This window comes from Salmo salar, chromosome ssa06, assembly GCF_905237065.1.
Source record: "Salmo salar chromosome ssa06, Ssal_v3.1, whole genome shotgun sequence".
Taxonomy (NCBI): domain Eukaryota; kingdom Metazoa; phylum Chordata; class Actinopteri; order Salmoniformes; family Salmonidae; genus Salmo; species Salmo salar.
The window spans coordinates 60,189,171-60,477,528 of NC_059447.1; the positions used below are offsets into that span (position 1 = coordinate 60,189,171).

Below are 288,358 nucleotides of genomic sequence, written 5' to 3' on the forward strand. Positions count from 1 at the left end.
TGGGTCAGTCATGGTGTGGGGTGGCATTTCTTTGGGGGGCCGCACAGCCCTCCATGTGCTCGCCAGAGGTAGCCTGACTGCCATTAGGTACCGAGATGAGATCCTCAGACCCTTTGGGAATGTGGTGAGACCATATGCTGGTGCGGTTGGCCCTGGGTTTGCAGCGCCTGTCCTAATGCAAGACAATGCTAGACCTCATGTGGCTGGAGTGTGTCAGCAGTTCCTGCAAGAGGAAGGCATTGATGCTATGGACTGGCCCGCCCGTTCCCCAGACCTGAATCCAATTGAGCACATCTGGGACATCATGTCTCGCTCCATCCTCCAACGCCACGTTGCACCACAGACTGTCCAGGAGTTGGCGGATGCTTTAGTCCAGGTCTGGGAGGAGATCCCTCAGGAGACCATCCGCCACCTCATCAGGAGCATGCCCAGGCGTTGTAGGGAGGTCATACAGGCACGTGGAGGCCAAACACACTACTGAACCTCATTTTGACTTGTTTTAAGGACATTACATCAAAGTTGGATCAGCCTGTAGTGTGGTTTTCCACTTTAATTTTGAGTGTGACTCCAAATCCAGACCTCCATGGGTTGATAAATTGGATTTCCATTGATTATTTTTGTGTGATTTTGTTGTCAGCACATTCAACTATGTAAAGAAACAAGTATTTAATAAGATTATTTCTTTCATTCAGATCTAGGATGTTTTGTTTAAGTGTTCCCTTTATTTTTTTGAGCAGTGTACAATTGTTTCTAGTCGCCACCCGATGGCAGTATATCGCCACTCCCTCATGGAAAAACAACTAATGTACTAATTATCATTACCTCACAAGTTCTACACAATACCTGTTTAACTACTTATTTACTACATATATGAATGGTAAGTCCGGCTGTCAGCTAATTTTTTGTAATCGCCCACTGATATTTCTGTAGTTTTTTTTATTGCAGAGTAAAAATGAAAAGGGAGACTTGTCAGAACCTGGCTATGAGATGCAGGGGGGAAAGTGGGAGGTGGGTAGAGCGAGACGACAAATTCAAAGACAGCATATTTGTCTATAATCAATGGGAGAGAGAGACAAATAGCTAGACTGTTGTTTTACCATTAAACTCAATACTAGTATTGTTTTAAAGCAGTTTGTGTTTGTTAACCAGGCAAAACGAAATAGTAGGCTGGTGACTGGTGGTTATGGGGAAGCAAGAGAGTCGCTTGTGCGATGTGTTGCCTATGATTGTCGGAGTCGGAGCAGAGCCTGCCTGCCCACAATCATCACTTGCTCCCTTGCAGCTCACCAGCTGATGTAGGCTGTGTGTGGCGTGTCCTTTCACTGCCAGATAACAGACCCTTGTTGCTCTGCGCATCCAGTGCTGCTAATATTCTCCTTATCATAGTACCCTATCTAGTCCAACTGCAAATACAAGTCACGAGAAGGCGAGCCACCAATGGTCGAATCAGAAGTCATGAAAGTCTGGACTCCGTCCCCACTACAACACTGGGTATCATGCTATTTCATACGTCTTGAACTCATGGGGAGGATGACACAGGGAATCCCCTCTGCAGTGCATACAGACAACTCACGCTTTCCATGCCCACTATCCAGCTAACAATTCTAGGTACAGAGAAAGTTTTTGTAATATTACCCTTGATGTTCCCCTAATGTTTGAGTGTCTAGTTTTCCGTTAGTTAGCAAAAACCTTAAAACATTTTTAGCATGTTTTGGTGTTAAAATTGAGAATGTTCCTTTAATGTAAAAAATTACTTATCTAGAACGTGGTTACAATATTCTCAGAATATACAATGTTCTAGATGCGTTTTAAGAACATTCATGTGTCTGAGGGTTAAAGTTGTGGGAATATTTGTTAGCTGGGTACATTTATTTACCTTACAAAAGTTGCAAAACTACAGTCAAAAGGTTAAAATATGGATAAACATGGTGGGAAATCATTCACCTGCCCATTAATAAACAGAGAAAGGGGGGTGGGGTGTAAGTCAAACCAAAATACAAATATACTTATAGAACGTTACTGACTGGGGACTTAGTTATGTGTGTATGGAGACTGATTTGGAAAATGCTGTGTAGACCTAAATACAGAATGTTGCCCTATAGGAATCGAGCAGTTCAGGCTGAAATGTTTTATTATTCATAATGAGCAGTGTTCTCAGGTTATGTAACACTGTGTTACTTCCAGGTAATTAGGGTAAACATCCCAGGATATTTTTTTCCCCATGTAATGTGAGGGCTGAGTCCCTAGTGCTGCTCTCTCAGACATGGGTGGTGGTGGGGTAGTAGGGGCCACAGTGACAGGTATCAGGGATGTCCAATTCCATTTCAATTTAGCCAAATCATGAAATTAACTGACATTTATTTTTCGAAGAGGATTTTCCAATTCAGTATATTGATGGGGAGTTGAAATGGAATTAGCCTCAACCCTGTTCCACTCCCTCTCTTATCATCGGTGTCTGCTCCTCTCCTTGTCTTTAGACTTCTTGGGTGAGCGACTGCGGCTCCTCTCCGGGCGGTGCTTTTCACGGGACTTGCTGTGCTTGTGGTGGCTGTCTCTTTCCCTGGAGTGAGAATGCTGCCGGTCTGTTTTTTTCTCCCGCCTGGGCTCCTCACTGTTCCACTGTAGGTATAACATAGGGAGAGAAAGAGGTTTGACAAAGGTTCAAGAGAAATCTTTGGTGGTGCTCAAACAAAGCTCTGTGGAATGACTCAGTATAGCTCGAGTGACTGGTGCCACAACTGCTGAAATGACAAGCCATTCCCAAATTACATGAGTCATGCTTACTCTAATGCTCTTACTGAACATTATTGTGAAAGAAGGAAAACAATTACCGTAAATTCTGGACTATAAGCCGCAACTTTTTTCCCAGGCTTTGAACCTCACGGCTTAAACAATGACGCGGCTAATATATGGATTTTTCCCGCTTTCAATTTTTTTTCTAAAAAAAAAAACACATTCTGTGACGTGCTCAGTTTTTTGGCGGCATAAAGCTTTCATTAGACCAATGAAATTGCCGAACGGGTTAAGGTCAAACTTCTTTTTTGTTTACTGTTTAGATTAAATCGAGCGCTCTCAAACTTCCCATCATTCTGATTACGGTAGTCATTTTGTCACCCTCATCATGGCAAAGACACGGAGAAATGCATATGATGCAGCTTTCAAGTTGAAGGCGATTGATCTGGCTGTTGGAAAAGGAAATAGAGCTGCTGCACGGGAGCTTGGTCTTAATGAGTCGATGATAAGACGTTGGAAACAGCAGCGTGAGGAATTGACTCAGTGCAAAAAGACAACTAAAGCTTACTGCAAATTTTTTATTTATTGTTACAAGCCGTGTTTCGTTAAAGCCTATTTATTTTTGTTACAAGCCGTGTTTCGTTAAAGCCTATTTATTTTTGTTACAAGCCGTGTTTCGTTAAAGCCTGTCTAAAGTTCATTTGTTTCAATGTACCGGTAGGCACCTGCGGCTTATAGACATGTGCGGCTTATTTATGTTCAAAATAATATATATTTTTAAATTCAGTGGGTGCGGCTTATATTCAGGTGCGCTTAATAGTCCGGAAATTACGGTAGTTCAAAAGTTATTTTTGGCCGACCTTGGATTTCTTGGATTTCCTGGTGTCCTCGTCATCTGAGTGATTGTGTTTCTTATCCTTGTGTTTCTTTTCAGCATGCCGATGGCTTGTTCCTTCTTCCTCTTCCTCTAAAAGCAGGTCGTACTTGGAGCTTTTGGGAATGTTTAGAAAAACTTGAGGAAGTAAAGTGTGTAATTCCAAGTTTGCCAAATCTATCAGAGAAATGTAATTTCCTCCAACAGAGAAATGTCTTCACAATAGTTTACCTCTCTCTGTCCTGATAGCTATGTGAAATAGTGCACAGTTGAGTTGAAATATTTTACACTTTAACTCATATTCTCCTTTACATATTGAATAGCAAATATAAACACATTTAAGGATACTCCTGCTTAGGTTTGACTTTATCCTTAAGAGCTAATTTGGATCCCACGTCTTTTTCATAGGCCTTGAAGTCATCCTTTGTATACTTTCCACCTAGAAAACAAAAGACCTTGTGAAGTTCTCTACTTCGCAGAGGTGAATGAGACATCCTTTAGTTTAAGTGCCTTATTAGGGCTTAATTGAGTCTCTGAAAGTATACATAACGCATACTTTATGGAACACATAAAACCTTGAAATAAAAGTCCAAGTGAGTTATGTTTTAATAAGTGTTTACCTTTGCCTTTCCATTTGATCTTTGAAACAGACTGGCTGAAGTCCACGTGTATGCGCCTGTCATCTATGAGCACGTTGTCCATCTTGAAGAAGGCCTTTTCACAGTCCTCCTCCTGTGCACAGAAAGGACATCAATTGCATCTAAAAAAGGGTCATGTGAGCCCTTATGGGTCCAGTGAACAAGGGAATTAATTTCAGTAAACAAAACCATATGACATTTCAAATGAATTAATTTGTACCCTCTCAATTCTGACTAACTGGTGCCATCTATTGATATGTTGCACAACTGCACTTGAATTGTTCAAAAAGGAATCTCTATCTTTATATTTCTGTCGTGATTTGTATGCTGAACAAAAATATAAACGCAACATGCAACAATTTGAACGATTTTACTGAGTTACAGTTCATATAAGGCAATCAGTTAATTTAAATGAATTCATAAGGCCCTCATCTATGGATTTCACAACTGGGCAGGTGTGGGAGCCAGGCCAAGCCAATTAGAATTCATTTTTCCCCACAAAAGGACTTCATTAGAGAGAGAAATCCTGAGTTTCATCAGTGCCTGGGTGACTGGTCTCAGACGATCTCGCAGGTGAAGAAGCTGGATGTGGAGGTCCTGGGCTGGCGTGGTTACATGTGGTCTGCAGTTGTGAGGCCGGTTGGACGTACAGCCAAATTCTCAAACATTTTGTTGGAGCTGGCTTATGGTAGAGAAATTAACTTTCAATTCTCTGGCAACAGCTCTGGTGGACATTACTCCAGTCAGCATGCCAATTGCACAATTGCAAAACTCGAGACATCTGTGGCATTGCGTTGTGTCAAAACTGCACATTTTAGTGGCCTTTAATTGTCACCAGCACAAGGTGCACCTGATCATGCTGTTTAATAAGCTTCTTGATATGCTACGCCTGTCAGGTGAATGGACTATCTTGGCAAAGGAGAAATGCTCACTAAAGGGGATGTAAACAAATTTGTGCACAACATTTTAGAGAAAAGCTTTTTGTGAGTATGGAACATTTCTGGGATCTTTTATTTCAGCTCATGAAACATGGGATCAACACTTTACATGTTGCATTTGTATTTTTGTTCAGTGTACTTATGAACCTGAGTGGAGCAATGTTCAACTTTTATTTCCATGCATAATCAAAATAGGGCTAAAATTATTTTATGATAACTTATGGTACAGAAAGCAATCAGGTGAAAACCAAACCAATACACACCTTTTCAAACTCAATGAAAGCATAGCACAGAGACTCTCCTGACTTCCAGTCTCTGATGATCTCACAGCTGTAGCAAAATAAGAACATGTTAATCATGGTACAGTTCACCAACATTCAATATTTAAATTGGTTAGGACTAGGTCTATTTCAAATTAAATATGTATCGTAATGTTATGAGGCCAGTATATTGAAATAGACAGGGTCTATTTTACCACTTAATAAGTCCAAAGCGGGAGAAAATGATCTCCAGGTCCTCATCTGTGGTCACAGGGTTCAGCTTACACACAAACAGCACATTCTCAGGAGGTTTCACTTCCGCATCAGGGAGATCACCCACCTACACAAGCACATACACACATCAGTGTCTCTGAAATCACAAAACTCTTATAAAACCACCATATAATGTTTACAACACTAATATGTTCACTAGCTAATTAACTACTACAGTAGAAGTACTGTTGGGTTCTTCAACAGCAATCTGTACTAACAAGTTATAATGTTGAGTGTTACAAAATCCCTTCTGCCATCACTCCTGAAAGTATGGACATCCTCTACAAGGCTAAGTGGACCAAACCACAAGACCCCCCCCCCCTCACCATCTCCAGCAGGATGGCCTGGGTCTTGGCCTCCTTCTCCTTCAGCAGCTCATCCAGCTCCTCAGCCTTCTTCCCATCTGTGTCGTTGATCACTTCATCAGCTCCAATACGACCACTCTGCACACCAAAGAGGGGACTGTAAGGTTAGACGTCAAAAGTTGCATCGTTCATTGTTTTCTGGTACTGAAGACAATAATGAACTAACTTAAACCGTATTCTTTTATATTAAAGTAATATCGTTTACAATACTTTTGCTCTGAAAGGGAGATATGCATTGCTTTTAATTCAATGGTACAGAAAGTGTCCAGTCACACACATCCAGCTGTTCCTTGGTAGGCTCAGGGGAGCGGTCAGGCACGGGCAAGTCAGCGGGGTCATCGAAAGGGTCTTCCAGGATCACAGTGTGGTTTATTCTGCAATGACAAAACAAGTATCATACTTATTTTCTCTCCACCTTATACTGGGATGTCTATCTGAGTAGGTCATTTTATTGACACCACTCTAGCAGGGTTTAACGTTTGGAAAATGTGCTGCCGGACATTTGACCAGCCTAATTTTAAAGCTACAATATGCAACTTTTTTGGGTGACCTGACCAAATTTGCATAGAAATGTGAGTTACACATCTGTCATTGAAAGCAAGTCTAAGAAGTGGTAGATCTGTTCATTGTGTGCTATTTCTATGCTTCCCATTCAAGTTTCATTTTAGAGAGTGTTTTACTTTCGGTTTTGTACACCAGCTTCAAACAGCTGAAAATACAATATTTTTGGTTCTGGAAAATATATTTCACAGCGGTTTAGATGGTACAATGATTCTCTACACTACACTTACACGTTTTGTCACAAACTGAAATTAGGCCAACTATTAGAAGTCTTGCAAATAGGAAATGATTTCTGCATATTGCACCCTTAATTTACCAGACATTTGAGAAATTTACCGGACCCATACACATTGGATGCGTAATCTGATTAGGGCGTCCACCCACAGTGGTCAGACTGACAGAAATCGCATTTAGATTACAGTAATTCATATTAACAGAACATGCAAGTCGAGGATGCAACGATGTGCAGTCCTTCTAATTCTGATGCGCACTTTGAAGATGTTAGAACAACTGTCCACATTTACTTTTCCTCAGCCAACAAGATGAGTAACAAACAGCAAAATCTCTAGCCGATGTCAATCTACACTGAACAAAAATATAGTTACAGTTCAGTTCAGGCACGACTCCAACACCCTCATCAAGTTTGCCGTTGACACAACATTGGTAGGCCTGATCACAGACAACGATGAGACAGCCTATAGGTAGGAGGTCAGAGACCTGGCCGTGTGGTGCCAGGACAACAACCTCTCCCTCAACGTGATCAAGACAAAGGAGATGATCGTGGACTACAGGAAAAGGAGGACCGAGCACGCCCCCATGCTCAACGACGGGGCTGTAGTGGAGCAGGTTGAGAGCTTCAAGTTCCTTGGTGTCCACATCACCAAACAACTATCATTGTCCAAACACACTAAGACAGTCGTGAAGAGGGCACGACAAAGTCTATTCCCCCTCAGGAGACTGAAAAGATTTGGCATGGGTCCTCAGATCCTCAAAAGGTTTTACAGCTGCACCATTGAGAGCATCCTGACTGGTTGCATCACTGCCTGGTATGACAACTGCTCGGCCTCCGACCGCAAGGCACTACAGAGGGTAGTGCGACCGGCCCAGTACATCACTGGGGCCAAGTTTCCTGCCATCCAGGACCTCTATAACAGGCCCCCAGAGGAAGGTCCTAAAAAATGTCAAAGACTCCAGCCACCCTATTCATAGACTGTTCTCTCTGCTACTGCACGGCAAGCGGTACCGGAGCACCAGGTCAAGGTCCAAAAGGCTTCTAATCAGCTTCTACCCCCAAGCCATAAGACTCCTGAACAGCTAATCAAAGGGCTACCCAGACTACCTCTTTTACGCTGCTACTCTCTGTTTATTATCTATGCATAGTCACGTTAACTCTACCTACATGTACATAATACCTGAATTACCTCAACTAACCGGTGCCCCCGCACATGGACTCTGTACCGGTAGCCCCTGTATATAGCTTCGCTATTGTTATTTTACTGCTGCTGTTTAATTATTTGTAACTTTTATTTACTATTTTTTTTACTTAACACTTTTCTTAAAACTGCACTGTTGGTTAAGGGCTTGTAATTAAGCATTTCACTGTAAGGTCTACACCTCTTGTATTCGGCGCATAAAACAAATACAATTTGATTTGATTTCTAACGAAATCAGTCAATTGAAATAAATAAATGAGGTCCTAATCTATGGATTTCACATGACTGGGAATACAGATATGCATCTGTTGGTCACAGATACCTTAAAAAAATAAAATAATTGAAGTATGGGATGTATATGGATCAGAAAACCAGTCAGTATCTGGTGTGACCACCATTTGCCACTTGCAGCACGACATCGCCTTTGCAAAGAGTTGATCAGGCTGTCGATTGTGGCCTGTGGAATGTTGTCTCCTCTTCAATGTGTGTTTTGAAGTTTTTTTATTTTATTTAACCTTTATTTAACTATGCAAGTCAGTTAGGAACAAATTATTATTTACAATGACGAGTTACGTTGCTGGATATTGACGGGGACGGGAACACGCCGTCATACACGTCGATCCAGAGCATCCCAAACGTGCTCAATGGGTGACATGTCTGGTGAGTATGCATGCCATTTCCAGCTACCAGGAATTGTGTACGGATCCTTGCGACATGGGGCTGTGCATTATCATGCTAAAACATGACATGATGGGAGTGGATGAATGGCAAATTGACATCGATAAAATGCAATTGTGTTTGTTGTCTGTAACTTATGCACGCCCATACCATCACCCCACCGCCACCATGGGGCACTCTGTTCACAACGTTGACATAAGCAAACCGCTCGCCCACACAACGCCATACACACTGTTTGCCATCTGCCCGGTACAGTTAAAACCGGGATTCATCCGTTTCAAGCGTGCCAGTAGCCATCGAAGGTGAACATTTGCCCACTGAAGTCGGTTACGATGCCGAACTGCAGTCAGGTCAAGACCCCGGTGAAGACGACGAACACGCAGATGAGCTTCCCTGAGACAGTTTCTGACAGTCTGTGCAAACATTATTGAGCTGTTAAAACCCAATGTTTTATCAGCTGTCCGGGTGGCTGGTCTCAGACGATCCTGCAGGTGAAGAAGCCGGATGTGGAGGTCCTGCACTGGCGTGGTTACACATGATCTGCGGTTGTGAGGCCGGTTGGACGTACTTCTCTCTAAAACAACAAATTCTCTAAAACGACCTTGGAGGCAGCGTATGGTCGAGAAATTAACATTCAGTTTTCTGGCAAAAGCTTTGGTGGACAGTCTTGCAGACAGCATGCCAATTAAAAACTCCCTCAACTTGAGAAATCTGTGGCATTGTGTTGTGTGACAAACCTGCACATTTTAGAGTGGCCTTTTATTGTCCCCAGCACAAAATGTAATGATCATGCTGTTTAATCTGCTTCTTGATATGCCACATCTGTATACTGTACACGTATTGATAAATAAGATACATAACAAATTTACTGTACACATGCGCCAATTTAATTTCACTAAGTAATGCAAATTAACCTATAGACCAATAAGAATGACCAGTCAAATGTATTTATATCGACAGGTATTTACATCAATAAATAGGCTAAAAAAGCATTATTTATTTAATTAAAAATCCCTTTGCAAAATATTGATTTTTAGCCTATTAATTCATGGAAATACCAGTCGATGTAAATGCATTTGTCTGGTCATGCTTATCGGTATATAGGTTAATCTGGCCGGTGCCAATTGTATTTATCGGCATTTCTATTTATTTATTTTAAATCAACCAAAAGCAGGCTATTACCGTCTTACGGAAACCCTGCACTCTAGGTATTCATGGAACAGTGAGTGTTTATTATTATTTTTTGGTATAAAATTCTATTCTAATCTCCCTCTAAAATTGCTACATTCAAATATGATTAAAGGAAATTCAATTTGCTGACCTGATATCCTGAAAAGGGATGAAGTCCTTGTCAACGAAGGTCTCATTGATCTTGGCCAAGACGTCCATACCCTCTGACACCTCTCCGAACACAGTGTGGACCCCATCCAGGTAGTCCAGGTTCTCACCAGTGGTGATCAGGAACTGGGGATCAAGGAGATTGTTACAGCACAAATAAAAGATTTCAGATGCTTGCCATCTGTCCTACCCGAATCAGTAGGCTAACATTGTGGCTTTCAAACTGATAGCAGTTAAATACTTTAAATACTGAGGAGGTGGATGGCAGTTTTACCAACCTGAGAACCATGTTGGTCACTGCCATTGTTCACCATGGACACCATCCCCTTCTTTCTGTGTTTGATCCGCGGGTTTTTCTCTGCATCATAGAAGCGGGCCTGGTCTCCATATAGTTTACTGAGGGAATAGAAAATAAATCATCAACATTCCTGTGAGATATAAACAACAGCTGTGATGATTTTGGACAATGCTGTTTATGCTGAGGAAGAGGACTGACCCATAGACAGATTCTCCACCACGGCCAGTCCCAGTGGGATCTCCAGTCTGCACAATAAAATCTCTCTGGACATTGTGGATGAGGCAGTAATTGTAGAATTTGATTTTGCATAACTTCAGGAAATTCAGGGATGCTAGAAAAAAAAAAGGAGCTGATCGTCATTATGAAAACACATCACGTTCATAAGGAATTAGGATTTCCTTTCCCTGAGTTGCAATGATTGTGCCACATCAACACAGAGTGAACTATCAGACGAAGTGTTCCCAAAGAAATCCTATCTTTTTAAATGTTTGTTGGCTAGCCGAAATATAAAATGAACAACAGTTAGCATTTGCTATCGCTGGGCAAATGAATGGTTGGCTATCTTGTTACCTAGCACTTGCTAGCAGCAACTTAAAAGGCGATATTTGACTTTCTGAGAAGCTTTAATTATTGCGAAATGTAGGCTGTGTTACCAAATATTAGCGTTGGATGTGTTGGTGCATGTTTTCTTACTTTTAGGCCTTTCTTCTGTAAATAAATCAATGACGATATCACCCAATGTTGTTTCAAGAAGAACCGCCATGTTTGCAGGGTGACTGCGCAGCTGCGCACGCGCCCTTGTTTGATTCGATGCCACCTGGGTGCTGTGGGGTATCCACTAGTTACCACAGCCACAAAGTCATAACGTCTATATGGTAAAAAAGTACGAAAACAAAAATATTTTTTGTCTTATTTTAAGGTTAGGGTTAGGTATAAGGTAAACCACGTGGTTATGGCTAGGGTTACGTTTAGGATTAGGTTTAAAATCACATTTTAAGAATATAACTCGTAGAAAGAGGCGGAGTTTATGACTTTGTGGCCGTGGTAAAGTAGTGACGGCCGTGTTGTTGTTTCCTTTTATCAGACTGAAAATAAGTTTCCTGCAAAATATTTTTAAACGCCCGCTCGAAGATGGCGATGAAACGACCATCAAGTTATGCTCTATTTTTACTGTTTATGTCGTTTATTTTAGCGGAGTCTGCACCTCGACAGTTGAATACGGTAGGAGACGAATTTACCACGGTACTAGACTAGATAGCTATAAAAAATATATATATGTTATAAAAATAAACTAGTCTAGATAACGTCAACTGTAAGCTGGTCAAATGAAAAAGGTAACGTTAGTCGTAATTATGTTTACCTGCTGTGCTGAATGCAGCTAACTAGCTAGTCAACTAATATTGGTAGGTAACTAGCTGGCTAATGATGCTAACGTTACCTTTGTTGCTATCTGACTCACTGCAGCTAGCTAACTAGCTAATGTTTATATCCAGATAGCATGAGCACAATACAAGCAAGGTTGAATGCCCTGAAGTGTCACTCTCAGGGGTCCTGATGTTTTGGTGAATAATGTTATTTACCTAGCTAGCTAATGTGTATATCATGTTCCTCTTTCCCATTCATGATTCTCACACAGGAAAGCATTCTGATCAATGTGACAGCAGGGACATTGGATGACACAAATGTGCAGGAGTCCAACAACTTGCAGGTAAGCTATAATATCCTGAAGTTGTCTATTAATAAGCCTGTCATAATGGAATTGAATAATAACATAATCAAATCAATACATTTACCTTTTCAGATCAACCTGAATATTTCAGTGGATGAAGAACAGGTGCTCGTCAATGACATCCCTGTGGAGTTGTCAGGGGTGACTAGGTTGAACTGCCAAGCCTTGCTGTGTGAGTAGTGAAAATGCTTCTGCTGCTTATAACTTAGTTACAGAACTGCATTATGCACCTGATTAACGCAGCTTTTTTACTCTGTTTACAGTGGATACCATCAATGGCACCAGTGAATTTGAATCTGGTGACTATGTGTCCACTGTCACCCGGGTGATGGTGAGCCAGAATCGCCTGTGGAGTGATTCAGAAGAGGTGGTGGCTCTCCAGGTGTTCAGCGAGGTCATTGAGATGGAGGGGAAAAAGGTCAAGTTACTTGATGGAGAAAAGGACAAAAAAAGAATTGTGTTATGATCCTTTAGCTGTGACATAAATATCCTATTTTCACCATGGTGGGTGGTACAATGATGGGAAATCTGTGATCTTATGGCTTTTGTATCCTTTTCTATCATTTAGGTCCAGCAGCCAGAAATGTGCGAAGTGAAGATACTGATGAGCCCCAATTTCCAGAAGCTTGCTCAGTATACCAACACCTACCCCATTGGACACAGTGAGATTTTCAGGATCCCAAGGGAAAATGATGTGGTCATCACAGATCCAACAAATCCTAAAAAAGGTATGCAAGAATAACTGTTTTCGTTCTCGTACTTTTACATGAAAAGGACAAGTTATCTAAATTCCATTACTAAAGTAGTGTTCCTAAATTAGTTTGAATGGTAATGTTCCACTTCCTTCTGCTCAGCTGAAGACCAAGTGATGTCCCATACCACCATTCATTACCCTCTGAAGCATGCTGACACCACCCAGGAGGAGATTGCTGCCCCAGGCAAGCTCCCAGAGACTCCCCTCCGCATGGACCCAGACTTGCTGTATAATAACAATGATGAGGATGATGACTTGGGAGGGCTGTCGGATGAAATGCAGACAGAGGCACCGCTCAAAGAATCCATCTCCTCTTACAGTGTAAGTAAATTGAGCATCATATCCAAATCAAATCCACAAAATACATTTTGTAGAATGTGCTCGGAATGTGCTTTGAAGTTTGAATCTGTTTGCAGGCCATGTGTCGATGGGTGGAGGAGGTGAGGGACCGCCTCCGACGCTTCTGGTCTGAGTCCTTGCCCCTGTTCTTCTTGGTCATGTGGGTGGTGGTGATTGGTGTGGTTGGGTCAGCGGTCATTGTCAAGATCCTGGACATGCTCTTCCCAACATGTGAACACAAGTATGTTTTCACATAGGTCCTGTTGTGCCTGCTTACATGATTGTTGTAGAATTAAATGAAACATTGCCAGGTCAGTATGCAGGATTTGTCATTGACCACACCTTACTGCCAAGACCATTTAATGAGGCACATCAGTCTCTCATCATTTCTTAATGCGGCAATCAGCAGTAGTAACAATAACAAGGTGTCTTCCCCACCTGTTTTGGTAAAAAGCTGAGGGACTGGGCTGGAGAAATATAACCACACTCAAATTCATAGACGGAGGAATGGATGCAAGGACTGAACATCCATGCTAATGCTATCAAAATTACAGATTGAACCAATGTTTGTTTACAAACATTGGAGTATACTTTGGGTTCTGATGGGGCACGACAGTTGAACTAAGCACATATTTTTCAAGAATCAATGGGTACATAGTATTAATGATTGAAGTTTAAAATTGTAAGTAGCAACTGCTGATTGCACCTTTTTAAGTGTGATTTTTACCAGGAAAATTAATGTTGTACTTTTTCCTCTAGGGGAATTTTCCATTTAAATCCTGTGACTCTGATGCCTGAAGATGAGAAACACACCCTGCTAGAGAACATTGAAATAGAGGCAGAGGAAAAAACCTTAAATGAAAACTGATGAAGTGGAGTGAGTCTGATTGCAGGTGTTGACAACACAATGCATTATGTGGTTAGAGAAACCATAATCTTTTTGTAGCACTTATTAAAAACATGCATTGCATACACATTATTTGCTTTATACCCTCTACTCAAAACATGAATCTGAAATGTTAATACTGCAAGCAGATCATACTTATGGACCTAGCTACCTACTGCACACTTACTTTTCATATTATGATTGTGTTACCTCAGTTACAATATTACTTTGTGTTAAGAAGTTTGGATATACCGTGGTGGCAGGTAGCCTAGTGGTTAAGTGTTGGGCCAGTAACCCGAAAGGTCGCTGGTTTGAATCCCCGAGCTGACTGTGAAAAATATGCCGATGTTCCCTTGAGCAAGGCACTTAAACCTAATTGCTCATGTAAGTCGCTCTGGATAAGAGCATCTGCTAAATGACTAAAATGTAAATATACCACACGTTAATATTGATTTATTATTGGTTTATTTTTTTATTGCTCAGTTCATAATATTTTAGCATTCTGACTGGAGGATTGAACTGAGGATTTGGTGTTTGTCTGCATGCAAGACAAACAGCTTTTATTTACTGTTTTTTGAGCCAGTACATATGTCAAGGCCTCACCTATACATTAATTGTAAAAGGATCAAAAACAAAAAAATATTGAATGTTGCTATTGCATTTTGACTGAGCTCGACTCTGGGCTGCGGTAAAGTCCATAAAATGGATAGGAAGGCCTAGTCTTGCATCCATAAGTGCAGAATAAAGAATGATCAAATATGAAATCTCCTAACCATTTCAATTGATAGAGAAGACAGTTCCTACAGTGGCGCGACCTCTGGGGCATATTCACTTGGCTCTCTGTCACAGAAGATACAGATAGACGTAGAAAGTATAGAATGGACATGGACTGGAGAAGAGATTCATGTCCAGTCTTTACATTCCAGTTCACTCTGGAAACATTGCACTCACAGAATAAGCCCTTGGTGCTTAATAAATGCCTGTTTGTATGCATTTGAACTTAACTGAAATGTATGAATATGGTTAATGGATGTTCTTTGCAATTAATGAAAATGGTGACACTTATAGGACCTTTTTTTATAAAGCGCATCTTGTCTCAGAATATACAGTGGGGAGAACAAGTATTTGATACACTGCCGATTTTGCAGGGTTTCCTACTTAAAGCTTGTAGAGGTCTGTAATTTTTATCATAGGTACACTTCAACTGTGAGAGACGGAATCTAAAACAAAAATCCAGAAAATCACATTGTATGATTTTTAAGTAATTAATTTGCATTTTATTGCATGACATAAGTATTTGATACATCAGAAAAGCAGAACTTAATATTTTGTACAGAAACCTTTGTTTGCAATTACAGAGATCATACGTTTCCTGTAGTTCTTGACCAGGTTTGCACACACTGCAGCAGGGATTTTCGCCCACTCCTCCATATAGACCATCTCCAGATCCTGCAGGTTTCGGGGCTGTCGCTGGGCAATACGGACTTTCAGCTCCCTCCAAAGATTTTCTATTGGGTTCAGGTCTGGAGACTGGCTAGGCCACTCCAGGACCTTGAGTTGCTTCTTACGGAGCCACTCCTTAGTTGCCCTGGCTGTGTGTTTTGGGTCGTTGTCATGCTGGAAGACCCAGCCACGACCCATCTTCAATGCTCTTACTGAGGGAAGGAGGTTGTTGGCCAAGATCTCGCAATACATGGCCCCATCCATCCTCCCCTCAATACGGTGCAGTCGTCCTGTCCCCTTTGCAGAAAAGCATTCCCAAAGAATGTTTCCACCTCCATGCTTCATGGTTGGGATGGTGTTCTTGGGGTTGTACTCATCCTTCTTCTTCCTCCAAACACGGCGAGTGGAGTTTAGACCAAAAAGCTCTACTTTTGTCTCATCAGACCACGTGACCTTCTCCCATTCCTCCTCTGGATCATCCAGATGGTCATTGGCAAACTTCAGACGGGCCTGGACATGCGCTGGCTTGAGCAGGGGGACCTTGCGTGCACTGCAGGATTTTAATCCATGACGGCGTAGTGTGTTACTAATGGTTTTCTTTGAGACTGTGGACCCAGCTCTCTTCAGGTCATTGACCAGGTCCTGCCGTGTAGTTCTGGGCTAATCCCTCACCTTCCTCATGATCATTGATGCCCCACGAGGTGAGATCTTGCATGGAGCCCCAGACTGAGGGTGATTGACCGTCATCTTGAACTTATTCCATTTTCTAATAATTGCTCCAACAGTTGTTGCCTTCTCACCAAGCTGCTTGCCTATTGTCCTGTAGCCCATCCCAGCCTTGTGCAGGTCTAAAATGTTATCCCTGATGTCCTTACACAGCTCTCTGGTCTTGGCCATTGTGGAGAGGTTGGAGTCTGTTTGAGTGTGTGGACAGGTGTCTTTTATACAGGTAACTAGTTCAAACAGGTGCAGTTAATACAGGTAATGAGTGGAGAACAGGAGGGCTTCTTAAAGAAAAACTAACATGTCTGTGAGAGCTGGAATTCTTACTAGTTGATAGGTGATCAAATACTTGTCATGCAATAAAATGCAAATTAATTACTTAAATCATACAAATGTGATTTTCTGGATTTTTGTTTTAGATTCCGTCTCTCACAGTTGAAGTGTACCTATGATAAACATGACAGACCTCTACATGCTTTGTAAGTAGGAAAACCTGCAAAAAATCGTCAGTGTATCAAATACTTGTTCTCCCCACTGTAGTTAGACCTACTCTTCTCCCAGTAGCATATTGGCTGGTTTGCCTCAAAGGCATGACCAAAATAGAATTGTATTAATGTGATTCAAGACTAGGCTTCTGGTTGACCTACGCATGGCATTGAATGAGGCCTTGGCACATTGACTTTCTGCCTCAGCAGAACTTGCAGGAGAAGCCCTAGTAGTGAATGCAGTTGGCGGTCACAGAAACGGCTTCATAGAAGGAAACTGCATGCTGATTTGAACTTCAGTGAATGGGTGAAGAACTTATGTTATTTTACCATTTTGTTGCTTCTCTGGTGCCTCAATTCCATTTCAGTCTTGTGTGTTGTACTGAAGCATGGGAGCATGACTTGTGTGCATAATGTATTTTCATTCTAATCAAACTACATTGAATACCCAAATGCTGCTCAATAAATGTTTCTGTAATGTTCGTGACATTCACGCTACACAATACAGCCAGGTTACATGCAAATAAAGCACATGGAAGCCTTGTCAATGCAAGTAATATTTGACTTTTATAGCTTTATTAAGACATGGTTAGTGTTCTGATTGGTATATAAATTCACATCCACAAAATGTGGATAGAACCAGTTGGTCCCCTAAATACATATTTAGAAATTAAATCAAGTGCATAAAAAAAATTCTGGTAGTGTAACTTTGATTAACTGATAGCAGTAGCACATCTGATAAAACCCAAAGACACTGGATACTTTGGTAGCAAAGGTGTTCAATTGAAATAGAAAGGACCATAGAATTTGCTGTCATGAGACCTGGTAGTGCAACTGAATGAACTATATAACAGCCAATCTACTAGTGTAAATTGAGCTATAATAAAACAAATCAGAGAATCATTTGGTTTTCAACAGTTCCAGCACTCCTGGGCCATAATAGAACAGCTTACTTAGGTGCATGGTTACCCTACTTCAAGGCATTTCGCATCACCTAGCCTAAGATATAAATAATTTACAAAGAAAGGGAAACCATGACAGTTCAATTATTGTTCCCAGAATATCAACTGAGCATCCCACCAAATCCCCTGCAGATTTGAGGCGCTGCAGGCTTCCTGATTAACTCTCAGCAGGAGCCAAACTCTTCAATCCACTTCTCATACTTCTCTAGATCGGAAGCTGATACAGACTTGGACACTTTCTTCAGAGAAGACTCAAAGTCCTCCATGGTGGTGGGCATGTGCATCTCGGCTCTGGAGATGTTACGGATCTCCTCTGGCGTCAGCCCCTCGATCCTTCGCCGCATGGCCATCAGAGAGGCGTCCCTACAGATGTAATGGACAGTGTTTACTAAAGGCAGTGGAACACACCTGACATTACTCTCATATCACATAACGTTAAGAGTGGTTCATTCCACATTATTTCCTAATTGAAGAGGCATCTCGTTTTCAAATCAGTGATAGTCTCAGCTGAATAATTGTATTTGAACAAATACACAAGACTAATCTATTCAGTGTTTATTTACGACTGGTTTTTGTGCATACATTTTTTTTTTTACTAAAAAATAACAAATAAACCTGAAAAGTAAAGGCCTTACCTGCACACATTGGTGATGTCTGCTCCTGAGTAGCCCTCACTCTGCTCTGCTATCTTTGCCATATCCACATCATTGGCCAGCTCCAGCTCCTTTAGGTTGATCCTCAGCAGCTCCACTCTGCCCTTGGCTGCAGAGAAAACAAGCCATAATCACACCATTGTGAACATAAATATATATATTTCAGGAAAACCGTGTTCCAGTGATTGTTGACCTGAAGGCAGAGGGATGTAGATTCTCTTCTCCAGACGTCTCCTCAGAGCCTCATCGATGTCCCAGGGGAAGTTAGTGGCTGCCAGCACCATCACCATCTTAGAGGGATCCTCATTATCTGATGCTCCTCCCACACCTAAACAGCATAAAATCCCATAAACAATCAAATCGATATTATCACTGCTATGTATTTAGGGTACAATCTATTGGGCAAGAAACATTGTTGTAGAGACATGAATAGTGCATGTACCAGTGGTGCATGCACCAGTGACTCAGTCTATAAAAAAAAGTGGTCAGATGAAGCAGATGCTAAACTACAGGACTGTTTTGCTATCACAGACTGGAACATGTTGCGGGATTCTTCCGATGGCATCGAGTACACCACATCAGTCACTGGCTTTATCAAGAAGTGCATTGAGGACGTCGTCCCCACAGTGACTGTACGTACATACCCCAACCAGAAGCCATAGATTATATGCAACATTCGCACTGAGCTAAAGGGTAGAGCTGCCGCTTTCAAGGTGCGGGACTCTAAACCAGAAGCTTACAAGAAATCCTGCTATGCCCTGCGACGAACCATCAAACAGGCAAAGCATCAATACAGGGCTAAGATTGAGTCATACTACACCGGCTCTGACGCTCGTCTTATGTGGCAGGGCTTGCAAACTATTACAGACTACAAAGGGAAGAACAGCCGCGAGCTGCCCAGTGACACGAGCCTACCAGACGAGCTAAATCACTTCTATGCTCGCCTCGAGGCAAGCAACACTGAGGCATGCATGAGAGCATCAGCTGTTCCGGACGACTGTGTGATCACGCTCTCCGTAGCCGATGTGAGTAAGACCTTTAAACAGGTCAACATACACAAGGCTGCGGGGCCAGACGGATTACCAGGACGCGTGCTCCAGGCATGTGCTGACCAACTGGCAGGTGTCTTCACTGACATTTTCAACATGTCCCTGATTGAGTCTGTAATACCAACATGTTTCAAGCAGACCACCATAGTTCCTGTGCCCAAGAACACTAAGGTAACCTGCCTAAATGACTACAGACCCGTAGCACTCACATCCGTAGCCATGAAGTGCTTTGAAAGGTTGGTAATGGCTCACATCAACACCATTATGCCAGAAACCCTAGACCCACTCCAATTTGCATACCGCCCAAACAGATCCACAGATGATGCCATCTCTATTGCACTCCACACTGCCCTTTCCCACCTGGACAAAAGGAAGACTTATGTGAGAATGCTATTCATTGACTACATCTCAGCGTTCAACACCATAGTACCCTCAAAGCTCATCACTAAGCTAAGGATCCGGGGACTAAACACCCTCTGCAACTGGATCCTGGACTTCCTGACGGGCCGCCCCCAGGTGGTGAGGGTAGGTAGCAACATATCTGCCACGCTGAACCTCAACACTGGAGCTCCCCAGGGGCGCGTGTTCAGTCCCCTCCTTTACTCTCTGTTCACCCACGACTGCATGGCCAGGCACGACTCCAACACCATCATTAAGTCTGCAGACGACACAACAGTGGTAGGCCTGATCACCGACAACGACGAAACAGCCGGGTGGTGCCAGAATAACAACCTATCCCTCAACGTAACCAAGACTAAGGAGATGATTGTGGACTACAGAAAAAGGAGGACCGAGCACGCCCCCATTCTCATCGACGGGGCTGTAGTCGAGCAGGTTGAGAGCTTCAAGTTCCTTGGTGTCCACAACTAACTAGAATGGTCCAAACACACCAAGACAGTCGTGAAGAGGGCACGACAAAGCCTATTCACCCTCAGGAGACTGAAAAGATTTGGCATGGGTCCTGAGATCCTCAAAAGGTTCTACAGCTGCAACATCGAGAGTATCCTGACTGGTTGCATCACTGCCTGGTACGGCAATTGCTCGGCCTCTGACCGCAAGGCACTACAGAGGGTAGTGCATACGGCCCAGTACATCACTGGGGCTAAGCTGCCTGCCATCCAGGACCTCTACACCAGTCGGTGTCAGAGGAAGGCCCTAAAAATTGTCAAAGACCCCAGCCATACACCGTTCTCTCTACTATCGCATAGCAAGCGGTACCGGAGTGTCAAGTCTAGGACAAAAAGGCTTCATCAGTTTTTACCACCAAGCCATAAGACTCCTGAACAGGTAATCAAAGGGCTACCCGGACTATTTGCATGGTGTGCCCCCCCACCCAACCCCTCTTTTTACACTGCTGTTACTCTGTTCATCATATATGCATAGTCTCCTGAGTGAAACAGTGGTCTAAGGCACTGCATCGCAGTGCTAGCTATGCCACTAGAGATTCTGGGTCCGAGTCCAAGCTCTGTCGCAGCCGGCCATGACTGGGAGACCCATGGGGCGGTGCACAATTGGCCCAGCGTCGTCCGGGTTAGGGGTGGGTTTGGCCAGCAGGAATGTCCTTGTCCCATCGCGCACTAGCAACTCCTGTGGGCCGGGCGCAGTGCACGTTGACACGGTTGCCAGGTGTACAGTGTTTCCTCCGACACATTGGTGCGGCTGGCTTCCGGGTTAAGTGGGCATTGACTGTGTCAAGGGGTAAACATTTTTTTTTTAATTGGAAAATGACTCAAGTGAAAGTCACCCAGTAAAATACTGAAAGTATTTGGTTTTAAATATACGTATGTATCAAAAGTAAATGGAATTGCTAAAATGTACTTAAGTATCAAAAGTAAAAGTATAACAATTTCTTATTCCTTATATTAAGCAAACCAGACAGCACAATTTTCTTTACGGATAGCCAGGGGCACACTCAAGACATAACTTACAAACCAAGCATTTGTGTTTAATGAGTCTGCCAGATCAGAACCCCTCTTTTACACTAGTGCTACTCTGTTCATCATATATACACATAGTCACTTTAGCCATATCTACATACTACCTCAATCAGCCTGACTAACCGGTGTCTGTATGTAGCCTCGCTACTGTATATAGCCTGTCTTTTTACGGTTGTTTTATTTCTTTACCTACCTATTGTTCACCTAATAACTTTTTTTTGCACTATTGATTAGAGCCTGTAAGTAAGCATTTCACAGTAAGGTCTCCGGCAGCCTCTGGAACTGCCGGTCTGCAGCCAACAAGGCTGAGTTCATCTCAGCCTATGCTACCCTCCAGTCCCTAGACTTCCTGGCGCTGACGGAAACATGGATTACCACAGATAACACTGCTACTCCTACTGCTCTCTCTTCGTCTGCCCACGTGTTCTCGCATACCCCTAGAGCATCGAGCCAGCGGGGTGGTGGCACTGGAATCCTCATCTCTCCCAAGTGGACATTCTCTCTTTCTCCCCTGACCCATCTGTCTATCTCCTCATTTGAATTCCATGCTGTCACAGTTACCAGCCCTTTCAAGCTTAACATCCTTATCATTTATCGCCCTCCAGGTTCCCTTGGAGAGTTCATCAATGAGCTTGACGCCTTGATAAGTTCCTTTCCTGAGGATGGCTCACCCCTCACGGTTCTGGGTGACTTTAACCTCCCCACGTCTACCTTTGACTCATTCCTCTCTGCCTCCTTCTTTCCTCTCCTCTTTTGACCTCACCCTCTCACCTTCCCCCCTACTCACAAGGCAGGCAATACGCTTGACCTCATCTTTACTAGATGCTGTTCTTCCACTAATCTCATTGCAACTCCCCTCCAAATCTCCGACCACTACCTTGTATCCTTTTCCCTCTTGCTCTCATCCAACACTTCTCACTCTGCCCCTACTCGGATGGTATTGCGCCGTCCCAACCTTCGCTCTCTCTCTCCCGCTACTCTCTCCTCTTCCATCCTATCATCTCTTCCCTCTGCTCAAACCTTCTCCAACCTATCTCCTGATTCTGCCTCCTCAACCCTCCTCTCTTTCTGCATCCTTTGATTTTCTCTGTCCCCTATCCTCCAGGCCGGCTCGGTCCTCCCCTCCTGCTCCGTGGCTCGACGACTCACTACGAGCTCACAGAACAGGGCTCCGGGCAGCCGAGCGGAAATGGAGGAAAACTCGCCTCCCTGCGGACCTGGCATCCTTTCACTCCCTCCTCTCTACATTCTCCTCTTCTGTCTCTGCTGCTAAAGCCACTTTCTACCACTCTAAATTCCAAGCATCTGCTTCTAACCCTAGGAAGCTCTTTGCTACCTTCTCCTCCCTCCTGAATACTCCCCCCCCTCCTCCCTCTCTGCGGATGACTTCATCAACCATTTTGAAAAGAAGGTTGACGATATCCGATCCTCGTTTGCTAAGTCAAACGACACCGCTGGTCCTGCTCACACTGCCCTACCCTGTGCTTTGACCTCTTTCTCCCCTCTCTCTCCAGATGAAATCTTGCGTCTTGTGACGGCCGGCCGCCCAACAACCTGCCCACTTGACCCTATCCCCTCTCTTCTCCAGACCATTTCCGGAGACCTTCTCCCCTTCCTCACCTCGCTCATCAACTCATCCTTGACCGCTGGCTACGTCCCTTCCGTCTTCAAGAGAGCGAGAGTTGCACCCCTTCTGAAAAAACCTACACTCGATCCCTCCGATGTCAACAACTACAGACCAGTATCCCTTCTTTCTTTTCTCTCCAAAACTCTTGAACGTGCCGTCCTTGGCCAGCTCTCCTGCCATCTCTCTCAGAATGACCTTCTTGATCCTAATCAGTCAGGTTTCAAGACTGGGCATTCAACTGAGACTGCTCTTCTCTGTGTCACGGAGGCTCTCCGCACTGCTAAAGCTAACTCTCTCTCCTCTGCTCTCATCCTTCTAGACCCATCTGCTGCCTTTGATACTGTGAACCATCAGATCCTCCTCTCCACCCTCTCCGAGTTGGGCATCTCCGGCGCGGCCCACGCTTGGATTGCGTCCTACCTGACAGGTCGCTCCTACCAGGTGGCGTGGCGAGAATCTGTCTCCGCACCATGCGCTCTCACCACTGGTGTCCCCCAGGGCTCTGTTCTAGGCCCTCTCCTATTCTCGCTATACACCAAGTCACTTGGCTCCATCATATCCTCACATGGTCTCTCCTATCATTGCTATGCAGACGACACACAATTAATCTTCTCCTTTCCCCCTTCTGATAACCAGGCGGCGAATCGCATCTCTGCATGTCTGTCAGACATATCAGTGTGGATGACGGATCACCAGCTCAAGCTGAACCTCGGCAAGACGGAGCTGCTCTTCATCCCGGGGAAGGACTGCCCGTTCCATGATCTCGCCATCACGGTTGACAACTCCCTTGTGTCCTCCTCCCAGAGTGCTAAGAACCTTGGCGTGATCCTGGACAACACCCTGTCGTTCTCCACTAACATCAAGGCGGTGACCCGATCCTGTAGGTTCATGCTCTACAACATTCGCAGAGTACGACCCTGCCTTACACAGGAAGCGGCGCAGGTCCTAATCCAGGCACTTGTCATCTCCCGTCTGGATTACTGCAACTCGCTGTTGGCTGGGCTCCCTGCCTGTGCCATTAAACCCCTACAACTCATCCAGAACGCCGCAGCCCGTCTGGTGTTCAACCTTCCCAAGTTCTCTCACGTCACCCCGCTCCTCCGCTCTCTCCACTGGCTTCCAGTTGAAGCTCGCATCCGCTACAAGACCATGGTGATTGCCTACGGAGCTGTGAAGGGAACGGCACCTCCATACCTTCAGGCTCTGATCAGGCCCTACACCCAAACAAGGGCACTGCGTTCATCCACCTCTGGCCTTCTGGCCCCCCTACCTCTGAGGAAGCACAGTTCCCGCTCAGCCCAGTCAAAACTGTTCGCTGCTCTGGCACCCCAATGGTGGAACAAGCTCCCTCACGACACCAGGACAGCGGAGTCAATCACCACCTTCCGGAGACACCTGAAACCCCACCTCTTTAAGGAATACCTAGGATAGGATAAAGTAATCCTTCTAACCCCCCCCCCCCTTAAAAGATTTAGATGCATTATTGTAAAGTGGTTGTTCCACTGGATATCATAAGGTGAATGCACCAATTTGTAAGTCGCTCTGGATAAGAGCGTCTGCTAAATGACTTAAATGTAAATCTGTGAACACCTGTTGTATTCGGCACACGTGACAAATAAACTTTGATTTGATTTAATTAATTTGGCCTCCCAATTAAGCATAGTGGCAGCTGTTACTGTACCATCCATCTGGACCAGCAGCTCTGCCTTCACCCGCCGGCTAGCCTCATGTTCCTCTGACGTTCCTCTGCGGCTGCACATGGAGTCAATCTCATCAATGAATATGGTGGTGGGGGCATAGAACCGGGCCTGTTCAGAGGACAAAATAAAACACTGAATAGAGCCACACCTCAAAAACAGCCTTTTCACATTTTCCTAATATGATGCCGCCAGTTCTCTTTCAGGAAGAAAAATGTACTGCACGGGCAGAGGAGCTGATGAGGCAGAACCTTACCATTTCAAATAGAATGCGGACCAGTTTTTCAGACTCTCCTCTGTACTTGGAAGTGAGAGTAGAAGACGAGACGTTAAAGAATGTGGTTCTGCACTCTGTGGCGACGGCTTTGGCCAGAAGAGTCTTTCCTGTGCCTGGAGGACCCACCATAAGCACACCCTAAAAAAAATATTGCACATGGATACACCACATATTAGCAAGGCATCATATCAGCTCTTCCAATCTAAATAATCTATAAATCAAGTGGGCCTTGGGCTTCGATGCATACCTTCCACGGTCTTCGTATTCCTTTGAAAAACTCTGGCATCCACATGGGTAGCACAACAGCTTCTTTCAAAAGCTTTTTTGCTTCTTCCAAGTCTGCAATATCATCCCTATAGGAATTGGAAAAAATATATATTTCCTGTTAGACAACCCTTACAACGAGAAACATATGTTGTATTTTTAGGATAATCCTGGAGGTTAATGATAGCTGTTCAGAGAGGTTAATTGACAGCCAGTCAAACATACCATTTGACATTGGGGTTCTGTGATATGATGTCCCTCTCCAGGGCCTCAATAAGGTCTTTGTCATATCCTTGCCCGTCAAACCGCTTCACCTCTTTCTCTGAGACTTCAGCTTTGTTCTGCAAGGCAAACATACAGGAAGATTGTCAGCCCTGAGGGGGCTCACTGTGTAGCAGAGGCTCGCTCTATTCCAGGAACCAGACTGACAAGGTGGTGATGATGATTTTAGGTAAACACAGAGTGAACAATGTTTGGTCAACAGTGCAAATAGCTTTCAAGTTAAGGTTGGGCAATGCCAGGCAAAGCATTAGACATTTTCCCTGGGACAGTGATCATTTATAAAATTGAACCTTTATATTTTCGTGAGTTTACAATGAAAAGATAGACCACTCCTACCACAAGGAGGATTATGTGTGTATTATGTAAGGGTGTAACAAAGAACCTTTCAGTCCCTATTTGAGCCCTTGATGGTACATTGTCATTTACCTTGTCGTCTTTTGGTTTGGCCTCTTTTTTTTCCTTGCCCTTCAAAGGTTTGGCTCGGTCCCCATTGGCCCCACGTGGTGACTGGCGATGCTGAGCCCGCACACCGGCCACACTCAGGCGGTTGTTGTGTGGTTTACTGTCTTTGTAGGGAACCGGGGGCCTCCTAACCGGAAGAGGAGAGGATCTTTAAGGAAAGAAGGGAATAGTACATCAATCAGCCTAAGCACTCCAAATAATACTTTCAGGTTCAGCTATTTTGTATCTTAAAAGATGACATTTGGACATCAAGTGGGTACCTTTGTGAGTGCTGAAAGAGAGAGCAGGCCACTACCAGGCACTCTGAGCACTAATCTCACTCATATGACTGGATCATTAAGTTATTTTCTTCAGACAAACAGCTTATTCTCCCCTCTTACTAACCAACGTGCCACCCCATCAGATACTAATGCAAAGACATGAAAACAACTTGAATATATTTTCCCAGTAAATGAATGACTGGGCCTCTAAATATATACACTACAATATAAATGTGTGTGAAAGGAGTCCATGCTGTACCTGCGCTCTACTTGTACAGGCCATATGTCATTAATGCCATCTTGATTACTTGGTGGTTTGGATGGGGTGGTCTCCAGTTGAAAACTTTCTAGAGTTCTCATTATTTCTTGAACCTGATTGTTTTCTTCGTTTATCTCTTGCCATACCTGTAAAGAGATGTCAATAGCAACATTAGGAAGTAACATTTGCTGACCAAAACTCTGTTCCAATCAAACTTAGGTTTAAAAATGACAAAGGTCATAGATTTTACCTGTTGCCATTTTTGTTGGAAGCTACTGTCCCGTACTGTGAAAAGGTATTTCTTGATTTGTTCAAGTACTCCCCGATAACAAACAATAGCAGAACTGTAGTTCCCAAGCAATGCGTACTCTCGAGCAAGTTTCACGTTTTCATTGATCTCATGCAGACTCATTCTAGAGAGATGAACATTTTATTAGATAAAGTGATGTTTTTTTTGTGATGTTAAAATGCAGTTCCCTCCAGAAGGCATGGCAGAGATCCTGTAAAACAAAACATTAATGGCACAAGATGGACATGAAGATGCCAGCTGTGACAGGGAGTTGAATGATATCTGACTGTTAGCTTAGCATAACTTGGCTAGTTTGTTAACTAACACGTTTCAGATGAACGAACGAATACCACAATTTAGAAAATACTATCAATAACACTAGCAAAGGTATTTGTTACATAACGTTACTGGCACATAAAAACACATTTCATGTCAAATTAGCAACTACAAACTAACTCCCAAACTTCTTTAGCATGCTAGTTTGCTAGCTACACCCACCTGTTGCATTGATGGAAAAAAAATACGACACAAAAAGTGTAGAACCGCACCCAAGGACTGAAACAAATCGAGTCAAGCGTTTAAAAATGGCAAATATATATAACGTTAATTACATTTATTTTCGTCTGTCAAAAGAGCTAAAACCACACCGAAGCCCGACAACACGCCCGCCTATGAACGTTTGAAGCTGTCAATGCAGGCGTCATATCCTGAACTGGAATCAGAAATAAAACAGCACTAGTAGCAGCAGCATTATTTTAACTCTTTCATATACAACACGTTAAAATACAAATGTGGCTTTGACCCTTTTCAACAGACTACACATTTGGGTGAACAGATGCTGGCTATTTTGATTTGAGTAGTACCCGCAAACACAACTCTAGCCCTAGAAGCGAGTTCCACTGCGTATTTTCATTGTTCCCCACTAATCAGGGACAGTGGTGTAAATTACTTAAGTAAAAATACTTTAAAGTACTACTTAAGTAGTTTTTGGGGTATCTGTACTTTACTCATTTATATTTTTGACATATTTTACTTTTAGTTCACTGCATTCCTAAAGAAAATAATGTACTCTTTACTCCACACATTTTCCCTGACACCGAAAAGTATGTGTTACATTTTGAATGCTTAACAGGACAATTCACACACTTATCCCGAGAAAATCCCTGGTCATCCCTACTGCATCTGATATGGTGGACTCACTAAACACAAATGCTTTGTTTGTAAATGATGTCTCAGTGTTGGAGGGTGCCCCTGGCTATCTGTAATCTGTCATTTAGAAAACAATCTGGTCTGCTAAATACAAGGAATTTTAAATTATTTATACTATTACTTTGATACTTAAGTATATTTTAGCAATTACATTTACTTGTGATACTTAAGTATATTTAAAACTACTTTTAAATGTGCCTTTAGAGGCCATGCAATTCTACGCTCATCTCTAAAACAAAGGCAATTTAGGTCAAAAGAAAAGAAGGACTAACATTACAGATAGATAGCAATACAACTGTACCATAGAGACAGAATAAGTTAGAGGAAAAACAAAAAGAAATGGACGGACTTATTCAAGAAAGATAAAAAGTAATATATATTTTTTTAAATAAAGCAAACTGGATGGAATATGGAGAAAAATGCTACCAAAAAATGCTACCCATATTCTTTTTTAATCTTCAACATAGAAATGCTACCAAAAATGATTTACTGAAACTAATGACAGTCACCCATGATTCACTAAAGAATATTTTGAAAGAGGAAGCAAAGTACTTTAAGCATATGTTTTCATTTCAGTCTCCTCCATCTCCACTAACCGAAGTTAATTCTATGGATTTTTTTTCTATTAATAATGTAATATTAACAGCTGTACAGAAAGACTCATGTGAAGGCCAAATTACAGAGGAGGAACTTCTTGATGCTATTAAATCCTTTAAGTCTGGGAAAAATCCAGGGCTGGATGGCATACCAGTTGAGGTATACCAAACCTTTGTTGATGTACTCAGAGGACCATTACTAATATGTTTTAAACACTACTATAAAAATGGTACATTATCAGATACTCAACAAGAAGGTCTGATTTCATTATTCCTGAAACAGGAACCAAGTGGTAAATCTAAAGATCCAGTCCGTTTCAAAAATGGGAGGCCCCTTACACTTCAGTGTTGTCATGCAAAATATATAGCACAAAGATTTAAAAAGGTATTGTCGGATATTATTCATCCTAATCAGACAGGTTTTTTACATGGACGATACATTGGCAGTGGTGTAAAGTACTTAAGTAAAAATACTTGAAAGTACTACTTAAGTTGTTTTTTGGGTATCTGTACTTAACTATTTATATTTTACTATTTATATTACACCCTGAGGAAGGCAGTGATGCCGAAACGTTGGTGAATACCCATTAAATTGTTGGGAGATTATACATGCAGTGTGCGACTTTCGTTTGATAGTTTATAGTTTATTCGCCGTTAGTCAGCACCTCCACACAAACTATTTTCTGGGTGTGTGCCAGCTCATGTTTTTTTTAATCTACTATTTATATTTTTGACAACTTTTATATTTACTTCACTACATTCCTAAATGTACTGTATTTTTTATATTTTCCCTGACACCCAAAAATACTCATTACATTTTGAATGCTTAGCAGGACAGGAAAATATTCTAATGTACACACTTATCAAGAGAACATCCCTGGTCATCTCCACTGCCTCTGATCTGGCAGACTCACTGAACACATGCTTCGTTTTAGAGTATGTCTGAGTGTTGGAGCGTGCTCCTGGCTGTCTGTAAATTTAAAAAAAAACAATAAAATGGTGCCATCTGGTATGCTTAATATAAGACATTTGAAATTATTTATACTTTCTTTTAATACCTAAGTATATTTGAGCAATCACATTATTTTTGATCCTTAAGTATATTTAAAACCAAATACTTTGACTTTTACTCAAGTAGGATTTTACTGGGTGACTTTCACTTGAGTCATTTTCTATTAAGGTATCTTTACTTTTACTCAAGTATGACCATTTGGTACTTTTCCCAACACTGTTCAGTGACTGATTTAGACCTGGGATACCAGGTGTGGGCAATTAATTATCAGATCGAGCACAAAACCAGCAGGCTCCAGACCTCATAGGGTAAGAGTTCAATACCCCTGGAGAGTACTATAGAGCAGCCTGTATTGGATAGTTCCAGGTGTGAAAGGCCAAGAAAATGGAATTTGTGGAAGTGCTTTACATTCTTTATTCATTAGCCCTTCTCCAAATCCCCCTCCCAAAACATTTACTCCATAAATCTAATTATGTAATCTTTACATGATTTCAACAAAAACAGCACATTACAACTACATAAAAATCTTTCCAAGTCACTTATAAAGGAAAAATATGGGATAGGGGAGGTGACCCATCTATCCACTATGAGCTACTAAAGAGTGCCAATACAGAATTCCTTTTTCAGTATAGTATCAGTCCTTCATGAACAGGTTCGCCGTGTCAGTGAGCTCATACATGCACAGCATAGTGCTTGGTTGAGACACTATGTCAGAGGTGATGAAGGCAGATGCTACTGTGGAAGTGAATGAGAGAGAAGAAAATGCCCTGTACGTAGCATAACGGGAGCCTGTCGGCCCCAGTCATTCCATCTCTTCATTTACTTTAGTATCATTAAATTAAAGGTACCTTTCAGATTAGCCTTTTTCAGCAACAAGGAAACAAAACAGACAGTGGAATGATCGCTACCAATTATTACAGGAAAGAGATTTGAATAATGCGAGAATAATGCAGAGGGCCTGCCCTAATGAATATCAACTAACCAATCGAATAGATAGAGAAAATATTTACATCAAATGTGTACAACAATTTATAAATAAATGTTATGTATAAATGAGAAAAATACACAAAACCCTAGTTCAATCAACTAAGTCTAGTTTAAAATGCCCCCCTATACAGTATTTGGTGAAAGAGCAGAAGATCAAAGGCACAGCAATGAACAATTCAAGATGTACTTATCCCTGCAAATTCTACCAGAGTGATATCACTAATATATCCCCATTGCAATAGACCTATTAAAATATAAATTAAGACAATTGGCAAAAAATTAAGTAAAAAAAATAAATCCCATACTTATGAGTATCAACTAGCATCACCAGTTTGTAGTATCTTAAATAAATGAAGGCTTAAAAACAGGGTTTGTAAGTCTTCGAAGAGCACCCTGATATTTTTGCTTTCAATTCATTGGTCTGTTCAATGTCAGACAGCATATAAAGCGTACCCTGTACAACTCTATGAATACACCTGTAGTGTGAAAGACTAAACCCTCTTCCTACAGACTGTAGTGTAGAGTATACTGTAGTGTAGTTATATGTACCATGTATCTGTTCTGTATGGTACAATTATATCTGGTCCTAATTGTTACGCAGAAGAAGCGGCTGAGAACACACACAGTCTTGTACAGCTAAACTTGTGGGGGACACAATTCAGTCCCATTCAAAATCCTATTTACCCTAACCTTAACCCAAAAACCTAACCTTAACCCTAGCTCCTAACCCTTAACGTAATTATAACACTAATTCTAACCTTAACCCTAAATCCCCTAGAAATAGCATTTGACTTCTGGTCCCCACAAGAACAGTTAAACACGTCCACGTCATATACCCAACTCCTGACCCGCTCTCTGACAAACCAGCAACCTGTTTCCCAGACCTATTATGTACCAACAGTCCAGCAGAACAAAGATGTTCATAGAAGATACTACACATAGACCAAATCACGGCCCTGTGCCCCCCTGCGGCTCTCTTCCTGGTCTCCCTCCTCCTGTGCCGGGGCCTCAGAGTCTGCCTCGTCCCCATCAGATCCCTCCTCATACTCTATGCCAATGGGCTTGGGACAGCTGTAGGGGTGGCCGTTGTCGTCAAAGAAGCGGCGGAAGGTGAACTCGTAGAAGGCATGCTCGGGGTGCTTGCCGTTCTTGAACCACCCATTGAGGGTGTCATTGTGTTTGCCCTCGGCTTCGTTATCGCTGCTCCACAGCTTGTCTGGGTCCACCGGGTCAAAGTTGGAGGTGTCTGTGCAGTGAGCGATGGTGGGTATGTAGGGGGCTGGCTGCATCTGCCGCAGGTCATTAGAGAAGTCGATGGTCTTGAAGAAGGGCTGCACCTTGATCTCGTCGGCACCGTTCTTGCCGAGGCGGTCCTCGGGGCCGCGGCACAGTTTAATGATGAGGTCCGATGCCTCTGGGCTCAGCTTGGCTTGAGGGGGAATGTGCAGGGTGGTCTGCCAGTTTATCACCTGCGTACAAGACAGAACCAGCTCGTTTAATATAACGCAGAGTAAAACACCTGACAAACCAGGCCAACATGAGATATGCTCAGTTTTGAACTGGTTAATTTACCTTGAGCTGGGTTTCCAGGGGTGTAGTTGTTAAGAAAGGAGGCTGCCCAACCACCATTTCATACAGAATGACACCAACACTCCACCAATCACACAGTTGGGTGTATCCTTGAATAGAGAGTTAACACAGTCACATGCCAGAGACAATAACATGGTGCACAAGAGAAAAATAATAACCTTTCATACGCTTAAAATGTCACTACTACACCAGTAATTCAAACATCACCAATTATTTTTCCAACTCCATAGCAGATTCAACTTTCTCTTACACAGGCTTACCTGTTCTGAGCAGCACCTCTGGAGCGATGTAGTTGGGTGTCCCCACCAAGGAGTGGGCCAGGCAGCGCTGGTGTTGCCTCGCCTTCCTCCTCTCCAGGGGCTTGAGCCGGTCTGCGCAGCGACAGTTAGCTGGGTCCTGCTCCCATTCCTTACTGAAATCCATGCTGTCCTGCCGAACATGGTCTCCTACGGAGAGAGACGACACAAAGATGAGCTTGGCTTTACTGACAATGAAGAGAGGGAGAACAGTGTTACCCCAAAGGCCAAAACATCCTCTTGGATTGAAGCAGTAACAAGCATCATAAGGCATGGATCATACTAACCACTCTGGTAGTACTTCGAGTCGTGCGTCCAACGGAAGCCGGTGCAGAGCCCAAAGTCGGTGAGCTTGATGTGTCCGTCCCGGTCTATGAGGATGTTGTCTGGCTTGATGTCGCGGTGGATGAATCCCATCTTGTGCACGCTCTCCACGGCGCAGGTGAGCTCAGCGATGTAGAACTGAGCTAAGTCCTCTTTGAAGATGCCCAGCCTGATCAGCAGACTCATCATGTCTCCTCCGGGGATGTAGTCCATCACAAAGTACAGGTTGTCCTTGTCCTGGAAGGAGTAGTAGAGCCGCACCACCCACTCATTATCAGCCTCAGCCAGAATGTCTCGCTCTGCCTTGACGTGGGCCACCTGGTTCCTGAGGAGAACGTCTTTTTTGCGCAGCGTCTTCATGGCGTACAGGGCTCCCGTGTCCTCCTTCCGGGCTAGACACACCTCTCCAAAGGCCCCGATGCCCAGGGTCTTGATCCTCTTGAACATGGATTTGTCCATCTTGGCCCGCTTCAGTCGGATGTAGTTGGACTCTTTCTGAGACAGCATCATGCGCATTTGCTCCTGGGCATCCCCTGACAACCCAACCTAAAGCAAAATATGACAATTTACATTCAGGCCTGTCATGGAGATCTCCCCAAAAATTGTTTATTTAAAAGAGCAGCACAGAACATTCATTAGGCACATAAAATAAAACAACCGAAGATGCATTAGCAAAGCAATGAATTCAACCTGGTAGGATGCAGGCCAAGGTAAGGTAACACAAAATAGTAACCATTAAAACATTGGAAAACGCAGGTAACAAACCCCAACAAGATACACTATATGACCAAAGGTATGTGGACACCTGCTTGTCGAACATCTCATTCCAAAATCATGGGCATTGATATAGAGTTGGTCCCCCCTTTGCTTCTTTAACAGCCTCCGCTCTTCTGGGAAGGCTTTCCACTAGATGTTGGAACATTGCTGCTATCATTCAGCCACAAGAGCCTTAGTGAGGTTGGGCACTGATGTTGGGCGATTAGGCCTGGCTCACAGTCGGCATTCCAATTCATCCCAAAGGTGTTCGATGGGGTTGAGGTCAGGGCTCTGTGCAGGCCAGTCAAGTTCTTCCACACTGATCTCGACAAACTATTTCTGTATGGACCTCGCTTTGTGCACAGGGGCATTATCATGTTGAAACAGGAAAGGGCCTTCCCCAAACTGTTGCCACCAAGTTGGAAACACAGAATCGTCTAAATGTCATTGTATGCTGTAGTGTTAAGATTTCCCTACACTGGAACTAAGGGGCCTAGCCCAAACCATGAAAAACTGCCTCAGACCAATATGGCTCCTCCACCAAACTTTACAGTTGGGACGACGCATTGGGGCAAGTAGCGTTCTCATGGCATCCGCCAAACACAGATTTGTCCGTTGGACTGCCAGGTGGTGAAGCACGATTCATCACTCCAGAGAATGCGTTTCCATTGCTCGAGTCCAATGGCGCCGAGCTTTACACCACTACAGCCGACGCTTGGCATTGTGTGTGACTGCTCGACCATGGAAACCTATTTCATGAAGCTCCCAACGAACAGTTCTTGTGCTGACGTTGCGTCCAGAGGCAATTTGGAACTCGGTAGTGAGTGTTGCAACTGTGGACAGATGATTTGTATGCGCTACACGCTTCAGCACTCGGCGGTCATGTTCTGTGAGCTTGTGTGGCCTACCACTTCGTGGCTGAGCTGTTGTTGCTCCTAGATGTTTCCACTTCACAATAACAGCACTTACAGTTGACCAGGGCAGCTCTAGCAAGGCAGAAATTTCACAAACTGACATGTTGGAAAGGTGGCATCCAATGACAGTATCACATTAAAAGTCACTGAGCTCTTCAGTAAGGCTATTCTACTGACAGTGTTTGTCTATGGAGATTGCATGGCTGTGTGCTCGATTTTATACACCTGTCAGCAACGGATGTGGCTGAAATAGCTGAATCCACTAATTTGAAGTGGTGTCCACATACATTTGTATATATAGTGTACAGCAGACATCCTCAATAAGGGGGGGATTCTTGGCAAGCAAGGTGTTAATATATGCGGCAACGGAGCACTAACATGGAAGTGGATGGACAGGCATGCCTCTCCCTAAGGAGTTGGTGTGTTGCTGTCAGTCAGCAGAGGGCTTCATGCTGTTCAATTTTTAAAAGTAAATCTTTCAATAGCGGCTTACTTGGTCACTGATCTGTGTGGACTATTCAGGTCACGGCATTGATAGAAGATACTTTTACCTTCTACATCAGCTGTTAGTGACAGCAAGTAGAGAACAGGAGAGAAAGAAAGAGACAGCTAAGCAGACAGAAAGAATAGAACATTAAAAAACAATGAACATACAGCTTGAACAGGAGAGAAATAGGAAGAAAGAGGCAAATATTGGAAACTAAGAGACTGCGTGAGGCCATTCGAAATGATTTCGGTGTAAATTTAGGCTTTTCAGTTGATAATTACCCTGTATTCCTGCGAATTGAATTGGACCAAATTCAGATTATACCATTGTTTAGAGCAAATGTAACTCATAGGGACATTACAACATATCGGAACCGGACGATATTAGCTAAAAATGCCAACATCGGCCCGACGTCTAGTTTAACGCCGATGTGCAAACCTATATAACGTAGGTACATGACGTAATGACGCCACGTAAAATGTAGTGTTACACATGCAACACAACCTTCCTACGTAGCCCACGTCTGCTGTGTGGCTCGAGCAGTCAACAAGTTGAGCAGTCATTTGAAAGAGTAAGAAAATGTATGCGAGACAACTCAAAGGCCAAATCCATTAACACCAAGATAATGGTATTCATTGCCTTTGACAATCAACCGTTCTCTGTCGTTGGCTTTCGCCGACCACACTACCAAGTGTGCTATTTTTCAGATGATGCCCTATCGGAGTTACACAGTAAATGGAGTCACTGCTATTAGCTTCACAACATACATACTGTAATGAAACAGCAAGCAGGGAGCAGGTCTCGAACCCTCGACCTTCAAGCCCCAAGTCCGGCGCGCTATCGACTGTGCCGCAAAAGCATGCTCGAGCGGCAGAGTCGATTTCCACGCTTATAAACTCAGGGTCGATACAATACTATGGAACGCCGTTGGGTCATTGCGTGTCAAAAAAGATACAGTAGCACTGTCAAAGCTGTACAGAAAAAGACTGCAAACAAGCAAACACCGGCCACGAACGATGTGTTTACAATACCGCGTTGGTAATAAAGCATAATTTGTTTGACCGAAACTTCTGAGGTAGCTAGCTCGACTTTACAAACGAAACAGCATGTAAGTGAAAGAAATTGGTTTTGATTAAGTTCTACTTGTACCTTGCTAGCACCAATACAACCAGCCTGAAAACAATGACCAGTAGAAACTGCAGTCATTTTCATTATTCTCTGCAATGATTTATGAATCCTTGAGTACGTATTAGCTAGGTTGCCACTTGATGTTCGCCTATTGAAATTGAACTTCAGTTCATGAAAATAAATAGCTATTCAGCTACTTAACCCGGTTTCCCAAAGCGGACGTTATAAGCAGTCAGCTAACTTCATCAGGCTAGTGAGGCTCGACAGCACCGGGTTATCTGTTGCGAAACTAGGCACAATAGTGGAATTTGCAGTTTGCCTTCAAAATAAAAGTATGTCATTGACAGTGATGCAAATAGTAGAATAACTTATTTTGAAGGCTAACCGCAAAATCCACTATTGTGGCTAACTTAACATAGATCACATCCGACGACCATTAATCAAATAAGAACTGTTTTATGAATTAGGATTATTTTAGATGACAGCTATCTTAACTAGTTTACTATATCTACTGAAATAGATTGTTCTTCCACAAAAACATAGCAAAACGACATTGTTTGCATCCATGAGCTAGCTAGCATTTTTTTATGACCAGCGCTGTAAGTGCACGAGACAACTTTACCAGCTTCATAGTATAGGTATGAAATACGAGTGAGTTATTACACATTGATTACACTATGTACCAAAAAATTGTGAAAGCGTTAAATTGTTCCTGATTGGTCAACAAGCTTATTTGACACGTCAAATAGTGTTAAATTGTATCTAGACAAGCAAAGACCCAAACGGTTTTCCATAGAAATCCTGGTTGAGAATGAAACGACTTTACAAACGAAACAGCAAGTAAGTGAAAGAAATAGGTTTTGATTATGTTCTACTGGTAATGGGGACATACGTACAGTTGAAGTCTGAAGTTTACATACACCTTCGCCAAATACATTTAAACTCAGTTTTTCACAATTCCAGACCTTTAATCCTAGTAAAAATTCCCTGTTTTAGGTCAGTTAGGATCACCACTTTATTTTTAGAATGTGAAATGTCAGAATAAGAGTAGAGAATGATTTATTTCAGTTTTTATTTCTTTCATCACATTCCCAGTGGGAATTTATTTATTTCATACACTCAATTAGTATTTGGTAGCATTGCCTTTAAATTGTTTAACTTGGGCCAAACGTTTCAGGTAGCCTTCCACAAGTTGACCTTGACTTTGTTGTCCTTAAGCCATTTTGCCACAACTATGGAAGTATGCTTGGGGTCATTGTCCATTTGGAAGACCCATTTGCGACCAAGCTTTAACTTCCTGACTGATGTCTTGAGATGTTGCTTCAATATATCCACATAATTTTATTTTTTCATGATGCCATCTATTTTGTGATGCCATCTATTTTGTGTGCACCAGTCCCTCCTGCAGCAAAGCACCCCCACAACATGATGCTGCCACCCCCGTGCTTCACGGTTGGGATGGTTTTCTTCGGCTTGCAAGCCTTCCCCTTTTTCCTCCAAACATAACGATGGTCATTATGGCCAAACAGTTCTATTTTTGTTTCATCAGACCAGATCTTTGTCTCCATGTGCAGTTGCAAACAGTAGTCTGGCTTTTCTATGGTGGTTTTCAGGTTATGTCGATATAGGACTCGTTTTACTGTGGATATAGACACTTTTGTACCCGTTTCCTCTAGCATCTTTACAAGGTCCTTTGCTGTTGTTCTGGGTTTGATTTGCACTTTTCACACCAAAGTACGTTCATCTCCAGGAGACAGAATGCATCTCCTTCCTGAGAGGTATGACGGTTTCGTGGTCCCATGGTGTTTATAGTTGCGTGCTATTGTTTGTACAGATGAACATGGTACCTTCAGGCGTTTGGAAATTGCTCTCAAGGATGGGGCAGGTAGCCTAGTGGTTGGAGCGTTGGACTAGTAACCGAAAGGTTGCAAGATCGAATCCCAGAGCTGACAAGGTAAAAATCTGTCGTTCTGCCCTTGAACAAGGCAGTTAACCCACTGTTCCTAGGCCGTCGTTCAAAATAAGAATTTGTTCTTAACTGACTTGCCTAGTTAAAAAGGTTAAAAAAACAAAAACATTCTGAGTTTGACAGTAGGCCTTGAAATACATCCACAGGTACATCGCCAATTGACTCAAATGATGTCAATTACCCTATCAGAAGCTTCTAAAGCCATGACATAATTTTCTGGAATTTTCCAAGCTGTTTAAAAGGCACAGTCAACTTAGTGTATGTAAACTTCTGACCCACTGGAATTGTGATACAGTGAATTATAAGTTAAATAATCTGTCTGTAAACAATTGTTGGAAAAATTACTTGTGTCATGCACAAAGTAGATGTCCTAACCGACTTGCCAAAACTATAGTTTGTTAATAAGAAATTTGTGGAGTGGTTGAAAAACAAGTTTTAATGACTCCAACCTAAGTGTATGTAAACTTCCGACTTCAACTTTAAATGGCAACAAAATAACTTTTTGGTCAGTGTGGTGTGTGTAACCTTTATTTAACTAGGCAAGTCAGTTAAGAACAAATACTTATTTACAATGACGGCCTACCCCGGACAACACTGGGCCAATTGTGCGCTGCCCCATGGGACTCCCAATCACGGCCGGATGTGATACAGCCTGGATTTCAACCAGGGACTGTAGTGACGCCTCTTGCACTGAGATGCAGTGCCTTAGACCACTTCGTCCATGTGTGTGTTAACTATTTAACTGTACTAGAATGCTTAAAAGGCCGCACATTTTTTTTTATATCGGTATCAGGTTTTTTTGTCAAGGAAAAGATTGGTATTGGTCAACAATGTAATATCGGTGCATCACTAATTATAAGTAGTGCCTGTGGACTCACCCTCTGCATCTCACTCTCCAGCTGCTTCTTCCTATGGATCCTCATTTGGTGGTTCTTAAGGACGTTCTCAACGTGCTGCTCCATGAAGAACTTGAAGGCCTGGGGAGAGTAGAGTGGCACTCTGGGGTCTCCTCGCCGCTCCTCGTCTTTATTGTTCCGGCGCATAGGCACCGGAGACGTGGTGATCTGTTTATTCTCCTTCTCTGTTCCCATGGCAGCAGAGTATGGGCCTTCTGGCCTGTCATTAGAGCTGCTGCTACACTCCTCTTCCTCTGCAGCCTCCTCTCTCCCAGTACTGGGCTTGGGCCCTGGGTCATAGGCAGGGCAGGGTGCAGCAGGCTGCTGGAGGAGGTGTTTGGGGTATGGGGGTGGAGGACCCTGGTAACTGGGCACCTCTGCTACTGTAATGGGTACATGGGGAATGGGTGCTGCTGGTAGCGGCTCCTGGTAGGTAGTGGGAGATGGAGAGGGTGGGGGATGGTGCATCCAGGGTGGGTGTGTGGGGGCCACAGCAGTGTGTAGTTCAGGCTTCTGCACACGCATACTCTTAACGGGCCTCAGGATGGGGGCCTGGGTGATGGCTGTCACTGTGGTGGCAGAGGGTTGGGAGCTGGCTGGGTGGCCCTGCCTGTTGCTCATCTGGTGGCTGTTGAAGGAGTTGGATCGGACAGGGATGCTGTGCTGCTGCCATGAGGGGGACATGTCCTGGTTGCTGCTACCTGGGGAGGACTGGGGTTGGCCGGGGGGGGCTTGGGACCAGGACTGAGGCCCGCCCATGTTGTACATGTCAAGGTTGTGACTGTTCCGGTTAGGCACCATCATGGACTGGGGGAGGTTACCATCATTGACGTAGGATGGGGAGGAGGCAGGACCTCCGGCCTGCATCTGCTGAGCAGTGGGGCTTTGTCTGCTGCTCTGGTTCACTGGGTAAGGGGGAGGGGGTTGTCTGCTACCACCACTCTGGTGTCCCATGTAGTCTGGTTGAGGGGAGCCGTTCTGAGACCAGCCGGAGGGGAAGCTGAACTTGTTCCCCCCAGAGCTCTGCATGATGATGGGCTGACGGCCCATGGGCACTGGGCTGATACCCCTCTGGTTCTGGGGGGCTGAGTAGCCATCGGGCCAGGCTCCTTGGGGAACGGGAGAGATCCGGGGAACCAGGTAATCCATGTTGCCAGAGAAGCGCTTTGTGGAGGGGTTACTGTCCCAGGAGGGTGGAGGTGGGGTTCCACCCCTATTTGGGGGAGGGGTGACACTGCGCACCTGAGGGGGTAGGGGAGGGTTGACCCGTTGGTTGTTGCCAGGGTGGCCCTGTGGGAAGGCTGGGGGAGGGCCTCGTCCTGCCAGGTCACCCTGGGGTCCAGGGCTGTCTGAACGGTACACCATCCCCTCCACCCTCATGTGGCCATGTCTCTGAACCAGGGACTCCTTGGAACCCTTCCAGCTCTGCCTCCTCAGCACAGGCTGCTGGATATGAGAGGAGCCTGCAACGATGGGAAGAAAAACTAGTTAAAAAGAAGCATATAGAGATGAATCATTATGTTTGCAGTAGATGTTACAGCTATATCAAAAGAGAGCAAACCCTTGCCTTGTACAGCATTCTCAATTCAAACACACTCCCTTCCCCCAAAGCAGTTGTTCAACAGAATCTTGTTCCCTCAACGACAATCTATTGCATCTCCAGCGACAAATAGTCTACCCCTAGATCCTGCAACAACAGTAGCCAAGTTCCTGTGAACAACCCTGGAAAAAGGAGGGGTTCGGTCACAAAGGACAGACACCTACCGGGGGCTTTCATGCCTGCATTGACGGGGCGGGCGGCGGCATCCACCATCTGCTCCCTCACAGGGTCCTGGTAGCTCATCTTACTAATGTACTCTATGGCTGCCTCCACGCTGCGACTGTTGGTCTGCATCAGAGCACGGATCACCATTTCCTGCACACAATACATTTACTTGCTATTAATACCCAAAATAAATAAAAAAGGGTTGCTCGAGGTACTGTTAGACGAACGTCAGATCAAGTTAACAGGAACTACTCAACAACTGTCAAATACAATGTAATTGCTACATGCTTTTCTTTGTGCACAATTTTTTAAAGAACCAGACATCCCAGTAGCTTTTTAAATGACATACTGTTTCATTGAAAATATTGTATACTCCGCTTCAGTGCTGAATACAGGAGTCCTGTGACTGACTAGTTGAAAACATCTTTAGCATTAGGGCAATTCCACAGTAACAGAATCACTCAGATTTTCACTTTTATGCCAATTACCCAAAAAATTAAAATATTGATTTCAAAGTTATACCATACAACTCTATGAACTACTTTAAACTAAACAGAAATGCATAACTATGAATGTCATTCTCTTCATGGTGATGTATGCCGAATAGGTACAAAGGTAGAAACATTTAATTTCCTCCTTATTCTACACTGGCAATTATTAGAATGAGCTCCGCACAGCACAGTAGAATTCAGTGCATTACAGTAGAGTACAATAAATGACACTGTACTCGTGTGCACTACTATACAGTACTGTACTGACCTATACTCTACTGTACTAACATTATGCTGTCCAAACTTGTGAAACAGACGTCTAGGATTGGCTCGGATTTGGACTGACTTTTCATCATCTATGGACGTCCGGTGATGGTTGATGCTGAGTGGGTGAGAGGGCTGGTTACTAGGTATGTAATGATTCACAGATACGCATAGGTTCCGATTTAAAATGTTTATAAGTGCATCGGTCCGCTGACCCCAAACCGATCCAAATGTAGCATGCATCGGTCAGAAAATCTATTCACACTTTACAAATCGGCGGTTAACTATTTTTTGGGCCTCATACTACATTCTTTCTAACTTCTGAAAATACCTAATCTTTTATGACAACTGATGCTTCCTCTCCTTCAGTGTCAAACTGCATGTAACAGTGTTGACAGTCATTGATCAACTACAAGATATTTTGCATGCCTAACGTCCACAGTCAATATCAGTAGCCTAGTCAAACTGCGTGCTGACCAACGCGAGGTAGGCTGTAAGCTACCGGGGACAACTCTCACCTAACTATACCTGCGGAACAGGACTTGCAATATTTTATTTTGATTGTTCAGGTTCACCATCAGCAATCATTTTAGTAGTTTTGCTTTAAACAATCAGTTTATACAGTGCCTTCAGAAAGTATTTTGTTACGTTTTAGCCTTATTCTAAAATTGATTACATTTTTAAAAATTATCCTCAGCAATATATATACACACACACAATACCCCATTATGACAAAGAGAAAACAGGTTTTTAGAAATGGTTGCAAATGTATTAAAAATAAAAAAAAAACAGAAATACCTTATTTACATAAGTATTCAGACAATTTGCTTTGAGACTCGAAATTGAGCTCAGGTGCATCCTGTTTCCACTGACTGGGGGCGAAGGTTCACCTTCCAACAGGACAACGACCCTAAGCAAACAGCCATGACAATGCAGGAGTGGCTTCGAGACAAGTCTCTGGATGTCCTTCAGTGGCCCAGCCAGAGCCCGGACATGAACCCGATTGAACATCTCTGGAGAGACCTGAAAATGGCTGTGCAGCAACGCTCCCCATCCAACCTGACAGAGCTTGAGAGGATCTGCAGAGAAGAATGGGAGAAACTCCCCAAATACATGTGTGCCAAGCTTGTAGCGTCATACCCCAAAAGACTCAAGGCTGTAATCACTGCCTAAGGTGCTTCAACAAAGTACTGAGTAAAGGTCTGAATTCTTATGTAAATGTTATTTCAGTTTTTATAAAATCTGCAAAAATGTATAAAAAATTGATTTTCCTTTGTCATTATGGGGTTTTGCGTGTTTATTGATGAGGGAAAAAACGATTTAATACATTTTAGAATAAGGCTGTATAATATAACAAAATGTGGAAAAAGTCAAGGGGTCTGAATACTTTCAGAATGCACTGTACATGAATGCAGGGTAAAGTGACTAGGCATCAGAATAGATCATAATAATAATAATAAGAGTAAAATAAAGAACAGAGTAGCAGCAGCAAATGATAAGTGTAAAAGTGTGTGTGTCGGTATGCGTGTGTGGGCGAATGTAGTGTATGCGAGTGGGTTTTGTGTGGGAGTGTCAATGACGTGTGTGTAGTGTGTCAATCTAAATGTAGAGTCGAAATCATGTGAGTCAAGTCCACACCTTCGCTAGATACCTAGCTGAAGCACTGTTTCCTCCATACCTCATCAAAGCCAGCAGACAGCAGCTCCAGCAACATCTGTTTGTTAACCTCTGCAGTCCGTCCAGAAGAGCTGGGCTCATTGGCATAAGGCATCAGGGACTTGCGAATCTCCTGCAAGGCTTTGTGGTAGGGGTTTCTGGGGTTGCTGCAGCGCCCTTGCTGCCTGGGGTCTTCAGGCACCACTATTCCAGCACCCCCCATGTCCACCTTAGGTGGGTCAGAAGGCCGGGACATGTTCCGGAGACTCTCCCGAATTTCCTGCAGCATCTGGTGGCTGTTAACACTGTAGTTGCTAGCAGGGAAAGTCTTCGGTCGCATCTGTCGATATCCTTCGGGTTTCTCCCCTCTCTTCATGTAAGAACATGTAGGTTGACAGCCAAAGGGGACAACAGGGTAGCACACAGCAGTGGGTCACTGTGAGGGTATTAGGGGCCAAGAAGAGCTTCAAGACTAGAATTACTTCACATCTGCATCCTACTGAATACCTGGGGATGATAAAACACAGAACATATGAAGATGGTGCAGCAAATAGGAATTAATGCAATCTCCCAGATATGAGCAGTGAAATGATCCAACAGATTGTCAATTAATATATTCAGACAATTCATTATGGAAGATGGCTACAAAACGAAACTATTAGTTATAAGATGCAACTTCAGTTACAACCTATCAACTCAACTAACGTTAGTTAGCAAACGTAACCATGAAAACAAATGGTGCTGGTAGCTAAGTTAGCCGGGTACCAAATATTGTATTTAAAAGTACCGACTGTAGGATGTTATGTAATAAACATATGTAATCCGGCCAGCTACAAAGCTAAAAGGTAGTGAAGAATAAAATGCTACGTATTTAGTTAGCAAGCAGTTACTGACTTCAGTTAAATAGCTAACCAGCTAGCCATCTACCAAATCCAACTGCTGGTTGTCCACGGCCTGTCCGCGTCGCAAAGCAACCACTAGCCAGGTTTGCTAGCATGCTAGCTAACAGGTTGTTGTCAATGAATTTACCTTCAGAAGCATTCTTATTTTAATCAAATCTCCAGACTTCAAATCAACAAGAAAGTGCGATGAAATGAGTTAATCGACTGATTTAGACGACGTTTGAAAGTGAAGAATTTTACTACTACTCCGTGTCCCAACAGTGGCTTGAATATTCCTGTCTTGACAGAAACAACTTTCCCGGATGTGTAGGTTGTTTTTCCCATCGTCCCCTGCGATAGCACCTTTCGCCCCCCCAACAAATGCAGAGGCCTTTCCCAAGTGATTCAGGTATTCTTACTCATAAACATAAAACAAATACAATATATACATACAAAATGAAAACAAATGGATGTCAAATGTTTGTAGTCTATAAATATTCTCATTAGACCTAAATGTGGTCCATATTATGGTTGTGTCATACTGTGTATATCTTATGATGTGATGCATAATTGGATAAGTGATAACATATTTACGCAAATACATTTTATTTCAAAACACAGGCGTTAAATGACATGAATACAACCAGTATGACTTCCCCCAAAATCAAGTGCTTTATCTGTGGTTGGTTATGAGCATAATTTAGAGTGTAAACTAAATTTCAGTGGTAATACAAGATCTCTGTATGCTTTCAATTTCTTAAACCTCCTTCAGGAATATAAAAAACAATCATACAATTTACTAAATACTTTCACCTGATGAAGGTTATCCAATCCTCAAGAGCAAGACCTTTTACTGAGAAAATATTTCAACAATCAGTTTAGGTAAATAATTGCCTGAAGATAACGACCCTACCCTTACGCACTGAGGTCGGAACGCAATCATGGTTACATTAAGACACCGTGGTGCCAGCGCGAGACATGAGTGGGAAAACGTACCTCAATACAGGGATGGGACATGCCACTGTACTCCCAATTTTACCTTTATCCACACTGCTCCATCGAGAACATTGAAATTCTGCTCGTGCCCTTTTTGTCCTCATGCTAGGTAATAGCCACCGCAGCCAATTTGGAATGCAGTGTCAGCCAATCAGCAGCTTTGTTGTTCAACGCGACGTGCTATTCCATAACGGCTGATGTGGCTGCTAGCTAACATGAAGACGAAAAGGGAATTTGTCCTCGAAAACTAGCAGTATTTAAATGTTCTTGATGGAGTAGTGTGGATAAAGGTACAATTTGGAGTATAGTGACGTGTCCCATCCCTGCATTGAGGTACGTTTTCCAAACCCATATCTCGCGCCGGCTCCACGGTGTCTTAATGTAACCATGATTGCGTTCCGACCTCAGTGCAGCTCAGCGTAAATAAGCGGAATGGTAGGGTCAGTATCTTCTGGCAAGATAAAGTCCAGCCAGCCCGTCAAATAATGTGAACTGCTAAACTGTATTTATTTTTATTTATTTTTTAAATTGGGACATGTCTGTTGACATAAATAGCCTCTCCGTCCGTTCCACACACCAAGCATTGTCCCAGTACATCCAGACTGTTCACAGACAGCATTTGGGTGGGCAGCATGTGAGTGGTCTCAAGGTGTCCCTTACTAGAGTCCCCAGTGAGCCAGGCATTGATGAGGGACTGGTTCCCACCTGCTGGGGCTATTGCGTTGCGAGAAATGATGCTTGTGTTCCGTCCACCTGGTGAAAAATAAAATAAAAAAATAAATCACAATTCTGATTGTGAACTATTGGTGTTACATTAATGTTATCCTGCTAAATAAAAACAGGTAGATATATCAAATACTACCCATTTGGCAGTAAGCACAACAGTCCTGCTCTGTGAGCCTTGAAAACATATTTCTGATGACTTGCCTTGTAAGAAGGATGGTATGTCTGAATTTGAAGAAGTCTCCCAATGCAACAGTGATCCATCCTCTGAGCATGAGAACAGGTGGTCTGGGTTGGATGGATGAAAATGGACCTCCCACACTGTGAGCACAACAAAAACACGAGTTAAAACCTTTAAACTGAAGATCGACTTGCTGTTTTAGTGAATGAACTACTTCCATAAATATGTCTTACTTTCAGAAGAGTGTGCCTCCATAAGTGAAAAGGGCATGTTGCCTTGTCTCACATCCCAGATACAGAGCATGCCATCCTGCCCCCCTGTGGCCACAATGTGTTGTTGGTTGGGGTGCCTGTCCACACAATGCAGCGGGACTCTGTCTCCAGTTCTAGAAGGCCCCCCCAAAAAATAGACACAAAAACAACACTTAAAGATGCACTATGCAGAAATCACTCTGTCATTTCCTGGTTGCTAAATTTCTGATCGTTATTTTAATTTCAGTCTACGTAACAAAATAAGCAAGTATAGTGTAGAGAATCATTGTACCTTCTAAACCACTGAAATACATTTTCCATAACCAAAAATATTGTATTTTCAGCTGTTTGAAGCTGGTGTACAAAACCAAAAGTAAAAGAAGCAAAACTGAAACTTAAGAACATGGAAGCATAGAAATCGCACATATAGAACAGATATACCGCTTCTTAGACTTGTTTTTAGTGAATAACTGGTCTATAACACATTTTATGTGAATTTGGTTGGGTAGCCCAAAAATATACATATTGCAGCTTTTAAAAAAACAACAAAGGACATTACACAATAAAGTTGTTGCACCAGAAAAACTGATTTACTTCAGCTCCTCAAAAATGTAATCATCTTACAGTGAAAGAATCTGCGATGGTTCATTGCCTGGTTGCCTGAAGTCCCATATTTTGAGCTGGCCAATAGAATTGACGGTAAGGATCTCTGTAGTCCTCAGGAAAGTCACAGCATGGATTGCGCTACTGTCAGCCTTTTCTGACAGGAATGAAAAATAATATGTCAGTATCATCTTGGCTAAAGGGTGAGATTTCACTTGAAGTTACAGCTGACTTTTGGAAATGGATATGAAGGCTATGTCATTGCAAATTCAAAATGCAACCTTTAAGAAAATAATGGGCATTGCCAGGAGAGCATACAATTATATACACTCTTGTTAGCACATAAAGGACCTATTGTTTCCTTCTCAGACCTATGGTGCGCTGCACTCCTTCCTGGTCCGCTCTGAAGAGCATGATCCTTCCATCTTCCCCAACCGTGACAATCTCAGGGCTGTTACACACAACTCCAGTACATGGGGCGTTGTCGCAGGGATAATGATGTGCTCTTTCCCACAGTTGAGAAACAGACAATGTCTGTAGAGAAGAGAAAATAGATGCTATTAAAAACAAGGTCCTCCACAAGCTAACTTGACATTTGTAATTGATGTATCCATGATTGTTGGTATATCTTCATTATGACTATGTCTTGTGAAGTAACATCCATACCTGGCTGTTGTGGTGATGCTGAAAGATAGTCACCGCTCCAGTTGATGACGCTGTTACTATTCTGTCTTGATCCAGAAACTAAAGGAGTGTAAGATTGACATTGAATTATGCAGTGGTGTAAAGTACTTAAGTAAAAATACTTTAAAGTACTACTTAAGTAGTTCTTTGGGTATCTGTACTTTACTATTTATGTTTTTGCCAACTTTTATTTCACTACATTCCTAAAGAAAATTATGTACTTTTTACTCAATACCCTTTCCCTGACACCCAAAAGTACTCGTTACATTTTGACAGGGAAATGGTCCAATTCACATACTTATTAAAAGAACATCCATGGTCATCCCTACTGCCTCTGATCTGGCAGACTCATTAAATACAAATGCTTTGTTTGCAAATTATGTCTGAGTGTTGGAGTGTGCCCCGGCTATCCGTCAATGGGGGAAAAAAAACAAACATTTGCCGTCTAGTTTGCGTAATAAGCAATTGGAAATGGTTGATACTTAAGTACATTTTAGCAATTCCATTTACTTTTGGTATTTAAGTGTACTTAAAACCAAATAATTGTACTCAAGTAGTATTTCACTGGGTGACTTTCACTTTTTTATTAAGGCATCTTTACTTTTACTCAAGTATTGACAATTGAGTAATTTTCCACCACTGCAATTATGACATCATTATATTGAAAATCAGGACCAAGGACAATAATATCTAATATTTTACACCTAATAGTATATTAACTTACTTGAAGGTCCAGAACATCCCCATTATGTTTGTATTCACATACTAATTGAGGGTCTCCCTCAAATTCATCGTCCATACTGGAGACGCCATTCTCTCCGATGGACCAAATGGAAATGCTGTTGTCCTGAAAAAGAGATTTCGCTGGAGGTTTGCAATCACACAGAAATGTTCAACAGCTGAGTGATGGTAAGTTACACTAGCTATCAGTGCTTAATTTGAGCCGAACAGGATCCGCACCTCTCAGATTTGACTGTTTGTTCCGGCATCTATTTGCCCAGATCCGGTATCGCTCGCTGCATGATTTTTTTATTATTTCACTGTTTGCACTTTAAACATTCTAATAAAAGTGATCAGCGTTAAATCAAGTTGCTTCCTCGTTATTTCTGCCGCTCCCCAGAAAGACCATCATGAAAAAGTGCGGTGATCCTTCTATGTAATCATCCTATCCTGCAACACTGATTCCAGACCTGATCTCTTACTTGTACATAGAGGTTATGGGGAGGGCCAGAGGGGTAAGTAACTGATCTTGACAAAGGTCTTGGTAGTGGTGGTCAGATAGTGAAGAAGTCCCTACGTAATCACCTCACGTAGCCTAGTCGTCTCCCTACTGAATTTGAATCGTGGGAACACTAAATAAAAAGTTGATAAGAAAAGGCAATCAAGTTTGACATTTTTCAAGTCCAAAAATCCGGACAAAGATGGTGAATCAAACCAAGAACGAGGCAGAGAACTGTCAGTGCCGGAAGAAAGGCGTGAGGGGAAAACTGTTCCTGATGGCAATACTAATCCCACCAGTTCAGCATCACCACCGGCACCTCCACTAGCTAGTAGGCCTACTAGCGAGTCAGGGAGAGGGAGACGGGGGACGGTGCATCCACCGACGAAGTGCTTGGAGCAGGTGCAATTTGCAGTTCAAGAACAAGCAAACGCATAACCCCTTGCTTGTCATACATAATTCAAAGTTGGACTGTACAACATGCAAAAAGGTAGGGAGCTTGGGTCTAGAAAACGACTGGAGGGATTAAACTAGCAAAATAGTTGGTGGAATGTACAGTAAATTAACATCCTATGCATCAGACATAAAACAAACAGAGCCCTCAGAAAAAAAGGTTTTTGAACATGCCTGAACCAAAGCGCATTTGGTGGCAGCCTTGTAGACAAGGCTGAAGAGGACACCCAGGTTAACACTCAAAATGAAATAAAAAAAATACACTACAGCCAGTCTTCAGAACAGCCTTAGGAGGCTAAACATCACAGCCACATGCTCGCTCACGGCTTTGAGCAATAAGTTGACTCTCAGGAGTTAAATGGACTTGACATGGGGCTCCCGAGTGCCGCAGCGATCTAAGGCACCACATCTCAGTGCTTGAGGCGTCACTATAGACACCCTGGTTTGATTCCAGGCTGTATCACAACCGGCCGTGATTTGGAGTCCTAAAGGGCGGTGCATAATAGGCCCATTGTCATTCAGGTTTGGCCGGTGTAGGCAGTCACTGTAAATAAGAATTTGTTCTTAACTGACTTGCCTAGTTAAATAAAGTAAAAATAAAAAATAATGTAAAACATGGGGAGTCATTGTGGGAGGTTTTGAAAACTAAGGCAGTCCATTATTTTGTCCTTTACCTTCACAGCACAGAACAAGTTTAATCTGAATATGTGCTTCATATTATCACATAGGCAGGAGGCCTATATATATTCTCATATGTGTGTTCTGCTGTAGCTTACATTTATGTATTTTATGAAGTTATATTGCGATATTTGTTCTACTGCTACATTGATGTCTTGAAAATGATATGCAATTCAGGTCTTGTAAGCCCCACAGTGGAGTATACACTACCGTTCAAAAGTTTGGGGTCACTTAGAAATGTCCTTGTTTTTGAAAGAAAAGTAGATGTTGTCCATTAAAATAACATCAAATACATCAGAAATACAGTGTAGACATTGTTAATGTTGTAAATGACTATTGTAGCTGGAAATGGCAGATTTTTTTTATGGAACATCTACATAGGCATACAGAGGCCCATTATCAGCAACCATCATTCCTGTGTTTCAATGGCACATTGTGTTAGCTACTCCAAGTTTATCATTTTAAAAGGCGAATTGTTCATTAGAAAACCCTTTTGCAATTATGTTAGCACAGCTGAAAACTGTTGTTCTGATAAAATAAAACGTGCCATTGGAACACAGGAGTGGTGGTTGCTGATAATGGGCCTATGTACGCCTATGTAGATATTCCATTAAAAAAAAAGAATTCTGCCGTTTCCAGTTACAGTAGTCTTTTACAACGTCTACACTGTATTTCTGATCAATTTGATGTTATTTTAATGGACAACAAATGTGCTTTTCTTTCAAAAACAAGGACATTTCTAAGTGACCCCAAACTTTTGAACGGTAGTGTATGTGCATATGGCAGGTGTACTGCAGTGTCGTAAAAATATTTTGATGTACATTGATGTCTAGAAAATTAGGCTACAAGAAATTCAGACTTGTGTAGCTAAGCCCCGCTGCAATACTCAAGTATGTGGGCATACTGCAGTGACGTCTAAAATGCTTTGAATAAATTAGCACCTTGGAGAGTGCTGTCCGTTTCACCACCATCGATAGTAGGTTACTACGTTGTGTTTGACACTTTCTCAATGTGTTCCGGTAACGTTACCTCACGGAGCCACCCGGATAACACCAGTCTCGCGCTCACTATGTGTTCCGGGACATCACGATTTACAAATTAAGCACTGCTAGCTATAACTTTAGGTTAAGTGAAAGGTTTCTTATTATTGACAGAATAATAAAGCAAAGTAACGTTGTGTTGTCAGTAGCTAGCTAACGGTAAAGTTAGTAGCCTAGCTAACTAGTAGACCCACCTCGTTGTCCCAAGACCCAGTAGCAAATATGTCTGGTTGCTGTAAAGACGAAGATGAGACCGGTCTCCATCTCGTTTTGCTGATTTTCTTTGACACGTACTTAGCATTGATTCCCTCCATCAGAATAATCTTAAACGTAGCTAATTTGATTTGTAATGTATTTGTAAATGTATAATTAAATCCCCTCTACATGCATTTCCCATAATCCCGCCAAATCTCGTACGGTGGCCCAATGAGGACAAACTCTAAACGCCAAACGCAATGTGATTACGTCACTAATTCACTAACGCGTTAAGCTCTCGCGCCCCTTCTAGTGGGTGAACGCGGAAGATAGATTCTTGCTCTGGCAATCAAATCTGAGTGGTCAAAAACCCACATTTAAGATGAAATCCTCGATTAGCTAATTTATATGTAACCATCATTTATTCAGCGACTAACCGTATGAAAAAAGCTGCAAGCTGCGAAGTAAAAGTATGTCGCGTGACGTGTCTCCTCCGTCTGTTTTGGAGGTTGTCAGTTTCATAGGCAAAGGAGTTGGCGCAGGCGCGGCACTGACAGCCGCTCTCTACCTGCTCCGCAGAGTGTGTTTAATAATGGCCTGGAAATCTGGAGGAGCCAACCACGCAGAGCTTGTAAACAACCTACGCAGTAAGTTTACTCATTATGTAAAGTGGATAATTAAGGGTTTCGGTTTAGATATCTAATGGGTAATAGAGAAATACTGCTTTCTCCAAAGCATGGTGACCACCGTCAGGCTATTCAACGTTGGGACATTGCACACTGTTTTCCTCTGTAGTCACGCTAATATCTGGCTGATGTTTGCAAATCTGCACCTGCTACCACAGAGTGCTAGCTTGCAAGTTAACAATTTCATCGACACAGTAGTGGCTTTATTAGGTGCAAAGGCTAAATAAATCCTTAGGTATTTTATGTGCGTCATATTGTGCTTTGCACCAAACCTGTTTAGCTACAGTAACTAACTAACTAGCTACCAGCCACAGCTGTTGTTAAGAAACATAGTTAGTTAATTTGCTAGCTAGCCAGTTCATATGATAGTCATGGCATATCATGTGGAGAAATGCGGAATACCTAAGCCGTTTGTTAGTTAGCAAACCTACTAATTACATGCATTGGAAGTTCGATTGAGTTTATCTGTTTTTACTGCAAAAGTGTGGTCCAATAGTGTGTGATTGCGGTCCGCAATTCGGGGCATTACTGTGTGGTGATATATGATTTGTCTCCTCGGATGGTTTGTTTATATAGCAGGTTAGGCCTAGCTACAATGTCTGTGGCATCATCAGTATCATAACACCTGCATCTGAAGGAACGCCACCCCCAACTCATAATCTCATTGGTTTCTGCATGAAGGCCTTCTCCCCCCACAGGAGCGCCACAATACTTTTGCGCTAATATTCAGTAAGTGGAGCAGGAAGTCAAGCAGTAGAACATTTTGAGGTGCCGGTACTCAGTTCTGGTGAGCTCCTGCGCAAGTCAAGGACTGATTACGGCCACAACCTGTACTGGAGTGCTCCCGCCTGTACCGGAGTCCTATCTTAAATCTGGACTGATAAAAGTATAAAGAGGGGTTCCTGCAGATACAAGAATGCCCAGAAGCAAGAACGCCCAGAATTGCGGGACACAATTGCACCCTTCTCATCTGGTTAGCTAAAAAGCTGTAACCTGTGGGTGGGGTATCCATGCCTAGCATGTTGATCCACTGTATTGATAGTACCTAAGTTACTGTAGGATAGGGAATGGCATCATCCAACCTTGTTGTTATTAAAGCAGGCTACTGGTCACACACTCAGCACTCATAGATAGTTGAGCAATATTTAATCAAATTTGCAGTCACACCTGACACACCACTGTGGTGGTTAGCCTTGCTAAGATTAAGTGTGTGTGTGCCATACAGTAAGGAAGTGGGAGATGAGGAAAGAAAGATGTCAGCTTCTTGCTCCATTTCCCTTCCTGAATTGGCTGATTTAGATGTAGATTAGATCTCTTAAATTCACCAATTTACTAGGCAGATACTTTTGGTCATGTAGTGCATGTGGACACCTGCTCGTTGAAAATCTCATTCCAAAATCATGGGCATTAGTATGGAGTTGGTTCCCCTTTTGCTGCTATAAAAGCCTCCACTCTTCTGGGAAGGCTTTCCACTAGATGTTGGAACATTGATATGCCATGAACATCATCCTAACTAACTCGCCCTCCAAATACACCTCTGCTGTTTTCAACCAAGATCTCAGCGATCACTGCCTCATTGCCTGCATCTGTAATGGGTCTGTGATCAAACGACCACCCCTCATCACTGTCAAACGCTCCCTAAAACACTTCTGCGAGCAGGTCTTTCTAATCGACCTGGCCGGGGTATCCTGGAATGACATCGACCTCATCCCGACAGTAGAGGATGCCTGGTTGTTCTTTAAAAGTGCCTTCCTCACCATCTTAAATTAGCATGCCCCATTCAAAAAATGTAGAACCAGGAATAGATATAGCCCTTGGTTCACTCCAGACCTGTCTGCCCTTGACCAGCACAAAAACATCCTGTGGCGTTCTGCATTAGCATCGAATAGCCCCTGTGATATGCATAACTTTTCAGGGAAGTTAGGAACCAATATACACAGGCAGTTAGGGAAGCTAAGGCTAGCTTTTTTTAAACAGAAATTTGCATCCTGCAGTACAAACTCAAAAAAGTTCTGGGACACTGAAGTCCATGGAGAATAAGAGCACCTCCTCCCAGCTACCCACTGCTCTGAGGCTAGGAAACACTGTTACAACCGATAAATCCACTATAATTGAGAATTTCAATAAGCATTTCTCTACGGCTGGCCATGCTTTCCACCTGGCTACCCCTACCCCGGTCAACTGCCCGGCACCCTCCACAGCAACCTGCCCAAGGCCCCACCGTTTCTCCTTCACCCAAATCCAGATAGCTGATGTTCTGAAAGAGTGCAAAATCTGGACCCCTACAAATCGGCCGGGCTAGACAATCTGGACCCTCTCTTTCTAAAATTATCTGCCAAAATTGTTGCAACCCCAATTACTAGCCTGTTCAACCTCTCTTTCATATTGTCTGAGATTCCCAAAGATTGGAAAGCTGCCGCGGTCATCCCCCTCTTCAGAGGGAGACACTCTTGACCCAAACTGCTACAGACCTATTATCTATCCTACCCTGCGTCTCTTAAGGTCTTCGAAAGCCAAGTTAACAAACAGATTACCGACCATTTTGAATCACACCGTACCTTCTCCGCTATGCAATCTGGTTTCAGAGCCGGTCATGGGTGCACCTCAGCCACGCTCAAGGTCCTTAACGATATCATAACCGCCATCGATAACAGACATTACTGTGCAGCTGTATTCATCGACCTGGCCAAGGCTTTCGACTCTGTCAATCACCACATTCTTATTGGCAGACTCAACAGCCTTGGTTTCTCAAATGATTGCCTCGCCTGGTTCACCAACTACTTCTCTGATAGAGTTCAGTGTGTCAAATCGGAGGGCCTGTTGTCCGGACCTCTGGCAGTCTCTATGGGGGTGCCACAGGGTTCAATTCTTGGGCCGACTGTCTTCTCTGTATACATAAATGATGTCGCTCTTGCTGCTGGTGATTCTCTGATCCACCTCTACGCAGACGACACCATTCTGTATACTTCTGGCCCTTCTTTGGACACTGTGTTAACTAACCTCCAGACGAGCTTCAATGCCCTTAAACCTCCAACTGTCCTTAAATGCAAATAAAACTAAATGCATGCTATTCAACCGATCATTGCCCGCCCATCCAGCATCACTACTCTGGACGGCTCTGACTTAGAATTCGTGGATAACTACAAATACCTGGGTGTCTGGCTAGACTGTAAACTGTCCTTCCAGACTCATATTAAGCATCTCCAATCCAAAATTAAATCTAGAATTGGCTTCCTATTCCGCAACAAAGCATCCTTCACTCATGCTGCCAAACATACCCTCGTAAAACTGACCATCCTACCGTTCCTTGACTTCGGCGATGTCATCTATAAAATATCCTCTCACACTCTACTCAACAAACTGGATGCAGTCTATCACAGTGCCATCCATTTTTTCACCAAAGCCCCATACACTACCCACCATTGCGACCTATACGCTCTCGTTGGCTGGCCCTCACTTCATACTAGTCGCCAAACCCACTGGCTACAGGTTATCTACAAGTCTCTGCTAGGTAAAGCCCCGCCTTATCTCAGCTCGCTGGTCACCATAGCAGCACCCACTCGTAGCACGCGCTCCAGCAGGTATATCTCACTGGTCACTCCCAAAGCCAATTTCTCCTTTGGTCGCCTTTCCTTCCAGTTCTCTGCTGCCAATGACTGGAACGAACTGCAAAAATCTCTGAAGCTGGAGATTTCCATCTCCCTCACTAGCTTTAAGCACCAGCTGTCAGAGCAGCTCACAGATCACTGCACCTGTTCATAGCCCATCTGTATACAGCCCATCTATCTACCTCATCCCCATACTGTATTTATTTATTTATTCTGCTCCTTTTGCACCCCAGTATCTCTACTTGCACATCCATCTTTTGCACATCTACCATTATAGTGTTTAATTGCCATATTGTAATTACATAATTCCCTTATTTTACCTAATTTGAATTCACTGTATATAGACTTCTTTTTTTCTACTGTATTATTGACTGTATGTTTTGTTCATTCCATGTGTAACTCCATGTGTAACTCTGTGTTGTATGTGTCTAACTGCTATGCTTTCTTGGCCAGGTCGCAGTTGCAAATGAGAACTTGTTCTCAACTAGCCTACCTGGTTAAATAAAGGTGAAAAAAAAGAAAGAATTGCTGCTGGGACTTGCTTCCATTCAGCCATGAGCATTAGTGCGGTCAGGCACTAGGCCTGGCCTGGCTCGCAGGCAGCGCTCCAATTCATCCTAAAGGTGTTCAATGGGGTTGAGGTCAGGGGTCTGTGCAGGTCAGTCAAGTTCTTCCACACCGATCTCGACAAACTATTTTTGTATTGACCTCGCTTTGTGCACGGGGTCATTGTCACGCTGAAACAGGAAAGGGCCTTCCTCAAACTGTTGCCATTCTACTGCCAATGTGTGTCTATGGAGATTGAAGCAACTGGGGTGGCTGAAATAGCCGAATCCACTAATTTGAGGGGTGTCCACATTTTTGTGCATATAGTGCATTTTTTGTAACGAAACTAAAAAGATCTCCTGAAGACTTGGTGCAGACTGCAGTGAGGCTTTTTGGCTTGCTTATGTCAGTGTCCAACATGATTTGGCCAGCATGCCTAGTTGGCTATATTTACATGGTCAGTGTCCAGAAAAGCACTGCAGCAGACACTTTGGTACTAGGGCGGGTCTGAGCGTTTTGCCAAAAGCCCTTTGGGCTTGATTGTGCCTTGTTCACTTTTTAAATTGTAAATTGCATAGCTTTATTCGTTGTGATAATGTACACTACAAGGACATAGGCCTATTTTATGTTGAGAACGTCTTCTGCATGAGAAGAGATTAAGGCCAGCTTTTAATATGCGCAAGCAGGTACAACACTGCATCCAGGGAAACAAAAACATTGGGTAAAATGTGATGCTGAGGTGGATTAATATTTCATCCACCAAAGTTGAGTTCTGGGTGAATTTTAGCAACATCCATCCTCCCCCGTTGTCATATGCTTTCTGATCCATTTAGGCCAACTCCACCAATTGCAAACCATAAATTAGCCTAAACCAGATTTTAAATGGGTCAAACTCAAGATGCATGCTAATTCCTGAATTGTATGCTCCTTAGGCCTGGCTTTTCTCTGTGAGCTTAAAGCTGATTATCACACACACTGGGTTCAGAACATCAAGTTATTTAAAGCCACTATATGTAACGTTTTGGGCGACGCAACCAAATTCACATAGAAATGTGTGTTATAGACCTGTCATTCTTATTGAAAGCAAGTCTAAGAAGCGGTAGATCTGTTCAATGTTTCCCCTTAAGTTTTGGTTTTGTCTTACTTTTGGTTTTGTACACCAGCTTCAAACAGCTGAAAATACAATAATTTTGGTTATGGAAAATATACATCACTGCTATTTAGATGGTACAATGATTCTCTACACTATACTTGCTTGTTTTGTCACATAAACTGAAATTAGGAAAACTATTAGAATTTTAGCAACCAGGAAATGGCGGAGCGATTTCTGCATGATGCATCTTCAAGAGTTGGTCTTTCAAGTGCAATGTCTTATAAAAACATGAAATATATCCTACTAGCCTATTGTGTACATATAGCTGCATTTGAACTGTTCATCTGAAGCTGTTGGGAATGCAGGTGTAATGTCCTGTGCATTTGGAAAGTATTCAGACCCCTTGACTTTTCCCACATTTTGTCACGTTACAGCCTTATTCTAAAATGGATTCAATAGTTTTTTTCCCCCTCATAAATCTACACACAATAACCCATAATGACAAAGCAAAAACAGGTTTTTATACATTTTTGCAAATGTATTAAAAATGAAAAACTGATATCATATTTACATAAGTATTCAGACACTTTACTCAATACTTTGTTGAAGCACCTTTGGCAGGGATTACAGCCTCTAGTCTTTTTGGGTATGACGCTACAAGCTTGGGCCACCAGCATTTGGGGAGTTTCTCCCATTCTAATCTGCAGATCCTCTCAAGCTCTGTCAGGTTGGATGGGGAGCGCCGCTGCACAGCTATTTTCAGGTCTCTCCAGAGATCTTCGATCGGGTTCAAGTCCGGGCTCTGGCTGGGCCACTCAAGGACATTGAGACTTGTCCCGAAGCCACTCCTGCATTGTCTTGGCTGTGTACTTAGGGTCGTTGTCCTGTTGGAAGGTGAACCTTCAGCCCAGTCAGTGGAAACAGGATGCACCTGAGCTCAATGTCGAGACTCATAGCAAAGGGTTTGAATACTTATGTAAATAAGGTATTTTTCTTTTGTTTTTATAAATCTGCAAAATGTCTAAACCTGTTTTCGCTTTGTCGTTATGGGGTATTGTTTGCAGACTGAGAATGTTTTTTTGAATCCATTTTAGAATAAGGCTGTAATTTAACAAAATCTGGAAAAAGTCAAGGGGTCTGAATACTTTCCTTATGCACTGTATATTGGCGACCACTCAGCAATGTAGTTGTTGGGGCCAAGGGTCTCGGGGAGAAATAAGAGCAGTAGCACCGGCTGTCGCTGGCACTTCCTACTGTCAGTGGAACCTCCTGTGGAGGGATTACTTTACTCTGAAGACACTGCAGTGTTTGTGAAATGTTACTCTCCACAAATCCACCGCCTGTCTTCCTTTGTCCTTTAGAAAATGGGATCATCAAGTCGGACAAGGTCTATGAAGTCATGTTGGCCACAGACCGAGGCCATTTCTCCAGATGCAACCCTTACATGGACTCCCCACAGGCAATAGGTGTGCTTATTTATTGTAGTACAATAAAGTGTTGTAGTGTAAATTCAATACACCAGCCATTGATGAATGTTAGACGCTAACAATCACTTTCTTTGACCCCAAAGGCTATCAAGCAACCATCAGTGCACCACACATGGTAGGTCTAGCTATGCCTTTTAGTATTTGTTTAAATTGTTGCATATCTTATCTATTATTATTATTATTATTATTATTACTATCAAACATTGATCGCCTTGCTCCTATAATGTATACCAACTTAGCACGTACCAGAGGTTTGCAAGTACAATGCTGACAGGTGGTGATGCAGTTGCATGTTGCTCTCTCTACCAGCATGCCTATGCGTTGGAGCTTCTGTACGATCAGCTGTACGACGGGGCCAAAGCTCTGGATGTGGGGTCTGGCAGTGGAATCCTCTCTGCGTGCTTTGCACGAATGGTGAGCTATATTATGATGACGGGTTAACACATAACATAGGTTCTGTATTTTGGTGGTAGGGCTGGGGTACGTTTTTCTATTTCAGGTTTTTGGGTTCTGTGTAATGTTCGATGGCACAGACTTGTATACCTTCCTAATTTATTGTCTTTAACAGGTAGGTCCCAAAGGGAAGGTGATAGGAATTGACCACATCAAGGAACTGGTAGATGACTCTATAACCAATGTAAAGAAAGATGACCCCAGCTTGATAACATCAGGTAGAATAAAACTAATCGGTAAGTCTGAAAAGCAGCAAAGCAAGATGGATTTTTTTCAAATTCAATTTGGTGACTTGTATTATTGGGTTATGAAAAGGTATTGTACAAAATATACAGTTCAAATATAAAATATAAGCTTAAAATACAGTTGCTGACTGTCAAGTAAGGAAACATGGGTGCGGCACTGTCTGCTGTACTGCAGTCAACCAACATCAGTGTCAGAGGCCAGAGACGAGGTCGAGGTGGCATCGCACAGCTCTGATGTGTGCTCTGCCTCTCAGTGCGGCCTGCTTGACGGGTATAAGGCTGGCACTGCGTGGCAGCTGGCAGCGTGTGAGTGACAGCTGCTGCCTGTTTGTTGCGTTACAGTGGGAGACGGGCGGATGGGCCATCCAGAGGAGGCGCCTTACGATGCCATCCACGTGGGCGCGGCAGCACCCAACGTGCCACAAGCAGTAAGTTCCCAAACCACAGAAAAACACAAATGAAGGCATCAAAGGGGACCCAGTTAATAGGAGTCCCATCGCCACAATCCACCATCATCCGTAGGAATGCTGTGGTCAGAGAGGAGATCAAAACCAACACTGACTCTAACTCTGTTAGTAACTGCAGACTTTGGTCGGTCTCAGGAAATATGTTAGTGCTCTATGCTGTGTTATTTTGTCAAACAGTACCCTGGTCTATTCAGATGTAACTACACTGTAGAATATTTTGCTACTAGGCTAGCCATTGCATTGTTATTGTGAACATCTCGTCTTAGAAGACTTGTCTAGTCTGATGAGGCGGAAAACTGGGAATGTTTGCACCTTGGGGCAGGTTATCTGGTTCTGACCCAGTGAGTGTCCTCTCGTCCCTCAGCTCCTGGATCAGCTGAAGCCAGGCGGCAGGCTGATTCTGCCCGTGGGGCCGGCCGGAGGGAACCAGATGCTGGAGCAGTACGACAAGCTGGAGGACGGCAGCACCAAGATGAAGCCCCTGATGGGGGTGATTTACGTGCCTTTAACAGACAAAGAGAAGCAGTGGTCCAGGTGGAAGTGACTTCTTAATCCCTCTCTCCTTCACACAGTGGGCAAAGGTGAAATGGTGTGGCCTGGAGCAGATAATGGATCCCAAGGGGCTGCGTTTGCTGCTTGTCATCATTAGTTGCTTCTTCCATACCATGTCAACTGGCTGCACGTTTTCTTAGTTTTAATCCCGTAAACTAGTATGATATTTTAGATCTGTTCAGCTAAACAAGTGCAGTGACGCAAACAATCAAGTGTGGATTCTGTTTGCTATTACAAGAATGGTTTTCTTTTGAAGTTGAGTTATGTTTAAAACGTTTGATGGTTGGTATTTGGACGTGGTACTTCTGGCATGAGAGCTTATCAATTTTAATCATCCTTGTTCTTGAGGGGAAGTCTACAAGAGACGTTTAGCCTCATTTGGATTTTGCACGTGGTGTGGGGCTTTCTATAACAGTTTGTGCATGGGAGTGTCTAACTGACCTTCAGTGGCATGACAAGAGGGTGTTATGATTTTGACACAGTATATTTCCTCATTAAGTCCATCGCTTAATGTTTTGCCTCTTATTCCTCACAGGGATGAACTTTGAGGCGACAAACTGTCCATATACAACATTTTCAGTGTGACCCTGGAGGAGACTACTTTGGGTTCCAACGACAGCCATTGGAATTCTTTCAAAACATAAACCATGGTGATTTTGTTTTCTTTATCATGCTGAGGAATGACCCCTGAGTTTGGGAAAAAGACTGTTAGAGATTGAACAGAAGAAAGTGTCGGGGTTAGTCTTTTTTTTCAGGCCTGCATTTCTTTTGGGGGTTGTGGATTTTTCCTTTCGATTTTCTGCAGGATTTTGATTTTTTTTTTAATTTATTTTTTTAACATTTTGGTTACATCCGTGAGTTGCAATCAACCATTTCAACAATAATGCATTTCAGCTCCATCAAAGCTGAGTGTGAAGAGGTTGCCAGACTGTTCTGATAAGGAAAGCCTGAGTTGATGAGATTATTCACCCACTTGCTACCGATTTGCATCTGAAGATCTGACTGTAGATATCTGTACTGCTCTGCTAACATATCAGCCCCCCCCTGCACACATGGCTACTCTATCCCACATCTAGTTGTTTGATATGCAGCACATGACACTAAATGGCATTAAAGAAAAGACTATTACACCTAGATTTACTCGTACAGTTGGATACAGGCAAAAGCCAAACCACAACACTCTACAACAGGAGTGGAGCACATCCACATGGTTTCAATGACAACATTGTGTGCAGGCTTTACTGATGACCGACACTAAATGAAATAGCCGGTGCTTTGCCAAAATAAGCCTCAATGCAAAGAAAATGAATGTCTGTTGTTTTTTTGTTTTTTAAAACATGGAATTAAAAAGCACATTTTGGATGGTCCATGGCTTTCACAATTTCTGGAATGGCAAAAATGAAAATAAAGAGATGCTTATGTTTTTGTCCCCCTTTGTGCTGTGGAGTGTTTGTTACGAGCTGTATATGCCATTGAAGACAGCACCTACTGCCATTTGTCCTTACCACTCTAAAAACATCTGGTAGAGCAGGAATAATCCACGCGGTATAAATCTGATTGCATTACCACTCCAAATACTCTGAACACTTTAACACAGAGTTACAAAAGACATATTGATCAAGAGTTAATTTTACTATTTCACACAAACTGTACGCATACAGACGATTGAGCTACATCAACGTTTTAAAACTACATAGCTAGACGTTACAGAAAAGCAACCTACCACATTGCAATATCAGACAGCCTAGAACGCTTTATGGCTTAATATGGGCGTTTCTGGAATTACTTGCTGTTATAACAAAATAATAATTTTCAGTAATGATTGTAGTTTTGGAATTTACAATACGTTACATAGTTTGCTACCCCCATATTTCAAATGAGTCTGGTACAAAATAAAACTCTAGGCCAAGCCTAATAGATATACAGCATCATGGCACAACAGTGCCACTCAGTGGCAGAAGTATTACGTAAGGGATAAAGTACTATATCTCCAATGAAAATATACATCCATAATCCATGAAATGAAAACATTGTACTATAAAAAAATAAGAGGGTAAAAGAGTAATAATGAAAGAGCAGACAAGCATCAGTTTTCACACCAAGAGAGTATACAAAAGTGGCAAACATTTCTTCCCTGTTAAAAGGTGGGTTCGATTTAGCTCAACCGTGACCCTGGAGTGCTGGGTGGGTTGAGCTTGCACCTTTGGGACCATCTCAATGGGACAATTTTAAAGTGTTCTCTGCCTACCTAGCATGGCGAGTTAGATAAATCAAGTGCACCTACAGGTGTACACTGTCATGATATGGAACATTTGATAGGCTGTTATCATGAAGAATCCTCCTGGCTAACAAGTTGACTGACAGTTTGGGTGTTTCTGCCTGAGGGGCTTTTAGTGCAGAGGGTGCATCCAAAATAAATAGAAGTGCCATGCACAGACTTTTTGAGAGGCAGGTGCTCAAACTAAAAAAAGGACCCAAAAAATAAGATTCTGCCACCGCGGTCACAGATTCATTTGAGCAATTATGACTTTGATTATTTAGTTACATAGAGGCAATAGATGGCCATATCTTAATGGCAAATTCAATGACACATATTTAATGTGAATTTAAAGACGACTTGCGGGCAGTGGGTTCAGAACAACTGCAACAAAAACGATGTATAACAACAACAAAAACAAACGTTTGTTTTGTTTACAAAAGGGCACTTTAGCGACTGGAAGGGCAAAGGGGCATGTGCTCTGCACAGGTAGAGCCCTATCTGTGCACGTGCCTGCTATGCTGCTACAGGTACATGCCGTTGATGAGATAATCAGACTCCTCTGTGGTGAGGGGGCGGGCCTTCTTCAGCTTGTGGCGGACCAACCGCAGACGGCAGCCAATCATGAGCAGCAACAGAGCCGTGATGATCAGGCCCAGAACCAATGGCAGGATCGCACCTGCAGGGGAGAAGAGAGAGATACAGGCACTGTCATATACTATCTTGAATTGTTCATGTATAACCAAATATTGGTAAGGATGTTGAACAGACCTGACTCGGGCCCTGGGTGTCCTCCCACTACTGAGTGTGGTTTGGATATTGGGAACATGTCACTCTCTGCTAGTAGTTTGGTCTCTGGCCACTTCATGGTCACTTTAGGGGTCTCTACTGTAAATGTTAATACACTGGTCAAGACTGAAACAGGTGAGAGATTGTATTCAGCTCATTAATGATCATGTTCAGGAGTAATAATCATAAAACATTTGAATTTACCTGACGCTGTGTGTTTGGCGGTGGGGGGAGGTGCCATGGTCGTTTGCTTGATAGCAGTACCTGAATTATTTGTTTCCATTATTCATTTGCATAATTGTATTCCTACATTATGTACACCTCATTCAATATGTAATGAGAATGCACATCAGAATCCAGTTCATTCTAAAAAACAAAGAAGGTGTAGTCTCCTAGAATAATCCTACCTGTTTTTTCTATACATTCATTGACACAGTCTGTCTGCTGCAGGAAGTTGTTATGGTTGCCCTTGCAGCCTCCGTAGATGAAGTGCTTGCACTCTTCAGCTACAGGGTCATAGAACCAGCGTGGGAAGATGCCTTTGCACGGCCCCACAGCAGGGGGAGCTGCACATGGCTCTGCTGGGACAAAGAACAGAGAAAGTGAGAGATTTGGTCAGGTGGGACAGAGAGAACGCAGAGAGCGAGAGAGATTTGGTCAGGTTGGACAGAAAGAGAACAGAGCAAAGAGAGGGCGGGAGCGATTTGGTCAGGTGTGACAGAGAGAAGGAACGAGAGATTTGGTCAGGTGGTCTGAGTCTTTGATAAGTTAACATTGGAAGTACCCCGCCACATCTGTCTCAGGCTAGCCTAACTCAGGGATCATCTGGATCATCTGTCTCAGGCTAGCCTAACTCAGGGATGAGGCTGGGTACTTCCAATGTTAACTTATCAAAGACTGAGACCACCTGACCAAATCTCTCGTTCCTTCTCTCTGTCACACCTGACCAAATCGCTCCCTCCCTCTCTTTGCTCTGTCTCCCTGTCGCAGCTGACGAAATCTCTCTCTCTCTCTGTCCCACCTGAGGGGACAGAGGAGTGCTTTGTTCCAACGCTGAGGGGGGACAATGGGGATAAATGGCCCCTGTGAGGCTCACTCCCGTCCCAGGACTGCACTCCAATCTCAGCCCTGCTCGTCTCACAGAGTGCCCCTGTGGGCTGTATTCTGCCTCGCTCCACAGTTCCAGATCAGCTCTATGGTTCAATGGCTGCCTTCAGGGGTTCAATCTGTCTCTCTCTGCGCTTACTAGCTAACACACAAAGGCCTTCTGCTCTCTGCTAGCACAGTCAAAACTCTGGCCAACCAGAAGAAATGTGCAGCTACCAAATGGATTGAATTACTTCACAGCTGACCAAAACCTTTAATCTATAGTTGGTTTTTGTCTACAGGTTTTTGTCCAAAGCTGTTAATATGGTGTTTTGATTCATGTGCATTAAATTGCCTACTGGCTTATAGCTAGGTAGTAACATAGCTAGGTAATAGCTACACAATGACAGTACCTTGACTGACAGGGCTCTCCTGTTCACTGTGACTTGGCTGTGGCAGGACTGGGGGCACTGCTTTGCTCCTCTCACGAGACTGTGGGGTCTGTGGGTCTTGTGGAGCTTGTGGTGGAGGTGGTCTGGCCTCTTCCATGGTCTTCTTGGGCCCACCCTGGGCCATGGAGTGGTCCTCAGTCTCCTCTGGCTGGGCCACAGGCCTGTGTGGGCTGGCACCTGCAGGGTGGGTCACCGACTTCCTGTTCCCATCAACTGTAGAGAGGAAAGAGATGACAGTGCAAATACACATTCACCTGCTAATCATTCATTTACTGCAGCCCTCCTTGCTCTGATATTCCAGACTGAACTGCATGCATACAACTCCATCCTTGTACACTCAAGTATAAAACTGCACTCCATCCTAGTACAATAAAGTCTAAAACTACGCTCCATCCTGGTACAATAAAGTCTAAAACTATGCTCCATCCTGGTACAATAAAGTCTAAAACTAAGCTCCATCCTGGTACAATAAAATCTAAAACTACACCCCATCCTGGTACAATAAAGTCTAAAACCACACTCCATCCTGGTACAATAAAGTCTAAAACTACACTCCATCCTGGTACAATAAAATCTAAAACTACACCCCATCCTGGTACAATAAAGTCTAAAACTACACCCCACCCTGGTACAATAAAGTCTAAAACTACACCCCATCCTGGTACAATAAAGTCTAAAACAACACCCCACCCTGGTACAATAAAGTCTCTAACTACACTAAAACTACACCCCACCCTGGTACAATAAAGTCTAAAACTACACTCCATCCTGGTACAATAATGTCTAAAACTACACTCCATCCTAGTACAATAAAGTCTAAAACTACACCCCACCCTGGTACAATAAAGTCTAAAACTACACCCCACCCTGGTACAATAAAGTCTAAAACTACACTCCATCCTGGTACAATAAAGTCTAAAACTACACCCCACCCTGGTACAATAAAGTCTAAAACTACACCCCACCCTGGTACAATAAAGTATAAAACTACACCCCATCCTGGTACAATAAAGTCTAAAACTACACCCCACCCTGGTACAATAAAGTCTAAAATTACACCCCACCCTGGTACAATAAAGTCTAAAACTACACTCCATCCTGGTACAATAAAGTCTAAAACTACACTCCATCCTGGTACAATAAAGTCTAAAACTACACCCCACCCTGGTACAATAAAGTCTAAAACTACACTCCATCCTGGTACAATAAAGTCTAAAACTACACCCCACCCTGGTACAATAAAGTATAAAACTACACCCCACCCTGGTACAATAAAGTCTAAAACTACACTCCACCCTGGTACAATAAAGTCTAAAACTACACTCCATCCCTGGTACAATAAAGTCTAAAACTACACCCCACCCTGGTACAATAAAGTCTAAAACTACACCCCACCCTGGTACAATAAAGTCTAAAACTACACTCCATCCTGGTACAATAAAGTCTAAAACTACACCCCACCCTGGTACAATAAAGTCTAAAACTACACCCCACCCTGGTACAATAAAGTATAAAACTACACCCCACCCTGGTACAATAAAGTCTAAAACTACACCCCACCCTGGTACAATAAAGTCTAAAACTACACTCCATCCTGGTACAATAAAGTCTAAAACTACACTCCATCCTGGTACAATAAAGTCTAAAACTTCACTCCATCCTGGTACAATAAAGTCTAAAACTACACCCTTCCCTGGTACAATAAAGTCTAAAACTACACCCCACCCTGGTACAATAAAGTCTAAAACTACACTCCATCCTGGTACAATAATGTCTAAAACTACGCTCCATCCTGGTACAATAAAGTCTAAAACTACACCCCATCCTGGTACAATAAAGTCTAAAACAACACCCCACCCTGGTACAATAAAGTCTCAAACTACACTCCATCCTAGTACAATGAAGTCTACAACTACACCCCACCCTGGTACAATAAAGTCTAAAACTACACTCCATCCTGGTACAATCATGTCTAAAACTACACTCCATTCTAGTACAATAAAGTCTAAAACTACACCCCATCCTGGTACAATAAAGTCTAAAACTACACCCCATCCTGGTACAATAAAGTCTAAAACTACACCCCATCCTGGTACAATAAAGTCTAAAACTACACCCCATCCTGGTACAATAAAGTCTAAAACTACACCCCACCCTGGTACAATAAAGTCTAAAACTACACCCCACCCTGGTACAATAAAGTCTAAAACTACACTCCATCCTGGTACAATAAAGTCTAAAACTACACTCCATCCTGGTACAATAAAGTCTAAAACTTCACTCCATCCTGGTACAATAAAGTCTAAAACTACACCCTACCCTGGTACAATAAAGTCTAAAACTACACCCCACCCTGGTACAATAAAGTCTAAAACTACACTCCATCCTGGTACAATAATGTCTAAAACTACGCTCCATCCTGGTACAATAAAGTCTAAAAATACACCCCATCCTGGTACAATAAAGTCTAAAACAACACCCCACCCTGGTATAATAAAGTCTCAAACTACACTCCATCCTAGTACAATGAAGTCTACAACTACACCCCACCCTGGTACAATAAAGTCTAAAACTACACTCCATCCTGGTACAATAATGTCTAAAACTACACTCCATTCTAGTACAATAAAGTCTAAAACTACACCCCATCCTGGTACAATAAAGTCTAAAACTACACCCCATCCTGGTACAATAAAGTCTAAAACTACACCCCATCCTGGTACAATAAAGTCTAAAACTACACCCCATCCTGGTACAATAAAGTCTAAAACTACACCCCATCCTGGTACAATAAAGTCTAAAACTACACCCCATCCTGGTACAATAAAGTCTAAAACTACACCCCATCCTGGTACAATAAAGTCTAAAACTACACCCCATCCTGGTACAATAAAGTCTAAAACCACACTCCATCCTGGTACAATAAAGTCTAAAACTACACCCCATCCTGGTACAATAAAGTCTAAAACTACACCCCATCCTGGTACAATAAAGTCTAAAACTACACCCCATCCTGGTACAATAAAGTCTAAAACAACACCCCACCCTGGTACAATAAAGTCTCAAACTACACCCCACCCTGGTACAATAAAGTCTAAAACTACACCCCACCCTGGTACAATAAAGTCTAAAACTACACTCCATCCTGGTACAATAATGTCTAAAACTACACCCCATCCTAGTACAATAAAGTCTAAAACTACACCCCATCCTGGTACAATAAAGTCTAAAACTACACCCCATCCTGGTACAGTAAAGTCTCAAACTACACTCCATCCTAGTACAATAAAGTCTAAATCTAAGCTCCATCCTGGTACAATAAAATCTAAAACTACACCCCATCCTGGTACAATAAAGTCTAAAACCACACTCCATCCTGGTACAATAAAGTCTAAAACTACACTCCATCCTGGTACAATAAAATCTAAAACTACACCCCATCCTGGTACAATAAAGTCTAAAACCACACTCCATCCTGGTACAATAAAGTCTAAAACTACACCCCACCCTGGTACAATAAAGTCTAAAACTACACCCCATCCTGGTACAATAAAGTCTAAAACAACACCCCACCCTGGTACAATAAAGTCTCAAACTACACTCCATCCTAGTACAATAAAGTCTAAAACTACACCCCACCCTGGTACAATAAAGTCTAAAACTACACTCCATCCTGGTACAATAATGTCTAAAACTACACCACATTCTAGTACAATAAAGTCTAAAACTACACCCCATCCTGGTACAATAAAGTCTAAAACTACACCCCATCCTGGTACAATAAAGTCTAAAACTACACTCCATCCTGGTACAATAAAATCTAAAACTACACCCCACCCTGGTACAATAAAGTCTCAAACTACACTCCATCCTAGTACAATAAAGTCTAAAACTACACCCCACCCTGGTACAATAAAGTCTAAAACTACACTCCATCCTGGTACAATAATGTCTAAAACTACACTCCATCCTAGTACAATAAAGTCTAAAACTACACCCCACCCTGGTACAATAAAGTCTAAAACTACACCCCACCCTGGTACAATAAAGTCTAAAACTACACCCCACCCTGGTACAATAAAGTCTAAAACTACACCCCACCCTGGTACAATAAAGTATAAAACTACACCCCATCCTGGTACAATAAAGTCTAAAACTACACCCCACCCTGGTACAATAAAGTCTAAAACTACACCCCAGCGTGGTACAATAAAGTCTAAAACTACACTCCATCCTAGTACAATGAAGTCTAAAACTACACCCCACCCTGGTACAATAAAGTCTAAAACTACACTCCATCCTGGTACAATAATGTCTAAAACTACACTCCATCCTGGTACAATAAAGTCTAAAACTACACCCCATCCTGGTACAATAAAGTCTAAAACTACACCCCATCCTGGTACAATAAAGTCTAAAACTACACCCCATCCTGGTACAATAAAGTCTAAAACTACACTCCATCCTGGTACAATAAAGTCTAAAACTACACCCCGTCCTGGTACAATAAAGTCTAAAACTACACCCCATCCTGGTACAATAAAGTCTAAAACTACACCCCATCCTGGTACAATAAAGTCTAAAACTACACCCCACCCTGGTACAATAAAGTCTCAAACTACACTCCATCCTGGTACAATAAAGTCTAAAACTACGCTCCATCCTGGTACAATAAATTCTAAAACTACACCCCATCCTGGTACAATAAAGTCTAAAACCACACTCCATCCTGGTACAATAAAGTCTAAAACTACACTCCATCCTGGTACAATAAAATCTAAAACTACACCCCACCCTGGTACAATAAAGTCTAAAACTACACCCCATCCTGGTACAATAAAGTCTAAAACAACACCCCACCCTGGTACAATAAAGTCTCAAACTACACTCCACCCTAGTACAATAAAGTCTAAAACTACACCCCACCCTGGTACAATAAAGTCTAAAACTACAATCCATCCTGGTACAATAATGTCTAAAACTACACCCCATCCTAGTACAATAAAGTCTAAAACTACACCCCATCCTGGTACAATAAAGTCTAAAACTACACCCCATCCTGGTACAATAAAGTCTCAAACTACACTCCATCCTAGTACAATAAAGTCTAAATCTAAGCTCCATCCTGGTACAATAAAATCTAAAACTACACCCCATCCTGGTACAATAAAGTCTAAAACTACACTCCATCCTGGTACAATAAAGTCTAAAACTACACCCCATCCTGGTACAATAAAGTCTAAAACTACACCCCATCCTGGTACAATAAAGTCTAAAACTACACTCCATCCTGGTACAATAAAGTCTAAAACTACACCCCACCCTGGTACAATAAAGTCTAAAACTACACCCCATCCTGGTACAATAAAGTCTAAAACAACACCCCACCCTGGTACAATAAAGTCTCAAACTACACTCCATCCTGGTACAATAAAGTCTAAAACTACACTCCATCCTGGTACAATAAAGTCTAAAACTACACCCCATCCTGGTACAATAAAGTCTAAAACTACACCCCATCCTGGTACAATAAAGTCTAAAACTACACCCCACCCTGGTACAATAAAGTCTAAAACTACACTCCACCCTGGTACAATAAAGTCTAAAACTACACCCCATCCTGGTACAATAAAGTCTAAAACTACACTCCATCCTGGTACAATAATGTCTAAAACTACACCCCATCCTAGTACAATAAAGTCTAAAACTACACCCCATCCTGGTACAATAAAGTCTAAAACTACACCCCATCCTGGTACAATAAAGTCTCAAACTACACTCCATCCTAGTACAATAAAGTCTAAATCTAAGCTCCATCCTGGTACAATAAAATCTAAAACTACACCCCATCCTGGTACAATAAAGTCTAAAACCACACTCCATCCTGGTACAATAAAGTCTAAAACTACACTCCATCCTGGTACAATAAAGTCTAAAACTACACCCCATCCTGGTACAATAAAGTCTAAAACCACACTCCATCCTGGTACAATAAAGTCTAAAACTACACCCCATCCTGGTACAATAAAGTCTAAAACTACACCCCATCCTGGTACAATAAAGTCTAAAACAACACCCCACCCTGGTACAATAAAGTCTAAAACTACACTCCATCCTAGTACAATAAAGTCTAAAACTACACCCCACCCTGGTACAATAAAGTCTAAAACTACACTCCATCCTGGTACAATAATGTCTAAAACTACACCCCATTCTAGTACAATAAAGTCTAAAACTACACCCCATCCTGGTACAATAAAGTCTAAAACTACACCCCATCCTGGTACAATAAAGTCTAAAACTACACTCCATCCTGGTACAATAAAATCTAAAACTACACCCCACCCTGGTACAATAAAGTCTAAAACTACACTCCATCCTGGTACAATAAAGTCTAAAACTACACCCCACCCTGGTACAATAAAGTCTAAAACTACACTCCATCCTGGTACAATAAAGTCTAAAACTACACTCCACCCTGGTACAATAAAGTCTAAAACTACACCCCACCCTGGTACAATAAAGTCTAAAACTACACCCCACCCTGGTACAATAAAGTCTAAAACTACACCCCACCCTGGTACAATAAAGTCTAAAACTACACCCCATCCTGGTACAATAAAGTCTAAAACTACACCCCATCCTGGTACAATAAAGTCTAAAACTACACCCCACCCTGGTACAATAAAGTCTAAAACTACACCCCACCCTGGTACAATAAAGTCTAAAACTACACCCCACCCTGGTACAATAAAGTCTAAAACTACACCCCACCCTGGTACAATAAAGTCTAAAACTACACCCCACCGTGGTACAATAAAGTCTAAAACTACACTCCATCCTAGTACAATGAAGTCTACAACTACACCCCACCCTGGTACAATAAAGTCTAAAACTACACTCCATCCTGGTACAATAATGTCTAAAACTACACTCCATTCTAGTACAATAAAGTCTAAAACTACACCCCATCCTGGTACAATAAAGTCTAAAACTACACCCCATCCTGGTACAATAAAGTCTAAAACTACACCCCATCCTGGTACAATAAAGTCTAAAACTACACCCCATCCTGGTACAATAAAGTCTAAAACTACACCCCATCCTGGTACAATAAAGTCTAAAACTACACCCCATCCTGGTACAATAAAGTCTAAAACTACACCCCATCCTGGTACAATAAAGTCTAAAACTACACTCCATCCTGGTACAATAAAGTCTAAAACTACACTCCATCCTGGTACAATAATGTCTAAAACTACACCCCATCCTGGTACAATAAAGTCTAAAACCACACTCCATCCTGGTACAATAAAGTCTAAAACTACACCCCATCCTGGTACAATAAAGTCTAAAACTACACCCCACCCTGGTACAATAAAGTCTAAAACTACACCCCATCCTGGTACAATAAAGTCTAAAACAACACCCCACCCTGGTACAATAAAGTCTCAAACTACACTCCACCCTAGTACAATAAAGTCTAAAACTACACCCCACCCTGGTACAATAAAGTCTAAAACTACACTCCATCCTGGTACAATAAGTCTAAAACTACACCCCATCCTGGTACAATAAAGTCTAAAACTACACCCCATCCTGGTACAATAAAGTCTAAAACTACACCCCACCCTGGTACAATAAAGTCTAAAACTACACCCCACCCTGGTACAATAAAGTCTAAAACTACACTCCATCCTGGTACAATAATGTCTAAAACTACACCCCATTCTAGTACAATAAAGTCTAAAACTACACCCCATCCTGGTACAATAAAGTCTAAAACTACACCCCATCCTGGTACAATAAAGTCTAAAACTACACTCCATCCTGGTACAATAAAATCTAAAACTACACCCCACCCTGGTACAATAAAGTCTAAAACTACACTCCATCCTGGTACAATAAAGTCTAAAACTACACCCCACCCTGGTACAATAAAGTCTAAAACTACACTCCATCCTGGTACAATAATGTCTAAAACTACACTCCATTCTAGTACAATAAAGTCTAAAACTACACCCCACCCTGGTACAATAAAGTCTAAAACTACACCCCACCCTGGTACAATAAAGTCTAAAACTACACCCCATCCTGGTACAATAAAGTCTAAAACTACACCCCACCCTGGTACAATAAAGTATAAAACTACACCCCATCCTGGTACAATAAAGTCTAAAACTACACCCCACCCTGGTACAATAAAGTCTAAAACTACACCCCATCCTGGTACAATAAAGTCTAAAACTACACCCCATCCTGGTACAATAAAGTCTAAAACTACACCCCACCCTGGTACAATAAAGTCTAAAACTACACCCCACCCTGGTACAATAAAGTCTAAAACTACACCCCATCGTGGTACAATAAAGTCTAAAACTACACTCCATCCCTGGTACAATAAAGTCTAAAACTACACCCCACCCTGGTACAATAAAGTCTAAAACTACACCCCATCCTGGTACAATAAAGTCTAAAACTACACCCCATCCTGGTACAATAAAGTCTAAAACTACACCCCAACCTGGTACAATAAAGTCTAAAACTACACCCCACCCTGGTACAATAAAGTATAAAACTACACCCCACCCTGGTACAATAAAGTCTAAAACTACACCCCACCCTGGTACAATAAAGTCTAAAACTACACTCCATCCTGGTACAATAAAGTCTAAAACTACACTCCATCCTGGTACAATAAAGTCTAAAACTTCACTCCATCCTGGTACAATAAAGTCTAAAACTACACCCTACCCTGGTACAATAAAGTCTAAAACTACACCCCACCCTGGTACAATAAAGTCTAAAACTACACTCCATCCTGGTACAATAAAGTCTAAAACTACGCTCCATCCTGGTACAATAAAGTCTAAAACTACACCCCATCCTGGTACAATAAAGTCTAAAACAACACCCCACCCTGGTATAATAAAGTCTCAAACTACACTCCATCCTAGTACAATGAAGTCTACAACTACACCCCACCCTGGTACAATAAAGTCTAAAACTACACTCCATCCTGGTACAATAATGTCTAAAACTACACTCCATTCTAGTACAACAAAGTCTAAAACTACACCCCATCCTGGTACAATAAAGTCTAAAACTACACCCCATCCTGGTACAATAAAGTCTAAAACTACACCCCATCCTGGTACAATAAAGTCTAAAACTACACCCCACCCTGGTACAATAAAGTCTAAAACTACACCCCACCCTGGTACAATAAAGTCTAAAACTACACTCCATCCTGGTACAATAAAGTCTAAAACTACACCCCATCCTGGTACAATAAAGTCTAAAACTACACTCCATCCTGGTACAATAAAGTCTAAAACTACACTCCATCCTGGTACAATAAAGTCTAAAACTACACCCCACCCTGGTACAATAAAGTCTAAAACTACACTCCATCCTGGTACAATAAAGTCTAAAACTTCACTCCATCCTGGTACAATAAAGTCTAAAACTACACCCCACCCTGGTACAATAAAGTCTAAAACTACACCCCACCCTGGTACAATAAAGTCTAAAACTACACTCCATCCTGGTACAATAAAGTCTAAAACTACACTCCATCCTGGTACAATAAAGTCTAAAACTACACCCCATCCTGGTACAATAAAGTCTAAAACAACACCCCACCCTGGTACAATAAAGTCTAAAACTACACCTCCATCCTGGTACAATGAAGTCTAAAACTACACCCCACCCTGGTACAATAAAGTCTAAAACTACACTCCATCCTGGTACAATAAAGTCTAAAACTACACCCCACCCTGGTACAATAAAGTATAAAACTACACCCCACCCTGGTACAATAAAGTCTAAAACTACACCCCACCCTGGTACAATAAAGTCTAAAACTACACCCCACCCTGGTACAATAAAGTCTAAAACTACACTCCATCCTGGTACAATAATGTCTAAAACTACACTCCATCCTAGTACAATAAAGTCTAAAACTAAACCCCACCCTGGTACAATAAAGTCTAAAACTACACCCCACACTGGTACAATAAAGTCTAAAACTACACTCCATCCTGGTACAATAAAGTCTAAAACTACACCCCACCCTGGTACAATAAAGTCTAAAACTACACCCCACCCTGGTACAATAAAGTCTAAAACTACACCCCACCCTGGTACAATAAAGTCTAAAACTACACCCCACCCTGGTACAATAAAGTCTAAAACTACACTCCATCCTGGTACAATAAAGTCTAAAACTACACTCCATCCTGGTACAATAAAGTCTAAAACTTCACTCCATCCTGGTACAATAAAGTCTAAAACTACACCCTACCCTGGTACAATAAAGTCTAAAACTACACCCCACCCTGGTACAATAAAGTCTAAAACTACACTCCATCCTGGTACAATAATGTCTAAAACTACGCTCCATCCTGGTACAATAAAGTCTAAAACTACACCCCATCCTGGTACAATAAAGTCTAAAACAACACCCCACCCTGGTATAATAAAGTCTCAAACTACACTCCATCCTAGTACAATGAAGTCTACAACTACACCCCACCCTGGTACAATAAAGTCTAAAACTACACTCCATCCTGGTACAATCATGTCTAAAACTACACTCCATTCTAGTACAATAAAGTCTAAAACTACACCCCATCCTGGTACAATAAAGTCTAAAACTACACCCCATCCTGGTACAATAAAGTCTAAAACTACACCCCATCCTGGTACAATAAAGTCTAAAACTACACCCCACCCTGGTACAATAAAGTCTAAAACTACACCCCACCCTGGTACAATAAAGTCTAAAACTACACTCCATCCTGGTACAATAAAGTATAAAACTACACTCCATCCTGGTACAATAAAGTCTAAAACTTCACTCCATCCTGGTACAATAAAGTCTAAAACTACACCCTACCCTGGTACAATAAAGTCTAAAACTACACCCCACCCTGGTACAATAAAGTCTAAAACTACACTCCATCCTGGTACAATAATGTCTAAAACTACGCTCCATCCTGGTACAATAAAGTCTAAAACTACACCCCATCCTGGTACAATAAAGTCTAAAACTACACCCCATCCTGGTACAATAAAGTCTAAAACTACACCCCATCCTGGTACAATAAAGTCTAAAACTACACCCCATCCTGGTACAATAAAGTCTAAAACTACACTCCATCCTGGTACAATAAAGTCTAAAACTACACCCCATCCTGGTACAATAAAGTCTAAAACTACACCCCATCCTGGTACAATAAAGTCTCAAACTACACTCCATCCTAGTACAATAAAGTCTAAATCTAAGCTCCATCCTGGTACAATAAAATCTAAAACTACACCCCATCCTGGTACAATAAAGTCTAAAACCACACTCCATCCTGGTACAATAAAGTCTAAAACAACACCCCACCCTGGTACAATAAAGTCTCAAACTACACTCCATCCTAGTACAATAAAGTCTAAAACTACACCCCACCCTGGTAAAATAAAGTCTAAAACTACACTCCATCCTGGTACAATAATGTCTAAAACTACACCCCATTCTAGTACAATAAAGTCTAAAACTACACCCCATCCTGGTACAATAAAGTCTAAAACTACACCCCATCCTGGTACAATAAAGTCTCAAACTACACTCCATCCTAGTACAATAAAGTCTAAATCTAAGCTCCATCCTGGTACAATAAAATCTAAAACTACACCCCATCCTGGTACAATAAAGTCTAAAACCACACTCCATCCTGGTACAATAAAGTCTAAAACTACACTCCATCCTGGTACAATAAAATCTAAAACTACACCCCATCCTGGTACAATAAAGTCTAAAACCACACTCCATCCTGGTATAATAAAGTCTCAAACTACACTCCATCCTAGTACAATGAAGTCTACAACTACACCCCACCCTGGTACAATAAAGTCTAAAACTACACTCCATCCTGGTACAATAATGTCTAAAACTACACTCCATTCTAGTACAATAAAGTCTAAAACTACACCCCACCCTGGTACAATAAAGTCTAAAACTACACCCCACCCTGGTACAATAAAGTATAAAACTACACCCCATCCTGGTACAATAAAGTCTAAAACTACACCCCACCCTGGTACAATAAAGTCTAAAATTACACCCCACCCTGGTACAATAAAGTCTAAAACTACACTCCATCCTGGTACAATAAAGTCTAAAACTACACTCCATCCTGGTACAATAAAGTCTAAAACTACACCCCACCCTGGTACAATAAAGTCTAAAACTACACCCCACCCTGGTACAATAAAGTCTAAAACTACACTCCATCCTGGTACAATAAAGTCTAAAACAACACCCCACCCTGGTACAATAAAGTCTCAAACTACACTCCATCCTAGTACAATAAAGTCTAAAACTACACCCCACCCTGGTAAAATAAAGTCTAAAACTACACTCCATCCTGGTACAATAATGTCTAAAACTACACCCCATTCTAGTACAATAAAGTCTAAAACTACACCCCATCCTGGTACAATAAAGTCTAAAACTACACCCCATCCTGGTACAATAAAGTCTCAAACTACACTCCATCCTAGTACAATAAAGTCTAAATCTAAGCTCCATCCTGGTACAATAAAATCTAAAACTACACCCCATCCTGGTACAATAAAGTCTAAAACCACACTCCATCCTGGTACAATAAAGTCTAAAACTACACTCCATCCTGGTACAATAAAATCTAAAACTACACCCCATCCTGGTACAATAAAGTCTAAAACCACACTCCATCCTGGTATAATAAAGTCTCAAACTACACTCCATCCTAGTACAATGAAGTCTACAACTACACCCCACACTGGTACAATAAAGTCTAAAACTACACTCCATCCTGGTACAATAAGTCTAAAACTACACTCCATCCTAGTACAATAAAGTCTAAAACTACACCCCACCCTGGTACAATAAAGTCTAAAACTACACCCCACCCTGGTACAATAAAGTCTAAAACTACACTCCATCCTGGTACAATAAAGTCTAAAACTACACTCCATCCTGGTACAATAAAGTCTAAAACTACACCCCACCCTGGTACAATAAAGTCTAAAACTACACCCCACCCTGGTACAATAAAGTCTAAAACTACACCCCACCCTGGTACAATAAAGTCTAAAACTACACCCCACCCTGGTACAATAAAGTCTAAAACTACACTCCATCCTGGTACAATAATGTCTAAAACTACACTCCATTCTAGTACAATAAAGTCTAAAACTACACCCCATCCTGGTACAATAAAGTCTAAAACTACACCCCATCCTGGTACAATAAAGTCTAAAACTACACTCCATCCTGGTACAATAAAGTCTAAAACTACACCCCATCCTGGTACAATAAAGTCTAAAACTACACTCCATCCTGGTACAATAAAATCTAAAACTACACCCCACCCTGGTACAATAAAGTCTCAAACTACGCTCCATCCTAGTACAATAAAGTCTAAAACTACACTCCATCCTGGTACAATAAAGTCTAAAACTAAACTCCATCCTGGTACAATAAAGTCTAAAACTTCACTCCATCCTGGTACAATAAAGTCTAAAACTACACCCTACCCTGGTACAATAAAGTCTAAAACTACACCCCACCCGGGTACAATAAAGTCTAAAACTACACTCCATCCTGGTACAATAATGTCTAAAACTACGCTCCATCCTGGTACAATAAAGTCTAAAACTACACCCCATCCTGGTACAATAAAGTCTAAAACAACACCCCACCCTGGTATAATAAAGTCTCAAACTACACTCCATCCTAGTACAATGAAGTCTACAACTACACCCCACCCTGGTACAATAAAGTCTAAAACTACACTCCATCCTGGTACAATCATGTCTAAAACTACACTCCATCCTGGTACAATAAAGTCTAAAACTACACCCCATCCTGGTACAATAAAGTCTAAAACTACACCCCATCCTGGTACAATAAAGTCTAAAACTACACCCCATCCTGGTACAATAAAGTCTAAAACTACACCCCACCCTGGTACAATAAAGTCTCAAACTACACTCCATCCTAGTACAATAAAGTCTAAAACTACACCCCACCCTGGTACAATAAAGTCTAAAACTACACTCCATCCTGGTACAATAATGTCTAAAACTACACTCCATCCTAGTACAATAAAGTCTAAAACTACACCCCACCCTGGTACAATAAAGTCTAAAACTACACTCCATCCTGGTACAATAAAGTCTAAAACTTCACTCCATCCTGGTACAATAAAGTCTAAAACTACACCCCACCCTGGTACAATAAAGTCTAAAACTACACCCCACCCTGGTACAATAAAGTCTAAAACTACACTCCATCCTGGTACAATAATGTCTAAAACTACGCTCCATCCTGGTACAATAAAGTCTAAAACTACACCCCATCCTGGTACAATAAAGTCTAAAACTACACCCCACCCTGGTATAATAAAGTCTCAAACTACACTCCATCCTAGTACAATGAAGTCTAAAACTACACCCCACCCTGGTACAATAAAGTCTAAAACTACACTCCATCCTGGTACAATAATGTCTAAAACTACACTCCATCCTAGTACAATAAAGTCTAAAACTACACCCCATCCTGGTACAATAAAGTCTAAAACTACACCCCATCCTGGTACAATAAAGTCTAAAACTACACCCCATCCTGGTACAATAAAGTCTAAAACTACACCCCACCCTGGTACAATAAAGTCTAAAACTACACTCCATCCTGGTACAATAAAGTCTAAAACTACACTCCATCCTGGTAAAATAAAGTCTAAAACTACACCCCACCCTGGTACAATAAAGTCTAAAACTACACTCCATTCTAGTACAATAAAGTCTAAAACTACACCCCATCCTGGTACAATAAAGTCTAAAACTACACCCCATCCTGGTACAATAAAGTCTAAAACTACACCCCATCCTGGTACAATAAAGTCTAAAACTACACCCCATCCTGGTACAATAAAGTCTAAAACTACACCCCACCCTGGTACAATAAAGTCTAAAACTACACCCCACCCTGGTACAATAAAGTCTAAAACTACACCTCCATCCTGGTACAATAAAGTCTAAAACTACACCCCACCCTGGTACAATAAAGTCTAAAACTACACTCCATCCTGGTACAATAAAGTCTAAAACTACACTCCATCCTAGTACAATAAAGTCTAAAACTACACCCCACCCTGGTACAATAAAGTCTAAAACTACACTCCATCCTGGTACAATAAAGTCTAAAACTACACTCCATCCTGGTACAATAAAGTCTAAAACTACACCCCACCCTGGTACAATAAAGTCTAAAACTACACCCCACCCTGGTACAATAAAGTCTAAAACTACACTCCATCCTGGTACAATAAAGTCTAAAACTACGCTCCCATCCTGGTACAATAAAGTCTAAAACTACACCCCATCCTGGTACAATAAAGTCTAAAACAACACCCCACCCTGGTACAATAAAGTCTAAAACTACACTCCATCCTGGTACAATGAAGTCTAAAACTACACCCCACCCTGGTACAATAAAGTCTAAAACTACACTCCATCCTGGTACAATAATGTCTAAAACTACACCCCATTCTAGTACAATAAAGTCTAAAACTACACCCCATCCTGGTACAATAAAGTCTAAAACTACACCCCATCCTGGTACAATAAAGTCTAAAACTACACCCCACCCTGGTACAATAAAGTCTAAAACTACACCCCACCCTGGTACAATAAAGTCTAAAACTACACTCCATCCTGGTACAATAAAGTCTAAAACTACACCCCACCCTGGTACAATAAAGTCTAAAACTACACTCCATCCTGGTACAATAAAGTCTAAAACTACACTCCATCCTGGTACAATAAAGTCTAAAACTACACCCCACCCTGGTACAATAAAGTCTAAAACTACACTCCATCCTGGTACAATAATGTCTAAAACTACACTCCATCCTGGTACAATAAAGTCTAAAACTACACCCCATCCTGGTACAATAAAGTCTAAAACAACACCCCACCCTGGTATAATAAAGTCTAAAACTACACCCCATCCTGGTACAATGAAGTCTAAAACTACACCCCACCCTGGTACAATAAAGTCTAAAACTACACTCCATCCTGGTACAATAAAGTCTAAAACTACACTCCATTCTGGTACAATAAAGTCTAAAACTACACCCCATCCTGGTACAATAAAGTCTAAAACTACACCCCATCCTGGTACAATAAAGTCTAAAACTACACCCCACCCTGGTACAATAAAGTCTAAAACTACACTCCACCCTGGTACAATAATGTCTAAAACTACACTCCATCCTGGTACAATAAAGTCTAAAACTACACTCCATCCTGGTACAATAAAGTCTAAAACTACACCCCACCCTGGTACAATAAAGTCTAAAACAACACCCCATCCTGGTACAATAAAGTCTAAAACTACACTCCATCCTAGTACAATGAAGTCTAAAACTACACCCCACCCTGGTACAATAAAGTCTAAAACTACACTCCATCCTGGTACAATAATGTCTAAAACTACACTCCATTCTGGTACAATAAAGTCTAAAACTACACCCCACCCTGGTACAATAAAGTCTAAAACTACACCCCATCCTGGTACAATAAAGTCTAAAACTACACCCCATCCTGGTACAATAAAGTCTAAAACTACACCCCACCCTGGTACAATAAAGTCTAAAACTACACCCCACCCTGGTACAATAATGTCTAAAACTACACTCCATCCTAGTACAAATAAAGTCTAAAACTACACCCCACCCTGGTACAATAAAGTCTAAAACTACACTCCATTCTAGTACAATAAAGTCTAAAACTACACCCCATCCTGGTACAATAAAGTCTAAAACTACACCCCATCCTGGTACAATAAAGTCTAAAACTACACTCCATCCTGGTACAATAAAGTCTAAAACTACACCCCACCCTGGTACAATAAAGTCTAAAACTACACCCCACCCTGGTACAATAAAGTCTAAAACTACACCCCACCCTGGTACAATAAAGTCTAAAACTACACTCCATCCTGGTACAATAAAGTCTAAAACTACACCCCACCCTGGTACAATAAAGTCTAAAACTACACTCCATCCTGGTACAATAATGTCTAAAACTACACTCCATCCTAGTACAATAAAGTCTAAAACTACACCCCACCCTGGTACAATAAAGTCTAAAACTACACTCCATCCTGGTACAATAAAGTCTAAAACTACACTCCATCCTGGTACAATAAAGTCTAAAACTACACCCTACCCTGGTACAATAAAGTCTAAAACTACACCCCACCCTGGTACAATAAAGTCTAAAACTACACTCCATCCTGGTACAATAATGTCTAAAACTACGCTCCATCCTGGTACAATAAAGTCTAAAACTACACCCCATCCTGGTACAATAAAGTCTAAAACAACACCCCACCCTGGTATAATAAAGTCTCAAACTACACTCCATCCTAGTACAATGAAGTCTAAAACTACACCCCACCCTGGTACAATAAAGTCTAAAACTACACTCCATCCTGGTACAATAATGTCTAAAACTACACTCCATTCTAGTACAATAAAGTCTAAAACTACACCCCATCCTGGTACAATAAAGTCTAAAACTACACCCCATCCTGGTACAATAAAGTCTAAAACTACACCCCATCCTGGTACAATAAAGTCTAAAACTACACCCCACCCTGGTACAATAAAGTCTAAAGCTACACCCCACCCTGGTACAATAAAGTCTAAAACTACACTCCATCCTGGTACAATAAAGTCTAAAACTACACCCCACCCTGGTACAATAAAGTCTAAAACTACACTCCATCCTGGTACAATAATGTCTAAAACTACACTCCATCCTAGTACAATAAAGTCTAAAACTACACCCCACCCTGGTACAATAAAGTCTAAAACTACACTCCATCCTGGTACAATAATGTCTAAAACTACGCTCCATCCTGGTACAATAAAGTCTAAAACTACACCCCATCCTGGTACAATAAAGTCTAAAACAACACCCCACCCTGGTATAATAAAGTCTCAAACTACACTCCATCCTGGTACAATGAAGTCTACAACTACACCCCACCCTGGTACAATAAAGTCTAAAACTACACTCCATCCTGGTACAATAATGTCTAAAACTACACTCCATCCTAGTACAATAAAGTCTAAAACTACACCCCATCCTGGTACAATAAAGTCTAAAACTACACCCCATCCTGGTACAATAAAGTCTAAAACTACACCCCACCCTGGTACAATAAAGTCTAAAACTACACTCCATCCTGGTACAATAAATGTCTAAAACTACACCCCATCCTGGTACAATAAAGTCTAAAACTACACTCCACCCTGGTACAATAAAGTCTAAAACTACACCCCACCCTGGTACAATAAAGTCTAAAACTACACCCCACCCTGGTACAATAAAGTCTAAAACTACACTCCATCCTGGTACAATAAAGTCTAAAACTACACCCCACCCTGGTACAATAAAGTATAAAACTACACCCCATCCTGGTACAATAAAGTCTAAAACTACACTCCATCCTGGTACAATAAAGTCTAAAACTACACCCCACCCTGGTACAATAAAGTCTAAAACTACACCCCACCCTGGTACAATAAAGTCTAAAACTACACTCCATCCTGGTACAATAAAGTCTAAAACTACACCCCACCCTGGTACAATAAAGTCTAAAACTACACCCCACCCTGGTACAATAAAGTCTAAAACTACACCCCACCCTGGTACAATAAAGTCTAAAACTACACCCCACCCTGGTACAATAAAGTATAAAACTACACCCCACCCTGGTACAATAAAGTCTAAAACTACACCCCACCCTGGTACAATAAAGTCTAAAACTACACTCCATCCTGGTACAATAAAGTCTAAAACTACACCCCATCCTGGTACAATAAAGTCTAAAACTACACCCCATCCTGGTACAATAAAGTCTAAAACTACACTCCATCCTGGTACAATAAAGTCTAAAACTACACCCCACCCTGGTACAATAAAGTCTAAAACTACACCCCACCCTGGTACAATAAAGTCTAAAACTACACCCCATCCTGGTACAATAAAGTCTAAAACTACACTCCATCCTGGTACAATAAAGTCTAAAACTACACTCCATCCTGGTACAATAAAGTCTAAAACTACACCCCACCCTGGTACAATAAAGTCTAAAACTACACCCCACCCTGGTACAATAAAGTCTAAAACTACACTCCATCCTGGTACAATAAAGTCTAAAACTACGCTCCATCCTGGTACAATAAAGTCTAAAACTACACCCCATCCTGGTACAATAAAGTCTAAAACAACACCCCACCCTGGTATAATAAAGTCTCAAACTACACTCCATCCTAGTACAATGAAGTCTAAAACTACACCCCAACCTGGTACAATAAAGTCTAAAACTACACTCCATCCTGGTACAATAATGTCTAAAACTACACTCCATTCTAGTACAATAAAGTCTAAAACTACACCCCATCCTGGTACAATAAAGTCTAAAACTACACCCCATCCTGGTACAATAAAGTCTAAAACTACACCCCATCCTGGTACAATAAAGTCTAAAACTACACCCCACCCTGGTACAATAAAGTCTAAAACTACACCCCACCCTGGTACAATAAAGTCTAAAACTACACTCCATCCTGGTACAATAAAGTCTAAAACTACACTCCATCCTGGTACAATAAAGTCTAAAACTTCACTCCATCCTGGTACAATAAAGTCTAAAACTACACCCTACCCTGGTAAAATAAAGTCTAAAACTACACCCCACCCTGGTACAATAAAGTCTAAAACTACACTCCATCCTGGTACAATAATGTCTAAAACTACGCTCCATCCTGGTACAATAAAGTCTAAAACTACACCCCATCCTGGTACAATAAAGTCTAAAACAACACCCCACCCTGGTATAATAAAGGCTCAAACTACACTCCATCCTAGTACAATGAAGTCTACAACTACACCCCACCCTGGTACAATAAAGTCTAAAACTACACTCCATCCTGGTACAATAAAGTCTAAAACTACACCCCATCCTGGTACAATAAAGTCTAAAACTACACCCCATCCTGGTACAATAAAGTCTAAAACTACACCCCACCCTGGTACAATAAAGTCTCAAACTACACTCCATCCTAGTACAATAAAGTCTAAATCTAAGCTCCATCCTGGTACAATAAAGTCTAAAACTACACCCCATCCTGGTACAATAAAGTCTAAAACCACACTCCATCCTGGTACAATAAAGTCTAAAACTACACTCCATCCTGGTACAATAAAGTCTAAAACTACACCCCACCCTGGTACAATAAAGTCTAAAACTACACCCCATCCTGGTACAATAAAGTCTAAAACAACACCCCACCCTGGTACAATAAAGTCTAAAACTACACTCCATCCTAGTACAATAAAGTCTAAAACTACACCCCACCCTGGTACAATAAAGTCTAAAACTACACTCCATCCTGGTACAATAAAGTCTAAAACTACACCCCATTCTAGTACAATAAAGTCTAAAACTACACCCCATCCTGGTACAATAAAGTCTAAAACTACACCCCATCCTGGTACAATAAAGTCTCAAACTACACTCCATCCTAGTACAATAAAGTCTAAACCTAAGCTCCATCCTGGTACAATAAAATCTAAAACTACACCCCATCCTGGTACAATAAAGTCTAAAACCACACTCCATCCTGGTACAATAAAGTCTAAAACTACACTCCATCCTGGTACAATAAAATCTAAAACTACACCCCATCCTGGTACAATAAAGTCTAAAACCACACTCCATCCTGGTACAATAAAGTCTAAAACTACACCCCACCCTGGTAAAATAAAGTCTAAAACTACACCCCACCCTGGTACAATAAAGTCTAAAACTACACCCCACCCTGGTACAATAAAGTCTAAAACTACACTCCATCCTGGTACAATAAAGTCTAAAACTACACCCCACCCTGGTACAATAAAGTCTAAAACTACACTCCATCCTAGTACAATAAAGTCTAAAACTACACCCAGCCCTGGTACAATAAAGTCTAAAACTACACTCCATCCTGGTACAATAAAGTCTAAAACTACACTCCATCCTGGTACAATAAAGTCTAAAACTACACCCTACCCTGGTACAATAAAGTCTAAAACTACACCCCACCCTGGTACAATAAAGTCTAAAACTACACTCCATCCTGGTACAATAAAGTCTAAAACTACACCCCACCCTGGTACAATAAAGTCTAAAACTACACCCCACCCTGGTACAATAAAGTCTAAAACTACACCCCACCCTGGTACAATAAAGTCTAAAACTACACCCCATCCTGGTACAATAAAGTCTAAAACTACACCCCACCCTGGTACAATAAAGTCTAAAACTACACCCCATCCTGGTACAATAAAGTCTAAAACTACACTCCATCCTGGTACAATAAAGTCTAAAACTACACTCCATCCTGGTACAATAAAGTCTAAAACTACACCCCACCCTGGTACAATAAAGTCTAAAACTACACCCCACCCTGGTACAATAAAGTATAAAACTACACCCCACCCTGGTACAATAAAGTCTAAAACTACACTCCATCCTGGTACAATAATGTCTAAAACTACACTCCATTCTAGTACAATAAAGTCTAAAACTACACCCCATCCTGGTACAATAAAGTCTAAAACTACACCCCATCCTGGTACAATAAAGTCTAAAACTACACCCCACCCTGGTACAATAAAGTATAAAACTACACCCCACCCTGGTACAATAAAGTCTAAAACTACACTCCATCCTGGTACAATAATGTCTAAAACTACACTCCATTCTAGTACAATAAAGTCTAAAACTACACCCCACCCTGGTACAATAAAGTCTAAAACTACACCCCACCCTGGTACAATAAAGTATAAAACTACACCCCACCCTGGTACAATAAAGTCTAAAACTACACCCCATCCTGGTACAATAAAGTCTAAAACTACACTCCATCCTGGTACAATAAAATCTAAAACTACACCCCACCCTGGTACAATAAAGTCTCAAACTACACTCCATCCTAGTACAATAAAGTCTAAAACTACACCCCACCCTGGTACAATAAAGTCTAAAACTACACCCCACCCTGGTACAATAAAGTCTAAAACTACACTCCATCCTGGTACAATAAAGTCTAAAACTACACCCCACCCTGGTACAATAAAGTCTAAAACTACACCCCACCCTGGTACAATAAAGTATAAAACTACACCCCATCCTGGTACAATAAAGTCTAAAACTACACCCCACCCTGGTACAATAAAGTCTAAAACTACACCCCATCCTGGTACAATAAAGTCTAAAACTACACTCCATCCTGGTACAATAAAGTCTAAAACTACACTCCATCCTGGTACAATAAAGTCTAAAACTACACCCCACCCTGGTACAATAAAGTCTAAAACTACACCCCACCCTGGTACAATAAAGTCTAAAACTACACCCCACCCTGGTACAATAAAGTATAAAACTACACCCCACCCTGGTACAATAAAGTCTAAAACTACACTCCATCCTGGTACAATAAAGTCTAAAACTACACTCCATCCTGGTACAATAAAGTCTAAAACTACACCCCACCCTGGTACAATAAAGTCTAAAACTACACCCCACCCTGGTACAATAAAGTCTAAAACTACACTCCATCCTGGTACAATAAAATCTAAAACTACACTCCATCCTGGTACAATCAGGTCTAAAACTACACTCCATCCTAGTACAATAAAGTCTAAAACTACACCCCACCCTGGTACAATAAAGTCTAAAACGACACCCCACCCTGGTACAATAAAGTCTAAAACTACACTCCATCCTGGTACAATAAAATCTAAAACTACACCCCATCCTGGTACAATAAAGTCTAAAACCACACTCCATCCTGGTACAATAAAGTCTAAAACTACACTCCATCCTGGTACAATAAAATCTAAAACTACACCCCACCCTGGTACAATAATGTCTAAAACTACACCCCATCCTGGTACAATAAAGTCTAAAACAACACCCCACCCTGGTACAATAAAGTCTCAAACTACACTCCATCCTAGTACAATAAAGTCTAAAACTACACCCCACCCTGGTAAAATAAAGTCTAAAACTACACTCCATCCTGGTACAATAATGTCTAAAACTACACCCCATTCTAGTACAATAAAGTCTAAAACTACACCCCATCCTGGTACAATAAAGTCTAAAACTACACCCCATCCTGGTACAATAAAGTCTCAAACTACACTCCATCCTAGTACAATAAAGTCTAAATCTAAGCTCCATCCTGGTACAATAAAATCTAAAACTACACCCCATCCTGGTACAATAAAGTCTAAAACCACACTCCATCCTGGTACAATAAAGTCTAAAACTACACTCCATCCTGGTACAATAAAGTCTAAAACTACACCCCATCCTGGTACAATAAAGTCTAAAACCACACTCCATCCTGGTACAATAAAGTCTAAAACTACACCCCACCCTGGTACAATAAAGTCTAAAACTACACCCCATCCTGGTACAATAAAGTCTAAAACTACACCCCACCCTGGTACAATAAAGTCTCAAACTACACTCCATCCTAGTACAATAAAGTCTAAAACTACACCCCACCCTGGTACAATAAAGTCTAAAACTACACTCCATCCTGGTACAATAATGTCTAAAACTACACCCCATCCTAGTACAATAAAGTCTAAAACTACACCCCATCCTGGTACAATAAAGTCTAAAACTACACCCCATCCTGGTACAATAAAGTCTAAAACTACACTCCATCCTGGTACAATAAAGTCTAAAACTACACCCCACCCTGGTACAATAAAGTCTAAAACTACACTCCATCCTAGTACAATAAAGTCTAAAACTACACCCCACCCTGGTACAATAAAGTCTAAAACTACACTCCATCCTGGTACAATAAAGTCTAAAACTACACTCCATCCTAGTACAATAAAGTCTAAAACTACACCCCATCCTGGTACAATAAAGTCTAAAACTACACCCCATCCTGGTACAATAAAGTCTAAAACTACACTCCATCCTGGTACAATAAAGTCTAAAACTACACCCCACCCTGGTACAATAAAGTCTAAAACTACACCCCACCCTGGTACAATAAAGTCTAAAACTACACCCCACCCTGGTACAATAAAGTATAAAACTACACCCCACCCTGGTACAATAAAGTCTAAAACTACACTCCATCCTGGTACAATAATGTCTAAAACTACACTCCATTCTAGTACAATAAAGTCTAAAACTACACCCCATCCTGGTACAATAAAGTCTAAAACTACACCCCATCCTGGTACAATAAAGTCTAAAACTACACTCCATCCTGGTACAATAAAATCTAAAACTACACCCCACCCTGGTACAATAAAGTATAAAACTACACCCCACCCTGGTACAATAAAGTCTAAAACTACACTCCATCCTGGTACAATAATGTCTAAAACTACACTCCATTCTAGTACAATAAAGTCTAAAACTACACCCCACCCTGGTACAATAAAGTCTAAAACTACACCCCATCCTGGTACAATAAAGTCTAAAACTACACCCCACCCTGGTACAATAAAGTCTAAAACTACACCCCATCCTGGTACAATAAAGTCTAAAACTACACTCCATCCTGGTACAATAAAATCTAAAACTACACCCCACCCTGGTACAATAAAGTCTCAAAATACACTCCAACCTAGTACAATAAAGTCTAAAACTACACCCCACCCTGGTACAATAAAGTCTAAAACTACACCCCACCCTGGTACAATAAAGTCTAAAACTACACTCCATCCTGGTACAATAAAGTCTAAAACTACACCCCACCCTGGTACAATAAAGTCTAAAACTACACCCCACCCTGGTACAATAAAGTATAAAACTACACCCCATCCTGGTACAATAAAGTCTAAAACTACACCCCACCCTGGTACAATAAAGTCTAAAATTACACCCCACCCTGGTACAATAAAGTCTAAAACTACACTCCATCCTGGTACAATAAAGTCTAAAACTACACTCCATCCTGGTACAATAAAGTCTAAAACTACACCCCACCCTGGTACAATAAAGTCTAAAACTACACCCCACCCTGGTACAATAAAGTCTAAAACTACACCCCACCCTGGTACAATAAAGTCTAAAGATACACCCCACCCTGGTACAATAAAGTCTAAACTACACTCCATCCTGGTACAATAATGTCTAAAACTACACTCCATCCTAGTACAATAAAGTCTAAAACTACACCCCACCCTGGTACAATAAAGTCTAAAACTACACCCCACCCTGGTACAATAAAGTCTAAAACTACACTCCATCCTGGTACAATAAAGTCTAAAACTACACCCCACCCTGGTACAATAAAGTCTAAAACTACACCACACCCTGGTACAATAAAGTCTAAAACTACACCCCACCCTGGTACAATAAAGTCTCAAACTACACTCCATCCTAGTACAATAAAGTCTAAAACTACACCCCACCCTGGTACAATAAAGTCTAAAACTACACTCCATCCTGGTACAATAATGTCTAAAACTACACTCCATCCTAGTACAATAAAGTCTAAAACTACACCCCATCCTGGTACAATAAAGTCTAAAACTACACCCCACCCTGGTACAATAAAGTCTAAAACTACACCCCACCCTGGTACAATAAAGTATAAAACTACACCCCATCCTGGTACAATAAAGTCTAAAACTACACCCCACCCTGGTACAATAAAGTCTAAAATTACACCCCACCCTGGTACAATAAAGTCTAAAACTACACCCCACCCTGGTACAATAAAGTATAAAACTACACTCCATCCTGGTACAATAAAGTCTAAAACTACACCCCATCCTGGTACAATAAAGTCTAAAACTACACCCCATCCTGGTACAATTAAAGTCTAAAACTACACCCCACCCTGGTACAATAAAGTCTAAAACTACACCCCACCCTGGTACAATAAAGTATAAAACTACACCCCACCCTGGTACAATAAAGTCTAAAACTATACTCCATCCTGGTACAATAAAGTCTAAAACTACACTCCATCCTAGTACAATAAAGTCTAAAACTACACCCCATCCTGGTACAATAAAGTCTAAAACTACACCCCACCCTGGTACAATAAAGTATAAAACTACACCCCATCCTGGTACAATAAAGTCTAAAACTACACCCCACCCTGGTACAATAAAGTCTAAAATTACACCCCACCCTGGTACAATAAAGTCTAAAACTACACTCCATCCTGGTACAATAAAGTCTAAAACTACACTCCATCCTGGTACAATAAAGTCTAAAACTACACCCCACCCTGGTACAATAAAGTCTAAAACTACACCCCACCCTGGTACAATAAAGTCTAAAACTACACCCCACCCTGGTACAATAAAGTCTAAAACTACACCCCACCCTGGTACAATAAAGTCTAAAACTACACCCCATCCTGGTACAATAAAGTCTAAAACTACACCCCACCCTGGTACAATAAAGTCTAAAATTACACCCCACCCTGGTACAATAAAGTCTAAAACTACACTCCATCCTGGTACAATAAAGTCTAAAACTACACTCCATCCTGGTACAATAAAGTCTAAAACTACACCCCACCCTGGTACAATAAAGTCTAAAACTACACCCCACCCTGGTACAATAAAGTCTAAAACTACACCCCACCCTGGTACAATAAAGTATAAAACTACACCCCACCCTGGTACAATAAAGTCTAAAACTACACTCCATCCTGGTACAATCATGTCTAAAACTACACTCCATCCTAGTACAATAAAGTCTAAAACTACACCCCACCCTGGTACAATAAAGTCTAAAACTACACCCCACCCTGGTACAATAAAGTCTAAAACTACACTCCATCCTGGTACAATAAAGTCTAAAACTACACTCCATCCTGGTACAATCATGTCTAAAACTACACTCCATCCTAGTACAATAAAGTCTAAAACTACACCCCACCCTGGTACAATAAAGTCTAAAACTACACCCCACCCTGGTACAATAAAGTCTAAAACTACACTCCATCCTGGTACAATAAAATCTAAAACTACACCCCATCCTGGTACAATAAAGTCTAAAACCACACTCCATCCTGGTACAATAAAGTCTAAAACTACACTCCATCCTGGTACAATAAAATCTAAAACTACACCCCACCCTGGTACAATAATGTCTAAAACTACACCCCATCCTGGTACAATAAAGTCTAAAACAACACCCCACCCTGGTACAATAAAGTCTCAAACTACACTCCATCCTAGTACAATAAAGTCTAAAACTACACCCCACCCTGGTAAAATAAAGTCTAAAACTACACTCCATCCTGGTACAATAATGTCTAAAACTACACCCCATTCTAGTACAATAAAGTCTAAAACTACACCCCATCCTGGTACAATAAAGTCTAAAACTACACCCCATCCTGGTACAATAAAGTCTCAAACTACACTCCATCCTAGTACAATAAAGTCTAAACCTAAGCTCCATCCTGGTACAATAAAATCTAAAACTACACCCCATCCTGGTACAATAAAGTCTAAAACCACACTCCATCCTGGTACAATAAAGTCTAAAACTACACTCCATCCTGGTACAATAAAGTCTAAAACTACACCCCATCCTGGTACAATAAAGTCTAAAACCACACTCCATCCTGGTACAATAAAGTCTAAAACTACACCCCACCCTGGTACAATAAAGTCTAAAACTACACCCCATCCTGGTACAATAAAGTCTAAAACAACACCCCACCCTGGTACAATAAAGTCTCAAACTACACTCCATCCTAGTACAATAAAGTCTAAAACTACACCCCACCCTGGTACAATAAAGTCTAAAACTACACTCCATCCTGGTACAATAAAGTCTAAAACTACACCCCATTCTAGTACAATAAAGTCTAAAACTACACCCCATCCTGGTACAATAAAGTCTAAAACTACACCCCATCCTGGTACAATAAAGTCTAAAACTACACTCCATCCTGGTACAATAAAATCTAAAACTACACCCCACCCTGGTACAATAAAGTCTAAAACTACACTCCATCCTGGTACAATAAAGTCTAAAACTACACCCCACCCTGGTACAATAAAGTCTAAAACTACACTCCATCCTGGTACAATAATGTCTAAAACTACACTCCATCCTAGTACAATAAAGTCTAAAACTACACCCCACCCTGGTACAATAAAGTCTAAAACTACACCCCACCCTGGTACAATAAAGTCTAAAACTACACTCCATCCTGGTACAATAAAGTCTAAAACTACACCCCACCCTGGTACAATAAAGTCTAAAACTACACCCCACCCTGGTACAATAAAGTATAAAACTACACCCCATCCTGGTACAATAAAGTATAAAACTACACCCCACCCTGGTACAATAAAGCCTAAAACTACACTCCATCCTGGTACAATAATGTCTAAAACTACACTCCATTCTAGTACAATAAAGTCTAAAACTACACCCCATCCTGGTACAATAAAGTCTAAAACTACACCCCATCCTGGTACAATAAAGTCTAAAACTACACTCCATCCTGGTACAATAAAATCTAAAACTACACCCCACCCTGGTACAATAAAGTATAAAACTACACCCCACCCTGGTACAATAAAGTCTAAAACTACACTCCATCCTGGTACAATAATGTCTAAAACTACACTCCATTCTAGTACAATAAAGTCTAAAACTACACCCCACCCTGGTACAATAAAGTCTAAAACTACACCCCACCCTGGTACAATAAAGTCTAAAACTACACCCCACCCTGGTACAATAAAGTCTAAAACTACACCCCATCCTGGTACAATAAAGTCTAAAACTACACTCCATCCTGGTACAATAAAGTCTAAAACTACACCCCACCCTGGTACAATAAAGTCTCAAACTACACTCCATCCTAGTACAATAAAGTCTAAAACTACACCCCACCCTGGTACAATAAAGTCTAAAACTACACTCCATCCTGGTACAATAAAGTCTAAAACTACACTCCATCCTGGTACAATAAAGTCTAAAACTACACCCCACCCTGGTACAATAAAGTCTAAAACTACACCCCACCCTGGTACAATAAAGTATAAAACTACACCCCATCCTGGTACAATAAAGTCTAAAACTACACCCCACCCTGGTACAATAAAGTCTAAAAATACACCCCACCCTGGTACAATAAAGTCTAAAACTACACTCCATCCTGGTACAATAAAGTCTAAAACTACACTCCATCCTGGTACAATAAAGTCTAAAACTACACCCCACCCTGGTACAATAAAGTCTAAAACTACACCCCACCCTGGTACAATAAAGTCTAAAACTACACCCCACCCTGGTACAATAAAGTCTAAAACTACACTCCATCCTGGTACAATAATGTCTAAAACTACACTCCATCCTAGTACAATAAAGTCTAAAACTACACCCCACCCTGGTACAATAAAGTCTAAAACTACACCCCACCCTGGTACAATAAAGTCTAAAACTACACTCCATCCTGGTACAATAAAGTCTAAAACTACACCCCACCCTGGTACAATAAAGTCTAAAACTACACCCCACCCTGGTACAATAAAGTCTAAAACTACACCCCACCCTGGTACAATAAAGTCTAAAACTACACTCCATCCTGGTACAATAAAGTCTAAAACTACACCCCACCCTGGTACAATAAAGTCTAAAACTACACTCCATCCTGGTACAATAATGTCTAAAACTACACTCCATCCTAGTACAATAAAGTCTAAAACTACACCCCACCCTGGTACAATAAAGTCTAAAACTACACCCCACCCTGGTACAATAAAGTCTAAAACTACACCCCACCCTGGTACAATAAAGTATAAAACTACACCCCATCCTGGTACAATAAAGTCTAAAACTACACCCCACCCTGGTACAATAAAGTCTAAAATTACACCCCACCCTGGTACAATAAAATCTAAAATTACACCCCACCCTGGTACAATAAAGTCTAAAACTACACTCCATCCTGGTACAATAAAGTCTAAAACTACACCCCACCCTGGTACAATAAAGTCTAAAACTACACCCCACCCTGGTACAATAAAGTCTAAAACTACACCCCACCCTGGTACAATAAAGTCTAAAACTACACCCCACCCTGGTACAATAAAGTATAAAACTACACCCCACCCTGGTACAATAAAGTCTAAAACTACACTCCATCCTGGTACAATAATGTCTAAAACTACACTCCATCCTGGTACAATAAAGTCTAAAACTACACCCCACCCTGGTACAATAAAGTCTAAAACTACACCCCATCCTGGTACAATAAAGTCTAAAACTACACCCCACCCTGGTACAATAAAGTCTAAAACTACACTCCATCCTGGTACAATAAAGTCTAAAACTACACTCCATCCTGGTACAATAAAGTCTAAAACTACACTCCATCCTGGTACAATAAAGTCTAAAACTACACCCTACCCTGGTACAATAAAGTCTAAAACTACACCCCACCCTGGTACAATAAAGTCTAAAACTACACTCCATCCTGGTACAATAAAGTCTAAAACTACACTCCATCCTAGTACAATAAAGTCTAAAACTACACCCCATCCTGGTACAATAAAGTCTAAAACTACACCCCACCCTGGTACAATAAAGTCTAAAACTACACTCCATCCTGGTACAATAAAATCTAAAACTACACCCCATCCTGGTACAATAAAGTCTAAAACCACACTCCATCCTGGTACAATAAAGTCTAAAACTACACTCCATCCTGGTACAATAAAGTCTAAAACTACACCCCATCCTGGTACAATAAAGTCTAAAACTACACCCCATCCTGGTACAATAAAGTCTAAAACAACACCCCACCCTGGTACAATAAAGTCTCAAACTACACTCCATCCTAGTACAATAAAGTCTAAAACTACACCCCACCATGGTAAAATAAAGTCTAAAAATACACTCCATCCTGGTACAATAATGTCTAAAACTACACCCCATTCTAGTACAATAAAGTCTAAAACTACACCCCATCCTGGTACAATAAAGTCTAAAACTACACCCCATCCTGGTACAATAAAGTCTCAAACTACACTCCATCCTAGTACAATAAAGTCTAAACCTAAGCTCCATCCTGGTACAATAAAATCTAAAACTACACCCCATCCTGGTACAATAAAGTCTAAAACCACACTCCATCCTGGTACAATAAAGTCTAAAACTACACTCCATCCTGGTACAATAAAGTCTAAAACTACACCCCATCCTGGTACAATAAAGTCTAAAACTACACCCCATCCTGGTACAATAAAGTCTAAAACTACACCCCATCCTGGTACAATAAAGTCTAAAACTACACCCCACCCTGGTACAATAAAGTCTAAAACTACACTCCATCCTGGTACAATAAAGTCTAAAACTACACCCCACCCTGGTACAATAAAGTCTAAAACTACACTCCATCCTGGTACAATAATGTCTAAAACTACACCCCATTCTAGTACAATAAAGTCTAAAACTACACCCCATCCTGGTACAATAAAGTCTAAAACTACACCCCATCCTGGTACAATAAAGTCTAAAACTACACTCCATCCTGGTACAATAAAGTCTAAAACTACACCCCACCCTGGTACAATAAAGTCTAAAACTACACTCCATCCTGGTACAATAAAGTCTAAAACTACACCCCACCCTGGTACAATAAAGTCTAAAACTACACTCCATCCTGGTACAATAATGTCTAAAACTACACTCCATCCCAGTACAATAAAGTCTAAAACTACACCCCACCCTGGTACAATAAAGTCTAAAACTACACCCCATCCTGGTACAATAAAGTCTAAAACTACACCCCATCCCTGGTACAATAAAGTCTAAAACTACACCCCATCCTGGTACAATAAAGTATAAAACTACACCCCACCCTGGTACAATAAAGTCTAAAACTACACTCCATCCTGGTACAATAATGTCTAAAACTACACTCCATTCTAGTACAATAAAGTCTAAAACTACACCCCATCCTGGTACAATAAAGTCTAAAACTACACCCCATCCTGGTACAATAAAGTCTAAAACTACACTCCATCCTGGTACAATAAAATCTAAAACTACACCCCACCCTGGTACAATAAAGTCTAAAACTACACCCCACCCTGGTACAATAAAGTCTAAAACTACACTCCATCCTGGTACAATAATGTCTAAAACTACACTCCATTCTAGTACAATAAAGTCTAAAACTACACCCCACCCTGGTACAATAAAGTCTAAAACTACACCCCACTCTGGTACAATAAAGTCTAAAACTACATCCCACCCTGGTACAATAAAGTCTAAAACTACACCCCATCCTGGTACAATAAAGTCTAAAACTACACTCCATCCTGGTACAATAAAATCTAAAACTACACCCCACCCTGGTACAATAAAGTCTCAAACTACACTCCAACCTAGTACAATAAAGTCTAAAACTACACCCCACCCTGGTACAATAAAGTCTAAAACTACACCCCACCCTGGTACAATAAAGACTAAAACTACACTCCACCCTGGTACAATAAAGTCTAAAACTACACCCCACCCTGGTACAATAAAGTATAAAACTACACCCCATCCTGGTACAATAAAGTCTAAAACTACACCCCACCCTGGTACAATAAAGTCTAAAATTACACCCCACCCTGGTACAATAAAGTCTAAAACTACACTCCATCCTGGTACAATAAAGTCTAAAACTACACTCCATCCTGGTACAATAAAGTCTAAAACTACACCCCACCCTGGTACAATAAAGTCTAAAACTACACCCCACCCTGGTACAATAAAGTCTAAAACTACACCCCACCCTGGTACAATAAAGTCTAAAACTACACCCCACCCTGGTACAATAAAGTCTAAACTACACTCCATCCTGGTACAATAATGTCTAAAACTACACTCCATCCTAGTACAATAAAGTCTAAAACTACACCCCACCCTGGTACAATAAAGTCTAAAACTACACCCCACCCTGGTACAATAAAGTCTAAAACTACACTCCACCCTGGTACAATAAAGTCTAAAACTACACCCCATCCTGGTACAATAAAGTCTAAAACTACACCCCCACCCTGGTACAATAAAGTCTAAAACTACACCCCATCCTGGTACAATAAAGTATAAAACTACACCCCACCCTGGTACAATAAAGTCTAAAACTACACCCCACCCTGGTACAATAAAGTCTAAAACTACACCCCACCCTGGTACAATAAAGTATAAAACTACACCCCACCCTGGTACAATAAAGTCTAAAACTACACTCCATCCTGGTACAATAATGTCTAAAACTACACTCCATCCTAGTACAATAAAGTCTAAAACTACACCCCACCCTGGTACAATAAAGTCTAAAACTACACCCCACCCTGGTACAATAAAGTCTAAAACTACACTCCATCCTGGTACAATAAAGTCTAAAACTACACCCCACCCTGGTACAATAAAGTCTAAAACTACACCCCACCCTGGTACAATAAAGTATAAAACTACACCCCACCCTGGTACAATAAAGTCTAAAACTACACCCCACCCTGGTACAATAAAGTCTAAAACTACACTCCATCCTGGTACAATAAAGTCTAAAACTACACTCCATCCTGGTACAATAAAGTCTAAAACTTCACTCCATCCTGGTACAATAAAGTCTAAAACTACACCCCACCCTGGTACAATAAAGTCTAAAACTACACTCCATCCTGGTACAATAATGTCTAAAACTACGCTCCATCCTGGTACAATAAAGTCTAAAACTACACCCCATCCTGGTACAATAAAGTCTAAAACAACACCCCACCCTGGTATAATAAAGTCTAAAACTACACTCCATCCTAGTACAATGATGTCTACAACTACACCCCACCCTGGTACAATAAAGTCTAAAACTACACTCCATCCTGGTACAATCATGTCTAAAACTACACTCCATTCTAGTACAATAAAGTCTAAAACTACACCCCATCCTGGTACAATAAAGTCTAAAACTACACCCCATCCTGGTACAATAAAGTCTAAAACTACACCCCATCCTGGTACAATAAAGTCTAAAACTACACCCCACCCTGGTACAATAAAGTCTAAAACTACACCCCACCCTGGTACAATAAAGTCTAAAACTACACTCCATCCTGGTACAATAAAGTCTAAAACTACACTCCATCCTGGTACAATAAAGTCTAAAACTTCACTCCATCCTGGTACAATAAAGTCTAAAACTACACCCTACCCTGGTACAATAAAGTCTAAAACTACACCCCACCCTGGTACAATAAAGTCTAAAACTACACTCCATCCTGGTACAATAATGTCTAAAACTACGCTCCATCCTGGTACAATAAAGTCTAAAACTACACCCCATCCTGGTACAATAAAGTCTAAAACAACACCCCACCCTGGTATAATAAAGTCTCAAACTACACTCCATCCTAGTACAATAAAGTCTAAAACAACACCCCACCCTGGTATAATAAAGTCTCAAACTACACTCCATCCTAGTACAATAAAGTCTAAAACTACACCCCACCCTGGTACAATAAAGTCTAAAACTACACTCCATCCTGGTACAATAAAGTCTAAAACTACACTCCATCCTGGTACAATAAAGTCTAAAACTTCACTCCATCCTGGTACAATAAAGTCTAAAACTACACCCTACCCTGGTACAATAAAGTCTAAAACTACACCCCACCCTGGTACAATAAAGTCTAAAACTACACTCCATCCTGGTACAATAATGTCTAAAACTACGCTCCATCCTGGTACAATAAAGTCTAAAACAACACCCCACCCTGGTATAATAAAGTCTCAAACTACACTCCATCCTAGTACAATGAAGTCTACAACTACACCCCACCCTGGTACAATAAAGTCTAAAACTACACCCCACCCTGGTACAATAAAGTCTAAAACTACACCCCATCCTGGTACAATAAAGTCTAAAACTACACCCCACCCTGGTACAATAAAGTCTAAAACTACACCCCACCCTGGTACAATAAAGTCTAAAACTACACTCCATCGTTGTACAATAAAGTCTAAAACTACACTCCATCCTGGTACAATAAAGTCTAAAACTACACCCTACCCTGGAACAATAAAGTCTAAAACTACACTCCATCCTGGTACAATAATGTCTAAAACTACGCTCCATCCTGGTACAATAAAGTCTAAAACTACACTCCATGCTGGTACAATAAAGTCTAAAACTACGCTCCATCCTGGTACAATAAAGTCTAAAACTACACCTCATCCTGGTACAATAAAGTATAAAACGACACTCCATCCTGGTACAATAAAGTCTAAAACTACACCCCACCCTGGTACAATAAAGTCTAAAACTACACCCCATCCTGGTACAATAAAGTCCACACAGGAAAACTACAGCCCTATTTGTTGTTATTATTATTATTTTTATTATTCTGTTATTATACTACAATATGATCAACATTTTATTTATTTAACCTTTATTTTGACAGGAAAGTCAACAATTACCAGGAGCTACTGCCTCCCCGTGGCTGACAGCGTGACGAGGACAGACTGAGTGACTTACAGCTCTGGCAGAAATCCTCGTCCGAGCGGTCTGGACACTGCTGCTTCCCATCGCAGGCGTAGGTGATGTCAATACAGCAGCCGTCGTCACACATGAACTGGTACCGTGAGCATCTACCTGTACACACTGGGGGAGAGGAGACACAAACACCTCTGTTTTACTCTCTAATGACACTGTAGTTCAGTGCCATATCTACACACTCACAAATGGGTGATGAAGTGCTACTATTGGCCACCACCACCACCACCACGGCACCCAATGACAGTCCCCAGGTATACTTGACAGCCTTCCTACAGTATGGACGCTGTGTTAAACTGCTGTTCTGTGTAATAGGTCACTCATCTTATGTTTGTTGGAATTCAGGATTAGACAGGAGAAATGTATAATAGTAGTACATTATGTTGCTGTAATATTCATCACTTATAGGTTTAGAAAAGGACCTTCATATTCCAGGTACATAAACAATCCCCACCCTCTTCCTTTGTTTATTACTCTAGATGGTGGCTAGATTAGGATGATTGAAGGCATACTGTATCTCATCCATCTCTATGCAGTGAATAGACTAACATGCCTGACCACCTGAATGGCTATTTGGCAGCCAGACATTTGACTAGGGCAGTACTGCTTAATTGATTAGAGCACTAAATCCCAGGCTCTGTTTCATTATGCGATGGATTCAACCCTTGGAAGCAGGGATTCAATTGCAGCGAAAAGGTCATTGCCTGTAATGCATTGGTCTAGAGTGGAAAATGTCTTATATGAGGAACAGCACAACAGAGAAGCACAAAGAAATTTGACCACAACAGCACAATATTGCTATTAATGTTAGTCACAGAATAGCGAGAAATTAGGCAAGATCCACTAATGAATGATAGATGAATATGAGGAGGTACATCTGGCTGGTTTGAAGTGTTTTTCACCTTCAGCTTGGCGTTCTGGAGCCAGCACAGTCACAGTGACATTGTCGGTGCTCTTCTGTCCCGCGGTGTCGGTAACAGTCATCTGGAAGGTATAGGCACCCTCCTGCAGACCACTGATCTTCAGTAACCCTGGATGGGTCACCTGCATGTGAGCGGAAATAACATTTCAGAGAGAAAATAGCACTGAAGAAAACTCCACTGAAGAATTACGCCATGAACAAAGCCACCTTCACTGAAAGAGTCAAGAGGGGTTTCTTCTAAAGACCCACTACTGGTATATCACATCAACCGCTCAGTGGCGTCACAGGGAGAGAGAGGGTAGCCTACAATACGGCTCTTGTCCTTTCGGCAGGTTGGGTGACAATAGCCTTTTATTTGTGTCCGTGCAGCAGGGCATTATGTGGCTCCGGCCACACCATGCAAACCGCCATGTTGACTTCAGTATATACCTCATTCTGTGTATGACATTATAGCAACAAGACAACTGTAAGTCCCAGATCTGCTAAAGCAAATGCCATTTTACAGTGTTTTGACACTCGACATTACTCACAGAGGAAAGAACCTAAGCAGAAACGAAGTTTAAAATGCGGAAGAATGACACCAGTTTCAGTGTTACCTTCATGTTGATGTCTTGGTCGCCCTTCACCAGGGCCCATTCGTAACGAGTTACTCCGTGGTCGTCCACACTGTCCCGGCCGTCCACTACGGCCCAGTCAGTGGGCAGCTGGATGACCACATCCTGGCCGGCATCACTGCGGGGCGGCTCGTCCATGTCTGAAAACAACCCAGAGCAGAGATAACCCACTGGGCACAGATATCAGTTCAACGTCTAGATTTGATTTACATTTAGTTGAGTTGTCAGCTAACCTGTACTCAACATGAAATCAACAAAACATTTCACCATGTCATTGGATTTAGTTTAACGCACCTGGACTCACTGACTTTGATTAAATCTAAATTTAGAAGCAGGGGGAAAATAGCAAATGATTAACCCAAGATAAACACCAGTCTGATAAGTGTTAGAGGTTGTGGAACAGAATTACCATCAACCATTTACGATGTATGCTTGCTTTATCATAAGCAATAGCAACACATTATATACTTTTGTGATTTAGACAAACACTTGCATGTATGTATATTGTATGTTATAACTTATATCCCATATAAATCAAAGCAGGTGCAGAACCTCACCTGGCGTGCCATTTTCAACACTAGGTTTATCCTCGGGTCTCCTGATTTTGTTCCCATCTACATTGCCACTGGAAGAGGTGAGGTGTCCTGTTGTGTTGTGAGCCCGGCTGTAGGTGCTGAACCCGGCCTGTGCTGCGAACGAACAGACGTTTTTATTTCTATAACTGCAGTTGAGCAAATAGCAGCTGAGGCCGTTGTCCGACTGTCTCAGGTCCTCCTGGACCACCGCCACCGTGCAGTGGGGGTCTGCGCAGCAGGCATGGAGACAGTCTTTCCAACTGTACACCTGGTCAGGAGCCGAGAGAAAGGTGGCTCCCTGCTCTATGGAGGCCCTCGCTCGGATGATGTGTTCCTCTACGGCGTTGAAGTCACCCAGGCAGACGTCAACTACCTCCTCTTCCTCCCTGCTATACGTCTGGTCCTGTTGGAGCTGCTTGCGGAATTCTCCTAAGAGCTCTTCCACCCCTGATATTTTAGATTTCAAGTCCGATATTTTAGAGGACCGGGTGTGAATGCTAGTCACCACACAGAACAGCAGCATACACGCAATAAGTCGATGCTGAGCCAAAGCCATAATGTTTACGCAGTTAGACGGCATCCTTCCCGGCTATTTTCTGACGCATGAGAAGGCCCTTCTTTATTTCAACACCAGAAACCTATAACGCAAAATATAAATACAAATATTATCTCATATCCAATAATCTCGAGTCACCGGTGAACACTTTTGCTTGCTTCTTTTTGCGATGCTAAAGGCCCTTTGTCGGTATCATGATGGCACTGCTTGGAGGTAGCGCCCATCATCCATCCAGCCACAGTGATTGGAGGCGCACTGAAATCATTGACGTCACGGATGATGTTTTATGTTGAGTCTCTTCAGGATCTGTGCTATCCGGAATCATTGGGACGTCCCTACCCCAATGAAGTTGAAATGTACAATGGTTATGGCTAATTAAGGTTTATGGTTAGCGTAGGGTATAACGTTAGGGTTGGAGTTTAGGGTATGGACGTTCCAAGTATACCGGATAGCATAGCCCGTTTCCCGCAGCGCGCCTGTCAGTTTTTGTTTTATGCAACTCCCTGTATGTCTGCAAGCTTAATTAAGAACTGTAGATGTTCTGAATTTTATTAGGGTACTAGACCTGCATTTTGAAATCATAGGCCTATGGCAAATTATTTGTGTTCAGTTGTGTGAATATAATGTCCATAATAAACATTATTTCAGTTTACACTTTATTTCACAGTTAAGATTAAGACGATTTTTTGTGTTACACAACAATATGTTATTGCACAAATAATGTAATCAATCTATCATGAATATGAAAACAAAACGGACATATTTGAGCAAAACTTAATTTGTGTATTTCTGACAGAAATATTTTAAATAAAAGAGGTTGGTGGTACAACAATATGACCATCTTGTTTTCGATTCTGATTTTCAATCAAACATATACATTTGATTTAAAGAATCTGCAGTTACTATATACATTTTTGGACTTGTGAATGAATGATATGTACCTATTGATTCTTGAAGAATATAACTTATAAACTTTAAAGATCATATAATATATAAATGAAAGGCAGGCTAAAACTCTATAATTCCCCAAATATACCAACACAAATACATCTTCAATAGAGTAAAATATCAATTGGGTCATCTGTTTTTTTCCTATCAAATATCATACAAAATCTGACATGTGGAAGTATAATGCGTAGGTTAGATCATTTTGTTCCATCGCCAGTATTAATAATATCTATAAATTACCCAACTCAACTTTGTGTTGCACATTAGATAGGACATCTAGGTTTTTGTAAATTGTTTAACTAAAAATAGTAATTTACTGTCAATAATATTTGCAATGTATTTACATAATTTCCCCTAATATCACACCAAAAAAATCTTAAAATTACATAAATGTTAAATAATTACTTGAACAAATGAAGTTAAGAGTTTTGATGATTCAAAGCCTTCACAGACAGTTAAACAAAAAGGTACAAAAGGGCAGGCATGCAGTGATGGCCTTGAGAGTAGGCAATATGCATAAAAACACATTTAAATAAAGTAGTGATAAGAAGCCACTGACAATAACAATGTTGTTTATCAACATAATGTACAGCAGCTCAAACACATCAGTTAACATTGTATTTTATCTCTCAGGCTTGGTTTAGAAAATGGTCAGTCTCATGTGTTGTTAACAAATGATAGTAAGGAGAAAATTCTACAACCAAATAACATTTAAAGATTAAACACATTCTCAGATATTTATAGGTAATGTTCCACTGTTTGCCCTGTGAATCTTGGAGCACCAGCTTAAAACATGTCATAAATGTTGAACATTATAAAACCAGTGGTGCTTATTTACACTGAACAAAAGTATAAACAAATGTTTTCATGAGCTGAAATAAAAGATCCCAGAAATGTTCAATACGCAGTAAAAGCTTATTTCTCTCAAATTGTGTGCACAAATTTGACAAGACAAGATAATCCATCCACCTGACAGCTGTGGCATATCAAGAAGCTGATTAAACAGCAGGATCATTACACAGGTGCACCTTGTGCTGGGGACAATAAAAGGCCTCTCTAAAATGTGCAGTTCTGTCACACAACACAATGCCACAGATGTCTCAAGTTTTGAGGGTGCGTGCAATTGGCATGCTGACTGCAGCCATGTCCACCAGAGCTGTTGGTAGAGAATTGAATGTTAATTTATCTACCATAAGCCACCTCCAATGTTGTTTTAAAAAATGTAGCAGTACGTCCAACCGGCCCTCACAACCGCAGACCATGTCTATGGCGTCGTGTGGGCGCGCAGTTTGCTAATGTCAACATTGCGAACAGAGTGCCCCATGGTGGCGGTGGCATTATGGTATGGGCAGGCATAAGCTACAGACAAAAAACACAATTGCATTTTATCGATTGGCAATTTGAATGCACAGAAATAGCGCAATAGATTTGGGCCTAATGAATTTATTTCAATTGACCGATTTCCTCATACGAACTATAACTCAGTAAAATCTTTGAAATGGTTGCATGTTGCGTTTATATTTTTGTTCAGTATACTTTTACATGAAAAAGTAACCCCGTTTGAAAATAATAATTCCCCCAAAACATTTCCATAACCCAACAAGGTCTCTCTCACGCAATAATGGCAATACTCCACACATGATCAACTACACTGGAGTCTTGGTCTAATAAATACTGAGATTAAAGTGCAGTGGTAAGAGTTGAGGAGAATACTCGGTTGTTGACGTTGTTGTGGTAAAGTTCCTGTACTGTAGCAGTGTCTAATGCCACACGAAGGCTCCTCACGCAGGCTTCTCTCTGTAGTCTGTGATGGCCTTCCATAGCTTACACAGGAGCCCACCTCTGAGGAGGAAAACATGAGAAAGATAAAGACAGACTATTATCACAACGTACGACATTAGCGTTTCAATCAGGTCGTTGACATGGCTGGCTATTTGACAGTGTAGGAGAGAAAACTGTATGTTGTGTACCTTAATCTCAAACTCTTCAGGTCGTCTCTCGTCACATGGCGGAGAAGGTCATCCAACGTGTACTCCTCGGTCAGAATCTACAAAATGGGTCAAATCATTGGTACATGAAATAGATGAAGCTCATGGCCAATAGATGGTGCTCAACTGTGTATCTGTTATTAAGGCTTTACACCTACAGTGTGCATATAGCCTTCTGTCCAATAATCTGTCAAACATCAATCAAGCCATTTGTTTTAACAGCTTCACAGCAATGCACATTGTTTACTGTAGTATTGTGGGAGAGAATTACGTGGGTGTGAGTTTGTTTACATAATGTGCCCATTTAAAACAGACATGGCTGGGGGTTAGCTGCCTCAGGACCTACCCTATCCATGGAGTCATCGTCAGCTCCTTGGAGTTTCAGCCACTTGATCAGCTCTGGGTCCCCATGGCTCATAGTGGACTTGCTCCTTTGGCTCACTGATAATGTAGGCATATCTGTCACCCACAAAGTACATGTCCAACTATTAAAGGGGCAATCTGCAGTTGCTACATACATTTCAAATGTAAAATTAATGATATGTACCGATTTCATCTTAACTTATAAATGCCTGCTTTACTCCAATGTTTGTAAACAAATTGAATGTAAACAAACACTGTAAAGCCTCAAAACATGGTTAAACTATAATATTTATATTTCTTGGATGATCAGTCCTTGCATCCATAGCTCTGTCTATGAATTTGAGAGTGGTTACATTTCTCCAGCCTTTATTTTTCATTTCACCTTTATTTAACCAGGTAAGCTAGTTGAGAACAAGTTCTCATTTACAACTGCGACCTGGCCAAGATAAAGCAAAGCAGTGCGACAGAAACAACAACACAGAGTTACACATGGAAAAAACAAGCGTACAGTCAATAACACAATAGAAAAAAAGAAAGTCTATATACAGTGTGTGCAAATGGCATGAGGAGGTAAGGCAATAAATAGGCCATAGTAGCAAAGTAATTACAATTTGGCAGATTAACACTGGAGTGATAGATGAGCAGATGATGATGAGCAGATGATGGTGTGTAAGTAGTGATCCTGGTGTGCAAAAGAGCTGCAAAGTAAATCAAAACAATATGGGGATGAGGTAGGTAGATTGGGTGGGCTATTTACAGATGGACTATGTACAGCTGCAGCGATCGGTTAGCTGCTCAGATAGCTGATGTTTAAAGTTAGTGAGGGAAATGTAAGCCCCCAGCTTCAGCGATTTTTGCAATTCGTTCCAGTCACTGGCAGCAGAGAACTGGAAGGAAAGGCGGCCAAAGGAGGTGTTGGCTTTGGGGGTGACCAGTGAGATATACCTGCTGGAGCGCGTGCTACGGGTGTGTGTTGTTATCGTGACCAGTGAGCTGAGATAAGGCGGAGCTTTACCAAGCAAAGACTTTTTGGATTGGAGATGTTTGATAATAACCAAAACAGTGGTGGGGATGTCACTTTTTATTGTTTCTACTGCGAATTGCCCCTTTAACAACAACCATGTATCATCCATATAACCAATCATATTTGACATAGCAAAGAATATGCATTGACTATTTCCTGATGCATCTGTTGTACAACTATTTCCATTAGTCCTTTAAAAAGCAGTATTTTTTATGCTCTTGTGCATAGCGTATGTAGTGTATGTTAGGATTTGTGTAGTGTATGTTGGGCAGTGGTGGAAAAAGTACTCAATTGTCATACTTGAGTAAAAGTAAAGATACCTCAATAGAAAATGACTCAAGAGGGTCTCCTGAGTGACGCAGTGGTCTAAGGCACTGCATTGCAGTGCTAGCTATGCCACTAGAGGTTCTGGGTTCGAGTCCAAGCTCTGTCGCAGCCGGCCATGACTGGGAGACCCATGGGGTGGTGCACAATTGGCCCAGCGTCGTCCGGGTTAGGGGAGGGTTTGGCCAGCAGTAATGACCTTGTCCCATCGCGCACTAGCGACTCCTGTGGGCCGGGCGCAGTGCACGCTGACACGGTTGCCTGGTGTACAGTTTTTCCTCCAACACATTGGTGCGGCTGGCTTCCGGGTTAAGTGGGCATTGTGTCAAGAAGGGGTAAACATTTTTGGAAAATGACTCAAGTGAAAGTCACCCAGTAAAATACTGAAAGTATTTGCTTTTAAATATACGTATGTACCAAAAATAAATGGAATTGCTAAAATGTACTTAAGTATCAAAAGTAAAAGTATAAAAAATGTCTAATTCCTTATATTAAGCAAACCAGACAGCACAATTTTCTTTTTTTATTTACGGATAGCCAGGGGCACACTCCAACACTCAAGACATAATTTACAAACCAAGCATTTGTGTTTAATGAGTCTGTCAGATCAGAACCACTCTTTTACACTACTGCTACTCTCTGTTCATCATATATGCATAGTCACTTTAGCCATATCTACATGTACATACTACCTCAATCAGCCCGACTAACCGGTGTTTGTATGTAGCTTCGCTACTGTATATAGCCTCACTACTGTTATTTTTCACTGTCTTTTTACTGTTGTTTTTATTTCTTTACTTACCTATTGTTCACCTAATACCTTTTTTTTGCACTTTTGGTTAGAGCCTGTAAGTAAGCATTTCACTGTCAGGTCTACACCTGTTGTATTTGGCGCACGTGACAAATAAACTTTGATTTGATTTGAGTAGGAATGACCAGGGATGTTTTCTTGATATGTGAGTGAATTGGAACATTTTCCTGTCCTGTTAAGCATTCAAAATGTAACAAGTACTTTTGGGTGTCAGGGAAAATGTATGGAGTAAAAAGTACATAATTTTCTTTAGGAATGTTGTGAAATAAAGTTGTAATAGAGTTGTCAAAAATATAAATATTAAAGTAAAGTACAGATACCCCCAAAAACTACTTAAGTAGTACTTTAAAGTATTTTCACTTACAGTTGAAGTCGGAAGTTTACATACACCTTAGCCAAATACATTTAAAATCAGTTTTTCACAATTCCTGACATTTAATCCTAGTAAAAATGCCCTGTCTTTGGTCAGTTAGGATCACCACTTTATTTTAAGAATGTGAAATGTCAGAATAATAGTAAAGAGAATTATTATTTCAGCTTTTATTTCTTTCATCACATTCCCAGTGGGTCAGAAGTTTACATACTCTCAATTAGTATTTGGTAGCATTGCCTTTAAATTGTTTAACTTGGGTCAAACATTTCGGGTAGCCTTCCACATGCTTTCCACAATAAGTTGGGTGAATGTTGGCCCATTCCTCCTGACAGAGCTGGTGTAACTGAGTCAGGTTTGTAGGCCTCCTTGCTCGCACACGCCTTTTCAGTTCTGCCCACAAATTTTCTATAGGATTGAGGTCAGGGCTTTGTGATGGCCACTCCAATACCTTGACTTTGTTGTCCTTAAGCCATTTTGCCACAACTTTGGAAGTATGCTTGGGGTCATTGTCCATTTGGAAGACCCATTTGCGACCAAACTTTAACTTCCTGACTGATGTCTTGAGATGTTGCTTCAATATATCTACAGTCGTGGCCAAAAGTTTTGAGAATGACACAAATATTAATTTTCACAAAGTCTGCTTAGTTTGTATGATGGCAATTTGCATATACTCCAGAATGTTATGAAGAGTGATCAGATGAATTGCAATTAATTGCAAAGTCCCTCTTTGCCATGGAAATGAACTGAATCCCCCAAAAACATTTCCACTGCATTTCAGCCCTGCCACAAAAGGACCAGCTGACATCATGTCAGTGATTCTCTCGTTAACACAGGTGTGAGTGTTGACGAGGACAAGGCTGGAGATCACTCTGTCATGCTGATTGAGTTCGAATAACAGACTGGAAGCTTCAAAAGGAGGGTGGTGCTTGGAATCATTGATCTTCCTCTGTCAATCATGGTTACCTGCAAGGAAACACGTGCCGTCATCATTGCTTTGCACAAAAAGGGCTTCACAGGCAAGGATATTGCTGCCAGTAAGATTGCACATAAATCAACCATTTATCAGATCATCAAGAACTTCAAGGAGAGCGGTTCAATTCTTGTGAAGGCTTCAGGGCGCCCAAGAAAGTCCGCAAGCTCCAGGACTGATTCCTAAAGTTGATTCAGCTGCGAGATTGGGGCACCACCAGTACAAAGCTTGCTCAGGAATGGCAGCAGGCAGGTGTGAGTGCATCTGCACACACAGTGAGGCAAAGACTTTTGGAGGATGGCCTGTTGTCAAGAAGGAAAGCAAAGAAGCCACTTCTCTCCAGGAAAAACATCAGGGACAGACTGATATTCTGCAAAAGATACAGGGATTGGACTGCTGAGGACTGGGGTAAAGACACTTTCTCTGATGAATCCCCTTTCCGATTGTTTGGGGCATCCAGAAAAAAGCTTGTCTGGAGAAGACAAGGTGAGCACTACCATCAGTCCTGTGTCATGCCAACAGTAAAGCATCCTGAGACCATTCATGTGTGGGGTTGCTCCTCAGCCAAGGGAGTGGGCTCACTTACAATTTTGCCTAAGAACAAAGCCATGAATAAAGAATGGTACCAACACATCCTCCGAGAGCAACTTCTCCCAACCATCCAGGAACAGTTAGGTGACGAACAATGCCTTTTCCAGCATGATGGAGCACCTTGCAATAAGGCAAAAGTGATAACTAAGTGGCTCAATATTTTGAGTCCATGGCCAGGAAACTCCCCAGACCTTAATCCCATTGAGAACTTGTGGTCAATCCTCAAGAGGCGGGTGGACAAACAAAAACCCTCCAAGCATTGATTAGGCAAGAATGGGCTGCCATCAGTCAGGATGTTGGTTAGAGCCTGTAAGTCTTAAAAAAGAAGGGTCAACACTGCAAATATTGTCTCTTTGCATCAACTTCATGTATTTGTCAATAAAAATCTTTGACACTTATGAAATGCTTGTAATTATACTTGAGTATTCCATAGTAACATCTGACAAAAATATCTAAAGACACTGAAGCAGCAAACTTTGTGAAAATTAATATTTGTGTCATTCTCAAAACTTTTGGCCACGACTGTACATAATTTTACTTCCTCATGATGCCATCTATTTTGTGAAGTGCACCAGTCCCTCCTGCAGCAAAGCACCCCCATAACATGATGCTGCCACCCCTGTGCTTCATGGTTGGGATGGTGTTCTTCGGCTTGCAAGCCTCCCCCTTTTTCCTCCAAACATAACAATGGTCATTATGGCCAAACAGTTCTATTTTTGTTTCATCAGACCAGAGGACATTCCTCCAAAAACTACGATCTTTGTCCCCATGTGCAGTTGCAAACCGTAGTCTGGCTTTTTAATGACGGTTTTGGAGCAGTGGCTTCTTCCTTGCTGAGCGGCCTTTCAGGTTATGTCGATATAGGACTCGTTTTACTGTGGATATATATACTTTTGTACCTGTTTCCTCCAGCATCTTCACAAGGTCCTTTGCTGTTGTTCTGGGATTGATTTGCACTTTTCACACCAAAGTACGTTCATCTCTAGGAGACAGAACAAGTCTCCTTCCTGAGTGGTATGTCGGCTGCGTGGTCCCATGGCATTTATACTTGCGTACTATTGTTTGTACAGATGAATGTGATACCTTCAGGCATTTGGAAATTACTCCCAAAGATGAACCAGACTTGTGGAGGTCAACAATTTTTTTTCTGAGGTCTTGGCTGATTTCTTTTGATTTTCCCATGATGTCAAGCATAGAGGCACTGAGTTTGAACACAGGCTTTGAAATACATCCACAGGTACACCTCCAATTGACTCAAATGATGTCAATTAGCCCATCAGAAGCTTCTAAAGCCATGACATCATTTTCTGGTAATTTACAAGCTGTTTAAAGGCACAGTCAACTAAGTGTATGTAAACTTCTGACCCACTGGAATTGTGATACAGTGAATTATAAGTGAAATAATCTGTCTGTAAACAATTGTTGGAAAAATTACTTGTGTCATGCACAAAGTAGATGTCCTAACCGACTTGCCAAAACTATAGTTTGTTAACAAGAAATGTGTGGAGTGGTATGTAAACTTCCGACTTCAACTTTAAGTCCTTTACACCGCTGATGTTGGAAGGTGTGTAGTGTCTGTTGGGAGGTGTGTAGTGTTTGTTGGAAGGTGTGTAGTGTCTGTTGGGAAGTGTGTAGTGTCTGTTGGGAGGTGTGTAGTGTCTGCTGGGAGGTGTGTAGTGTCTGCTGGGAGGTGTGTAGTGTCTGCTGGGAGGTGTGTAGTGTCTGCTGGGAGGTGTGTAGTGTCTGCTGGGAGGTGTGTAGTGGATGTTGGGAGGTGTGTAGTGGATGTTGGGAGGTGTGTAGTGGATGTTGGGAGGTGTGTAGTGTATGTTGGGAGGTGTGTAGTGGATGTTGGGAGGTGTGTAGTGTATTTTGGGAGGTGTGTTGTGTATGTTGGGAGGTGTGTAGTGTTTGTTGGGAGGTGTGTAGTGTGTGTTGGGTGCTGTGTAGTGCATGTTGGGAGCTGTTGAGTGTATGTTGGAAGGTGTGTAGTGTATGTTGAGATGTGCTCACAGATAGGCTCTGAGCAGATCCTCAGTAATTTCATCCCCTCTTCCCTCTCGTCCAGGACCTGCTGGAGGATGGCCTGGTACTCTCTCTCCCTCTCCAGCAACTGCTCCATTAGCCTGGGCAGACACAGCAGGGAGAGAGGAGGGGAGGGGGAGCCATAGGGTCATTCAATGAGTTAACACAATACTACTAGACATGGCTACTGCAGCCACAGCGATAGCCATGATGAAAATAAACATATTTTCTCTTCTGTGTTGGGACCTTTCTACATAACAGAATTAACATTGGTGAGGAAACAATGTGAAGCTACATGAAATATCTGTTACTAATCCATCACAGTGTAATAGCAAAGGTTGTTGGAATAAATCTCTGCTTTTGTGTCTGACAGTTGTTGTCATGGTTATGACCGCACGGCGACCCACCTTTTGGTTTCCAGCTTCATCCTGCCTAGTTCTATGGTGACGGAGCGCTGGGCATTATTGGATTCGTGTGAAACAGTGGAACTGAGTGTGCTCACGCCGGAGGTGGCGACCGTGTCAGTGTTGGGAGGGGCTCTGCTCTGGTGGGCGGCGGTATCCTCAGGCTCAACGTCATCGTCAACGTCAACGTTATCTTGGTCGGCCGGGTCACTCTCCGAGGCCAGGCTGAAGTGGGGCCTCAGCTCTGGGTAAGGAGACGTGATGCGTCATTACACCGTTACAGCAATAGCATGACAACTAGTTCATATGCAATAGCTAAACTGCACTTTGAAATAGGAAACATGAAACCAAGACAGCAACATCACAAGCCTCAATAAAGATCAGTCTATGACTACAATAATCTTTCAAATGCAATTGTTATAATGGCATCTGACTAGTATATACAATATTCTTGTTAAATACAAATCTCTGTTCTCCTTTTGATGTATCACTATGGGGATTCACCAGGAACACCAACTCTTGGAAGGACCTATCAAAAGCGTCTGTTGGAGACAGACGGGTAGAGTGGCAAATAAGGTGAGCCCCTCACTTCCTTATAAGGAGCCACTTTCCCGCCCTCTGGTCATTCTCGCGAAGAGCATTGCTCTCTAGCTCTTCTCAGCACAACTGGATCCCTGTTTTCCTGCTTACAAGCAAACCGAAAGGTTATTGCTGCTGAACGTAGGTCTTCAGACCCTTTCGAGAGGTTGAGTACGGACCTAAAGGTTTTTGTTTGTGTAGAAATTCCTTTTCTACTTCTCAGTCTCCGTTGGTAGCTAGCTTCACGGCTAACTATTGAGACTCAGTTAGCCCACGCTGCAAGGCTAACTTGGCTAGCTCGCTGAGAGGCAAGCTAAGCTCACTAGCATACCCTACCTGCAACATGGTAGCATTGCTAGTTCCCTTCTGGACGTCTAGCTTAACCTACGTTCACCCGTTTGTGTTAACTAGACCAACCGTCTCAGCCTCACGGCTCCTTCGGTTGCGGGACCACACTACCTGAAGGCTCACTGTGCCCCCACATGGTTTCCTTCAGCTAGCACTGAGATAGCTACAGCACACCTTCACCACAAGGTAGCTGCTAGCTAGCTAAGGCTCCACTAGCCTCTTGGCTATAGCGTTCTATTGTGCTCATTATTGCTAGTTATTAGCCGCAATGCTTCTAACTAGCTAGCTTTAAACGCCATTTACACAAGCTACCTTTTGCTAGCCACCAGCAGCAAGGCTTCTGTCTAGCTAGCCCAGGCCTGCTTCTTGTTGTTCTTTCAACAGGCGTTGCTTTTTCCTCCTAGCAAGCCTTGTTCCTCACAATGGCCACTGCCATCCCAGGAAGAGCCTGGCACTTGAACTCCCAGGTTTTTGCGCTTGCGGTTCCATGATTGTGGAAGGATTACCACCCTCAATGCATCAATTGTTTGGGAAAGGAACACGCCCAAGAGGCTTTTGACGGCCGAGTGCTGTGATCACTGCAAACTAGGGCAGGTCAGAGAAGGCTTAAATGAGCATCTATTTCGATAGCCCCTCGCCTCAGAGCAACAGTGAAATCTGAGGCTCAGCTCCCCGTAAACGAGTCCAGTTGGGGCAAGGTCATGGATAGACTCGACTTCCTCACCTCACTGTCTGACGATGTAGTGTCTGGAAAGCAAGCTAGGGGGTGCCGAGGATGACAATGGGATTTATCTCACAGTTATCCTCGAGATGGGGGCTGACGATCCGGTTCGCCCGCAGGTCGGACGGCCTTGAGAGCAGTGAAGCCACCCCCTACTCCATTGGAGTTTGGTGGCCGTCTCCTGTAGGGGCTCGGGGCCCGTCAAGGGACCTATGCGATTGGAAGAGACTCCCATCTCATACAGCCCCTGTAAAACAACTGCTACCCACAGTACCAGCTTGCTTCAGGGAAGCTAAGAGCTTGTGGGACAAAACCCTCACTAGCAAGATTTTTGCTAGAGGCACTCCGAGCCTGGATATGCACAACATGCACTATATGGAGGAATCCGGGTTTGTTAACCCTCCCAATGTGGAGCCGTCACTGGCTTACCACCTCAGCCCCTCACGCCATTTTACTAACGACACCGGCACCTCACTCCCTAGAAAGACAGCGCTTTACTGTCTCCATTTTTCTGAAAATGTACAAGGCCTCGGCCCAAGCAATCGGAGCTCTCAATGTGACCTCTATTGTTGGTTTATCAGGCTGAGCTACTGAAAGAGGTGGGGAAGCAACTGGAGCAGGACACCCATGGCCAGATGCTTTGGAGGAGAGCTGTATGATTACAGACCTAAATCTCCGTGCCTCCCATAGTGCCATTCAAGCTCGTGGTTATAGCATGAGCCTAGCAGTAGTGGGTGAAAGGGCACTTTGGCTGAGCTTATCCAGCTTAACAGACAAAGTAAATGTGGACCTCCTGGATGTCCCAGTGACACCCGATGAGTTGTTCATGCCGCAGAAGTGTGTCATGCGCAAGAAAGAAGGCAAAGCCTTCAACTTCTGCCTGCCCCGCAGACCCGGGCCCGTGGTAGCCCTTTGGTTCGTACATCTCGTCCCAAAAATATTTTACATACAGCGGATTTTTAAAGGGCTGAAGAGTTTGGTCTGCTTTGTGTTTACATTTTTGCCATGGATTTTTTGTTGTTGTGATACTGGTATCGTCACAGCCCTAGAAAATAGGGTTATGCCGTATGCTTTTCCTCCTATGCTGCCTACCATCCCTCTTCCGTCTACACAGAGCAAGGAAATTGGGCCGCCTCTGCCTTTCCGGTCGGCAGTTACACCCTGCTCACGACCAGTCCTGGCAGCTATCGTCATGCAGGGTTTGTAGCCTACTCTTGGAAGAGAGTGCCAGCCCCCGTATGCTCACACTTTTTTTTTTTTTAAGTTGCGTTTTTCTTGGAGAAGTGCTATGACTAAACAGATTGTTCCTTCCTACACTCCATTTTCCATGGTCCTATGTTCCTAGCGGGATTTTTTTAGGAAGGAGAGAAGGTTTTGTCATTTAAGGTCCTCTAGCCGTTTTGTCGGTGTGCCAAGGCCCGACACTAATCCATAATTGTTATGTCGTTTCTAGGGGGGGCACGTCACATTCGCCCAGTCTCTAGTCTTTAGCTAGTCCTGGGACATGTCTATTGTGCTTAAGCTACTTTCACAGCAGCTAGTAGCTGCTGAGAAGCGTGGAGATGTAACATTGCTCCATCTTTCGCTTTACTACTGCCCTTAGCATCCCTAAACACAGTGTTGGGAAGCAGTGAACTACATGGAGTTCACTAGTAATTTTAACTACATTTTGCAGTAGCTTGGTGGTAGTTGAACTAAATTCAAATCTAGCTACACTCTTTGGAAAAAAAGGTGCTATCTCGAATTTTAAGGGTTCTTTGGCTGTTCCCATAGGTGAACCCTTTGAATAACTTTTTTTGGTTCCAGGTAGAACCCTTTTGGAACCCAAAATAGTTCTACCTAGAACCAAAAAGGGTTTAACATGGAAACAAAAAGGGTTCTCTTATGGGGACAGCCTGAAGTGTAACTCTACTCTTTTAGCGAAAATAAAATATGGTGGTAGGCAATAATTTCCTTTTTCAACATCAGATCTGCCTAATTCTCACTTGAAACATCGGTTTTGTGTTTTATTAGGCTAAAATCCACATTCTGTTAACATATGAACCCAAAGCAATCTGTTCATGCAGATTGTAGTATATGACATTTCAGATTGACTTATGATCATTTTTCACAAAGTAGTTTGGATGTGGTGAACTACTTTTTTCAAAGTAATTTTAGTTAAGTAAACAACATTTTCCTTAAGGGTAGCTTTAGCGAGGCTTAACTTCTTCCAGTGTGAAGTAACTGGGAGCTTGGTAAACTACATTTTCAGAGTAGCTTCCCCAACACTACCAGTCACTGTTTGCGCCCACAGTCTGCCCAGGGGTTTTTCATTTCGCACGTTACGCATCTACTTGGATTGAACGAGAGCTCAAGGGTGTTATGCCCTTCTCTCATAGGGCCCTCTCCTACTGAGGAGTTTACATTTTGGGCACTGTTTTTGGGACATATCTCATTAAACAGAGGAAGAGAAGCATGAGAATGGCAGGAGAGTGGCTCCTTATAAGGAAGTGAGGGGCTCACCTCATTCGCCGCTACATGTCTGTCTCCAACAGATGCTTTTTATTGGTCCTTCTGAGAGTTGTGATACATCTCACTCATATTTTCAGAGAACCGGAGTGACAAAAGTAACCTTAAGTTGTGATTTTATTGGGGCTCTATTCAAAGTCAAGTTCCTATCTTTACTTAACAGTGTCCTGGGCCCTAAGGGGCATAATTACTCATTTAAAACTCTGCAGCTGGAGTCACTGCTATTACCTGGCACCAGGATGGTGATGGCAGTTTGCACCGCTTTACGGATGATATTGTCCAGGGCGAACATCCAGTGGGGCTTGATGTTGTGGTTTCGTAGTACTTTGTTTACCTGGAGACGCAATGGCCACACATACACGCACACACACACCATTAATAAACAGCTGACCCACACACACACATACTGCACCAAGGCATCCTCTACATGGTCACATTACTGGAAAGGACAACAGGCTTGACCCCACAGGGTGTCTGTTTACATTGCGTGTGGTTGCTGCCTAGTAAGCTGAGATATCCCCCTATAATTAGCCTATGGAACAAGCATTTCCCAGAAAAAAGAGATACTGCTATTTATAAAAAGCCATGCATTCTGGAAAATCCAACTGTAAAAAAACAAGTGTGCATTGATAATAATCTGTTGCAGACAGTGTAACCTATAGACCAGAGCTGTTTTCATAAGTATCCACTAGGGGGCATCAGAGCTCATTATTGACAGAGCGTATAACTCTCGCAAATCTAACAGCCTGCTATTTGCATAATTGCATTGTGAGACAGGGCAGAATCAGCCCCTTTACATGATGTGCAATTAAGCGGACATATTTCCCTTTAATTACCCTTAAAGGTCAAAAGTGTTTCGCTGTCAATAGTCTGATCTGTTTGTTCAAACAATGGCAGCATGGCGACATAAATCTGCTGTGAACAGTTCACAGAAACCCCCTTAAATCATAATTCAATGTCTCCAGAACCTTTGGTCTATACAAGGACTATTTTAATTCCAAGCCATTCACAGTGGATAAATAGACAATGGGATTTTTGAATCATCATAGGCCATTTATAATGCTTATGGAGAGACCTACTAATGGGTGAAGAAAGAGCACTTACTGCATCCTGGAACCCGAATAGCACCACCTGTAGCTGGCTGATGGCCGTGCTGTCAAAGTCTAGCTCCAGTTTGAGCTGGGAGAGGGTGTTGGCTATGATCTTCCTGTCCGCCATGCGCACAAAGTCCCCCAGACTGACCACCAGGGTGGAGATATGCTGATGTCTCAACTTGGTGTCGGATGTCTCAGAACCCTGCACACACAGGGGAGAGGAGGATGACGAGAAGGGGTGATGAGAGGAGGGTGAAGGTAGAGAGAGGAGTGCAGATGACAAGAGGTTTGTTTTACTCTGAGACAGCCCCTATTCTAACCTGTTCCCAGATCTGTTTGTGCTGTCTTGCCAACTCCTAGGGTCATTGTCAGGCCGAGTGACACCAGGGCAAAAACCGAACTGGAACCAGGCCAACCCTTTCCCTGTCCACTACCAGACTAGATGCTAACTGACCTGTTTGAGAGCCTCCACGAGGTTGGCCACCACCTTGTCTCTGTCCTCAGTGAGGATGCGGTGCAGAGTGGCCCTTCTCTCGCTGTCCTTCCTCAGCATGAAGAACCCAGTGTCCTTCTCATCAGGAGACGGCGGAGCACTGTGGTCCTCAAAGTTCTCCACTGGGATACTGGTGGGGAACACAGGTTAGATTAGAGACCCCAGGGACATTTGTTTTAGAACATATTTGTAAAGGAGAATAATAAAGTTAAAGTTGGTATACACACTGTCCAACGAAATGCTTACTTGCACAATTTATAGTCCAACATTTACATGTGTTTTGGAGAAGGGAGGATTGGTGGGAAAGTGTTTAAAATGGTCCAGTATTTAGCAATAACAACAAGAGTCTGGTAGCAGCAGTTGTGGTGTGTGTGTGTAGCATGAATGTATGTGTGTGTGTGGATAAGTGTATCAAATGTTATTTGTCACATGCGCTGAATACAACAGCTGTAGACCTTACAGTGAAATACTTACAAGACCGTAACCAACAATGCAGTTTCATGAAAAACACGTGTTAAGTAAAAAATAGATAAGTAAAAAATAAGAAATGAAAGTATATCTGTACAGTGTGTTTGTGAGTGAGTGCGGAGAAAAAACACAGGCTCAGTGAAAATGTTTTGACAACATATTGAGAATAATAAAGTTCACAAATATTACAGGACATTCTTTGGCAACCGTGGTATAAGCATGATCACATCTGGAAATAATGTACTCCACGGATGTACAACATCCCTCGTCCATTATGCCCAGATAATGTACAGAGCGTCTGTCTTTATCTCTTACTTGCTATATAAGTTTCCTCCAGATTTGGGTTTTTCCGGCACTGCTTATTGTCAGATTGATTAAGCGGTGTGTTTTTGTGATCTCAAATCCAAAATGAGTAAAGAGACAAATTTAAAACGTTAGCTTCACTGTCCAGATACATACTGTATGGTGCTGACTGTATGTTGTGTTACCTGAGGAACAGGGAGCGGGTTCCCTTGACATCCCGATCGCTGTAACACTTGGTGCTGGGCTTGAAGATGAAGGGGTTGGTGTTGAGGTCGTTCTCAGGGGAGACGGAGCCGTACTCACTGCTGCTGCTGGTGTCCTCCACCACCACAGGCACTGGCAGGGAGATGCTGCGCAGGTACTCTGGAGGGCACAGAGACGGGTGACGGCACAGTTACACCACTGTTACACAAAGAAAAGCAGAGCGAACAACTTGTTAGGGACGCTACATGGAAATTATATTACAGTACTACTTCTGTGAGAGTATCATCTCAGGGTAGGGTAGTCAACAGGACAATTGGGTTAGCCTAATGTCGTTGGGCTCAGACTCAGTGTACTCTAAAGAGGATGAAACGCAGACGCTCAGATAAACTCACCTGAACCTGCTGGTGTAAGAGCTGAGGAGAAAAACAGATTTTTTTTATTACATTTTTTAATTAAATGATAAGTATGGATTGTGCAGAAAAATAAACAGAGACAAAAAGTATCTAAAACAAAGTATCTAGAAGCAATTGTCTATCTATTCAGATATATCTGTATTCTACTAACTACTGCACTGATTGACCAGTGAAGCGTTGTCCTAGCTACCTGTGAAGCTGCTCTTGCCCCTCTTCTTGCGGCTGGTGACGGTGAGGAACTCATCCGTGAGCAGGTGCAGGGCGGTGGCCCTCTGGTCGGGATCGGGCTCAAAGCAGCGCAGGATGAAGGCCTTGGCCTCCATGGACATGGAATCTGGGATCTCAGGGTGGATCTTGAACATGCCGACCTGTAGCCAAGATAAAACACAGCACAGTCATGCTTGAGTTAAGGGCCTAAACTACAGCTGCAGCCAAGTCATAGTACAGAACTAAGTTAAGTCACCTAGCCAAGTCATGCTAGATCTAAGGGCCTAACTTGCAGCTACAGCCAAGATAAAACCCAGTCATGTTAGATCTAAGGGGCCTAACTTGGAACTACAGCCAAGATAAAGGCCTAACCTCCATCTACTGCCAAGACAAAACCCAGTCATGTTAGATCTAAGGGCCTAACCTGCAGCTAGAGCCAAGACAAAACCCAGTCATGTTAGATCTAAGGGCCTAACCTGCAGCTAGAGCCAAGACAAAACCTAGTCATGTTAGATCTAAGGGCCTAACCTGCAGCTAGAGCCAAGACAAAACCCAGTCATGTTAGATCTAAGAACCTGCAGCTACAGCCAAGACAAAACCCAGTCATGTTAGATCTAAGGGCCTGACTTTAGTTAATGGTGGGTAAACTGATCTCTTGTAACCCATAGCTCTGTGGCGCTGTAACACTATGCAGGCGTGCTCATACCATCACAATATAGGAGGTCAACGCGACAGTGAAGGACGAATGCGTTAGCTCGTCTGATAAGAAGCACTCTAGAAATTCCCAACATTGATCTGGAATGTAGGCTTGAGATTAGGAATGTAATGCCCCTACCAGTGGAGACATTCCAAAAGAATGTTTATGTGAGGATTGTTGCCAAACGCTTTCTCACCTGTACAACAGTACAGATGAGAAACTACTCTAAATAGTAGTTTCTCATGTAAGCCATTGCATAGAAAGATGACAGTGTTAGTGAAAGAATTATTAGCATTGCAGATCTATACAATCCGGTATAGAAAAGTGGTTTATAAACACTGGAAAATGCACGTTAAGACATGTGAACGCGCAGCAATTTACTACTGTAATTCAATTAAAATGCATAGAAATGTCCATGCTTCTGGCCTGCATTCAACATGATCTCCATCACACTCCACAGACCACCCAGTTGGATCATTAGCTTCCGTTTTTAATAGACTACATATACCCAGACTTTGCCTTTGTGATATTGCTGATGAGGGCAACACTTAAAGTTTCCACTTTAGATGAATACAAGTGGAAAAAGCTTGAGGAGGGCTCATTAATGGAACGGAAACTTAAAACAACACACAAAGGCTAGACGGTACTGCACACAAGTTCTATCTCTAGGCACTATGTCTAACCTCACACATGAATAAGTACTTAATCCAATCACTTGCACAAATGTGCCTAGAGGCGTGTAAAGACAGCTATCTATTCCCGCATCTGACTTCACTACTGACAGAAATATGTCAGCAAAACCATAAATCCCAATGAACAACAGAGGTCAATAAACTGAACATTAGTTGACTTCTGAACTCTGACCTTGAACATGGCGGCCTGTGGTTCCCCCAGCTCGTAGAAGGGTGGTTTCCCAGTGGCCATCTCAATGATGGTGCACCCAAGAGACCAGATGTCTGCAGGCTTGCCGTAGCCTCGAGGGCCTTTATCTATGATCTCAGGGGCCATGTACTGTAGAGTCCCTGCAAAACAACAACACACCAAACAGACTGGAAATTATACACATCATAGCTGCTAGTTACAAGTTGCATATGTAGAATTTGCATTTAAGGTCTGATACAAGCAAACCAGGTTTTAGGGAGGGTGAACTTGGGCTCTATAATAACCATGGATGAAATGAGTCTAATTATAGCCTACTGTAAGAGAAGCTTTTATAGAGCTTTTAAAAGGTAAGCTAATGCTATGGTGAAAATAGGAGAGACACATTGCGGTACAATTTAAACAGGAGAAACTGACTGTACGGTAATGGTTTCAAGATGAAAAGGATGTGTATCTCTATGTTCCAATCAGCAGTCCACTGATCTTAACAAAGAGGCCAAGCTGTGCTACCATTGGCTGCCACAATGTCAACAATGCCATAACCCTGGAACCCTGACCTGACCATAAACACTCACCAAACAGCACTCTGAATAGAAACGGCAGGCTATTCTGAGATATATAAATTACAGCAGAGATCATCAACTAGATTCAGCCGCGGGCCTATTTTATCTAGAGCGGACGGTCAGGTGGCTGGAACATAACTATAAATAATTTGTAGACTGCAAATTGACCCAAAGAATCCCAAACAGATATACTATTTGACTAAAACATAACAATCCAAAAACCTTGCTTACGTTTGTACACGGTTACATATATGTCTATGTTAGAATTAAAATCACTTGGAGCTGATTTGCTTGTGTTTGATTTGCTGGGGGGGGGCTCAGAAAAATTGGGGCACACAAAACAACTAGTTTCTTTGGGACAAAACTAAAGTTATTATAAATAGTCAGTGAGATCACTACGTGGGCTGAGGGACCAGCTCATTTTAAAACATCCTGTTCCATCATGGCATGTTTAGAATGTAGGGAGGGGAAGCTTGGTGGTTCTACACCCAATCAGGAAGATCAGAACATACCAGTGGTTATAAACCTAGTCAGGGAGACCAGAACATACCAGTGAAAGTCTCAGTGCAGGGGTTGATCCCAGCAAGCCGTTTAGAGGTACCAAAGTCAGATATCTTCAGAACTCCACTATATGTGTTTATAAGCACATTATCACCCTGTGGATATAAAGAGAACAGATGGGATGAGAAAAGAGCTCCATTCCAAGTAATATCTATTCCTTAACCTTAATCCAAATGACTATGATATCAGCCTGGTTATCTAAGGTATTTCCTAGAAGGCAATCAGCAACAGTTGTTACAGTGGGCCTTATTCACCACCTCCAATCCAAAACAAGATTATTAGCATTGCTGTGAACGGCCGTTGAGGTCATTTTATGAGATACAATTGTTAAATGAGGCAGAAATTAGAGGCCTATCTTGTCCTGGGTGTAGGAGGAAGAGTATGCTAACCTAAATGACTTGTTCTATTATGGGATGGGAGTGGGCTCAGTGTGTTTTTATTATGACTGAGACTGAGTTATGTCACATTAACCTTCCTGTAGGATGATAAGGGGAAGTCTTTATAACAGTGCTAGGCGCCACTTACAAATCAAATAATTTATGTACCCCTGACATGAATGTGGCCTTCCTATTGGCCAGGAGCATACTATACAATGGCCAATCAAAGCCTTTGAAATAGAGCAGTGGTAGAGGAAAGAACCAAGGCTCCACCTTGATGTCTCTGTGAGCGATCTGATTGTCATGGAGATATTTGAGCCCCTCCAGGATCTGTCTGGTGTAGAAGCCGATGGTGGGTTCGTTGTTCTTCAGAGGGCCCCATTTAGACCTCAGCAGGGCAGACAGGCTTCCTGGATACAAACCACAGGCCAAAGTACAATACATATCAATACATTCTGCTTTACTATCAGCAGGACATTAGTGTATTCAGTCCATTACATAACTCAGATAGCATACACTCACAGGACAGTTTATTAGGTGCACCACCTCGTTCACGAAAATGGTTAGCTCCTACAGACAGTGAGTCAGGTGGTCGTGGCTTGCTACACAAAGCAGGCAGATGGGCATCAAGGCATTCAGTTACTGTTCGACTGAACGTTACAATGGGCAAAACGAGTGACCGAAGTGACTTTGAGTGTTGTAGGATCGACGGTACCAGGTTCGCCGGATCCAGTATCTCAGAAACGTCCGCCTTCCTGGGATTTTCACGCACGACAGTGTCTAAGGTTTCCTGAGAATGGTGTGACAAACAAAAAACATCCAATCAGCGGCAGTCCTGTGGGCGAAAACAGCTCGTTGATGAGAGAGGTCGAAGGAGAATGGCAAGAATCGTGCAAGCTAACAGGCGGGCCACACGAGACTAATAAATGGCAGTACAACAGTGGTGTGCAGAATGGCATCTCGGAACGCACAACTTCTCCTACTATGAGCTAAAAACAAGAAGAAGCGGCTCCAGTGGGCATGCCATCACCAACACTGGACAATTGAGGAATGGAAAAATATCGCCTGGTCCGACGAATCCCGATTCCTGTTGCGTCATGCTGATGGCAGATTCAGGATTTGGCGTAAGCAGTATGAGTCCATGGACCCACCCTGCCTGGTGTCAACGGTACAGGCTGGTGGCGGTGGTTTACCGTTGTCCAATCTGCAGCAACCGAGGGATACCATCGCTTCAGCATGGACCAACATCCCTTTGGAACGTTTCCAACTTGTAGAATCCATACCCTGAAGAATTCAGGCTGTTCTGGAAGCAAAGGGGTGTCCGACCCGGTACTAGATGGGTGTACCTAATAAAATGGCCAATGAGTGTATACGTGTTTGTATTTGCCCTCTTACCTCCGGGAACCTGCTCCATGAAGATCTTGATAAAACCATTCTCGCTGATGGAGCCCAAGTACTGCACAATGTTCTTGTGCTTCAGGTGTTTGTGAAGGGCAATCTCCTCGTGGAGGGGCTGAGAGTACCTAGGACAGAATAGATGAAACATCCACTGTTACGTCTAATAAGGAAAAAGGACAGGATGATGTCTTCTCTCTCTCTCTCGTTCAAAAAAAAAGACCAGAGCACTTTGAGACGGGAAATTGCACTGTTGCACTTAGTAGCTTGCAGTAACCTATCACGGAGAGAGATGTCAGAGGGACTCAGTCTCAGTCCAGTACACCATGGTCAGAGGACAAGTACCACAAGGACACACACCAGCTGGCTACATATGAAACGTCACTCTCCTGCAATCTTCTTTTAGAAATAAATGTTCAAACTGAACACCATAAATAATAAGACTAAATACATTCTCCCTCAATCACACGGTTGGCTATTCTAGTGAATCAGACACTTATTCAATGTTTTTTCCCCCGAGAGGATACTTCAGAGTTGCTTCTAAGTGATTCAAAATAATTCTTGACACCTTTGAGTTTTCCCATGAGAGCCCTCTAATGACTTGTGATGTGATGAGTGGAACAATGTATGACAGAGGGATCATCTGGGCTGATTGGGCTCTGAAGGAGTCCCATAATAAGACAGGAATAGGTGGAAAAATGAGCAGACCAGTGATGGAAGGCAGCGCAAGTGCTTGGTACACTAGTTGCTAGGCGACTCTTTCCCCCCAATTATTTTCATTGCCCAGTCACTCGATCAGGTGTACGGTATATATAACACTTTCGTGTGCCAGAGAAAGGACACAAAACAGGAACACAGAGCTAACACAGTGGACGACTTAAACAAGCGTTTTGGTGCCCCTTCGATCTGCCAATCAAATGATCACTCTCAGGAAACCCCTTTGGTTGTTGTGCTCTGAATAACCACTCACTCACTTTAAATAATGACACAGGGACCTGTTGCAATAAAGCCTTCCGTTAGCAAAGGGCCTCTTAAAAGACCGTAAAAGTGTCATGGATGCTTATTATGTCAACTATAGTAGCCTGTGCAATGACAATACGTGTAAGGGGGAATGGTAGAAGCTGAGGATTTGTGCTAGTGTCTTTTTGGAGAAAGTCCACTTAACATGTTCACCTACCTGCTGTCTCTCTCCGGTATCTCCTTGATGGCCAGCCGCACCTGGTTGCTAAGGTCCCGGCCTGCGTACACCACTCCAAATGTGCCTTTTCCCAGAACCACCCTCTCCCCGAGCTCATCATACTCATAGTCGTACTGAGGAGGAAATTATTTCAAAGAGGACATTTTGTTGCATGTTAACTTCAAGGGCCATAATGATAGAGTTATAACAGGGATATAGGTCCATCTTAGAGCAGGTGAGCCATAAGGTGAGAGTGGCGGCTGGGTATCAACTAAGCAAAGGGCAATGTGAGCTTTACAAGGTGTGGCATAGATCAAACAGGGCTCAAAAACAAGTTGTGGCACCATGCTTGTGTTTGACAAGAAGTCTTTGGGTAATTATTCACAGACAATTATTTTCCCCCTGTCTCACCACTGGGAGAACAGGTGACTAGAGGAGCAGGTGTTTTTGCTACTCTACACTAATGGTTTCCATTGCAAAACATACAATGAACAGCATGATCCATGTCCACACTGTAGGAAGTTGCCTTTATCTATTTCTGTACATTGCCTCTATCTGGTTTGATATAGAATTTGGAAAACAATCGGAGAGACAATCGCTGCTGGCTACACCCTACACATTCTGGAAATCAGGTTAATCCTGTTGGAGACACCATACAATGAAAATATCCCTCTCTCCTCCCTCACCTCGAGGGCGTCAGCGTCACACTCCCCCTCTTCGGAGCCTTTCCATGTTTCTTCTGCGATGCTGTTGACCAGATCACAGAACCTGCAACACACAGAGCACCCCAGATGACCTTTACCACACTTACAAATACGTCACAGGAGTAGTTGTGAAAGAACACTAAGCCCAGGCACCCTTTCATACACTCTCAGCGTGAAAACTCAATGGGAGAAAGCCCAATCACACCAGCACTGACTCACTGAATCACACTGTGGAGCTAATAAGTCTGGCTGGCTGTGCTTTGGTTCTTCTCCGTGTAAATCTCTACAGTACAGTCACTGCCTTGGACAGCGGCTCACATGCTGGTGAGATGGAGTGGTCACGGCACAGACAGAAGAGTGACAGACCTTTTGCAGTGCATCTCTGTGCAGAAATAGATCTGGAAGTCCTCAGAGTTGTTTAGCACGTACAGGAAGGCACTGCGCTCGTCAAACTTGGAAATACTGAGGAAGAGGAGTGGACAGTTAGAGACGAGATGGGGGAATTCACATGACATAGGACACTGGCATAGACTGGATGTCTGAGCGTAGCCATCTGAGAAATCACTCCAGTTGTAGGTAACTACAGAAGCTTTTCATTTTCACCAGAGCTGTAAAAGTCTTTAACCTGTCTGGGATAGGGGGCAGTATTTTCACGGCCGGATAAAAAATGTACCGATTTAAACTGGTTACTACTCTTGCCCAGAAACGAGAATATGCATACTATTAGTAGATTTGGATAGAAAACACTCTAAAGTTTCTAAAACTGTTTGAATGGTGTCTGTGAGTATAACAGAACTCATATGGCAGGCAAAAACCTCAGAAGATTCAAAGCAGAAAGTGGCCTGTCTGACAATTTGTAGTCATTCTGTTGCATCTCTATCAAAATTACAGTATCTGTGCTGTTACGTGACACTTTCTAAGGCTTCCATTGGCTCTCTAAAGCCTTCAGAAAGCGGATTGAGGCGTCTCCTGTCTCTGGGCAGATAACAGCAACACAGTTTGTCAGTGGTCTGCCTGGTGATAGAGAGACTGGAGATGCGTGTTCACGAGACCTCGCCATTTTTTCCTTTCCCTCTTTGAATGAATACAACATTGTCCGGTTGGAATATTATCGCTATTTTACGAGAAAAATAGCATAAAAATTGATTTTAAACAGCGTTTTACATGCTTCTAAGTGCGGTAATGGAACATTTTGAATTTTTTTGTCATAAAATGCGCTCGCACGTTACCCTTTGGATAGTGACCTGAACGCACAAACAAAACGGAGGTATTTGGATATAACTATGGATTATCTGGAACCAAAACAACATTTGTTGTTGAAGTAGAAGTCCTGGGAGTGCATTCTGACGAAGAACAGCAAAGGTAATACCATTTTTCTAATAGTAATTCTGAGTTTAGTGAGCCCCGAAGTTGGCGGGTGTCTGAATAGCTAGCCTGTGATGGCTGAGCTATGTACTCAGAATATTGCAAAATGTGCTTTCGCCGAAAAGCTATTTTAAAATCTGACATAGTGATTGCATAAAGGAGTTCTGTATCTATAATTCTTTAAATAATTGTTATGTATTTTGTCAATGTTTATGATGAGTAATTTAGTAAATTCACCGCAAGTTTTCGGTGGGTATGCTAGTTCTGAACATCACATGCTAATGTAAAAAGCTGTTTTTTGATATAAATATGAACTTGATTGAACAAAACATGCATGTATTGTATAACATAATGTCATAGGAGTGTCATCTGATGAAGATCATCAAAGGTTAGTGCTGCATTTAGCTGTGGTTTGGGTTTTTGTGACATATATGCATGCTTGGAAAATGGCTGTGTGATTATTTTTGGCTCGGTACTCTCCTGACATAATCTAATGTTTTGCTTTCGCTGTAAAGCCTTTTTGAAATCGGACAATGTGGTTGGATTAACGAGAGTCTTATCTTTCAAATGGTGTAAAATAGTCATATGTTTGAGAAATTGAAGTTATAGCATTTTTAAGGTTTTTATATTTTGCGCCACACTCCATCATTGGATATTGGTGAGGCGTTCCGCTAGCAGAACGTCTAGATGCAAGAGGTTTTAACCACCAAACACACTTCTTCATTCAAACACATACAACAAGTTACAGTAACTCGGACGGAATGAGCATAACTCAGAGCGTTCCTTCCCACACACACATCCACCCTGTTGAGTCTCCACCAGTGTTCAGCGGGGTAAACAGGGATTCTAAGCCAGCTAACCAAGGCGAGGGCTGAGCAGAGCACAGAATGAGTGGTTGTATTCAGCCCACCATGGCACACTGCTGCATCAGAGGGAACTGCCATTGTCTCCTAGTCCACTGGAGGGGGAGTGGGCACCAAGTAAGATACGTTCCCTAGCAACATCTCACAGAGGCCCTCTAGAGTGGAAGATCATTCGGCCTGTCAGTCTGCCACTGAATTATTTTGTGGAGGGGGAGGCAGGGAGGGTGAAGGAGGGAGAGCCACGAAGGGACCACCTCTGACTAATATTGCCTTGGGAACCAGGCTGCCACATTATCATCTGTTATGTTGTCGGCATATGGGAAAGAGGAGGAGAGTAGCGAGCAGTGACTTCCCTGCCCATATATTACAATGAGTGTGTAGATCAGGACAACTGTGAGATCACCAACCTGACACCCCGTACTGACATGGCGCTGAAGTTCCACTCATGGACCCCCCTGTTCTGTTCGAGAGATCAGAAAAACATGAACCTCAGAAAATATGACAAGGACTGACACCTGAAAATGTTACTTCGATGACTTGGCAAAATGTGTCAGTGCAGAGAAAGACATACTTATTTTATGAGACTCTTTCCAGTGGAAGAAAAATCACAAAGCAAAGGCACGAGGCAGTTGTCACACACGCTTCCTGTGGTCAGTAACTTACCTTGTCATCAGGAGCAACATGCCAGATGGAGACAGTGTTCTCCTCCACATCGTTGTTTATGGACAAGTACGAAGGCTGATAGACTTTCGTGGGCTCCAGTATCAACACCTGGAAAAGAGGACAACCAATATCACCTCGAGACATTTCACAATAAAGCAGAGAAGTAAACAGCCTAGGAACACTACCTCAGTTGGTGCCATTGTCATGGTTTATGTGTGTACAGTATATGTCTAACTGTCAAGTTAAAGTCTAAACAGCGAAGAATGCCAGGAAGGAAGAGCGAGCATGGGGCTCAGTGGCAGTCACATCAGGGAGACATACTGGGAAGCGGACAGATGAGACGTCTTTCTTTGTGGCCTCCACCAGGAAGTCCATCCAGAAGTCCACCAGTTCCTGCTTGGGCGGCGGCTGCTCCACAGAGGGCTTTTTGAAATGCTGGTATATCAGGATGGTCTCCACGAGAGAGCTCAGATACCTGGGATGCAGTCAACACAAACGTTGACCATTGACCGCAGAAAAAGAAAATGCACTTAAAACAGATCAAAATCTGTTTGAATATGTTGTAAAAATCTTGAGCTTGAGAGAATAGGGTCGACACATGACTGAAACTTAAGGATCTCAGATCGATTGTCTGCGGGGCAAAGTTAAACTGCCCTTCCATGTGAGACAGTCATGACCATACTTTGATGGGAAAAGGATAATTTTGTACATGTATTAAACTTTGAGTTTGACCAATTCCAGTCAATTTCAATATTGGAAATAAATCTAAAAATCCCCCAAAAATCAACCACAAAAAATCATCCATATGACAGATAACCCCTGTGACTACAAGAAAATAAATGACATTTAAATTGTGAAAAGTTGTCTACACTGAGTGTACAAAACATGAATAACACCTTCCTAATATTGCCCTCAGAACAGCATCAATTCGTTGGGGGCATGGACTCTACAAGGTGTTGCAAGCGTTCCACAGGGATGCTGGCCCATGTTGACTTCAATGCTACCCACAGTTGTGTCAAGTTGGCTGGATGTCCTTTGGGTGTTGGACCATTCTTGATACACATGGGAAACTGTTGAGCATGAAAAACCCAGCAGCGTTGCCGTTCTAGATACAAACCGGTGCGCCTTGCACCTATTACCATACCTCGTTCAAAGGCACTTAAATCTTTTGTCTTGCCCATTCACCCTCTGAATGGCACACATACACAATCCATGTCTCATTGTCTAAAGGCTTAAAAATCTGTCTTTAACCGGTCTCCTCCCCTTTATCTACATGGATTGAAGTGGATTTAACATGTAACATCAATAAGGGACCATAGCTTTCACCTGGATTCACCAGGTTGGTCTATGTCATGGAAAGAACATGTTCTGTACACTCAGTGTATACAGTGCCTTCGGAAAGTATTCAGACCCCATGACTTTTTCCACATTTTGTTACGTTACAGTCTTAATCAAAAATGTATTAAATAAAACAATAAGACTCTAAATTGAATTCAGGTGCATCCTGTTTCCATTGATCATCCTTGAGATGTTTCTACATCTTGATTGGAGTCCACCTGTGGTAAATTCAATTGATTGGACATGATTTGGAAAGGCACACACCTGTCTATATAAGGTTCCACTGTGTTGAGGCACAGATCTGGGGAAGGGTACCAAAAAAATTCTGCAGCCTTGAAGATCCCCAAGAACACAGTGGCCTCCATCATTCTTAAATGGAAGAAGTTTGAAACCACCGAGACTCTTCCTAGAGCTGGCCGCCCTGCCAAACTGAGCAATCGGTGTAGAAGGGCCTTGGTCAGGGAGGTGACCAAGAACCCAATGGTCACTCTGACAGAGCTCTAGAGTACCTCTGTGAAGATGGGAGACATTTGCAAACATTTCTAAAAACCTGTCTTTGCTTTGTCTTTTTGGGGGTTTTGTGTGTAGATTAATGAGGGGGAAAAAAATAATTTTACAAATTTTAGAATAAGGCTGCAACGTAACAAAATGTGGAAAAAGTCAAGGGGTCTGAAAACTTCCCCGAATGAACTTTATGTTGATCTTTACATAAAAAAAAAATAAAAAAAAGAAAAAGAAAACAGCACCCTCCCTCACCAGACAGGGGCCTTGAGTTTGAAGAGCTTCTCAGAGGCCTGTATGACCCTAGTGTTGTCACAGGCCAGGATGCTAGCCCCCAGGAAGAAGCCCACGTCCCAGTAGCTCTGCAGCTTGTCCAGGCTTCCCTTCTTCCCCAGGAGGCTGCTCAGCTTCACTCCTGGAAAGGAGAACAAGGTCAGGTCAGGGACATATTATAATAATATTTAAAAAAGATACTGCACACTGTTGAATGCTCCCATAGTTTTATTGTGCAAGGTCTTTGTCAAGGTACATCATTTGCCATATCTTATGTGCTTTATATACCGCGCGTTATTTCAAGGGTTTGGGAATGGGCTGGGCACTGTATACCCCAGTAGCCTACTCTTATGTTAGGCATTTCACCTGAAATGCAGTTGGAGGATCTCAATGCCCTCTTTGGATAAGTTTTAACATTCAATGTAGTTGGTTGCCATGTTGCAACTATATTGCAGAGTGATAATGGAACATGGCTGTTTTCGGCCTCGCTGAGGCAAGCTGCCACTACATGTCCTACTCATGTAGCCCGGGGCAGCGCAGAGTAGAGGAGGGCAGGAAAGGGTGCAAGGATTGGGAGGGGGCCCACGGCTGATTCCCAGGCCTGTCTGTTTCTCACATTCCTGAGTTACTTTCTGAGCCTCAGATTTCACAGCAAACACAGAGGATAGGGAGCCAAACAGCACAAAACTCCCTTGCAAAAAAAAAAAAATGGAAACGTAATGGCAAGGAAAAGAAATGGAAACGTCATTGTTTACGTAAAATCGGATGTTTCATATTAACCCCCGCAGTACAGTAGCAGGCTCTCTGTTCACACCCAGACTACCTTTGATGGGAGTGTCTCATCATAAGCAGTTCGTTTCAATGAGCAGTATCTGTCACATGAGTAGATATTAATCTCACACTTTATGACATGAGGGTAAGCGCAGTGCAGTGGGAATGCAGATCAGTAACTTAATTATTATTAGTCATCAGCAGCTCTAATGAAAAACAGAATAGCGAGCCAATTCCAATGCACCATCAGGCAGCTCAAGGCCAAACAGATATCAAGGAGAATAAAGTGTTAGTTACTTACCGACTTTGCGGAGCTCGAAGGAGGCGTCAAACTGGTGTCCCGCTGCCAGGAGTAGAACGGCGTAGTTGATGCCAGAGTGTAGTGTCGGCTCGGACTCAAACCCCTTTTTAAACCTGAGAGGAAGGACAGAGAAGCCAATATTACACACAATGCTTCATTTTTTGTAATCTAACTTTATGTTCCTACAGTAATTTCTGATGTGTCCTTGGTGAGAACTTTATAGTCTTTATCACTTCCTCCCTACTTTTGTAAAAAGCATCCAAAATAACTACAGCATTATTGAGCAGGGTGCACAGAGGAACCACTTATTGCACAAAGCTTGACTCTCACAGATAAAAACCTAATTTACTTAATGAGCAATCCGTTCCACTGAGGGAACGAGTGTGAATAACATGAAAAGGCTCTCCAAAGATGTCGTCTGGGTTGGAACAGAGGACAAGGATAGTCCAAGTTATTCTAACGAGATACCATGAATCGGCTCGATGAGAGACATAACCATTCCAGGAAGACTGCAGTTATCTTTAGAATATCACTGGTGCTGCGGTTTCAAATCAGCTACTTTCAGAATGCACCTGCTAGGCTCTTTGCTCCGAGTCAGATGACACTGCTGTTCGTTAGCTGTAGTTGAGAGGTGGTAGACCTCTCTATATCTACTTCTCTAACTGGTGAGGAGTGAGTGAGTGAGTGGTAGGTAATTACAGGCTCTCACCAGTATGTGTGTGTGTGTGTGTGGTTATGTGTGTGTGTGTGTGTGTGTGTGTGTGTGTGTGTGTGTGTGTGTGTGTGTGTGTGTGTGTGTGTGTGTAGCTCTCACCAGGCTGTGCCACTGTCCCTGCTCTTGGTATCAGTGAAGTGGGACTCTAGGAACATGTCCTTGTAGATGCGTCCCACCAGGCAGTAGATGTCTGAGGCCACCTGGTTGTCAGACTCCACCAGGGGCAGCATAATGTCCAGGGCCTTCTGACGGTCCCCCGGTAGGTTCCTCCTGAACAACACAGAAGAGGGAATAACCAATAACCAAAGTCCCAAATGGCACCCTATTTCCTTTATAATGCACTACTTTTGAACAGGGTGTAGTGGACTACAATAATTATTCATACCCCTTGACTTATTCCACATTTTGTTGTGTTACATACAGCCTGATTTCAAAATAGATTTTTTTTTCTCACCCATTTACACACAATACCCAATAATGACAAAATGAAATAATAATAAGTGTTTCAAACTGCCTCTGGAAGCAACGTCAGCACAATAACTGTTCGTCGGGAGCTTCATGAAATGGGCTTCCATGGCCCGAGCAGCCGCACACAAGCCTAAGATCACCATGCGCAATGCCAAGCGTTGGCTGGAGTGGTATGAAGCTCGCCACCATTGGACTCTGGAGCATTGGAAACGCGTTCTCTGGAGTGATGAATCACGCTTCACCATCTGGCAATCCGACGGACTAATCTGGGTTTGGCGGATGCCAGGAGAACACTACCTGCCCTAATGCATAGTGCCAACTGTAAAGTTTGGTGGAGGTGGAATTATGGTCTGGGGCTGTTTTTCATGGTTTGAGCTAAGCCCCTTAGCTCCAGTGAAGGGAAATCTTAACGCTACAGCATACAATGAGATTCTAGACAATTCGGTGCTTCCAACTGTGGCAACAGTTTGGGGAAGGCCCTTTCCTGCTTCAGTATGACAATGCCCCCGAGCACAAAGTGAGGTCCATACAGAAATGATTTGCCGCCTCCCAAGTGGCGTCACTACAGACCCAGGTTCGACCCATGAGGCGGCGCACAATTGGTCCAGCGTCGTCCGGGTTAGGTGAGGGTTTGGCCGGCCGGAATTTTCTTGTCTCATTGCGCTCTAGCAACTCCTTGTGGTGGGCCAGGCGCCTGCAAGCTGACTCTGGTCACTAGCTGGACGGTGTTTCCTCCGACACATTGGTGCGGCTGGCTTCCGGATTAAGCGAGCAGTGTGTCAAGAAGCAGTGCGGATTGGTAAAGTCGTGTTTCAGAGGACGCATGGCTCTCAACCTTCGCCTCTCCCGAGTCAGTAGGGGAGTTTCAGCGAAGGGACAAGCCTGTAACTACCAATCTACTGGCAAGATGGCGCCGACAGAGATGGTCGCCTCGCTTCGAGTCCTTAGGAAACTATGCAGTATTTAGTTTTTTTAATTATTTCTTACATTGTTACCCCAGGAAATCTTAAGTCCTATTACATACAGCCAGGAAGAACTATTGGATATAAGAGCGACGTCATCTTACCAACATTACAACCAGGAATACGACTTTCCCAAAGCGGCTCCTCTGTTTGGACTGCCAACCAGAACAATGGACCTAATCCCAGACGTCGACCCAAAACAACGGCGCCTCAGAAGGGGCAGACGAAGCGGTCTCCTGGTCAGGCTCCGTAGACGTGCACATCGCCCACCGCTCCCGAGTATACTACTCGCCAATGTCCAGTCTCTTGACAACAAGGTAGATTAAATTGGAGCAAGGGTTGCCTTCCAGAGAGACATCAGAGATTGTAACATTCTCTGTTTCACGGAAACATGGCTCTCTCGGGATATGTTGTTGGAATCGGTTTAGCCACCGGGCTTTTCCATGCATCGTGCCGACAGAGATAAACTCCTCTCTGAGAAGAAGCGCGGGGGTGTATGCTTCATGATTAACGACTCATGGTGTAATCATAACAACATACAGGAACTCAAGAACTCTGCCGCCCATATTTTCTCCCAAGAGAAATCTCCTCAGTTATCGTCACAGCTGTGTACATTCCTCCTCAAGCAGACAGCAAGACGGCCCTCAAGGAACTTCACTGGATTCTATGTAAACTGGAAAGGATGCATTTATTGTAGCTGGAGATTTTAACAAAGTAAATCTGAGAACAAGGCTAAATTCTATCAGCATATTGATTGCACCACGCGTGGGTGTAATACACTCTATCACTGCTACTCTAACTTCCGCGATGCATACAATGCCCACCCTCGCCCTCCCTTCTGCTCCTACCGTCTTATAGGCAGAAACTCAAACAGGATGTACCAGTGACTAGAACCCCTCAACGCTGATCTGACCAATCGGAATCCACACTTCAAGATTGTTTTGATCACGTGGACTGGGATATGTTTCGGTCAGCCTCAGATAACAACATCGATATATACACTGACTCGGTGAGTGAGTTTATAAAGAAGTGCCTTGGAAATGTTGCACCCACTGTGAATATTAAAACCTACCTTAACCAGAAACCGTGGATGGATGGCGGCATTCACGCAAAACTGAAAGCGCGAACCACCGCATTTAACCATCGAAAGAGGTTTGGGAATATGGCTGAATATAAACAGTTTAGTTATTTCCTCCGCATGGCAATGAAACAAGCGAAATGCCGGTACAGGGACAAAGTGGAGTCGCAATTTGACGGCTCAGACACGAGACGTATGTGGCAGGGTCTACAGGAAATAACGGACTACAAAAAGAAAACCAGGCATGTCATGGACACCGACATCACGCTTCCAGACAAACTAAACACATTCTTTGCCTGCTTTAAGGACAATACAGTGCCACCGTCGCGGTCCACTAACAAGGACTGCGCCCTCTCCTTCTCTGTGGCCGACGTGAGTAAAACATTTAAACGTGTTAACCCTCGCAAGGCTGCTGGCCCAGACGGCATCCCTAGCCGCGTCCTCAGAGCAAAACAAAGGAGATGATTTTGTACTTCAGGAAACAGCAGAGGGAGCACCCCCCTATCCACATCGAAGGGACAGAGGTGGAGAAGGTGGAAAGTTTTAAGTTCCTCAGTACACATCACAGACAAACTGAAATGGTCCACCCACACAGACAGTGTTGTGAAGAAGGCGCAACAGCGCCTAATCAACCTCAGGAGGCTGAAGAAATTTGGCTTGTCACCCAAAACCCTGACAAACTTTTACAGATGCACAATCGAGAGCATCCTGTCGGGCAGGAATCACAGCCTGGTACGACAACTGCACCGCCCTCAACCGCAAGGCTCTCCAGGGGGTAGTGCGGTCTGCACAACACATCACTGGGGGCAAACTACCTGCCCTCCATGACACATACAGCACCCGATGTCACAGGAAGGCCAAAAAGATCATCAAGGACAACAACCATGTTGACACCTGTATCTTTGTAGTGACTGGGTGTATTGATACACCATCCAAATCACCCTCTTGTGGCATCATGGGTGGAATCTTATTAATATTTTTCATAATTTCATAATTAATAAAATATACTTATTTTTGAAGCACAGAAAATCCAGTGTTTCTATGCCAAACACTTTTGTTATATTTCAGTCTTCTGTGATGTACTGTATATAAAGTGTAATGTTGGGATGCAAACTCAAAATTGAATACATTTAAACTCTGTATCTGAAATGGTACGGGTGTCGTATTTTATTAAGCCCATAACCATGTGTGAGGTGTATATTTTTGTTTCAAAGTAGATTTGATTAAGACTACCAAGAAACATACTGTGTGTCCCTGATTTAGCCCACTGCAGTAAAAGGTTAAGCAAATTTGTACTCCTGAACTTATTTAGGCTTGCCATAGCAAAGGGGTTGAATGCTTATTGACTCAAGACATTTCAGCTTTTCATTTTTAATGAATTTGTAAACATTTCTAAAAACATAATTCCACTTTGACATTATGGGGTATTATGTGTAGGCTAGTGACACAAAATCGCAATTTAATCAATTTTAGAATAAAGCTGTAACGTAACAAATTTGAAAAAGTCAAAGGGTGTGAATACTTTCCGAATGCACTGTCCTGGGAGTTTGTCTGGGTGTGTCTCTCTCTTATGGTCTAAACTCAGAGAGGGGGATGAATAAACATGAGACAAGCCGCTGTGTGTGTGTGTTTGTGTAACACCAAAGCGCTATGTCTTGGCAGAGAGGAAGGCATCAAAAGGCTTTAGATTACATTTCATGAGGGTAGTGGGTTCAATTACCTCCCTACAGACCTGGCTAACTAACTCCTGTGTTGGACTGTCTGGGTTTAAGGGTATTAGCGAGAACTGGAGTAAAGCACGCAGTAATGACCAAGCACTTTATCTGTCAGCAGTCATTCGTAATCCATACTGTAATGCTGCTTTACCAAGCGAACGGGAGACAAATTCTACCCCTCCCTCGGATCCCATTCTATTTTGAACATACATTGTCTGAATATGAAATATAATTGCCTGATTAGTCTTTCAGTTTTCTTATGCCTCCTCTTTATCCCTCTTCTTTGCGCCCCAAAGGGGGACAACAAAGTCTCCACAGGTTCTTTCACAAGGTAGCCGAACAGCATCCCAGTGTGAGCCTCGTGGTCGGAATAACTTAGTTGGCATGGGCACACTAATATGGATCTCAACAGACCCATTGAGATGGATGCTAAATAAGCATAAGAACGGGAAGCTATTTCCTCTCCCCAGCTTTCACTTCAATACCAGAGTGCCGCTGAAGGGCAACTGGAGGGGGGGGGGGGGGGGGTGAAGCTAAGCAGTGAGTCAGCCTAGCCCACTCCAGTCATGCAATAGGCAAACATGGAGGGGGGGATTGTGCAACAGGAAAGGCTTCAACCTTAGCACTTCCCTGTAACGCAATGACTCAACAGAAAATGCTGCTTTTCAGACATGTTTAGTTCTCATCATTCATGCTTCATTATTGCAGGATAATGGCAAGTTTTTGCAATGGTGCACTAAACTGCTGAGTCATGAATCACCTCTAGTTGGGGAAATTGTGAACAAAGAGGCTGCTGTCTAAACCAGCACACAGACTCATGGCAACCATCTTCATTTTTGAGCCATTCAGTTATGCAAAGCATGTGCAACAGGTTTCTTAATGTGTTTCTTTGAGGGTATAAAATGCAGCGGTGTAAAGTACTTAAGTAAAAATACTTTACGTTTACACTTTATGTCTGAGTGTTGGGGCTGTAAAAAAAAAGTCAAAAAAGAACATGGTCCGTCTGGTTTGCTTAATATAAGGAATGTGAAATTATTTATACTTTTATTTTTGATACTTAAGTATATTTTAGCAATTCAATTTACTTCTGATACTTAATTATGTGTAAAACCAAATACTTTTAGACTTCTATCAAGTAGTATTTTACTGGGTGACTTTCACTTTCACTTGAGTTGTCTTTACTTTTACTCAAGTATGACATTTGGGTACTTTTTGCAGCAAAATGCTATCCTAACTGGATAGACACCAGTGATGCGTTGTAGCATGCAGGAGAACCGGTGACCGTTTACAAGAGAGGCAGCATGTTAAAGAGCAAGCAGTAAAATACTTTCCAAGCTGAACGTCTGTGATGTTCCGACCCAGAGCACAGACACACATGTTTAGCACATGCATGCGTCTCTGTGTGCATCTGTGTGTGAGGGTGTGTGTGTGTGTGCGTGTGTAGACAAACCAGGTGTGACATACTCGGGGTCTTACCGATTCAGTGCAAAGGCATAGTGGAACTTGACATGGGGATTGGCCACAGGGTCGAATGTAGGAAGCTTCTCCAAGGTCTCCACCAGCTTCACTATAGATTCATAATCCTATATTACATACAAACATAGAAAAACAGATTGTTGGACGAAAGATAATGTACCCACTCAGCCATCTTGGTTGCTATCGTTAACATGAAACCTAAAATGTCTATGTTCGTGTTCCCTTACAAAGTCAATTCACTGCACTTGGGAAGGACACTATTAGCTTATTCAAGTAGTTCAATAATTAAAATGTCCTCTCTTCCACCATTTCTTGTCCAGTATATATTTATCCAAAACATGTTCAATAATTCACTTTCTCCTTGTAGCTCTGGTCGTTTGTATCATTTATTCATGTGGCTGGTGGCTGCTATGGCTGGTGGGATGGGAGCCTGTAGGGTGAATGGCATTGCAATGCAGAGAGAACGGACTGGAGTGCAGTAGCCTTATGATTAGCCACAGAAAGATGACAAAAAGCTTAGCCTGCAGCATTCCACAGGCAGGTAGTCCTTCTGAAATGCCTAGTAGCCAAGGGAGGCCCTAACACATTTATGCTGACCGCTGAGGCATTGCAGTCTGCCTAAAGTGACTGTGCCAACAGCATCCGACAAGTGTAAAAGAGGGTAACATGTACCTGGATGTCCCTGTAGGACAGAAGCAAGTTGATGACGATGTCAGCTGAAAGGCACTCTACGTTGTCCAATCGTTGTTGAATACGGCTGAGCTCTGAGGCCAGCTCCGACCCCGTGAACAACTCCCGCGCTTTCCGGAGCTCGTTGAGAATGGTTTCTCTGAAGTATTGGCTACAAGGGGGAAACAGAGAGACTCATAAATATGTTATTTCACACTAGAAATCAACATGAAATCAACATTTTCTGCAAAGAACCCATTGCTATGTCTTGGTAAGATATTCTGGGGAAATAGGTATAGGGAAAAGAGCCTCTTCAATGTCTTCTTCACTGCACTGTTGGAGCAGCACATTTCCAGGAGACAAAACATTCATCCAAAGTGCAAATTCTCTCAGCTCTCTAAAGCATGACTCATTATTCCTGGAAGAGAGGCAGTGATGCTGAATATTGGCAGAGAGAAAACCCTAAAACATTAGGACATACCTAAGTAAAGCTAACATTAAAACTGAGATTGCTATGCAAGCCAATATGTTGCAAAGCTATTTAAAACAAATATAAAACGAGTGAGTTGTGTAATACAATGTCTTCTGAGGAATTCTCAAGAAGTGCAATATCCGACGAAAAGGGCTATCGCACTTCATCAGCTAGCCATCCATATTGCATAATCAACCACAGAAAATTACACAAGGCTACACAAAAACCAGTACACGCTAGGTCAATGTAATACACCTCTGCTGGCAATAACAGCTCTGTAATAATCACCTTGTCACGCGTGTTCACAACTCATTCCCAACTACAGTACCACACCTACCTCCCTAGTGAGATGACACCTGTTTCACTACAGCTTGGTGAGAGAAGAAACATCTTCTGACTTCTACAAATCCTGTCAGGCTGAATGTGGACCTCTGGTCTGGTCTTAGGCCCAGTGTCTAACTGACAAACTCTCAAGCCACTATCTACCCCAAACCTATACTATTCACCAGGTGTTGGACCTATGGGCTAGCTGGCCCAGCACCTAACCCAAAACACTTCTCTGCTACTCACCAGGAGTTGGCTTGTGGCACCTTGAGCAGCTGGACGAAGCGGTCCAGCAGGGGCATGCAGATGGGCCCCAGCAGCATCTCGAAGCTGGGCTGCATCAACTCCGTCAGGCCCTTCATCAGGCTGCTCTCGCAGCAGTACACCTTGTTGTGGGGCGTCACCATGTATGGGATGAAGCTGTAGTTGGCTGAGCATGTCTGGGGGAAAAAGCAGTAAACAATATTATGGTTTGATGTGTTAATGTCAGACATGGGTGAAATAGCTAAATATCACAAATACTTGGTTTAGTTTGCTCGGTAAAGTGGAGACTGGAGAAATTGACTGGAGAAATTGAGAACAGCAATAGAGCATGCCCTTACATGCCCTGATGACTGCATGCGCAGGTCCAGAATTATTGGCAACCTTGATAAAGATGAGCAAAACAATACTACGAAATAAATAATAGAACTAGTGAGCTATATTTTTACAAAAAAAGAGGAAATGATATTATTTTATACTAATACAATAACTCCGATAAAGTAACAAGTAATATTTATTTTCTCAAAACGATAGGGGGCAAAATTATTGGCAACCCTGTTTTCAATACCTTTAAATACCTCCCCGTGAGAGGATAACGGCACGGAGTAAATTCGTTAAATGTTTTATAAAATTGGAGAACACATTTGGAGAGATCTTAGACCGTTACTCCATAAAGAATCTTTCCAATCCAAGTACCAATTATATTTAGCAAACTCCAGGCGTTTACATTTGTAGGATGATATGAAAATAGAGCTCTTTGGACCGTACACCTGTGGTGGGTTTGGCATCGAAAGACGAATTCAGAAGCATAAAAGAACCCCATACCTATTGTAAAATATGGCTGTGGATCATTGATGTTATGGGGCTATTTGGCTTCCACTGGTCCTGGGGCCCTTGTTAAGGTCAATGGCATCATCAACTTTACCCAGTACCAGGACATTTTAGCCAAATACTTGCTTTCCTCTGCTAGAAGGCTGAAAGTTGGCCGCAAGTGGATTTTCCAGCAAGACAATAACCCCAACCACACATCAACATCCACAAGGAAATGGTTAATTTGACACAAAATCTACATTTTGACTTAAAACCCAATTGAAAACCTGTGGTTTGAATTGAAGAGGGCTGTCCATGAGCGCAGATGAAGGATATCAAGGACCTGGAAAGATTATGTATGAAGGAATGGTCTAAGATCCCTACCAATGTGTTCTTCAATGTCATAAAACATTTGAGAAAAAGTCTCAGTGCCGTTATCCTCGCAAGTGGAGGAATTGAAAGGTATTGAAAACAGGGTTGCCAATAATTGTTTTCTTTTTGAAAAAATACATTTTTACTTGTTAATCAAAATCGCTTTCTCTGAGAAATTGTATTAGTATTAAAACATGTAGCATACAATAAAACTCAGTACTTTTGCTAATCTTTATCAAGGGTGCCAATAATTCTGGACCTGACTGTACAATGGGAGGACAGTAGTATGGGCCTTTTTTGTGTGCTAGTAATTTACCACCCTGATCTGCGGGGACAATGGTGATGTTGTACCCATGGAGAATTGGACATAATGAGTCTGTCTGAAGAGCCGGTGGCCTGGGGGACAGATCCACACCAGTAATTACAGTGACATTAGGATCTGCTTGACTAAACTGCTCACACTGCCCTCAGGGCAGAGCTGCCCTTAAAACTCCCATTCATGTTGCTCATGGAAATCCAATTCAAACCAGGTCTGTCTTACTACTCTTGTCCAGCTGTATTTGCATGTGGTGTAGAGAGTACCAATAAATCTATCATTGATGTCTGTCATTGTAGTCTGTTATTCACAGTATACTCAACACTCAGCACTAGAAATGCTTAAGTTGATGGATCCTGACTACTTTTTTCTTCAACATGTAGGCTAGAGGTAAAAAGGAAAAGGGATTTTGCTGATCCACATCTGTTGTGCTGCCCAGATACATCCCGAGTCTGCACGGTCAGTGGATATTTTAATCTCTCTGTATCACTTCGATCTTCAAGAACACACCCGAAATGCTTGCTACTCACGCTTGTAACAAAAGGAAGTGAACAGAGAGTTAAGTTCTGCCTGTAGAAATTGGGACGGTCCACAGTATAACCGCTTCCTCTTCTGCAATCATATGTTTTTTTTTATCACATCACTAGTCATGCCATAACTTTCCAAAATAACCTGTGGCGGCTTGTCACGGCTAGGTGCATCCACAGATTACGACATCCTTCCTGTCCTATACTGAGCCACACACACTGTGTGAGTCATGGCCCGGCGGATCACATGACGACAACACATCATAATAAATGTTTTAGTCGCCAGGGGCCATCCTTCGCCCCGGCAACCCCAGCAGCACCTGTCTCTGAGTCTCGTTAGATTCTTGTTTGTGACTGTATTAGGTAATAGTAGGTGGCACGCAGGTCCCAAAAACAACAATCTTAAGGAGCAGAAAGGGACCGAAAACTGGGGGAGTGTCCCAAAATCACACCCTGTTTTCTACATAGTGCACTACATATGGGTTCTGGACAAAAAGTAGTGCACTATATAGGGAATACACACGGTCCCATTTGGGACTTAGCCGGGGTGTTAGCACGTTACGGTAATTAAGGAGTTAAATATCAGTCAGGCAGTATAGGATTAACCTATTCATAAAGGGGGAGGGGTAGACGGGAATAAGTAGTGTGTGTGAGTAATGACTTAACATTAATCGTTAGCCCTAATACCTGTATGACCGCCCGGGTGGCTGCAGCCATAAAACAATCCAGGAATTTGTTCTGATTAGTGGTGTACCATGTGATATAACCCCTTGGTCAGAGTGCCACTAATGTGTCATATCCTTCTGGGGCGTGGTGTGTTTGTTCTCTCAGAGCAGAGAGAAGGGGCGTGGTGTGTAGATACAACTAGAGAAAGACAGTCAGTCACGGATGGCGGTAGTGGACTCACTGTAATGCAGGCTCTGTCGCAACACACCAATCAGCCATCAACCTGCTTCCTGGAGCACCAAGCCACCTTATTCCCCTCCGTAAAGTCAATTACGCCAGCTAAGCTTGAGGAGGGCAACCCTGTCGCTCCCATTAGCCAGCACCAGCCCGGCAGGCGGCCCATAGCTGCTGAGGAGGCCCCCTGTCCATGCCCTTGCCTCAACCTCACAGCTTTTTCCCCCTCATGCCACAGTGCATCTATGTCACCATATCGTATTATTCTGTATAAGAAAGCCAGACAGACAGACAGACACAGAGAAACAGACAGTGTGGTGCCTCCTTGTCTGACCTGGCTATCACTAGGCAGAAGGAGTGGCAGACACTGTGTTACAGACGGCAGGGAGGCAGGAAATCGGAAATGAGAGTCAACTCACTCTCTCGTTTTCTCTCTGCTTTCCAAAGCACCCCAGTCACCCTGGTGATAAGGCTGCCTGTCAACCAAGTACAGCTATTCTGGAAAACTCTCTGAGTAAGGGGAAATGCTTTGGTTTACTGTACACACAGCAAAATGCACAAAGCCAAACTAGAGGGATATTGAACTGGGTAATGAAAAGTGTTTGATGGTAGCAGCGACGGCTGCGCTGTTGAATGTTGGCACGAGTAAAAATCTGCTTACTCCATTTACCTTTACACAGGAAATGTGAAAGAAGGAAGAGACAAGAGAGGTGTGTCATTAACAACTTTGAAATAGAGACACAGTGTTTAGTTTGTGCACTTACAGTGTTCTTCTGGCAAACGATCTCCTGCAAGAGAAAAAGAGAAACGTCAATACTGCATTGTGGATAGTAGGTGAAAATCACAAACATTACATTGGTCACAGTTCACTAGAGCGATCCTTAAGTCAAGCTATAAATGGACTCCTGCACTTGCAAACAAAACCAGTAGAAATGCGGATACATCAGCACTAACATTTCATTTTGCAGTGGCGTATTGTGTAGGCTGGGCCAGCAAACAACCATGGAGATATTAAACATGGCAAAAGGCACTTTAAAAAGAGGTTGAGCATTAGCACTTGTACACAATGGAGTCTCTTTATTCTAAACAATCTATAACACAGCAGCCATTGGTTAACACAGCAGCCATTGTTACTCTTAACCCTCAATAAGGGAGCTGGTACAGTTTGAAGACTGCAGGCTGATAGTGATATGTTAAAACCACTACAGAAAGTCACGTTTTTTTTTTACTGCAGGGTGTAGGTGGGTTGAGATGGAGGATATAGTTTATGAAGATTACAGGCATAATATTTATGTTCGGGTACACTTTGTAAAATTATTACTTATTCTTTGAGGAATTTACGACAATTTCAAAAGATTGTAATGCTTTTTTATGTCAAGGACCGTGTCAGAGCAGAGCAGGTCACAGGAGTGTAATGCTTTTTTATGTCAAGGACCGTGTCAGAGCAGAGCAGGTCATAGGAGTGTGTGGGGTAACTTGGTTTCTGCATATTTATGCACGGGAAACCATAATCTCCCCTCCCCCTCATTCTCTCATTTGCATACCTGTGTTGTTGTTGTTGGTGGTCATTGATAGGGGATTCCCGTGTGACTGCAAGGCCCTCTCACTTTTCAAACCAATTTAGGCTAATGTTAACTCGACTGTGCATTCATCGCCTGACAGACTCAGGGCCAAAAGGTTAAAGGTCCATCGCAGCCATTTAAAAAAAAGATCAATATCAAATCATCTCTGGGTAACTACTATGCACCTTACTGTGATTTTTTTCAATTCAAAATGGTCAAAAGTAACAAATTGCTTCTTAGCAAAGAGCAATTTTTTAAGCAAGAATTTAGCTAGGACTGTCTGCGAGTGGTCTGAGTGGGGAGGGGAAAAACGGAAAACTATCTGTTATTGGCAGAGAGGTTTTAGCAAAATTAACAGCTCTTACACTTAAAGGGCATTATCATAATTTTCACAATTTCACAGTATTATTCCAACCTCGTGTGGAAATATATACACTGAACAAAAATTATAAACGCAACATACAACAATTTCAAAATTTTTACTGAGTTACAGTTCATATTAGAGAATCAGTCAATTGAAATCAATTCATTAGGCCCTAATCTATGGATTTCACATGACTGGGAATACAGATATGCATCTGTTGGTCACAGATACCTCTAAAAAAATGTAGGGGCATGGATAAAAAAAACAGTCCGTATCTGGTGTGACCACCATTTGCCTCATGCAGTGCAACACATCTCCTTCTCATAGAGTTGATCAGGCTGTTGATTGTGGCCTGTGGAATGTTGTCCCACTCCTCTTCAAAGGCTGTGCGAAGTTGTTGGATATTGGTAACTGGAACATGCTGTCGTGCATGTCGATCCAGAGCATCCCAAACATGCTCCATGGGTCTGGTGAGTATGCAGGCCATGGAAGAACTGGTACATTTTCAGCTTCCAGGAATTGTGTACAGATCCTTGCGACATGGGGCCGTGCATTATCATGCTGAAACATGCGTCGATGGCTCCGGATGAATGGCACGTCAATGGGCCTCAGGATCTCGTCACGGTTTCTCTGTGCATTCAAATTGCCATCACTAAAATACAATTGTGTTCGTTGTCCGTACCTTATGCCTGCCCATACCATAACACCACCGCCACCACGGGGCACTCTGTTCACAATGTTGTCATTAGCAAACCGCGGTTGTGAGGCTGGTTGGATGTACTGCCAAATTCTCTAAAACGACATTGGAGGCGGCTTATGTTAGAGAAATTAACATTAAATTCTCTCGCAACAGCTCTGTTGGACGTTTCTGCAGTCAGCATGCCAATTGCACACTCCCTCAAAACATGAGAAATCTGTGGTATTGTGTTGTGTGACAACTGCACATTTTAGAGTGTTTTTTTATTGTCCCCAGCACAAAGTGCACCTGTGTAATGATCATGCTGTTTAATCAGCATCTTAATATGCCACACCTGTCAAATGGATGGATTATCTTGGCAAAGGAGAAATACTCACCAACAGGGATGTAAACAAATTTGTGCACAAAATATGAGAGAAATATGCTTTTTGGATCTTTTATTTCAGCTCATGAAACATGGGACTAACACTTTACATGTTGCATTTATATTTTTATTCAGTATAGATATAACACAGGAAAATCACATTTTTGACTACACTGGGCCTTTAAATGCCAGGATATGAGTCAGTCTGTCATAAACACATTTCAATGTCGACAACATTCTCTTTTACAAGACTAAAGGGTGAAACAGAGGTAAAGGGGTGCAATATTAAACCAAATTCTGTGTGTTGATTTTTTTCTTCAGTCAAATGCTATTTTTACATAGCCCTAATATCTTATGAAACACACCATATCCTGCATAGGTGTTAATGCATCTCCCACCAACAAATCACTGATGTGTTTACCCGTCACAACAACACAACAGCAATGACAGCTATTACATGTTCCCCACACACTCATATTCTAAATATAGACTGTGACCTTGTGCACTTAAAGGCTTAAAAAGTACACGGAGAATAAAAAATACAATTTGTGCAAAATGAGCAAGATAAAACAACAAAACGGTTTGGCAGTTCAAAGGTTCTAAAATCAACCTCTCACCTTTCAAACATGACTCCCTCTAAATAAACAACTTGCATATACATTTAAAAGTCCAATGTTAATGAAGGAGCATCTCCTTTACATATACCTTTGTCATTAACCTGATGAGCCTTGTTACATTAAATCCATTGTGGGAACATTAATGATTCATTTGTGGACGAAGTGATGAGAAAATGACAGGCGTGTGTGTGCGAGCACATGCCCATACAGCTTACCTGTAGGGACTGTAGCGAGTCGGAGTTGGTGTCACAGTACAGGATGATGTTGTTGGCCATGCTGAAGCTCTCCCTCACACCTAGGTGGTAGAACAGGGAGGGCTGGCGGAAAGCGTCCGTCATCTCCACTACAGCTATGTCTGGGAGGGACAGAGTAGGCCTGTTAGTAGTCTTAAAGGCCCAGTGTGGTCATTTTTTATCTCCATATCAAATCATTTCTGGGTAACAATTAAGTACCTTACTGTGATTGTCTTCAATTAAATGGTCAAACAAAAGCAAGAATTTTCTCAAGCAAGAATTTTGCTAGGACTGTCTAGGAGTGGTCTGAGTGGAGAGGGGAAAACTGAAAACTAGCTGCAATTGGCAGAGAGGTTTGGAACTCTTTCTTATTGGTGTATTAACTAATTTACCACCTGGTGATGTCACCAGGCAGGCCAAAAATCCATCCCACCAAAGCAGGCTGAAATTTCAGGCGGTCTTTCCAAACAACTCTTACACTAAAAGGGCATTATCATAATTTCACAGTATAATTCCAACCTCATAGTTTGGAAATATATATAAAAACAGAGGAAAATCACATTTGACTGCACTGGGCCTTTAACACTGAACAACTGCCTGTAGTATAACATATTTTAAACCTACAACATCTTGTACTAGTTTCGTCACATTTACCACAGTTTGTTTAGGTTTCATATGAAATCAGATTGATGGGACAATAATGGCCTGTACAATTGTTTTGGACTGAAGTAGAATATTTAATTTGCCCAAATGGTCCTTTTTAGACCAGACTGTGAGACATCACTAAATCTTCCAAAAGAAAAGGCCAAAATAACATTGTCTGGTAGTAAGCCTGTGGTGGGGTTCTTCCAGAAGTCCCTCTGGTAGCTCCCACTGACTGATAACTGCACAAACAAAACTGGGCTAGAACTGTGATGCAGTGTTTTGTAATGACAGAGCTCTCCAGAGAGGTAACATTTAACAGACCCACCCCACCTTTTCATGTGCTTCCAAGTTTCCCCTTCCATGTCAACATACACATTACATATAGCTTAGTATAGAGCTTTTCATCCCTTCCAATGGAGCTCCCTTTCACTGTAATACCTGGGTTCCAGTCCACTACAAACCCAATGCTATTCTCACTCATTGAGAACCAAACATCCACACAGACAGCCAACACCACAGGGATAATCAAAGCAAACAAGCAATCTATTTTAATGTACATTCTAGTGTGTGTGTGCTGCTGTGTTGTTATGCAAAAACAAGGTCCCAGTGGAGACAGCCTGGCTTGTTTTAGCGAAATGTTCATTTTCATAGGGACAGTCCCCCCAGGCAAGAGCGCAGTCCCTCCCACTCAGCAAGGACATGTAAATGCCACCAGGAAGTCGTTTCTTCTTACTGGGTCTTAAAGGCTCTGTTCAGGTCACACACTTTCATTACAACCCAAGAAGAAGTGATGTACGTGTGTAGACCCTCGCCTCCCGTGTGGCGCAGCGGTGTAAAGCACTGCATCGCAGTGCTAGCGGTGCCACTACTTATCCGGGTTTCAATCCCGGGCTGTGTCGCAGCCGGCCGCGACCGCCCATACAGTGTCGTCCGGGTTAGGGGAGGGTTTGGCCGGCCGGGATGTCCTTGTCCCATCGCGCTCTAGCGACTCCTGTCGCGGGCCGAGCGCATGCACACTGACACGGTCGCCAGTTGTAGGGTGTTTCCTCCAACACATTAGTGCGGCTGGCTTCCGGGTTAAGCGATCAGTGTGTCAAGAAGCAGTACGGCTTGGCAGGGTTGTGTTTAGAAGGACGCATGGCTCTCGAACTTTGCCTCTCCCGAGTCCGTCCGGGAGTTGCAGCGATAGGGCAAGACTGTAACTACCAATTAGATATCACAAAAATTGGGTAATAAAATGTATTTATATATATATAATAAATATTTATATATATATATATATATATATATATACTGCTCAAAAAAATAAAGGGAACACTTAAACAACACATCCTAGATCTGAATGAAAGAAATCATCTTATTAAATACTTTTTTCTTTACATAGTTGAATGTGCTGACAACAAAATCACACAAAAATAATCAATGGAAATCCAATTTATCAACCCATGGAGGTCTGGATTTGGAGTCACACTCAAAATTAAAGTGGAAAACCACACTACAGGCTGATCCAACTTTGATGTAATGTCCTTAAAACAAGTCAAAATGAGGCTCAGTAGTGTGTGTGGCCTCCACGTGCCTGTATGACCTCCCTACAATGCCTGGGCATGCTCCTGATGAGGTGGCGGATGGTCTCCTGAGGGATCTCCTCCCAGACCTGGACTAAAGCATCCGCCAACTCCTGGACAGTCTGTGGTGCAACGTGGCGTTGGTGGATGGAGCGAGACATGATGTCCCAGATGTGCTCAATTGGATTCAGGTCTGGGGAACGGGCGGTCCATAGCATCAATGCCTTCCTCTTGCAGGAACTGCTGACACACTCCAGCCACATGAGGTCTAGCATTGTCTTGCATTAGGAGGAACCCAGGGCAAACCGCACCAGCATATGGTCTCACAAGGGGTCTGATGATCTCATCTCGGTACCTAATGGCAGTCAGGCTACCTCTGGCGAGCACATGGAGGGCTGTGCGGCCCCCCAAAGAAATGCCACCCCACACCATGACTGACCCACCGCCAAACTGGTCATGCTGGAGGATGTTGCAGGCAGCAGAACGTTCTCCACGGCGTCTCCAGACTCTGTCACGTCTGTCACGTGCTCAGTGTGAACCTGCTTTCATCTGTGAAGAGCACAGGGCGCCAGTAGCGAATATGCCAATCTTGGTGCTCTCTGGCAAATGCCAAACGTCCTGCACGGTGTTGGGCTGTAAGCACAACCCCCACCTGTGGACGTCGGGCCCTCATACCACCCTCATGGAGTCTGCTTCTGACCGTTTGAGCAGACACATGCACATTTGTGGCCTGCTGGAGGTCATTTTGCAGGGCTCTGGCAGTGCTTCTCCTGCTCCTCCTTGCACAAAGGCGGAGGTAGCAGTCCTGCTGCTGGGTTGTTGCCCTCCTACGACCTCCTCCACGTCTCCTGATGTACTGGCCTGTCTCCTGGTAGCGCCTCCATGCTCTGGACACTACGCTGACAGACACAGCAAACCTTCTTGCCACAGCTCGCATTGATGTGCCATCCTGTATGAGCTGCACTACCTGAGCCACTTGTGTGGGTTGTAGACTCCGTCTCATGCTGCCACTAGAGTGAAAGCACCGCCAGCATTCAAAAGTGACCAAAACATCAGCCTGGAAGCATAGGAACTGAGAAGTGGTCTGTGGTCCCCACCTGCAGAACCACTCCTTTATTGGGGGTGTCTTGCTAATTGCCTATAATTTCCACCTGTTGTCTATTCCATTTGCACAACAGCATGTAAAATTTATTGTCAATCAGTGTTGCTTCGTAAGTGGACAGTTTGATTTCACAGAAGTGTGATTGACTTGGAGTTATATTGTGTTGTTTAAGTGTTCCCTTTATTTTTTTGAGCAGTGTATATATATATATATATATATATAAACAATGATATGTGCCTTCACAGAGGTTGACCTTTTAAGTGAGCACTTATTCTCACGACATCCCCTTAATTAGCCATCACTGAGACAACAGTTCCCTCTAAACTGCGTGCATGCGCGGGCACGCAGTAGCCCAGAGACTGCCACACAGCTCCCCCAGGACTGCAGCACAGGCACAGAAGAAAAATCAGAGCCCACGGAGAGAAGCACGAGATTTTCCCTGTTAGTTAACACTATCAAGGTTTCCCTTTACTGTGGCAATTGTGATCAAATCAACACAATATTAGCCACTTTCAATGCAACATACCAAAACAAAATGAACTATGCAAGACATTTTGTTGTGGGCAGAACGCATCTGAGTAGGATTCTACTGTGCACGACTCAGCCTGTACTCTACACAGACCGATGAGGCATAACCAATCAGAGCTGCAGTAGGCCTAAATGCAAATCCACCATTGCCAAATATGGATTTGTGCCATTTACTTGAATTGGAGTGCTGTGGTCATGAGTAGATTCTCTTGTTTTGAGATCAAAGCAAGAGCTGCATGTAGCCACGTGTGTATATTTTGTTCATATCCTTTGCTAGTTAGTGAGTTACTAGCCCAGTTATAGATCATTTGAAGTCAGCAATAGGGGAGTGATTGCTTCCTACAAGAGCACAAAATGTGTGCATTTCTTGACATCTTTCAAAAGCTAGTCAGGTAAAGAGCTTTTTTTTTGTCTTAAAGGGGCAGTGTTAAAGGCAGAGGGTAGCATAATTTTCTGATTCTCTGCAATAACGTTATGGGAATAATAATGCATTTTATTTTGTAAAGTGGTTTCTTGCATCAAACAGCACAACAACATTTTCCGTCACCTCCTTGTCTGAAGGACAAGTGGATAAACAGGTTCATGTCAAGCCCTGCATGTTTTTTTTCAAAAGTCTCATGGAATGTAGACCTACACTGAACACCACACATTAGCTGCTACTGTAGGCTGAATGATAGAACAGCTACTTCCATGTTAAAACGTTATGGGATGCATTTTCTCCATTGTTTTTGATGGTAGGCCACTCCGGTAGGCCTACATTATGATCAAATAGCCACAGTAGCCTACATGGCCACTGTTAATACTAACTTAAAGCGGGTACAGCCTCAGTGTTCACAGTAAACGCGCACTGGAAGTTCCACAAGGTTCAAGTGTGCGCTCAGCAGACCTGAAATTTGCTCAGTGACAAAAAAATGAAAGGGACCATTGATTGAGACTGAGTCCCTGTTACGGACATACGCAATAGGAAATACAACGATAATTGTTATGCCGAAGACAATACAGATCATGCAAAAGATCAGAGAATGCTGATGTACAGTGTGAGGATGAATACTGGATGAGGTCAAATGCCAGCATCTCCTCATTCCAGATAGTACAGGCTTGCTGTTGAATAATATATTACGGGACTCATTTATCCGCTAGCAGAGGGGCGCCCCATCAATATTACATTTGATGAGATGTGTTAATGTGAAAAGACCAGAGAACTGCAAATGTTTGATACCAGTAGTGGAGCCATCCATCTGTGTAGAAGTTAGAACGTCACAGACACTTCTATGAGGAAATGGGTGGGGTACATACAGCGCTATCCTTGGAAACCTCTGCCTTGTATACGATTAGGTATGAGCCAGGGGAAAATATTAGCTTACATAGGGCAGGGCTTATATGAATGAGGATTTAGGAAAAACGTAGACGTATGGAAAATGTGGTAGACACAGAGAATGAGAGTCTTGTACTAGAGAGTAAGAAGAGACATGAGTGGCCTCTTTGACTTAAGAGCTCCTCAGCTCTCAGCTGACAACACTGAGGTGTCTGGTGAGGCATGATACAGTACTGTACACTTGACTGCATTATGCACCTTTGTACTGGCACTTTGTTTTAAAAGTACGGTTTAAGTGCTGGGATAAGAGAGACTTGATAGAAAATATTGATTTGAGTTTAGGGAATAGATGCAGCTGTAACAGTGTAGGTTCCGTCCCTCTCTTCGCCCCAACCTGGGCTCGTACCAGGGACCCTTGCACACATCAACAACTGACACCCACGAAGCATCGTTACCCATCGCGCCACAAAAACCGCGGCCCTTGCAACGCAAGGGGAACAACCACTTCAGGTCTCAGAGCGAGTGACGTCACTGATTGAAACACTATTAGCGCGCACCACCGCTAACTAACTAGCCATTTGACATCGGTTACACAACATCAATGGGTTATAAGTGTTAGTGGTGATAAACTAGCCAATTATCAACAGCCAACTCTCAAAACATGAATAGCTGGTGATAAACAACTCTGCACACAATAGTGATGTGGGCCATGTACGTAAGTCCTTGTTTTTCTGTTGTATCTAAATCCTCAAAACAAGGTTGGAATTAGAACACCTGAGTGTCTCAATTGTGATACATGAGCGGTCATAATCTGCCACCCCCTTTGTTGGCACTGCCCATTTCGCACATCTCCCCCACTGCTGATCTTTTCCAAAGAACAGAACAGTGAACAACAAAACAGAAGGAGGAAATGGGTCTCTGGGAATAGTGGAGGAACAATGTGTGAGTTCTTGGTGCCCTTGCCTTTTACTGAGTACTATTCTCTGACGTCTATCCATTTACTGCCAGAAAAAAAATGAACAAAAAATGTTTCATTTCCCTTCTAAGAACAACGCACAGACACAACAATGAGTGAGGACAGACTGCAGCTCTTATTCATACTCTGTGTCCTCAACTATTCCTTGAACTTGACAGCTACTGCTGCAGTCGTGACTCTCGGTAATACAGAGTTGAATATATCTGAGACTGATGCTCTTCTTTCCACTAAGCACGTTTACTGATACTTATTCTGATGAACAACACTAAATCATTCAGCGAACCAACAACAACAAAAAAATCACCAATAAATCACCAAAAACATTGTTGCTGCTTTGTCAATTACGTAGACCCATTTGAACCCCTTGCCTGTTGTTCGTAAACACACAGTGGGAGTGTTCAGTCACCTCTGGCTTGACTAGGCTGTGCCTCTACAACTCTCCTTTGGACCAAAATGAGGTGGGGAAAAACCTAAACAAGATAGAAGTAGGCTAATATACATTCTGGTTGCTTTCTAATCCAGTTTCTACCTCCTACTGGTGGAATCGCTATTCTACCTCTGTAGGAGTGTTACTGGTCAATCAGAAAAAGGGCAGAGGGATTAGATTCCCTCTTTTACTCCATGCCAAAGTGTGTGCCCACCTAGCAGGTGTCTGGGAGACAAAGAATCATGTATTATAAATCCATGGACCTATGCAAACACTTGCATGAATACTTAAGTCTTGAATTGTCATGAAATGCTCACATTCACAGAGCTTTCTTTTTTTTTAACAAGCCAGACAATGTGTATCATTTCCTCTTCAAAGCCTCAGAAAAACACATACAGTTGAAGTCGGAAGTTTACATACACCTTAGCCAAATACATTTAAACTCAGTTTTTCAAAATTCCTGACATTTAATCCTCGTAAAAATGCCCTGTTTTAGGTCAGTTAGGATCACCACTTTATTTTAAGAATGTGAAATGTCAGAATAATAGTAGAGAGAATGATTTATTTCAGCTTTTATTTCTTTCATCACATTCCCAGTGGGTCAGAAGTTTACATACACTTAATTTGTATTTGGTAGCATTGCCTTTAAAATTGTTTAACTTGGGTCAAATGTTGCGGGTAGCCTTCCACAAGCTTCCCACAATAAGTTGCGTGAATTTTGGCTCATTCCTCCTGACAGAGCTGGTGTAACTGAGTTGGGTTTGTAGGCCTCCTTGCTCGCACACGCTTTTTCAGTTCTGCCCACAAATTTTCTATAGGACTGAGGTCAGGGCTTTGTGATGGCCACTCCAATACCTTGACTTTGGTGTCTTTAAGCCATTTTGCCACAACTTTGGAAGTATGCTTGGGGTCATTGTCCATTTGGAAGACCCATTTGCAACCAAGCTTTAACTTCCTGACTGATGTCTTGAAATGTTGCTTCAATATATCCACATAATTTTCCTTTCTCATGATGACATCTATTTTGTGAAGTGCACCAGTCCCTCCTGCAGAAAAGCAACCCCACAACATGATACTGCCACACCCATGCTTCACGGTTGGGATGGTTTTGTTCGGCTTGCAAGCCTCCCCCTTTTTCCTCCAAATATAACGATGGTCATTATGGCCAAACAGTTCTATTTTTGTTTCATCAGACCAGAGGACATTTCTCCAAAAAGTACGATCTTTGTCCCCATGTGCAGTTGCAAACCGTAGTCACGAAAATTGTTATCTCCTACAGACAGTTCACGTGGCTGTGGCTTGCTATATAAAGCAGGCAGACAGGCATTGAGTTATTCAGTTACTGTTTGATTGAATGTTTGAATTGGCAAAACGAGTGACCTAAGTGATTTTGAGCGTGGTATGATCGACGGTGCCAGGGGTGCCGGTTCCTGTATCTCAGAAACGCCCAGCCTCCTGGGCTTTTTCACGCACGACAGTCTTTATGGTTTACCGAGAATGGTGCTACAAACAAAAAACATCCAGTCAGCAGCAGTCCTGTGGGCGAAAACAGCTCGTTGATGAGAGAGGTTAAAGGAGAATGGCAAGAATCATGCAAGCGAACAGGCGGGCCACAAACAAACGGCGCAATACAACAGTGGTGTGCAGAATGGCCTCTCGGAACGCACAACTCGTCGGTCCTTGTCACTGATGGGCTATTGCAGCAGACGACCACACTGGATTCCACTCCTATCAGCTAAAAACAAGAAGAAGCGGCTCCAGTGGACACGTGATCACCAACACTGGACAATTGAGGAGGTGAAAAACATTGCCTGGTCCAACGAATCCCGGTTCCGTCATGCTGATGACAGAGTCAGGATTTGGCGTAAGCAGCATGAGTCCAAGGCCCCATCCTTCCTGGTGTCAATGGTACAGGCTTGTGGCGGTGGTGTAATGGTGTGGGGAATGTTTTCCTGGCACACGTTAGCTCCCTTGATACCAATTGAGTAACGTTTCTAGTCCCCAAAGAATTCAGGCTGTTCTAGAGGCAAAGGGGGGTCTGATCCGGTACTAAATGGGTGTACCTAATAATCTGGCCACCGAGTGTACGTATGTATGCAAATGTTGATAGGCTAGAAAAACTGTAAGAGTAACGTTACATTCCCATATTTCATTTATATTTTGAAGATCTCAAGCGTATCCAAAGAAAACTTCCTGTAGCTCTACTTCAAGCATATCTTCTGACCACCCACAGTGAATAAATGCCAGCGAGACATACACAAGATGAGAACACTTGAGAATGTAATTATTTCAGATTGTAGTAAGAAAATTATCAGGCCTTTGTTGAGAATTTGAGCATTTGGCATCGCGCCATGGTGGATGGATGATTGAATGACTGAAGCTTAATCATTAATTTCTCAGTACATTCTGCTCAGTGATAATCACTCTATCCATTATCAAACTATGACAGTGTTGAGTGAAGACATCACTGTCTAGCCATCCATGATGTGTACTTTCCCCTTATCACTCAGGAGGAAAGAGGAGAGTTTACTAGCGCACCAGTGTAATGGATTTCTCTGGAGCTCAGCCGCACTGAGGAGGACGCAGAACGGAACAACCCCATAGTGGAAGAATGACGGTCCCTAGTCTCCACTGGAAGTGAATGTTTCCCAGACTGCAGTTTTCTTTTCCCCAAAGATGCAATAGGACCTTGTGTCTGATAATGACCGTGCTCGAAGGGGCCAGTGGTGACTTAAGCCCAGAGAAATGTGAATGTCCTCTGCCAAAATTCCCAAAAACAGCAGAGTTCTTGGAGACCTCTATCTGCATAGTGTGCTCCATTCACATGCCATTATGTTTCCCTGCAGTCAAATTGAAGCGGAACTGAAGAGGGAACTACCAGTGCATCGTGATGTCCTACAATCAGTCAAGAAAAATCTATGGGACTAATATTCAATTCACACAGCATCCAGTGTTGCTAGCTGCTTCCAGGAAGCAATTGAAGCACTCAGACGTGTATTGTTATTTTCAGATCAGGTTTGTTGGCCCATGAAACCAAACCAGTTAAAAGAGGCTTAAGTGCCCAAATTAGGTTCAGTGTTGTTATGCAAAAACAATCGAAGGAATAAGACACCGTGTTGGTGTTTAAATTGAGCATGTCGTGCCTGATTCCATAAATAAACCCAGCCATAGGAAAGCATGCAGGGTACTTTTACAGTGGTTAATCAGCTGTTTGGAAGCCTTGCCCAAAAAGAAGAAATACTACTTTATTTTTAGAAATGAGTGCAATATGCAGGAAAGAGACAAACCCCAGCTCTGACTGGAAAGGAGAGTAACTTGTCAGTAGCACCAGGGCCTTTGGTAGAAGGAATCCTCGGCATCTGGTAGTTTAGTTTCTGTTCACACTAGCATATTTCAGAGAGTGAGTAGTGAGTGCCATGGCCCAAGGGGAAAGTGTAAGAACAGAATGTGAATTGATCCCATCCAATCTCACAAACACAAAGAGCTGCCTGGTCACTACAGTGCCAGTTGCCAAGATGTGCCTTGCACTTCCTCATTGGCCTCTTGTTAAAGAAACAAACTAAAAGGGCTTTCTCCTATAGAGCTCCATTTTTATGGAATAGTCTGCCTACCCATGTGAGAGACGCAGACTCAGTCTCAACCTTTAAGTCTTTACTGAAGACACATCTCTTCAGTAGGTCCTATGATTAAGTGTAGTCTGGCCCAGGGGTGTGAAGGTGAATGGAAAGGCTGGAGCAACGAACCGCCCTTGCTGTCTCTGCCTGGCCGGTTTCCCCTCTTTCCACTGGGATTCTCTGCCTCTACCCCTATTACGGGGGCTGAGTCACTGGCTTACTGGTGTTCTTCCATGCCGTCCCTGGGAGGGGTGCGTCACTTGAGTGGGTTGAGTCACTGACGTGGTCTTCCTGTCTGGGTTGGCGCCCCCCCTTGGGCTGTGCCGTGTCCCGGGATGGTATGTTGGTGGTTGGAGATATCCCTCCAGTGGTGTGGAGGCTGTGCTTTGGCAAAGTGGGTGGGCTTATATCCTACCTGTTTGGCCCTGTCTGGGGGTTTCATCGGATGGGGCCACAGTGTCTCCTGACCCCTCCTGTCTCAGCCTCCAGTATTTATGCTGCAGTAGTTTATGTGTCGGGGGGCTAGGGTCAGTCTATTACATCTGGAGTATTTCTCTTGTCTTTTCCGGTGTCCTGTGTGAATTTAAATATGCTCTCTCTAATTCTCTCTCTCTCTTTCTTTCTTTCTCTCTCTCGGAGGACCTGATCCCTAGGACCATGCCTCAGGACTACCTGGCTTGATGACTCCTTGCTGTCCCCAGTTCACCTGGCCGTGCTGCTGCTCCAGTTCCAACTGTTCTGCCTGCAGCTACGGAACCCTGACCTGTTCACCGGACGTGCTACCTGTCCCAGACCTGCTGTCCCAGACCTGCTGGAACCCTGACCTATTCACCGGACGTGCTACCTGTCCCAGACCTGCTGTTTTCAACTCTCTAGAGACAGCAGGAGCGGTAGAGATACTCTCAAAGATTGGCTATGAAAAAGCCAACTGACACTTACTCTTGTGTTACTGACTTGTTGCACGCTCGACAGCTACTATGATTATTATTATTTGACCATGCTGGTCATTTATGAACATTTGAACATCTAGGCCATGTGCTGTTATAATCTCCACCCGGCACAGCCAGAAGAGGACTGGCCACCCCTCATAGCCTGGTTCCTCTCTAGGTTTCTTCCTAGGTTTTGGCCTTTCTAGGGAGTTTTTCCTAGCCACCGTGCTTCTACACCTGCATTGCTTGCTGTTTGGGGTTTTAGCCCTGGGTTTCTGTACAGCACTTTGAGATATCAGCTGATGTAAGAAGGGCTATATAAATAAATTTGATTTGATGACTAAAACAGAACTTGTTTTTAACAAGAGCACTTTATTTTAACTAGAGGGGTTTGTTTTCTATCAAATGAATGATGTCTCAATGTAATTCCATTTAACATGAAGGATACTAATATACAAAGTGATCACCTGGCAATAACGAAATACAGCACCAAGATACCTTTGTGAGGTCACGCGATAGTCTCACCCTGCCAACATCTACAGGTCATAACTACTCCCTTGCCCTACTGCCAACTACTGCTGGCAAATGTGACACCACATATCCAAACTGCAGATAAAACCTGACAGAGTGCTTTGGTCAACCAACCCTCTACACCACTCTATTTTTCTGAGGAACACATGGATTTTTTCTCTTCCTTTCCAGTACAGACTGGATTCCCTGGAAAGTAGTGTGGTTGGTGATCCAATTTCTCCTGACCTAATGCTCTCTGGCCCACATGGGCAGCCAGCATACACATGAACATGGATAAACAACTTAATAGACAACCAATGGGAGCAGAGAGTGACAGCTGCCAGCCAGCCAGCCTTCAGGTCAGACCAGATTGCATGTGGGATCTTGTGGTGGAATCCTTTGACAGGGAAAACAAGGCTGAATGTGGTGTGTGTCGGCCTATCCTGTAATGTTGAGTGACTGATAACCTTTGAATCCAGTATATACTCTATAGATACTTCTCCAAAACAGAATTCTCTATCAAAGGACACACTCTTGATTATACATTCAATCTTTTGTCTCATGTGATACCACATCGTTTGGGGAGAGTTGTTCCCTCCAGATGACCTCTACTGTACATCACAACAGTTTGACTGTTTCCTTTATGACAGCCTCCAGTGATATGGTGCTGAAATTCAGTACTTCGTTTTGGGACAAACTGTAATGAGGAGAGACTGTGGGTGAAACATCCAGACTTTCTTCTCCAGAGATTTACATGGTAGGATTTGGGATGTCATGGATACAGACTCTCAAAAGGACAAACACTCGAGCAACTGAATGGAACACACACTGGGTCCCTGGTGTGAGAAGACACTGTGTACAGGCTTGTCGTCTAGTTCGCACAGTCAGACAGCCAATGGTTCAGTTCAGCTCACAGCGGAGCCACTTTAGCTGAGGGGTAAACAAACACTTATACCAAGGTAATACTGTTCTCGGAATCACCATGGACTCTTAAACACTATTGTCCTCCATCCAAATTACACAGACGTGGTATAATGATCAACCATGACGGTACTTTCCTGCATGCCATAGCTATGGCTTATACTGCTTCCCGGCACAGTTACAGGTGGCAGTCAGTGCAAGAGTGTTGTCCTTTGGGGACCAACATACAGTAAAGGCAAAGCATTATCCATTTATTTTTTGATGCCTTAAAAAGCCTTAAAACCATGACCCCTTTTTAACAGTAGCCTACACCACTGGCTCACTTCGTTAGGATGAATGTGTGCTTTGACCTTTATCTATTGAGCTGATGGGGTTAGGTCAATAGCCACTGCTGTGTTTACTCAGTGAGGTCACAACATGTGAACATTTTATGTGGATCTGAACAGCTATTTGATGTACTGTAAAAATGTGCTTCCACCTGCACATTGCTGATGCACTTATTTACATGTTCTGTGAATGCTCCCTTCTTATGAGGTAAGCACTGTCGTTCAGAATGTGGTAGTTCAACTTTTCCAAATAAGGAGTAAAGCGGACAAGCCTCTAGTTCATTGTATACAAAAGCTAGAGTTTTTTTCCTCGTTTCTTGTGTTCCATGATTCCATCCCTAACATGTCCTGTTGTAGGAACACGATAAAGAAGTTGGCAATCAGTCAACTCAATAAAGCTTGTGTTCATTTAACAGATACAAAAGGGGTTTCTGGGAACTGCTTTCCACCTCCCATTTGAATTATACTGAAGGCCCTGTGGAAAATAGCCAAACAAAAAAAGGGGGGAAAATTGAGTTCTGTTTACACAACCAACAATGTTTTGACAACCGACAATCCTTTTAGCTATGATGTCAGCTAAGTCTATATAACACGGGTGTTTTAACATTTTCTTCACTGAGAAAATGCCCTATTGTATTATGGAATATTACCATGGAGAATATGTCATTAGTGTTATTACTGTGTATTTTATGTGTCAGGGATACAATTGCATTAGCTATATACAGTTGCGGCCAAAAATATTGGCACCCTTGCACTTTTCTTAAATAATTCCCTAATTCTTCTAAAATAAGTTGACATTTAAAAAAATGTTTGGTCACCACACAATATTATTCGATTTTCAAGATTGCAGAACCAATTTTATTTTTGTAAACTTAAGTATACGATTTGAATTTACAAAATAAAGAACAATGGCATGAACAAAAATAATTAGCTCGACAGAACTAGTACTTGGTTGCACAGCGTTTGGCCAAGATAATTGCAGACAAACGGTTCTTGTAGCCATCAATGAGCCTGCTGCACCTTTCTACTGGCAATTTGGACCACTCTTAAGCAGCAAACTGCTTTAATTTTTCAGTGCTTAAGGGGCACCCTCCACCAACTGCTGTTTTCAGCTCTCGCCATAGGTTTTGGATGTGTTTCAGATCTGGACTCTTTGCTGGCCACTCCAGAACATTCCAGCATCTCTTCTGAGGCAGCAGATAGCCTAGCAGGTAAGAGAGTTGGGCCAGTAACTGAAAGGTTCGAATCCCAGAGCTGACTAGGTGAAGAATCTGTCGATGTGCCTTTGAGCAAGGTACTTAACCCTAATTGCTCCTGTAATTTGGATAAGAACATCTGCTAAGTGACTCAAATAAAAACAAATGTCTTCTTGAACCATTTCTGGGTGCTTTTTGATGTGTGTTTTGGGTTGTTGTCCCGCTGGAAGACCAACAACCTTAATGGTTCCCCATGTTTTAGGACACTAGGTTTAACATTGACTCCAAAACACCTAATAATCTGCTGTTTCATGATGCCTTGCGCAAGTTCAATGCCCTCAGTACCAGAGGAGCAAAGCAACCCCACAGCATTATCAAACCTTCCAAATATTTGATTTTAGGGTGGGTGTTCTTTTCATTGAATGCTTCATTTGGTCATCAGTAAACACAGTGCTGATCTGTACTGCCAAAGAGCTCTAATTTTGTTTTATTGGTCCACAGAACATTTTCCCCAGGATTGAGGTTTGTTTAGGTGGGATTCTGAGAAGTTCAATCAGGATTTATTGTGTCTCTTTCAGCAGTGGGGTCTCCTATATTTACCAATGACCAAATGAAGCATTGAACGAAAAGAACACCCACCCTAAAATCAAACACGGGGAAGGTTTGATAATGCTGTGAGGTTGCTTTTCTGCCTCTTGTACTGGGGGGCATTACATGTGTGCAAGACATCAGGAGATTATCAAGGTGTTTTAGAGTGCAATGTTCAACCCGGTGTCCAAAAACATTGTATCTGTTGATGGTCGTGGGTTTTCCAGCAAGTCAACAACCCCAAACGCAGATCGAAAGCACCCTAGAATGGTTCAAGAGTGGAAAAAAGACTGTTGGTCAGCAAAGAGCACAGATCTGAATCACATCCATAACCTATGGTGAAAACAGCAGTCGATGGAGGGAAAAAATAGAGCAGTTTTCTGCTGAGGAGTGGGTCAAATAGCCAGTAAAAACGTGCAGCAAGTTCATTGATGGCTACAATAAGCATTTGTTGGCAGTTATTTTGGCCAAAGGCTGTGCAACCAAGTACTAGCTCATGGGTGCCAATAATCTTATCCATGCTATGTCTTTACAAAAATAAAAATGGTTCTGCAATGTTGAAAATCCAATAACAAGGTGTGGAGACAAAAAAATATATAATTATTTCAATTTATTTGAGAAGAAATAGGGAATTGTGTAAAAAAAAAAAAAGTGCAAGGGTGCCAATATATCTGGCCGCAACTATACAACTTCATTGTATGTCCCTCATCATCTCCCATCCTATATTTCAAACCTTGAGGGTTGGCAAATAGCATTATAGTCGACCGTCCAGTGGACCATGAAATCGACCACGATCCAAAATCCAGGTCATCAGCTGATATTCATATGAAGGAGTGATCCTTGCAAACACACAGTAATACACATTTTGAAAATCTTTTTAAGAAACCCCACTAGGCAACAACACATTTCCATTTGGGATTAAGGGAACATTTGTAGATATATGGGCAAAGGAGGAAAAGTGCTTTAGTCAAAAGGTTCAGTTCACTTCTGGAGTCTAATGGAAACGCAAACCCCTGCTCATACTTAGCAGAACAATCCATGATGCTCAGGAGGCTCACATCTAGAGGCACATTTGTGGAGCAAATTAGGCATTCCCACATTGAGACTATTCAGTGCTCTATGTGTTCCAGATGAACACAAATGGGTAGGCTATAGGATATGTAGTGGAAAGAAAGATGTAAACTGGGGATGTTAATGTAAGGCTTCTAAGCCATGACATGTAAAAATGTTGTGTAAAAATGTGTGCTGCCTATGGCAACCACCATGGAAGCCCCATTAGAGCAAATTGTGTGGCATGTGGATTAATGTGCACCGTAGGTCAATTCCCACCCACAGGAATGTTTATTGAACAGTAGTGAACCTGTTATACCTTTGGTAAATACACTACCGGTCAAAAGTTTTTGAACACCTACTCATTCAAGAGTGTGCAAAGCTGACATCAAGGCAAAGAGCGGCTATTTGAAGAATCTCAAATATAGACTATATTTGGATTTATTTAACACTTTTTTTGGTTACTACATGATTCCATGTGTTATTTCATAGTTTTGATGTCTTCAATATTATTCTACAATGTAGAAAATAGTACAAATAAAGAAAACCCCTTGAATGAGTAGGTGTTCTAAAACGTTTGACCTTATATGAATATCCCCTATGTCATATGTTGAAGGCTGGGATTTGATGTCTGGGGTTTGGTTTAGATGAAAAGACAGTGACATAAGTAAATATGGTTTGGTTCTGATAGGTTATTGAATATGTTGCCCTCAAACTATCTCATGCACGCTGCATGTCATCATCACCTCTTACCTGCATTATAGAACTGGTCAAGCACACACGTCTCCCCAAAGTCTATCTTCCCGAAGTGTATGATTTCCAGTTGACTTCCCACGGACTCGCACGCGTCTTTCAGGCAATGCAGGGCCATGTTCTCTGCGGTGTGCAGTTGAGTGAGCTCGCTGTTGACGACATATGCCACGGTGACAGCCCTGCTTTTATATTTCCCCGTAGACAACAAGCAGCCACTGTCCATCGGACAGCTCAGGATACTCGGACTGATGCTTCCGCTGACCACAGAGTCGTGCCAGAATGTCCCGGCGGCGGGGATGGGGTCACCGCAGCCACTCTCTTCCCGGGAGCCAGCAGATCCCCCGCGGGCACCCTCTGTGTTCGAGCCAGGACTAGAAAAGGGGACCGACAAGGATATCCCTTCATCTTGACTCATTGTTTTTCAAAGTCTGTTTTGGTTGACAATCCCTCTGTGTTGTTATGGATGCTCAGTTGCCCAACATCTCCATACACCCAAAGTCAACATTACGCACGTTTCCTCACAGACATTGTATGCAAAAGGCACGCAAGGAAAATGTCCATACTATTTGAAGGTATTTCAACACAGGTAAACAACAGTCTGGTGATATGGGTCAACCTCCTGTAAATTCATTCCTGGTTTCGCATGAAATTGTGCGATCTGCAATGATCATGAACCAAGATAGTGCGAACTACCACCATTGAAAGACACCGTTACTGTGAAGTCACGACACATAGGCTACTCACATACACCTAACGATCCTATGGAAAGTAACAGTTACCACTCAATTGCGACATTCTTGCGAGTCGCCAGATCGACTACACATAGTTTCCGAAGTTGCGCACTAACACAGGTTTCAATCGTTACAAACCCCTCATGAGCTTGTTTTCGGTTGATCCATCGTCCTAGAAAGCAGATCTGGGTTGCTGTCCAAATCTGTGCAGCCGCGCAATGAATAGCCTATCATCTAGAAACCATGCCCATAGAATAATGAATACCAACGCGAATATTATGTCCAGTCCCTGGACCCTGCCCTATTTCCACTACTATCTTTCCTGCACAGGCTCATGCACACTAGCTGGCGGTTGAGCCTTGTTTACGGGGCGGTGACATGACCATATTTGGAACAGTTGGAGCGTATTTCCCCTTAAAGCGACAGTCTGCTATTTTCCAGTAAGAAAATATTTCAAGTAATTTTAACTAATGAATCATACTCCTTGATTCTGAGTAGAAGAGGCAGGTGGGAGGAGCTATTGGAGGACGGGCTCATTGTAATGGAATGAATGGAATGGTGCAAAACACATAAAAAACGTAATGGAAACAACGTGTTTGCCTCCATTCCATTGATTCCATTAAAACCATTACAATGAGCCCGTCCTCCTATCACTCCTCCCACCAGCCTTCTCTGAATTGAAGGTACATAACTTAAAAATAGGCCTACCTGACTATATTCAGTTGTCATCCATCAATTGTTCATGTTTTTGTTGTCATATGGGTACTGCAAACGAATTGTAGATTTAAATCATAAAACAAGACCAATGCTGTCCTCATGGGACGCCATTACTGTTTAAAAAAGATATATATTTCACCTTTATTTAATCAGGTAGGCCAGTTGAGAACAGGTTCTCATTTACAACTGCGACCTGGCCAAGATAAAGCAAAACAGTGCGACACAAACAACAACACAGAGTTACACATGGAATAGACAACGTACAGTCAATAACACAATAGAAAAAAGTCTATATACAGTGTGCGCAAATGGCGTGAGGAGGGAAGGCAATAAATAGGCGATAGTAGCGAAGTGATTACAATTTAGCAAATGAACACTGGAGTGATAGATGTGCAGATGATGATGTGCAAGTAGAAATACTGGTGTGCAAAATAGCAAAAAAGTAAATAAAAACAATATGGGGATGAGGTAGGTAGATTGGATGGGCTATTTACAGATGGGCTGTGCGCAGCTGCAGCGATCAGTTAGCTGCTCAGATAGCTGATGTTTAAAGTTAGTGAGGGAGATATAAGTCTCCAACTTCAGCGATTTTTGCAATTCGTTCCAGTCATTGGCAGCAGAGAACTGTAAGGAAAGGTGGCCAAATGAGGTGTTGGCTTTGGGGATGACCAGTGAGATATACCTGCTTGAGCGCATGCTATGGGTGGGTGTTGTTATCGTGACCAGTGAGCTGAGATAAGGCGGAGCTTTACCTAGCAAAGACTTATAGATGACCTGGAGCCAGTTGGTCTGGCGACGAATATGTAGCGAGGGATAGCCGACGAGAGCATACAGGTCGCAGTGGTGGGTGGTATATGTGGCTATGGTGACAAAACGGATGGCACTGTGATAGACTGCATCCAGTTTGCTGAGTAGAGTGTTGGAGGCTATTTTGTAAATGACATCGCCGAAGTCGAGGATCGGTAGGATAGTCAGTTTTACGAGGGTATGTTTGGCGGTGTTAATGAAGGAGGCTTTGTTGCGAAATAGGAAGCCGATTCTAGATTTAATTTTGGATTGGAGATGTTTAATATGAGTCTGGAAGGAGAGTTTACAGTCTAGCCAGACACCTAGGTATTTGTAGTTGTCCACATATTCTAAGTCAGAACCGTCCAGAGTAGTGATGCTAGTCGGGCGGATGGGTGCGGGCAGCGATCGGTTGAAAAACATGCATTTAGTTTTACTAGCGTTTAAGAGCAGTTGGAGGCCACAGAAGGAGTGTTGTATGTCATTGAAGCTTGTTTGGAGGTTTGTTAACACAGTGTCCAAAGAAAGGCCAGATGTATACAGAATGGTGTCGTCTGCGTAGAGGTGGATCAGGGAATCACCCGCAGCAAGAGCGACATCGTTGATATATACAGAAAAAAGAGTTGGCCCGAGAATTGAACCCTGTGGTACCCCCATAGAGACTGCCAGAGATCTGGAACAACAGGCCCTCCGATTTGACACACTGAACTCTATCTGAGAATCAGGCGAGGTACATCACAGTAGTCAAGTGCTACAGTATTTGCATTGTATGTGAACATTACACTTGCTCCATTGTTTATGTTTTGTTGTCTGTTTGATGGTATGTACATCTTACAGTGTGGCTTTAAAGAGACAACAATATGGTCATACAGTACCAGTCAAAAGTTTGGACACACCTACTCATTTCAGGGTTTTTCTTTATTTTTAGTATTTTCTACATTGTAGAATAATAGTGAAGACATCAACACTATGAAATAACACATAATGCCAAGATTATGCAAAGCTGTCATCAAGGCAAAGGGTGGGGAATCTAAAATATAATATATATTTTGATTTGTTTAACACTTTGTGGTTACTAAATGATTCTATTATTCTACAATGTAGAAAAAAGTAAAAATAAAGAAATTCCCTGGAATGACTTGGTGTGTCCAAACTTTTGGCTGGTACTGTACATGTTGCCCTTACTCTTTTGTCCCAACCCTTGGAGAATAGGCCCTATTCATCATTTTGGGAAATTCCCAATTTACATCACGTGGCCTGAAACCTGCATGTTATGTTATGTAATAATAGTACTTAACGCCACGAGGGCTGTTTACAGCATGCACAGTTTCAATGATTTGCAATTTATCTCAGAATGGACATAGGCCTATAACTCAGATTAAAGTTTTTGATGTTTAGGCTAATAAACAAATCACAAACAGGTCCCAGAGGATTCATAACACTGCTATCTGTAGAGCAACCACTTGGCTCCCAAGGACTCATACCATGATATAGACTATCTATAGATTGTATAGATAACCTATTCAATAATCTCAACTATATACATTGAAAACATTTTCAAGCGTGTGACCCTTTTGCATCGGTTAGCCAGCTTCTGTGGGTAACCTAATGTAACTCTTCAATAAGGCCTCCCAATGTTTTGGTTCCTAAGTGCTGCCTCCATCTATCTATTGGTTCATTTTGGACTGAAAAGGTTTGGTTTGGTTATAGCTGTATGTAGTTCTGTGGCGGAGGCACAGTGGCTGTGAAATGATACGTTGTTATCGCCTGCCTGCCCTACGCTAGATTTCAGATATCTCTATGTGTAGCCATATATGTTTTTATGTGTTAGTAGGCCTACCTAGATTTGATATAAATTCCAATAGCTCATGGAATAAAACACAACTGGTGATGTACAATAACACTTCATTTCAACCTGCAATTCCCTCGAAATATACATATTGAGAGCAACAAATAAACAAACTTGGTTTTGTATTACATTTCATGAATTACTTTATTTCCCTGCAACTCAATTTCCCCGAGACTAGTTTCTTCCTCATACCAGACCCTCATGTAGGCAGAGGGGGACCCCTTGTGGTCAGAGTAGCCTACCGGTTTGGTACAATTATATGATTTTAAAATAGCTCCCCTGTCAAATGTTGCTACCTTAGTTACATTTAGCTTCAAAGAGAACCTTGAGACAAAACAGTTCGGGGGTAGCATTTTACTACAACGGTTGACTCTGTCATCAACACAAACGAGACAATAACTCAAGAACTTTGCATGTGTTTATGTGAAAACACCAGGTCATTGAATAGACACTGAGGGGCAGTACAGGTTCATTCTAAACGCAGTATGCAGGACAATGTAGGAAGTGTAGAAGGCACGAGCGTTTAGAGCGCTACAAGGAAGATCATTCTGGAGGGATAACGTTTACTACAGGTGAAGGACTTTATTCAAATCATGAGGTGCAATTAAAGGGATATGTGTGCTTTCGCTTATCAACCAGTGACAGAGTATACATCTGACCTGATTTGTGATATCTGATCATCTAAGTAGCCTGTGGCCTATGTTCTCAAAGTAATTTATTTAACCCTTATTTTACCAGGTATGTTGACTGAGAACACATTCTCATTTACAGAAACAACCTGGGGAATAGTTACAGGGGAGAGGATGTGGCAATGAATGAGCCAATTGGAAGCTGGGGATGATTAGGTGGCATGAGGGCCAGATTGGGAATTTAGACAGGCCACTGTGGTTAATACCCCTTACTCTTAGTATAAGTGACCACAGAGAGTCACAACAGCCATTTAACTTCCCATCCGAAGGACAGCACTCTACACAGGGTAAGGTCCCCTGTCACTGCCCTGGGGCATTGGGATATATATATATTTTAGATCAGAGGAAAGAGTGCCATCTACTGGCCCTCCAACACCACTTCCAGCAGCATCTGGTCTCCCATCCAGGGACAGACCCGGACCAACCCTGCTTAGCTTCAGAGGCACATTCAACTAGTTAAAGCCTCCTCAATATCATTAATTAGACATATCACACTATATTGTTGATATGAATGTCTCACACTGTAGTCACCCCCCCAACAACAACACGAGCCATACTAATTCTAAATTCAGTCAAGACCTTTGAGGGAAAAAAGCAGATGAAAAGAGCCCTTTGTGGAGAGTTACAGGTTTTAGATCCAACTTTAATATTGTCTGGAAAGCAACCAACGACCCTGCTACTCAGTGACAGGAAAAGGATTTACACTGTGTTAATCAGCCAATTACTGTACACATTTTTGTGGCTTATCCTTTGGTATGAGGTAAGTCCCGTTTCCCGATCCCCATCATATATTTGTCTGTGTTGTCTTTGACGTTGAACCAGGCCTAGTTCAGTGTGGTGTGAGTTTTCCCAGTGGCGGGACACTGATAGTGAGTGTTAAAGCACAAGGCTGCCAGTTAGACTGCTCTTTTCCTCAGACGCTGCCAGAGTATGTTTCCTTAGTCTGCAGTCTGGTTAGTGTGTAAATGGACAGGCAGCACACCGCTCCATCCACACATCACAGGGAAGAGGACTTTAGAAAAACGTTTTGTTGGATGGGCTGGCAGTCTTCTGCTGGTGTTTGTGGCTAAAAAGTGACACATAGACTACACCTTACTAGAGACTAGGTGGTCTGACAGAGCATGGACCTGGACCGCACACAATCCAATGAGTGGAATTTCAGTGGCCTGACTGCTGTTGTTGAACTGAAAGTGGGAACACCTAACTGCTTTGTAAACATGTGCTAACTTATTAGTGGCTGATTTCATATGGTGAAGTTTGGGATATCATTTGGGTGTGAGTAGATTAAGTTCTGTAGGGTAGGCTACTTTTAAAGTCAAAAGAGTAAAACAAAGAAAGGAAGACATGTTTATATAAAAAATATATTTTATTCCAAACTACAAAAGTGAAAACATGTAACTTTTTTGTCACACTTCTCAATAAAATAGTACACAAAACTGTCACAGGAACAGTCAAACACAGCAAATAAGCTATCAATAAACATATTGAAGGAAGAGAAAAACAAAAAAAACTTTTTAAAACTTTAAATTAACTTAAACAACTGTACAATAATATGTACAATATTTACAGCATCAATAATACATATAAAAAGGAATGAAGCTACAAATCATCCAGTCTCTTTTTTTTTTCGACAAAATACTGATTCCTTCCTTGCAACCTGAATCAGTCAGTCAAAGTCAAATACCTCTTTTCTCAGTGCTGTGGCATACCCTCAAAGCATGCACACTACGCTCCTTGTCTGGAAGGACGGCTGTTTTTCAGCATGGGCTGAACCATGACCTGTCGTTAGCACTGCAACAGTTAGGATCTGCAAACAGTGAGCTATACACAAGGGCACGTTCAATTAGTACTCTGGTGGGTTAAGGATTTAAGTTTCCGTACTGGGGGTTGAAAGTCTTCACCCTTCGTTACTGCAAGTGCTCAGAGGTTGGACACAGCCCAAGTTAATTAGGTGCCTGCCACAGTTTAGGGGGAGGGGAACATGGCATCAGCCAATTAGTGACAACATAGGTTGTCACATAGTAGAACTATAGTGCAGTAAGTATTCTATTTCGGGCAGCAGAGCAGCCCCCTGTCTTTCACCCCCTCTTTAGGGCAAGTGGCCCTAAACATCCATCAATACACTCATACATTGAATATACGCATATATATTTCTGTCCTTGTACAAAATACACAATTTGAAAATTACAACCCAAAAGACAAACAAATGCTGTGCTGCGAGATGAGATGGATATCTGTTGGATTCAAGTTAAGAGTCATTGGTTGTTTTTGCTGTTAGGTGACGTAATTGTTTACGCCATGTCTCCCAGCATCTTCTTGTAGTACATGGACTCAAAGATGTCATTCTCGCCGGGGCAGTTGTAGTGGCACGCGCAGGTCTTGATGAACATCATCTGCTTCTTCATGACCTGGCCGTCGGGGCACTTGAACTCCATGGGCAGGGTGGTGGTTCTGTGGGGGGTGCAGCAGCGACCGTCGGTGCACACTCCGCAGAACTTGGGGCGGTAGGACTTGGTGGTGGTGCAGCCAGAGATCTCAAACTTCATGGGCTTGGACACTCTTGGTGTGCGGATGCATTTCTTTCCCTTCTGTAAGAGCAAAGCGTTAAAAAAAAAGTCATTATTAGTGACCGTTCCTTCCCTCTTGATTTGACAAAGTGTTTCTATTGTAATGAAAGGGTTGGTTGGGTAGTGGTTGAAGAACGCGCTTACCCTAATGCTCTGCTCCATGTGGGACTCGCAGGGTCTGACCATGCACAGACGAGACTGTTTCTCCAGGCGGCACTCGCGGTTGTCGTTGGTTACTTTGGTAGAGATGCCCAGGCCGCAGGTTTTAGAGCAGGCGCTCCACTCAGTGGTCTGGACCAGGCAGTTCTCCCTCATCATGGAGGGGTCAGGCCCGTAGGTCTCCTCCTCTCTGTAAGCTGCAGGCAAAGAAGTGGAAGTGACATAAGACTCTTTATCTCTACACTCAAAAGCTGACCAGATTACATGATTAGAATGTAGGCTACTGTATGTGTCTAAGACTGAAACTCACCAGCGAGAGCAGAGCCCACAAAGATGTTTGTGTTTTGGGGGGCATCGCACACCCACTCCTCGCAGCACTTCTCAGGCACTTTGACGCGGCGGGGCATGGGGCAGTCAGGGCTGGGCAGGCGGATGTCCATGCTGCACAGGGGAATACAGCCCACGGCACCGTCCAGGCACGTGCACTGGTATTTACAGCTGCTCTGGAAGGACTCTCCACTCCTGTACACCATCCCACCCATCACACAGGTGGCGCCACCCTTAGCTGTGGGAGGAGGAGAAGAGAATGTCACATCTCCAGTCACACAAACACCAGCAGAGGAAAATAATCAGAGTCAGAGTATTAGAACGACAAAGAAGCCTGTTGAGAGTGACTTACCTGTGCAGACTCCTATGCGGCGGTTGATGGGGGAGCCGAAGTCACAGAAGAGTCCTTTGTGGGGGTCGCACATGTCCCTGTCTGTGCAAAGCTCGCCCATCTGCTTGGCACAGACCCTGCAACAGCCGCAGGCATCGGGCACCAGGCTCACACCAGGGGTACACTGGGGGGGCACATCAGGGCAACTACACTGCCCACTGCACTCCTGAGCCACAGCCTAAGGGACAAAGAGATAGGAGTATGGTTAGACCCTGGTCACATGGTCACAACTACTACTAATGTTACAGTTCATCAGCCCCAAGAGCTAGGGCATCATACAGCCTTTTGTAACTGTGTTAACAAAATATAGCGATTTACAATTCAACTGCTGTTGTAATAGGCTAGACATGCTGATAGCTCGTGGCTATCTGTCTGGTACATGGCGCATAGACACAGCAATACAGTTCCCATATAACTTGACATTCTCAGTAAAAGGGTCTTACCAGGTAGGAGAGAGTGAGACAGAAGAAAGAAATCAGCCTCATGTTCATTCCAGCAGACATTTTGCTTTTCTTCTGGGTTTTTCTCGGAGTATCTTAGACAAAAATAAGTCTTCAGGCTCTTCAAAAGTCTTCCTTAGTCTCTTGCGAGTAGTCAGGGAGCTTGTCGTCTGATCGAGTCGATCTCGTTGTTAAGAAATTTCTGATTTTGGTTCTTTCTCAGTTAAGTTCTCGTAGTTCTCTTGGTTAAAGCTAGAGTTTAGCTTCAGTAGTAGAGCTGTTGCTGCTCTTGTAGCTCTCTCTTGGATGAGGAGTTGTTCTGTGTCTGAAGCTAGGCGCTCTCCCTGCCTTTATACACCCAGGGCTGCAGTGACGTGCTAGTGGCTGAATGGAGTCCTGGACAAACATGGACATTCTTGGCATTCTTTCCTAATTTCCTGCCCCCCTCCTAGACTCGCTCTCCCTGACATATCGCATTCCTCCTGTCTGAAGCCAAAGTGCTGTCACATATCAAAATAAAAGTGCATTCTTGGCACTATCCCTCAACTTTCCCTTTTATGTGTAATCGGCGGTTGTGTTGTATCCCGGAGAGAGACCGTAAACCTCCCCTGTTATTGGGAATAGCTGCCTCTCTGTTCTCTTAGCACATCACACATAGATTTTACACTAGCGCCTTCAAAGGCTTTAAATATCTATTATTGCATGTGCATTTTATTATGAAAGGAAGGGCTGTAGTGTAGTCCACCGTTACAAAACAGTACCGTTATAAAAACCCCTGTACACCTTCAGGACTGTTTTTCTTTTTGGAAAAGAACATACTGTACAGAGAAACAGATGTATGATATGTATTGTATGCGATCATACAATAGCCTTCCTAAGTCTAACAAGTCATGGGTGTTGGGATTTAATCAACAAGTCCTTAATAAAGGGGGTTTGTACAGTATAAAACCACACCACCGTCTAGTTAACAGACTCTCATCAGTTCTATTCATTGGTTTTAATCGCATACTTTTTTTTATAGCCGTGCGCTTTCACCTCACTAATAAGGTTTAGTCTATGGACTTTAAAGCATAGTTGTACTACATTCCTGGTGTGGGATTCTATTTTGCTCCGTCAGTATCTAAACACTGAGCAGACTTGAGGATTGCAGGAAAGCGGCTAGACTCTGGGGGTTTGTATATTTTTGAAGAAACGATCACACAAGCCCCAGACTCTCCACCTCAGTCTTATGAAAGGCAGCCCTGCTCCTCACCAGCCACCGAATCGGAAATGAAAAACTCCCAGAGAAAACTCAGAGCTGGAGGAATGTGCGGCTGCGCCAGCAGACATACTATTACTGCATGGACACACCGACTGGGAGGAAGCGTGGCCTTATATGGGAATCTTCACTAGCAGCATCTGTCTTTTCCTTTTTTCCAGTGTGGTTTGTGCAGAAAGTACAGTAGGAGCTCCTCAGGGTCTGTACTGTCTGAGACGTTCTCGCCGGACAGTGTGTGGGATGGTAATGTACCCTGTCTGTCAACACAGATTCATTTGTGGCCAAACAGAGGCTGCCAGTTCCTTAACCCCGTCATGTCAAATAGTAGCAGCTTATCGCAATGCCCTATTTGAAAATGCGCTCGATTTCCTGAACCAATAACAGTGCGGTGTGGCTTTCCATTGAGGGGTTGGATGAACTGAACTCCCCTCCACAAGGCAGTGTTTAATCAAACATTGTGTGTGGTAAGACGTAGCTGTGTGTTAGCATCAGATTCCCTGTCTTAGGCTGTTGTCCTGGAGCTCTCATTAGTGCTCTCTCTCTCTCTCTCTCTCTCTCTCTCTTTCTCTCTCTTCTAAGCCCCCTGCTGGTGTGCTCCTTTCTCCCCAAGACGTTCCTTACTCAATGGAGCATAGGTAAATACTGTAAGGTCTGTTAACCTTTAATGTCATGCTCTCTGGTTTTCAATGGTGGCTAAAAGGGGTCTGAAACTCAAGCTAAGGCCATGGCAAGCATTCCAAATTCAACATTCCACATGCGGTGCAATTGGGGTCCAATTTGGGATAAGTGATGAGGTGCTAATGTTGGAGTGACAGGCAGAAGTTAGCTAGGGTCAAAGGTCAAGAGCTGGTGACGGAATGGAAAGGATTCCACATTCAGTGTAAATAAAGTACCTATTAGATATGTGCTTCACTGTGGGATGTAGCAGACCTGACCATGTGATTCACTTTCCCATTCCCTCAACGGAGGAGGGTGTTGTGGTTAAAAAAATGACTGTGGTTCATTGTTCCCAGTACAAAAAAAACAAACACACATAGCTAGCTACATCAGTGTATTAAACATTCTGCCAAGGAGTAATTGTCTGTGCAGTGTGATTCCAGTTCTCTCCATTTCCATTTCCACTTCTAGCCTTCGTCCCAAATGGCACCCTATTCTCTACATAGTGCACTACTCTTTCCCATCAGAGCCCTGTGGGCCTTAGTCAAATGTAGTGCAGCATAAAAGGAATAGGCTGCTATTTGGTACACAACCCTGTTCTGTCTGCAACTTACGTGACTGTGTTCAAGTGACAAATGTTCTGTCTGAGGTATTCCATCTAAGTGATGATTGTATTTTTAACCGAACCAGAGATCTTATCTATGATTAAAATGGAATCGGACGTGCTGTGGTCTAAAACCCATCTGTTTTCATTTTTCCAATGTCAATTTTAGTGCTCTTCCAGAAAAGACACAACATGTAAAATGCACATGGAATTGGATAGAAGCAATTCATATTGCCTCCAGACAATTGATGTGTGTAATACACAGTTAAAACCATGTATTAGAAACACTACGTTTACAGCAGCTTTAGTTGTTGAGCCTATGTTGTTTTGCAGTGCATAAAACACTTGTGGATGTCGATTAAGGCAGCCCCCTGCACCTCTTCGATTCAGAGGGGTTGGGTTCAATGCGGAAGACACATTTCAGTTGAATACATTCAGTTGGACAACTGACTAGGTATCCCCCCTTTTCCTTTCCCCTTTCCCCTTTCCCTTGTGTATCTTTTATGTGTAAACTTCAAGAAACGACATGTCAATCATTCAAGAATCAAAGTTCGATTGAATTCATTAATGGGCCATCCTATTAATTATTTTGACCTTTGCGTTGCTCTGAACTTAATAAAAGTGGTTTGGTTTAGCCAAAAAGAAGCCTTTTTGTTTTTGGGGCCAATCACGGGAACTCTGAATTGCTGTTGCATGGGACTTTTGAGTCACTCAAATGGGTGATTCTGCTCGAGCTATGAGAGGAGAAGAGAGACGGACACTATGTTGATGAGCTTGAACTTTTACATCTGAAGAACTATCTATCTGAAGAACTCGATCTATCTATCTACCTGAATTTGCCTGCTGTGGAGAGTGTACGGCATCGTTGTTTCAACGGGAGCTAGCCTAGCTTGTCAGATTTGGAGCTGTAGAGGAAGGTTTCCCAATCATTTGCTGAATCATTCTATATTCATTGAGCTACAATGCGCGCCAACGTTTAGGCTAAGTTTTTAGAGTGCACTCTAATACCTGGGAGCTTTCTATATTATAATTATAATTTTTTTACCCACATTTTCGATGTTGTCTCATCGCTGCAACTCCCCAACTGGCTCGGGAGGTGAAAGTCGAGTCATGCGTCCTCCGCCCACTTAATCCAGCCACACCATTGTGTCGGAGGAAACACCGTTCAACTGACTACAGAGTTCAGCCTGCAGGCGCCCGGCTCGCCACAAGGAGTCGCTAGAGCACGATGAGCCAAGTAAAGCCCCCATGGTCAAACCCTCCCTTAACCCGGACAACGCTGTGCCAATTTTGCGCCGCCCTATGGGACTCCCGATCACGGCCGGTTGTGCTGTCTTATCAATGATATGAGGAAAAGTAATGACTGTTGCCTTCTAATAATGGAATGTCTTTGACAATCCGTGCCAGCTATCCACAGTATACAGAAATATGTGATTTTTAAACAACTGAAAAATTATCTTGATAAATTATAGACATAAAGTTGTGAGAAAACATGTTACGTACTAGTCAAAGCTTATTACCATCTTACCATCTAGTATTTCCTTTTCCCTTTAATATGAACATTATCCTGAATTCCACCATGAATGGATGATTAGGACTAAAAATAGGTAGGCCCAATATAGTTGAAGACACAGGTACAGAAATTGGATTTCTGACTCACAAATACCTAAGAATCTGTTTTAAGCTTAAAAGCAACAGTTTGATCATCTACAATAACCCAGTGGTGAACCATGACTATAGGACCTAGGCCTTCAGAGGTACCAAACATCTTCCAATAGTTTACTTTGTATCTTCTATAGTCAGATCATTCTAGTTGTATTGAAGGGGGAGCAATACTTTTTGATTACATTAAGAATGAATCAAACAGGCCACACGCTTCGGGCTGCCGCTCACACAAAGACAGAACCGGCATGGATGCAAATGTGATACAGAGCATAAAATAATGCAACCAGCAAAACCAAAAAACACTGTTTACACAATCTATGGTAGCCTAACACCACTATCACATATGACCAATAGCGACCACAACAGTGACACATCAAAGGCGATAGGCTTGTGGTGCTGAAAGGACAGCGACCGTAATACCTGTGCACCCCATGGCGCTGAAGGAGAGCACAGTTTGATCAAACACATAGACACGGCTGATAGACAGAAGTCAAACACAGCATCAAATAACGGTATAGAATAAGCAGCCCATTCAATCCAGCAGGCCTTAAAAAAACATTTTATTTCCAAAATGAAATGAGCAAACCAGCTATTGCTTCCCATTGCAAATCTTTTATCACGTTCATCACACTACCCAGTGACATAAAGAAAATGCAACAATGTTTCACACTCATTATTTTCAGAGATACAGTGCCTTTGGAAAGTATTCATACCCCTTGACTTTTTCCACATTTTGTTACGTTACAGCCTTATTTTAAAATGTATTATACAAAATCTACACACAATACCCCATAATGACAAAGCGAAAACAAGTTTTTAGACATTTTTACGTAAGTATTCAGACCCTTTGCCATGAGACTCGAAATTGAGCTCAGGTGCATCCTGTTTCCATTGACCATCCTTGAGATGTTTCTACAACTTGATTGGAGCCCACCTGTGGTAAATTCAATTGATTGGACAGGATTTGGAAAGTCACACACCTGAATAAATAAGGTCCCACAGTTGACAGTGCGTGTCAGAGCAAAAACTAAGCCATGAGGTCGAAGGAATTGTCCGTAGAGCTGGATTGTGTCGAAGCACAGATCTGGGGAAGGGTACCAAAACATTTCTGCATTGAAGGTCCCCAAGAACACAGTGGCCTCCCTCATTCTTAAATGGAAGAAGTTTGGAACCACCAAGACTCTTCCTAGAGCTGGCCGCCCAGCCAAACTGAGCAATCGGGGGAGAAGGGCCTTGGTCAGGGAGGTGACCAAGAACCCAAAGGTCACTCTGACAGAGTTCCTCTGTGGAGATGGGAGAACCTTCAAGAAGGACAACCATCTCTGCAGCTCTCCACCAATCAGGCCTTTATGGTAGAGTGGCCAGAAGGAAGCCACTCCTCAGTAAAAGGCACATGACAGCCCGCTTGGAGTTTGCCAAAAGGCACCTAAAGCGTCTCAGACCATGGAGAAACAAGATTCTCTGGTCTGATGAAACCAAGATTGAACTCTTTGGCCTGAATGCCAAGCGTGACGTCTGGAGGAAACCTGGCACTATCCCTACGGTGAAGCATGTGGTGGCAGCATCATGCTGTTGGGATGTTTTTCAGCGGCAGGGACTGGGAGTGATGAAAGGAGTACAGAGAGATCCTTGATGAAAACCTGCTCCAGAGCTCTCAGGACATCAGACTGTGGCAAAGGTTCACCTTCCAACAGGACAATGACCCTAAGCACACAGCCAAGACAACGCAGGAGTGGCTTCAGGACAAGTTTCTGAATGTCCTTGAGTGGCCCAGCCATATCCCGGACTTGAACCTTTTCGAACATCTCTGGAGAGACCTGAAAATAGCTGTGCAGCAACGCTCCCCATCCAACCTGACAGAGCTTGAGAGGATCTTCAGAGAAGAATGGGAGAAACTCCCTAAATACATGTGTGCCAAGCTTGTAGCGTCATACCCAAGAAGACTCAAGTCTGTAATCATTGCCAAAGGTGCTTCAACAAAGTACTGAGTAAAGGGTCTGAATACTTGTCGTTATGGGGTATTGTGTGTAGATTGATGAGGACAAATGTAATACATTTTAGAATAAGGCTGTAATGTAACAAAATGTGGAAAAGTCAAGGGGTCTGAATACTTTCCGAAGGCACTGTAGCTACAGCAAGTGAGCTGCAATAAAAACAGTGCCACTCACCAGATTATGTTCTCTAAACATCAGACTGTTACCATGGTTTCTCCATGGATATCAGCAAAAATAATGTTTAAATGTACTTTACTGGTTGTCCGTGCTGTTGGTCCTTTTAGCAGTAGGAAGTGGAGATAGGGTAACCACAGGAAAGTGTTTACCTTTTTGCGGCCCGGTACGTTCTGTTGCTTGTATTTTCCATCTCCTGATGCATTTCAGTGATGCACAATATGCTAACGATAGCCGAATGTAACCGAACGTTGTCGACCAAAGCACGTTCCCTTGCAAACAGCTGGAAGTGCTTGTGAAATTTGCCAGCTGATTGCATAGGACAATGTTAAGTCTGTGCCTCGGTTAAATTGTAGACATATTGTGCAAGTTGCGTGTGAATTGCGTCAGCATTGAAAATACAAACCGGAAATATAAAACTGACATATCTGTGGATATTTTTTTGTCTCAGATTATTTCCTGCATAAGGACAAAATTAGAGGACAACAGGTAAAGTATGTTCAAATTAAATTTATTCAACAGTCTGACTTTTCATGGGACTGTTCATAAAAAGTGAGCCTACATGTTAGAGAAGAGAGAATAGTCTTCCACTCTCAGATTCATAGAGGCTACAGGTGATGATAATTTTAAAACGTTTGAAAGTTCATCTTGAAAAGTATCCACCTTGAAGTTGATAACACCTGTTGCAGCCGACATCATCATTGTCACACTGCTACAACACAAGCTGGTGTGGGAAAACTGCCACTGATTCTTTGCTCTTGGGCTTGACCCACCCATTGCAAGTCAAAATGTGATTGGTTCATTCCACTGTCACTCCAAAAATCTGTTCTAATACAGTTGAATGGCAGAGGCCTTCTGTCCAGCTTCTGAAGGCCTAGCCAATGGCTGTCTGAGCTATCTCGATTTTTCTACCCAGAGACCACCACAGAAAAATCCCGATTGAATAATTTTTCTCTTTAGTATTAACCATTCTCTTTCCAACACAAACTGAAAAGATGAAATCAGATGATCATTAAAAATGATTGAAAAGATTAAATAGAATTTTTAAAACAACATTTTATTAAACAAAATATACATGTTTTATATATCCTTCTCTGAAGGCCTAGAAGGCCCTCACGGTTCCTCACTGCGGTAACCCTACCCAGATGTTCTTTGGATTCATTTTATAAAACGCACCTCCTAATCTGCTTTCACTTCCTTTAGGGTAAAACATATTGTTCATGATTCATATAACAACTGAGCTTCTGTTTCTGCTGCCGAGAAACAAAACCTAGTTCAAGCTTAGTGTATTCATAGTAAGTCTTCTAGAGAAGGGGGAAACTCATGGATTACTGTCACACACTATAGCCCCCAATTGCTTTCTCTCCTATAATTTTTTTTTTCAGTGTTTGTGCGTAATAATACTGCAACAATAACATAAACACATTAGCAAACGGACACCCTCGTGTTGCTATACTGGCATGGAGTGCCTCCAGTTGGACTAGGTCTCCCTCTGACTGGAGGGCGGAGTGAGGGCGGAGCGCCCCATGATGGATTCCCTTCTGTTCTTCAGAGAGGGCATATTTTCAGCCACAGCAGCATAGCATTCTTGTGAGATTGTTACAGTGCATTCCTCATGGGATTTGCCTTAAGCCGTCTTCGTCCTCTCCGATCATCTCCCAGTAAGGAATAGGATGACCTCATCAGAGGCCAGAATGGGCCCTGTGACGATGGAATTCCCCAAATACGCTCCACAGAAGCTCCTCATTGGGAGAGACTGGGGAGTTTTCCACTGGTAGCTCTCTGGCCATGGTGTAAGCTGAGGTGATGTCACAGAACGCCCTGTACAGTGCCTCTGTCCTCTGAACACACAGGTTAACTCAGCATTTCCTCTTCATTGCCGTCATTCATCATCCATTACAGTTACTTCTACATTTGGAATAGCTAGGCAATGTTTTTCAAATTCATTTTCCAGTTTCCTCATTTAGGCAAGGTGGGGCCTTGCTCAGCTCAGTTTCCAGGTGCTCACGTAGCTAGAAGCCCGTTGTGCTTTACCAACACCAACATGTACAGATGGAAAGGCTACAGGCTGTATGTCTAATTTCCAATACCCAGTGTACTTTACACACAGCTCTTTTGGGGTGATTAAGTCATCAGCAGCATAATACTGACTAAGGGCAATGAGTGAGTTATAAACAACAGTTAAATATTATAAGTTAAGGTGTACAGTGGGCCAACATTAGTGAGAATATGATTGAGTATTCAGAAAAAAGAAGGGGAAAGTATTAATCTTAACCAGATTTTTCAGGGATTGTCCTAGTGTAAGTAGCCTATGCATTTTCAGACCTACATAGCATTACTGTTCATTGAAAAATCTGATCAAAGATTAAAAGAATCAGACATGCTATTTTAGTTGAAAGGTTGATCATCCAAAAGTGTCTGGGAACAACTATACGCTAAACTTACTGAACACTAAAGCAAACAAGAACAAAGATTATTTGCCTTCATATCCATATCCACCTCACCATCTCCACCTAAAATTCTATAATTGGCAGTTGGCAGTGAGCTCCTGGAATGTTCCCTGCTTTGAAACTTCAAACTGACCATCCCTCCACCACTATTTAAACTGAACATGTGGCAGAGATGTCAAAATTTGCTAATTATGAGGGCTACAGTTTCTGGCTCTTTGAAATACCAAGGCTGACTGAGGTAATTCATAGCCCAGACTCCCGCCGACCGTTGGACCTTACTACATCATTCGTGTCATGGAGCAAAATCACAGACTAGAAATGGCTAAATCTAATTTCCTTTGAAAGCGTGAAACAAATTAATATAATCGGTGGGCTAAAGGATACAGCTGAAAGAGAGTGGCTGGAAAGTGGAAATGGATTTGATAGATGCGATTGTCTATAAAAAGCCTTGGCTGTGGAAAATCACAGGCTATTTAGACTAGAAAGGACAACCCAGGGAAATGCCAGGGTGCTGAACTTTTTTCAACAAAGAGCAGAAAATAATTTAATCCACAGAGATTTACTGCTACACGCATGCCTTCTGAAGGGGCTACCATGGCAATGACAGTGAATGAGGAGCCTAGGTCTGCTGCATCTCTCTGTCTCTCTGTCTGACCTCTGACCCATGTCTGTAAAACCTACCATTCTTTCTGAACAGAATCCCATATGGGGGCCTGTAAGTCCACGATTTATTGAATCTAAAGAGAGAATGGTTTGAACAGTGTCATGAACAAAGTGCAGAGTTCCAAGTATAGGCATAGACACCCCACACTCTGTCCCCCTTTATCCCCAACCCACACCCCTACACTCCCAATGTTAGCATTTCTCCAGACTACTCTGCTGTATGTTTTCTTTGTCTTCAGAGGAGTCATTGGAACATTCCACAGATGAGCCCCTTTATGCAAGTTGCTGTTTGTTGTCTCCTGGCCAGGACTCAGGTCATTAGGAGGGCTTTGTCCATCTCTGTCCATCTTTACACAGCAGACTTAATAGCAGAACTAAGAAGGTCATTAAAGGCCGGGTGTGGTGCAGAGAGACCCACTTGAAACATGATTGCCTTTATGCAGTGAGGTTTTGGACCTTTCAAGTGTGAAGTGGAAAAAAATGTTGCCAACAAAATAAGCTTAACAGCCACTACCTCACGACAGCATGTAAACATACACTATATATACAAAAGTATGTGGACTTTAAATTAGTGGATTTGGCTATTTAAGCCACACCCGTTGCTTCCAACAAGTCAGTTTGTCAAATTTCTGCCCTGCTAGAGCTGCCCCGGTCAACTGTAAGTGCTGTTATTGTGAAGTGGAAACATCTAGGAGCAACAACAGCTCAGCTGCAAAGTGGTAGGCCACATGTTCACAGAACTGTCCTCGGTTGCAACACTCACTACAGAGGACAATAACTGTTCGTCGGTAGCTTCATGAAATGGGTGTCCATGGCCGAGCAGCCGCTCACCAGACTAAGATCCCCATGTGCAATGCCAAGCATTGGCTAGAGTGGTGTAAAGCTTGCCACCATTGGACTCTGGAGCAGTGGAAACGCGTTCTCTGGAGGGATGAATCACGCTTGGCCATCTGGCAGTCCGACAGACAAATCTGGGTTTGGCGGATGCCATTAGAACGCTACCTGCCGAATGCATAGTGCCAACTGTAGAGTTTGGTGGAGGAGGAATAATGGTCTGGGGATGTTTTTCATGGTTCAGGCTAGGCCCCTTAGTTCCAGTGAAGGGAAATCTTAGCACTACAGCATACAATGACATTCTAGATGATTCTGTGCTTCCAACTTTGTGGCAAAGGTTTGGGGAAGGCCCTTTCCTGTTTCAGCATGTCAATGCCCCTGTGCACAAAGCGAGCTCCATACAGAAATGGTTTGTGGAGACTGGTGTGGAAGAACTTGACTGGCCTGCACAGAGCCCTCATCTCAACCCCATCGAACACCTTTGAGATGAATTGGAACGTCGACTGCGAGCCAGGCCTAATTGCCCAACATCAGTGCCCGACCTCACTAACGCTCTTGTGGCTGAATGGAAGAAAGTCCCCACAGCAATGTTCCAACATCTAGTGGAAAGCCTTCCCAGAAGACCGGAGGCTGTTATAGCAGCAAATGGGGGACCAACTCCATATTAATGCCTATGATTTTGGAATGAGATGTTCGACAAGCAGGTTTCCACATACTTTTGGTAATGTAGTGTATTAACAGTGCTTGGCCTAGTTAAGGACGAAGCGTGACCTGTCTGAAATCAGCAATCACCCTTTTCTAATACAATACAGTACTTGGTGTTACAGTTGATGATGACCCCATAGTACATGAGTTATTCTACAATACAATGTGATAAAATGAAAAAGTTAGTCACCTGATGTTTCATAAGTTTGAGTATGGCCTTCGTAGGCCAGCAAGTGAAATAACTGCAGTGGGGATAAATACCACCTGCAGTAGAATGAGGAATCTGAAGCCAGCCAACTGAGGATTCAATTTCTACCTCTCCATCAACAGCTGCTGTCTTTATTAGTTGAATTATGTTTTGATCACTGCTGCATGCATTCCTGGAGATACCTGTGGCCAGTGGGTGTAGTCTAACGGCCCGAGGGCCCTGAAAAGCACTCATTCATGGGTTTGCAGTTGGCCAGCGCCCCAGCGCCAAGACAAGCACCCCAGGAATGCCCTCATCACACTCGCCATGGCAACCGAGCTGAGCCGCAGGAGACAACACAGCTCAGTAGCAGTCTTCAACAAAAACAAACAGAATAGACGGGTTGGTTGTTTAGCAACAAAACCAACGCGTGCGCAACTATGGGGCAAAACAGACGGGATTGGCTTGGATTTTTTGCAACATGCAAACTATGTTTTGTCTCCAATGTTTATTGGAAACATAAATACATTTGCACAATGAGCGCTTGTTGTCTGTCAAATACATCGCTACAGTTATCGGTTAGCTAGCTAGCGAATTTTAGACATATTAGCAATGAAATGAAATCAGTCAAAACACCTCAAAACAAGACATGGTATCAAGAACAAGACGAAACTAGCTGAAACCACCCACTTATGATTCCCCACATGGCAGTTTCTTGTCATTGTTGCCAGCTGTCTGACCATCCAGACTTCTGCCCCATTAAAGAGTGTGCATCGGTTTCGTGACGTTGTCAGCTAACCCATCTAGTCCCGGCCGGTTACACCCCCTACTGGGATAGGGTTAGAGAGGAGGACTAGGCCCCAGACGATAACAATACCATGACCTTGTCATCACAGAATGGTTTGATAAACATGGGACCATATTTCATTTGAGATGTGGTCCAAGCTTTTGGTCTAAGGACCTTCACTAGACCATGTCAGAGCATTAACTGACAGCTTTACTCAATACATCTGAAACTTACAGTACAACTAACCTAGATTTATTCATATAGAACAGACAGAATATGGCAAACTACATGATATTAGTAGGGCAACCTAGCAAACAAACCATTAACTAGAGAGTACAGTAACCAGTGTCCTGTCTGTGTGTACTATCTAGTCTGGTGGTGAAGTGGGCAGAGTCTCTATCCTCAGTGAGGAATATTACATTAATGACTCATGTCTTTCCTGCAGACTGACCCAATCAGATTAGGCCATTACCTAAGAGGCAGAATAAACGCAACACTACTCTAGCTGTTCACAACTGGTGCACAGTTCACTGAATGTATAACATGGAAAGATTTAGTCAATAGCTTTCGTTGAGCGACCAATGTTAAAGAAGATGCCAAAACAACAGTAACTACACTTTTTGAGAATATACTTGAGAATGATCATTATCGGTACATGTACCTGTATGAATAGTTTTCCAATAACCCAAGGTAAAAACTAAGTAGGTATGCAGATCAACAGGAAAAAGTTTCTGTTTACACCAGATGTTCTTTTTCGTGTCTTGTTTACACTGTTCCACCAGGCTCGCTCTGTGGTTGGTCTGGCTGAAACCAGCCCAGAGTCTGGCCTTGTTCCATCAGTTGGAGCACTGCTAGAGACATTGGGAGGCAGGGAAACCAAACCTCAAAAATTACATTACATTTCAGTATCTGTTCCACACTGGCTATTAAATCACATTCAAAAGTTCTGCAATATCCAACAAGCTTGTCACATTCCCTTAAAAGGAAGTTTGTGTGGAATCCAGCTGTCTTTTGCAACATAAAGAAATTGGTGGAATCACTCCAGTCCTCACCAGAACACTAATGAGGACATTAGAATGGCTGAAGTACACAGTGCAGCAGACTTCTATGTGGAAGAGTCCTTGTCACACACAGATCATCATGTTATCACTCAAATGGTGCTGCTGCTGTTTGTACTCTGCTAATTGTGTTATGGAAGACAGTGCCTGGGTTTCATTAGGCCCCTTCAGTGACTTAACCTTCTGTGACAACAAAGGAGATGTTTGCCAGACGGCTGCCTGGCCGTGCAGCACACTGACCCACTAACAAGTCATCCAAGTTGGCCCCTGTCCGACTCCCCTGGCCTCAGGAATCAAACAGCATTCTGTTTTGCTTCGCTTTGCTCTGCCTGATTGCACTCATACCCATCAGTCTCAGCTACTGGATTAGAACCCAGGGCACAATCCCACAAACTCTCCCAGGTTAGCGAAAGACAGCTAGGCAGCGGGTAAATCAAGGCTCTCACTTTCATGTCAGACCAGGTGTAAACTTCAGTCTGGGGGTGAGACTACGTAAACAGAGGTGGCTAAGGACGGAATTCATTTCCTCTTGTTTATTCAGCTAATTTTCCCCCGATTCTGAAAAGGAGAGGAAGCCATGAAACCAAACAGCAATTAGACATCTTTCATGGGCCAACAGTGACAAGCAGCATTGAGCAGGTTCAAGAGGAATGTCAGTTCCTCCTCATGCCTTGGCAAGCGGTTACATTTCTTCACTAATTGGTTTCCTGCTAAACTCTTCGAATACAAAGACTGGTGTTAGTGAAATGGGTTTTGTTTGTCTCATATAGTGCCAAGGTAAATTGTACCTAAATTCATAGAGAAACCGCTAAAACTTTGCTTTTACGTTTTTTCCTTTTTTTTCGAAAACAGGTGTTGCATGCTAGCGTCCAATTTAACCTCACCTTCTCCTCAACCTTCAAATAAACCTGGTGTTTTTCTTTCATTAGACTTTTAACTTTGCATACACCAAGTAAATACATGTGGCTTTTCCCTTCCTGTATCAGCCTGCAGGTCTCAGGCTGGACCTAAACACATTCATATGTATTTGCTAAATGGTCACCAACAGGCCATGACTGATGTTTTTTTAATAATATTTACCGGTATTTGAACATCCGTGTGATGTATTATTCAACAGACGTTTGATGTAATATTTAGCATACTGATATGCTATGGTAGAACAGTATATCAATGACCAACAGCTTTCTCGTCTAAACTACAGTATTTAGAAGGAAAGAGAGTAGCCCGTAGCTTGTGAAGTAGCCAGTTTGTCTGTCGGTCATTGACGTTTCAGTGTCTCACCAACCAGCCCATATTTCCCTCCGTCCACATCTACTCTCCAAAACACCAGTACGAGGCATTCAACTCAGAGCAGTAAACAGTGGTCACCCTCTGCCTGGCAGGCCTGCCCCGGGGGTGTCTAACTGGCCACCTTAGGAGCACCCGTGACGTCATAGCCCCACAATTCCTGGCACTGGAGGGATGATCTCATGCTGCTGGCTGTGGGCTAGCAGGGGAAAATGGCACCTCTGCTACAGAGGGGATTCTGTCTGGAGACTGGACGTCGAGTTCCACCTACGGGAGCTGGTCTCAGTGTGACCTGACAGATGTATTAACAGTGTTGTTTCAAATTGTTCCACCCGCCTGGGGACGTTCTCATAAACGCCTACTCAGGGTGCCAAAGTCTGCGTAGTGTTTTTGTGAGGTAAATTATTAGGGCCAACAACTACTAGGAACTTTCACTCTTGTACTTAGGACATACTGTACTTTGGAAGAGGTATTCTCGTTGGAATGTACATCCTCAGCAGAGATGAGACTTGTATTTATTTCAAGGAAATAAAATATCCCTCCCAATGAAAGTCATTATAACTGAACTGAATGGAAGTCTGTCAATTCAGTTGTAATATCTCTGATTAATGGGAGGGATAGGCTGTGTGTTGTTTTAGTGAGAGGGAGAATGTGGCATGTACAGTGGTCCTTGGAGTCTAATGAGAAGCAATACTCTTATCAGGCAGTAACATGCCCTCACTGAGGCGGCACTTAAAATGTTTTCAAACTCAAGAGGAAGACATTTTGGCTAGTGGATACAGACAATGGATTAGATAAGAATTCTTGGTCAAGCTTCACACTGTTTATGTGGCAGACATATTTTCTAAGATGGGAAGCATTACAGTACATATCATGCAATGGCATTGGCTACTCACCCTCCTGTTTATCTCCAACTATCTGTGGTCAAAACATGTCCTGCTAATCAGCTGCTTGCAGTATTAAAGGGCTGTAAGTATGTCCAATAAACACAGGCAGAATTAGATATATTTGGCTAAATTAGTTATTACACAAGTGTCTATCTGTTAAAGGGCTTTAATCCTTTGAATGTTATGCAGGCTATTATGACCTTTGACAGGTCAGGGTTGGATTTAAAAATGTTGACAGTTTTGGAGTTTTCAATTAGGTACGGTTAATGAGATAATGTAAATATTCACAATAAGGCCCATATTTTAAAGTCCTTATAACACTGGAGTTCTGCAATTAAAACGGCCTGATACTCAGGTTGATGTCTACTATTCAGGGCCCTACAGGATATATACAGTGTCCTGGTGTGGATCCAGGGAACCACACACCTGAGGCTCCCCAGCCTTCTGCCATTAATCACAGCTGCCGTCACGACAACGCCATTACATCATGCGTCAGGCAAGACAAAGAAAACCAGTTCTTCTTATTTTACCCAAGAGAAGAAATATCCAACGTAAGATTTTCAGGAGCAGATGGAAAAACAGCCCTCCATCCAACTTTTCAGCAGAGCCTCAAGACCTAAATGTAAGGCAAAACAAGTATGGATTTACCTACTTCAGTTACACCAACCCATCTGGACTTCTTTGATTAGCAGACCACTAATCCAGGTCCCAGCTCACGGGAGCTGAGTCAGTAGGCGTTGGTGTGAGCGAGACATGGGAGACCTGATGGCCTCATACAGCTGAACAGGGCCTTGGAGTCTGAAGAGAAATACTCAGACAGACTGATTGTATGTCTTGAGGGTGGTACTAGGAAGGTGCTAATGCAAACCTTCAATGCGGTCACAATAGCCTTGGTTAATCAAGAGGCTTGTGAAGAACAGTTCAGAAAACCTCAGTAAGACACAGCTTTCAGCAAAAATCAAACATCAGGAGAAAAAACAGCTGATCCTTGATACTGTCTGGGATCATTACTTTTTCTTCTAGGCTTGAACAACAGCATTTAGACTACTGTAGCTTGTGTGGTTTAAGCAAATTCATGTCATTATTGGGTGTTACAATGCAAATCTCTGCCAGTTTAGTATTCCAATGACTCATTTTGGTACAGTAATATTTGTGTGTGCAGTTTTGATAGCCTGTAAGCAATTTTTTTTTTTTTAAAATATGTTTGGTATAAAAAAACGAGTCTGTAGGCTTACCGTATAATGATTGTATAAAGGTAACCAACTTCATAGGCAGTATTCTGATAATGAAACATAATATGGTTATGTGGGTTTATCACAGTTTTATTGTAATAACCTGCTATGACCAAAGGAGGTGCCAGCAAGAGACTGGAGACTACCAGGCCACCCACAGAAAGTGACTGGGATTGATCATCTGTCACACCTATGACAATACCAAAGTGCTATTATTGCTTTAATGAATAGTATTTAAGAAAGTAAAGTTACTGAACCTAACAGTAGTCAGTGAAATAAATGGAAAAAGTTCCCCATACAATCTCCATAATATTGGGTAGTCATGCTATCTCACTATTGGAATATGTTAACTTATATGAAGATCTGTCCGAAGCAGACTTGAAGCCAAAAAGTATATTTTTGTGAAGTGTGCTGTGTTTTTTTTCTCATTAAATTCATACCTTTGGCTCCTGCAGTGAAACCCAGGCTCCTTGAGGTTTTTGAACCCATGGAACTTTCCCAGTGGTTCACATAAGCTTTCATTTCCTGGTATTGATGATTTCTGAGTTCCAACATGCCAATGTATTTCAATGAGAATAATCCCCTTTTCAGCGGCACAAATAAATGAAGCAGGCTCCAGGAACTGATCTCCATCTCACTGAAGTTACACAGCTAAACTTTATTTTTCATAATGCAGTTAGTCAGTGCCGTATAGGACGAGGTCTGAGACGTATGGGTTGTGGTATAGCTGGGTTTCTGATTTAATTGTTGCCAGACCCACATACCAGTGTGGAACACTCCCAGTTCACTTGGTTGAACTGTGGATGTGAAATGTCCAGCTCTCCCTTTTATGTAGCATGGGGAGGAATACACCTCATTTTATTGGTATTGGGTGCTGTTTAAAAAGAGAGAGGTCTGTTTCCATCACTGAATAACAGTTAGATTTTTTGGGGGAATTAACTAAAGATCACCAGAAAGGTTTTTCAAGTCAAAGGCTCAATAACACGTAGACACACGTAGACCAGTAATGAGTAGACATTGAGCAAACACTTTATTAGTGCATTCAGCTGAACTCCTTTTGCAAAATGTAGATTGCTTTCCACAGTTCACTTACTGTGCTATTCAATGATATTTTCTATGGGATGGCTTTACTGACTCAATGTGATTTATGACATTCAGTAAACGGAGATGACGTAATGGTGTTTTCAAGTATTTTTCCTCTATACTTTTGGAGAACCTTAGACTAATAATATGTGAAAAATCCAGACCTTGTAAAATGGATGTATATGCAAACTAAAGCCATTAATGCACCACTATTTCCCCACGATTTTCCATCAGATGTGATTTTTAACAGCTGTTGGGGCCTACTGTGAAGTGACAGGTGTTGTGATATACTCTGTACTAAAGTGCTTCTTACATTACAATCAACAATCTGCCCAAATTCAAGATGTAGTCCTATTTTAGGATTGCCAAACTGGTTTCCGTCAACAAAATCAAATGGACACAACTATGATAGAAATAACCAAAGCCCTATCTCTTCACCATTTGCTACATGGTAAACGGTACAGTAGATCATAAAAGCACTGCCACAGACAGTGGAAAACATACCTTCTCACAATTCCAGCATGCAAAAACATGGACGAGTTCACAATGAAAATATTTCTGAACTCCACGCTGAAAGGAAAACACAACGTTTTTACACCGGAACCTTGCAGTGGGATGAGAAGGAAGTCATGACGAGGAAAAAAAGCAATTGCTCAATTATCTGTCAAACACAGGGCATCCGACCCAGTTTTCAAAGGGTGTTTAGAAAGTCACACACATAGGTCAAACATTTTTGGACTTTGCTCAAATTCCTCAGAACTATGATCAGGATCGCAACTACAGACCAAAACATATAGTCTGAAAGTTCTGGGTGTTACATGAAATACATTGTTTCATTCTTTCTCAAGCAATATTATTTTTGCCAGCCACAACATAGCAATGAAAGCTTAGTTCATCTGATGGCCATATTCAAATACTGTATAGCCAACATCATAGTCAAATGCCTGCAACCAGAAAAATGAATACAGACTTGCATATGTCTGTGTATGACGACCTACCGTAGAACAAAAAGCCAGAAGTCGGACAGAAGTGGTTCCTACTGTAATTCTCATTATTTCCATATTTCAGACTAAATTACCCAGAAAATTGAATGGATTCTGTATTTCATACAAAAAATAATCCCCATCCATCTTCCTTTTCATATCCAAATGAATTTGACATTTAATCAAAATGTATTCTGAGGTGAAAAGGATGTATGAACTCTGGAGCAGGCATACGCTAACCTCTCCCTGCATAATTATACCTAGCACATTCCTCCACTACACTTGAAAGATGGAATGTGAATGAGAAATACTGTGTTCCTTCTTGGAACGGCCTGGAATAACATGAGCTGTGGTACGTTGGTGAAACGGGCACAGAACATTGTGATTTAAGAGGAGAAGATTAAAAAGATCAGTTGTCAGGTAGAATAGACTACAGTGTGATATCTGAAACATATCAGTGGAATATCCAGACTAATACTTGAACTCGGTCATCTGAGGCTGCCCTGCTACTCTGGCACAATAGAGTGGCACAGATCATATTACACAGATGATCTGATACAGTCCCTATAGCTCCGGTGGGGGCATTAACCAGGGTTGTGTCCCAAATGGCACCTTATTCCCTATAGAGTCCACTACTTTTGACCAGGGCCCATAGGGCACTATATAGGGAACAGGGTGTCATTTGGGATACAACCTGGCTCTATCCCAGAGGATCTGGGCAGTCTTCAGACAGTGTTATAAACAGATCTAACCAGATATAAAATAATCGTTCCGATCCCTCTCTACTTCCTCCTGAGCCTGGAGGAGTCATGTGATGGAGGATTCTGTAAAGGACCCATGAGACCACACCAGTAGACAGGCAGTAACATAGAGACAATACATAGTACTGCTATCCTTTGCCCTCTCAGTCTCCATCCCCCAGGAACTGTAAAAATACTGTAACTCTCTCCCTTAACTCTCATCGGACAGGAAGCTCATGCACCAGTTGAGCTCTAAAATTAGCCTGTCATTTGAAGGGCCTTTGTCATTCTTAGACATGGTTGGATACACTGAAGTATAAATAAACATGCATCACGTGAGACAGGAACAATACCTCTACTTCAACTGTAACATTCACCCTATGCAGTGGGTACAATCAAACCATCCTCACTAAACTACATGTGGCACTTCCATTAAGGATAATAGCAGGAATTAACTTCAAAATAAGGCATGGTTTTGAATTACATTGGTTTGCTTATCTGTGATAAGAAAATAGCTGTTATATAACAGCACATAATGACATGTCCTATTTGGAATCTGGACATCCTTGGCAGACAAGGGAGAACCACGGAGGTAGAAGACTGATGAGTCTAGCGGATACTGACCTGGATCCAATGTCTCATTGTCTGGCTGCTGGGGTAATGAATGAACCACTGAAACGCATCTGTCTGGAAGTGATTCACTTGGGGCTCTGAGCTTAAAACTGCCCAACACATGGCGAGTGTCTGTCACCTGTCTGTCATACTCCTACTCCAGCCAGTCTGCCTCATGTCTTCAACAATAGCTCCACTGTTCAGCCTTTGGGACCCAGACTATCAGAGCGGAGGGCCTCCTTTATTTCATGGAGAGTATTTACTATAAACCATGTGGTTTTGGTTAGGAGAAGTCATGCTGTACAGACACTGGGCCCATCCACTGGTCGTTTTTTAAAACAATGTTTCAACCATACTGTTTTTCTAATGTGACAGGCCTGAACGGACGCTTTCTGCATGCAGTACATTTTATCAATGGACCTCGTGTGACAGGCTTATGTAACTTGTGCGTGGCGTGTGATGGATTATGTGTTAAAAGAGAGCGTGTCCTACGTGGCAGACCTACTTTCTGACCACAACATTTTCACAGGTATTTTATTTGCAAGTCCCGGCAAAACTATACAATTTATGCCTTTTAATAACACTTAGTGTGTCCACAGGATTGAATTAAATGCTTTGGTTTCAGGGAGCATTTCATTACTCAAGGTATATGACATCACCTGTTAGTCAAAGGGCACGCAGCGGGCCCCCACAAATCTAGTCCTGAAAGTTGAGGAGGCCCTCGATAGCCCGGCTGCACCCGCAGTATAAACACAGCTTTCAGCACTTGCACACGATCTGGATCAAAGCAAACCATATCAAAGGCAGACCCAATATCTAATTAGACAGCTAATTTATCCTGAGAGCTATTTATCCCCATTAAATAAGGACTTACTAATTGTCACAAATAACAAAAAATATGATAGAAGCATGCATTTACAGGGCTTTTTCTGGGCATTTTCTTTTCCTGATTCTCCATGTGTCTTGCATTTGATATGTACACCTACAGACTGTTCATGATTGGAGATGTGACTAACCTTCCTGCAATGGCTCTTTAATCACAGCGGTTAGAACTGTGGTGGAGGACGTTCAACCATCACCCTGGCAAGAACACAATGCTTTTCAATGTTTACAGTTACATAAAAAGTTTTATTCCAAAACAATTCTTCATTTGCACACAGTCAGCCACACATGGATGAGATTCATGTCATTTTCCCAGCTTGCCCACTCAAGATAGGCTTAAATCCTTAAAATAGGCTTAAAATCAACACAAAGGAGTTACAGTATATCGTAAGTTAGATGAGAGGAAGGATAAAGTGACCCTGCAGTAGAGGACATACGATTGAATGCCAGGGGACCTCCAGGGCAGGAGGAAGCAGAATGCGGGATTGACCCAGGCCCAGGCCCAGGGTTGGGTAGCAGACGATAGAGGCCCTGTGCTGGCCTGCTGGCCTGTGGCACTCATCTTGCCCCTGAGACACGCTGGCACTAGGCCAGTGGAGAGGTGATGGTGGAGGAATGGGGTACCAGTCCAGAGGTAACCAGACAGCTGGCTCAGTCCCAGTGGAGAGACAAACCAAAAAAGAACAAGGAGATATACAGTCAGATAGCATCACCAGCAATAAACTTGGTCAAGAGAAAACGGAAGGCAACAGCCTTAAGTCCGTTTGGCTGCTCATTATTAGGATGAACATTTAACTTACATAACATATCACTTTTGCTAACCTCGTCATGAACCAGGCTTCCCTAATCTAAAAGAGGTGTGACAATGTGATTTTGGAAGTACGGCTATGCGAGACTACACTTTTGCCTGCAGCAGTTATTTAGAAATACCTCCACAGACAGAATAATTACAGTTGGGTTTTACAATGTGTGAAATGAGGCATTCTTCTGAAGTAATTGAAGAGTTTAATTCCAAAATGCTATATATACACTTTCAGAAATGTTGGTAAATTAGCTTTTAGTGTTTAAAGAAATGAGGAAAGCGATTGGTGTGTTTTTTTACACCATCTAAACATGGCCGGGTGTTGTTCAACGACAGACATGTATTTGTTTAAAATCTATCACTTGATGGTTTCATTTCAGAGAGATTCATAATCATGTTGTCACGGGTGTAGACCAAAACGCAGTGGGAAAATGTATACTCAACTTTTTATTAGTGAAGGAAAAACACAAACAATGTATACAAAAACAAACGAACTAGACAGTCTCGTCAGGCATAACGCAAAACAAGAAACAATCTCCCACAAAATCCCATGACAAACACACTCCTAAATATAGGACCTTCAATCAGAGGCAACGATAGACAGCTGCCTCCAATTGAAGGCCCCAATCCCCATTACCTAAACATAGAAATACAATACCCTAGACTGAACATAGAAATAAACTAACAGAACAATAACCAAAACCCTGGACTAATAAATCAAATACCCCTCTACATACACAACCACCCCGAACCATAAACCAAATACCCCCTCTACATGAACACATACATAAACACACCCTGAACCACATAAAACAAATACCCCCTGCCACGTCCTGACCAAACTATAAGAACAAATAACCCCTTTACTGGTCAGGACGTGACACATGTTTCTTTGCAAAATGCTATATATCTGCCTCTCTCTCAGAGAAATAAGAAGTACTGCTAGGTTTTACACAGTTAAATGTAACAAATAGCAAAAAATAATAATAAAGAAATGTACAAATTATACATTTGTGGCATCACTATTTACATTTTTTTTAAATAATAATTAAATACAGTAATATGAGATCTGTAGGTAAAACATTTACATTTGACATTTTAGTCATTTAGCAGATGCTCTTATCTAGAGCGACTTACAGTAAATGCATTTATCTTAAGATAGCTAGGGGAGACAACCACATATCACAGTGAAATATACAGGACAATAGATATATAGTATTTTGCAAAAAAATTTAATAAAATCATATACACCTAAAATCTATCAGTAAAAATCTGAGAACAGTAACAAATGAAGGTGCTCAGTAGCAATAATTTCTGATGAAAAAACACAAATGCTACAAATATCTGGATATAGCGTTTTGGAAATAAACTCTTCAATTCTTCTAGGGGCCCCGATTCAATCAGATCTACTTTGACTGACATCCACATAGCTGATGTTTTGACAGTGTCAGAGGAGAAACGGCGTTAGTGTCACGCTCTGACCTAGGAGAGCTGTGTTTTCTCTGTTTAGATAGGCCAGGGTGTGATAGGTGGGTGGGCATTCGATGTTTTTGTTTCTATGTTTTGGCCGGGTATGGTTTCCAATCAGAGGCAGCTGTCTATCGTTGACTCTGATTGGAAGCCATACTTAGGCAGCCTGTTTTTCCCTGTGTTTTCGTGGGATCTTGTTTTTGTACAGCTGTGTTTTATTGCAGCTCCAGAACATCACGTTTGTTTCTGTTTCACCTGTTTCTTGTTTTGTTCGGGTTCACTAAATAAATATGTGGAACTACCGGCCCACTGCGCCTTGGCTGATGTATGACAGGGAATTCGAAGACAGCACTCGTGACAGTTAGAGCTGTCAAATCCACAAGCAGCTCCCGGTATTATACCTAAAGCTAACATTGCCATTTGCTTTACGGAGTTGCGTGAAGACAAATCCTGTGTAGCCTTGTTTACAAGTTCGAACACTGGACTGTGAGCCGTAATCTACACCTCGGTTAGGCTGATTTTCAATTTGAGCATCATTCTTTCTAATATAGCATACCCTTTCTCGCTCTGAATTTCTAACAAGAGTGGGATGGGTGTGGCTTTGTCACAATGATCCCAAGAGCAGCTGCTCACCGATTTGACGGCTCCAATGCAGTTCCACCTCTGACTTCCAAAACATCAGCTATGCGGCTGTCGCCTATCGCCGGTTAATACTTGATCTGATTGAATCTAGGCCTAGGTCACACTAGTCTTTTGAAGTCCTTAGACCAGTCCAGGTTACTAACGATCAAAACCACAAACCGTTTTCTTTTAGCCAAAATACGTCAAATAGTGTGATAAGTAAACGGTTTCAGCTTCAGCGTTCCTGTGCTGGCTCGTGCCTGTGCTGACTCGGTATGTGGACATACAGACCTGATTGTGGGGATTGCACAGTGAGGGACTGTTTGTGCGACCGATGCCATGAGAGGTGTCCTGTTTGGAGTGTGAATGCAGCTATAGTGACAGGCATTCCAACACCTTGGGAACTCTTAATCCAGGGAGGAATTTCCAGGAGGCAGAAGGCAGGAGGCACATAGCTGTCCATCAGGGGCAGTTCAGGTCTGAAGCCTCCAGCCTGCACCACTCAACTCTGTCAAGGGTCATGATGTCAAAGAAGAGAGGGAAACACTGGGGATGCCCAGGAAGGAATGCTTTGGAACTGGAGGAGCTGAGATTAGAACCAGCTCTTGGTATAATGCTTTATCTGACCATGTTGGACCCTTGAGTGGAGGAATGGACATAAGAGCTTTTGGGTAATGAGCTTAATAGAGGCTTTAAAGAGGGTCTTTGTATCCTCAAAATGCAACTGGAAGCTATCCTCATATTCAGTTTCAATTGATCAATTCTCCTACTTTCTTTGGAGTGACAAAAGGATAATGACATGCTGCGGTGATGAATTTTCATTGTCCATTTTCAGGTCTATTGTGGTCACTATAGACCAAGGCCAATGTGCATTGTCACCTTAGCAACTGCAGCCATTTTGGCATTTGGTTTTCCCATCACCAAACATAGCACCATTTTTTTCTAAGAGTGCACTATCTAGAACCTAAAGTGGTTCTTCGGCTGTCCCCATAGGAGAACCCTTTGAAGAACCCTTTTTGGTTCCAGGTGGAACTCTTTTGGTTCCAGGTAGAACCCTTTACCCAGAGGGTGCTACTCCTCTTAGGGGTCCAGCCTCTCTTTAACTTCTCCTCAGTGACGTGCGGTATGACGATAGTCATGGCGCAAACACATAAGTCTCTTTGAACCCTTTTCTCAACTCACCACGCTGTGTTGACTTATCTCACCATAAACCTACCAGCTGCCACAAAGGGAGAACTAGCTATCTACCCTTCCCTGCCCTGTGAGGTGTTGCTGAAGGGGAAATATTGAGGAGTGAAAGAGGTCCCAGAGAAAGTATCACAGACACAGTCAGCCAGGTGTTGATCATTTGGACAAAGGTGGTTCTGGAGGTCTGGTACATGCACTGGTTTCCTCTGGGTGGGTGAGAACGTCCCATAGCAGCACTGGCTGCATGGCGTTTAGTGGGGGAACGCCTTTCCCCAGAATCCCACCTCAATCTGTATGCTTCTCCATCCCTGCTGACCGGCCCCTGTCAGAGCACAGCCCCCTCCAGTCCTCCCACTAAAATAAAGAAGTTACTTGGCAACGTCGCGAGCAGCAGGGAGTTTTCCAATCGCAGCTGTAACAGAAAAAGGAGACTTTGGAAATAAAACCAGACAGACCCAAGGACTTTAAGTGGTCACAGTGGGCCTTGAGGAGAAAGACATAAGAAAAAAACTAAAGCGAAGCAAAATCAATGAGAAACAGTAATGAGCTTTTAATTTTATGTCGAAGTTCCAGACATTATAAGTGCAGGTCTGCCAAGGAATGGTAATTGCAAGCTTATGTATTTTGTAGCTCTTTGTGCTCCATTTCACATTCTTAAGAACAAATTTGGCTATACTGTAACCCTCTCCTCCATAAAGGAAGCATGAACAAATATAGACAGCTTATGTATATCTTTACACCCGGTTTCACCCTATAAAACATACGTATATTATTAAAAAAAACATACGCACACTATAAAAATGAAAACATCTAAGTAAAACAAGGAGTCAGGACTTATTTAACAAACTACAGATCATTATTTTCAGTTATATTCAGCCACGGTTTGATCAAGCGTCTCAGTGTTAAAAGGTGAGAATGAAAACCAACAAAACACCTGTTCCCAAGGACCGTGTTGAGTTGTTGGGCATTAATGGGTCCACAAGTTTTTATTTCATGCCGCATGCTTCAGCTACAGTATGTTGTTCCGAATACTACCTCTTTCATTCATCCTGATATTCTGTGTATCCTTCTTAATGGATGTTTTCTTCTGTCTATGATGTGACTGTAGGCAGTATACATGAGACACAGCCTCTGACTAAACAGAGCCTGCTGGACAGTTCAGAAGGCCAGGCAGCAGTTGGCAGACTGGGCCTGAGAAACATGTGTGGTCAGGTGCTGAGGTGCAGATATGTTGGCATTTACAGCAATACAAGGCAGTCCAGAGGCCACCACCAGAGACGTTTGCCTAGGAGGCTAATTTTGCTTATTAGCCTAGCCCTCTGCCTTGCCTATAGAGTCTGGGACAGGGGAATAAGAGACATGGTGGTTTTGCTTTTTGATTTCAGGCAAAGAAAACAAGATGTGTGAATGTGTGAAAGAATAAAATGTTTTGCTCTCTGTGCTTGTGTGTTCGTCCAAGTGTGCTTTTCCCCTCAAAAAAAGTATATTATGCACAAGTGATTTGCCGGTATTCACAGGGCGTCTGCACTCAACGGAATGAACAGTATGTTTTTGCAGGTGCGGGGCATTTTGAGTGGGACTGCCCATAGGTGGTATTTCCTCCTTTTACGGGAACTGTACAGTTCAAGGTCCACGCAAGAGCTCGCTAGACTGCAATTATGACAGACAGGCAGGATCAGAGCTTTGCTCAGGGAGGGAGGTTTACAATGGGGTCAGCACTGAGATATGAGATTACAAAGCATTGCCCTGGCAGAGATCCTTAAAACCATCTAGCTAAGCTCTCCACACCCTCCAACACATCATATACATCAAAGACTAGGTAGTGTGAGCTAACTCGTCCAATACAGTGCTAATCATGCTGTGTGGAAAAACTTAAAGAGACCACTCCTCGAATTATCGCAAAAGATGGCAAGTGAGGGAAAAAAATTGAGTTCTAATGTATGTGAGGGGGTGAATCTAAACTTAGCTATGTTTTAAATATACTAACTCTGGCGCTTGGGAGCCAGCCAGGATCTGGCTTTCCTTGTAACAGTATGTTCTGAATAAAAAAGTCCACACAGGACACATCTCCTGTCTGCTGCCCTGGCTCTGGCTCCTTGTTCTCTAGGAGAAAACAAGAGGGAGAATGACACTCACAAGGGAGGGCCTGTTTAGCAGGGAACCATACTACTGCAGACTTTTGTTTGCCCACTGCAGAATACCTTGGGGTGTTTGTTATCTTTAGTCTTGTGCACCTGTTGCTTCCCCCCAAAAAAGATACACAGACAGAACTATCCTAGCTAGCACATTTGGTTCATTGGAAGTTGTGAGAACGTATGTTTTTGGTTTCTCATTTGATTCTGGGAACAAGGTACAAATTAACGTTTTTGAAACGTTCTGAAAACGGAAGGGAAAAATGCGGCCTTTTCTGGGAACGTTCATTTTTTTAGTTGCAGAGAGGTACTGAGAATGTTTTACTACTGTTCCTGAAAGTTTTTCTGGGAGGTTATCATTGTTGTACTATTTTCTATAGGTCACCAGAAGATGCAGGACCAGAACAGCCTGTTTGCATGGTGGACCATCCTTGCCTATACCCTGTCTGCCATCTATTAATTGCAGAATGGCATGATTATCTACATGGCAGACTGTAGACCTCTGCATCTTAGGCCAAACACAGTAAGCAATACTAAGTATACATGGTATAATCTTCAGTATCATCACAAAGTACATTTCATCATTTTGCAAAATAGACTTTGTGATGATACTGGAGAATTTAACATAAGTTTCACTGTTTCGGTTCTGACAATCAGCCAAATGTTAGCTTGGTCTCTGATCTGTTTTTGCTATATAGCCAACTCCTATTTATAGCCAAGCCAAATGCTACAGTATGGTAACATGGCATGACAACTTTTAAACAGTGCATTCGGAAAGTATTCAGATCCCTTGACTTTTTCCACATTTTGCTATGTTACAGCCTTATTCTAAAATTGATTAAATTGTTTTTCACAATCATACATCTACACACAATACCCCATAATGACAAAGCAAAAGAAAGCCATTTTTGCAAATTCAAAACTGAAATATCACATTTACATAAGTATTCAGACCCTTTACTCAGTACTTTGTTGAAGCATCTTTGGCAGCGATTACAGCCTCGAGTCTTCCTGGATTTGGGGAGTTTCTCCCATTCTTCTCTGCAGATCCTCTCAAGCTTTGTCAGGTTGGATGGGAAGCGTAACAGCACAGCTATTTTCAGGTCCCTCCAGAGATGTTCGTTAGGGTTCAAGTCCGGGCTCTGGCTGGGCCACTCAAGGAAATTCAGAGACTTGTCCCGAAACCACTCCTGTGTTATCTTGGCTGTGTGCTTAGGGTCATTGTCCAAGGTGAACCTTCACCCCAGTCTGAGGTCCTGAGTGCTCTGGATCAGGTTTTCATCAAGGATCTCTCTGTACTTTGCTTCGTTCATCTTTCCCTCGATCCTGACTGGTGTCCCAGTCCCTGCCTCTGAAAAACATCCTCACAGCATGATGCTTCCACCACCATGCTTCACCATAGGGATGGTGCAAGGTTTCCTCCAGACGTGACGCTTGATATTCAGGCCAATGAGTTCAATCTTGGTTCCATCAGACAAGAGAATCTTATTTCTCATGGCCGGAGAGTCTTTAGGTCTCTTTTGGCAAACTCCAAGCGAGCTGTCATGTGCCTTTTACTGAGGAATGGCTTCCGTCTGGCCACTCTACCATAAAGGCCTGATTGGTGGAGTGCTGCAGAGATGGTTGTCCTTCTGAAAGGTTCTCCCATCTCTACAGAGGAACTCTGGAGCTCTGTCTGAGTGACCAATGGGTTCTTGGTCACCTCCCTAACCAAGGCCCTTCTCCCCCGATTGCTCAGTTTGGCCGGGCGGCCAGCTCTAAGAAGAGTCTTGGTGGTTCCAAACGTCTTCCATTTAACAATGATGGAGGCCACTGCGTTCTTGGGGACCTTCAATGCTGACAATTGTTTTGGCACCCTTCCCCAGATCTGTGCCTCGACACAATACTCTCTGAGCTCACCGGGCAAATTCCTTCGACCTCATGGCTTGGTTTTTGCTCTGACATGCACTGTCAACTGTGGGACCTTATTTAGACAGGTGTTTGCCTTTCCAAATCATGTCCAATCAATTGAATTTACCACAGGTGGACTCCAATCAAGTTGTAGAACCATCTCAAGGATGATCAATGGAAATAGGATACACCTGAGCTCAATTGCCTTTAAATAAGGCATTTCTGTTTTTTATTTTAAATACATTTGCAAAAGAAATTAAAAATAACTGGTTTCGCTTTGTCATTATGGGGTATTGGGGTATTGACCTCATGGTCCTTCTCATCCTGCAGGCCTTCCTCAGCGATGACCCTTTAGCATATAAACTGGGGATCATGAATGGACGGGAATTTGTTACATTTTCTAATCTCACATTTGAGAAAACGTTACATAATTTCATGTCTGATAGTCCATAACTGAAATAATATGATCATGTATGCCTGTAGCAAGATGTAACCAGCTAGACCTCCAGCCTGAGCTTTCATAAGTCATATGATCTATCATAAGGGTTCCTTCTTGCATGCAACAGCCAGAAGGCTTAGTATTTTTTTAGGAATCATATCACAGATAAACATACACCTAATGAGATATCTAGCTAGCTACTAATAATAATATCTACCCTCTCTCTTCTGGCTGGCGGGTTAGTAGCTACAAATCCAATCACAAGCCAGTTTGTTTTATCACTAATGCTTAATGACAAATACTCTTAAAGTTGTCGATTTGAGCATTTTATTTTGTACAGTCAAAGAAAACATGAACATAAAAAAGGCAAGACACAAGCTAAATCAAGTAGGCTACCATTGGTCCGTTTTGGGTGACTGAGTCTGACTGCAGCTTGAACAAAAATCAACAGGCTAAATACCATTAGTTAGACTTTGGTAGCTAGCAATTTAGCTAACATTATCTGAGGGGACACTATATTGGCCTGGAAATGTGATGACATTGCTAAAGTAAGCAAGTAATTAGTAGGAAACAACTTTGCCATCATCATTATCATGTCGTCAAATTTACTTTAGAGATATGTTACCCAGATGCAGACAGTTCGAATAACAGACGTTTATTATAAAACAGGGGGAAGGCAAACGACAGGTCAAGGGCAGGCAGAGGTCCGGAATCCAGAGCAGAGTCCGTAAGGTACAGAGTGCTAGGGAGGCTCAGGGTCAGGGCAGGCAGAGATCAGTAATCCGGGGCAGTGTCAAAAGGTACAGAACTGCAGGCAGGCTCGGGGTAGGCAGAATGATTAAAACCGGGATAACTAGAAAACAGTGACTCAAGAAAACAGGAGTACAAAAAACATGCTGGTAGGCTTGACGAGACAAGACGAACAGAGAACACAGGTATAAATGCACAGGGGATAATGGGGAGATGGGCAACACCGGGAGGGGGGTGGAGACAAGCACAAAAACAGGTGAAACAGATCAAGGTGTGACAATAGCTAGAAAAGTTTGTCAAAAATGGCTAGTTAGGTATGCTAACATTAGTTAGTTAAAATCCGGTCCTGTCCCTCAATCTTAGCTAGCTAGCTAAAGTTATACGCCATCTAAAGTCAAACTGGTGACATCACTGTGATCACAAAAGGTTTTCCTACTAATGATTTGCCTCCTTTAGAAATGTAATTGTTTTTCCAAGTCACTATAGTGCACATTAGACGGAATCTTCATCAGCACATGGCGGCTCAGAGAATGCCATTGAGTATCTATTGGAACAAAATATATTTATAACTAACCCAAGATAGTTAATCTCTGTCATTTACACTGGGAGCAAATGAAGCATAGTGGGCATAACAAGCAAGGAGGTGGGCAAAGCCAAGCACGGTGTCACGTCTGCCTGTTTTTCGGAACTATTTGAGAACATTCCCAATGTGAAAACAGTTGGAGAACGTTCCTAAAACATACAGTACCTGTCAAAAGTTTGGACACACCTACTCATTCAAGAGTTTTTCTATATTTGTACTATTTTCTACATTGTAGAATAATAGTGAAGACATCAAAACTATGAAATAATCTGTATGGAATCATGTAGTAACCAAAAAAGTGTTAAACAAATCAAAATATATTGTATATTTGAGATTCTTCAAAGTAGCCACCCTTTGCTCTGATGACAGCTTTGCACACTCTTGGCATTCTCACAACCAGCTTCATGAGGAATGCTTTTCCAACACTCTTGAAGGAGTTCCCACATATGCTGAGCACTTGTTGGCTGCTTTTCCTTCACTCTGCGGTCCAACTCATCGCAAACCATCTCAATTGGGTTGAGGTTGGGTGATTGTGGAGGCCAGGTCATCTGACGCAGCACTCCATCACTCTCCTTATTGGTCAAATAGCCCTTACAAAGCCTGGAGGTGTGTTTTGGGTCATTGTCCTGTAGAAAAACAAATGATAGTCCCACTAAGCGCAAACCAGACAGAATGGCGTATTGCTGCAGAATGCTGTGGTAGTCATGCTGGTTAAGTGTGCCTTGCATTCTAAATAAATTACAGATAGTGTCACCAGCAAAGCAGCCCCACACCATCACACCTCCTCCTCCATGCTTCACAGTTTGAACCACACATGTGGAGTTCACCTACTCTGTGTCTCATAAAGAAACAGAGCTTGGAACCGAAAATCTCCAATTTGGACTCATCAGACCAAAGGATAGATTTCCACCGGTCTAATGTCCATTGCTCGTGTTTCTTGGCCCAAGCAAGTCTCTTCTTCTTATTGGTGTCCTTTAGTAGTGGTTTCTTTGCAGGCCTGATTCACGCAGTCTCCTCTGAACAGTTGATGTTGAGATGTGTCTGTTACTTGAACTCTGTGAAGCATTTATTTGGGCTACAATGTAAGGTGCAGTTAACTCTAATGAACTTATCCTCTGCAGCAGAGGTACCTCTGGGTCTTCCTTTCCTGTGGTGGTCCTCATGAGAGCCAGTTTTATCATAGTGCTTGATGGCTTTTTTGACTGCACTTGAAGAAACTTTCAAAGTTCTTCAATTTTCCATATTGACTGACCTTCAAGTCTTAAAGTAATGATTGATTGTTGTTTCTTTTTGCTTATTTGAGCTGGTCTTGCCATAATATGGACTTGGTCTCTTACCAAACAGGGCTATCTTCTGTATACCACCCATACCTTGTCACAACACAACTGATTGGCTCAAATGCATTAAGAAGGAAAGAAATTCCACAAATTAACTTTTAACAAGGCACACCTGTTAATTGAAATGCATTCCAGGTGACTATCTAATGAAGCTGGTTGAGAGAATGCCAAGAGTGTGCAAAGCTGTCATCAAGGAAAAGGGTGGCTATTTGAAGAATCTCAAATATAAAATACATTTTGATTTGTCTAACACTTTTTTGGTTACTACATGATATTCCATAGTTTTGATGTCTTCACTATTATACAATGTAGAAAATAGTAAAAATAAAGAAAAACACTTGAATGAGTAGGTGTGTTCAAACTTTTGACTGGTACTGTACATTATATATATATATATATTTTTTTTAATGTAACCATGTTTCAACTTTTAGGAAACGTTCTATTAAAGTAATGAAATACCAAGAAAATAACATGTTTTTTTGTCAAGATCCTTAAATATGCTGAGAATGTTCCAAAGCCAAGCACCTATTCTGCACCCTTCCCAGAACGTTGTGGGGAAGGTTGTATGCAAAATAACCATAGGACAACTACTCTCTCACCAAGCTCTAGGAAACATATGGTTCTCAGAACATTATGTGCTAGCTGGGGTATGCCTGCTTTCTAATAGCACTATTGAGAATGTACTATTTTGTTTTCTCGACATGGGTTGCATGTAAAGGTTTCCAAAAATGACAACTTGAGGGTAAACGTATGAAATGGATCGTTTTAAGGAGGTTGTGTATGATAAGTTATGCACAGAGCAATAGAGCAAGGTTGTAACGGCTGTCGTGAGAGAGAGTAGACCAAGGTGCAGCGGAGTTAGTGTTAATCATTGAATTTAATAACAGAAAGAACACTATACGAAACAAAACAAGAAAACCGACAGCCAAACAGTCCTGTCAGGTGCAAAACACTAACAGAAACAATTACCCACAAAACCCCAACGGAAAAACAGCCACTTATGTGTGACTCCCAATCAGCAACAACACTCTACAGCTGTGCCTGATTGGAAGCCACACGGCCAAAATCAATGAAACAAACCAACATAGAAAAATGCACATAGAACGCCCACCCAATGTAACACCCTGGCCTAACCAAACTAAAGAACAAAAACCCCTCTCTATGGCCAGGGCGTTACAAAGGTGATGTTGATTAGACTAACGATTCCCTAGTGAGGGAACACAATAATGACCTCTGACCTTTATTGCATTAAGAATACAATTCATTATGCCTCAGTCTTGATGTTCAAAGCAGGTGGCAGGTTAACCATTATAATTTAAATATGTAGGTCATAGAAAAGGGAAAGGGGGTTACCTGGTCAGTTGTACAACTGAATGCCTTCAACTGAAATGTGTCTTCCGCATTTAACCCAACCCCTCTGAATCAGAGATGGGGCTCAGTCTTATTCAGTATGTGAGGTGATTCAGTGGTCAGCATAATGTACAGCCCCTTCTGATATTGCACACTCTAATAATGCTAATCTCCCTGGCATCTGTTGCATTAGAGATGAACTTAATCAACAGAAGTAAACTACATGGGTTGCTGTTGCAGGTTATTTCACTGTTAGCTACTGTACATCATAATCAATACAACACACTCTCAGAAAAAAGGTGCGATCTAGAACCTAAAAGGGTTATTTGGCTGTCCCCATAGGAAAACCCTTTGAAAAACTATTTTTGGTTCCAGGTAGAACCTTTTGGTTCCAGGTAGAACCCTTTTTGGTTTCCATGTAGGCCCCTTTACACAGATGGTTGTATATGGAACCCAAAAGGGTTCTATGTGAAGCCAAAAAGGGTTCTCCTATGTGGACAGCCGAAGAACCCTTTTCAAACCCTTTTTTTCTAAAAGTGTATGTACAACTTGTGTATGAGTACAAATTCAAATAACAATGTCCAGCTTCCGGCCCAACCACCTTTCTACATCCTGATTGTGGTGAACAGTCTGTCCTTGGCAGAGAGGAACACCACTGACTGTACGCCCACACCCTGTGTGTTTGGGTTTCCCTGCTTTACGGGGGTGTCTTTCTGTCTGCCCTGCTCACGGCCCCGGCCCTCCATCATTTTGGGTTAGTCTGTGTGTGGCATGATGACGCAAAAGGAGACTTGTGCTCCAAACGGCCAGCTAGCGTTGGGAGACAAGTGTTTCTGAAAGAGAGAGTGTGTGTGTGTGTGTGTGTGTGTGTGTGTGTGTGTGTGTGTGTGTGTGTGTGTGTGTGTGTGTGTGTGTGTGTGTGTGTGTGTGTGTGTGTGTGTGTGTGTTTCTGAGTGAGTGTCTGTGTGTGGCTGCGAGGGCGTGTGAATGTGGGGCTGCGGGGGTATGTGTGTGTGTATGTGGGTTTTGACGTAGGTCCCTGTGGTCTGCGGAAATGAGGCTGCAAGGACCATCCAGGAGCTGTGCTTATAAATGAAGACCGTAGCAGATAAAAATAATCAGAGAAAACAAAGAGAAGGGGCTGTTACATCAATAAGGAGCATAAATCCATTTGACATCATCCTCTCAAAATGTATTATTCGTTCCCGGAGGGCCGGCTCTATGTTATTCTATTATTGACTATGTTCTATAGCAGCCTATGAGCACCAAGCAACAGGTACTGTAAACAAAGCACGGAGGTCTCAAAGCACGGAGGTAGTAGTGACTCGCCCTCCCATGCCAGCCGCGATCTTCAATAAAAACAGCAGTCATGATGAGCACCCTGCATGGAGCTATCCTGCAGACCTCACTGAAGAGTGTCGTGGATACCAAACAAGCCTGGCTAGTTATAAATATAGTTCAGAGTTGTATGGCCCTTTTGTAAGACCAGCTCTCTGGAGCAGCTGTGGCCAGAATAATGGTAGCCTTCCATCTATATTGGACAGTATCAGAAGTTCAAACGGTGCCCTTGGGGTCACATTCTATAGATTAAGACGCTTCTTTAAGCGTCTGTGATGTCATGGAGCGGGTATTCTGATGAGGTCATTTGGGTCAGACGGAAGTGACCCTGCATATGTTGCGTTCTATAGTTGTGATTTATGCGGCGTGTCATACACTAAAATGAATGACAAGACAGAAAGACTCAGTTGTAACAGTCCCCCCCTCTGTAACCCATGTACAGGTTGCTGTGTGGGTTGATAATAAAAAATGAAATAATTTAACATACCGGTAAGCACTTCTGTAATGTAGTTAATAATAGGCTCACAGCCACACAAACTTGAAGCTTGCAGTTATACAGGAAATATAACATGACCCTTGAATCATGACGTCTCTTTCCCCTTTCTGCCATATCGCAATACTTCTGAAACCACACGCTTACAAAGAACCATTTCACAGGAAAGTGGATCTCCTCTGATTCGACCCTGACTGGCAGTGGTCAACTGGTCAAGTGTGGGAACCAGTAACTGCATTTCTGTCAGGTGTTTTCTGACCATGATAATATTATCCTCTCTTTAGAGTTGACTCACTAGCCGTGTGCTGACCCAGATGGGCCTGATAGCTTGGCCCAGTTCAGACTCCCTCTGACCTGGGTGGGAAGGGCCCTAATCAGGCTTAAATCTGCTAACACGTTCATTTCTGCTTGTGCTGGGAAAGAAAAACAGCCAGCCTGACAATAGGATGAGGTAGGGTGAGGTACATTATCATCTGCCATCTCTGTTCAAATCACCTGGGAGATTTAAAGGACCCCATGCATGGCACACCCAGGAAGATGTCACTGACCACATCATGAGCATACTGTTCAGCTATTGGATTGCGCAACAGATTGTGAGGGAGAATGTGCATCGTTCTCTTTACAATCTCTCGAGTCTTGCGACTATGAACACAAACTAAACAAAACAGACTACTCCAAAAAACATTTTCAAGATATTTCAAGGAAAAAAAGCAATGCACTGTAAAGTCTGTGAAGGACCAAAGTATTTGACAGCTCATATAAAGGCCAGAGTCTAGACCAAAACGAGAGAGAGATCTCCGTCTGACAAACTATCAGGTAAAGTATTTTTTCTTTATTTGTAATCTAACTATTTAGTTATAGAAACGGGATACCATCAATTCAAGCTGTAAAATGACTCCCAACTTAGAGCACACCAACCTTAGGAATGTAGCTAGCTTGCTCATTTGCTAGATAGTTACAAGTAGATCTGTTTCTAGCTAGCAGGAGTTGATAGCTTTATCACTAGATAGCATGTAATTCCGGGACAAGGAGCGTTTCAGCTATCAATTTATTCCATCTAATAATTTAAGACTACAAAAATCTATAGGACAAGTAGTGAAAATCTAATACAGTCAACAAGGCAGGACCCACTAATTTCATTCATACTGACAAGAAATGCCACATTATCCCTGCCAATATATGGAGTAGGATGATTGCAGAGCACCCTGCCTCAGACTGGCATGATGTTCATTTTCTAGATCACAAACTACATTCCTTTGCTGTGAGGATTTATTTGATTCTTTCTTGTCTCAGATGATCTATTCAGCTCTCCTGTGTCCTGCTCCCAGAGATCAACCAAGTTATAACGACACGAGGTGAGACCCAGATGCAGACACAGGAGGAAGATGGTTTGAGCTCTGGTATTTATTATAATCCAAGGGATAAACAGAAGGCAGGTAGGGGACAGGCAAGAGTTCATAGCCAGGGCAGAGTCCAAAATGGTACAGGGCGGCAGGCAGGCACGAGGTCGGGCAGAGTCAGGACAGGCAAGGGTCAAAACCAGGAGGACAGGAAAGAGAGGGGGGGGGACCCAGGAGCTGAGAGAAAAACCGCTGGTTGACTTGGCAAGCAAGACGAACTGGCACAGACCGACAGAAAACACAGGTATAAATAGCCAGGGGGTAATGGGGAAGATGGGTGACACCTGGAGGGGGGTGGAGACAATCACAAGGACAGGTGAAACAGATCAGGGTGTGACGCCAAGTGATATTCAACAATCACGGGCTAATTCACTCACCTGTGAGAACTATTCTACTGCAGTTTGAACTAGCCCTGCCGTCACTATTTAGACATTGAGACCACATATGCATTTACCTGCTGTCTTTTTTATTTGTGTATTTTGTCTTACACAGTGTAGTGCATTTTAGAGTTGAAGAACACCCACTACACACACACATGCTTGTTTGAGCATTTTTATTAAGTAATGTCTCTCACTTTTGTATCCCATGATCTATTCACCAAGTCCTGAACTAGCTCTGCTGTCACTATTTACAGTTTCTTCAGAAAGTATTCGTACCCCTTGACTTATTCCACATTTTGTTGTGTTACAGCCTGAATTCAAATTGGATTACATTTATTTTTCTCTCACACAATACCCCATAATGACAAAAGGAAAACAAGTTTTTAGAAATGTTTGCATACTGTTGTCCTTCTGACAGGTTCTCCCATCTCCGTCAAGGAACTCTGCAGTTCTGTGAGAGTGGTCACCTCGCTGACCAAGGTCTTTCTAAATCATGTCCAAACAATTGAATTGGCCACAAGTGGACTCCAATGAAGTTGTAGTGACGTCTCAAGGATGATCAAATGAAATGGGATACACCTGAGCTCAATTTAGAGTATCATAAAAAAGGCTGCGAAAAATGATGTACATGAGATATTTCTGTATTACATTTTCAATAAATGTACAAACATTTCAAAAAATGTGTTCTCACTTTGTCATTATCTACACTATGTGTATATTTAATTTTAATCAATTATAATTCAGGCTATAACACAAAATGTGGAATAAGTCAAGGGGAACGTATACTTTCTGAAGGCACTGTACACATTGAGAGGACATATGCATTTGCCTATTGTCATTTCTTTGTGGGTTTTGTCTTACACAGTTTAGTGCATTTCAGAGTTGAAGGATACCAACTACGGATACACGCGCTTGCTTGAGCATCGCGAAGACTAAATTCAATGTAGAATCAGTTTAACGTGACAAACAGGTAATTGTGCTATTGTAACATGCAGTCGGGAGAATTATATTGTCCCTCGTCTCTGGACCACACAAGCTAGGAATTGCAGTTTGCTAAGGCACTTGTCTCTCTCTCTTCATCGATCAGCTTCAGTACCAGTCAAAAGTTTGGATACACCTACTCATTCAAGGGTTTTTCTTTATTTTTACTATTTTCTACATTGTAGAATAATACTGAATCAAATCAAATCAAATCAAATGTTATTAGTCACACGCACTGAATACAACAGGTAATACAACTGATACAACCTTACAGAGAAATGCTTACTTACGAGCCTCTAACCAACATTTTTTTGGGATAAGAATAAGAAATAAAAGTAAGAAGTAATTAAAGAGCAGCAGTAAAATAACAACAGCGAGACTATATACAGGGGGTATTGGTACAGAGTCAATGTGTTAGTGGAGGTAATATGTACATGTAGGTAGAGTTATTAAAGTGACCATGCATAGATGATAACAACAGAGAGTAGAAGCGGTGTAGGGGGGGGGGTCATCAAGATAAAGGGTGGCTACTTTGAAGAATCTGAAATATAAAATACATGTTGATTTGTTTATCACTTTTTTGGTTCCTACATTATTCCATATGTGTTATTTCATAGTTGTGATGTCTTCACTATTATTATACAGTGTTGAAAATAATAGGAATAAAGTAAAACCCTGGAATGAGTAGGCGTGTCCAAACTTTTGACTGGTAGTGTACATTGGTGACCAGGGTGGGATCCGTTCCATAAGCCTATTGGACCTAGGCATACAAATGCTCCTAGAGAGAAAGGGGAATGCTGAAGCATGCGTTGATGAAAAATATACCGTCTCAATCAGAGACCCAGGCTTTTGGCATAGATGGCAAAGCTCTCATCTCTGTACTGCAACATTGTAAGATTGTGCCCTCCACGGCACTTGATAAACATTTATTTTTTTATAGATTTTTTATTTAACCTTTATTTAACTAGGCAAGTCATTTAAGAACAAATTCTTATTTACAATGACGGCCTACCCGGGCCAAGCCCTAACCAGGACTTTGCTGGGCCAATTGTGCGCCAGCCTACGGGACTCCCAATCACGTCCGGCTGTGATACAGCCTGGAATCAAACCAGGGTCTGTAGTAACATTGATTGGTACGTTACACTATATTTAGATACTTGAAATACAGCCTGAGACACCTTTGGTATTTGTCTCCATACAAACGAAATGGGGAATCACTAATTGGGATGGTGTTCTTTGTTGGAATGTATATGGAGGAAACGCACACTATGGAAAACATGTCTCACACTCATCATAGTTAGTAGAATAATGAATGGATTGGCAAGAATTCGGAACCGTCAACTTTTAGAAGGTTTGTAGGAAAGTTAATCCTTTAAACCATCTAAATATACTCATATTCACTGAACATTTAGTATTTGAAACTCAAAACATTTATTTCCCAACTGTTTTTTCCTATAATCCTACAGGTTCTTTATCATTCTCCATACCTTATAGTCCAATGACTCCGACATTATGCATGCCCACCATGGTATTGAGCAGCTGCTTTTTGAGAACTCATCTGGTTTAGAAATCGAACTCTGGTTAACTTATTGCAGAGCATGTTGTACAACTGTTTTGAGAGACGATTGTATTTCACACACACACACACACACACACACACACACACACACACACACACACACACACACACACACACACACACACACACACACACACACACATAGATCTTAGCAAGGCTAACCACCACAGTGGTGTGTCAGGTGTGACTGTAAATTGGATTAAATATTGCTCAACTATCTATGAGTGATGAGTGTGTGACCAGTAGCCTGCTTTAATAACAACAACGTTGGATCATGCCTCTCTCCAAAGGATGGCATTCCCTATCCTATTCCCTATCTGCAGTACATGCTTTGGGTTTCTATGCAATGTATATGATTGAATGTTTCTTTAAGCCTGCAGCTAGTTACTTGAAATGAGACATATAATCATGCCAAAACATGATTCAAAAATGTAATTCACAGACAGAGAGATAGCTAATGAAACACATATTGACATTTACTGTAGCTGGCTAGGCTAGTCAAACTGTAACGTTGGCTAGCTTTCAATAAATTGTCTAAATGGTCAATGGAGTTCCCTCTTCATATGATAAAGACAATTCGTATTACATGCTGCATATTTCAAGTGCACTCGAAAACAAATATTTATCTTATCTCAGTCTTTGGGAGCTAGCTATACATGTTCTTCTTCATCAGACAGCAGTTGAAATATACATTTTATGAGAAAATGTACAAGAATTGAAGGTACCAACAAACGTTTTAATCGTCATTAGAATGTTTTACTGTCATATACAAAAAATCTGCTCTTCCCACGACGGGGATCGATCAACTTCACCTTCTGCTTCGGCCCACAACCTATATGTCAACATATCAGCGTGACAAAATATCTTCATCCTCTCTGTGGCTCGCACTGAGACATTTATATCCCCCAAACGTTGAGTAGCAAGATAAATGGCTGCGCTGCTGGTCCAGATACTCTGCTGTTGCCAATGACCCCAGTCGTATGTGACTCCTGACCCCTATGTGCAAACGGACCCTAGGCTGGAGGATATGTTTTCAGCATGATAAATTACTCCCCTTCGGAAAAAGAAACGGTAGACTGGGGAGAATTTGTTTTCCCTCTGTAAAAGTGTGAACTGTTTGTACAGAATGGGATATTTCAACATTGGGTCAGGGGCTGTGTTGCCCGCTGGTGTTTGCCTGGGGTCAACACTGTCTTTTCCTGCCCCCAGCTAGCTGGACATTCCCCACGTTGTTCACAGGATTGACTGCCCCGCCATTGGGCCAGTTTACCTCAGGTCACTCTCAATGGATTGAAAAGAGAAAAACAACCTCTAAAGAGGGCTTTATCCCATATGAAGTTTTTTCTCCTCACACAAATGAGGGTCGAATGCAGCTCATGTGGTGGCCAGAGTCTCACGTGTGCCAGCGGTGAAGTCCAGTTTAACTTGGGCCATGTTTATGACTATGGCTGGTATTTCAGGTGATACAGAGTATCACAAGCGCAACACAGCCACACGACCGGGGCCCGGGGATAAGATAAAGAGGAAACATGCAGCCAGCCAGTCTCTAATAGCATCAAAAGTCAGAGGATGAGCTCACCAAGACATTGCCTCACCACAGAAGAAGACAAGGTTTAAATTCCTCTGGATGCATTATGGTTTATTTGAGCCAAGTATTACTAGACCCCTAGTAATCATCTCGGTGCAGTACTGTAAACAGAGCCGTCTCACAGCGCCCTGGGGACAGCTTGTTTACCTCATCTAATTTCTCTACTTTTCCCTCATCATGAACACAAAGATAATGGCAGTGATGTCATTGTTAGTGAACTGCCTGCTGTGGAGGAGGAAAATACATGGATAATTTACTGGTACGGTATTGCACAAGCCAAACAAATGTGAGGAGGAATCCTCTTATATAAACTCTTGGGATCTGTTCAATATATTAGCTCTGCTGAAAACTGAAGAAGTTCACCTTGTTTACTTTTGAGTGCATGCATATTCCAGCTCCGATGGGCAGTTAATCATCAGACTAGTCTAGCTGGCTGATATTTTAAGAGTGATGTTATTTGATTTGCGATAGGTTCTGCTCAAGAAACTGGCAATTTGAGAACACTTGATAGGGAGCCAAACCGCTTTCAGAATGACCAAGTGACCGTATGCACTACGCAGGCATTCAACTGCTTCCCAACAGAGCTGCTGCATTTAAGATATTTTCCCTGAAGTAAAAAAAAAAACATCCTAAAAAGTATATGGGCATAAAGCCAATGTATATATGACCCCATTGTATATTCTGTACATGCTCAATCGAGCAGAGACACTATTTCACCAATCTTTATGAGAGCACTATAAGTAGCTACCTCATGGTAGCTCCTTCATTTGGGGTCACTGTTTGCTAATGGTGCTGCTAATGAGCGTCTACAGAGTATTGGGTTCTGAAAGGGCCTCTATTGCCCAGGCCTGTAAACGTCCTGGTTGGCAGTGAGTGATCCGCATTAAGCCTGTCAGGCGCCGCTAATCATTTTCTCGTGTCCAAGATTTACAGGCTAGGCTGTGTCTCAAACGGCACCCTATTCCCTATGTAGTGTACTACTCCCCCCATCCCCAGGGCACTATAGGGAATAGGGTGCCATTTGGTACAGACATACATTGTTCTGGTCCTGCAGTGTAGGATCAGGGGAACAGAGCATTAAAACCCCTAGCGGGGATAAGTCTGAATTACTCTCGTTAAGCCTCTGTAAGTTAACGGGCATCATTGTTACTTTGGGGGAAAGCTGGAACATTCCATGTGTTATTCAGGCAAATGTCTATATGATTGAAAGAGGGGCAGATTATGGTGGAACTTTAAGACGATTTAATAGAAATACAAAAAATAAGAGTCTGAGAAACTGGGCTTATTTTCTGTTTTTCATTAGCAAATTAGTTGAATCTTACCTTCTGAACTTAACCTGCAACCCAACAGTCTGATGTGCCAACTCTCCAGTTTGAATTCAGCTTCCACTGTATAATTGCATGGCAGGAGCGCATCAACTATATAGGGGTACACATAAGCACCTGACCGAAATTAGGCCCTATGTCATACGGCTGACGAGAAGTAAAATGTTCTCTTATATCTTGAAAATAACCTGTATTATTTTAAACTCAGTCATGACTTAAAATGTGATATCATTTACTCTCATCTGTGTGCCAGGCAGTTGGAGGAGCAAGTTAATTCGTTCCAGTAGCGTCATTTGGAATCTTAAATAAAACATAAACACCACTTACTGATTTAAAAAAGTTAGTCAGGTCTCTCGTTCCTATTTATACCTGATCCCAGTTCAAACAGGTGAACTTGGTGTTTGCTTAAAATGTGCACATGTACCAGGGAGCATACATACTAGCTATACACGGAGTATACCAAACATTAATAACATGTTATTGAGTTACCTTCAGAACAGACTCAATTCCTTGGTGCATGGACTCTACAAGGTGTCGAAAGCGTTCCACAGGGATTCTGGCCCATGTTGACTCCAATGCTTCCCACAGTTGTGTCAAGTTGGCTGGATGTCCTTTGGGTGGAGGGCCATTCTTGATACACATGGGAAACTGTTGAGCGTGAAAACCCCAGCAGCGTTGCAGTTCTTGACACAAACCAGTGTGCCTGGCACCTACTACCATACCCAGTTTAAAGGGACTTAAATATTTTGTACTACATATAATAATACAATATGTAGCAGATGCTTTTATCCAAAGCGACTTACAGTCATGTTTGTGTACGTTCTACATACGGGTGGCCCTGGGAAACAAACCCACAACCCTGGCAGTGCAAGCACAAAGGTCTACCAACTGAGCCAATCACCCTCTGAATGGCCCTCATACACAATCCATGTCTCAAGGCTTAAAAATCCTTCTTTAATTAACCTGCCTCCTCCCCTTCATCTACACTGATTGAAGTGGATTTAGCAAGTGACGTCAATAAGGGATCATAGCTTTCACCTGGATTCACCTGGTCAGTCTATGTTATGGAAAGCGCAGGTGTTCTTAATGTTTTGTATAGTCAGTGTATAGTAATGCAAACATACATGCAATTTACACATACAGTATATACAGTGGGGGGAAAAAGTATTTGATCCCTTGCTGATTTTGTACGTTTGCCCAGTGACAAATAAAGGATCAGTCTATAATTTTAATGGTAGGTTTATTTGAACAGTGAGAGACAGAATAACAACAAAAATATCCAGAAAAACACATGTAAAAAATGTTATAAATTGATTTGCATTTTAATGAGGGAAATAAGTATTTGACCCCCTCTCAATCAGAAAGATTTCTGGCTCCCAGGTGTCTTTTATACAGGTAACGAGCTGAGATTAGGAGCACACTCTTAAAGGGAGTGCTCCTAACCACAGCTTGTTACCTGTAAAAAAAGACACCTGTCCACAGAAGCAATCAATCAATCAGATTCCAAACTCTCCACCATGGCCAAGACCAAAGAGCTCTCCAAGGATGTCAGGGACAAGATTGTAGACCTACACAAGGCTGGAATGGGCTACAAGACCATCGCCAAGCAGCTTGGTGAGAAGGTGGATATTATAAGGTGAATGCACCAATTTGTAAGTCGCTCTGGATAAGAGCGTCTGCTAAATGTCTTAAATGTAAATGTAAATGTGACAACATTTGGTGCGATTATTCGCAAATGGAAGAAACACAAAAGAACTGTCAATATCCCTCAGCCTGGGGCTCCATGCAAGGAATCAGCCCAGAACTACACGGAGGATCTTGTCAATGATCTCAAGGCAGCTGGGACCATAGTCACCAAGAAAACAATTGGTAACACACTACGCCGTGAAGGACTGAAATCCTGCAGCGCCCGCAAGGTCCCCCTGCTCAAGAATACATATACATGCCCATCTGAAGTTTGCCAATGAACATCTGAATGACTCAGAGGACAACTGTTGAAAGTGTTGTGGTCAGATGAGACCAAAACGAAGCTCTTTGACATCAACTCAACTTGCCGTGTTTGGAGGAGGAGGAATGCTGCCTATGACCCCAAGAACACCATCTCCACCGTCAAACATGGAGGTGGAAACATTATGCTTTGGGGGTGTTTTTCTGCTAAGGGGACAGGACAACTTCACCGCATCAAAGGGACGATGGACGGGGCCATGTACCGTGAAATCTTGGGTGAGAACCTCCTTCCCTCAGCCAGGGCATTGAAAGTGGGTCGTGGATGGGTATTCCAGCATGACAATGACCCAAAAACACACGGCCAAGGCAACAACGGAGTGGCTCAAGAAGAAGCACATTAAGGTCCTGGAGTGGCCTAGCCAGTCTCCAGACCTTAATCCCATAGAAAATCTGTGGAGGGAGCTGAAGGTTCGAGTTGCCAAACGTCAGCCTCAAAACCTTAATGATTTGGAGAAGATCTGCAAAGAGGAGTGGGACAAAATCCCTCCTGAGATGTGTGCAAACCTGGTGGCCAACTACAAGAAACGTCTGACCTCTGTGATTGCCAACAAGGGTTTTGCCACCAAGTGCTAAGTCATGTTTTGCAGAGGGGTCAAATACTTATTTCCCTCATTATAATGCAAATCATTTTATAACATTTTTGACATGCGTTTTTCTGGATTTTTTTGTTGTTATTCTGTCTCTCACTGTTCAAATAAACCTACTATTAAAATTATAGACCGATCATTTCTTTGTAAGTGGGCAAACGTACAAAATCAGCAAGGGATCAAATACTTTCCCCCCCCCACTGTACCTAAAGTGAACTATATTGAAACATTGTGAGGAAAACAAACGACTTCTGCTTTCTTCAGGAAAAACAGGTCCAAATTCCTGCGAGTTCCACCATACCGCGTGGTTGCCGGGCGGGTTACAAAGAGATCCTGTGTTATGGCAAATGTGGAAAGAAGGCCTAGTATGCATTCCAGCCGACAGAAGAAGGCCTCTCTCTTCCCTGGGTCTGGGAGGGTGTTTTCGTAAGCTACTTTAGAATGTTTGTGCAATTGCTTTTGACCACTTGATTAAAAATATATTTTGATGCTGTGGGGCTATGTCCTGTAGAGGGTCAGCTCAAACTGGTTTGAGAAGAGCAATAACCTATTGGGGAATAAACATACCTGTTTTGGGTTACAGTAGTGTCGGAGTCTGAAGGAACTTACTTTTTTTCCCTCCCTCCACAGCTAGGTTGTGAAATAACCAAATCCAGTGGGAATCTAACATTGATCACCTCTGCCACAATAGTACTACAGAATATCCCCTCAAACCACACAGGTGGAAAAACTCAGAGGGGGGAAAAAAACACGGAAGCGGAAACGAGAATGTCTGCGTATCTCAGTGAGTGTGACGTGACGAAAGTAACGGTGTCCTATGAACAAACAGAGGGCGTGCAACCAGGGGGATGTTTTGTGCGTCTCATTTTGACAGCTGCAGCCGTGGTGTTTGCAGTCAGCTAGGTGCTACGGATGTGCACTCGATGGGAGAACGCGCTGGGGCTCTCTTCACTTCCTCATCCGCCCAGACCAGACATCATGACCTGACCCATGGCCTCTCGCTCATCCAACATACCCACCCCTGTCCAACCCCACCCCTGATAGAAATACGTAAATCAACTCTCTCCGGAAGTCCCCTTCCACCGTTAGATGATTCGGAGAAAACCAGTAGGTTTGCATTCATGGTGCAGTCAGGAATGGTCTGGGATCTGCTTAATGTACGAGCAATGGACCCACAGTCCTGTGGGTTGCACGCTTTATAAAGGGGCCCAACGTAATCTTAAATCTTATTGTCACAATGAAATGTTTTATCACTCCTGTATTTCAGGGTCTCTCTCTCTGGTTACAGTGGAAATGATTTGTGAGACCACCCTTGTGCGGTTGCTCAATAGTGGTTCCTGTACAACCACAACGCAGGGTCAAGGGTTTCAATTATACAACGATCAATGTTTTCCCTTCCTTAGTGTACTGTGTAATTACAAAAGCAAACACAGTCTGTCGTCATGGTAACGGACTCAGGCCATGTAGATAACTCGTAATAGTCTACTTCATTTACTTTGGCAACGTTAGCTGAGAACGTACTGGGGAGGAGTGCTGAACTACAGCCGTTTGTTTATGAGACCTTCGCCTCACCGTGTTTTCACCATCCTGTATACCACTGGCATCCTGTGGCATTTGTGTGGTCTCCACCACATCTTAACCACATCCAACTTTTATAGGAGGAAGTAGGAACATGGGACTCTACTCAGGAGTGCACCTTGTCCTGCAAATATGAATTTCAAATACACATCTAACCCTAACTCAACGAAAGCAGTTCACTTTCAACATCGCTAATGGAAGGGGGAAAACACAGCTGTCAACCATGTACATAGTCCTCACACAGGCTTATCCTGGGAAGTGGGCAGAGAGGAAAGGTCAACGGAAGGGCTGTTGTTGCAGATGGTGACAGGACACAATGTAGCCATGCTGTGCGCCACTGACACTGGCGGATCAAATGTTTCTGATTTTTCACAGACTACAGTGGAATGCGGTCGACCTTGCTGTGTACTTTTGATCATGGTGGACATGGAAAGTGCGCCGGACAGTGAGTGGCTGGCTGCCTGGCTGTTGTTTGGGTCCTGTGATGACAGGAGGCATAGATAGTACTCACTGAGTACTTAACGCTTGCCTCTCTGCTGTTAAAGTGTCTCAAAATACTCCTGGTCCTGTGCAAACATTTGTCTGTGTATTTTAGACAAAAAACAATTATGCATCCCTGTCATGCATTAGAAGGCAATATGGGGTATGTTGTTTTCTGTCCTAATGCTCTCCAGTGTTTCATTACCGCCAATTGCACCATGATGGCTGTCAGGCCAGGCGTGCTATTGACGTGAAACAAATATATTAGCCCGAAACCGCACCCGCCAAATGAAATATTCTGTCCAATTTTGAGAGCAGACCAACAACTTCAAAGACTGCCTGGGAGAGTGACTTCAGTTGAAAAACACCAGGGGCATATTTAACTCTTGGCCGACAGCCACAAATTGCTGGAAGTCATTGCAAAACATCAATATTTACCGGTATACTGAAGCCTTCCTATAAAAGTGGTTTTATGTTAAAACGTGCCAGTTGCACAGAGAGATGGGGAGAGGGATCTCATCTTTATTTATTACGTTTTTCAAATATGCCTTCTCAGAGCAGCCACCGCAGTGCACACATTCATAGCAAATACAAAATTCCCTGGTACATAGATCTAGTACAGAATGAACAACAGACCGGCTCCAAAGTAAAGTTTACATTCCTTTGGGGGTTCGATGAATCTGTTGGAATGTGTTCTTGCGAGGCTCTATTTTCATGGGGCCATGGGTATTACCAGTGGGGGCCACTTTATTGGGCAGAGCAGGAATGTACGATGCCAACACAGTTGTAGCTGCTGGTCTGCAGCTATTTCCTCCCGCTCGTGAAAAGGTAAATAAAGAGATATATTTCCCGTGGGCTTAAGCAAGGCCTAAAAATACTGTCAGCATAACATACTCAGGACATCTGGCTTATTGGAATATACGACAAATCACCTGGCTATTTCCCTATGCTCATCAATTGAAAGTGAGATATATGATTGAAGTGAATATAACTCAGTTTAGTCATGGAGTATTTATGTTACTCACGTGTGGTACTCACCCAGAGCCCTCTATTTACAAGGGGAGAATCTCAATTGCATCCTCCTTGCGTTCTCTCTCCTCTCTCTTGCCTCCTTCTCAAAACCCGTTGGAGGAGAAGGTCAGAGGGGAGGGACCACTGGCTTTCTCATCCAATGGGTTTTGTGAAGGAGAAAGGAGAGAGGACACGAGGAGTATGCCATTGAGATACTCCCAAGGAGACACTTCTCCAGGCCCTGGGCCAGGATCCTTAGCTCTACCCAGTTAAGAGACTGGTGGTTGGTTAAACCAGATCCCTCTTTCTTCCCATTGGCCAGTTATTTGTGTGGCTTGTATCTTATCAACCATCCCAACTATAAAACCCTCTGGCTATAAGAAAGACCATGCCCATTGTGTGTTACTTCTGGTAACATCTCTTGTCTTTGAGTTAAGTGCAGCTGTGTATCAAAAATAGTTTTGCTAAGTTTACTTTATAGAGAAGTGAGTGGAAAAGCTGAGCCTCAGCCTATGTGCTTGTTTCATGATATACCACCTGCATAAACATACATGTATGGGAATCTCCTTTGGGGAAATCTTGTTAAAATAGTCCTATCAAGTAAAATCTAAATCAACATTTATGATTTTACACAGCTTTGTAGTCAGAGTTTTATTTGGAGCATATTTGTTGCAGATGTGGAGTGTGGCTCTGAAAGCTATTAGCTAGTGGCTGAGAGTAAGTACTCTTACAGGGCCCGTATTAGCTGATACTGTCTGATGTTGGAACTTGGAACCAACCAACTAAAGCTGGTTTGGGTGCAGTTTTTTTTTCTCTAAAATGTAGGTCAATGTGTTCTCAGAACCTCCTATCCAATTTATATAGCAGGATGGCATGCTTCCAGTAATGAGGAAACCATGGTTCCCAGACTAGACTCTAGCCTCTGGACAAAAACCATAGCAATGTACAGAGACAACAAAGACCATGGGGCGGATGAGAGAAAAGTCAAGGTTCAAAGACCAGAGGAGGAGGACTCAGATCGGGTTTTTAGAAACCCCACTTCAAGGGCTTCAATGTTATCTACAGTATAAATACATCACACACGGTCTTGGGAGTCGACTTTGGTCAGAAGTGAAATATTATTATGTGCAATTATGACAGTTTTATTTACTGTTCATTTGAATTAGATAAACAACACCAAAAGCCTAATGTTGTATGTGTTGTCAGACGGACATCCAAACAAACGATAAAAAGTCTTTAGTATAGCCTACACTGTGTGCTTTTGATTAAGTCTGTAGCAAATATATATATTGTGTTGCCATTCTCCTGGCCTCATACTGCATGAGTGAGGAATGAGTTGTATGTCCTTTTCAATTCCCCTGCTGCCTCTGCCTCATCCTGTGCTGAGCAGCATCAAAGCAGGACTTCACATAATAGGCCTCAGAAAGGCATCGACATTTGTTTCCATCCATATCCTCCAGCCAGCCAGGAGAAAACGGCACCTTCTGCAGTAGGAGACTTGTGCAGTCTTCTTGTCTTATATAAGCATGTCTCCGCAGCTTGAGGGCCAGCGAATGCTGTTCGCGAGGAGTGCCAGCTGTTGACCGTGAGTCTGCTGCTGTTAAAGGTCCAAGGACAGGAGAAGAGAGGAGGAGAAAGGATAGAGGTAGGATGAGAAAAGGTCCTTCCCCATTGGTTTGGCCAGATGAGTGTGTTTACACACTACCCACAGCAGTCTGCGAGGCCTTGAGAAATGACAGTGGTCTGAGTCTCTCTCACTACCTTCCTCTGGGCTCAATAATCATCTCTCTGTTACAGGAAGAGGAACCAACGGTCTCCCAAACATGAGTGACGACCTCGCAGGTTCAGATGACTCAGCGGAGGGTTCCTGCCCCTCGAGACTGACCACGAATTTGGAACAAAAGTTTCCATGCAGCTCCCAGACAGAGGGATTGTGTCTGTCTGTGTCTGAGACATACTGTACAGGATGGATATGTTATGAGGGATCACTGTGTTCATATCCAAAGGTTAGTCAGCAAGTCAAACCCAGTGCAGGACAGAGCTCCTAATAAAAAAAGACATTTGGCAGGCATCCTGGCCCAAGACTTTGTACTACGCCGTCTGACGTAAAGGAGATGTCATACTTTTGATATTGGATTTAAATGATGCATACATTACAAGGCTTACTATGGAAAGTCAAGTGTCTCCAATATCACACTGAGATACTTGTCATAGGGATGTCTTCATGTGCTTACACTATTTCTGTGTTGGTCTGAGAACGAGATGCAGCAATTTGCTAGTGAATACTGACCTCTGCTGGATGCGTTTGGAATTGATATCTGGAAAATACGGACCCCAAAAAAACATGTCGCTACCCAAAAAGGACTAGCTTTGATGTCAAATAAATGAAAATAATCCGCTATGGTTAATTATATCTGTGTAACATTGACATAGTGACATTCAGTTTAGTAATAGTAGTAGTGGTAGTGGTAGTAGTAGTAGTAGTAGTAGTAGCAGTGGTAGTAGTAGTAGTAGTAGTAGTAGTAGTAGTAGTAGTAGTAGTAGTAGTAGTAGTAGTAGTAGTAGTAGCAGTGGTAGTAGTGTAGTAGTAGTAGTAGTAGTAGTAGTAGTAGAGTAGTAGTAGTAGTAGTAGTAGCAGTGGTAGTAGTAGTAGTAGTAGCAGTGGGGTAGTAGTAGTAGTAGTAGTAGTAGTAGCAACAGAGGAAGTGGCCTAAGGAGTAAATTCAATTTGATCCAACAACATCATTGGATGGATTACACCAATTTACTCTGATGCACCACAGCCACATACTTTATTCTTAACATGCCCATCTTTAGAGAGCCTCTTTCATGTCTGATGGCATTTGACAAGGGCACTTACGGCCAGGAAAACCAAATAACTTTGCAATGCTCTTACATGGCTTCTCACTTCGCAACAGGATGCCTCTTACAAGGCTCCTCAAAATGTTATTTGTTTTCAAATTTCTGCAATATTCTCAGTTGTGGATGTACCATTGTTAAACCTGCCAATGATTGCTTAAACATACAGATTTTGATGGAGATTTTTTATTATACTAATTAGATTTACATGGGGTGAAAATCATTTAAAAAAAGGTCACCTCAATGCATACAGACCAATATGACTATCAGGGAATCCTCAATTAACTTGGATTTCTGGTTTTGGCATAAAGAAAAACAAATCCCTTTTTAAATTTGGGTGGTCTTGGTTTGCCCGTTTTGAGAGAGAGTGGATGGATACTATCTCATACTTTCAGTATTGTATGGTATCACCTCTATGTCATGCACCACAGAAACAGAGAGGAAAGTCGGCACAGACTCATAGAACAACATAGATAGAAGAACTGTTAGACAGAGAGGTAGCCGAACGGGGGAAAAAAGATCATGTTTTCACCCATGACTCTCTCAAACAATTCATATCAATCCCACACTGTAAATGGTGGGAAATTCATCCCCGTTCAGAAAACCTCCTTTTCATAGCTATCCACGCCTTACTAGAGGCACAAAGAGAAACAAAACACTCAACAGAATAAAGATAATGATGGTAATACCTTTTCATCAATGTCCCATGTAATCTAATAATTCACATACCTCCTTTTCCCGTCCCTATCCCACTGATGTATCTTGCTGTATCCATTAGATGAAAAAAAATCCATCCACTCATCCATTCAATCAACCATTCATTCCAATGTCATCCACATGGTCTGGAAATAACACAGTATTCCATATTCCATGACTCTTCTCTCCAACTACTCCTAACTGAAAAGCAAGAATGAGACCTTCCTTTTTCCCCTGTTTGCGACTGTATGGGACATTGGCACATTGGAGTTACTCAGTCAGAGTAATCGCTGTAAGTCGGACTAGCGGTGCTGGCAGCACTGCGGCCTTAGGGAGAGATGTTCCTAGCGGTACCAGGGTGACCAAGGCTGTAACAGTGGCCTTACAGTACTGAAACGACCCTGAGACATCTATATGTTTCTATGTAGCCTTGTCAATTATTTGAATCAGTTCTGGAGAATTTCACTGGTATTTGGACTATATTGCAGGCCTAAATTCTGGGCAATTTATCCATAAATCATAGGCTTTATGAAGAATGTGTCATGGGCAATACTAGCAAAAAGGGTCTTACACTCAACGTAAATAACTACCGACCTAAACTTGACCATCTTGACCATAGGTAATACTACTACTTCCAAAATACAACACTAAATAAACATTTATTAACTCTTGGACATAAAACATTTTTTAAAGTATTTTTTTATATATAATTAGACAATAACCCCCCAAAAATCCACCATGTGAACATCAGCACATCTGATGGAAGATTCCTTCTAATAACTCCGCCTCTGATGACCAATCCTATTTCATTCCACAGTGAGTGGTGTGATTCACACAGTTGCATGGCTATAGGCTATAGGCTAAAGGCTGAAACAGGCCTGGACTATGGAGTATGTGAGGCACAATGTAAAGAGTAGAACCACTCCGCTGTGTGGCTCTGAGGTAGAACGGCACACCATGGAGGGAGGCTTGACTTCAGACTTCACCTCTGGTGGTGACACCAACATCCCTTGAATCTGGAGGGGAAAAGAAAGAGAGGGAAATAGGATTAACTATGAAATATAGTTACTTTTACATTTTTAGTCATTTAGCAGACACTCTTATCCAGAGCGACTTACAGTAGTACATTTCATTTCATACATTTTTGTTTCTGTGCTGGCCCCCCGTGGGAATCGAACCCACAACCCTGGCGTTGCAAACACCATGCTCTACCAACTGAGCTACTGAGGAAGATGACTAGCCAAAGCACATTCAAGCATATATTATACAGTCAAATTAAACAAATAACTTTAAACAAAATTCATATAAATCAACATCCCAGAAGAGTGAAAGGGCACAGTTTCATTGGTGGATGACATATATGTATTTCCATCAAAGACGAATTGATAGCACCAGATTAGTACCAGCTGCCTGATCCTCAGCCCCAGCTGCCTGATCCTCAGCCCCAGCCCCAGCTGCCTGATCCTCAGCCCCAGCTGCCTGATCCTCAGCCCCAGCCCCAGCTGCCTGATCCTCAGCCCCAACTGCCTGATCCTCAGCCCCAACTGCCTGATCCTCAGCCCCAGCTGCCTGATCCTCAGCCCCAGCTGCCTGATCCTCAGCCCCAGCCCCAGCTGCCTGATCCTCAGCCCCAGCTGCCTGGTCCTCAGCCCCAGCTCTGACGGAACACTCACCGACCACTCTTCCTGCCCCCACCTGGAGCAGCGCACGTTAATGGGCAGCTGTAGAACCATCTCATTGAAGGACTTCCCTCTTTTCTTTGACCACCTGTACTTGTCCATGGCCTCTGTGAAGGACAGGTTGCTATACTTCTTTGGGCTCTTGATCATGAAAGGCCAGGTCCTTTGACAGAAGAGGAATGTACAGTAAGATAAAGTAGGTCGAATGTTTACCGTACGCCTGCTGATGAGCTATATATCATTCGCTGCATATGTGTACATGTACATTATTCAACATTTTGACAACTTAAGGTCAGAAGGAAAAAGGGCAGAGCTGCTAACCAAAGCATTCCCAAAGCATTTCCATGAGGTAGACGTTAGGGGAAGTGGGACATTTAGTAGTTTCCTGCTAAGGACTGTTTGTGTTTACAGAAGGTTAGTGTTCGTCTTTACGACAAGGTTTCTTGGAGAGCACATAGCCTTTCTTGGATGGAAGAAAAAGCTGTGTAAGATAATCTTTTCAGAGCAGCCAACCTGATCTATTCAAAACCTCCTCGTTCCTGTAAATGAGAACAAAAGGAGTTGTAATAGCAGGAGTAAACGCACTCCAGCAGCTCAACCTATGAAATAGGCTCTCATTTCCAGGCCTCTCATTATTCTCAGGGCCAAGGTCTACCTTACAAAACCTACTAAACAGGAGCATATGAACAGTAGAGACCGTGGACACTTTACAATACGTAGCATCAGATTAAGGAACATGTTGAACTGTGTTTACTGTACTGACATACAATTAACTGACTTCTATGTAATGTAATCATTATATGAAGTAAAATGATGTTATATTTTAGGGTTTCCTTTTAAAGCAAACAAATTGAAACGTTACAGCAAAATGATTATTTTCACGGCAACTATTGCGTATTGGTTCATTTAATTTGATGAAAAACATGTTATTTTGAACAAAATGAATTAAATTCAAGAGCAAAAACATAGTGAGGAAAACAATAAACTATTGCTTTGTATATTTCGCCGTCAAATTCCAGCATGCTAACTAGTAAAACATAACAGAACCGCCTAAAACAGGACAATGAGTATCACTGTTCTCAGCTGCAGCTCAGCTCCACATGTTGACCCTACTGGGTTAGTGTGAGTCCATATTCCTCTGTCCTTCCTTCCTTCTAATGGCCTGCAATCTCCTTGTCCAATAAATCTTTTCCAGTCCTTCCCCTATTCTCTCTCTCAGGCAGTGCATTCGGAGAGTATTAATACCCCTTGACTTTTTACACATTCTGTTACGTTACAGCCTTATTATAATATGGATAATAAAAATGTTCTGCTCATCAATCTACACACAATACCCCATAATGACAAACAAAAACAGATTTTTAGAAATGTTGCAAATGTATCCAAAAAATTAAAAATAATATCACATTTTACATAAGTATTCAGACCCTTCACTCAGTAATTCATTGAAGCACCTTTGGCAGCGATTACAGCCTTGAGTCTTCTTGGGTATGACGCTACAAGCTTGGCACACCTGTATTTGGGGAGTTTATCCCATTCTTCTCTGCAGATCCTATCAAGCGCTGTCAGGCTGGATGGGGAGCATCGCTGCACAGCTATTTTCAGGTCTCTCCAAAGATGTTAGATCGGGTTCAAGTTCGGGCTCTGGCTGGGCCACTCAAGGACATTCAGAGACTTGTACCGAAGCCACTCTTGCGTTGTCTTGGCTGTGTGCCTAGGGCCGTTGTCCTTTTGGAAGGTGAACCTTCGCCCCAATCTGAGGTCCTGAGTGCTCAGGAGCAGGTTTTCATCAAAGATCTCTCTGTACTTTTCTCCGTTCATCTTTCCCTCGATCCTGACTAGTCTCCCAGTATCTGCAGCTGAAAAAAATTCCCACAGTGTGATGCTGGCACCACCATGCTTCACCGTAGGGAGGGTGCCAGGTTTCCTCCAGGCATGACGCTTGGCATTCAGGCCAAAGAGTTTAATCTTGGTTTAATCAGACCATTGTTTCTCATTGTCTGAGAGTCTTTAGGTGCCTTTAGGCAAACTCCAAGCAGGCTGTCATGTGCATTTTACTGAGGAGTGGCTTCTGTCTGGCCACTCTACCATAAAGGCCTGATTGGTGGAGTGCTGCAGAGATGGTTGTCGTTTTGGAAGGTTCTCCCATCTCCACAGAGGAACTCTGGAGCTCTTTTAGAGTGACCATCGGGTTCTTGGTCACCTCCCTGAGCAAGGCCATTCTCCCCTGATTGCTCAGTTTGGCCTGGCAGCCAGATCTACAGTAGGAAGAGTCTTGGTGTTTCCAAACTTCTTCCATTTAAGAATGATGGAGGCCACTGTGCTCTTGGGGACCTTCAATGCTGCAGACATTCTTTGGTACCCTTCCCCAGATCTGTGCCTCAACACAATCCTGTCTCGGAGCTCTACGGACAATTAATTCGACCTCATGGCTTGGTTTTGCTCTGACATGCACTGTCAACTGTGGGACCTTATATAGACAGGTGTGTGCCTTTCCAAATTCTATCCAATCAACTGAATTTACCACAGGTCGACTCCAATCAAGTTGTAGAAACATCTCAAGGATGATCAATGGAAACAGGATGCACCTGAGCTGTATTTCGAGTCATAGCAAATAAGGCATTTTTGTTTTTAATTTTTATAAACTTGCAAACATTTCTAAAAAACTATTTTCACTTTGCCATTATGGGGTATTTTGTGTAGATTTTAGAATAAGGCTTTAACGTAACAACATTTGGAAAAAATCAAGGGGTCTGAATACTTTCCGAATGCACTGTATGTACTCTCTGTATAACATGCAGTAACTAATTGGAAACATAACTTCTCCCTGAGAACACATGCTGTATGCCCTTTGAAAGGTGCTCCAGGAAGAGAAACTCTTCACCTCAAAAGTATCTTCCCCAATTGTTGTTGCAGGTTCCAACTTGTACCGCTGCATAGGTATTGCAGTTACAGTATACAGCTGCATACTTACGTGACAGGAACCTGGATCTCTTTGACTCCAATGAACTTGAGCTGCCCGTTGATCTCAGGGAGGCTCTCACACCTGGCCAGGTTCACTCTGGGATAGTAGAGCAGGTAGGACAGACACATCTCATCCCTGGTGGTCAAACCCCCCTGAAGGAACGACCAGAGGAAAATAATCAAGAAATCAAGCCTGGGAGACAATCAGTATGCTCAGTATTAAACGCCAATACCACAGCTAAATTAAAGGTAACACTTACCATGTTTTACAACTATTACATTGCACTTTTATTTCATTCTACTTAGCTCCACAGAAACATTTGTCAGCAATTACATCGATATCTGCGTAACAATCATCAACTCTTAACAGCCACTAAGAAATCATGAAAATCTGTTTCGGGAACAAATTTGAATGTGAGTGATAGTTTACCCATTTGTGCCACAAATGCTAAAATGTTAGCATTTTGGAAACAGTGCCAGGGAAACTAAACCAAATCATGGATTAGTGTCATACCATGTGCATAGACTGCTTACAGGGTAAGGAAACCAATGTGACATTTTGTAACTTGGGTGAAGTATCCCTTTAAGTACTACTTCAGGGGGTATTATTTCTAACAAGGAGCAGACACAAAAGCATTGCTTTTTGGCGCCATGCGCTGGACAAAGTTGCAATGGCAAGCAATGTGTTTTTCGGGGGAAAATAATTGGCATGAATTCACAAAATCATAACAATGGATTAAAATTTGGTTTTATATCGTTCCAGAATAACAATGAGTTATCATGTTTTCTCCTGAACAGTAGAGAGTAACTTCAGAAGAAAACGACCCCTGTTTTACGACTGTAGTCATCAGAAATGTGTTAGTTTGATGTCTCTGTATGAAACAGTGCCAGTAGCTGCAAACAGCGATATAACCAAGATTCGTCTGTGGTCCTGGGGCTGTATTTACAGACAGATTGTTCAGCCAAGAACAGACAGTCTTTAACACATACATCTGAAAGTATCAACCAAGAGGTTCATGCAGGGGAAACACAACTCATTCCTATAACAAAATTCCATTCCATGGCATTCAAGTAGCCTACACTCTTTCTATTGACATATTATCCTTCTTAATTTTGATAAATAGGAATGATAGTATAATATAAGTATTCTTCAAGATAAGAATGTTTCAAAACAATGTGCTTTGTGTCTGTCGCATAGCGACGCTGAAGCCAAAGAAATAATCCCATAGCTCTATCCTAAAGGGTTCTGTAATACAATTGGCGTGAACATGATCACTATTGTACCATCCGGCAACCAACCGAATCATCAAATCCTGGAAACACAGACAGATGAGAAACACGAGCTCAAATAGACTCAAATAGGCTCAGCCGGAGAACCAATAGGACACACTGAAAAATGTTGTGATCTCTGTAAACTCATAAAAACTGATAATTAAATAAAAAAATGTATGTTTTCATTTATCCATGTGGATTGTGAGTAGTCCATTCTTACCCAGGTCATGTTTTGTCTGCCTTTCGTGGTGTACTTGCATTCTGTGATCAAATTGTCACCCTGGAAAGAAAACAGATTGAAATCAAGGCTCTTCTCTGGTTGTGAATTTAGAACCCCACATCAAACAAAATGGCGTTGTCATAAAGTACAACATCAATATCACACTAAAGCAACAGTACACAAGGTGTGACTTACTGTGGTTTTAGCACGGCTGTACTGCGGTCAAAGGCAACAGCCGTTTGTTTGAAATGTTTTTCACATAATAAGTGAGCAAAACCCCCCAAAATGAACCACTTATGTCCTGTATCTACAGTATGTCGGCGGATCAAAGTAATGCAATCACATCTTTACTGTTCATCAAAGGGTGAGGTAAACATGCTTAGACCTGCATGGGAAGCTCAAGCAGTAGATTTATATTCCCATGTTTCCTTCACTACTTAACATGTCAGGTTAACAGTATAGCAGTGTACCAACAGGTAACAGCAGCCTCTCTTCCTTCAGCAGCTGGAACTCCTGGAAGTTGAAGTCAAACTCCTCGTCATGTGACAGGGGCTGCAGCTCCTCCTGCTCCCGGAAGTGTCTGGTTCTGATGGCGCGGCCAGCTAGGTGGGCATGCATCAGAACAGCAAAAACCCTCACTCCGCTGGGCATCTCCTGGCCTAGGGACTGATGGAGGAGCAAAGAGATATTCTCTCACAGAGGCTTGTCACTGTAGGTGACCTAGCATAACAGTAATTTAACAAGTGGATGTTGGACTCCTGTTGTTCCCTAGTGAAATGGGACTTTTGGCATCGCACCAGATTGAAAAACACCGCCAGAGCTGGCTGTTTTACCTCCTGCAGACACTCGCGGGTACAGTGTCCTTCTGAGACGTACTCCTGCATGCCTGGAGGTAGCATGTGGTACAGACTGACCCACACACCTGTCTCGATCACACCTGCATCATACTGACGCAGCTCCGGGGTGTAGAAGAGACGCAGGCCAGAGCTGTCCACCACTCCTGAGAAGGAAACAGTAACATTACCATTAACAGGGTAACTGACCGTTGCACTGTAAACTGCTGTAGTGGTCACTTTCGCTCACAAATGTGTATGCTGTGAACGGGTGAAAAACTAAAAATACAATGGCCAAGGCAAACAAGCCACATTCATTGTTTATGTAACACGGTGTAACATGACACGTCTTTGTTGGTATACTATACCTTGTTGAAGGGCTGGGTTGTCATAATGGACTTCCATCAGGACATAGACAGGGTCTATTGCTGTGCCAATGGACAGACCAACGTGGGGTGGATAGGTGAACCCCTGTAAGGGTAGATTGAGAGGCATACTGAACATGTCGATAAGGAAGCTTACATGGTCACTCCGATACATGTAAATACATGTAGCTAATGAAATGTGTTACGACACTGAATTTAAAACCACTACAAGTAGAAAACAATTGCCCACCTCCCCACCAATGGCCCAGGCGAAGACTATCGTCTCACAGGTGAGAAATGAGTCAGGCATATTTGGATGGTAACATTCATGGCTGGCATTGAGCTCACTCTCATTCAAGTTGCTATCACATTGATACAACAAAATGTGATGAACCAGGTTTTCGTGGCCCCTTTGAATCAAAGGCTCAATCTGTAAACAAAAGAGGGGAAGTTGTACATTTGAATGCATTCTAACCACAGTTGGCTTCTTTTGAATTGCATACACTTGCCTTAAAAGACCTCAATTCTATTGCTCTTAACCGTAGGATACACATGAGATGGGATAAACAGGATTCGGTTGGCCCTGCTCACCATAGGATGGAAGTAGTGAAAAATAATATTTTTTCCTCAATGGGGGCCTCTAGTTTGGCCTGCGATTCTGAGCAAAGCAGCTTGCTGCCTGCTGGGCAAACTGTGACATCATACTGTGAGGCCTCCTTTCAAATCAGCACGACATAAGACCAAAGCTTGGCCTATGACCACCATATAAATATTTAGACATTCTTCTTTTTACTTTTTCTCAATTGTTATTATTTAGGGTGGAAGTAGCTGTCGTAGTCGACGTTTGAGGTTGAGATTGTGCCATGAGAGGGGGGGGGAAGAGTATCCCTTGTTAGACGACTTGAACACTTTATAGGCCGCTGTCTCTGAATAGAGGACTGTATCGAATAGAATACGTCTATCAAACAAAAATACGCATGTCATGTAGACACAGTTTTCAGGAAGTCTTGAAAGTCAGAGTCAGCTAAACAGGAAGTGAGGTTGCGGTGCCCAAGATAATAGCGGGTGGGGTGAGGTGGTGAAAGGCCAAATAAATCCCCCAGAGGGATGAAACAGGTGGAGCAGAGGGTAGAGAGAGAAACCGCGACTGAGAAAATACCATGGGAATGTTTTTGAAATGTTTATGTCAGGATAGGCGTGCACAGGGAAAATGAGACTGGCTCTTTTAAACTTCTGTATAAATGCTTTAAAACCCAAAAAAGAACAACAGTAATTTTTCTTTATAGACCACAGATGAATTGGATGAGACAGTCCTATTCAGATCACGCATAAAAACAGATGTCTTACATACTGCCTCTCACTCGCTGACTCACACATCATGCACACGCACATGAAAACATCTGGGATGGAAAAATATGTTTAATGACAACAGCCTGACTCCCATTTGGATAACCGAATGATTTCCGTTTCACCCTAATTGTGTGCTAGCAACTCTTTTAGTATCTTACATAATGCAAAGATCGTCATGCAAAGATCCCTCTAAAATAAGAGTTCACAACAATATATGGGCTATCTTAAAATAACAGCGTGTGTTGTGCATAGTGGAATCAGAGACCCCCGGCAGATAATAAGGCTAGGATTTTCCACACCTTTTTTTCTTCACTGGAGCATTTTTTACTCTAAAATGGTGCTGGTGTTTCTCAGTCTATGCTCTAATTGTTATCATCAGAGTGGCAGAGTGGAGAACAGAAGAGAAGAACCAGCTCCATGGTTAGTACAGTAAGCTATGTGCTGGAGGGGAAGTAAGAGAAGAGGGAGCGAGCTATATTTATCTCTTTCTGGCTCTGGTTCACTTAATGACTGAAGACTCTTTGTTTTGAGCTCTTGCTCAGTCCAGGCATTCGAAAGTCGAAGAGGCCATAGCCATGGCAACATCAAAAGAAGCAATGAGATGCTCACCTTGAATAGTGTGTCCAGAGAGACAAATGCATAGAAGCATTTGAGAAAAACATTTTGCACATTCCACTGCTCTCAATATTTGCATTTTTGTTTGTTTTTGTGTAACAGTGTTTGACTTGACAGAATAGTCCTACTGTAAGTGATATGACAAATGATAACACGATACAGCACCACTCTTCCATATTACATTATATAGCTAAGGCAGTGTCGATAAACATACGAGCACATTTGGTCTTTCGTTTTAAGAGTACATTTGATATTTATGACAAATCAACGTGTCATCGTACCATACCTTTGATTCTAAATTGTACGCGCTACCTCCTTTAATCAAGTGTGTTTTGAAGCCTTTTTGGTTTCATACCTGTTCAATTATGTTTGGGGTATATAATTAAAACAATGGCTCTTTATGATACACAGTAGCAATTTGAAGCCGCAAACAAGCTGCAGCTGCGGCTCAGAAGTGAGAGAAAGCTCCCCACAGGGGGGGAACATACTTCAGACGACAGCAATGAAAGAGGGAGGCTGGCAGACAAATAAAACCTCAAATGATCCAGGTGAGATGCCTTTAGAGAAGGGTAAACAAACTGACCGCGCCATGACTGAACTATCGGCTAGTCCTTCCTCAAGAGAACGCCTGTCGTCGATTTGCTATTGTTTTTCCTGCTGTGATGTTAATATAGCTCCATGATTTCCAAGCGTGTACTTACTCTAGTTACGTGATGCTTCTGCTGTACCTCCTGGATCTTAAACATCTGACACCAGTAGGTAGTGTCCTTGTACGGCACCGGCACCTATCTTGAGAGAAACAACAAGACAGCAAGACCGATGTTTACTCTTGATAAAAAATGTGACTGAATCTCACACAGTGCAAATACGGTCTCAGGAGTTGGAAAGGTCTCTCAGAAGTAACAAAAGCCAGAAGTGGTATCAGGTTTGTTTAAGAGATGGATGGATGGCGGGTAGCTTTTGTCTTCTCCCGCTGTCACACTTACGTTAATGCTTTGCAAGTTGAAAAAGTCAGTCCCAGAGGTAATATTAGGTTTACTTCCTGGGTCGAGTAGCCTCATACTCTTCCTCCCCCTGTTCACTCCATGGTACATCGGTCCTGACGGTCCCACATCTTCACTGTGGTAGGCCCATATCACTCTCACTGTGCTTTCCTGGGCAGCACATATTACACATCTATTATATATATCAATTCATTTCCATTTGAAAATTCTGTAAGAAGTACTATGACACCTCGGGCATGAACTGACATTTCAACTAAAACGCCCACCCACCTTACCCCCTACACAAACAGACATTGAAACATCCAAACAACCCCCACCTTTCCCATAGATAAAACACTTCCACCACCCACGTACCGTGATGTCCTTGTCATTTGTGTCACAGGTCAGGAGGTCCCTGCTGAAAGCCAGGACAGTGTGTGTATTGTTCTCCCTGCCATACTCCAGCCTGTAGTTCTGCTGAACATCTCTTTGCACTTTTCTCTTGGCGTCTGCAAAGTAATCCTGTCGAAAGCATGCCGGATAAAACACAACTATTCTGGCTGCAATAATACTGTAATTAACCAAAAATGAGGGAGGGGATAAGAGAGCTCTTCAATTTAATTATAGATACATAGATGTAAATCACTAAACTTGGGGAAAACCAGGGTTCTTATGGCACAATTGAAAGAGCACTCTAAACAACAAATGTGCATTACTGTTATTATTATTAATAGTGACCTATTACTGTACGATTACTATAGCTAGGATGACGACTGTTACTACAGTTACTATACCTAATTTGACTTCAGCCCCGTTTATACCTGGCGCTAACATTTTGGCACTAGCGTCTTTTGTCTTGATCTTGTCCATATTCTGATTGTCCCCACATTTTTAGACAGGTGTAGTCGATTAAAAGGCGCATTGTGATCGGATTGTGATCAGATCTTCCGGGCATGCATTAGTCAGGCATTGAACACCTCCGGAGGTAGTCAGGCATTGTGTCTGGATATCTTACAAGTGTAGACGGATCTGCACAGTGACAACTCTAAAATCATAGACAGGTGGCACCATTGACTACGTGTCTTAAAATAAATCAATCAATATTAATTTGAAAGAATAGCTCTGTAATAATTAGCATACAGGGAGGAACCAGGAAATCTGGGCACAATGGGGACACCGTGGACAGATCGGAGACACATTGTAATACCATGTGCAGACAGATTTCTCAAAATGTGGGTACAATCAGAATCTGGACAAGATCTCAGGACACAGGACCCATGTTTGCACCAGGTATAAAATGGGGCTGTTGTTGGCAAGTGTCTGGCTGTCACTGCCAAGCCTAGCTTGCAAATATGTATGACAATTTTCCACTAAGGCGGGCAAACAACAACAACATTGGCACAAAACTACAGCTACTGTCTCCTTCTGGTAACACAATGAGAGAGGTTATTTTAGATTGTGTGGCATCATCGCCAGAAATGTTATCCTTGATCCCTGAAGCAGAGCGAGATTCCTGTGATGTCTAGCAATATCAAGACCCCTTACACTGTTGGAGTTAAGCCATGTGTGGCAGGCTGTGCATCACAGAAGTTTACCATACCCAGTTACACCTAACCAATAACAGATGTCACTATTGGTTCAATTTGGAGATCCTCAATGAATATTTTTTTAGCTATTTTAATCAGGATTTAGATCGGACTATTTCAACACCCACAGTATACCCAAATAGCCCTGGGAAAATAGTTCAACATAAATGTAATATAAATCATTATTTTCCTATAGCAGCACAACTGAAGTATGTAAAAATGCAATTGAAAGTAGCCCACCTCGTGATAAAAAAGCAAGGCATAGGCCTAGCTGCGTCACTTTCATTCTGTAAAACCCAGGTGCATACCTGTAGATAGGGTCTTCCATCTGTGACTCCACCAATGACAATATCCGACAACGCCATTGCACCGTTGGGAGATAGACCAAATCCTACATATCCTCTCGTTTCCACTTCTATTTCGAAAGTAATTGTTCGCCGGTCAAACCTCCACTTTAGATGGTATTTCCCATGAGGGTCCAAGATAGTTGAATGCCTAAATCCGCTCCCGTGGGAAAAAGATGCGTAAAACCAAAAAGTTGCGAAGAAAACTAGGACACTACGATATTTCGCGGGTAACATTGTGAACGTTGACGTAAAAAATAACTACGACAAAACAAACTAAAATGTCTCATTGAATGTCGTTGTTGAGATAAATGGACGTTTCTGGAGAGGTTTGCCAGTTGTGCGCGGCGACCAAGGACGCTTAATTTGCGAGGAAGCAGCGCTTCTCTCATTCTCTCACTACAACTGTCGAAATGTGTGCTGGCCCCTTTGATGTTTAGAGACACGTCCCACACGGCTACTTCTGTGGTCAGGCCTTACCTGAGTGGTTTGTTGTACATACAGGTGGCTACGGCTTTCGGCAGTACGCCATAGGACCGTGATAGAGGCTATACATACTTTTAACTGCCTGTATCGACAGGACAGAGCGTAAAGAATGGGTGCGTTACAAGCACATACATTCTAAAGGCAACACCAGGGTGCATGGTCAAAATGTATAGTTAGACACTGGATGGATCATCTCTGAACGTGTAAGGGCATAATACACTATTAGCCTAAATACCAACCTGAGATAAAAATGAAGAAGAAAAAACTCAAGCGAAAACACAAGCTAAATTAGAATATGTCTACAGAGGAAGAAAAACAAGAGTGTTACATAAATACGAAATATTAAAAGATACAGAAGGCCTGTGTTTCTCATATCTCACCATGTCATATATTTTGTCTCTTCATTTTAACTTCTCCTAAATGTATCAGTGCCATCCAGTCTGTAGGCCTGGATGTTTGGTGAACTACAGTAGGAAAGCAGCCATCAGTCAACAGACTGACCGCAGTGAGACAAGCTGAAGCTGCCCAAACTTCCAGGAACTGTCCCTCCTTCAGAAACACACCTACATGCAAGATGAGGAGAGTAAATGAAATCACTCACTGCATAAAATGTCAAATGTGTTGGAAGTCCTATATGCAAATAAAAAAAATAAGTAGCCAAGTAAAAATTGTTCAACAAGAATAATGCAATTAAGCATATGAGATTGAGTACACAAATCAGGTTTTTATTCTCATTTATGTAGCCCATTAATCAGGTTTAATGAGTATATTGTACAGTAAAGCTTTCTCCTTCAGAAATAAATATTCAAATATACAACAACTGAACATAACCAAGAATCAAGAAGTCCAAAAACATCATTTCAACTTTTGATTGTTACCTTTACCATTAAAAGCATAAGGCAGATAGAAAGGTGTGTAGCCTAAAGGGTGACCAAAACACACTGAATTAATATAGTATGCGAAGGTCAGAAGGGGGAAAGGGAAGCCAGGAATTATTTATTTAATTTATTTAACCTTTATTTAACTAGGCAAGTCAGTTAAGAACAAATTCTCATTTACAATGACTGCCTACCCAAAGGCAAAAGGCCTCCTGCGGGGGGGGCTGGGATTAAAAATAAAAATAAATATATAAATATAGGACAAAACACACATCACGACAACACTACATAAAGAGAGACCTAAGACAACAACATAGAAAGGCAGTAACACATGACAACACAGCATGGTAGCAACATAACAGGACAACAACATGGTAGAAACACAACATAGTAGCAGCACAAAACATGGTACAGCCATTATTGGGCACAGACAACAGCACAAAGGGCAAGAAGGTAGAGACAACAATACATCACACAAAGAAGCCACAACTGTCAGTAAGAGTGTCCATGATTGCGTCTTTGAATGAAGAGATTTAGATAAAACTGTCCAGTTTGAGTGTTTGTTGAAGCTCGTTCCAGTCGCTAGCTGCAGCGAACTGAAAAGACGAGCGACCCAGGGATGTGTGTGCTTTGGGGACCTTTAACAGAATGTGACTGGCAGAACGGGTGTTGTATGGTGAGGATGAGGGCTGCAGTAGATATCTCAGATAGGGGGGAGTGAGGCCTAAGAGGGTTTTAGAAATAAGCATCAACCAGTGGGTCTTGCGACGGGTATACAGAGATGATCAGTTTACAGAGGAGTATAGAGTGCAGTGATGTGTCTTATAATGAGCATTGGTGGCATATCTGATGGCCGAATGGTAAAGAACATCTAGCCGCTCGAGAGCACCCTTACCTGCTGATCTATAAATGATGTCTCCGTAATCTAGCATGGGTAGAACGGTCATCTGAATCAGGGTTAGTTTGGCAGCTGGGGTGAAAGAGGAACATTACGATAGAGGAAACCAAGTCTAGATTTAACTTTAGCCTGCAGCTTTGATATGTGCTGAGAGAAGGACAGTGTACCGTCTAGCCATACTCCCAAGTACTTGTATGAGGTGACTACCTCAAGCTCTAAACCCTCAGAGGTAGTAATCACACCTGTGGGGAGAGGGGCATTTTTCTTACCAAACCACATGACTTTTGTTTTGGAGGTGTTCAGAACAAGGTTAAGGGTAGAGAAAGCTTGTTAGACACCAAGAAAGCTTTGTTGTAGAGCATTTAACACAAAATCCGGGGAGGGGCCAGCTGAGTATAAAACTGTATCATCTGCATATAAATGGATGAGAGAGCTTCCTACTGCCTGAGCTATGTTGTTGATGTAAATTGAGAAGAGCGTGGGGCCTAGGATTGAGCCTTGGGGTATTCCCTTGGTGACAGGCAGTGGCTGAGACAGAAGATTTTCTGACTTTATACACTGCACTCTTTGAGAGTGGCAGTTAGCAAACCAGGCCATAGATCCCTCAGAGACACCAATACTCCTTAGCCGGCCCACAAGAATGGAATGGTCTACCGTATCAAAAGCTTTGGCCAAGTCAATAAAAATAGCAGCACAACATTGCTTAGAATTAAGGGCAATGGTGACATCATTGAGGACCTTTAAGGTTGCAATGACACATCCATAACCTGAAGGGAAACCAGATTTCATACCAGAGAGAATACTACAGACATCAAGAAAGCCAGTCAGTTGACAAGTTTTGACAAGTTTTTCCAACACTTTTGATAAACAGGGCAAAATAGAAATAGGCCAATAACAGTTAGGATCAGCTTGATCTCCCCCTTTAAATAAAGGACGAACCGTGGCTGCCTTCCAAGCAATGGAAACCTCCCCAGAGAGGAGAGACTGGTTAAAAAGATCAGAGATAGGCTTGGCGATGATAGGGGCAGCAACCTTAAAGAAGAAAGGGTCTAAACCATCTGACCCAGATGGTTTTTTGGGGTCAAGTTTCAGGAGCTCCTTTAGCACCTCGAACTCAGTGACTACCTGCAGGGAGAAACTTTGTAGAAGGGGAAGGGGAAAAAAAGGTGAGAAGCTTCGGGGATAGTCGCATTAGAAGGGGTGGGAGATGAGGAAATGTTGGACGGGCAAGGAGACATGGCTGAGTCAAATAGGAATCCTGACTTAATGAAGTGTTGATTAAAGAGCTCAGCCATGTGCTTCTTGTCAGTAACAACCACATCATCAACATTAAGGGACATGGGCAGCTGTGAGAAGTAGGGTTTATTCTCCAGGTCTTTAACCGTTTTACAGAACTTCTTGCTGTTAGACCCACAGAGAGAGAACTGCTCCTTAAAGTAATTAACTTTGGCCTTCCGGATAGCCTGAGTGAACTTATTTCTTATTTGCCTGAACAAGAGCCAGTCAGCCTGAGTATGCGTGTGCCGAGCCTTTTGCCAAATGCAATTCTTGAGGTGGAGTAACTCTGCAAGATCATGGTCGAACCAGGGGCTGAATCGGTTTTTAATTCTTATTTTCTTTATAGGGGCGTGTATGTTAACAATAACACTGAAAATACTTTAAAAAAAGGTCCAAGTGTCTCCGACAGAGGGGATCAAGCTGATTCTATAAAATTTTACAGAGGCCAGTTCATGAAGGAAGGCTTGCTCATTAAAGTTTTTAGCAAGCGTCTATGACAAATCAGGGCAGGTAATTTCACTGAGCAGCCATTACGAACACAGACTATAAAACAGTGATCACTTAGGTCATTACAGGTGGTTTAAGCATGTCCCAGTTTAGGTCACCTAGCAAGACAAATTCAGACTTAGTGTAAGGGTCCAGGAGAGAGCTTAGGGCAGGTAGAATCCTTAATTGAAACAATAACAAAGTGGGCACCCTGCCTCAGCTTTGGTAAAAAGTTGAGGGATGGGCCAGTAGAAATGTAACCACTCTCAAATTAATAGACAGAGGTATGGATGCAAAGACTGACCATTCATGATATAGTTTTAACCATGACTACATTAACATTATTTTGGATAAAAAAGCATATATTTTGGGTTCTGATGAAGTATGACTAGGGCTGTTGTGGTGACCGTATTACCGCCACACCGGCAGTCACAAGTCATGAAGGCAGTCAAATTCCACATAACCATTCGGTCATGGTAATTAGGCTTCTTCCAAGCTCTGATGCTGCTGCTGGTCATTAGTAGCCTACCAAACATGCTAATTGCCTGGTACTCAGCACTCTATTGTCTCTCTAATCACTCTGACATCAATGCAAATGTATTCTAAAATCTAATCAAACACTTCTTGAGAGCCCATGAGCTCATGTTGCGCAACATTTCTAAAGGCTACGCAATTGTGGGAGAAAACAAGAGTGATGACCGCAAATAAAGAGCATGCTATATTTTTCTTCTGAAAGAGACAACATTTTCTTCATATCATGCTCCTTTAGACCTGTCTAAAATAAATAATGGATTTATTGTGAAGGTGTAGGCTATATTACATGGATTTATTAGACTTTTTACAATGGCTTGTAGGCTATGTGTGGAAGACAGGAGATGCTAAAGTAGTTTATGTTAATTGATGGCAAATTACCGTGAGACAGACAGCTATTTGCTTGACAATCATCGGCTGACAAAATTTCATGACCGCCACAGCCCTAGGTATGACAGTTGAACTAAGCTCATTAGGCGTTTATTAGTTATATTCTTGTGTCATTAATTTCTAAGTCCAAAAATGGATATAGCAACTACGGATTCTAGCTTTAAGAGTACATTGCATCTAGTGTTGCACTGCTTTTTATTGAAGAAAATGAAAACAGAAAGAGCTGTATAAAAAACAGATAACATTTTTGTGAGGCAGCAAAAACATTCACTGGTTCAGAAAACGTGTATAATCCATACATACTTAATCATACAGTGAGAGTAGTTGTGAGATTAAATACAAATTCATAAAGTGAAGAATGAGGCAGCATTCCTTTGAGGAACCTTACAGCGAAAGTGATGCAAGATCTTGTTTAGTATTGCACAATCCTTGACCTCTAGTGCATAGACAAGGCTACGGTCCATTATAATAAGCAGGTATTGAACAAGCCTATTCCGGGCCAATTCTGTGTGTATTCTTCTTACTATAGTATTAATTCACAATCAACAAAAACATGATTTCAATATCTCAGGATTAAAACGGCAAAAGCCTTGACACAAAAGCATTGGTCCATAGAACAAGAGACTACTATATACACTGAGCATACAGTACCAACCATTAGGAACACCTTCCTAATATTGAGTTGCACCCCCTCCCCCCTTTTGCACTCAGAACAGCCTCAATTCGTTGTGGCATGGACTCTACACGCTATCAAAAGCGTTCCACAGGGATGCTGGCCCATGTTGACGTCAATGCTTCCCACAGTTGTGTCAAGTTGGCTGGGTGTCCTTTGGGTGGAGGGCCATTCTTCAAACACGGGAAACTGTTGAGCGTGAAAAACCAAGCAGTGTTGCAGTTCTTGACACATACCAGTGTGCCTGGCACCTACTACCATACCCCTTTCACAGTAGTGAGGGGAGGACGGCTCATAATAATGGCTGGGACGGCGTTAATGGAATGGCATCAAACACATGGAAACCATGTGTTTAATGTATTTGATACTATTCCACTAATTCTGCTCCAGCGATTACCACAAGCACGTCCTGTGGTTCAAAGGCACCTAAATCTTTTGTCTTGCCCATTCACCCTCTGAATGGCACACAATCCATGTCTCAATCGTCTCAAGGTTTAAAAATCCTTCTTTAACCCGTCTCCTCCCCCTTCATCTACACTGACTGAAGTGGATTTAACAAGTGACAGCAATAAGGGATCACAGCTTTCACCTGGTCAGCTTGTGTCATGGAAAGAGGTGTTCTTAATGTTTTGTATACTCACTGTATGTGTCTGCAGATAGCATACAGTATGTAGACGCCAAAAGAACATAACTCTTTATATGATATAAAGATGTAAGGAGTTTATACATTATTAATTCATTACTGATTAACTATTTTGACAAATAGAAGTCAACAATGGCACATTGACAAAGTTCCCTTAAAAAGTGATCTATTTAAATTTCAATATAATACACTGAACAAAAATATAAAACGCAACATGTAACAATTTTACTGAGTTACAATTCATATAAGGAAATCAGTCAACTAAAATAAATTCATTAGGCCCTGATCTATGGATTTCACATGACTGGGTAGGAGTGCAGCCATGGGTGGGCATAGACCAACCCACTTGGGAGCCAGGCCCACCCACTGGTGAGCCAGGCCCAGCCAATCAAAATGAGTTTTTCCCCACAAAAGGGCTTTATTACAGACATAAATACTCCTCAGTTCCATCACCAGTCCAGGTGGCTGGTCTCAGACAATCCCGCAGGTGAAGAAACTGGATGTGGTGGTCCTGGGCTGGTGTGGTTACACGTGGTCTGCGGTTGTGAGGCCGGTTGGATGTACTGTCAAATTCTCTAAAACAATTTAGAGGCAGCTTATGGTAGAGAAATGAACATTACATTTTCTGGTGGACATTCCTGCAGTCAACGTGCCAATTGCACACTCCCTCAAAACTTGAGACATCTGTGGCATTGTGCCCCTGTGTAATGATCATGCTGTTTAATCAGCTTCTTGATATGCCACACCTGTCAGAGGGATGGATTATCTTGGCAAAGGAGAAATGTTCACTAACAGGGATGTAAACAAATTTGTGCACACAATTTGAGAGAAATAAGCATTTTGTGCATATGGAAAACGATTCTGGTATCTTTTATTTCAGCTCATGAAACATTGGACCAAAACTTTACATTTTGCGTTTACATTTTTGTTCAGTATAGTAAAGTGACAGCTGTCGCATTTGTCTTCATTTTACAAGCAATGGCCTTGAGACTTGTAACTCAAACTTAGTCCTAAAGAATCATGAAACCAGGACCAAAGTGTGTGTGAAAAGCATCATCATCCTTTAACTGATGCCCAGATGATTAAACCAACGACAACAGCAAGTACAACCAGAACAACAATGAGAATGCAGATCTTCTTTCTAGATTTGCGCTGAAAGGGTCAGAAGAAACACTTAATGTGATACGCAAATTGATTCGATGCAGTGTTGTAACAATTTATTTACTAATTTAATTGAATAATGATGGAAATTATTCTTGAATAAGTACATGTTACCTACCTGATAGTCTGCAGCCTGTGCTAACTGCTGGGTGGCATTCTGAACATGAAGGTCTGCAGTTTCGACATTGGCCTCTATACTGTCTAGGGGTATAAGAAAATACAGTGAAAGGGTCATTTTCTCACAGAAGTTCACAGTATAGGTTTAAGGTTTTGTTAACTTTAACGAAAAGTTGGATGTTTACTTCAGAACACTGTTACTTTTGACTTGTACACTATGACGATGATTCAACTCTCAGAGGATGTCAGTTTTAACACCTTGAATTGATCCTCTGAGTGTTGTGTGACATATTTCAGTGTGTGTGTGTGTGTGTGTGTGTGTGGCATAGCCGTTTGTCATCCTCTGTTCCCAGAACACTCATTAGACTCTTCTCCATAAAGGCTCCTAAACATGCAGTATGTTGTCAATGTTTTGAAAGTGGAAGAGTTTGATGTATTCAGAAGTCGAGGTGTAAATGACTGCATGGATGCTTACCGATCATGTCACCCTGCTCATGGACCATCATTCCCAAGTCCTTAAATATTTCATTTATATCTGTAATATCAGACTGAAAAAAAGTAAAACCATGCATTGAATACACAGAATACATAAGATTAAATAAACTGGATAGAAATCCATTACGTATGTGTGATTTGCAGGATAGCATAAGGTGTGCTTACTGTATGGCTTACTGTATACATTTATTGAAAGGCAACCACTGTAATTTGGAGGAACAATAGACCTCCTACAAAATCTTAATTCAACCCTGAATCTTCCACATTAATCGAGTAACAATAGGTGAGTGCTGTCACCTCTAGCTGTCTGATGGAAGTCTCTCTCTCCTGGATGAGCTGCAGGTCTTCCTCTGTGATGGCCACCTCCTGAGACTGTGACTGGACCTGGGCCTGCCCCCCACTGCAAAGTCAGACATGGGAAACACGGTCAACCACCCAAAGCAAACACTCACCTCCCACTCGGTCAGGCTGGGCCAGAGAGAGATGGGCCTGAAAAAGACTGACATGATAACACTAAAGTAGATTGTTCGATAAACAAGCAGACCAGTAGCAGTCTGAGAATAGTAAACTGTGGGTTTTGTATGTGAACATTCATTTGATGGTTAAAACCCCTGTAGGTGTAAGCCCTTACATCACAATACCTACTAAGCTAACATATGGAATTGTTTTAATATGGTCATAAAATGTAAAATTTAACCATTTGATTTGGAATTTTAGGACCCCTGTAGGTATAAAAGAAAGATATATAAAAATATATATTTGATGAAACATTGAATTTGGCCTCAACGCATTGAATAACACATTCAGAAATGGAAAAACAGACAGATAAAAAAAATAAACCATAAAGGAACAAGGTTTTGAAGTGTCTGTCCTATATCTCAGAGAGACATAACAACATTTATTTGACCCCCTATTCGCTTTTTGCAATTTGTACAGCCCGGTCATGGGTTACCGTCAGACGACTCCCGTAGACCAGATGAACAGAACCTTTGTGTTCGTGAGAGTCTCCCCTTTCGTTTATTGGTGACGTATTAGTTTGTATCTCCAACGGTTCCGTCTGGATGGTCGGTTTTGTGAGAAGACCTCTTCGAAGTCAGGATGTCCGCGACAGAAAATTCAGACAACTGCCGTAAAACATATAGGATGTCGTAGAGCAAAACAACCAACGCTGCCGTGATCGTGAGAGTCTACCTTTACGATAGGGGTGACATTACGGGGCGTTCGAGACAACTGGAATTCCAAGTTCGATGACCGTTCCAAAAGATTTTTCCCAGTCGGACCTAGTTTTTTCAGAGTTCCCAGTTGTCTTGAACGCACTGAAGTCAGATTTCCGAGTTACCGGTTGTTTTGAATGCGGCATTAGTTTGTAGCTCACACGGTTCGGGTTTTACAGCCAATTTCATGACGATTTTCTTGTCCGGATCCTCTCATGTGTAGAAAAAGGCAGCTTTCACAAGCCCCATGTCATGGAATAGGTGCAAACGTCATAATGGCGGAGATGCGATTGAGCTGCAGGCTCTACAAGAAATGGTAAGTCTCTAGCATAGCGGAGCTTCAAATCAACTTTAGGGGGTACAGAGGAGCAATTCGTAGTAGAACAAAAGGTTGACCCTACATAGTTACAAAACAGGACATTAAAAATAGAGCTAAACCCTAATAGACCAAATAAATATTCTCTCCACTGTTTTGGTGTTGAGAAAAGAAGATGTTTACATCCTTCACAACTGTAGGCAACAATAATTGAATCAGGATTATAAACTCTGGGTAAATCCACAAAATAGTGTGTCTACAGCGGTTTCTTCCTCTGTAGTCAGGATGCAGTTTTATGTGGGGACAAACATTGGGTTGTATTTAGACAGCTTGCACAGTATGTTTAGTGCAGCATGTCTGTGCACTACGGCACTCAAAAGAACTAGACCACTGAAATGTTGAACTCTGACCTTTCAAAGGGGTTTCCATTTCCTCCAAAGCTGTTGTCAGGAAAGCCACCCTGAGGGGGGACAGAACAGTCAGCCTGATGCACTCGCATTTCAGGTGCGATTTGATTTGTTTGTGTAAAGCATTGACTAACCGACACTCTGGACTCGGCACGGACTCTGGCAACAAACTCCTTCTCTTTCTGAGCAGCCTGCCTCTGTGTCTTTTGGAAATTGGCCAGTGCATTGGAGAAGTCGTTGATAAGGCGATCTTTCTGGATCTTTCTCTGGCGCTAGAAGAGGTAAACAAATGAACAAACATCACATACTGTACAGTGTAACGTAAACTCACCCCATTCCGTACAAATGTGCGCAACCGCGACATTCAAACGAGGCTACAAAGAAAACTAATGGGACTGTAGTGACTGTGTTTACTTCAAAATCTGGGGTGTGGACTACGGTTCTATTCAAGCGTTGATCGACATGGTAATAGCTCTATAGTATTGGAGAAAAGTTGAAAAAAAAACGGACCCTCCGTTACATCGTGACGTGTCATGCCGTAACATACAGCACGCATAAAGGAACTATTTCTGTCTTACAATCTCTTTCCACCAGGTGTAGCACTTCTCTCATCGTTTAAAAACAGGAAATGGACAGTGACGGGGGTAAGGGGGGGATACCTAGTCATTTTTTTGCATCATCACTGTAAGCGATCATGACTTTCAAAGCCGCTGTTTACTTCTGAAGATCACTTTAGCACCGCCCTAAAAACCCAATTCAACACAAACCTTCAAATAGGTACGTGATGACATTATATAAACTCTTTATGTTTTATTTACATTTTAGAGGTGATAAGTTGGACAGATCGAGTGAAAAAAAAGCAGTTTTCCCACACATCTCCTCTCCTCCTCACCATCACGCATTAGTTTCGCTTCCCCACCCGCCATTTTTAAAAAGACCCGAAGGAGCTCATTGCCTTCTTGAATCATGCAGAAACAGGCAGCGTGGAGGTCATGTCATTAATTTTGTTGGAAAGGGGAGAAATTGTGCTTTACAATGGTATTGACATTACAGTTGATCTGGAAGTATTACGTTTTTGGGGCGTTAAAATAAGGTAAATTGTACGGACCAAGGCGATGTACAAAAGTGAGTGAGTTTACGTTACATGATACTGTGTCATAGCACTCTTCAACCGATTGACAACTATTCTTAGGACTTCTGTCTCAGGCCACTACACCCTACTTTACATAAGATGTTAGTATTTCACTTCTGCTTATTAAACATATTTATATTAATCTTGTTAGCAAGAAACAACTAGAATGCGTTTGCAATTAAACCAATCATTTTCTTTCCATTGTCTAAATTTGGGCTCCCGAGTGGCTCAGCGGTCTAAGGCACTGCAACTCAGTGCTAGAGGCACTGAGTTGCCTCTAAAACCATCTAAGACCATATTGAAAAACAGAAATTGTGGATGTTTGTAAGAATTTTATTATTCCTGCCAGTGCACACATGGCATGCGTTCCAGCCATTCCTTATGAACTTTACAAGAATGCATTCATTTCTTTCTTTACCACACACAAGCACAAATTCCTTCAACATTGTGGGATATCTGCTGTCAGGAAAAATGTTCATGCTGTGTGCCTTGGGCCTTCCTTGAACAAGAACCCCCACAACTACAAAAACAGGAAATAAAGGCCCAATGTGCTTAAGAATAGCACACCAGCTGAATTTATAAATAAAACGGGCTACCTTACAGTTTCCTGTTATAGTTCATTACACAATGTAATGGAAAAGTGTTAATTATTTAAAGAATTACATTTTGAGAAGAAATTCTTATCTAATGTATTGAGTATGCAGGGTAAATTGAATGACAGGTGGCTAAAATAAAAGATGCAAAAACAGCATGTACATTTTTTTTTTTATATTGCAGGGTTTAAATGCTTGCCTGTAGATGGCGACATGTGCTGTTTAATGACATGCATTCTTAAAAGGTGAACGGAGGACACTACAGGAACTGTTTGTGTGTTAAGAGACTCACAAGGAACAGGTAATCCAGGGACCAGCTTGGACAGGACAGGCCCGCCCACCTAACATGTGACCAATGAGCACTGAGGTGCTGTTCACATATTAATGTATGAATAACATTCTGTCTGCTATTGGGCATTACACTACACGTTCAACGCAGTGCACACAATTCCTATACATTTTGTTGCTTGCTGTAAATTAAGTTGAAGCAACCGTACCAAAAAAAGTTGATTACCTGTTCAGTTGTGACAGGCAAAGAGCCAAATTCCTTCACACATCGGTCTGTTTCTTTGGCAAGGTGGTTGACATTTTGCTGTTTCTGCTGCCTACAATTGAAAAGTCAAAAGTGTCATTTAGATAACATTCCACAGAAATACACATACCAGCATGTAATAACTTTAAAAGCTACACACTACAAGAGCCCTCTTCTGATTAAAACAGAACTCACAGTTGCTGTCTGAGCTCAGTAGTGTCTTGTGGTGTTCCCAACTGATTCACAATTCTCTGTATTTCAGATGCTGGTAGAAACAGGGCACAAATGTTGTGACAAAACAATAACAGTACGTGTGTTCACTCAATAGGAAAAGTGTTCAGTTTGAAAGTTAATTCAAAAGAAATGATGTAAATGAGGTATATTAATACTTTTGAGTCAATCCCCAGGCCTCACTTGAGAAGTATAGTAGCCTACAGGCCGACTAAATTCAGAGGATATGACAAAACTTGTGTACTGATTTACATGTGTGCACAGTTTGACCATATGTCTCAATTACTTTGTTGTGTTATCTTCTGGATGTTGGAGATTATCGTCTGAGTAAGCACATTTGGGTCCCGCACTTTTCCGTACTGGTAGGCCATGGTTGACGCATTGGGAGTCTCCCGAAGACCTTGAAATATAAAATGTTACAAGTATTGTTGTAGGTCAGTCACTCACACAGCTTCAGTTCATTCCACCTGCTTTTGGCATTATGTACACCCCTTCCCCTAGACATACTGTAGTGCGTCACCAAAGCGGTAAAAATCCCATTTGCTTGTATAAAATTGTTTTAAAATGAATAAACCTACATATTGTATTCATGAATATTGAACATACTCTTACCGACAGCCTATTATTGGTAACAAATGAATTCACACAGGGTACATTCTGCAATGTACCCTGTACCAAGTACACAATATACCAAGTACACAGGGTACATTCTGCATTCATCAGCCTTCCACTCAGATTAGATAGGCCTTCAAAGAGGCTAGGCATAGATGTCAGCTCAAAGTCTAATTTTGATTTAGCCTACATTTGGTTGAGTTGTCAACTAACATGAATTCAAAGTGAACGTAACAAAAAAAATGTCACCATGTAACTGGATTTAGGATAAAAGTTTGGGTGAAAAGACATTGTGATTACATGGGCTGCTTTATATAATTAACATTTCATTATTAATTTTTCCATATTTTCTCATTGTTTCTGTGATCAAAAAATACAATTAACATTTAAATGAAATTCTTTTAAGAGTCCTGTGTAGTATTTTGATAATTTGTGCAAGGCAATTGATAAGCATTAAAAACTTTGTGGATGGAGCCTCCCGAGTGGCGCAGCGGACTAAGACACTGCATCGCAGTTCAAACTGCATTGCTACAGGATGCTGGTTCGAGACCCGTGCTGGCCGCAACCCGGGAGACCCATGAAGCGACGCACAATTGGCCCAGCGTTGTCTGAGTTAGGGGAGGGTTTGGCCGGTCGGAATGTCCTTGTCCTATCGCGCTGTATCGACTCCTGTGGCGGGCCAGGTGCACAGACGCTGACACAGTCACCAGGTGTATGGTGTTTTATTTAGTGGATGGGTATAATTTATATGTATAAAATGTATAATAATAATAATGTTTAAAATTACTAAAATTGGGTAATTTTGTATGCGTTTATTTAAAATTTGCATCGGGCTGCTTCTGGGGGGATTCTGTAAGATGCCAGCAAAGTCGGCTGAATTCGGGTAGACAGAAACGGCCCGATGTACTTGGGCCGATTCTGGGCAGTCATTCATTTTGATTCCGGGCCGAGTCCGACACCCGATTGCGGGCCGATTCGATCAGTTCCGGCACCCCGGAAGAGGGCCGATTACTCATTGCTAGCTGGGACCAGTCCAGTCCGTGGTGGTAATGCACCTTAAAGTTGGTTGCCAACGTCATATAAAGTTCACAGAAGAAGAAGCGATAATTAGAAACTAAACTAGGTTATGCTTTTTATCTGTGGATTAATTGTTGGAGTAGAAAACACACGATTTTGTGCTGACTCAATTCTTCAAAGACCCAGAAAAAAAAGGACCTTGTGCATTTCAGGTAAAATAAAAACCCAGTGTTTATATCCCAGGTCAAATTAGTTAGCAACAGAAAGCTAGCAAGGTAAATGACCATGACTGTTTCATGTGTTTCGACTGTCTGCAAATTCATATAGTTTGTTTTGATGTCAACCTGCGTGTCTTGATCGCGTCTGGTGTGGATGGACAAAATCAACATGCGTGCGATTGCGCATGCGTGCACGATCTAGTCACATGAAAACGCTCTCAACCCGAAGAACGAGGCCAGAAAGATGCGGAAATACAGAAGCCTGAATAACCTGTCTCCATTTGCGACTTATGTCATCATATATACATTTCGTCAAACGCAATAGACGTGAATTGTAAAGTACCATGTGAATTTATATCAGGAAATACTGCAGTGTACAGAGGTAAAGATACATTGTTTCTTCAGTTGCACAAATGCTGGCAACTGTTTGTGAACGCAGACTATAAACATTAGCATTCCTTTAATTAAGGTCGCATGAGTTTCAGCTTAATTGTCGCTTGTCGACATTTCCAAATTATTGCATGCCCAAACATTGCTTTTGTCAAATTTCGGCCAACACTAAATACTTGTTTTCCATGTTTCGTTTACCTTAGTTCTGTCTTGACAGTCTGCCCCGCTTGCACTCTGCTTCCTTATCTGTGTGTCATGCTTTTTAGTCACATGATCTGCTCTGCTTTACAGGGTACCGGCGACTTTTGGGTGCAACATCAACTATTAAACCAAAGACGATAGATTTTTTTTTAAATCCAAAGATACATTTTATGACCTTTTTTGCACTTTATTCTACGGCACATCAAAATTACAATAAAAGATCAACAAAAGAGTTAAACGATTTCTAAGTCAAACACTGTTTGACAGAAAAGGCCAGGCAAATGTTGACAGCAGTAGAATGAATGTGTGCAGAAGAGGTTTCTCAAATGCTTCTAATCATGTGCCTGCTTGAACACACTATCCAAAGTAGGCAATGTCATTGCTTAGATACAACAACAAAAAAATTACCACTGAACGACATACAGTACATTTATTGACATGAATCCAATACAAGCAATATTCTGGGAAGTAAATTCCCTGTACCAGCCATCTGCCCCCCCCCCCCTAAAAAAGGGCCATCATGAAACATTGTAAAATTGTTTGCAATAAATTAGGTACACACTGATCACACATAGTTTTACATAATAGTGATGTAGCTTTACAATGTCCTAGCATGTAGTAGTAAATATATTTATATAGGAGGAATTTTTATTCAATATTTTCAATGTGACAATGAGATTAAGACATTTTTGGAACCAATGATAAAACAGCAGGGGCACAACTTTCACTGGAGTCATGTCCCTCCCGGATTCTGAAATTGCATTTTTGTCCCCCCCCCCCAGTTTTATCATTGCAATGTGATACAAAAAGTGGCAACGGTGTGCTTTAGGGATCGGCTGGATTTAGGACCATGTGAAGACCACAGAGTGGGCTGGAGGCCAAATATAAGATCAGAGCTATTTTGATAGATGTGTGGCAGAAGAGATGGGACTCTGAGCCCAAGGGCAGCATTTATATGCTCTCCAAAGAAAGGACATTGGACCAAGATTCAAAGGTCAGATTAGGAAGTAAGTGTTGGTTTTTGCTCAATTTGCCCATAGGACATTGCACATTGAACTCGTCATTGCATCTGGTTGGCAAGCATGTTAATGGTTTGTGTCTGGAGTGTATGGTCGATGAAACGGTGGAGCATGTGTTGTTATATTGTTGTAAGTATGTTGAAGAGAGGGAAAGCTTGAAGTGTAGGGTCATTGAGGTTGGATGAAGTTAGCATGGCTCTTTTTTTATTTTCTCAGAAGTACTGAGTTAGGTAGGACGATTTAGAAATGTTGTAAACTGTGATTGACCACACACTCCCGCATAGTAGGTGGCGGCATGCACTTTTAACGTTTGTTTGCGGACCGCCATTATATCATAGAAGAAGAAGGCTGTGTGAAGGCAAAGCTTCTGGAAGGCTGGCTGGACTAGCACAGGAGAGTTGGGCATAGTTCAGTGTGTATATGTTGTGCTCTTTCCAGAAGTTGTAAAAGCAAGCAGAGTAAACTGATGTAGCTGGCAAGGTAACTGCTGTTTAACAGAAAACTAAACTAGTGTTTATTCGCAGTGCTGAGCTATTACTGTAGCTGACATGTACAGTAACGTTAGCTAATGTTTCATCCCTTCTCGACTGAGGTGAATGAATTAGCTACGCTAGCTAGTAACGTTAGCTTCCACAGCCAGGTCAGCTCTAGCTAGCTACTGTATCTGTCAGGTGGCTATTATTACTATCTAAAGGCTGTTATTTGTATGGAAATGTTTTGTAGCCTTTGTTTTGTCCCGTTTCAACAGAAGTAAATTCACTTTTGCCAGTTGATGTACCGTTAGAGAGAGTTGGCCAAAAGTTGGCTAATGTTAGCTATTCTTTTGACCTATATCACACTTGACCTGAATCAAACAACGAAACTATCAGCCAAACGATTGAAGACTGATATTCTGATGTTTGTTCAGTGCAATGTGAGTTTTTATTAGTCTGTATTGCATGTCATGTTATTGATTTGTCTGTTTTTCCCTAGCTAATTCCCTACTTTTCACACCGACACAGTAATAAACAGCTCTGACGTTACAGGCCTGAGTGGGACCAATTTCTTCATGCTGCTCCCACCTGCACCTGCAGTTTTTCACACCGCACCCTGCCAGTGACAAGAACTGGTCCCAAACCCAACTGCAGTCCCACAATGTTATTTTAGGTGGATGTGACGCACCTCACTTGCCATCCATGATCACAGCAATTTTGCTCCCTATAGGCAATATCAAATGTGCAAAAATAATAAAGTTAAATTACCAGAGATTCTCACATGGCCCTTACTGTATATAAGGCTATCTGTATTACTGGGCTGTATCAGCCAATATGATAGATGTAGTTTGAAGAGGGCAGAGTTGGAGAGACTTGCACTTTCTCTTGAGCTATATTTACAGCCTACCTTTGAGAGGTGGGAAGATTTTCAAATGGAGAAATATATCAATATTTATTTATAGGCAATGTAGTAAACTATAGCCTAATCATAGGCCTATTTAGGAAGTACATTTCCTTGGAAAGATAACTGCCCCATGCTTCTCCGCCCATTCATAGGCAATAGCCTACTCTATTTAATTGAGAGCACACGCGCACCTGATCTTGCAGGTATGGCTACTGAACTTGAAGCAGCAAGAATGATGACAGCGACACTTGCTATGTTTTGCATAGGCCTTTAGGATATAGCCTACCTTTTTAGGAGGACGCTTTGCAGGCAGAGACAAATAAATGGGTAATCAATACTTGTTGAAAATAAGAAGGCGCAATACTCACTCACCATAGTAGCCTAACCTATGTGCACGTTGTGCCTTTTTCTTTTCAATGATGATTACATTTTTTGATTGCACTTCGACTCACGTTTGTTGAGCGCCCTCCACTTCTTTCCATTGTCAATATTTATTTACAGACACTGTAGGAAACTACAGTCTAATCATATTTGGGCTCCCGAGTGGTGCAGCCGTCTAAGGCACTGCATTTACATTTACATTACATTTACATCATTTACCAGACGCTCTTATCCAGAGCGACTTACAAATTGGTGCATTCACCTTATGATATCCAGTGGAACAACCACTTTACAATAGTACATCTATATCTTTTTTTTGGGGGGGGGGTTAGAAGGATTACTTTATCCTATCCCAGGTATTTCTTAAAGAGGTGGGGTTTCAGGTGTCTACGGAAGGTGGTGATTGACTCCGCTGTCCTGGCGTCGTGAGGAAGCTTGTTCCACCATTGGGGTACCAGAGCAGCGAACAGTTTTGACTGGGCTGAGCGGGAACTGTGCTTCCGCAGAGGTAGGGGGGCCAGCAGGCCAGAGGTGGATGAACGCAGTGCCCTTGTTTGGGTGTAGGGCCTGATCAGAGCCTGAAGGATACGGAGGTGCCGTTCCCCTCACAGCTCCGTAGGCAAGCACCATGGTCTTGTAGCAGATGCGAGTTTCAACTGGAAGCCAGTGGAGTGTGCGGAGGAGCGGGGTGACGTGAGAGAACTTGGGAAGGTTGAACACCAGACGGGCTGCGGCATTCTGGATGAGTTGTAGGGGTTTAATGGCACAGGCAGGGAGCCCCGCCAACAGGGAGTTGCAGTAATCCAGACGGGAGATGACAAGTGCCTGGATTAGGACCTGCGCCGCTTCCTGTGTAAGGCAGGGTCGTACTCTGCGAATGTTGTATAGCATGAACCTGCCGGATCGGGTCACCGCCTTGATGTTAGCGGAGAACGACAGGATGTTGTCCAGGGTCACGCCGAGGCTCTTAGCACTCTGGGAGGAGGACAATGGAGTTGTCCACCGTGATGGCGAGATCATGGAAAGGGCAGTCCTTCCCTGGGAGGAAGAGCAGCTCTGTCTTGCCGAGGTTCAGCTTGAGGTGGTGATCCGTCATTCACACTGATATGTCTGCCAGACATGCAGAGATGCGATTCGCCACCTGGTTATCAGAAGGGGGAAAGGAGAGATTAATTGTGTGTCGTCTGCGTAGCAATGATAGGAGAGACCATGTGAGGATATGACAGAGCCAAGTGACTTGGTGTATAGCGAGAATAGGAGAGGGCCTAGAACTGAGCCCTGGGGGACACCAGTGGTGAGAGCACGTGGTGCGGAGACAGATTCTCGCCACGCCTCCTGGTAGGAGCGACCTGTCAGGTAGGACGCAATCCAAGAGTGAGCCGCGCCGGAGATACCCAACTCGGAGAGGGTGGAGAGGAGGATCTGATGGTTCACAGTATCAAAGGCAGCAGATAGGTCTAGAAGGATGAGAGCAGAGGAGAGAGAGTTAGCTTTAGCAGTGCGGAGAGCCTCCGTGACACAGAGAAGAGCAGTCTCAGTTGAATGACCAGCCTTGAAACCTGACTGATTTGGATCAAGAAGGTCATTCTGAGAGAGATAGCAGGAGAGCTGGCCAAGGACGGCACGTTCAAGAGTTGTGGAGAGAAAAGAAAGAAGGGATACTGGTCTGTAGTTGTTGACATCGGAGGGTTCGAATGTAGGTTTTTTGAGAAGGGGAGCAACTCTCGCTCTCTTGAAGATGGAAGGGACGTAGCCAGCGTTTCAAGGATGAGTTGATGAGCGAGGTGAGGTAAGGGAGAAGGTCTCCGGAAATGGTCTGGAGAAGAGAGGAGGGGATAGGGTCAAGCGGGCAGGTTGTTGGGCGGCTGGCCGTCACAAGACGCAAGATTTCATCTGGAGAGAAAGGGGAGAAAGAGGTCAAAGCATAGGGTGGGGCAATGTGAGCAGGACCAGCGGTGTCGTTTGACTTAACCTGTTATGGCTAGGGGGCAGTTTCACGGCTGGATAAAAAACGTACCCGATTTAATCTGGTTACTACTCCTGCCCAGTAACTAGAATATGCATATAATTATTGGCTTTGGATAGAAAACACCCTAAAGTTTCTAAAACTGTTTGAATGGTGTCTGTGAGTATAACAGAACTCATATGGCAGGCAAAAACCGGAGAAAATTTCATGCAGGAAGTGGCCTGTCTGACAAGGTGTCGTTCTTCTTGTCTCTGTTTATTGAAGAGTGAGGATCTTAGCTGTCCCGTGACACTTCCTACGGCTGCCATAGGTTCTCAGAAGGCGGCAAAACGCTTAATCGTGGCTTTGCAGGCTCTGGCTGAAACAAAGTAGCGCGTTTGGGTAGTGGCTGGTTACAGTACTGTGAGACTCAGGCTCGTGCCCGCGTCGACCGAAAGCTTTGTTTTCTTTCCTCTGTTTAGCTAAATGGACATTCCCGGTCGGAATATTATCGCTTTTTTACGAGAAAAATGGCATAAAAATGGATTTTAAACAGCGGTTGACATGCTTCGAAGTACGGTAGTGGAATATTTAGATTTTTTTTGTCACGAATTGCGCCATGCGCACGACCCTTCTTCACCATTCGGATAGTGTCTGGGACGCACTAACAAAACGCCGCTATTCGGATATAACGATGGATTATTTTGGACCAAACCAACATTTGTTATTGAAGTAGCAGTCCTGGGAGTGCATTCTGACGAAGACAACAAAAGGTAATGAAACTTTTATAATAGTAAATCTGATATTGGTGAGTGCTAAACTTGCCGGGTGTCTAAATAGCTAGCCCGTGATGCCTGGGCTATGTACTTTCCGATCGACTTCCGGTTTGGAGCGAGCAGTCGCACCACGCTTCGCTCCACAGGTAATATTCCACTTCGCTACATTACAACGGCTTGATTTGTTTGATCTGAGCAATTCTTCTTAGCTAGCTACATAGCCGTCTTTGTATCAAAGATAATTGTGTAGTTTAGAGTAACTGAGTAATTATCGAGGCTAGCTATCTTCGTCCTCCTAACGTAGTCAACACTGCTAGCTAGCTAGTCATCACTGTTAGCTAGCCAACTTCTACCGACTAACAGCACCGCAGAAACTATTACATTACAACGCAACGACTTGATTAGTGTGGTGTTAGCCAGCTACATAGTTGTCTGTGCTGTCTCTGTATCTAAGATAATTGTGTAGTTTGAGTTTGAGTATTATCGAGGTGTGCTAGCCAGCCGCGACGCGGCGCCAGACTTACTCAACACACCTAGTCATCATTAACCCACTGCCAGATAGCCATCCGTTACCGACTAGCAGCGCTGTAGTTACTAATACTTCACAACGGAACGATTTGACTAGTGCAGTGTTACCTAGCGAGCTACCTAGTTGTCTTTGTCATAGCTTGATAATTGTTAATTGATAATTGTTAGCTAGCCAGCCATCGAGGTTAGCTAGCCAGCTATTTCCGTCCCCCGCGACGCCATTTTTCCTAACCTAGCCAACTATTACCGACGAGCAGCATTGTTGAAACTAAATACACTACAAGGAACGTCTTGATTAGTGTTATGTTAGCTAGCTAGCTACAAAGTTGCTTTGTATCATGACAAGGTGTAGTACTGAAACTACCGAGGTTACCTAGCCAGCTACACGTTCAAAGTCAACAACGCAGCCACTGCTAGCTAGCCTACTCCACCAGCCAGCAGTACTGTATCATTTTTGTCAATAACATTTTTGCAACGTAAGCTTAACTTCCTGAACATTCGAGACGTGTAGTCCACTTGTCACTCCAATCTCATTTGCATTAGCGTAGCCTCTTCTGTAGCTTGTCTACTATGTGTCTGCCTATCCCTGTTCTCTCTCCTCTGCACAGGCCATACAAACGCTCCACACCGCGTGGCCGCTGCCGCTCTAACCTGGTGGTCCCAGCGCGCACGACCCACGTGGAGTTCCAGGTCTCCGGCAGCCTCTGGAACTGCCGGTCTGCGGCCAACAAGGCTGAGTTCATCTCAGCCTATGCTACCCTCCAGTCCCTAGACTTCCTGGCGCTGACGGAAACATGGATCACCACAGATAACACTGCTACTCCTACTGCTCTCTCCTCGTCTGACTACGTGTTCTCGCATACCCCTAGAGCATCGAGCCAGCAGGGTGGTGGCACTGGAATCCTCATCTCTCCCAAGTGGACATTCTCTCTTTCTCCCCTGACCCATCTGTCTATCTCCTCATTTGAATTCCATGCTGTCACAGTTACCAGCCCTTTCAAGCTTAACATCCTTATCATTTATCGCCCTCCAGGTTCCCTTGGAGAGTTCATCAATGAGCTTGACGCCTTGATAAGTTCCTTTCCTGAGGATGGCTCACCTCTCACAGTTCTGGGTGACTTTAACCTCCCCACGTCTACCTTCGACTCATTCCTCTCTGCCTCCTTCTTTCCACTCCTCTCCTCTTTCGACCTCACCCTCTCACCTTCCCCCCTACTCACAAGGCAGGCAATACGCTTGACCTCATCTTTACTAGATGCTGTTCTTCCACTAATCTCATTGCAACTCCCCTCCAAGTCTCCGACCACTACCTTGTATCCTTTTCCCTCTCGCTCTCATCCAACACTTCTCACTCTCCCCCTACTCGGATGGTATTGCGCCGTCCCAACCTTCGCTCTCTCTCTCCCGCTACTCTCTCCTCTTCCATCCTATCATCTCTTCCCTCTGCTCAAACCTTCTCCAACCTATCTCCTGATTCTGCCTCCTCAACCCTCCTCTCCTCCCTCTCTGCATCCTTTGATTTCCTCTGTCCCCTATCCTCCAGGCCGGCTCGGTCCTCCCCTCCTGCTCCGTGGCTCGACGACTCACTGCGAGCTCACAGAACAGGGCTCCGGGCAGCCGAGCGGAAATGGAGGAAAACTCGCCTCCCCTGCGGACCTGGCATCCTTTCACTCCCTCCTCTCTACATTTTCCTCTTCTGTCTCTGCTGCTAAAGCCACTTTCTACCACTCTAAACTCCAAGCATCTGCCTCTAACCCTAGGAAGCTCTTTGCTACCTTCTCCTCCCTCCTTAATCCTCCTCCCCCCCCCCCCTCCTCCCTCTCTGCGGATGACTTCGTCAACCATTTTGAAAAGAAGGTTGACGACATCCGATCCTCGTTTGCTAAGTCAAACGACACTGCTGGTCCTGCTCACACTGCCCTACCCTGTGCTTTGACCTCTTTCTCCCCTCTCTCTCCAGATGAACTCTCGCGTCTTGTGACGGCCGGCCGCCCAACAACCTGCCCACTTGACCCTATCCCCTCCTCTCTTCTCCAGACCATTTCCGGAGACCTTCTCCCCTACCTCACCTCGCTCATCAACGCATCCTTGACCGCTGGCTACGTCCCTTCCGTCTTCAAGAGAGCGAGAGTTGCACCCCTTCTGAAAAAACCTACACTCGATCCCTCCGATGTCAACAACTACAGGCCAGTATCCCTTCTTTCCTTTCTCTCCAAAACTCTTGAACGCGCCGCGCTTGGCCAGCTCTCTTGCTATCTCTCTCAGAATGACCTTCTTGATCCTAATCAGTCAGGTTTCAAGACTGGGCATTCAACTGAGACTGCTCTTCTCTGTGTCACGGAGGCTCTCCGCACTGCTAAAGCTAACTCTCTCTCCTCTGCTCTCATCCTTCTAGACCTATCTGCTGCCTTTGATACCGTGAACCATCAGATCCTCCTCTCCACCCTCTCCGAGCTGGGCATCTCCGGCACCGCGCACGCTTGGATTGCGTCCTACCTGACAGGTCGCTCCTACCAGGTGGCGTGGCGAGAATCTGTCTCCGCACCACGTGCTCTCACCACTGGTGTCCCCCAGGGCTCTGTTCTTGGCCCACTCCTATTCTCGCTATACACCAAGTCACTTGGCTCTGTCATATCCTCACATGGTCTCTCATATCATTGCTATGCAGATGACACACAATTAATCTTCTCCTTTCCCCCTTCTGACAACCAGGTGGCGAATCGCATCTCTGCATGTCTGGCAGACATATCAGTGTGGATGACGGATCACCACCTCAAGCTGAACCTCGGCAAGACGGAGCTGCTCTTCCTCCCGGGGAAGGACTGCCCGTTCCATGATCTCGCCATCACGGTTGACAACTCCCTTGTGTCCTCCTCCCAGAGTGCTAAGAGCCTTGGCGTGACCCTGGACAACACCCTGTCGTTCTCCACCAACATCAAGGCGGTGACCCGATCCTGTAGGTTCATGCTCTACAACATTCGCAGAGTACGACCCTGCCTCACACAGGAAGCGGCGCAGGTCCTAATCCAGGCACTTGTCATCTCCCGTCTGGATTACTGCAACTCGCTGTTGGCTGGGCTCCCTGCCTGTGCCATTAAACCCCTACAACTCATCCAGAAAGCCGCAGCCCGTCTGGTGTTCAACCTTCCCAAGTTCTCTCACGTCACCCCGCTCCTCCGCTCTCTCCACTGGCTTCCAGTCGAAGCTCGCATCCGCTACAAGACCATGGTGCTTGCCCTACGGAGCTGTGAGGGGAACGGCACCTCCGTACCTTCAGGCTCTGATCAGGCCCTACACCCAAACAAGGGCACTCCGTTCATCCACCTCTGGCCTGCTCGCCTCCCTACCTCTGAGGAAGCACAGTTCCCGCGCAGCCCAGTCAAAACTGTTCGCTGCTCTGGCACCCCAATGGTGGAACAAGCTCCCTCACGACGCCAGGACAGCGGAGTCAATCACCACCTTCCGGAGACACCTGAAACCCCACCTCTTCAAGGAATACCTGGGATAGGATAAAGTAATCCTTCTAACCCCCCCCCCTTAAAAGATTTAGATGCACTATTGTAAAGTGGCTGTTCCACTGGATATTATAGGTGAATGCACCAATTTGTAAGTCGCTCTGGATAAGAGCGTCTGCTAAATGACTAAAATGTAAAATGTAAATGTACTTAGAATATTGCAAAATGTGCTTTCACTCGGACATATCGAGTGCATAGAGGAGTTCTGTATCTATAATTCTTAGAATAATTGTTATGCTTTTTGTGAACGTTTATCGTGAGTAATTTAGTAAATTGTTAGCAAATTCCCCGGAAGTTTGCGGGGGGTATGCTAGTTCTGAACGTCACATGCTAATGTAAAAAGCTGTTTTTTGATATAAATATGAACTTGATTGAACAAAACATGCATGTATTGTATAACATAATGTCCTAGGTGTGTCATCTGATGATCATCAAAGGTTAGTGCTGCATTTAGCTGTCTTCTGGGTTTTTGTGACATTATATGCTAGCTTGAAAAATGGGTGTCTGATTATTTCTGGCTTGGTACTCTGCTGACATAATCTAATGTTTTGCTTTCGCTGTAAAGCCTTTTTGAAATCGGACAGTGTGGTTAGATAAAGGAGAGTCTTGTCTTTAAAATGCTGTGAAATAGTCATATGTTTGAAAAATTGAAGTTTTTGTATTTTTGAGGAATTTGTAATTCGCACCACGCCTATCATTGGATATTGGAGCAGGTGTTCCGCTAGCGGAACGTCTAGATGTAAGAGGTTAACAAACGAGGATCGGATGTCGTCGACCTTCTTTTCAAAATGGTTGACGAAGTCATCCGCAGAGAGGGATGAGGGGGGGGAGGAGGATTCAGGAGGGAGGAGAAGGTGGCAAAGAGCTTCCTAGGGTTAGAGGCAGATGCTTGGAAGTTAGAGTGGTAGAAAGTGGCTTTAGCAGCAGAAACAGAGGAGGAAAATGTAGAGAGGAGGGAGTGAAAAGATGCCAGGTCCGCAGGGAGGCTAGTTTTCCTCCATTTCTGACCGGAGCCCTGTTCTGTGAGCTCGCAATGAGTCGTCAAGCCACGGAGCAGGAGGGGAGGACCGAGCCGGTCGGGAGGATAGGGGACATAGAGAGTCAAAGGATGCAGAAAGGGAGGAGAGGAGGGTTGAGGAGGCAGAATCAGGAGATTGGTTGGAGAAGGCTTGAGCAGAGGGAAGAGATGATGGAAGAGGAGAGAGTAGCAGGAGAGAGAGAGCGAAGGTAGCGACGGCGCAATACCATCTGAGTAGGGCAGAGTGAGTAGTGTTGGAGGAGAGCGAGAGGGAAAAGGATACAAAGTAGTGATCGTAGACTTGGAGGGGAGTTGCAGTGAGATTAGTAGAAGAACAGCATCTAGTGAAGATGAGGTCAAGCGTATAGCCTGCCTTGTGAGTAGGGGGGACGGTGAGAGGGTGAGGTCAAAAGAGGAGAGGAGTGGAAAGAAGGAGGCAGAGAGAAATGAGTCAAAGGTAGACGTAGGGAGGTTAAAGTCACCCAGAACTGTGAGGGGTGAGCCATCCTCAGGAAAGGAACTTATCAAGGCGTCAAGCTCATTGATGAACTATCCAAGGGAACCTGGAGGGCGATAAATGGTAAGGATGTTATTAAGCTTGAATGGGCTAGTGATTGTGACAGCATGGAATTCAAAGGAGGAGATAGACAGATGGGTCAGGGGAGAAAGAGAGAATGTCCACTTGGGAGAGATGAGGATTCCAGTGCCACCACCCCGTTGACCAGATGCTCTTGGGGTGTGCGAGAACACGTGGTCAGACGAGGAGAGAGCAGTAGGAGTAGCAGTGTTATCTGTGGTAATCCATGTTTCCGTCAGCGCCAAGAAGTCGAGGGACTGGAGGGTAACATAGGCTGAGATGAACTCTGCCTTGTTGGCCGCAGACCGGCAGTTCCAGAGGCTGCCGGAGACCTGGAACTCCACGTGGGTCGTGCTCGCTGGGACCACCAGGTTAGAGTGGCAGCGGCCACGCGATGTGTCGCGTTTGTATGGCCTGTGCAGAGAGGGGAGAACAGGGATAGACCGACACATCGTTGATAGGCTACAGGAGAGGCTACGCTAATGCAAAGGAGATTGGCATGAAAATTAACTAAACAACTGGGGAGGCGAGAGAGCAGGGCCTCCCTCACTAACAATTCACTGAAACACTAAAACGCTAAAATATAACTTTTCTAGCTACCACTAGAAATTAACATTGATGTAAACTACAGTGGTTCAATGTTTCCAGGAATAGGCTCAAACTTAGTTTATTCCGCTAGATAACTTGGTACAGTATTCTTCCGTGAAAACCCACCTAGTGCACCGTGTCCTATGATGCCGTAGCTAACTAGCTAACTAGCATCCTATAACACACGGTTAGCACCAATACTTGGTAACAACAAGCTACCAATGGATCATTCGTGTCCGTGTCTAGTTCATAACGCATAAGTAATTAAACGTTGGCTAGCTAACACAAAGTCAGTCCTGCTAGCTACACAAGTGGACTACACATCTCGAATGTTCAGAAAGTTAAGCTTACGTTGCAAAATTCTTATTGACTAAAAATGATACAGCTAGCTGGTAGGGTTAGCTAGCTAGCAGTGGGCGCGTTGTTGACTATGTTAGAAAATGTAACTGGCTAGCTAACCTCGATAGTTACTCAGTACTACGCCTTTATCTTGATACAAAGACAACTATGTAGCTAGCTAACATTACACTAGTCAAATCGTTCCGTTGTAATGTATGTAGTTTCTACAGTACTGCTAATTGGTAAAGTTGGCTAGCTAGCTGTGGTGTTATGGTGTTGACGCCGTTTCAGTGCAAGAGGTGTCACTACAGTCCCTAATTCGAATCCAGGCTGTATCACATCTGGCCGTGATTGGGAGTCTCATAGGGCAGCGCACAATGTAAATAAGAATTTGAATTTGTTCTTAACTGACTTGCCTAGTTAAATAAAGGTTAAAAAAAATATATATATATAAATAAATAAATAAATAAATGATCATTTCATATTTAAGTTAACTGCCACGTGATTCTCCGCCCATGCAGGCAGCCTACTCTATTTCAATGAGACCACACATACTAGGGGCACTTAAATTCTAGTATGTGAACTAAGAGAGGTAGGATACTGAAGTTAAAGCAGCGAATTCTGAGTGTGTGAATAATGCGAAAAATATGTGCTTTTAATACAAGAGGTAGGCTAACGCATTTAAAGCAGAAAGAGGACCGTTTCCAAATAACTTGTGGGACAGCAAAAATATTTTTATCCCAAGGTCGTCTGTCTGACTGCCGCAGAATGAAAAATGCAGACCGCGCACCAATAATCTCTGTCGGGACCCGCAAGTCCTGCAAGCATCGCGTGGGAATGCAGCCCTCTAGTGCACAGTCATCTTACCAGGATCAGATGGTGACAGAGGTCCCAGCAGAGTCAAACAGCCAGGGAAGACCAGACTACGGAGCACAGGCGAGCAGTATATTAACAACATCAGTGAATGATACAAAGTTCCATCTTAAATTGATGGGTAGACCTACAGTAGCTACAGGGCAGCATCTTAAGCTTAAAGCTACAGTCTGGGATCTGGGAATAATGATAATTTCAATGATTGAACCGTTGATTCTATTCTTGGATAATACATTGTATAAATGTACACCAAGGTAATTCTTTGTCATGCCTCATCTTAGGAGGATCAGATGGTGACAGGGGTCTCATTAGGGTCAGGCAGCCAGGGAAGGCCAGTCTGTGATGGAGCTGAGGGGAATTTTTGCAGATACAACACTTTATTCTCTCTGTGCAGATGCTATTTTAAGACAAACCTTAAGTTGATTTCCAAACTGTATCAATGGTTGATAGAGGCTTTTCCTGATGACACAAAACATATATAGTAAAACAAAATGTGAGGAAGATCTGGTAGAAGCTATTGATAATGATGAATGGATACAGATATGTTTGAATGCCCAGTCATGTTCATAACATCTCAGACATAAATTACTGCAGTTTGAGACCATCAATAGAACGTACTATTTGCCAGTGAAACTGAATTACATGCACTCAGAAATGTCATTCCGCTACTGGAGGTGTAAAACACAGAAGGGGACATATTTGCATATGTTATGATCTTGTGAAGGCTGGTTGAATTCTTGCAAAGAGTATGTACTTTTATCTCAGCATGTCTACAGATTCTCCCTGTGTTTGTTTACTTGGAAATGTTGATACTGGAGACTGTTAACTGAAGAAACTGTAACCAAGCGTTTATAGTGGCCAAGAAATGCATTGCCATTAATTGGAAGGTTGGTTATCCTCCCACAATGTCAAGTTATGTATCACTTGATTTTATTTAATACAAGATTAAGTGTATACTGGGCAACTTTCATAATGTCTGGGTGCCTTATATGGAATACAGTACAACTAAAGGAATCTGTATTGAAAACATGCCCACGTCAGGACAGATACCTACAGTACATTCGGAGAGTATTCAGACCCCTTGACTTTTTCCACACTTTATGTTACGATTGGACATGATTTGGAAAGGCACACACCCGTCTATTTAAGGTCCCACAGTTGACAGTGCATGTCAGAGCATAAACCAAGCCGTGAGTTTGAAGGAATTGTCTGTAGAGCTCAGAGACAGGATTGTGTCAAGGCACAGATCTGGGGAAGGGTACCAAAAAAATGTATGCAGCATTGAAGGTCCCCAAGAACACAGTGGCCTCAATCATTGTTAAATGGAAGAAGTTTGGATCCACCAAGACTCTTCCTAGAGCTGACCGCCCGGCCAAACTGAGCAATTGGGGTAAAGGGGCCTTGGTCAAGGGAGGTGACCAAGAACCCGATGGTCACTCTGAAAGAGCTCCAGAGTTCTTCTGTGGAGATGGGAGAACCTTCCAAAAGGACAACCATCTCTGCAGCACTCCATCAATCAGGCCTTTATGGTAGAGTGGCCAGACGGAAGCCACTAATCAGGAAAAGGCACATGACAGCCCGCTTGGAGGTTGCCAAAAAGCACCTAAAGACTCTCAGACCATGAGAAACAAGATTCTCTGGTCTGATTAAACCAACATTGAATTTTTTGGCCTGAATGCCAAGCGTCACGTCTGGAGGAATCCTGGCACCATCCCTACGGTGAAGCATAGTGGTGGCAGCATCATGCTGTGGGGATGTTTTTCAGCGGCAGGGACTGGGAGATTAGTCAGGATCGAGGCAAAGATGAACGGAGCAAAGTACAGAGAGATCATTAACGAAAACCTGCTCCAGAGTGCTCAGGACTTTAGACTGGGGCGAAGGTTCACCTTCCAAAAGGACAACGACCCTAAGCAGACAGTCATGACAACACAGGAGTGGCTTCAGGACAATTCTCTGAATGTCCTTTAGTGGCCCAGCCAGTCCGGACTTCAACCCGATCTAACCTCTGTGGAGAGACCTGAAAATAGCTGTGCAGCGATGATCCCGATCCAACCTGACAGAGCTTGAAAGGATCTGCAGGGAAGAATGTGTAACGATCGTCGTCGGGTGATGAGGAAGCGGACCAAAACGCAGCTGGGAGTGAACACATGTTTATTCTTTACACTGAAATAAACACGTACACAAAACCAAGACAAGGCCGATACGTTAACTTGCTCAAACACAGAGGCAACACCCCACAAACAGCGTGGGGGAAAAAGGAACTTAAATGTGATCCCAATCAGAGACAACTAGCGACAGCTGTCTCTGATTGGGAATCGACAGAACCCAACATAGAAATAAACACCTAGAGCTAACACAAGGCTGGGGGTACAAGCAGAAATAGGGGAGTACTAACTAACTCTCATAGTAGTAGATGTGAGTTTCTCTTTCAAACAATCCGCTGTCCTTGTACACAGCTAGGAGCGAACATTCGCCAAAGCAAGCTAGCTACTGATAGTGCAACCCTAAGTAACAGTACAGATGAAGATGAAAAATGATCAGGCCTAGTGTACATCTTACTGTAGAAATTATTGTTGATAACTAGTCTAAGTTGGAACTGTTGCTGTTAAAATACAATAGCAGTTCAGAATAAAAATATGTATTGCATTTTAACAGCAACAGTTGCAACCTAGACTTTCTAGGTTGGAATAATTTCTACAGTAAGATGTACAGTAGGCCTGATCATTTTTCATCTGTACTGTTACTTAGGGTTGCACTATCAAAAAGCCTGTGTGTGTGTTCTGTTGTTCATCTGTGTGATGTGATCAATACGTTTATTCCAGTTCAGAATGAAAATTATTTATTGTATTTTTAACAGCAACTGTTCCAGCCTAGACAGATCTGTAAGTGTTTTAATGGGGGAAAATAAACATGATTAGATATTTATATGGATATTTAATTTCATTGTTATTTTTTTTTTGTTGTTGTCTATATTTCATTTGTTTTAGGCATAAGGGCAATGAAATGTACCAATATTTATGTATAGTTGCATATTTTCCTAAGCTACAAATACCTAGGTGTCTGGATAGACTGTAAACTCTCCTTCCAGACTCACATCAAACATCTCCAATCCAAAGTTAAATCTAGAATTGGCTTCCTATTTCGCAACAAAGCATCCTTCACTCATGCTGCCAAACATACCCTCGTAAAACTGACCATCCTCGACTTCGGCGATGTCATTTAGAAAATAGCCTCCAATACCCTACTCAATAAATTGGATGCAGTCTATTACAGTGCCATCCGTTTTGTCACCAAAGCCCCATATACTACCCACCACTGCGACCTGTATGCTCTTGTTGGCTGGCCCTCGCTTCATACTCGTCGCCAAACCCACTGGCTACAGGTCATCTACAAGACCCTGCTAGGTAAAGTCCCCCCTTATCTCAGCTCGCTGGTCACCATAGCAGCACCCACCCATAGCACGCGCTCCAGCAGGTATATCTCACTGGTCACCCCCAAAGCCAATTACTACTTTGGCTGCCTCTCCTTCTATTTCTCTGCTGCCAATGACTGGAACGAACTGCAAAAATCTCTGAAACTGGAAACACTTGTCTCCAACACTAGCTTTAAACACCAGCTGTCAGAGCAGCTCACAGATCACTGCACCTGTACAGAGCACATCTATAAATAGCCCAAACAACTACCTCTTCCCCTACTGTATTTATTTATTTATTTTGCTCCTTTTCACCCCAGTATTTCTACTTTGCACATTCATCTACTGCAAATCTACCATTCCAGTGTTTTACTTGCTATATTGTATTTACTTCGCCACCATGGCCTATTTATTGCCTTTACCTCCCTTATCTCACCTCATTTGTTCACATTGTATATAGACTTATTTTTCGACTATATTATTGACTGTATGTTAGAGTTACACATGGAGTAAAACAGTGTTGTTGTATGTGTCGAACTGCTTTGCTTTATCTTGGCCATGTCGCAGTTGTAAATGAGAACTTGTTCTCAACTTGCCTACCTGGTTAAATAAAGGTGAAATAAATAAAATAATAAAAGCTTGGGCCCCAGGAAAACACAGAATTTCTTATTTGGGTCACAGACTGAAAAAGTTTAAGAACCCCTGCTCAAGTCTGATCCCTCCTGATGACCTGGATGGAATTGACCCTTCGCTAAGCCCCGCCCCCCTTGGTTACTATTGAAACCTCAGACAACATTTTCCCAGGAAGCTGAATTCCCCCTTCTAACCACTGGCGAAATCCCCTCACAATGATCTCAAACTGTGTTTTTAATGAAAACCTTCTTGATTTCCACTAATGCGATTCTGCCATTACAATACCCTATGAAAATCCTGCCTACTTCCTGGTGCATGTCCCATACTGTTTGTGATTGTACATAAAGCTTATATCAGCTTATAAATTCATGAAAATGGGACTTCATAGGGTATTGCTTCATGGGAATCTGGTAAAATTATGTCTGAATTCACTGTCAGCATACAGTCAAAGCTACTAGCCATTTTGGAGTTGTGCCCTCAAATCGTTTGCTGATGTCGACATCAGATGGGAGTTGTATTAATAGCAGGGCTGTCCCCGACAACAAAAGAATATTAGGCAACCAAAAGTCGTCTGTTCTTTCGACCAATCGATTGGTGGATTTAATTTTTTTTATTTGTTGTACTTTGTACCCCCATTTATTCTCCCCAATTGGTAGTTACAGTCTTGTCCCATCTCTGAAACTCCCCAATGGACTCGGGAGAGGCGAATCCCTAGAGTGTCCAAAGCTGTCATCAAGGCAAAAGGTGGATACTTTGGTTACACTTTTTTGGTTACTACTTGATTCCATGTGTTATTTCATAGTTTTGATGTCTTCACTATTGTTCTACAATGTAGAAAATAGTAAAAATAAAAAAAAACCTTGAATGAGTAGGTGTGTGTGTACAATGGGGCCTCCCGGGTGGCGCCGTGGTCTAAGGCACCAGAGACTCTGGGTTCGAGCCCAGGCTCTGTCGCAGCCGGCCGCGACCGGGAGGCCCATGGGGCGACGCACAATTGGCCTAGCGTCGTCCGGGTTAGGGAGGGTTTGGCCGGCAGGGGTAACCTTGTCTCATCGCGCACTAGCAACTCCTGTGGCGGGCTGGGTGCAGTGCGCGCTAATCAGGTCGCTAGGTGTACGGTGTTTCCTCCGACACATTGGTGCGGCTGGCTTCCGGGTTGGATCCGCGCTGTGTTAAGAAGCAGTGCGGCTTGGTTGGGTTGTGTTTCGGAGGATGCATGGCTCTCGACCTTCGCCTCTCCCGAGTCCGTGCGGGTGTTGTAGCGATGAGACAAGACAGTAACTACTAACAATTGGATACCACGAAATTGGGGAGAAAAAGGGGTTTAAAAAAAAAAGAGCTCCAACTTCTTAATCATAGCCTCAATTTTGTCCCGCACATTGATATAGTTGCGAAAAGTCCCTGTAATCCTATATTCAGATCATTCAGGCGAGAAAGAACATCACCCAGACAGGCCAGTCGTGTGAGAAACTCGTCATCATGCGAGCGGTCAGACAAGTGAAAATTATGGTCAGTAAAGAAAACTTTAAGCTCGTCTCTCAATTTAAAAGAAAACGTGTCAATACTTTGCCCCTTGTTAACCAGCGCACTTATGTATGTTATTAAAGCATTACATGGTCGCTGCCCATGTACTGTACGATCGTTATAGCTTTGTTGTTTTTTGGAAGTTTCACTATTAATAAAATGTGGAACTCCACTCACGCTGCGCCTTCGTCTAATTATTTATATGACGGTCGTGACAGAATATCCCACCATTATAGGACCAAGCAGCATGCCCAGGAGGTAAAGGAGAGTTGGACATGGGAAGAAATACTGGATGGATGCGAGACCCTTCCTTGGCGGGAGTCGCCAAGGAGTAAAAGAGGACAGCAACAACGCCGGGGTCCGCGGCCACAAACAGCCCAAGGGCAACCCCAAGATTTCTTTTGGGGGGGGGCACAAGGGGCGGTCAGCCGAGGAGAGAGCCAGAGACAGTCTGGGAGTTGATGGAGCAGTTGGAGGAGGGATATCGGAGAGAGATGTTGGTTAGGTGTATTCTGCAGCGCACTCGCCCTGAAGAGCATGTCATCAGTCCGGTGAAACCTGTGCCGGTTCCAGGCCTCCAGTGCGCCTTCCCAGCCCTGTTACTGTCACGCCCTGACCATAGAAAGCCCTCGGGGTTCTCCATGGTGTTTTAGGTCAGGTTGTGACTAGGGGAGTTTTCTAGGGATTATATCTCTATGTTGGTGTGTGAGTATGGTTCCCAATTGGAGGCAGCTGATTATCGTTGCCTCTAATTGGGGATCATACTTAGTGTGTCCTTTTTCCCACCTGCAATGTGGAATATTGTTTCGTATTAGTGCCTATGTGCGCTACATACTGCACGATTGTTATAGCTTTGTTGTTTTTGGAAGTTTCACTATTAATAAAATTTGGAACTCTACTCACGCTGCGCTTTGGTCTAATTATTTATATGACGGTCGTGACACATTGCATAATGCAGAAAATACACGATAGTTCAGGGGCCTTGCTTTAACAAAGTTAACCATTTTCACTGTGATGTCGAAAACGTATTTCAAGCTATCAGGCATTCCCTTGGCAGCAAGAGCCTCTCGGTGAATGCTGCAGTGTACCAAAGTGGCGTCAGGAGCAACTGCTTGCACGTGCATTACCACACAACTATGTATTTCTGTCATGGCTTTTGCGCCATCAGTACAGATATCAACACGTCTTGACCACCAAAGTCCATTTGATGTCACAAAGCTGTCCAGTACTTTAAAAATATCCTCTCATGTTGTCCTGGTTTCCAGTGGTTTGCAGAAGAGGATGTCTTCCTTAATAACGTAACGGACATATACCAGGAGCTGAGCTAGGCCCGCCACGTCTTTTGACTCATCCAGCTGTAATGCATATAATTCACTGGCTTGTATGCGAAGCAGTAATTGTTTCAAAACATCTCCTGCCATGTAACTGATGCGACGTGAAACAGTGTTGTTTGATGATTGTCTGTATAGTTTTTTTGGCCTTTTCTCCCAGCATTGTCCTAGCCAAATCCACGGCAGCAGGAAGAATTAAGTCCTCCACAATAGTATGGGGCTTGCCTGCCCTAGCCACTCGGTAGCTCACCATATAAGACGCTTCTAGCTCCTTCTTATTAATGGTATCTGTTGCTTTTATACGTCTTACTACTCGAGAGTCAACTTTATTCTTGCTCAAAAAACTTCTGTGGCTGATTTTTTCAGATTGTCATGTTTCGTTTCTAAATGTCTCCAGGTTTCCCGTGAACAGAGTAACGGTTAATGTGATTCGATGTTAATTATTTGACTAGGCTACCTGTATTTGACATATATTTCGTTGAACACTAGATGGTTTAATTTAATTTTTGACAGTGAAACGAGGCTACTCAGGGGAGAAAAAAACTATCCCAAAATGCTGATGCCATATTTAAACACATTTTCCACCAACAGGTTTCTGTGCCAATGCACCATACGACCAATAAACAAAACATACCAACTTCGGGCACTTCAATATTATGGTTTGTTTTCAACACCACAATAAACAGTCTGTCAATCTTGAAAAAGAAAACACATCCCTCCCTATCTTGTAGGTTTACCCAGTATCAAGGGTTTGGCTTGACAATCTCAGGATGTCATTAAACTTTCTGGTGTTTTGAAACTGATGTCTCTTTCCATTCATCAAATTGTCGCTGCACAGTTTGGATAGATTTGTATTTGTCTGGAAAAAAAATACATTTTTAAGTTGACCGGGATTGCACAATAAAGTTGGATTTATTTCCGTTGTGGTCCATACATTTGCTGCAGCATATACTACAGTAATATATATAAGGACCAAATCCATGTCTAATTTACACATCTCCATTTTTTTTCAGCTGTAGAGTTTCAAAACAGCATATCACTTGAATATTGTTGCTTTAAATCAATGCACACGTGATCACTGTCATAGTTTTTCTCTCTCTTCGTCAATTCCATTCAAATTGCATCCGAAATAGATAATTATTTTAAATTGACGTGTGTCATGTGTGTATCAGTGGTGGAAAAAGTACCCAATTTTCATTCTTGAGTAAAAGAAAATGAGTCTCCCAGTAAAATACTACTCTAGTAAAAGTATTTGGTTTTAATTGTACTTAAGTATCAAAAGTAAAAGTATAAATAATTTAAAATGTCTGATATTATTATTTTTTTAAATGTACGGATAGCCAGGGGCGAGTACTTTTGGGTGTCAGGGAAAATGTGAGGAGTAAAAAGTACATTATTTTCTTTAGGAATGTAGTGGATTAAATGTTGTCAAATATAAATAGTAAAGTACAGATACCCCAAAAACTACTTAAGTAGTACTTAAAAGTATTTATACTTTACACCACTGGTGTGTGTATATACAACACACAGAACAAAAGTATTAACGCAACATGTAAAGTGTTGGTCCCATGTTTTATGAGCTGAAATAAAAGATCCCAGAAATGTTCCATATCCACAAAAAGCTAATTTCTCTCAAATGTTGTGTAGAAATTTGTTTACATCCCTGTTAGTGAGCATTTCTCCTTTGACAATATAATCCATACACCTGACAGGTGTGGCATATCAAGAAGCTGATTAAACAGCATGATCATTACACAGGTGCACCTTGTGCTGGGGACAATAAAAGGCCACTCTAAAATGTTTTGTCACACAACACAATGCCGCAGATGTCTCAAGTTTTGAGGGAGGATGCAATTGGCATGCTGACTGCAGGAATGTCCACCAGAGCAGTTGGCAGATAATTTAATGTTAATTTCTCTACCATAAGCAGGCTCCAACGTTGTTTTAGAGAATTTGTCAGCACGTCCAACCTGCCTCACAACCGCAGACCACATGTAACCGCACCAGCCCAGGACCGAGTATTTCTGTCTGTAGTAAAGCACTTTTTGTGGAAAGACGTATTCTGATTGGCTGGCCTACCCATGGCTGCGCCCCTGCCCAGTAATGTGAAATCCATAGATTAGGGCCTAATGAATTCATTTTAATTGATTGATGTCCTTATATGAACTGTAACTCAGTAACATTATTAATTGTTGCATGTTATGTTTTTATATTTTTTTCAGGATAGATATATAGATGTGTATAGATATATGTATATAGATGTCCTAGCCTACCTCTTTCAGGTAATATTTTCAGGTAATAAATGCAATGCAGTTATTAGCCTTATTTAGCTAATGAATGATGGATTATGCATAAACTTCTAATTTATATCCTCTGTCTCCTGGGCAATATGCACCATGCTCTACCCTGGCCTCTCTCCTTAGTCCCAGGAAAAGCTAGACTAGAATAGTTTGCTGGAAGAATATTTTGCACTTCTTATACTGATATACAATTGGAAGAGGGATGGATGCAAGCTCTTGTTTGCTGAATGGTAAATACAGCCGCCAATAGAACTCACAGTCCGGGGCTGGGGAGTTTGAAAGAAGAGAGGTGGCGGAAGGCAATAGCAGTTGTCTGTTCAGACCCGTAACCATTCAATGTTCGTGAAGAGAAAAGAAAGCCATCTGCATCCTATTCTAGTCCTATATTATTCAAGCATGTCATTACAATGATGAAGATCAGGACAACGTTCCTGACTTCAAAGAGGTGTGTAATTCCAGTCTGCGTAGTACAATACAGTAATACAGTCCACGCTCAAAAAGATTAGCTTACTGGAGCGTGTTTATTTAATTGCCCACGATTGCATAGCTACACCTATGGGCTTTTATGTTTTGCTGTCGTGCTTAATTTGCGGTAGCCTATCATAGGCTATATATTAGATGATGGCACACTCATTTGGGCTTTTTTGGGCTTGGGCTCATAAAATGTCTTTTAATGTAGGGATCATAAAATGTGTTTAATATATGGCTCATCAGGCTCAGGTAGTGTGACTTGAATTTTCATGCCGATCAACGCTCGAATCAAATCCATACGTGCTTTAAATGCTTTAGAAGGACACTTCCAGTTTGGGTGGGAAATACTGAGTTAACAGGGAGAAAAGTGATTATTCTCAGGATGGAACATTTGTAAATTACAGGGAAAATATTCAAGCCTGATCTGTAGCTTATTCTTTAGATGTTTGGGGCTGCTGGTGAACCATGATGTGCAGGTATAATCAAAGTGACACTAGACTAACACACTTGCCACAGTCTTTAGGGTGTCTATAGCTAGGTTTCCATAAGCAATTAGCATTTTAGGGTTTCCTTTAGGAAAATTTGGTGCCTGACAAGGTGACCAGGAAGATTTTAATTTACTGGACATTTGATAAATTTACCAGACATCCATATGCATTCAGATCAATAAACAAGGGATATTGGCCAAATGAGCCACATTTTACATGTCCTTAACAGCAAAGAACAAGTTACAACATTTTTTTTGGGCTGCTTTCCTAAAACAATTGTCCACTTCTGTCACATCCTGACCTTAGAAAGCTGTTATTTTCTATGGTAGAGTAGGTCAGGGCATGACAGGGGGGGTTTCTAGTTTAGTTTTTCTATGTTGTCAGGTTCTAGTTTTGTATTCTATGTTGGGTTTTGTTTGGGATGAACTCCAATTATAGGCAGCTGGTCCTTGTTATCTCTAATTGGAGATCATACTTAAGTAGGGGTTTGTGGGAGATTGTTTTGAGTAGTGTATGTTTCAACTCTGCGTCACGGTTTGTTGTTTTTGTTTGTTTAGTTTATTGTGTATGTATTGCATAGTTTCACAGTTCAATAAAAATGTGGAACGATAATCACGCTGCACTTTGGTCCGCTCCTTCCTACGACTCCCGTGACAACTTCAAGGTTAAGCTTGTAATGATGTACCCTGAGAGTCATGAAGCAAGTTCAGGGAGTGAGTGTTTTAATAAATAAACACAAAATAAGGAACACAAGCAATGCACAGACATAACACAGAAACAATCACGCCTGGGGAAGGAACCAAAGGGAGTGACATATATAGGGAGGTAATCAGGGAAGTGATGGAGTCCAGGTGAGTCTGATGACGCACAGGTGCTCATAACGCTGGTGACAGGTGTGCGCCATTACGAGCAGGCTGGTGACCTAGAGGGAGCACACGTGACACAGCTGTTGGAGATGTGAGCATGAAATACATCAGGGCATTGCATGCATAGGCCTATAGACTTACGTGTCCACTGTATGATATTAATATTTAAAAAATATGTAGCCTACAGTTGAAGTCGGAAGTTTACATACACTTAGGTTGGAGTCATTAAAACTCGTTTTTCAACCACTCCACAAATTTGTTGTTAACAAACTATAGTCGGTTAATTTGTGCATGACACAAGTCATTTTTCCAACAATTGTTTACAGACAGATTATTTCACTTATAATTCACTGTATCACAAATCCAGTGGGTCAGAAGTTTACATACACTAAGTTGACTGTGCCTTTAAACAGCTTGGAAAATTCCAGAAAATGATGTCATGGCTTTAGAAGCTTCTGATAGGCTAATTGACATCATTTGAGTCAATTGGAGGTGTACCTGTGGATATATTTCAAGGCCTACCTTCAAACTCAGTGCCTCTTTGCTTGATATCATGGGAGAAATCAGCCAAGACCTCAACAAAAAAAATGTAGACCTCCACAAGTCTGGTTCATCCTTGGGAGCAATTTCCAAACGCCTGAAGGTACCACGTTCATCTGTACAAACAATAGTATGCAAGTATAAACACTATGGGACAATGCAGCCATCATAACGCTCAGGAAGGAGACGCCTTCTGTCTCCTAGAGATGAACATACTTTGGTGCGAAAAGTGCAAATCAATCCCAGAAGAATAGTAAAGGACCTTATGAAGATGCTGGAGGAAACAGGTTCAAAAGTATCTATATCCACAGTAAAACGAGTCCTATATCGAAATAACCTGAAAGGCAGCTCAGCAAGGAAGAAGCCACTGCTACAAAACCGCCATAAAAAAGCCAGACTACGGTTTGCAACTGCACGTGGGGACAAAGATCGTACTTATTGGAGAAATGCCCTCTGGTCTGATGAAACAAAAATAAAACTGTTTGACCATAATGACCATCGTTATGTTTGGAAGAAAAAGGGGGAGGCTTGCAAGCTAAAGAACACCATCCCAGCCATGAAGCACAGGGGTGGCAGCATCATGTTGTGGGGGTGCTTTGCTACAGGAGGGTCTGGTGCACTTCACAAAATAGATGGCATCATGAGGTAGGAAAATTATGTGGATATATTGAAGCAACATCTCATGAAATCAGTCAGGAAGTTAAAGCTTGGTCGCAAATGGGTCTTCCAAATGAACAATGACACCAAGCATACTTCCAAAGTTGTGGCAAAATGGCTTAAAGACAACCAAGTCAAGGTATTGGAGTGGCCGTCACAAAGCACTGACCTCAATCCCATAGAAAATGTGTGGGTAGAACTGAAAAAGCATGTGCGAGCAAGGAGGCATACAAACCTGACTCAGTTACAGCAGCTCTGTCAGGAGGAATGGACCAAAATTCACCCAACCTAAAAACTGAGTTTAAATGTATTTGGCTAAGGTGTATGTAAACTTCCGACTTCAACTGTATATACGCAAACTGTATATATGTAAACTTATTATAAACCACCACAGATCCTCATCCTACTCTGAACGCGCTGTACAAAATACATGAACCAACCCCCCAGACACAGTGATTAACGAGCTAGAATTATCTTAAATTATATTTGACAAAAATTTCCAGCAATGTTTACAATCAAATTGATATAAATTGTACATAATGATCTGCACTTAGAAGTATAAAAATCACTTTTGATGTACAGTGCTTTGCAACAGTTAACTTACCTTTGGTTTGGCACTTGTTGACTGGGAAGATTCTAACTCAAACATCGCCCATGCAAACCAGCCAGTAAGATTGTGAAGGCAAGACAAAACAAAAACAAAAAAAACCATTAGCTTACAATAGAGTGGCAAGGGGAATCACCACTAATAACTATTTTACACTTACTGTACCCAAGAAATGACAGAAATAGGCTATTATTTATTTATTTTACAACAGACGTACTTATAACCTATCTTAAACTAAATACGGAGCACACAATTAATAAGACAACTCTAATGTAATTTAGCCAGTGAAAGTGTTAAACAAAACAGAATTAAACAAAACAGGTTTCGCATATTTAAAAAAAATGGGTTTTATTAATAAATGGGCTTACAATAATACATGATATACAGTAAATAATAATAATTAAAAAACAAATTATTATAAATGTAAGTTGCAAAATGGCATCCTACCTGAATAGGAGGTTGCACAGTAGTCTGCATTTGGCCATGCCAATGTTCTTCTCATCTTCCACTACAATATTACGATTTTTATTAAATTCCCATTGTAGGCTTTTCACCATAGGCATACTCTTTTTCCTCAAACTTTTGTTTCACTTCAATGAAAAAGGCCTCCATCTTCACAATCAACAGTAGCCTAGGCCAAGGTTCCTCTCTTGCTCTCTCTAACCCCTCAGCAGCAGGCTCATATGTGCATGCAAGGAGTGAGAAAAGGGTGTTGAAGCGTGAATTCGGGGAGTAGGCTATGGTAAACAGTCTCTCCCACTACAGTCTCGCCCACTACAATTTTATTTATTGGCTTTTCGTTTTTTCTAATCACCCAAAAGCCGCAACTACCAGCTAAGGGAAACCCTGTCACAGTTGTTTCCATCAAATTGACCTGTAGCAGATAAAAGTCCGTGCGTAAACAGAGTGCGCATAAAAACAACTTCTGAGTCAAATGGGTTTCCATTGCATTTTCAACTCTAGGCCTATGACGGTTTTGTTACAAAAGAAATTGCGTAGGTATGGCGAATGTACACACTCTGGTATTGGCATGAGCAGTCTAGCCAAGCATCGATCATGTCACCAGAATAACCCTCCATATTTATTGAAAGGAACATCAACCTCATCACTGTGCACTTTCACCACCCTGTTCATCATTTATTTCATCTGTAGCCTAATAAACTGCATGCTTTCCCATGATGTCATGACATTTTTTTAATCTGACAATTTTACTGACATAAAAAGGTTGGATGGAAACCTGGTTTATGTCAAGCCATTTTGAGGATGCTGGAATTATATTTTGGATGAAGGTGTCCATGCCTACAGGAGACTTTTGATTGTGTTTATGCCACATTTAAAAGGTAATACATTTTAACAGTTAAATAATACATATTTAGGCTGTATTGACGCATTAGGTTTGATGTGCTTGTGTAATAGCCACTCGGATTGGAGAGGAGGCAAGGCAGAGTGAGTGTTAAGCTTTCCTGAATAACTGGGTCTGCCTGGAGCATATGTGGCCACATTATTATAGGATGACTTGGTTCCAGTGAAGGAAAATCTTAATGCTACAGCATGACAATGCCCCTGTGCACAAATTGAGGTCCATACAGAAATGGTTTGTCGAGATCGGTGTGGAAGAACTTAACTGGCCTGCATAGAGCCCTGACCTCAACCCAATCGAACACCTTTGGGATCAATTGGAACTCCGACCTTGAGCCTAGTGGAAAGTCTTCCCAGAAGAGTGTAGGCTGTTATAGCAGCAAAGTGGGGACCAACTCCATATTGATGCATGTGAATTTGGAATGAGATGTTCGACCAGCAGGTGTCCACATACTTTTGGTCATGTAGTGTATGTATATTAAAGTAATGATAGTGTATAATTCTAATGATTTTATAAATTGGAGTTGGTCCCCTCTTTGCTGCTATAAGAGCAAACCAGTTACTGCATCCTTCCAGTTTGTACCTCAAGTAGGCACTAGGAGGAGACTAAGAACACAATTCAACAAAGTGACAGGGACTAAGATCACACGCATTGGAAATCAATACTCAGGATTTATTTTTCAGGCCACCAGCTTAATTTGAAAAATGTTAAGCATATTTTTGCTTTAAAATCTCCCATCATGTCAAAGATAATTCATTTAACACACATCATACAGTAACATCAATAAACTTTACTCAGAATACAACGAAAATCTACAGGAATCCCTGTGAAAGATGTGACAACTGAGGATGATTCTCAATGCCCTCCTGAACCAAGTGTAAATGAATGCATCCACAATAGGGTTAAAAGCAGAGTTCAACTAGCCAAACCAAACAAGGGTATCAAACAACAGTGGCGCGTTGAGTGCAGTATGAAAGGGTCTAGGACTATTGAGCAGCAGGCAATTACAGATTTAGCTTTTAAAGCGGCAATCAGCAGTAGAAGAAAGAACAAAGAGCCATCCCTGCCCCTGTTTCGATAAAACACTGAGGGATGGGGCTGGATAAATGTAACCACTTTCAATTTTATAGACAGAGCTATGGATGCAATTATAGTTTTAACCATGTTTTGAGGCTATATAGTGTTTGTTTACATAAGTAAAACAAGATTATTGTGGGTTCTGATGGACTATGACAGTTTAATTAACTAAGCTCATGAGGCATTTATAAGTTATTTTCTTCAAGAGTCAATGGATAAATATAATTACTTTATAAGTCCAAAAATGGATGTAGCAACTGCTGATTAAAAAATGAATTATTTTATCTTTTGTCTCTCTGTGTTTCATAAATGTCCTTAAATTCGCAAGAGGTTAAATTCATCTCACAGGAGAAAGCATCCGAGCGAGTGAAACAGCACTCCTCTGTCGCTCTACATGTAGGCCATCTATCGGATGCTGTCTGGTCCAAACGAGTATGACATTGTTGCCGCCATTATCATTGAAGGCAAGGGAAGCCAGCAAGCATCTGGCCTCCCTTGACAAAAAAAGTTTTAGAAATTAGCCAATCGGCATTGAGCTAAACTGAGCAAGCTCAAGCATCACTCCTATCAACTCCCATTGAGGGCATACCTCAGGAGCATGGTGCTGCAATTGTGCTGGGAATCACGCTCCCGAGTAGTAGTAGTGGCACGTCTGATATCTTGGGAAAATCCAGCAGAGGCTCTCTTTCTGATAAGGGTGTGGAGAGAGGGTTGGAGATCGGAAATTGCGGTGAGTACAGTAGTGTGGACGAAATGGAGGAAATTGAGAAAAAGTTGGAGAAGCAACAGCTGTGCTGGAATGCGAACAATATGGGTGTCAGTTCTGATGGTATGAGTGGGAGGATGAGGGTCAAGGACCGGAATGGCCCGGAAAGACATAGGAAGAATAGATCATGATACAGAAAGCCGTGGAGCGTCTAGTAAAGAAAGCATAAAGAGTGCCAAGGTAGGAGGCAAGAGTAGTGATGTTTTGGAGTGGAAAGTGGTGACAGTGTTTGATGAGACCACAGGGCCTCACTTACACCCTAGCCAACTAACTAATGCCATAGAGAAAGCGGTAGGTGGTGTGAAATTAGCTCGGTTCATTGGAAATGGTAGATTGTTAATATTGTGTGGTAGCCAGGCTCAGCAAGAGAAGATTCTGAAAATGGAAAAGCTTAATGGGAAGAAGATTAAAAGCCATGTCCCTGGTGCTAATGCTAGATTGAGGGGATTCATCACTGGTGTCCCAATATTTAGTGTATGTCCACAGACACGTTTATGATCAGAGGACGGTTTGGAGGTCGCACTTGTAATGGCGCTAATAAGTATTATTTTTATTTCTTTTTTCCGAAATTATGCTTGGAAATGGAAATCTAACATTGGAACAGGCAAGGATAGGAAAGAGGGTCAAAGAAGTGAAATCTTATCAGTGATGCTGAGTCTTGCCGGAAATAGTACAGACAGGCTTCCTTAGTTTCAATGTTAGAGAATTTGTCCCATATGCACTGCAGTGTTTTAAATGCCAAAGAATGGGACATGTAGCTGCTCAGTGCAAAGGAAAGAAAAGATGTGCCGAGTGTGGAGGGCCACATGTAGAAGCAATGTGAAGGTTAAGTGCTGTAATTGTGGGGGAGAACACAGTGCAGCATTTGGTGGATGCCAGGTACAGAGAGAGGCTAGAGAGGCTCAGAGATACAGGATCAGTCATGATGTATCATATGCAGAGGCCGTAAAACAGATTGGTAGAACTACAGTGCGGACTGATGGAGCTTACATGGGTGGACCTACTGTCGTGGCTGGTGATTCTGATGGTCCTGGCATGGTTTCGAGGCCTGTTCAGAAATCTTGTGCTCATGAATGTGCGGTGTCAAAGGACACTTTAATGAATAAAGTTGACTTCATAGCTTTTATTGGTAAGGTTATCAGTACGACTCGGGTTGTGAAAAGCAGAAATGCCAGGTTTAAGGTTATTGTGGAGACGGCAGAAGAGATTTTGGGGGTAACAGATGTTACTGTTGAAATGGTTGTTGACAATCCTACGGGTGTGGTGTGTTTCAGCATGATACATATAACGTTTAATGGAGTTGGGGAGGGGGAGGGTGTGGTGGAAGTTAGGGATTTATTTAGTTTAGAATTTTATTTTCGTAGTAGTACAGAATTGGGCAGATCCTGGCTGATCGTACATTCCAGCACAGTAGATGGCGGCATGCACTTTAATGATTATTTGCGGACCGCCATGATATCATAGAAGAAGAGAGCACACCTCATTGACAGAAAAACTTGAATTGTTGCATCTCGTTGTGTTGTTGTCCTCTGGTGGCTAGTCAGTCAGCTAGCTAAAATTGTCCCTGTCCTAAATTAGCCATGGATGGAGATCGGGACTTGGATTTGTAGTTTTACTTAATTCTCCGTACTGGCCAATGTTTATAACGGCGATTCTGAACCAACCGTTAATTCATACATTTTTGTACTCCTAACCTGGGAGGATGGAAGTTCAATGTATGTAGCTAGATGTAGAAAGTTTACTAGCTAAAGTTTCCCATTGATAGAAGTTAGGCTAGCGAGCAAGCATTTTAGCCAGGTAGCTTAGGACAACGAAAAATAAAAGTGTGTACTGAATAACAGAGTGATAGACCGTTTCGTCAACATGAAAGAGAGGAGGATGGTATTGGCGTTTCTCTACAAGAAGGATGAGTCAACATGTTGTTAACTTGCACGAACGCGCACAGAAATCAGAACCATGGACAGCCACATCATATTTAGCTTATGATGATTGGAATGAATTGTTTTTGGTATCTTTTAGTTGTCACTGTATTAGACTAAGCAGAGGTGATTAATGTTGAAATGCACCTGTTTTATTTGCGACTTGCGGTAACTCTATGTGGTTATAAATCAATAGTTGTTAAGTTGTCAGAAAATGTCGGAAACATTAACTTGCTTGACCATGCTGTAGGTCATCTAACTCTCTGTTATTGTACAAGTAATATGCTTTATGGACTTCACTGGACAGAGGTTGCTATCTGGTTTTGTGATAAAACAAAGGTCTGGTTAAATGTGTTCTTATTGTCTCGGCCCTTAGGCCTATATCACTGTCGCGAAGCATAAGAATTTACAGGCTGTAAAGCAAGCAATGCAATTATCACAACACATAGTTTGTAATACGGCTTTGAGGGGATTTACCCATGCACTGCTACTGGAAACATATACAGTACCAGTCAAAAGTTTGGACACACCTACTAATTTGAACTATTTTCAATGTAGAATAATGGTGAAGACGTCAAAACCATGAAATAACACATATAGAATCATGTCGTAACCAAAAAAGTGTTAAACAAATCAAAATATATTTTAGATTCTTCAAAGTAGCCACCCTTTGCCTTGATGACAGCTTTGCACACTCTTGGCATTCTCTCAACCAGCTTCACCTGGAATGCTTTTCCAACAGTCTTGAAGGAGTTCCCACATATGCAGAGCACTTGTTGGCTGCTTTCCCTTCACTCTGTGGTCCAAATCATCCCAAACCATCTCAATTGGTCAAATAGCCCTTACACAGCCTGGAGGTGTGTTTTTTTTCCTGTTGAGAAACATGATAGTCTCACAAAGTGCAAACCAGATGGGATGGCGTATCACTGCAGAATGCTGTGGTAACCATGCTGGTTAAGTGTGCCTTGAAATCTAAATAAATCCCTGACAGTGCCACCAGCAAAGCACCCCCCACACCATCACACCTCCTCCTCCATGCTTCACGGTGGGAACCACACATGCGGCGATCATCTGTTCACCCACTCTGTGTCTCACAAATACACAGCTGTGTATTTGGACTCATCAGACCAAAGGACAGATTTCCACCAGTCTAATGTCCATTGCTCGTGTTTCTTGGCCCAGGCAAGTCTCTTCTTCTTATTGGTGTCCTTTAGTAGTGGTTTCTTGACCATGAAGGCCTGATTCACCCAGTCTCCTCTGAACAGTTGACGTTGAGGAAGACCCTGGCCTGTGGATCATTATCGGAGGGATCGGACTGTAGATCATTACCTCCTTCTCGTTGGCCCGTGAAAGGTTTCCACGAATTGTGTGAGGGGTAGGAATGGGCGGATTTCTCCATCCCCTTCTCTTGCCGTTGTATTTGGCAGTTCAATGGCGAAAAACTTTATGCTATCCAGGAGCACGAGTTCATGACATCAATAAGCTGCTCTAAAACATTTTAAACCTGCATCAGGAAATATAGTCTACCATTGTTCATGTGGGATTCAGTGACATTATGAAGGGCAGCTCAGAACAGCCGAAGATGGATTTTAAAGAACTGATTTGGTCTCTGCTTGACACCAACACACATCCCATAATATCTGACCCTGTGCCCTCCCTAAATCGTAGCATTGAATGTTTCAGCAGACGTTTAGCCCTACATAACTGGCTACCTGGCTATTGCAGCTCTGTGGGTGTAACATTTATTGACAATTTTGATACCTTCTGGAAACGAAGCTTGTTTTATAATATGGATGGGATCCACTCAAATCATTTGGTTTTCTAGATCCTTTCTCGGCATTAAAAGTCTACGCTGAGAGCCTAGCTCAATTAAATCCATACCATTGTGTCTGTGAGTTGTCATGATGCTTCAGCAAATGTATATTATCCCATGGGCATTGGTAGACACAATGTAAGTAACCAAATGTATGTCCCTCTAACTGCCCTGAATGCCTCTGCTGATCCTACAGCTATTGTATGCAGTAATCATGTGCTCATTTGTGTAAGTGGCCTGCTTGTTGAATGTCCTTCCCTATACGCGTATGGAAAGTCTGTTAATTCGTTTACAGTAAAATAGCATTGTATCTGGTCAAACACAATTTTTCCCCAAAGTTTACTAAGGGTTGGATGATGATGATGGAGATGAATGCGTGGTCATCATCTGCCTCACCTAAAGCCTGTTCTTGTGGGAAGCTACTATAGTTGGTCTGTGGTGTGTAATGAGGAGCAACCAGATGCTGCACTTGACACATTTCTGAAATTGCTTATTCCAGTTACTAATAACCCTTAAGAAAACGACTGTAAAAACTATTAAATCCCAGTGGATTGATGAGGAATTGAAAATGGTTGAGAGGGATGAGGCAAAAGAAATGGCAAATAAGTCTGGCTGCACAACCGAGTGTGGAAGAGGTGAAAACAACTTGGATGGAAATTTACTGACGATAGTATAGGACGATATTGCCACTCCTATTTGCCATATCTTCAATTGGCTGAGTGATTGATAATAAAAAGATTGGGGGGGGCTGTCCTGTTAAACTTCAGTGCAGCTTTTGACATTATTGTTCATAGTCTGCTGCTGGAAAAAACATACAGTTGAAGTCGGAAGTTTACATACACCTTAGCCAGATACATTTAAATTCCGTTTTTCACAAATCCTAACATTTAATCCTAGTAAACATTCCCTGTCTTAGGTCAGATAGGATCACCACTTTATTTTAAGAATGTGAAATGTCAGAATAATAGTAGAGAGAATATTTTATTTCTTTCATCACATTCCCAGTTAGTCAGAAGTTTACACACACTCAATTAGTATTTGGTAGCATTGCTTTTAAATTGTTTAACTTGGGTCAAATGTTTTGGGTAGCCTTACACAAGCTTCCCACAATAAGTTGGGTGAATTTTGGCCCATTCCTCCTGACAGAGCTGGTGTAACTGAGTCAGGTTTGTAGGCCTCCTTGCTCGCACATGCTTTTTAAGTTCTACCCACACATTTTCTATAGGATTGAGGTCAGGGCTTTGTGACGGCCACTCGAATACCTTGACTTTGTTGTCCTTAAGCCATTTTGCAGCAACTTTGGAAGTATGCTTGGTGTCATTGTCCATTTGGAAGACCCATTTGCAACCAAGCTTTAACTTCCTGACTGATGTCTTGAGATGTTGCTTCAATATATCCACATAATTTTCTTTCCTCATGAAGCCATCTATTTTGTGAAGAAGCACCAGTCCCTCCGGCTGCAAAGCACAAACACAACATGATGCTGCCACCCCCGTGCTTCACGGTTGGAAGGGTGTTCTTCGGCTTGCAAGCCTCCTCTTTTCCCCCCAAACATAACAATGGTCATTATGGCCAACAGTTCTATTTTTGTTTCATCAGACCAGAGGACATTTCTCCAAAAAGTACAATCTTTGTCCCCATGTGCATTTGCAAACCATAGTCTGGCTTTTTTTGGGGCGGTTTTGTAGCAGTGGCTTCTTGGCTGATTTCTTTTGATTTTCCCATGATGTCAAGCAAAGAGGCACTGAGTTTGAAGGTAGGCCTTGAAATATATCCACAGGTACACCTCCAATTGACTCAAATTATGTCAATTAGCCTATCACCTTTTAGTTTTAGAAATGTTTAGGGCTGACTTATTCCTTGCCACCCACTCTGAAACTAACTGCAGCTCTTGAGTGTTGCAGTCATTTAATTCGTTGTAGTAGCTGACGTTTATAGTGTTGAGTCATCCACATACATAGAAACTCTGGCTTTACTCAAAGTCAGTTGCATGTCGTTAGTAAAAAATGTATTGTAATGTTTTAAAATTGTATAAACTGCCTTGATTTTGCTGCTATGGCAGCAGCTAATGGGGATCCATAATAAATACAAATTACATGGCCATGACACAGAACCACGCCCAGACTGTTGGCACACTCACCAAGAAGGGTGTAATTGCAGAGCACAATTCAGGGGCTTTTTCTGACATTTGCATTTCTTGATGTCAAGTTACACCCACGGATGCTCGCCATTGGTCCCTGGCTGTTTCTTTCACTTCGGGACAACAGTTGTTGACAACTTTAGTATTGTAAGCCTAACCCTAAAGGCCATCTTACATACTAAACTAATGTAACATTCATGGCCACATTTTGAAGTTACTGTAACTACAAATGTCTTCTTAAATACAATTAAAGTTTAGTAGTCGTGTACACAGTTTAGCAGATGTTATAGAAGTTGCAGCAAAATGCTTGTTAAGCTATTAGCTCCTAACAGTGCGGTAAAATGTCAAACAAGTACATTGTCGTTGTCACAGGCGTCGAAATGAGTATACCAAGGCGCAGCGTGTATAGTGCTCATTTTTAAACTTTTAATGAAGACACTTGAACCAAAACAACAGTGCCGTAAGGTACACTCTGACAAAACGGAAAACAACTACCCACAAAAACCAAAGGAAAAACAGGCTGCCTAAGTATGGCTTCCAATCAGAGACAACGAAAGACACCTGCCTCTGATTGGAAACCATACCTGGCCAAAACATAGAAATAGAAATCGAGAAAAACCCCACATATAAACAGAAAACCCAAAACCACCCAAAACAACCACCTGTCACGCCCTGACCACTCTACTATGGCAAATGACCTCTTACAAGGGTCAGGACGTGACAGTCGTGACTTGACTTTAACAATAATCTGAAGATAGTTAGATAATTAGATAAATAACAATGTTTAATTGTTACCCGATTTTAAATGAATCATGTAACAATTAACTCATTAGGATCTGGGGCACCACGGGAGCGGTTCTTTAAAGAGTTACCATCTCCCGAATTAAACTCTACAAGGTCTTTACCTATTACATCTATAAACAGTAAACTTGTATCATCATTCATCATCAACATGGATACTTGTTAAAGAAGAGATGGAGAGGGACAGAGACACTTAATTAACATTGCCACATTCAGAAACTACTCTCACCTACAATACACGAAACGCTACCCGCTTTGAGCAAGAAATCATTAATGTATTTATGTGAAATGCCTGGGTTTGCCAGGGATCTCTCAGGGAACGGGGCAGCCTTGAAAAGGGGTTGGGCCTTCCTGATTGTCCAAAATGGTTCCAACAACTCTTCTACTGTTGTCCTTCTTCGTAGTTGTCCGGTATCCGGTGACTTGTGTAATCCTGAACAGAACTACAGAGTTGATTTTCCTTCCATTCGCTCTTAAAGATGCTTCTTTGAAGACCGGCTAGCCAGCCGTATCGATGGTTCTCCAGTGGGGTAATGAAAGTAGCGTAATACGATGGTTTGAGCAGGGCAACAGGATGATCCTACTTAAATTCGCTTTCGAAGATACCAATAGGACAGCTAATCAGCCGTACCAGTGATGGTCCGGGAGGTGATTTTATCGCCTCCACCTCGTGTTGAGATTCAAAGTTCAAACAATTTTAAACGTGTAGCTGCCGCTTCACGCTTTTTTTGGTTCATTGTCTTTTTTTTCTTAACCCATCATTTATACCTTTTGCTTGAAAGGGGCGGTTCCGGCAGGCTGGCACGGTCCCTGACCTCACTCCGGGGCGGTGATTACACACTGTGCAAAGTTATGGAAAACAATATCTCTTATAATTCTCAAATCACATCCCTCTCTTAACAAAAACACTTGGATAATTTTCCATATTACATGCACAAGCCATAGTATGCACACTTCATCCATGTAGTGGGTATACTTACAGTATTTCCTTTATAACATTTTTAATGACATCACAAAATAACAAACAAAATGACATTAGTGTTCTATAGATTGCCTCTGATCATTCCCCACGTTCTACAATATAAATATTGTTAAAGCATTCGCTTTTGAACGTGTTAGAGTTTCAGTGGGAAAAGGTCTGTTGAGACAAAGCACATTCCTTTGGTGATTTTCGAGAGCACAGGCCTGGATCTTCTCCCTTGATTTACAACAGGATGTGAGTTGTTAATCCTTACACGTACTTCTCCCTCAACCAGGACAGAGAAACCAGACACATGCTCATTTCTCACAAGACAATGAAAAAATGTACACAACTGGTTATGAAAATAAACCAGAACT

General features: G+C 42.5%; 11 protein-coding genes across 17 annotated transcripts; 2 read left to right on the top strand and 9 right to left on the bottom strand.

The window, feature by feature from the left end:
* Window positions 1-2,113: 2,113 nt before the first annotated feature.
* Window positions 2,114-11,216, bottom strand: ppil4 (peptidylprolyl isomerase (cyclophilin)-like 4). 2 transcript variants are annotated; one of them, XM_014204736.2, is made up of 12 exons: window positions 11,083-11,216; window positions 10,588-10,720; window positions 10,370-10,487; window positions 10,075-10,217; window positions 6,359-6,455; window positions 6,043-6,159; window positions 5,659-5,783; window positions 5,447-5,513; window positions 4,228-4,339; window positions 3,956-4,046; window positions 3,594-3,723; window positions 2,114-2,619 (listed from the first exon to the last, which is right to left on the bottom strand). In XM_014204736.2, exons 1-12 carry the CDS (start codon window positions 11,150-11,152, stop codon window positions 2,446-2,448), a joined length of 1,377 nt encoding a protein of 458 aa, XP_014060211.1. In that variant the 5' UTR covers window positions 11,153-11,216; the 3' UTR covers window positions 2,114-2,445. The 2 variants fall into 2 exon arrangements, with proteins under 2 accessions (XP_014060211.1, NP_001134711.1); NM_001141239.1 differs by lacking the exons at window positions 2,114-2,619; window positions 3,594-3,723; window positions 3,956-4,046; window positions 4,228-4,339 and adding an exon at window positions 4,601-4,923 and having other exon boundaries at window positions 11,083-11,153.
* Window positions 11,217-11,515: 299 nt separating this feature from the next.
* Window positions 11,516-14,854, top strand: LOC100194603 (si:dkey-15j16.2-like). Its single transcript, NM_001139688.1, is given in 8 exon segments — window positions 11,516-11,610; window positions 12,026-12,097; window positions 12,191-12,290; window positions 12,382-12,536; window positions 12,687-12,846; window positions 12,973-13,193; window positions 13,289-13,452; window positions 13,971-14,854. Coding segments are annotated over 8 exon segments (1,071 nt in total). The 5' UTR covers window positions 11,516-11,520; the 3' UTR covers window positions 14,080-14,854.
* Window positions 14,855-17,292: 2,438 nt separating this feature from the next.
* On the bottom strand, window positions 17,293-27,485 carry katna1 (katanin p60 (ATPase containing) subunit A 1). 3 transcript variants are annotated; one of them, XM_014204727.2, is made up of 11 exons: window positions 27,265-27,485; window positions 26,728-26,890; window positions 26,478-26,623; window positions 25,923-26,085; window positions 25,440-25,555; window positions 25,198-25,303; window positions 24,930-25,088; window positions 24,658-24,784; window positions 18,557-18,691; window positions 18,346-18,472; window positions 17,293-18,073 (listed from the first exon to the last, which is right to left on the bottom strand). In XM_014204727.2, the coding sequence occupies exons 2-11, from the start codon at window positions 26,887-26,889 to the stop codon at window positions 17,875-17,877; spliced, it is 1,440 nt and encodes a 479-aa protein (XP_014060202.1). In that variant the 5' UTR covers window position 26,890; window positions 27,265-27,485; the 3' UTR covers window positions 17,293-17,874. The 3 variants fall into 3 exon arrangements, with proteins under 3 accessions (XP_014060202.1, XP_014060201.1, NP_001133845.1); XM_014204726.2 differs by having other exon boundaries at window positions 25,923-26,106; window positions 26,728-26,977; window positions 27,265-27,481; NM_001140373.1 differs by having other exon boundaries at window positions 17,297-18,073; window positions 25,923-26,106; window positions 27,265-27,419.
* A 2,492-nt stretch (window positions 27,486-29,977) lies between these two features.
* Window positions 29,978-44,345, bottom strand: LOC106607747 (serine/threonine-protein kinase LATS1). 2 transcript variants are annotated; one of them, XM_014205037.2, is made up of 8 exons: window positions 44,136-44,328; window positions 43,129-43,613; window positions 40,695-40,845; window positions 38,913-40,393; window positions 32,744-33,326; window positions 32,421-32,606; window positions 32,143-32,249; window positions 29,978-32,039 (listed from the first exon to the last, which is right to left on the bottom strand). In XM_014205037.2, the coding sequence occupies exons 2-8, from the start codon at window positions 43,480-43,482 to the stop codon at window positions 31,503-31,505; spliced, it is 3,399 nt and encodes a 1,132-aa protein (XP_014060512.1). In that variant the 5' UTR covers window positions 43,483-43,613; window positions 44,136-44,328; the 3' UTR covers window positions 29,978-31,502. The 2 variants fall into 2 exon arrangements, with proteins under 2 accessions (XP_014060512.1, XP_014060513.1); XM_014205038.2 differs by lacking the exons at window positions 29,978-32,039; window positions 32,143-32,249; window positions 32,421-32,606; window positions 32,744-33,326 and adding an exon at window positions 34,944-35,013 and having other exon boundaries at window positions 44,136-44,345.
* Window positions 44,346-44,576: 231 nt separating this feature from the next.
* LOC106607749 (nucleoporin Nup43) lies at window positions 44,577-51,385 on the bottom strand. The gene is made up of 8 exons (XM_014205041.2): window positions 51,010-51,385; window positions 48,150-48,272; window positions 47,408-47,485; window positions 47,113-47,275; window positions 46,763-46,898; window positions 46,121-46,272; window positions 45,911-46,027; window positions 44,577-45,736 (listed from the first exon to the last, which is right to left on the bottom strand). Exons 1-8 carry the CDS (start codon window positions 51,127-51,129, stop codon window positions 45,507-45,509), a joined length of 1,119 nt encoding a protein of 372 aa, XP_014060516.2. The 5' UTR covers window positions 51,130-51,385; the 3' UTR covers window positions 44,577-45,506.
* LOC106607750 (protein-L-isoaspartate(D-aspartate) O-methyltransferase) lies at window positions 51,374-61,576 on the top strand. Of its 2 annotated transcripts, none has more exons than XM_014205043.2 (8): window positions 51,374-51,657; window positions 58,305-58,409; window positions 58,514-58,545; window positions 58,740-58,844; window positions 58,999-59,119; window positions 59,471-59,556; window positions 59,960-60,176; window positions 60,683-61,576. In XM_014205043.2, exons 1-7 carry the CDS (start codon window positions 51,483-51,485, stop codon window positions 60,137-60,139), a joined length of 804 nt encoding a protein of 267 aa, XP_014060518.1. In that variant the 5' UTR covers window positions 51,374-51,482; the 3' UTR covers window positions 60,140-60,176; window positions 60,683-61,576. The 2 variants fall into 2 exon arrangements, with proteins under 2 accessions (XP_014060518.1, XP_014060517.1); XM_014205042.2 differs by having other exon boundaries at window positions 59,960-60,129.
* A 184-nt stretch (window positions 61,577-61,760) lies between these two features.
* On the bottom strand, window positions 61,761-103,335 carry lrp11 (low density lipoprotein receptor-related protein 11). 2 transcript variants are annotated; one of them, XM_014205039.2, is made up of 9 exons: window positions 102,500-103,335; window positions 101,925-102,082; window positions 101,309-101,450; window positions 100,389-100,514; window positions 64,693-64,944; window positions 63,601-63,774; window positions 63,398-63,457; window positions 63,176-63,292; window positions 61,761-63,083 (listed from the first exon to the last, which is right to left on the bottom strand). In XM_014205039.2, the coding sequence occupies exons 1-9, from the start codon at window positions 103,095-103,097 to the stop codon at window positions 62,929-62,931; spliced, it is 1,782 nt and encodes a 593-aa protein (XP_014060514.1). In that variant the 5' UTR covers window positions 103,098-103,335; the 3' UTR covers window positions 61,761-62,928. The 2 variants fall into 2 exon arrangements, with proteins under 2 accessions (XP_014060514.1, XP_014060515.1); XM_014205040.2 differs by having other exon boundaries at window positions 63,601-63,771; window positions 102,500-103,334.
* Window positions 103,336-103,835: 500 nt separating this feature from the next.
* On the bottom strand, window positions 103,836-165,076 carry LOC106607751 (mitogen-activated protein kinase kinase kinase 5). The gene is made up of 30 exons (XM_014205044.2): window positions 164,008-165,076; window positions 147,545-147,684; window positions 144,490-144,513; window positions 140,786-140,979; window positions 139,747-139,915; window positions 139,075-139,181; window positions 133,475-133,645; window positions 132,661-132,773; window positions 131,571-131,730; window positions 129,798-129,951; window positions 129,477-129,584; window positions 129,221-129,273; window positions 126,952-127,047; window positions 126,568-126,649; window positions 125,882-126,015; window positions 124,705-124,832; window positions 123,583-123,719; window positions 122,922-123,027; window positions 121,794-121,951; window positions 120,216-120,393; window positions 120,005-120,025; window positions 119,594-119,771; window positions 118,599-118,767; window positions 118,155-118,346; window positions 117,279-117,384; window positions 112,898-113,138; window positions 112,479-112,591; window positions 106,356-106,468; window positions 105,992-106,068; window positions 103,836-105,863 (listed from the first exon to the last, which is right to left on the bottom strand). The coding sequence occupies exons 1-30, from the start codon at window positions 164,420-164,422 to the stop codon at window positions 105,803-105,805; spliced, it is 4,098 nt and encodes a 1,365-aa protein (XP_014060519.2). The 5' UTR covers window positions 164,423-165,076; the 3' UTR covers window positions 103,836-105,802.
* A 5,050-nt stretch (window positions 165,077-170,126) lies between these two features.
* ctgf (connective tissue growth factor) lies at window positions 170,127-172,971 on the bottom strand. The gene is given in 5 exon segments (NM_001139999.1): window positions 170,127-171,367; window positions 171,491-171,702; window positions 171,816-172,070; window positions 172,185-172,401; window positions 172,667-172,971. Coding segments are annotated over 5 exon segments (1,041 nt in total). The 5' UTR covers window positions 172,727-172,971; the 3' UTR covers window positions 170,127-171,070.
* Window positions 172,972-224,909: 51,938 nt separating this feature from the next.
* Window positions 224,910-237,036, bottom strand: LOC106607752 (monooxygenase, DBH-like 1). Its single transcript, XM_014205045.2, has 12 exons — window positions 236,445-237,036; window positions 234,926-235,072; window positions 234,554-234,721; window positions 234,269-234,352; window positions 231,853-232,032; window positions 231,606-231,708; window positions 231,238-231,404; window positions 230,879-231,070; window positions 230,405-230,464; window positions 228,923-229,065; window positions 225,943-226,111; window positions 224,910-225,285 (listed from the first exon to the last, which is right to left on the bottom strand). Exons 1-12 carry the CDS (start codon window positions 236,715-236,717, stop codon window positions 225,130-225,132), a joined length of 1,842 nt encoding a protein of 613 aa, XP_014060520.2. The 5' UTR covers window positions 236,718-237,036; the 3' UTR covers window positions 224,910-225,129.
* A 6,551-nt stretch (window positions 237,037-243,587) lies between these two features.
* stx7 (syntaxin 7) lies at window positions 243,588-251,422 on the bottom strand. Its single transcript, NM_001140667.1, is given in 10 exon segments — window positions 243,588-243,895; window positions 244,023-244,105; window positions 244,497-244,569; window positions 244,814-244,916; window positions 246,457-246,506; window positions 246,588-246,725; window positions 248,693-248,783; window positions 248,906-248,975; window positions 249,228-249,341; window positions 251,377-251,422. Coding segments are annotated over 9 exon segments (789 nt in total). The 5' UTR covers window positions 249,313-249,341; window positions 251,377-251,422; the 3' UTR covers window positions 243,588-243,799.
* Window positions 251,423-288,358: the final 36,936 nt, after the last annotated feature.

Coding starts and splice junctions, on each gene's coding strand:
- LOC106607752 (XM_014205045.2), bottom strand. CDS start 236,717: ATGTTACCCGCGAAATATCGTAGTGTCCTAGTTTTCTTCGCAACTTTT. Junction 235,073..236,444: donor ATGGAAGACCCTATCTACAG/GTATGCACCTGG, acceptor TGCTTTCGACAG/GATTACTTTGCAGACGCCAA. Junction 231,709..231,852: donor CCTGGGCCATTGGTGGGGAG/GTGGGCAATTGT, acceptor CTACCCTTACAG/GGGTTCACCTATCCACCCCA.
- LOC106607750 (XM_014205042.2), top strand. CDS start 51,483: ATGTCGCGTGACGTGTCTCCTCCGTCTGTTTTGGAGGTTGTCAGTTTC. Junction 51,658..58,304: donor GCTTGTAAACAACCTACGCA/GTAAGTTTACTC, acceptor TTTGTCCTTTAG/AAAATGGGATCATCAAGTCG. Junction 59,557..59,959: donor CACCCAACGTGCCACAAGCA/GTAAGTTCCCAA, acceptor CTCGTCCCTCAG/CTCCTGGATCAGCTGAAGCC.
- LOC106607749 (XM_014205041.2), bottom strand. CDS start 51,129: ATGGAGGGAATCAATGCTAAGTACGTGTCAAAGAAAATCAGCAAAACG. Junction 48,273..51,009: donor CTGGGTCTTGGGACAACGAG/GTGGGTCTACTA, acceptor TCTCTTTTTCAG/GACAACAGCATTTCCATTTG. Junction 46,028..46,120: donor GGAGGCACACTCTTCTGAAA/GTAAGACATATT, acceptor TTGTGCTCACAG/TGTGGGAGGTCCATTTTCAT.
- katna1 (XM_014204726.2), bottom strand. CDS start 26,889: ATGAGTCTGCATGAGATCAATGAAAACGTGAAACTTGCTCGAGAGTAC. Junction 18,473..18,556: donor CTACATCCCTCTGCCTTCAG/GTCAACAATCAC, acceptor TTTTCTCTGCAG/CCAAGGGCAGAGTGGAGCTG. Junction 18,074..18,345: donor GACATCACCAATGTGTGCAG/GTAAGGCCTTTA, acceptor TTACATCTGTAG/GGACGCCTCTCTGATGGCCA.
- LOC106607751 (XM_014205044.2), bottom strand. CDS start 164,422: ATGAGTCAAGATGAAGGGATATCCTTGTCGGTCCCCTTTTCTAGTCCT. Junction 120,026..120,215: donor GGGCAAGAGCAGCTTCACAG/GTAGCTAGGACA, acceptor TTTTCTCCTCAG/CTCTTACACCAGCAGGTTCA. Junction 105,864..105,991: donor CTGAAGAGTTTGAGATTAAG/GTACACAACATA, acceptor TTTCCTCCTCAG/AGGTGGGCTCCTGTGTAAGC.
- ppil4 (XM_014204736.2), bottom strand. CDS start 11,152: ATGGCGGTTCTTCTTGAAACAACATTGGGTGATATCGTCATTGATTTA. Junction 4,047..4,227: donor GATCAAATGGAAAGGCAAAG/GTAAACACTTAT, acceptor TTTGTTTTCTAG/GTGGAAAGTATACAAAGGAT. Junction 2,620..3,593: donor GGAAATCCAAGAAATCCAAG/GTCGGCCAAAAA, acceptor TTATACCTACAG/TGGAACAGTGAGGAGCCCAG.
- lrp11 (XM_014205039.2), bottom strand. CDS start 103,097: ATGCCGTCTAACTGCGTAAACATTATGGCTTTGGCTCAGCATCGACTT. Junction 101,451..101,924: donor ACCAAGACATCAACATGAAG/GTAACACTGAAA, acceptor GCTCACATGCAG/GTGACCCATCCAGGGTTACT. Junction 63,775..64,692: donor GGAGAGCCCTGTCAGTCAAG/GTACTGTCATTG, acceptor TCTTTGTCCCAG/CAGAGCCATGTGCAGCTCCC.
- LOC106607747 (XM_014205037.2), bottom strand. CDS start 43,482: ATGAAGAGAGGGGAGAAACCCGAAGGATATCGACAGATGCGACCGAAG. Junction 32,607..32,743: donor CTCGAAGTACTACCAGAGTG/GTTAGTATGATC, acceptor CTCTCTCCGTAG/GAGACCATGTTCGGCAGGAC. Junction 32,040..32,142: donor CCCTGGAAACCCAGCTCAAG/GTAAATTAACCA, acceptor TCTTGTACGCAG/GTGATAAACTGGCAGACCAC.